Below are 288,358 nucleotides of genomic sequence, written 5' to 3' on the forward strand. Positions count from 1 at the left end.
AAGCCACCCCCTTCTCTGGAACAGGGGTTCGCACCCCCTGTAACTTCACGCATAATCCAATCGACCAGCCTCCGGGCACCGAGATGTAGGGATGTTACTTCCTCTGAGAAGGGCCTGAACTCGTAAATCTTGCGTGCATAACTTCACCGTAGCTAGGATCTTGCCTCCTCATACATACCCCCCATTCTACTGTCAGACTTAGAACCACGGCAGTTGGCGCCCACTGTGGGGCAGGTGTCTTAGTGACTTTACGGTGAGGTTGCAATTTCTCCGAGTCCTATCATCATGGTTTCCGGCGAAGGTTTGGCTAAGGGCCGCGAGATCCGTCTCGACGCGCTTGTTTTCATCGCCGACGACTCCGCTTGGCTTCAGGAAGCTCCCCTCGACGTCGAGACACTCCCCGTCCGCGGGGCAACGCACTTTCGCGCATGCGTTCGCAGCGTCCTTCTACGGCAGCCGTCGACCCAGTATCGGTCGGCTCCCGCGGTGTCTTCGCTCCCCGTTGTTCGCCGTCGCAAGCGATCCGGCCGGTCGCGGCTTCAGCGGTGGGTGAAGCATGCGGTGGCACGACAGTCGGCCACCCCTCAAGTCGCGGCAATCGAGCTCGACGAATCTCTCTACGGCCTGTTCGACTGGTTCCGTCGAGACCCAATCTGAGTGCGACAGCAGCGACCCTGCGGCGGAAGTCCTGATGGTCGACACACCGCGTAGCCCGCCTGACATGCGTCGCAACGGTGGCGGCGACGACGGCGGCGATCCATTGCGCGTTCACGAAGAGTACCACACCGAAACCCTCTCTTCTCAGCAAAGGGAAGAACTTCACCACCGCAACGTGGAGGCACTCCACACGCCCATTGTTGGAGAGACCTATGAGGCTCGGGCCTTGGAGGCAGCGGGCCTGGCCACTTTGGCTGAGCGCACTCGACTAGAGAACCTTCAGCGCGCACTCGACGAACGTGCCCGGCGGCAGATCCCTGAGTCCAGTCGACGGCAGCGACAACTATTCCCACCGGAACCACAGGTATACCGCACTCCGATTCAAAATCTTACCGCTGCGGCTCGTATAGAACAGTCAATTCAGCCGTCCCAGTCGGAGGATGGAAGAGGTTTGATACAGATCAGAGCTTTGCTCCAGGAAGCTGGAGAGCAGAACACTGCAGTGTCTCAGTCGCGTAACAGAATTCATAGAAGATCTGTGGTGGCTGACATAGTCCAGACTGCTCACAGTCCAAGATCGCCTCTGCGGTGTGAGGGACGTGGGCCTCACCAAGGGCACTACTTGGGTCGGAACCACGAGAAGCATGATCATCGGCTCGACCGTGATGACCGCCGTCGAGTGCCTACGCCCCCTCTGAGGGGCAGATCATATGTGCCCCGGCATTAGGATGATAGGCACCCATACAATGAGGAGCGGAGGATGCCAGTCGACCCAAGGGAGCTAGGGTTCACTAGTAGAAAACAGGGCTTTGGTCCAGGCCGGGTCAGCCCATTAGTCCCAGTTCAGTCCAGAACCGGGACCAATGGGGGCATTGGTCCCGGTTCGTGAGCCCAGGGGGCCGGCCGGGCCACGTGGGCCATTGGTCCCGGTTCATCTGGACCTTTTGGTCCCGGTTGGTGGGATGAACCAGGACCAATGGGCCTCGCTCCTGGACCACCACCATTGGTCCCGGTTGGTGGCTTGAACCGGGACCAAAGGCTCCCCTTTAGTCCCGGTTCATGTCACCAACCGGGACCAATGAGGTGCCTATATATACCCCTCGCTCGCGAGCACAGCACCCCAGTGCTCTGTTTTTCTCTGGCCGAGGGGGAGAGGGCTTGGTGGTGCTCTAGCTCACCTCCTATGCATACAAGGTGTTCGATGGAATGCCCGAGCCACACTACTTAAGCTTTCTCCTCTCCAAGCTCGACCTCCAAGCTCCATTTTCCATAATATTTGTCTAGGTTTAGCGGTCCGTCACGCCCCGTCCCCGTCTTCACCGTCGTCGATCACCCGCGGTGAGCCTCTTGTTCTTATCTTCTTTCTGAAAGGAAAAATATTCTTACTTGTATGTTTACATAGATACTTGTATTATTTTCTTACTTTTATTATTGCATCTTATATAGTGCGATGGTTTTGGTATCCGCCCCCGTCGGCCCTCGTCCTGTCTATGATCCGGATGTGGTATATATATTATCTTTATAACTATTGGTTCATTTATTGTTTATGAAAATTATGCCGACCAACGTGACATAGATTTTATTTATGTAGGATGTATGTGAATCGGAAATGCCAACCGACCCTATTGTCGAGAGGTTAAATTTAGTTGAAGAAGAAAACAATTTGTTGTAGGAAAAAATAAAAAAATTGAGGAGGAGAAGATGATATTGGAGTTGCATGTTGCGGATATCGTCGATGATCACAAGATCAAGATGGATGCAATGCGCTTGAAGATTAGAAAGATTAGAAAATATGACATTCATACCGAGGCTTGGTATCATTATGCCGTTGGATCAATTGTTACCTTGGTTGCGATTATCATCGCATTTGTTTCCACATTGAAATGTTTTACATAGTTTCAATGTATGGTTTAATTAATTAGATGCTTTGGAGAGCTATATGTTGTTAGATGAGAACTATGTATGCACTTTGGTTTTAATGTGATGATGAACTTCTATTAATTTGGACACTTAATTATATATAATGCACGTAGATGAACCGGCAATGGATGTACGGTGACAGACACACCTGCGAGTACATTAAGGGCGTGCATGAGTTTCTCGATGCGGCTGAGGCAAACAAGTAGAATGGTTTTATGTGTTGTCCATGCACTGAATGTGGGAATACGAGGTCTTACTCTAACCGGAAAATCCTTCACTCCCACCTTCTTTACAAGGGTTTCATGCCACACTATAATGTTTGGACGAGGCACGGAGAAATAGGGGTTATGATGGAAGACGGCGAAGAAGAAGAGTACGATGACAACTATGTGCCCCCTGAATACGGTGATGCTGCAACGGGGGGAGCTGGTGAAGATCAAGAGGAACCAGACGATGTGCCCAATGATGCTGTAACGGGTGAAGCTGCTGAAGATCAAGAGGAACCAGACGATGTGCCCGATGATGATGATCTCCGCCGGGTCATTGTCAATGCAAGGACGCAATGCGAAAGTCAAAAGGAGAAGCTGAAGTTCGATCGCATGTTAGAGGATCACAAAAAAAGGGTTATACCCCAATTGCGAAGATGGCAACACAAAGCTCGGTACCGTACTGGAATTGCTGCAGTGGAAGGCAGAGAATGCTGTGGCTGACAAAGGATTTGAGAAGCTACTGAAAATATTGAAGAAGAAGCTTCCAAAGGATAACGAATTGCCCAACAGTACATACGCAGCAAAGAAGGTCGTATGCCCTCTAGGATTGGAGGTGGAGAAGATACATGCATGCCCTAATGACTGCATCCTCTACCGCGGTGCATACAAGGATCTGAACGAATGCCCGGTATGCGGTGCATTGCGGTATAAGATCAGACGAGATGACCCTGGTGATGTTGACGGCGAGCCCCCCAGGAAGAGGGTTCCTGCGAAGGTGATGTGGTATGCTCCTATAATACCATGGTTGAAACGTCTGTTCAGAAACGAAGAGCATGCCAAGTTGATGCGATGGCACAGTGAGAACCGAAAGAAAGATGGGAAGTTGAGAGCACCCGCTGACGGGTCGCAGTGGAGAAAAATCGAGAGAAAGTACTGGGATGAGTTTGCAAAGGACCCAAGGAATGTATGGTTTGCTTTAAGCGCGGATGGCATTAATCCTTTCGGGGAGCAGAGCAGCAATCACAGCACCTGGCCCGTGACTCTATGTATGTATAACCTTCCTCCTTGGATGTGCATGAAGCGGAAGTTCATTATGATGCCAGTTCTCATCCAGGGCCCTAAGCAACCCGGCAACGACATTGATGTGTACCTAAGGCCATTAGTTGAAGAACTTTTACAGCTGTGGAATGAAAACGGTGTACGTATGTGGGATGAGCACAGACAGGAGGAATTTAACCTTAAGGTGTTGCTGTTCGTGACCATCAACGATTGGCCCGCTCTCAGTAACCTTTCAGGACAGACAAACAAAGGATACCACGCATGCACGCACTGTTTAGATGACACTGAAAGTATATACCTGGACAAATGCAGGAAGAATGTGTACCTGGGCCATCGTCGATTTCTTCCGACCAACCATCAATGTCGAAAGAAAGGCAAGCATTTCAAAGGCGAGGCAGATCACCGGAAGAAGCCCGCCATGCGTACAGGTGATCACGTACTTGCTATGGTCAATGATTTACACTACGTAATCTTTGGAAAGGGTCCCGGTGGACTAGCTGTTCCGAATGACGCTGAGGGACACGCACCCGTGTGGAAGAAGAAATCTATATTTTGGGACCTACCCTACTAGAAAGACCTAGAGGTCCGCTCTTCAATTGACGTGATGCACGTGACGAAGAACCTTTGCGTGAACCTGCTAGGCTTCTTGGGCGTGTATGGGAAGACAAAAGATACACCTAAGGCACAGGAGGACCTCCAACGTTTGCACGAAAAAGACGGCATGCCTCCGAAGCAGTATAAAGGTCCTACCAGCTACGCTCTTACGAAAGAAGAGAAAGAAATCTTCTTTGAATGCCTTCTCAGTATGAAGGTCATGACTGGCTTCTCGTCAAATATAAAGGTAATAATAAATATGCCAGAGAAAAAGTTTCAGAACCTAAAGTCTCAGGACTGCCACGTGATTATGACGCAACTGCTTCCGGTTGCATTGAGGGGGCTTCTATCGGAAAACGTCCGATTAGCCATTGTGAAGCTATGTGCATTCCTCAATGCAATCTCTCAGAAGGTGATCGATCTAGAAATCGTACCAAGGCTAAGGAGTGATGTGGCGCAATGTCTTGTCAGTTTCGAGTTGGTGTTCCCACCATCCTTCTTCAATATCATGACGCACGTCCTAGTTCATCTAGTCGACGAGATTGTCATCCTGGGGCCCGTATTTTTACACAATATGTTCCTCTTTGAGAGGTTCATGGGAGTCCTAAAGAAATATGTCCGTAACCACGCTAGGCAAGAAGGAAGCATCTCCATGGGCCATCAAACAGAGGATGTTATCGGGTTTTGTGTTGACTTCATTCCTGGCCTTAAGAAGATAGGTCTCCCTAAATCGCGGTATGAGGGGAGACTGACTGGAAAAGGCACTCTTGGAAGAGACTCAATAATATGCAGGGACGGATATTCTTTGTCTCAAGCACACTACACAGTTCTACAGAACTCTACCTTCGTGACCCCGTATGTCGATGGACACAAGAACAGTCTGCGCTCCAAACACCCGGAGCAGTGCGACGACTGGATTACATGTGAACACATCAGGACTTTCAGCAGTTGGTTGGAAACACGTCTCAGAGGTGACAACACTGTTTGTGATGAGTTCTACTTGTTGTCCAGGGGACCATCTTTGACTGTATTGACTTACAAAGGATACGAGATAAATGGGAATACATTTTACATGATCGCCCAAGATCAAAAGAGCACCAACCAAAACAGCGGTGTCCGCTTTGATGCAGCAACCGAGAGCGGAAAGGACACATATTATGGTTACATAGTGGACATATGGGAACTTGACTACGGACCTGATTTTAAGGTCCCTTTGTTTAAGTGCAAATGGGTCAATCTGTCAGGCGGCGGGGTACAGGTAGACCCACAGTACGGAATGACAACAGTGGATCTGAAAAATCTTGGGTACACTGACGAACCGTTCGTCCTAGCCAATGATGTGGCACAGGTTATCTATGTGAAGGACATGTCTACCAAACCGAGAAAAAGAAAAGATAAGGAAGCGAATACATCATACGATGAGCCAAAGCGCCACATAGTTCTTTCAGGAAAAAGGGACATCCTGGGAGTGGACGGCAAGACAGACATGTCTGAAGATTATGAGAAGTTTCATGAAATTCCTCCCTTCAATGTCAAGGCCGACCCAAGCATCCTGATAAACAATGAAGATTATCCATGGTTACGGCGCAATAAGCAAATGACACAAGCGAAGAAAAAGTGAAGACTTTCTCCCGCAACTATTATGATGATACCATGCCAACTTTGTAACACACGAACATGCTACCATTGTCCCTTTTGTACATGCACATGCTATGTGGGTGAAATTATGATACCATGCCAACTTTCAACTTTTTCAGAGTTCATTTGAAATGCTTTCATGTCTTATGGTTCGGCCCTCGTAATACCATTATTCAAATTTTAACTATTCAAATTTGAAAACTAATGGCACTAACAGAAAGTTTATAATTTTTTCTAAAACTGATGGCACTAACAGAAAGTTTATAATTTTTCTGACCTAAAAGGAAAAAGAATTAAAAAATGCAAAAAACAAAAGAAAATAAATAATGCAAAAAACAAAAAAAATGGAAAAAGTAAAGTTAATCACAAACTTGTGATTCAAACAAATATCAAAGAATTCAAATTTGAACTATTCAAATTTGAAAATTAATGGCACTAACAGAAAGTTTATAATTTTTCTAAAACTAATGGCACTAACAGAAAGTTTATAATTTTGCTCCTCGCCGCTGGCCCATGACCATTAGTCCCGGTTTGTGCCACAAACCGGGACTAAAGGGTTGGTCCTCGTTGCGGGCAGAGTTTAGTCCCACCTCGCCAACCGAAGGGGGCTCACACCGGTTTATAAGCCCTTCCCTCTCTGCCTTGTTGAGCTCCTCTCAAAGTGAAAATAGATGCCCTAATAGAGAAAAGTTTAACCTAAATTCATAGTGAATTTCTCTGAAATTCATAGAAATTTAGTATGAATTTAGGTTGAATTTTCTCTATAAGCGCATCTATTCTCATTTTATTTTTAGTAAGTTAATCACAAACTTGTGATTCACACAAATTTCAAAGAATTCAAATTTTAACTATTCAAATTTGTAAACTAATGGCACTGACAAAAAGTTTATAATTTTTCTAAAACTAATGGCACTAACAGAAAACAAAAAACAAAATAAAATAAATAAAAAAGCAACAAATAAAACAAAAAAAAAACAAAAAAATGTTTTCAAATTTGAAAACTAATGGCACTAACAGAAAGTTTATAATTTTTCTAAAACTAAAACCAAAAAGAATAAAAAAATAAAGCAAAAAACAAAAGAAAATAAAATAAAGCAACAAAAAAACAAAAAAATGCCACCTACTGGGCCCCCACGGCGTGAATACGACTAGAAACCCATCCAAGGGCCAGGATTCAGGCCCGCATGAAGCCCAGTAGGCCCACAGGCATAGCAGTGACAATTAGGCCCGTAAGCCTGCAATGGAGAGAAGCTCGAGAGGGGTGCGGCAGTGGGGCTTATAAACCACTGCGCACCCCTCTCAACTAGCGAGGTGGGACTAAACTTTCGACGCAGCAGCCGCACAAGGCCTTTGGTTCCGGTTGGTGGCACCAACCGGGACTAAAGGGGGGCATTGGTCACGGTTGGTGACACGAACCGTGACCAATGCCCCCCTTTAGTCCCGGTTGGTGCTACCAACCGGGACCAAAGGCCGCCGCTTCCCGCCCTTTGGTCCCGGTTGGTGGCACCAACCGGGACTAAAGGGGGGCATTGGTCACGGTTTGTGCCACGAACCGTGACCAATGCCTTTGCTATATAACTAGCACTTGTGAAAATTTCCATTCAGTTTGTCTTCCCCGCCCGACGCCGCCAGGCTGCCCCTCTGCGCCTCGCCGTCGCCGTCGTCGCCCATGCCTCCGACGCCATCCCACGCCGCCCAAACGCCGTCGCCACCCCGCGCCGCCCCGACTCTGTCGCCGCGCGCCACCCCGCGCCGTCGCGGTCACCTCCCCGCGCCGCCCCGCGTCGCGCCCCTACGCCGTCGCCGCCCCGCGTCGCCACCCCGACGCCATCGCTGCCCCGCCTCTGCCTCGCCGTCGCCGCCCCTCGCCGCCGTCGCCTCTCGCTTTTGTCAGGGCCGGCACCGCCCCCCTCTTCCCCCCTGTTTTTAATTTTTTTGCAAATTCATATATGTTTTTTCCTGATTATATGTATATGTATAGTATATGTATGTGTGTATATGTATGCAAAAGATAGATTAACAGAAAAAATAGTATTTTTTTCTGTTCATAGATTTTTTTGGTGATATTGATTATTGTAAATATGAAAATGTTTGCATATTCATATGAACAATGAATTAGGCAAAACCTTTACTTTTTTTTCTAAAATTTCTATTTGAACATTATTTTTAAAAAAACAAGCAATACTACTTCATGTATTTTTAAGAAGGAAGAAGAAGAAAAAGAATGAGAGGAAAAAGGAAATAAGAAGAGGAAGAAAGGAGAAGAAGAGGGGAGAGGAAGACGAGGAGAAATAAATAAGAAGAAGAAAAAAGAAGAAAAAAAAGAGGAGAAGAAGAAAGGAATAGAGGAGAAGAAGAGAAAAATAGAATATATATATATATATTCTATTTTCTCTTTTCTCCTCTATTCGTTTCTTCTTCTCCTCTTTTTTTTCTTATATTCTATTTTTCTCTTCTTCTCCTCTATTCCTTTCTTCTTCTCCTCTTTTTTTTCTTCTTTTTTTTCTTCGACACCTGGGGGGGGGGTCGAGAACGTCGGACATTCATGAGAGAGGCGAGGAAGAAGGGGAAGAAGAGGGAGAAGAAGAGGAGAGGAAGAAGAGGAAGTCTTCTCCTCTATTCTTACTTCTCTTTTTTTTCTTCTTCCTATATGTATTAGTTTTTTTATTTAGGTTGTTAATTAGTAGATATTATTTTTGTTCATATATGTATGGATGCATGTGATATGTATGTATGTATGTATCGGGTATGTCGTTGTCGATATACCCCCTACCCGATAACTTCGACATGAGGGGGTCGAGAGGGGGTCTAGGGTCGTCGAACATGAGAGGAAGAAGAGGATAAAAAAAGAAGAGGTCTACTCCTCTATTCTTTCTTCTCCTCTTTTTTTTTCTTCTTCTTCCTCTTTATTTTATCGGGAACGAGGGTCGTCGAGGGTCGCCGAGCGGTAGAGGAAACCCTAAATAGAAAGTATCGTCGGTGTGAGATACATGTACCGTCGGTGTCGGACACTACATCCACGTCCCACAAGTGGCGCGGGCTTCGACGCCCACGTCACTTGTGGGACGTGGAAGTAGTGTCCGACACCGACGGCCACATGTATCTCACACCCACGATACTTGCTATTTAGGGTTTCCTCTACCGTTCAGCGACCCTGACCCTCGACGACCCTCGTTTCCGATAAAATAAAGAGGAAGAAGAAGAAGAAAAAAAGAGAAGAAGAGAAGAAGAAGAAAAAAAAGAGGAGAAGAAAGATTCTCTTTTTTTTCTTCTTCTTCCTCTCCCGGTTATAGCAATCTTGGCGATTACCTGCCCGACGATGTACATTATGAACCCATGGAGGTGCAGATACAAAGATACGAGTACGGGAAGCCTCTCATCAAAGATGAAAGATCTCTATCAACGATGATGCGAAGATTGCATGATTGGTACTTGAAAATCTGCAGAGACTCTGGGGGAGTACTTTGTATGTGAAAGTTAAAAAGGAGCATGACCTCGTTGGAATTGAACTGTTGCCTGTTCCATTTGAGGAGTTCTTTTAGTTTTTCAATCAATTGGCCCTTTATAAAACAACGGTCACCTGCTACTGTCTGTAAGTAGTACTACTTCTGTCATTAAGTCTCTCTATATAGCTCAGCTCTTCCATTGCATGTATTTATAATCATCCTCACTATATTATGCAGATTGAAGATCGCCGAATTGAAGAAAAGACAAGTCGGTGATATTGGGTTCATTAACACATATCTCATAGATGCAACTCAGGTTAAATTTCATGCCGCAGCTACCGAGGCCAACTTGCTACGATCGTTGGTAATAAATGAAAACAAAGATATAATGCTCTTTCCTTACAACTTCAAGTGAGTGTTACTGTCTTGTGCGTATTCGGTTTCCCTTATATATTAGTCAAGGTTATAGTAATGTAATTGATGAGTTATGCATGCGTGTGCAGTTACCACTATATTCTCCTAGAGATTAAGCTTGAGCAGGGACTAGTAACCGTCTTAGACTCAAGACGAAAAGATCCCCAGGACTATGCGGACATGACTCAAATGCTCGAGAAGTAAGTTCAATCGATCATTATCCACCATATCAGCAACTTTGTTCATTTCCTGATATATCAAGTAATTGTTTTCTTTGTCTGGCAGGGTTTGGAAAAAATTCTCCAAAAAAGCTCCAGGACTCCCGAAGAAGCTGCAATTTAGACACCCGAAAGTAAGTACTATAGTAGCATGTTCCGCGCATCTCCTATTGATTTGGCATTCTTGCTTATCAGTTTGATTGACCTCTATTTCTTGTAAAGTGGTTGTGGCAGGAACAAGGGAATGATTTCTGTGGATACTACGTTTGTGAGTCCATCCGCCACACGACCTGTGAGCGGGGCTACACTGACGAACAATATGAAGTACGTAAATAACAACATTCACAATTTTATTTTATTACCATCATTTGTGTTGAGTTTCATTCATTCATATATATATGTATTGACCCCCTTCTTCAAATTAGATGTTTCGGAAGCGGGATGAACTCCTAGCACCAGCTCGCATGCGAGCAATTCAAGAGGAATTGGCGGCATTCTTTCTTGACCACGTGATCGCTAAAGACGGAGAATACTATGTGGACCATGAGTCCGTATGATTATATTTGTAAGAGATAATTATTGTATATATGTAGCCGGTAGTGTCGGATAGATATACGAGAACTTGTTGTTCGACCAATCTCTCGGAGAAGGAGAGGTGGTCGATATCACTTCTCTCTGTATGCATATATGTTCATGACGATCTTCTGTTTCCTTCGTTTGCTTACTAGCTAGCTAGCATGTCTAGTCCTCTCTATACGTATGTATAGTACGTAGCGTCGACCAAGCACGAACATAAGAGAGGACACTTCTCTCTATTAATTATAGCTAGCTAACACAATATATGGAACACCTAAATTAACCCCCCAAAACCCCCAACCCCCCCCTTTCAAAAAAAACAAAAACCCCAGCCACAGAAATGCTGATGCGTGGATGCCTATTGGTCCCGGTTGGTGCCACCAACCGGGACCAAAGGGTCTCCTGCCTGGGCTCCGTGCACAGGCCACGTGGAGGCCCATCAGTCCCGATTCTGGATTGAACTGGGACTAAAGGGACAGGGCATTAGTACCGACCCTTTAGTCCCGGTTCAGGAACCGGGACAAAAGGCCCTTACGAACCGGGACAACAGGCCCTTTTTCTACCAGTGATTTGATGCGAGATCAATTCTGGTGGAAGGTCTGGTGGACAGGAATCGAGCACACAGAGAAGGGCAGGACAGAGATCGCTTGATTGGAAGCAGAGTGCATGTTTCTGGTCCCGAATGTTTTAGCAGAGCCATCAGGGCTGCAGAGATACCTCCCAACTTCAGGTTGGCGAGTAGAGTTAGTAAGTTCACTGGTGAATCGAAGCCTAACACTTGGCTTAAGGACTATCGAGTGGCTGTACAGATCGGTGGAGGAAATTATGAGGTGGCCATGAAGCACCTTCCCATGATACTTGAAGGGTCACCTAGGGCTTGGTTGAATCCAGTTGGCTCCGGGAAGTATATTCAGCTGGGAGAAGTTAGCCCTAGTGTTCGTCAGAACGTTTGAGGGCATGTGCAAACGACCTGCAGGGTCAACAGAATTGCATCATTGTGTGCAAAAACCGAATGAAACTTTGAGGGATCATATCCAGAGTTGGACCACTTTGCATCACACCGTGGAGAATGTGTCTCAGCATCAAGCAGTTTGCGCCTTCAAGGAGGGCGTTCTGTATCGGGAGCTCAACCTGAAATTCGGCCGGACAGGAGACATGACCCTGACCCGAATGATGGAAATAGCCACTCGGTACGCAAACGACGAAGAAGAAGACCGACTCCGCGGCGGCAAGGGCAAACCAGTCGGCCAGGATACCGGAGGAGGTAATTCCAATCAGAAACAGAAGCGCAAAGCGAAACCTGCTGGTCCTGGAGAGGTCGCAGTCGCAACCCAAGGAAAATTTAAGGGAAAGCCTAAAGGGCCCTGGATCCCCAAGAAAGTGAAGGATTCAGCAGGGAACGACGTGTTGGATTTGCCATGTCACGTTCATATCAAGAAAGATGAAGAGGGTAATCTGATTTATCCCAAACATACCACTCGACAGTGTCGAGTCCTTATACAGCAGTTCCGAGAAAAACAACCCAGTGAGAAGGAGAAAGAATCTGATATAGCTGTCAAGAAGACAACCCTAAAATCCAAGAAGAAAGGAACTGCTTCTGATATGTTCAAGCTGGATGATGTCTCTGAGTCGGAGGTAGCTCTTGACTCTCTTGGCCTGTTTTTTAACAATCTTATTGACACTGACTATTGCTAGAACGACACGGGGGCCAGCCAGGCAATAGAAGAAGAGGTAACTATTTCCTCCAACTCAGAACCTTTGCCAAGACAGAAACCTCGACTGGTAACCCGGAAAGTAAGGTTTCACACCCTTTGGCTTATCTGGATCCTCATTTTTTTTGAAAAAGTAGCAACATGAGAGACGCCGTCAGGCCCGGACCAATGACGATAATGAACTGCCCTCTGACTTACCAAAAACTCCTCGGAAACGCCAGAATGAGGTTTCTTTCACCTTTGACTTTTCCTTTTGTGAATGAATCTACTTCCTTGCTCTTTTAAATTGTGACTTCACTTTTGTAGGAGGTCTCTCGTTCTTCTGGTGATTCCTCTCAAACTCAATTTCTAGCTTTCAAGACTGCCCCTGGGTAAAGAAAATTATCATTCTTCTGCATCTTTCTGTATCATTATACCGACTAATAAAATTCTTCTTAGCGGTCAAGCAAAGCCCAAGAAGGCCAGGGTGGCTAAGCCGGTGGAAGACCCGAAAGACCCTGCTCCTGAACCGGCAATACCAACTCCTGCTCCTGAACAATCTGAAGCACCAGAAGACCCTGCAATCAATGCTCAAATAGATCCTCCTGAACCTTCTGTTGATGAAACTACTCTCAACCCGTCTACTATTGAACCGTCGAGCTCAGCTAACCCGCCGACAACTTACGACGGTGATGTTTTAATTACTGGAAGTAGATTTGTTGAACCGGGAAATCCAACTATATTGGCCAGGCATTCTGCCAAGCAAGAGGTTTTGGAAAGGCAGAAAGTGCGGCTTGACGTCTCTCAGTATGCTCACCTGAGCATTAGTGACGTGCTATCTGGATACCTCAGTCATGTGCACTCCAGCCGTGACTCTGAAATTGAGATGGTCAAGCAGCTGCAACTGAAATATGAGGTATGTTCTCTGGCTTTCATTAGCTTACATATGCTCTACCAGCCCCCAAGTCTCCGGATTATGATGAACCTGAATGATCTGTAGACTTATGATATAGGTTGATGCTTTGTCTTAGATTTTCCCTAATCCCAATGGATTAGCATAAATTCCCACCTGTAGTCCCCAAGGACCGGCTTAATTCCTCATGAATGAGCCGGTACTTAACTTAACTTCATAGCTGTCTTGAATTAGTCCAAACTAATATTGTTATCTGGCTCAAGAGGAAAAAGTTTTCTGAATATCACGCATTAGCCCCCAAGTGCCAAGCGTTGTTACCTGTAAAATGCTTGGTACTTTAAAAGAGTTATTTCTGCCTTTTAAGAATTGCTTTGGTAGACATTAGCCCCCAAGTGCCAAGTAGTGTTGCTTTGCAAAGTGCTTGGGACTTTTAATCACTATGACCTTTATGGGAATAAACTTGTGACACACCTGTGCATGTCTGTAGACCGCCATAACTGAATTGGGTTCTCAACTGACTGATGCAAAGACCCGGTTGGCGGCTCAAGAGACTGAGATAAAAATGCTGACTCCAAATTCTAGTTGAGCCTATCTGAAGAAGAAAAACTAAAGACCAGCTTTGACGCAGAGAAAAAATCTTGGGCCGATGAAAAAACCTTGTTGATACAGCATGCTGAGACAACCGAGGCGGCTCTCAAGGAGGTTTCCACGGAGCTCACCGACTTAAAGAACCGGGTGTCTCAGATGGTCTCTGCAATCTTTGGTGAGTCATTGTATTATTTACTTAAACTCTATTTTTGCCAGAAATATAAGCCGCCTGCTTAACCTTTTAAAATACTCATAGGTCCACAGAGCAGCAATCTGAGCCAAAATAGCTTGACAAAACTCAAGGCGGTTTACACCTTGGTGGAGCAACTGTACACTGGAGCTCAACGGGCGCTTGCCATTATCTCCCCAACCAACCAAGGACCAAACCTCTTGAGTGATGTTTTGAAGAATTTATCTATCTTACCCACTAGATTCCAAGAGGTCAAGCGGTCTTGTGCAAGAGCCGGAGCCCTAACTGCTCTAAGCCGCTCCAAAGCATGGGTGCCGGAACTAGACCCGGCGGACGTAGCCAAGGGGTATCCCCCTTTAAGGAAGACGAGACTCCGTTTGATCAAGATGATTTTGTTGCTTGTGTGAGGGGAGTTCGTCCTTAGGCTACCATTCTTGGCGACGAGACCAACATTGATAAGTATCAGCCGAGTTTTAACGTTGACAATAAAAAGATGGCGACTCCTTCGTATAAAGTGACAGATCTCATCCCGCCGGTTCGCCAACACACCTTTGCCCCAGAAATTGACCCGGCTAGTCTAATTGATGATGAAGCTGAGTTCGTTGCTCTTCATGGTTTTGATTGGTCCAAGCCTAGCTTCCAACCAGTGGAGGGAGATGAACCGGCGAGGGAGGAGTCATAACCGTCCAAATAATCCGGCCAAGACTTAATGAACCGGCCTTAGCTTAACATCTGCTTCAAAGAAAAAACAGTATTAACCTTTTGGGCTCCCAACGCCTTGTAATAGGCTAGCTTGAAACTGCATGTTCTGCCTATGCCATCGTGCATATCATACTGCGTACGAACATGTTTATCCATCATGTCAATATATGCTTTATATCCTTTATCATATCTGTAGCATTTAAACCTGTTCCTATATGTAAAAGATGAGAAACTGTCCTGGCGGTTTGTCGCTAGACGGGTCAAAACATCCAATACATAACTATGAAATTACCATAACGGAATAATCAGGGCTAGATGTAAAGATAAATAAGGCTGTAAAGCCTTTAATTAAAGAAAAACACAGATAAGTCTGTTTATGAACAACAATGTCATACCTGTGTTCCTTGATTCCGGACTGCCGGTTTATGTGACCTGGACAATAAGGGTGACAACCCAATCTTTTTAGAAGTCAATACTTCCATATGCCTGATGACTGTTATACCTTGGCAACTCATTGTCAAATATCCGAGCCGGTTTAAATTGAAACCATACTTACAGTTAGATTCGAGACAACAAAAAACCAGTAAAAAAGAGTATCTTTCAAACAATGTAAATCAAGCATTAAGAAAAAAATGGAGGCTTCTGATTCGAATACGATCAGTAAACCGGACCAAATGGGTTAAGCTAGGATTCGAATACGATCATGTAGCCCCCAGTGGCTTTGGCGTTGCGCCGATCAAGAGGGTACCGACAACTATGTTCTCTTTGGTTCGAATACGACCTATGTTTGAACAGGAAGCCCCCAAATGACCTTGAGAGGTTTTTAATGACCCTGATTCGAATACAATCCAAGTCGGACCCAAAAAGGGTTAAGCTATGATTCGGATATGATCAAGAAGCCCCCTAGTGAGCTTGGCTTTGCACCAATCAAGAGGGTTATGATAGCTATGTTCTCTTTGGTTCGAATATGACCTATGTTTGAACAGGAAGCCCCCTAGTGACCATGAGGTTTTAACGGCTAGATTCGAATACGATCATCCTCCAATTGGTCGTCTTATACTTAAGATAACAAAGATATGTGATCATTAAAGATAAAAGGACAGAGGTCCTGCTTTATTACTTATCATAATATATATATATATATACATATATATACAACGTCAAAGTATGTACATTATGAGAGCCGGTGGCTCAAGTGTAGTAAGGCCGAAGATGAGCAATACTCCACGGCGGGCGGGTCTCCTCCTCCGACTTATGTGAGTCTTTGTGCTCTCGAATATAGATAAGGTAGTATGACCCGTTATTCAAGTTTTTGCTAACCACAAAGGGTCCTTCCCAAGGTGGGGATAGCTTGTGCACATCAGACTGATCCTGGATGAGCCAGAGCACTAGGTCACCTTCTTAAAAGGTTCTTGACTTAACCCGGCGACTGTGGTAACGGCGCAGGTCCTGTTGGTAAATCGCCGAGCGGGCTGCCGCTAAGTCACGCTCTTCATCCAATAAGTCAAGCGCATCTTGACAGGCTTGTTCGTTATCAGCTTCAACGTAAGTCGCCACGCGGGGCGAGTCATGACGGACGTCACTAGGCAGAACTGCCTCTGCTCCATAAACCATGAAGAAAGGCGTATAACCCGTAAATCTGTTAGGGGTAGTATTGATGCTCCATAGTACCGAGGGTAACTCTTCCACCCAACAACCTTGCGTCCGTTGTAAAGGAACCATAAGCCAGGGCATGAGACCTTTTAAGATTTCCTGATTTGCTCTCTCAGCTTGACCATTAGATTGGGGGTGAGCCACTGACGAAACATCAAGCCGGATATGCTCACGTTGACAAAATTCCTCCATAGCACCTTTGGACAGATTAGTACCATTGTCAGTTATAATGTTGTGTGGAATTCCAAAACAAAAGATCACCTTTTTCATGAACTGAACTGCTGTGGCTGCATCACACTTACTAACCGGCTCTGCCTCAACCCATTTTGTGAATTTGTAAATGGCCACCAAAATATGTGTCTCTTTATCTTTGGATCTTTTGAAAGGTCCAACCATATCGAGCCCCCAAACTGCAAACGGCCAAGTGATTGGAATCGTCCGCAATTCTTGAGCCGGCACGTGCGCTCGTCGTGCAAATTTTTGACACCCATCGCACCTACTGACCAGATCCTCCGCATCAGCGTGAGCCGTTAGCCAGTAAAAACCATGACGAAAAGCTTTGGCCACAAGAGACTTCTAGCCGGCATGATGGTCACAATCTCCTTCATGGATCTCACGAAGAATTTCTTGGCCTTCTTCAGGAGAGACACAACGTTGAAACGCTCCGGTGACACTGCGATGATACAACTCACCATTGGAAATTTGCATTGACTTAGACCGCCGGGTTATCTGTCTAGCCAAGGTCTCATCCTCCGGCAACTCACCCCGGGTCATATAAGCTAAATACGACACTGTACAATCTGGAATGACATGAAGAGCCGCCACCAATTGTGCCTCCGGGTCTAGAACAGCCAGGTCTTCCTTTGTAGGCAACTTGACAGAAGGGTTATGCAGAACATCTAAAAAAGTGTTAGGCGGCATCGGCTTATGTTGAGATCCCAACCAACTTAAAGCATCGGCCGCTTCGTTCTTTCTGCGGTCGATGTGCTCCACTTGATAACCCTTGAAGTGTCCAGCAACAGCGTCAACCTCATGGCGATAAGCCGCCATGAGAGGTCCTTGGAATCCCACTTGCCTGATACTTGCCGAGCCACCAAATCTGAGTCGCCAAGGCACCGTACCCGGCTTAAACTCATTTCTTTAGCCATTCGAAGACCATGGAGTAAGGCCTCATACTCAACTGTGTTGTTAGTACAAGGAAACATCAACCGCAACACATAACAAAACTTGTCACCTCGAGGAGAAGTTAAAACAACTCCAGCCCCCGAGCCTTCCAATTGTCTGGACCCATCAAAATGAATCGTCTAATATGTGTCGTATGGCTTCTCTTCAGGTATCTGCAACTCTGTCCAATCGTTAATAAAGTCCACCAGTGCTTGAGATTTGATGGCAGTACATGCCACAACTTTAAACCATGACACCCAAGTTCAATGGCCCACTTGGCGACTCTTCCTGTGGCTTCTCTATTTTGAATAATATCTCCTAAAGGAGCAGAGCTAACCAAAGTGATGGGATGACCCTAAAAGTAATGCTTAAGCTTCCGGCTTGCCATGAACACCCCATAAACAAGCTTCTGCCAATGTGGATATCTCTGCTTGGACTTAATGAGCACCTCATTGACGTAATAAACCGGCCATTGAACCGGGTGTTCCTTGCCAGCCTCCTTGCGCTCTACAATAATGGCCACACTCACAGCACGTGTGTTAGCAGCCACATATAATAACAATGGCTCCTTCTCAATGGGAGCAGCAAGAAGCGGCGGCTCGGCGAGCTGTCTTTTCATATCTTCAAAGGCAGAGTTAGCAGCGTCACTCCAGAAAAAATTATCCGTCTTCTCCATCATTTGATACAACGACATAGCCTTCTCACCTAACCGACTTATGAACCGGCTTAAAGCTGCGACACGACCCGCTAGCCGCTGAATGTCATTGATGCACGCCGGCTTAGCCAAAGACGTAATCGCCTTAATTTTCTCTAGGTTAGCCTCAGTGCCTCTGTTAGACACCAAAAAACCCAAAAGCTTGCTAGCTGGGACTCCAAAACCGCACTTGGCCGGGTTAAGCATCATCTTGTAGACCCGGAGGTTATCAAAGGTTTCCTTCAGATCATCTACCAGAGTTTCCTTCTCTCTGGATTTCACCACTATATCATCCATATAAGCATGAACATTACGCCCAATCTGATTAGACAATTCTACACACACTACTGATAAGTCGCCCGGGCATTCTTAAGCCCAAAAGGCATAGATACATAGCAGAAGGCTCCAAACGGGGTAATGAAAGCCGTCTTCTCTTGGCCCTTCACTGCCATCTTGACCTGATGATAGTCAGAATAAGCATCCAGAAAACTCAAATGCTCACAACCCGCCATAGCATCAATGATTTGATCAATACAAGGGAGAGCAAAAGGATCAGCCCGACAAGCCTTGTTTAAATCTGTGTAATCCACACACATACGCCAAGTGTCATTCTTTTTGAGCACAAGCACCGGGTTAGCCAACCACTCTGGGTGAAAAACTTCAACAATAAACCCGGCCGCCAAGAGCCGGGCCACCTATTCTCCAATAGCCTTGCGCCTTTCCTCTCTTGAACCACCGAAGAAACTGCCTGACCGTCTTAAACTTTGGATCAATATTGAGAGTGTGCTCAGCGAGTTTTTTAGGTACACCCGACATGTCAGAAGGCTTCCATGCAAAGATGTCCCGGTTCTCATGGATGAACTCGATGAGCGCACTTTCCTATTTGGGGTCCAAGTTAGCATTGATAATGAATTGTTTGGATGAGTCGCCAGGCACAAAATCAATCATCTTGGTATCGTCAGCTGACTTAAACTTCAGCGCCGGATCATGCTCCGTAGTTGGCTTTTTCAAAGATGTCATGTCCGCCGGGTCAACATTATCCTTGTAAAACTTCAAATCCTCTGTCGCACAAACAGATTCGGCGTAAGCAGCATCACCTTCTTCACATTCCGAAGCTATCTTCCGACTTCCATGCATTGTGATAGTGCCCTTATAACCCGGCATCTTGAGCTGCAGATAAACATAACACTGTCGTGCCATGAATTTTGCATAAGCCGGCCGTCCAAACAGGCGTGATATGGGCTTTTGATTTTGACCAGTTCAAAAGTTAACTTCTCCGTCCTAGAATCATACTCATCTCCAAACGCTACTTCCAGCTCAATCTTACCAACTGGATATGCCGACTTACCAGGCACTACTCCATGGAAAATGGCATTAGATGTCTTAAGACTTTTGTCAGTCAACCCCATGCGACGGAACGTCTCATAATAGAGGATGTTGATGCTACTGCCTCCGTCTATGAGTACTTTAGTGAATTTATATCCACCAACCTGAGGGGCCACCACCAAGGCCAGGTGACCCGGATTATCAACCCGGGGAGGGTGATCTTTCCTACTCCACAAAATAGGCTGCTCAGACCATCTCAAATAACGTGGAACCGCCGGCTCAACAGCGTTTACAGCTCTCTTATGAAGTTTTTGGTCCCTTTTGCATAAACTGGTGGTGAATACGTGATACTGCCCACTGCTCAGCTGCTTTGGGTTACTCTGATACCCGGATTGCTGCTGCTGCTGACTACCTTGGACAGATTGCTGATTATAGCCGCCTTGATTGCCTTGAGGGCCCTGGCCATGAAAGCCGCCACCCGGGCCATGAAAGCCGCCACCACCTGAGCCGCTGCCAGTGAAGGAAATATGCCCTAGAGGCAATAATAAAGTTATTATTTATTTCCTTATATCATGATAAATGTTTATTATTCATGCTAGAATTGTATTAATCGGAAACATAATACATGTGTGAATACATAGACAAACAGAGTGTCACTAGTATGCCTCTACTTGACTAGCTCATTTATCAAAGATGGTTATGTTTCCTAACCATAGACATGAGTTGTCATTTGATTAACGGGATCACATCATTAGGAGAATGATGTGATTGACTTGACCCATTCCGTTAGCATAGCACTTGATCGTTTAGTTTGTTGCTATTGTTTTCTTCATGACTTATACATGTTCCTATGACTATGAGATTATGCAACTCCCGTTTACCGGAGGAACACTTTGTGTGCCACCAAACGTCACAACGTAACTGGGTGATTATAAAGGTGCTCTACAGGTGTCTCCGAAGGTACTTGTTGGGTTGGCGTATTTCGAGATTAGGATTTGTCACTCCGATTGTCGGAGAGGTATCTCTGGGCCCTCTCGGTAATGCACATCACTTAAGCCTTGCAAGCATTGCAACTAATGAGTTAGTTGCAGGATGATGTATTACGGAACGAGTAAAAGAGACTTGCCGGTAACGAGATTGAACTAGGTATTGAGATACCGACGATAGAATCTCGGGCAAGTAACATACCGATGACAAAGGGAACAACGTATGTTGTTATGCGGTCTGACCGATAAAGATCTTCGTAGAATATATGGGAGCCAATATGAGCATCCAAGTTCCGCTATTGGTTATTGACCGGAGACGTGTCTCGGTCATGTCTACATTGTTCTCGAACCCGTAGGGTCCGCACGCTTAAGGTTTCGATGACAGTTATATTATGAGTTTATGAGTTTTGATGTACCGAAGGAGTCCGGAGACCCGGATGAGATCGGGGACATGACGAGGAGTCTCGAAATGGTCGAGACGTAAAGATCAATATATTGGACGACTATATTCGGACATCGGAAAGGTTCCGAGTGATTCGGGTATTTTTCGGAGTACCGGAGAGTTACGGGAATACGTATTGGGCCTTATTGGGCCATACGGGTGTCAGGACCCCGATTCCATAGCCACATCGATCTAGCCGGTAACACCTCATATCACTTTGCGGCCTCACGCACGGTATCCCACGGGTGTCGCCTTACCATGGCCCGGGACGTTTGCGCCATTTGGCTCACGTATATGATAGTGTCGCTAGCATCCATAGGACAGAGAACCCGGGCCGACATGGCTAGTCGTGAATACATGAATCACATCGAGCATGTCGGTCATCAGCGAGTGATTCCGGGCTGTAGCACTGGGCTAACAGGACTCCGGGGAACCCGGGCTGTAGCAGGCTAGGCAGGACTCCGGAAGTCACCGCGTGACATTTCCCCGAAGGGACACACATAGAAACGAAGTGAAACACATGCCGGCCAGTCAAGTGTCCTGAACAGTAGTGCTGGGCTAGTAGGACTCTGGTGAACCGGGCTGTAGCGGACTACTATGGCTCGAGGAACACTAGACTACATTTCCCCATAAGAAAGGCTGCCAAGGATAAACAACTAGATTGTCGGATCCCACTCATACCAAGCATTTCAATCATACACACAATATGCCCGATATGAGTACATACAACATGGCATCACAACAAAACTCTACAACTCAAGTACTTTATTTAAAGGCTCCAGAGAGCCATACATAACATGTTCATACAGATAGGGGTCAAATGACCCGACACTCAAGTCATACAATCATACAAGCACAAGCGGAAGCAACTAGTCTGAGTACAGACACTAGAAAGAAAGAAGGCTTCTCGAAGCCTGATTATCTACATAGGGCCCTCCATGGCCAGGATCACCACCTGGGTGGCTAGTCACTCGTCGACGTCAAGGTCTACGTAGAACCCATCGGAGGGGGCGGTGTTGTCGTCTGAAAACAGTAATTAAGCAAACATGAGTACAAAGGTACTCAGCAAGTCTTACAACAGAACCTACTATACATGCTTATTCTCAAGAAGGTGGTGGGGTTATTGCAGCAAGCCAGCTTTGACTCTTGGCTAAGCTATCCTACGGAACTCCACTAGTAAAATAATTTTCGCACACGAGTCCACTACTCACCAACACAATACTCCACCGGGGATCCTCCCTCGTCATCCTACGAGAGGGCCATCCTCGGTACTCACACTTATCTTGAGTCTTTTAGTAGTATCCATTAACTTGTCTATGAACTGTATAGGCAACCAAGTAGTCCTTTACCGCGGACGCGGCTATTCGAATAGTTTTATGCCCTGCAGGGGTGTACTTCTTCATACACGCTTTCACCACTTACCGCCGTTTACACGACATGTACTCGGCAACCTTCAAGCGGAAGCCCAGCGAGGGTGTCGGCCATGGCCTACCTAAACACTTAAGTCTCTAGTCCAGGTTTATCGCCTATCGAGGTTCCATCCGCAGGAAGTCCGGCCGAGGTTTCCACATACGGCCCCGAACGATGTGAACAGGGTCCCGAGACGCCAAAGGGGCGCCCGGCATACCCGGCCACGGTGTATCTACCGCAACATAGCCCACCCCTAGGGTCAGCGCTACGCACGGCCGCCAACACATAACCTACAAACACCAGAAACTATTTGAAACTCCTGGACAGAGTACTAGGGTGATTAAGAGGCCGAGAGGGTCCATTGGTTTCGGGCCCAATGTACAGTAGTAACTGCATCTTAAATCACACATACAGATCTCAGTTCTTATGGACGGCCTCAATGAAACAACCCACCATGTACTCCTACATGGCCTCTCATCGATACCTTTACCAAAACATGTTCAACACATCCCTCATATTACCGACATAATCATATCACTCTAGCCCATCACCCAGATGAACCAGACCTGACACAACTCTAGGCATAGCAGGCATAGCAAGGTAGGAATCACATACATGGCTCAATCAACTCCTACACATGCTATCTGGTTTCATCTAGTTACTGTGGCAATGACAGGTCATGCAGAGGATAGGGGTTCAACTACCGTAGCACACAGCAGTTTGAATCGCGATGTCTTAATGCAGTAAACAAGAGCAGAAGCGAGAACATAGGTTGTATCGGAATGATCAATGGGTTGCTTGCCTGTTGTAGAGGTAGTAGGGTACTGCCCTTCAGACGGATACTCGAGGTTATCCGCGGAGGTAGAACCTACCACGAAAGACACACCGAAACATAATCAACACATGGCAATATGCAACAATATGATGCATGCTATGACATGGCAAGATGAAAGTGTCTTGGCCTAATGCAAGCTAAAAGAGAAGGGGATGAACTCATTTGAATCAAAGATTCAATTATTAGCTCATTAAACATGGCTTTATTAGTGCACTACCTTATTCTGCTTAAACAGCAAGGTTAGCTTGTTTTGTCATGCATGAAACCATTATAGATGGATAGATTGAATTTTTCTGATCATTTTTCATATATAAATCTTTGCATTTGGAGCTATGGTTGATTTTCTATGATTTTTAGAAGTTTTGATTATTTTCTGGAATTTCCTATTAAAGAATAAATCCAGTAATTGAATTAATGCGTCAGCACTGCGTCACTGTGACGTCAGCGGGTCAAAGGCGCCAGCCCAGGTCAAACCTGACTGGTGGGCCCATTCTGTCAGTCTCTCAGCTAACTAACAGAGTTCGTTAGTGTTTAGTTAGCACTAAACTGGGTTATTTAGGCTCTGGGCCCACATGTCAGTGAGAGAGGGTTAGTTAACGATGTCATTAACCTCTAACAGAGTGATTAGCTCTAATTTAAACTAATCTAAATTAGTTAGGAGCCGGCCCCACCTATCAGTGTCTCAGGCGGAGTCAAACTGGGGTCAAACCCCTGGTCAGCGGGGTTAATCCCGCCGGCGTTGAGCTTCATAAATCGCCCACAGGCGACCAAATCGACCGCGGTTTGGTCCTACGCGTAGCTGGGGCTCGCGCGCATCTAGTGGGGCAAGTGGGAGGAGCTGGGGTGGAGCGAACTCGCCGGAATCGAGCTCGTGGCGGCGGCCGGAGCTCGGCCGTTGGTGGTTTTGCTGCTGCAACGAGCTAGCGGGGAAACAGACGCTCTAGCAAGGCGCTACGAGGTGCGGTGAGTGCGTTAGGCACCCGCGCCTGACCAATAGGTCACCGGAGTGACGCCGGCGTCGAGCTCGCGCGGGGGTGTGCTACGGTGAGCAAGGGGGCGGCGTCTATGGTGAGCAAACGAAGCAGAGAAGAGGGGGGTTCGGTGGAGGAGCTCACGGCGGTTGCAGAACGCGTCTCAGCGGGCTCGGGGGAGGTCGGACGACGTCGGGGCGTTGCCGGCGATCTCGGCGGACCGAGGAAGAAGAAGGCGTCGGGGAGGCGCTTGGAGGCGTCCGGCGTCGCGTGAGTCGACGAGGAGGTCGAGGACGGCAGCGCGGAGCTAATGGGCTTGTCGGAGGGGCGAGGGGGTGGCTCTGGTGACGACTACTGGGAACGGCAGCGAGGATCGCGCTCGGCCATCGCGGGAGAGGGTGAGGGAGACGAGGGGGAGAGTGAGGGAGGAAGAGAGGGGGACGTGGGGGTCGGCGTGGCACCCCTAGACGCCTCCAGGGCGTCGGCAGAAGCAGGAGGTGGCCGGCGTGTGGCCGCGGGCGCCGGCCACGCGCTCCTCGTCCTCCTGGCGGGAGGAGGAGGACGACTGGCAAGGCCAGTCGGCTGGGCCGAGCCAGGTGGGCTGGGCCAGCATAGGTGAGGCCCAGGTGGTTTCCCTCTCTCTCTTTTTCTTATTTGTTTCTGTTTTCTATTTTTTTCTGCAACTGTTGGGCTTTATTAAAAATACTAAAACGTTTCCAAAAATCCTGAAAATAATTGTGGGATCTGTTTAGAATATTTCCAACAGCAAACATTTATTTCTAGAATTATTTGAGCATTTAAATTATTTTATAGTATTTAAATGCCCAAAATCAAATACTTATGATTTAATTCAATGACCTTCTATTGACCTAGAAAATTGTGCACCAATTTTGCCAGAGGTTCTAACCCAAGACAAAGAGGGTGAACTTTTTAGAAGGGCATTTCAGGTTCATTGAAAATAATTTTAGTAAACCCTAGTTGTTTCCAGGGGGGGTGTTGGGGGTTCTGTCATCCCCATTTCAAACTTAAAAGGAAACTAAACATGATGCACACTCTAATGCTTGAACTATCTAGGGTGTGACAACTCACCCCCACTCAAAAGAATCTCGTCCCGAGATTTAGGATCCTCCAGAAAGAAGGTGGGATACTCGAGTCGAAGACGATCCTCCCTTTCCCAAGTGGCTTCTTTCTCGGAATGGTGTGACCATTGAACCTTGAGAAACTTGATATTACGACGTCGAGTGGTACGCTCGGCTTGATCAAGGATACGAACGGGATATTCCCGACATGAGAGGTTATCTTGTAGATCAAGCATTTCGTGGTCCACTCCACGGATAGGATCCGTGAAGCAACGCCTGAGTTGAGAAACGTGGAAGACATCGTGAACTCTGGAAAGATGCAAAGGTAGTTCCAATTGGTAGGCAACTTCTCCTTGTTTGGCAAGAATGCGAAAGGGTCCAATGTAACGAGGAGCCAATTTGCCTTTGATACCGAAACGATGGGTTCCCTTTAACGGAGTAACCCGAAGGTAAGCCTTCTCGTCGACTTCATAAGTCATAGGCTTATGTTTACGATCATATTGACTCTTTTGACGAGATTGGGTTGTTTTCAATTCCTCACGAATAACGCGAACCTGCTCTTCTTCTTCCTGAATCATATCCGGGCCAAAGATTTGTCTTTCCCTGGTTTCTGACCAGTTAAGAGGGGTTCGACATTTTCGTCCATAGAGAACTTCGAAAGGAGCCCTGCCTAAGCTAGCTTGATAACTATTGTTATAAGCAAACTCCACGAATGGAAGGCATTTCTCCCAACTCATTCCGAACGAGATGACAGAAGCTCGGAGCATATCTTCCAGAATTTGATTGACTCGCTCTACTTGACCACTTGATTGAGGATGGAAGGCGGTACTAAAAGAGAGACGAGTTCCCATAGCATTTTGGAAAATTTCCCCAAATCGAGAGGTGAAGAGACTCCCACGGCCTGAGTTAATTTCCAATGGAACACCATGAAGAGACACTATTCGGGAGATGTATAATTCGGCTAGCTGGCTAGCGGTGATACTCTCACGAACAGGTAGAAAGTGGGCTACCTTGGAAAGTCGGTCGATCACGACGAAGATGGCATTATTCCCTCTCTTGGTCCTGGGAAACCCAGTGATGAAATCCATACTGATTTTATCCCACTTCCATTCAGGAATAGCCAAAGGTTGAAGGGTGCCAGCAGGCCGTTGATGCTCTGCTTTAACACGACGACAAACGTCGCAATTAGCAATGTATTGAGCGATTTCTCTCTTCATCCTAGTCCACCAAAACCTCTGGCGTAGGTCTTGATACATTTTAGTACTACCGGGATGAATGGTGAGAGGGGATTCATGAGCTTCCTTAAGGATCAGCCGCCTCAGGTTTCGTGCCTTTGGAACCACTAGGCGATTTCCAAAGTATACGACACCTTGATCATCAATGGAGAAACAATTCGCGACTCATTTCTTAATGTTTCTCTTAATACGGGAAATTCCCGGATCTACCTTCTGTGCCTTGATGATCTGATCCGTAAGGGTAGGTTTCGCCACCAGGGTGGATAGGATCCTCGAGGAACAATGTGAAGATTAAGCTTACGAAATTCCTCATGGAGAAGTGGTTGACTTTGTTTTAACATCAGGTTGTTACAATAGGACTTACGGCTTAGCGCATCAGCCATGACATTGGCTTTGCCCGGGGTGTAAGTTATTCCTAAGTCGTAATCCGAGATCAACTCAACCCAACTTCTTTGCCTGAGATTCAAATCTGGTTGGGTGAAGATATATTTCAAACTTTGGTGATCGGTGAAGATCTCGCAATGATTACCGAGAAGGTAATATCGCCAAGTTTTAAGTGCATGGACTACAACTACAAGCTCAAGATCATGTGTGGGATAATTTTCCTCATGTGGGTGTAATTGCTATGAAGCATAGGCAATTACCTGACGATCTTGCATGAGTATGCAACCTAGTCCTTGTCGCGAGGCGTCGCAATAGATAATAAAGTCCTTGGAGAAATCTGGTGGTACCAGTACGGGAGCAGATGTCAGGCGTCTTTTCAGTTCCTGAAAGCTGAAGTCGCATTGTGGAGTCCACTCGAACTTTTTATCTTTCTTGAGGAGTTCAGTTAGAGGTTTAGCAACCTTGGAGAAATTCTCGATGAAGCGGCGGCAATTGCTCGCTAAGCCAAGGAAGCTCCGAACTTGCTTGACCGTCTCAGGTGGAGTCCAATCAAGGACGGCTTGAACTCGCTCGGGATTGACAGCAATACCCTTGCCAGAGATTACATGGCCTAGATAGGTCACTTCTGGCAACCAAAATTCACACTTGGAGAATTTGGCATAAAGGCGATGCTCTTGAAGTTTCATCAATACCAGCCTTAGATGTTCGACATGTTCCTCTTCGTTCTTGGAGCAGATGAGTATGTCATCGAGGTATACTACGACGAATTTATCCAAATACTCCATGAAGACCGAGTTCATTAACCGAGAGAAGGTAGCTGGGGCATTGGTTAAACTGAAGTACATAACGGTGTACTCGTATTGGCCATAACGAGTAACAAAGGCCGTTTTGGGAATGTCCCCGTTTCTGATTTTGATCTGATGGTAGCCTAACCTCAAATCCATCTTGGAAAAGACTGAGGATCCAGCGATCTGATCATACAGATCGTTGATCCTAGGAAGCGGATACTTGTTCTTGATGGTGACCAAGTTGACAGGTCGATAATCTACAACCATTCGATCTGTTCCATCCTTCTTCTTGACGAAGAGGACGGGGCAAGCCCAAGGAGAGGAACTAGGACGGATGAAACCCTTTTTCAAGGACTCATCGAGTTGGTTCTTAAGCTCGGCTAGTTCTAAGGGTGCCATCTTGTAGGGTCTTCTAGAAATTGGAACGGTTCCTGGAACAAGGTCTATCACAAACTCGACATCCCTGTCAGGTGGAACACCTGGCAGTTCTTCTGGAAAGACATCCGGAAAGTCTCGGACTACCGGAACATCCTCAAGGTCTGGAAGGGGGTTGGCATTTAGGGAGTAAAGCTGGCGCTTGGCCACTCGAGTTAAGACATTGACTGTCTTGCCCGATGGGTGAGTAAGTTGAACGGTTCTAGTGGCACAATCAATCTTAGCATAATGAGCTGACATCCAGTCCATACCCAAAATGATGTTTATGTCCAAGGACTTGAGAGCGATTAAGGAAGCAATGAAGACAAGTCTATCGACAAGAATTTCATTCCCATGGCTTACTCTAGAAGTTTGCCATCTAGAGCCAGGAGTTTGAATTTCCATGGTAGAGGGCATGTCACAGAATGTCGTGTTGTGCAATCGAGCATAGTTCTCGGATATGAATGAATGAGATGCTCCAGTATCAAAAAGAACAGATGCCGGATGGCAGTTAACAAGGAGCGTACCAAGGACGACGTTAGGATCCTCATGAGCCTCCTCGGCTGAAACATAGTTGACATGACCACGGGCAGTGGTGACCGGCTTGGCGTAGAATGTCTTTCCCGCTGGCTTACCACGGCTAACGGACTTTCTAGTCTGATTGGGGTTGTTCTGGGGACACTCTCGACTATAGTGACCCGGCTCTCCACACTTGAAACAAGTCACAACATTGGGGCGTGGAGAAGCATTAGCAGCGGGGCCACCATAGGGCTTGGGCGGTGAAAATTGCTGGTTGGGACGAGGCGCCTCAAAGGATGTCCTCGGGATGAACCTGGGTGGCAGTGCCGTGCTTGGGATCCACACCCGGCGCTTCTGAGCTCCAGAGCCGGATGAAGAGCCAAAATCACGGGAGTGCTTGCGTGAAGCGTCATAATCGGTCTGGCCTGTCTCAGCACTGATGGCTTTATTGACCAACTTCTGAAAGGAGGTGCACTCGTGCAGACGAATATCGCGGCGAAGCTCAGGGCTAAGTCCCTTGCGGAACCTTGCCTGCTTCTTAGCATCAGTAGACACCTCTTCCGGGGCATAACGTGCCAGATTCCCAAATTCACGACTATATGCATCCACAGTCAGTCTTCCTTGGGTGAAATTGCAGAACTCCTCCCTCTTGCGATCCATAAGACCTTCCGGAATGTGATGCTCACGGAAAGCCTCACTGAATTCAGCCCAAGTAGTAATTTGGCCGACCGGGCGCATAGCTTCGAAGTTTTCCCACTAAAGGCTAGCAGGGCCTTCAAGATGATAGGCAGCATAAGTAACCTTGTCGGCTTCAGCTACGTTGGCAGAACGTAGCTTGTGGGTAATGCTGCGAAGCCAGTCATCCGCATCGAGGGGTTCAACGGAATGGTTAAACTTTGGTGGGTACAGCTTGATAAAGTCATTGATTGACACCAAGTCATTTCGCAGGTGGCGTGCAGTGTTCTGCTCAATCCGCTCTAGCAGGCGGTTAGTCTCATGCTTGTTTCTTTCCACCTCCAGCATTACTTCGGCCAGGGAAGGCGGGTGAGGCAAATTTTCACCCCTAGCTGCACTGGCTTCCTCCTGCTCCAGGGCAGCAGGGTTGCTGCGGGTGTTGACCATCCTAGGAGAAAACAAGACAACGGTTTAGATAAGGATGGCTCAAACTTAGCAAGGAAGTGCAGAATGTAATGGATAACACGGAATGCAGAGATGTTCATCCGTATGTCATGGTAATATAAAACTGCCATATATATACCACCGGTCATACACATCATACATAGTTTAGTACAAGCCCAGGCTACAGTACAACTATGATGAAAGACGTTACATCTCATCGGAGGCATTCCAAGCTCCTATACATTATTTGTTTACACCTCCGGAATTGATTACAGACAAGTCATATTCCACAAGTCACGCAGGACAGTGGAGATACAACTATTACAATACTAGTGATACTACTACTAACTCAGACAGCTCCGTAGTAGTCCTCATAGAAGTCACCTCCATAGCCTGGAAGTTCAACGTGATCATCCGGGAACAGACGGTCCTGAGGAGCCTGTGGACCATAGGGGCTAGGATGAGGTCTTGGACCAACAAACGGTGGCCTGCGGGGACCACGGGGTGGGGTGATGCCTCCCACATCACGCCAATCCACCATGTCTGGCAGACCAGATCTCACAGGATACAGATCCCTTGTATCCATACATCCAGCTTGCATCGCAGGTGCAAACCGAGTCAATGTGGCCCAATGATCAGCATGGGTATTGAAAAGCTCCAGCCTCAAAGCCCGATTCTCTGTCCTTATCTTCGAGCATCTCACCAGTGGTACGAGTTAATGAGTCCTCCTGAGTGGAGTCAGCATAGATAGCCCGAAGATACCCTTGTGCTCCCGGAAGTGAAGCTGGCATGTAACGGAAGTCGGTGTTCCGAAGCAGGCCAGTCCGGACTCGCATGATGGTCATCATGGAATAGGCAGCATCCTGCACAGCCATCTCAACAGTAACCCCGAGTCCATAGGAACAGTGAAGGGGCTCGGTAGATCCAGGATAAGAAGGAAATATCCTGACGGTGCAGAAATATTGGCTTTGATTAAAGTCACGGAATTTCTCTTCGACGGTGCATTCGGGATACCAACAGTAACCCGTCTCGATCATTACCCGGACTAACATAGCAGTATGACCGGGCACGTGGAGGCACTGTGTCAGGCGAACCACTTGGTTTTGAGCACGGTTGGCCATCTGAAAGCACAACCACAATGCAAAGACATTAGAATTTCTAGGGAAAATTGGACAACATAACAACTGTAAATGCTCAGAAAAAGATTTGAGACATCCGCAACAGTCTGCAATACCACTCAACAACATCACATCAAGGTTCTGATTCAATTAGCAATCATACTAGAAATAGTAGAAACTAAACTGGGACTTGTAACAACAATCGTATAAGTTACTACGGATTAGTAACACATGAACCTGATAGAAGAAGAGAGCCTAGTCCTTAACCCACGTTGAATGAGAAGAGAATGACTCAGAGCAGAGGGCATAAGGTAAAGGAGTAAAAGAGCCTTACGTTCCCTCCCACAATCAATTCCCCTACATATAACTAAAGCATTTCTAGACTCAACATTGACCAGTTTGGCTCCACGAACCTACAGGCAGTCCGGCTCTGACGCCAACGCTGTCAGGACCCTGATTCCATAGCCACATCGATCTAGCCGGTAACACCTCATCACTTTGCGGCCTCACGCACGGTATCCCACGGGTGTCGCCTTACCATGGCCCGGGACGTTTGCGCCTTTTGGCTCACGTATATGATAGTGTCGCTAGCATCCATATGACAGAGAACCCGGGCCGACATAGCTAGTCGTGAACCCAAAGCGGCACAGACCTATGGGAACAGGCATACATGAATCACATCGAGCATGTCGGTCATCAGCGAGTGATTCCGGGCTGTAGCACTGGGCTAACAGGACTCCGGGGAACCCGGGCTGTAGCAGGCTAGGCAGGACTCCGGAAGTCACCGTGTGACATTTCCCCGAAGGGACAGACATAGAAACGAAGTGAAACACATGCCGGCCAGTCAAGTGTCCTGAACAGTAGTGCTGGGCTAGTAGGACTCCGGTGAACCGGGCTGTAGCGGACTACTATGGCTCGAGGAACACTAGACTACATTTCCCCATAAGAAAGGCTGCCAAGGATAAACAACTAGATTGTCGGATCCCACTCATACCAAGCATTTCAATCATACACACAATATGCCCGATATGAGTACATACAACATGGCATCACAACAAAACTCTACAACTCAAGTACTTTATTTAAAGGCTCCAGAGAGCCATACATAACATGTTCATATAGATAGGGGTCACATGACCCGACACTCAAGTCATACAATCATACAAGCACAAGCGGAAGCAACTAGTCTGAGTACAGACACTAGAAATAAAGAAGGCTTCTCGAAGCCTGATTATCTACATAGGGCCCTCCATGGCCAGGATCACCACCTGGGTGGCTAGTCACTCGTCGACGTCAAGGTCTACGTAGAACCCATCGGAGGGGGCGGTGTTGTCGTCTGAAAACAGTAATTAAGCAAACATGAGTACAAAGGTACTCAACAAGTCTTACAACAGAACCTACTATACATGCTTATTCTCAAGAAGGTGGTGGGGTTACTGCAGCAAGCCAGCTTTGACTCTTGGCTAAGCTATCCTACGGAACTCCACTAGTAAAATAGTTTTCGCACACGAGTCCACTACTCACCAACACAATACTCCACCGGGGATCCTCCCTCGTCATCCTACGAGAGGGCCATCCTCGGTACTCACACTTATCTTGAGTCTTTTAGTAGTATCCATTAACTTGTCTATGAACTATATAGGCAACCAAGTAGTCCTTTACCGCGGATGCGGCTATTCGAATAGTTTTATGCCCTGCAGGGGTGTACTTCTTCATACACGCTTTCACCACTTACCGTCGTTTACATGACATGTACTCGGCAACCTTCAAGCAGAAGCCCAGCGAGGGTGTCGGCCACGGCCTACCTAAACACTTAAGTCTCTAGTCTAGGTTTATCGCCTATCCAGGTTCCATCCGTAGGGAGTCCGGCCGAGGTTTCCACATACGGCCCCGAACGATGTGAACAGGGTCCCGAGACGCCAAAGGGGCGCCCGGCATACCCGGCCACGGTGTATCTACCGCAACATAGCCCACCCCTAGGGTCAGCGCTACGCACGGCCGCCAACACATAACCTACAAACACCAGAAACTATTTGCAACTCCTGGACAGAGTACTAGGGTGATTAAGAAGCCAAGAGGGTTGTATCGGAATGATCAATGGGTTGCTTGCCTGTTGTAGAGGTAGTAGGGTACTGCCCTTCAGACGGATACTCGGGGTTATCCGCGGAGGTAGAACCTACCACGAAAGACACACCGAAACATAATCAACACATGGCAATATGCAACAATATGATGCATGCTATGACATGGCAAGATGAAAGTGTCTTGGCCTAATGCAAGCTAAAAGAGAAGGGGATGAACTCATTTGAATCAAAGATTCAATTATTAGCTCATTAAACATGGCTTTATTAGTGCATTACCTTATTCTGCTTAAACAGCAAGGTTATCTTGTTTTGTCATGCATGAAACCATTATAGATGGATAGATTGAATTTTTCTGATCATTTTTCATATATAAATCTTTGCATTTGGAGCTATGGTTGATTTTCTATGATTTTTAGAAGTTTTGATTATTTTCTGGAATTTCCTATTAAAGAATAAATCCAGTAATTGAATTAATGCGTCAGCACTGCATCACTGTGACGTCAGTGGGTCAAAGGCGCCAGCCCAGGTCAAACCTGACTGGTGGGCCCCTTCTGTCAGTCTCTCAGCTAACTAACAGAGTTAGTTAGTGTTTAGTTAGCACTAAACTGGGTTATTTAGGCTCTGGGCCCACATGTCAGTGAGAGAGGGTTAGTTAACGACGTCATTAACCTCTAACAGAGTGATTAGCTCTAATTTAAACTAATCTAAATTAGTTAGGAGCCGGCCCCACCTATCAGTGTCTCAGGCGGAGTCAAACTAGGGTCAAACCCCTGGTCAGCGGGGTTAATCCCGCCGGTGTTGAGCTTCATAAATCGCCCACAGGCGACCAAATTGACCGCGGTTTGGTCCTACGCGTAGCTGGGGCTCGCGCGCATCTAGTGGGGCAAGTGGGAGGAGCTGGGGTGGAGTGAACTCGCCGGAATCGAGCTCGTGGCGGCGGCCGGAGCTCGGCCGTTGGTGGTTTTGCTGCTGCAGCGAGCTAGCGGGGAAACAGACGCTGTAGCGAGGCGCTACGAGGTGCGGTGAGTGCGTTAGGCACCTGCGCCTGACCAAAAGGTCACCGGAGTGACGCCGGCGTCGAGCTCGCGCGGGGGCGTGCTACGGTGAGCAAGGGGTCGGCGTCTACGGCGAGCAAACGAAGCAGAGAAGAGGGGGGTTCGGTGGAGGAGCTCACGGCGGTTGCAGAACGCGTCTCAGCGGGCTCGGGGGAGGTCGAACGACGTCGGGGCGTTTCCGGCGATCTCGGCGGACCGAGGAAGAAGAAGGCGTCGGGGAGGCGCTTGGAGGCGTCCGGCGTCGCGTGAGTCGACGAGGAGGTCGAGGACGGCAGCGCGGAGCTAATGGGCTTGTCGGAGGGGCGAGAGGGTGGCTCTGGTGACGACTACGGCGAACGGCGGTGAGGATCGCGCTCGGCCATCGCGGGAGAGGGTGAGGGAGACGAGGGGGAGAGTGAGGGAGGAAGAGAGGGGGACGTGGGGGTCGGCGTGGCACCCCTGGACGCCTCCAGGGCGTCGGCAGAAGCAGGAGGTGGCCGGCGTGTGGCCGCGGGCGCCGGCCACGTGCTCCTCGTCCTCCTGGCGGGAGGAGGAGGACGACTGGCAAGGCCAGTCGGCTGGGCCGAGCCAGGTGGGCTGGGCCAGCACAGGTGAGGCCCAGGTGGTTTCCCCCTCTCTCTTTTTCTTATTTGTTTCTGTTTTCTATTTTTTTCTGCAACTGTTGGGCTTTATTAAAAATACTAAAACGTTTCCAAAAATCCTGAAAATAATTGTGGGCTCTGTTTCGAATATTTCCAACAGCAAACATTTATTTCCAGAATTATTTGAGCATTTAAATTATTTTCTAGCATTTAAATGCCCAAAATCAAATACTTATGATTTAATTCAATGATCTTCTATTGACCTAGAAAATTGTGCACCAATTTTGCCAGAGGTTCTAACCCAAGACAAAGAGGGTGAACTTTTTAGAAGGGCATTTCAGGTTCATTGAAAATAATTTTAGTAAACCCTAGTTGTTTCCAGGGGGGTGTTGGGGGTTCTGTCATCCCCATTTCAAACTTAAAAGGAAATTAAACATGATGCACACTCTAATGCTTGAACTAGCTAGGGTGTGACGACGGGAAAGAAGGAAAAGGGCCTCAAGGGTGGCCGCACCCCTCCCCTTGGTCTGGTCCGAATTGGACTAGGGAAGGGGGGCGCCCCCTTCCTTCCTTCTCCTTTTCCCTTCCTCTTTTCCTATTCCATATGGGAGGTGGAATCCTACTAGGACTAGGGAGTTCTAGTAGGACCCCACACTTGGCGTGCCCCCTCCTAGGGCCGGCCTCCTCCTCCCTTGCTCCTTTATATACGGGTGCAGGGGGCACCCCAAAGACACAACAATTGATCATTGATCTCTTAGCCATGTGCAGTGCCCCCTTTCACTATAATCCTCGATAATATTGTAGCGGTGCTTAGGCGAAGCCCTGTGACGGTAGAACATCAAGATCGTCACCACGCCGTCGTGCTGACGGAACTCTTCCCCGACATTCTGCTGGATCGGAGTCCGGGGATCGTCATCGAGCTGAACGTGTGCTAGAACTCGGAGGTGCCGTAGTTTCGGTGCTTGATCGGTCGAGCCGTGAAGACGTACGACTACATCAACCGCGTTGTGCTAACGCTTCCGCTTTCGGTCTACGAGGGTACGTAGACAACACTCTTCCCTCTCGTTGCTATGCATCACCATGATCTTGCGTGTGCGTAGGAATTTGTTTGAAATTACTACGTTCTCCAATAGTGGCATCCGAGCCTAGGTTTTATGCGTTGATGTTATATGCACGAGTAGAACACAAGTGAGTTGTGGGCGATATAAGTCATACTGCTTACCAGCATGTCATACTTTGGTTCGGCGGTATTGTTGGATGAAGCAGCCCGGACCGACATTACGCGTACGCTTACGCGAGACTAGTTCTACCGACGTGCTTTGCACATAGGTGGCTGGCGGGTGTCAGTTTCTCCAACTTTAGTTGAACCGAGTGTGGCTACGCCCGGTCCTTGCGAAGGTTAAAACAGCACCAACTTGACGAACTATTGTTGTGGTTTTGATGCGTAGGTAAGAACGGTTCTTGCTAAGCCTGTAGCAGCCACGTAATACTTGCAACAATAAAGTAGAGGACGTCTAACTTGTTTTTGCAGGGCATGTTGTGATGTGATATGGTCAAGACATGATGCTAAATTTTTTTGTATGAGATGATCATGTTTTGTAACCGAGTTATCGGAAACTGGCAGGAGCCACATGGTTGTCGCTTTATTGTGTGCAATGCAATCGCCCTGTAATGCTTTACTTTATCACTAAGCGGTAGCGATAGTCGTACAAGCATAAGTTTGGCGAGAAGACAACGATGCTACGATGGAGATCAAGGTGTCGTGCCGGTGACGATGGTGATCATGACGATGCTTCGGAGATGGAGATCACAAGCACAAGATGATGACGGCCATATCATATCACTTATATTGATTGCATGTGATGTTTATCTTTTATGCATCTTATATTGCTTTGATTGACGGTAGCATTATAAGATGATCTCTCAATAAATTTCAAGATAAAAGTGTTCTCCCTGAGTATGCACCGTTGCCAAAGTTCGTCGTGCCCAGACACCATGTGATGATCGGGTGTGATAAGCTCTACGTCCATCTACAACGGGTGCAAGCCAGTTTTTGCACACGCAGAATACTCAGGTTAAACTTGACGAGCCTAGCATATGCAGATATGGCCTCAGAACACTAAGACCGAAAGGTCGAGCATGAATCATATAGTAGATATGATCAACATAGTGATGTTCACCATTGAAAACTACTCCATTTCACATGATGATCGGTTATGGTTTAGTTGATTTGGATCACGTGATCACTTAGAAGATTAGAGGGATGTCTTTCTAAGTGGGAGTTCTTAAGTAATATGATTAATTGAACTTTAATTTATCATGAACTTAGTCCTGGTAGTATTAGCATATCTATGTTGTAGATCAATAGCTCGCGTTTAGCTCCTCTGTTTTATTTTTGATATGTTCCTAGAGAAAACTAAGTTGAAAAATGTTAGTAGCAATTATGCGGATTGGATCCGTGATCTGAGGATTATCCTCATTGCTGCACAGAAGAATTATGTCCTTGATGCACCGCTAGGTGACAGGCCTATTGCAGGAGCAGATACAGACATCATGAACGTTTGGCTAGCTCAATATGATTACTACTTGATAGTTTAGTGCACCATGCTTAACAGCTTAGAATCGGGATTTCAAAGACATTTTGAACGTCATGGACCATATGAGATGTTCCAGGAGTTGAAGTTAATATTTCAAGCAAATACCCGAGTTCAGAGATATGAAGTCTCCAACAAGTTCTATAGCTAAAAGATGGAGGAGAATAGCTCAAGCAGTGAGCATGTGCTTAGATTGTCTGGGTACTACAATCGCTTGAATCAAGTGGGAGTTAATCTTCCAGATAAAATAGTGATTGATAGAATTCTCTAGTCACCATCACCAAGTTAGTAGAACTTCGTGATGAACTATAGTATGCAAGGGATGACGTAAATGATTCCCGAGCTTTTCATGATGATGAAAGCGATGAAGGTAGAAATCAAGAAAGAGCATCAAGTGTTGATGATTAAAAAGACCACTAGTTTCAAGAAAAGGGAAAGGGAAAGAAAGGAAACTTCAAGAAGAACGGCAAGCAAGTTGCTGCTCAAGTGAAGAAGCCCAAGTCTGGACCTAAGCCTGAGACTAAGTGCTTCTACTACAAAGGGACTGGTCACTGGAAGCGGAACTGTCCCAAGTATTTGGCGGATAAGAAGGATGGCAAAGTGAACAATGCTATATTTGATATATATGTTATTGATGTGTACTTTACTAGTTTTTATAGCAACCCCTCGGTATTTGATACTGGTTCAGTTGCTAAGAGTAGTAACTCGAAATGGGAGTTGCAAAATAAACAGAGACTAGTTAAGGGTGAAGTGACGATGTGTGTTGGAAGTGGTTCCAAGATTGATATGATCATCATCGCACACTCCCTATACTTTCGGGATTAGTGTTGAACCTAAATAAGTGTTATTTGGTGTTTGCGTTGAGCATGAGTATGATTTGATCATGTTTATTGCAATACGGTTATTCATTTAAGTTAGAGAATAATTGTTGTTCTGTTTACATGAATAAAACCTTATATGGTTACACACCCAATGAAAATGGTTCATTGGATCTCGATCGTAGTGATACACATATTCATAATATTGAAGCCAAAAGATGCAAAGTTAATAATGATAGTGCAACTTATTTGTGGCACTGCTGTTTAGGTCATATTGGTGTAAAGCACATGAAGAAAATCCATGCTGATGGGCTTTTGGAATCACTTGATTATGAATCAGTTGATGCTTGCGAACCGTGCCTCATGGGCAAGATGACTAAGACTCCGTTCTCCGGAACTATGGAGCAAGCAACATATTTGTTGGAAATCATACATACTGATGTATGTGGTCCGATGAATATTGAGGCTCGCGGCAGGTATCATTATTTTCTGATCTTCACAGATGATTTGAGCAGATATGAGTATATCTACTTGATGAAACACAAGTCTGAAACATTTGAAAAGTTCAAAGAACTTTAGAGTGAAGTGGAAAATCATCGTAACAAAAATAAAAGTTTCTATGATATGATCGCAGAAGTAAAATATTTGAGTTACGAGTTTGGCCTTCAATTAAAACAATGTGAAATAGTTTCACTACTCACGCCACCTGGAACACCACAGTGTAATGGTGTGTCCGAACGTCGTAACCGTACTTTATTAGATATGGTGCGATCTATGATGTCTCTTACCAATTTACCACTATCATTTTGGGGTTATGCATTAGAGACAACTACATTCACATTAAATAGGGCACCATCTAAATCCGTTGAGACGACACCGTATGAAATATGGTTTAGCAAGAAACGTAAGCTGTCGTTTCTTAAAGTTTGAGGTTGCAATGCTTATGTGAAAAAGTTTCAACCTGATAAGCTAAAAACCAAATCGGAGAAGTGCGTCTTCATAGGATACCCAAAAGAAAATGTTGGGTACACCTTCTATCACAGATCCGAAGGCAAGATATTCGTTGTTGAGAATGGATCCTTTCTAGAGAAGGAGTTTCTCTCGAAAGAAGTGAGTGGGAGGAAAGTAGAACTTGATGAGGTAACTGTACCTGCTCCCTTATTGGAAAGTAGTTCATCACAGAAATCTGTTCCTGTGACTACTACACCAATTAGTGAGGAAGCTAATGATGATGATCATGTAACTTCAGATCAAGTTACTACCGAACCTCGTAGGTAAACCAGAGTGAGATCTTCACCAGAGTAGTACGGTAATCCTGTGCTGGAGGTCATGTTACTTGACCATGACGAGCCTATGAACTATGAGGAAGCGATGATGAGCCCAGATTCTGCGAAATAGCTTGAGGCCATGAAATCTGAGATGAGATCCATGTATGAGAACAAAGTATGGAATTTGATTGACTTGCCCATTGATCGGCGAGCCATTGAGATTAAATGGATCTTCAAGAGGAAGACGGACGCTGATAGTAGTGTTACTATCTACAAAGCTAGAATTGTCGCAAAAAGGTTTTCGATAAGTTCAAGGTGTTGACTGCGATGAGAGTTTCTCACTCATATCTATGCTTAAGTCTGTCCGAATCATGTTAGCAATTGCCACATTTTATGAAATCTGGCAAATGGATAAAACAAAACTACATTCCTTAATGGATTTATTAAAGAGGAGTTGTATATGATGCAACCGGAAGGTTTTGTCGATCCAAAGGGAGCTAACAAAGTGTGCAAGCTCCAGCGACCCATTTATGGACTGGTGCAAGCCTCCCGGAGTTGGAATAAAAGCTTTGATAAGTTGATCAAAGCATATAGTTTTATACAGACTTGCGGTGAAGCCTGTATTTACAAGAAAGTGAGTGGGAGCACTACATCATTTCTGATAAGTATATGTGTATGACATATTGTTGATCGGAAATAATGTAGAATTATTCTGCAAAGCATAAAGGAGTGTTTGAAAGGAGTTTTTCAAAGAAAGACCTCGGTGAAGCTGTTTACATATTGAGCATCAAGATCTATAGAGATAGATCAAGACGCTTGATAAGTTTTCAATGAGTACATACCTTGACAAGTTTTTGAAGTAGTTCAAAGTGGAACAGTCAAAGAAAGAGTTCTTGCCTGTGTTACAAGGTGTGAAATTGAGTAAGACTCAAAGCCCGACAACGGCAGAAGATAGAAAGAGAATGAAAGTCATTCCCTATGCCTTGGCCATATATTCTATAAAGTATGCCATGCTGTGTACCAAATCTATTGTATACCCTACACTGTTTTTGGCAAGGGAGTAAAATAGTGATCTAGGAGTAGATCACTAGACAACGGTCAAAATTATCCTTAGTGGAATAAGGATATGTTTCTCGATTATGGAGGTGACAAAAAGGTTCGTCGTAAAGGGTTACGTCGATGAAAATTTTGACACTGATCCAGATGACTCTAAATCGAAATCTGGATACATATTGAAAGTGGGAGCAATTAGCTAGAGTAGCTCCGTGCAGAGCATTGTTGACAATAGAAATTTGCAAAATACTTACGGATCTGAATGTGGCAGACCCGTTGACTAAACTTCTCTCACAAGCAAAACATGATCACACCTTAGTACTCTTTGGGTGTTAATCACATAGCGATGTGAACTAGATTATTGACTCTAGTAAACCTTTTGGGTGTTGGTCACATGTCGATGTGAACTATGGGTGTTAATCACATGGTGATGTGAACTATTGGTATTAAATCACATGGCGATGTGAACTAGATTATTGACTCTAGTGCAAGTGGGAGACTGAAGGAAATATGCCCTAGAGGCAATAATAAAGTTATTATTTATTTCCTTATATCATGATAAATGTTTATTATTCATGCTAGAATTGTATTAACCAGAAACATAATACATGTGTGAATACATAGACAAACAGAGTGTCACTAGTATGCCTCTACTTGACTAGCTCGTTTATCAAAGATGGTTATGTTTCCTAACCATAGACATGAGTTGTCATTTGATTAACGGGATCACATCATTAGGAGAATGATGTGATTGACTTGACCCATTCCGTTAGCATAGCACTTGATCGTTTAGTTTGTTGCTATTGTTTTCTTCATAACTTATACATGTTCCTATGACTATGAGATTATGCAACTCCTGTTTACCGGAGGAACACTTTGTGTGCCACCAAACGTCACAACGTAACTGGGTGATTATAAAGGTGCTCTACAGGTGTCTCCGAAGGTACTTGTTGGGTTGGCGTATTTCGAGATTAGGATTTGTCACTCCGATTGTCGGAGAGGTATCTCTGGGCCCTCTCGGTAATGCACATCACTTAAGCCTTGCAAGCATTGCAATTAATGAGTTAGTTGCAGGATGATGTATTACGGAACGAGTAAAGAGACTTGCCGGTAACGAGATTGAACTAGGTATTGAGATACCGACGATCGAATCTCGGGCAAGTAACATACCGATGACAAAGGGAACAACGTATGTTGTTATGCGGTCTGACCGATAAAGATCTTCGTAGAATATGTGGGAGCCAATATGAGCATCTAGGTTCCGCAATTGGTTATCGACCGGAGACGTGTCTCGGTCATGTCTACATTGTTCTCGAACCCGTAGGGTCCGCACGCTTAAGGTTTCGATGACAGTTATATTATGAGTTTATGAGTTTTGATGTACCGAAGGAGTTCAGAGTCCGGGATGAGATCGGGGACATGACGAGGAGTCTCGAAATGGTCGAGACGTAAAGATCGATATATTGGACGACTATATTCGGACATCGGAAAGGTTCCGAGTGATTCGGGTATTTTTCGGAGTACCGAAGAGTTACGGGAATACGTATTGGGCCTTATTGGGCCATACGGGCAAGAAGGAAAAGGGCCTCAAGGGTGGCCGCACCCCTCCCCTTGGTCTGGTCCGAATTGGACTAGGGAAGGGGGGCGCCCCCTTCCTTCCTTCTCCTTTTCCCTTCCTCTTTTCCTATTCCATATGGGAGGTGGAATCCTACTAGGACTAGGGAGTCCTAGTAGGACTCCACACTTGGTGCGCCCCCTCCTAGGGCCGGCCTCCTCCTCCCTTGCTCCTTTATATACGGGTGCAGGGGGCACCCCAAAGACACAACAATTGATCATTGATCTCTTAGCCGTGTGCGGTGCCCCCTTCCACCATAATCCTCGATAATATTGTGGCGGTGCTTAGGCGAAGCGCTGTGACGGTAGAACATCAAGATCGTCACCACGCCGTCATGCAGACGGAACTCTTCCCCGACATTCTGCTGGATCGGAGTCCGGGGATCGTCATCGAGCTGAACGTGTGCTAGAACTCGGAGGTGCCGTAGTTTCGGTGCTTGATCGGTCGGGCCGTGAAGACGTACGACTACATCAACCGCGTTGTGCTAACGCTTCCGCTTTCGGTCTACGAGGGTACGTAGACAACACTCTCCCCTCTCGTTTCTATGCATCACCATGATCTTGCGTGTGCGTAGGAATTTTTTTGAAATTACTACGTTCTCCAACAGCCAGGTCCATGATTACCGTCAAACATGTTAGAATTCTTGAAAGCCTTCATCGTCCGTCAGAGCGGCCTCCGTCAGAGCGGCCTCCTTGAGAAGTCGGGGACTGCTGCGGCGGTGCCTAGTCCTTCACGTCACCGGAGGAGTTGATGGTCTCCTCCTTTGCAGAGGAGCCGGTCACCGTGGACGCCGACAGGACCGAGAGCGTGGGCGGCGGCGCTAAGAACCGTCGGTGGGAGAGCTTCCTCCTACTCTGCCTGCCAGGGCGGAGCACCATGACTTCGGTATCGCCTGACCTGGCGTCGCAGAGGAGGGGCTCGGGCAAGGAGACGGGGGAGGGGAGGGGGCCAATGCTCGGAGAAGGGGAGTGTGGCTTTGTGCATCGCCGGCGCACGGCTTAAATAACCGCGACGAGGCCCAGGTGAAGGGGCGGTCAGCCCGCTTCAATGCGGCACAGCCGCTGGAGTTGGTTCCTCGGGAAGTGACGTTCACTTTGAATCGGCGAAGCCCGAGAGGTCACGTCCGTCAGCGCCGTCATCCTGTTCGGTCAAATCGTGGCATCAATGTTGGCCGCTACATGCTTTGGGCTGACATGAATGTGGCGCGACACATGGGATGAAAAAAGCGCAGGAGGGTGGTCGGCAGTTTTGGGTGGCCAAGGCGGTCAGAAGCGGGTGTTCGATAAGATTTTGTACAACAAATAGTATGAAAGTAAAAGGAAAAAAAGAGTTGGTCAATGATAATTTGCACCAATATCTAATAAGTTGAGAAGAAACCCATCAATTTATTATGGAGCAAGGAGTGCCCATGTTCATCGACATCACTTTATGTGATTAAAAAGAAAACGAGTACTAATGAGCTAATGGCCAGTTAATTGATTAAACATATAATTAGCTAGCCCAACTTTTCTATGTGTGTACGTACTGCATTTGCATGGCCCATGCGTGATGGGCGATGATTGATCGATCCAGGGACGCGGTGGACACATGCTGGAAGATATATATGGAGACATGAATAATGTGCGAGCGTGGCAAGATTGCATGCACATTTTTTTAGTGCGTGCAAGCATCAAATTTGGCCAAAGTGGGGCTTCACCACGTACGCTAGACAAGCCTAACAGATAAACATCAATGTTGTTGCCTTTACACGCAGACATCTCTATCTCTTCCAACAAAATCGGAGCGGCCGAACAACCGAGGCTTCGCATCCTTCCGATCTCTCGATGCCTATAAATACACGGAACGAAGCCTCGCACCCAGGGGGACGGACGCACGGGGAGAGAGACGCCGCAAGGCCGCCGCCATTCGCCAACGCACACATCCATCAGGAGATCCATCCATCCACCAACACACACATCCATCCATCTACGCGCCCAGTACTCACCCGCACACCTCTAGCATCCAGCCATCACATCTCATCCATCATCTATCCACGCACCCAAGATTCAGGTACAATGCAGGCAGCCACGCAAACGGGAGACGTCCAGATCGCATAGACGGACGAACGCAGCCGGGCAAGAACACCGATGCCAGCGACATGGACACCAAGCTCACGTTTCCAAAGGGTGAGATTTTGATCTAATACATCTATTTCCTTCATTCTCCTTCACATCCAGCATGCATGCGCTACGCGGAGAGTTTGTGCCGGTCACCGGAGACAACACCCGTGTGATCCCGTCGCCGCCGCCGGAGATGACTACACCGGAACGGAAAACTGCACCGACACCGTCGAAGTTTGTCTATGCCAAGCCTTTCATTTTTAGGTGTCATGTTCTTGTCTGGAGATGACTCAGGAGCTGCCGGAGCTCGCCAACGACACAACCCAACCGCTAGCCCCAGTGCTCTATCATGGCAGTCTACATGTCCCTGGCGAACAGGTCACGATGCACAGGTCACAATGAACATGTCACCAGTGCACAGGTCCACGGCGTTCCGATCGCGGTGCACAGGTTTGGTGTCTTGCTTCGCGTATGAGACGGCGAGACTGAACCGGAGCTCACGACGATGCAGCCCAAAACCGTTCCCTCCTCCGAGAGGCACACCCATCGCAGCGGACAGGTCGCGGCGTACAGGTCTCCGGTGTACAGGTCGATGGCGTCCCGATCGCGGTGAACAGATCTAGCGTTTTGCTTCCCGGAGAAGAAGACACAGCCCGAGACTCGCCTTTCTCTTCATGGTGTACGGATTATCGACGGAACATGTGTCTGCAACGACGCGGCCCACGACTGGCTCCTCCTTCATGAGGCGCACGTCCCCGACAGATAGGTCAACGACGAACAGATTACAGGCGTACAAGTTTTGCACCACGTTCTTGGAGGAGACGGTGTGGCGGAATTGGAGTTCACTGACGACGTAGCCCGAGACTCACTTCTCCCTTCGTGGCGTATAGATCTTTGTCCGAAAAAGAGTTTGCAACGATGCACGCCCACCATGGCAAACAGGTACTTGGTGTACAGGACCGTGGCGTCGCTGGCGTACAGGTCACTCTTCCGTGTAGCACCAGCCCAAGGCGATGCGGCCTCTACAACGCCACCTTCCACGGCCCCGGGAGGCGGCACCTTTACCTTGGCAGACCGCCAAATACTTGGCGTCTAGCCGAGACGAGGCGCCAACCACCTCGACCATGCCAATGTGAGAGCGTGTCAGTTTTTACACAGACACCGGTCTCTCCAAACCATTACTCCCGCAAGGTGTAACCCCTTGAACACCCCGATGAAGTAACCGGTCGTCGAGAAGTCTAAGCCGAGCGCGACCCATACTACCCCAACACTAACTACTCCAACGCCACCAAGACCGACGAGGCACGGCGGCGAGGGCAGGCACGTGTATCGACGAGGACACGGGCTCTGCCGCCGCCCACACACATCATCAACATCATGCATGGAGAACGCGAAGCGAAGACGGCAAAGACGGCCACACGGCTTAATCGGAGGTATTCCGTGGAGCAACCCACGGGAGTAATTAACCAGGAGCCTTCCGAGGCCCCGGGAACCAGGTGATCGCAATCGCCACAATCAGGCTGGCCGTGCTAGTAGGCCACAGAGCACACCTTTTTTTGTGGGATCTTGTAATTTTTTTTTATCCAATGAGATTAATGAAATACCTGTTTCCCGTACCTCTTTTTCATTGTGTACTACGGTACACTGGCACGCCCAAATATTTATTTTTCCCTGTCCTGGCGCAAGAGAGAAATACGCTCCCCTTCCCTTTTTGCGGAGTCCTAGATATTTTTCTCGTGTCAAACAAATTGGCACGCCCGGTGGGACATGGTTCTTCTCCCATCTTTGCTGCGCAACAATGGTCGTGAAATTCGTCTTCGGGTCTTCTTCAGGAATATGAGAGGGTGCCAATCGTTGGGTGCAATTTTAATTTGCCTCGTCATCGTCTGGAATTGGAGGTCAAATTCGTGTTCATAAGATGTTGCTATTGTCTGGGGGCATTCATTGCTCAAAGGGCAAGAAGGTGACGTCTTTACATAAGGCAAATCTATGAGCAGGGGCACACTCTATACCCAAGTTCCTCGCTAAAAAGGATAAGTTGCCATCAACAATTAAGAGGCTTGGTAACTTATAGATGTGTGCCAAGCATTCTTTGTTGGTCCGCGAAAAAGGGAAAGCATTCAGAGGGAAGCGCTCGCACAGAGGCAGCGACTACACGTGTCGACGGAGGCCGTGGGCACCCCGTCGACAGACCATGTGCCGCGCCTCGGTGCACTTGTAGGCTGCAGACGATGCGCCAGCGTCCGCGATGACGACGGACGTCCGCCGGCGAGCCCGGCGAAGCCTTCTCGCCACACACTACACGGGCATTCATTTTCATCATAATCAATCTTCTCTATGTTTAATCTCTCTTTTCATCTCTCGTTTCAGCGAGGAGACCCAAAAAGGAGGAGACGCGCCCGCAGGGTGGCAGCGTCAAGGAAACCGAGGAGGACCGTGTGCTTGTCCAACCCGTAGCCGGGCCAACTGCGGATCAGGCGACGGCTTCTGCAACGATGACGGATGTCCGCCGTCAAGTCCGGCAGAGCCCACGCGCTGCATCAACATAAGCATCCATCTTCCTCATAATCAATCCCACTGCCTGTTCTCCCTTTTTATCTCTTATTTCAGGGGCAGCGACAACACATAGTGCGCGCCCTGGCGAAGAGAGGCAACATGTGTTGCAACATCAAGGAGATGGAGAGGACGCGCCCACGACGGTGGCCAGCTCGCCGGGCAACACACATGCCTCTAGCCATGTCTGAAGGCGACGGAGGACGTGCCTGTCGCAGTGGCGACGGCCAACCCCGTGAGTCCAGAAGCAAAGGAGCACGGTGATGAGGGGCCATGTCCTCTGGCTCGATCTGTACGCCAGGCTCGATGGACGGACCTGCAGTGGCAACACATGCCCCAGTGGATGCGATGCATCTGAATGCTTCCATCATCTAGCTATGTTCGTCTTTGCTTTAAGGTCTAACACGCAGAAGGAGCGAAGAGGCCGCAACTATATGCACCAACAGCAGTCACGACTATACGCGCCAATGATGACCGTGCACACCTTGCCAAGGAGGGCAACTTGCTCGGTAGCCGGGACGGCCACGGATGACACGCCGGCATCCGAGACGACGACGGCGCTCGTCAGCGAGCCCAACGAAACCTTTCATATGGCTGCCACACGCATCCTTCTTTATCAATGGCAATCATCACACTATTACTTCTCTCTTTTCATCTCTCATTCCAGTGAGGAGATGAGATGCACCCGCATCAGTGGTGCCGAGGAGCGACTACCCAGAGCACTCTACTGGGAGATGCACACACACAACTAGGAGGCGGTGAGTACACGCGCCGATGGTGGCCGCGGGCACCGTGCCAAGGAGAACCCTGTCGTGGGTACAGGCGTAGCCGGGACACACCGTCGCGGGTGACCCGCCGGCGGTCACGGCACCCTGCATGGCAACGAAGGACGCGCACCGGAGAATGAACCGGCGAAGCTCCCTTCAATCTGCACCAACAATTGCATCCTGAAATACCCGGATGTGCATTCTCCCATCTACACCGACACAAGACGCCCCGACGACTGCAACTCCATGGACGTGCCAGGCGCCACGATGTCGACGGCAGTGAGGCTGTCGGTGACTAGCTTGGCGCCAACTCCACCTCGGCGGTGACGTGGAAGGTATAGCCGGCGTGCGGCCCGGTGCCATCTACACCGCCACGACAACATCGAAGCTGCTGGCCCGCAGCCAGGTGCCATATCCAACATGCCGGCATACAACCCCTGCGCCATGTACACCTCCATGGCTGTTGGGTCAACCTTGGTCTTCCGGTGCACGCAACGGCAGCATCAGCATTTACGTCTTAGATGCATGCATGGCTGCATGTCAGCACGGCAGCAAGTAAAATCTTTTTTACTAGCAAGAGCAGCAGGCGTGCCTTAGTAGCTAAGTAGTAAGAGGTCAGCAGTGACGTAGTTCACTTGTTTGTCGTCAGCCTATGCGTAGTATAGTCGGTTCATTACACTATATCTAGGGCCGATGCCCATCGTTGTAAGCAAGGCCGTTTCATTTCTATCCAGCCAAGCCTCAAGTGTAGTACTACTACATATGCGTGTGTGTGTGTGTGTAAGCAGCACTTGCAAGTGTGCTTTGCCATTCTGCTTGTTGCTTCGGTAGTATACTTGAGTGCAAGTAGTAGTAGGCTAGTACCACACAGTCGCTGCCCTATGTAGTTCATCTCATCCTCGACTTCGTCCGATCCTGAGTAGCCAGCTACTCTGTACGTAGTTTGGGCCAACAATGGCGTTGTCACAGGGGTCGCCGGCATGCAGCCCAGTGTCCTCACCATCTACCTCAACAGTGCATCTGACAAGTGGGCAATGGAACCTCCACAGAGACGGTGGCGGGAACGATCGGAGCTTGCTTGCGTATGGCCGGCTGCTAACTCTGCCCTCACACTACCTCACCAAATATGAAGATTACGCGATGGGGCTGCCAGCTAGTGATCCGGCCTTGCCGTGGACTACGGCTTGCCCTTTTGTCTTCTTCATGTCTTCATCAACCATCTCCTAGCATGAGATGCACTCCGTTTCAATCCACGTTGTCTCCCTAACGATGGCAAACGACAACCGTTACACGCATGCGCCCTGAGGCAGCGACCACGCGCGCCAACGAAGGTTATGCCGAGGTAGGAACTGTCGGCATCCACATGTAGACGTCTTCAACCAGCCAAGAGATGTCTACATACTCACGCGTATGGCATCAATTAATCCAACATGTCGTTCAAGTCAAACCAAGGTAATTAAACATTGATTTATACAATATTTTGCATAGTACAGGCATATGTATTTTTAGGTACTGGATGATTTAGCAACATTAAGCATCATCACCATCATTCTGGGACGCGTGCCCGCAAAGCCAGAACCAGATGTGTCTCCATGGACATCATTGAGTGGGTGACATCAACATGTCACACCACTCAGCAACCGCGGCGCTCGAGCCATCCTCTACAACTTCCATGTTCAGCACCCACAACTACACCAGGGCCATCGACATCAACCCCTGGCTCGATGAGGAGGACCGCTACATCAACATGTTGTCACCATCTTCATCGGCTTTACACCCGGCGTGGATGCCGACTACACCGACATGCCGCCATTCGACTACATCGACACGGTGCATCGGTCTCCATCTTCATCAACTCTTCATCTCGCGAGGACGCCGACTACACCAGCAAGCTGCCATTATTCAACGCCAACCGTCTACACCAAGCGGAGGTCGTCCCCGTAACTGCGACGTCCCTAGGTCTACATCGACATGCTCATATTGTCGTCATCTTCAAGCAACGCTGCCACACGGCGACACTCAAGTCTACTCCGACTTCTACATCAACACCTTTCCCCAACATCGTCCAAGCTCCGACGAGGCGAAGCCAGTTCACCGACATGTCTCTCTTCCGATGAAGCTACCCGTATCTTGCCGGGCACTGACGAGGCGAAGGCAAGACACACACAGTCCGACCCCGACGAGGTGGACACCACCAGGCCGGGCACCGACGAGGAGAAGGCCACCCATCTGTCTGAGCTGATGAGGCCAGACATCTTCATCATGGACATCGACAAGCCGGAGGGATACAGCTAAGTATCGCCGGATCGACGGACGTACCGCTCCACCCTTCTATGCCACCACATCATCACCAACCTTCCTGACGAGAAGGTCTTCACCGTTGACCTCGATGCACCATGGGAGCTCTACTTTGACGGCGCCTCCCGCACGGACGCCGACGCTGACGGAGCCCGAAGGTGAAGGGCAGGCGCATGTTCGGTGTTCAAGATGCTGCAAGGAGGGGTGATGTATCACTCATTTTCCCTCCTCAAAGAAGAATGCTCAAATAATGAAGCGGAGTATCAGGCACTCATCTTCGGCCTTCTCATGGAGCTCTCCTTGGATGTCTGTTCTTTACGGGCCTTTGGTGACTCCCAGCTCATTGTTCGTCGAGTCAACGACATCTACGAAGTTCGCAAGGCTGAACTGGTGTCGTACTACACTGCAGCCCGAAACCTCATGGAAACATTTCAACATGTTGAAGTTCTCCATGTCCCGCGAAGCAAAAATGCACCTGCTGATGCCTTGGCAAAACTAGCGGCAGCATTGGTGCTCCCAGATAATAAAACCATGCAGGTAAATGTTGAAGAAAGGTGGCTCCTCCCAACTGTTTTGGAGCTTATCCCGGTGGGGTACGAAGTCAACACCATCATGACAAACGCCGTGGAGGAAGACAAGCGGCTCCAACCCTTCCTTGACTACTTCAAGCATGGAAGACTTCCCGACGACCCCGTCATGAGATGCCAACTACAACGATGACTCCCCTTTTATGTTTATGAAGCAGGTGTCCTATACGGGCGATCTCATGGACAAGAGGACCTTCTTTGGTGCGTCAATTGAGGTGAAGCCAAGAAGATCCTCCAGGAGATGCACCATGGAGTTTGCGGCGGGAACCAAGGAGGAGCTAAGATGTATCATAGCATACGTCTTGCAGGATACTACTAGCCCGATGTCATGGCGAACTGCCTGCTGGTGGCCTGGTCATGCCACAACTGTCAAGTACATGGCGACTTCAAACATCTGCCGCCAGTCCCGCTTCACCCTACTGTTCCCTCTTGGCCATTTCATGCCTGGGGAATCGACGTCATCGGCCTCATCGACCCTCCATCATCCCGGGGGCATCATTTCATCCACGCCGCGACGGGCTACTTCTCCAAATGGGTGGAAGCCGTTCCACTACGAGAGGTGAAGAGCGACGACGTCATCAACTTCATAGAGCGAAATATCATATACCGCATCACCTCCGACAATGCCAAGGCCTTCGAATCCAACAAGATGTACGGGTTCATGGAGAAGTACAAGATCAAGTGGAACTACTCCACCGGCTACTACCCTCAAGCCAACGGGGCGATCGAAGCCTTTAACAAGATGCTCAGCAAGATACTCAAGAAGACGGTGACAAGGCACAAGAGAGACTGGCACGATCGCCTCTTTGAGTCCTTATGGGCGTACCGCATTATAGTCCGTATCCCGACACAGACTAGCCAATTCTCTCTCATTTACGGGAGTGAAGCCATCCTGCCACTGGAAGTCCAACTACCCTCTTTACGAGTGGCTCTCTAGGAAGGACTCACCTAATATGAACAGGTACAACTTCGTTTCCAGGAGCTTGACGGCCTCGAAGAGGAGCAACTTCATGCCCTGCAAAACCTGGAGCTCTACCACTAGAACATGGTGAGAGCCTACGGCAAGATCGTCAAGCAACGGGTATTTCGGAAGGGCGAGTTGGTCCTTGTGCTCCGTCGACCCATCATCATCACGCACAAGACGAAGGGGAAGTTCGAGCCAAAGTGGGAAATACCATATGTCATCGAGCAAGTCTACGACGGGCGTGCATATCAACTGGTTGATTCCCAGGGAGCCCGGCCTATGCCCCCAATTAATGGAAGGTTCCTAAAAAATATTTTTCTCAAAATGTTGCCTTTTTCGTTGCCTTTTTTCCTTGGGGAGACCCTTTTCAGTGGACTATCGGATCCATGATGCACTCTTCATTGCATGTTGTGGATATTTTTTCTTGGTCTTCCCAATTTTAGTGGACTTAGTCCAACAAAAAAATGGCTTTCTCCTACCACATCATGTTGTTGATTGAAGTTTTGGCTACCCTAGGACTTGTCGGAAGGTGGCACAATGTGTCAAGTTGCAGGTGGAGCGGCTCCTACACCCACAATGCACGACACGTATCAGGCGTATGCTTTCGGAGGTAGCGAAGACGATTACTTAGGCACTTCTGAGCGCCAAGACCCGCGCCCTTCATGTTTCCTATCATGCTTCATGTTCGCAGAGGCTCGCATCTCAGGGGAGACTATTGGAAAAGATTCATCATGGCTACCTGGACCAATGCAAGTTGGTTCGGTGCCTAGCCACATGACAACCCTGGGATACGCCACCAAAAAGCTCCAGATAAAATGCCAGAGGGTTTTCTTAGTCCACAGAGGTGAACAGGTGCCTTCCAAGTTCTCAAGGTGGGTCTTCGAGAAGTCATGGAAGAAGAATCCTCAAGAAGTGCAAGTAGAATCCAAGAAAAAAGTTCAAGCAAGTTCATGAAGTCCGTGGCCGATCAATCAATCCGCAAAAAAAAGAATCCAGAATCTCCAAGAAGCAATAAAAAAATCACAAGAGTCCAAGAACCAGTCAAGTTGTCCCAAACAGTAAGAGACACACTGAAAAGAAGGCGGAAGGTAGATGTTCACCACCCCTCAATAAGGCATGAAGAAAAATCACCAAGTTGTTCTCCCAAAACCATCTACCCTGAACCTACCATACCCAAGTCTCTGGGTTCATGAGGCATGTACAGGGGGCATGGCGAGCGCTGTGGGCCCCTCCGCACGATGATGGGCTAGAACATGAATTTCTGTTGCCTCTCGGAAGCATCCCGAAACACGGCGTCTTCATACACGTACACCGAGGGTTATGCAGTTGTTGAATTTTAATCGTCATGGTACTTCGACGATTCCCGATGACAAGTCCTTCGGTAGCCTTCTCGGATGTCACACCTATAGCTGGTGTATAACGGGAAAGCTAACATTTTAAAACCCAACCAAACCTTCCTTTTCCTTTCTCTTGGTTCGCTTTGTTTCTTTGGGTGTTTCGAGTTGTTGCGCTTCCCCAACGTCTTTTGCAGCCAATGAACAGATACTTCTCGGCATTGCTTAAGGCAACCCAACGTCGAGTCTGTACACCAACCAACAACATAGGCATCGGGGGCAACCCCGTACGCCTGTGGACGTCGATGATATCCCGACGGCATCCCGGCAACCAATCATCTACACCAACATAAACAATGGGCATATGAAGGAAGCACCTAAGCTTATAAGGGTGGTGCCGATGTCACTCCGGTACCTCGTCTCCAACAACAATGAAGCTTGGGGGCAATATCATCCCCTTGATCTTCCATAAGGTCGATGGTGTCCTGGCATACCACCCAGCGATGCACTATTCACGGTGAAAAGGAAGCTGTCGATGGTCTACTGACGCCTCACCTACATCATCATATGAAGATCACGGTAGCAGTGCAATGCGCCAGTGCGGCTAGCATGAATCTGTGAAACCCCTCCGATCTCGTTGGCTGGCAACGCAGTAGCTAGGCGGTCGCGACGAGTTCGGTAAATTCTGTTTTGTTTTCAGGACAAGGCATGTCGTTTCGCCACAGAATGAAGATGGAGTAGGGCTGTCTCGGTGGCTGGCATCGTCCATTGGGCGGCCACAACGAGCTCCCTAAAGAATGCGCGTGCAGAAGAACATACCTGCAGCTACATCACCACATGAAGATCACGGGAGCAGTGCAATGCGCCAGTTCGGCTAGCATGAATATGTGAAACCCTTTGATCTAGTCGGCTGGCACTGTAGCTGCTAGGTGGTCGCGAATAGGTTGATAAAACTCTCCAAAATGTGGCACGACAATTCGCTACAGAATGGGTGCTACCTGAAGTCATATTGTTGATTTTGCGCCATGGCTGCAAAATGGCCCAACAAGTTGCCTTGGTAGGTGAAAATGCGGAAGGATCTACCCGCACAATCTTCAAAAAGAAAAAAATCAAACCAAGGCGGCAAGAAATTGCGCTAATTGGTCACATATTTCTTGTTGACTATCATATTCTTTCTGAAAATACAACTTCCATTGGAAATATCTTCAGTTATTACTATTTCGCAGGAATACCAATTTAACGACCAAATATGTCATTTTTAAGAGACAATAGTAGATTAGTCAATACATGGCGATCTCTGTGTGATGTCAAACCAGTACACATAATTTACTTTTGTGCCTCCTTCTAAGATTCACATGTGCACGAGACATCATGGCGTGCCTTGTCTAGGCATTGCCCTATTTGCTATCTCATTGAAAATCGATGATAGCTACTAACCTCATGTCTATAAGCCCTTATTACTTGAGCATTGACTAGATTAATTTTAATTGCTTTAATTATTCTTTTGACTCTTTGTATCGTACTTTAGTTTACATACGGTTTATGTGTCCTAATAGAAGGTAGCACCAAATAGAATAATTTCCAAACTCCGGTTTAGGTGTAAAATCACGACAAGTCTAGTTGTGGTAGAAGGGAATGACTAACCGTAGCTCCTCAAGTTTGACAAATATATAGATGCTACTTCTAGAAAGGTACTACGGTGATCCATGGTCATCAGAAGCTATCATCATCGAGGAAGTAGCCAATTGGATGCGGGCAATCACACGGAGGCAATGGAGATCAACCGGTCCGAGGACAGCAACAAGACCTTCAGCGTGTCAAGATCAAGCATCACTATGAGAGTGTATTGGAAATGGACAACAAGCTGATACTTTTGATCCTCCCTTGCCGGCTCTTCTTCAGATGTTGATTACATATGATGCTTGATATTTTTCTCATGGTTGCACTAGGGTGTCATAGAGTTACACCCAAGGAAACTCTAATCTTAATGGTGCAAGCTCGTGAGCATGCCAAGCGTGCTCCCCAAATGACTTAGCGCCCTCAACTTGGTGCAGGTTCGCAAGAGGCATGGTCTAGAGGTTAGCTCTCCCATGCGACACCGCACACAATCGTCGGGGTTTCGAAAACGAGGGCAAAAATGTGAACTTCCACAATGATGCATGAGGAGGCAGAGGTAGATGGAAATCGGCGGTGAAGGTTAGGGTTGCCATTTTGGTCCTTCTAAAGCTGCATGGGTAGGACATGTGAGGGCTAATCATCATCTGATTGGCAACTAGCCCACTATTAGAATCAACCGTATCAATCACTACCACATTAACATAATGCATCCGTTATTTGTTCATAACTCATAATTAACCCCCATGGAGCAGCTAGCAAAAAATGTATGCTATCTTGGAGATGTGGAAAACGAGAGCAGCATGGTGTGAGTAACTATAGCGGTGGTGTGTGGGTGAGGAAGAGTCAGATGCAATCTAGTGTTGATAGCTAAGATTGCCTTGCTACTCGTTGTAAAGCCACTTGGCTAAGAAGCAGGAGAGCTAACGAAGATATGATCTTTAACCGGCGCACAATCCGAATAAATAGATAACTTGTTTTCCATTAATGTGTATGTTATTGTTTAATGCGTGGCAAAAGTAAGATGTAAACTTAGCATGGATCGAAGGCTTCACTCGCTCGTGAAACACAGCGCGAGTAAGTGAGCATGAGTTAACTGTTAAGAATACTAGTAGAATGCCCGTGCGTTGCCACGGGCTCTTGATATATTTTACCAGAGTTACACATTGTTTTACATTATCACATTTTTAACATGTAACACAAACTGAAGTCCATTATTGCAATGTAACAAACTAAGTGATGTTACAACTTAACATCTATTACAAAAATATTAATATCTAGATGATGCGCTTAAGAAATTCTTTCACAATATCAGGAAAGTTTCCTCTAGCTTCATTCCCACGATGATTTAGCAAGTATAATAAAAAATGCTTCCTCAATTCATACCCATCCTGCAGAAAAAATAAATTTAGTTAGTATGAAAATTTCACGCCGAAAGTCTTAAAACATGTAACCCACAATACTCACCACGCAAACCGGCTTGACCAATTCTTTACCGTTCCACCAGAGCATAAAATGAAAAACAAAATAGCCAGACACATTCCTGAAAAACATGAAATTAATAATATAAATAATATAATGATAACAAAAGTAAATAATCTTGTTATGAATTCATTACCCGTCTATACTCGCTGGGACACCGGCCGGAAATAAACGATGCCATTTAGATATATCGGAATTCCACCCAGGCAGCTTTATTTCGAGTGCTTCTTTGAAATCCCTTGAAAAACTTTTTAATTTCAGTGAATGCCTCAAGTTTTTATCCTCTGACGATTGTGATGATTGAATAGGATCCATAATATATAGACGACGTGCCTCTTTGTCGATGACGTACAATATGTATCGGCCGATAGATGCATAGGGAAGATAAATCTACAAGTGGAGCTATTAGAAACAAAAACAAAGCATGATAAAAATGGACATAATATTTTATTTACCTTATTGCAAGATGAGATGTCGGTCTCCATCCCAGGCCAGCTATCAAATAATGTTGCCAATGTCTGGATAGTTTCCTTCTCACAAAACTTTTGACCTCGTGTTGACTCTAGCAGCATGGACTAAGTAAAAGAAGACATATTGTTTCAACATTTTGATACTAATGGCACCTAGAATGAAGAGTTATGGTAACTTACACATAATCGTAGATCCATGTAGTGTATAGGAGGGTCTGTGAACAATACTCCCTCGTCACATGCCAGCATAAGCACGGCGGTGTTGAAGCAATCATTATCCATGGGCTGCTCCATGTTAAGTATGCACTGAAGTTTCTTAAGAGTTAAACTCATTGGATCGGGTGTGGAGCTCCGGACCCATACCTTCCTGTAATTTGGACGGTAAGAAGAACAATAATATACATCCGCACATTAAATATTGATACATGATACTTACTCCAAACACCCAGCATCATTGATCGACATGATGTAGTTGCAGAGGCCGGCAAGTATTTCACGTTGGTCCGTGGGAATGATAGTGATTGGGGCAGGACGTTTGTCTTCGACCACGTCAGAAGGATTATCCAGGATCTCAACATCAGAATTAGCTAAAGTTTCTTCGTTGACAGGTTGATGGTACATGGGACATCCTCTTAGCTTATTAAGCTCTGAATCGAGCAAAATAATTGATAATTTTTGCCAAAAATGTTTCATATCCTCCTACAAATAAAATATGAAAACAATTTAGAAAATATTTTGATAATTTTTTTTGAGATAATGTATAAAACTGAAATACCTGCGTGAACTGGTCTGACAGTCCATGTGATGACCAGTATTCCATATAGTTTAGCATAAAGAATCCACATGATGCGCTATAATATGATAAAATAATGCTTTAGAGTGCCACACAAATGAATCTAAAAACAAACCATTATCACAAGTGCTTACCCATCGGTTTGTATTGCCTCATGAATTTGCTCTACAACCGTCCATTTTGTAACATTGAGATCAGGCCACTTATGACCTCTGATAAACTCCGGACTATGCTCTGCAAGTTTCAGCCATTTCTCGAGCCCTAGTAACTTATATATATATATGCATATATATATATATATATATGTATATATATATATATATGAGAGATGGTAGGGATGAAGTCAAACAAAATAAATGTTAAGATGAGAAAATAAATAGATAGTTACCGTAGTAGCAAGGTCATTGCGTTTGACATTCTCACCAAGTGAGTCCAATACTTGGATCTCTCGTTTTTTGGCGTTGGCAACTGCTAGATACCAATGGTAGCCCGACATGTTAATTGGAATGAATAACTGGTGTAAATAAGATACAAGTCACAGTCACAATTAGATATAGTTATTAATAAATCATTAAGCATATGAACTAAATAAAAACAATTCATAATTATATGCATGGATTACGAGACAAAACTAACCATATCTTGTTGTAGATAAGTATTAACATGATGCACAATGCGACGATATTTTGATGGGTCTATGTTTCTTTCCCCGTCTTCTTTTATCTGGCCCGATACAAACGTGCTAATAATGTGTACCTTTTCACCCGCCCTGTCTTGTAAATGCTCGTGAGCAAGCATGCAATATATGTAAGCATTTACCACCTGCAAACAACCATTAGATTATATATATAAATTATGATATTATATATAATAAATTAATTACAAAGTTTGTGCAATTGGTCTTACACCGTCATGTAATAACATGTCATTTTTTATAAGGCATTCCAAATTGTCAGTTGATAACAAGGCATCTCCAATGTCAACAAACTGGGTATTCTTAGGGGCAGACTTGATTGTTTCGATGACTGTAATATCTCTAGGGGTACAAACATAGTCTATGAAATTCATAAAAAAAGTGAGCCAGCTTAGTGAACAATAAAAGCCAAATTTGTTGAATACAAAAGGCAATATCACCAAAAATTGTTGATAATAATATTTAAAAATACCTTGTGGGATAACATGTAAATTAGCATCCTTTTTTGGTTTATTATGAGATATAACCTCATCGACGTGATTATGTTGTGAGTTTTCAGCCCCTTGCAGTGACATTGCATCTGAACCCTCAATGGATTCTTTCCGTGCATCTCCAGAGTCCATATCCATGTATACTATATTATGAACAAACAAGAATATAAATAGATCATTCATTCTATCACATATAATATAGATACAAAGTAAGGTTAGCTTTAGGCACCTCTTCTCGCAGTGTTTCAGTGCGATCTGACATCGTTGCCTCAGTGCGTATGTCGTAACCCATCAATTTATATTTATGATGAAATATATTAAATATTTTTCACGGCATTATAAAACTATATATAATATATAATAGAACTGTAACTGAAACTAAAACAACTGTTTTATCTGATAATAAGAAAAGCATTTGGTTATATTATAAAAATATGCTGCTTAAATCATTTCACAAATAGAACAATTCGGGGAAAACAACAAACTATAATGTTCATTTAAGTTAGTAGGCGTTTGAAATTGCTTAAACTATTTTAAATAAAATGATGGGCTATGGAAAATTGACAAACAAAAACTAAAACAAACAACCCAAAATTAACAAAGTTTATTTGTTTTTTATATGATTTTGTTGTGATACCCTTAATATATGTAACAAGCATAAAAATATTTATTTTTTTGAACCATGTTTATATATATACAATTTTGTTTAATTACAAATCCACAATTACATTGTTTTTGTTTAATATCATTTTGTGAGGTACAAAAATAATTACAACAAAAATCATCCCAACATTAATAACAAGTATACCATGATGAAATATAAATGATATTCCCTACTTCATCATATTATTATATGTAATATATAATAAATATAAAAATGATTGTAAAACAACTTATTTGTATGCAAAAAAGATAACCTATTTGATATTATTAGAAATATATGTTATTTAAATAAATGTCATGCCCCATGTTTCTATAAAAATGTTCAGAAGTTTTAAAAAACCTCTAATGACATTTGAAAAAGCTTTTTGCTTTTTACATAAATGTTCTTGATTTCCAGAATATGTTTGCATATTTCATAATATTTTATTCAAATTATGAAAGTGTTATTGCTTTTTAAAGAAAACTGGTATATATTTTTAAAATAAGTTAGGTATTTTCAGAATTTGTTCCTCAGATTTGAAAAATGTGTTTGCTTTTTATAAATTTTTTTGGATTTACCAATAAATGTTCTGACTTTTCAAAAACTATACTGGATTTTCACAAAAAATTATTGTTTATTGAAATTAGTTATCAAAATTAATACAATGTTCATATTTTCAAAAATTGTTCACGTTTATGAAAATATTCTGGATTTTTTAAAAAGGTTATGATTTTCAAAGTTTGTTCTCAATATTCAAAAAATGTTTGTGCTTGTAAAGAACTGTTCAGGCTTCCAAATTTGTTCGGGTTCTTTTTAAATGGTTATCATTTTCCAATAAACTTCAAAGATTCAAAAACTGTTCGATGTGCCAAATTTGACTAAATTTGTCAAAATTATTATTTGTTTTAAAGTTTATTCTCAAAATTTAAAACATGATCGTGTTTGAACAAATTGTTTGCTATTTTAATATTTGCTCACTATTTTAAAAAATATTCGTGTTTTCAATAAGTTATATTGAAATTCAAAGTTTTTTTCGGTTAGATTTTCAAAAGAGAAATAAAGTGATGAATCAGAAAAGAAAGAAAAATAAATAAAAAAGAAAAAAAAAAGCCGGCCCTTTCGGGACGAAACCTTTACATGGCCCAGCCCCCCTCCTAGCGACGACCCACCTCCCCTGGCGCGCCCGGCTTTTCCACCTCCCCGCGCGTCGGCCCACCTCCCCGCCTCTCCACCTACCCCGCCGCCTCCCTTATCCAATCACTCGCTCCTCTCCCCTCCACTCACTCCCCCCTCGCCCCACTTCCCATCCGCCGCCTCGTCGCCGCGTGCGTCCACGGGTTGGCTCCCGCGCGGCTCCACCCGGCGAACGCTGCATCTGGCCCTCTCCTACCTTCTCCACTCACCTCTCCTCTCCACTCAGTCGCCACCTATCGCCCTCTCACCTCCCCCCTACGCATCACCGCGCACGTCGCCTTTCCCGCAACCACCAAGACTCCGCCCAGCGACAGATGCGTCTTCGGCGAGCCGTGTGCGGCGGAGGGGACGCACACAACGAGCTTCATCGCACATGCGCGGCTGCTGGATCCGGTTGTGGTCGGTCCAGATCCGCGACATTGCTGGTTTCCTGCGATTTCAAGGTCGATCCGAAGCGGGGAGGTGGGCCGACGCGCGGGGAGATTTCAAGATTCGTTGCTGGTGCTTCGATCTGCAATGGCAGAAACTACGGTACGCTGGTCCGAACCCTTTCCTCCTCTACTTCTTCCATTTGTGGATTCCCTTGCCTGATCTCCTCCTCGCCTTCTGTTTTGAGGCGGCTCCCCGACGGCATACGCACGGGCCATGGTGGTGCAGCCTGTCGTCTTCATCGCCGGCAAGAAGCACCACCACGAGGTGCAGTCACGGTGGTGCAGCATGTGGTCTACATCGTCTACCACTCCGCCGTCTTCCGCAACCAAACCCCCGCCCTCTCCCCCCACACCCACTTCCGCGGCAAGGTGAGACAAACGGACCCTCCCCCCTCCCCCGTCCCCTCTAATGGCCGGAGGTCCGCGGTTTGCTGTAATTTAGGGCTAGCTACTCGAGCGTGTACTGCTACTACGTTAGTTTTAGGGGAAGAGAGATGGATTTGAGACAACAGATCGATCGAGCTAAGTGTTTTCAGATTGCTTGCGCATGGTCAACTCTTCTGACGATTGCCCAAGCTACTACAAATACTCCCCTGGTAGATACAATCTCGGTCATGCAGTGTACCTACGTAATACCTTCCATTTTCTTGTCTTGGGGACATGTATTTTTTAATTTTTTTTTAGTATTTTATCCTATTTTCTTACTATTTTTATAATTTATGATCCTACAGATGCGAACTGGCCCACTTTGCTAAGTATTTAGGACAGTTTAGTTAATTGATCAGACTCTTTATTATGCAGAATTTGGAGGTTTGCTTACAAAAATAGCTCCAAGCTTGAAATCAAATTAAGATACAATTGCATTAAGTCTAACTGAACCTAGCAATAGACCCTTACATCTAAGTATTGACTGACATAGCAACAAGGTGGTTTACATGCACTTTTAATGAGCTATGTAGCAAAAGCATCAGTTTAGTGTGAAACATGCATGCGGCTAGCTGCAGTTTAAGTTTTGTACCTCAGTTATTTAGGTGTGGCTAGTTTTCTTGTCGGCTTCTTGCGTCTTATATGGTGAACATACACAATGCTATACGGTCAACATACACAAGGTTATATGGTGCACACACAACAGCAAAGTCTGTGAATTAGTTACATATATGGTTTCTTATCTAGAATATGGAATGTTGTCTTCTAACAAAAAGAATTAAAAATCTATGTGTATAATATATTCATTGCATTATCTTTGCTTGGGCACTCCGTGTCATCGATCAACACCTTTAATACTTCTATATCTGTGACTTTTGATAATGCGGCATATAGTTGCCCAATGCAGAGGACTTGCTTAGGAACATAAAGGAACACCTTTTTAGGGATTGACCGTAGCTTTTATTTATTGCCATTGCGACACTAACTCATGGAGCATATTGCCGCCTTTTCAGCACGAAGGGCAGTTTTTTGAGCATCTATCTGACTAAGCATGTTTTTATCTACTGATGCTGGACATCTATGGGACACTTGAGGCCTACCAATGATGCTCACTAAATGCAAATACTCAGCAACACCAGAAAGAAGATAAGTGTTCTTATTTGGTGTACACGATTGATATGCATTTAGTTATAGGCTAAGCTGGTTGGCATGCATTTATTTATTGATGTACATGATCAATATGATAATTTGCTGCCATATTTACAAGACACCTTTCTTCCATTATACTTCCAGACATATCACAGTTTCTCGTATTTTTGTTTGGTCAAAAAATTTTAAGTCCACAAACTGAACAAAGAAAAGGAACTAATGAAATTTACTGGTATCCAGGATTTGAAATGTGTTTGTTTATTTGTTTGTTATCTGCCATGTTCATAATAGCATGCATGCTTGTATTGCCATAAAATGTGCTTCAAAAAATCATGTGTTCAGATTTGCATGCATAATGTTGTAGGTGAACATACAGATAATGAATGATAAAACATACTTTCGATACTATACCTCAACCAAACATTATCCTAATATAACAACTTTTATACCTTAAGATAAGCTAATGATCCTGAATTGTTCATACCTAGAGGAACTCACCTCCTTGATGTTGCTTGCTTACACAAGGTTCTCCTTGTGAAATTTTCCTCCAGGTCTGGCTGTTGTGATGGCCGAAGGGAAATCAAGGAGGGGGACGAGGAATGGCAGAGGAGGTTAACATATAAGGTTAGGCCATGCGAAGGATAACTGGATAGCATAACATGGCTTAAAAACTATCTACCATATATACCTGTAAGGTGCAGTTCTATTTCCTTTTTCAAACTAAAGGTTACCTGGGAATAAATTAGAAGATATGTCCAAAATCAGAACTTACTAAATATTTAAAATTTTGTATTAGTTAAATAAATAACTTTTAATTGCTTGCATGCCAAGTTTAACTACCACAAAAACGAATTCACGACATGCACACTAACCTTTTTCCTGCTTAGCTATTTTTGTAATATTACTTAATTTCGTATTTTTGTAGTAATGTACAGTCTACAAATACTTTGTGCAGTTGTAATATATGAGAGATCACACAAGTTCGATGAATGATCTCAATTCCATATTTTACATGATTTCCCAATGCCAGAGGTAACCAATACTAATACTGGATGCATGAAAATAGCTTGCTATACAGGTTATTTGTGAACCAACACTAACACATATTTTTTTAGGAAGTAACCAATATATAACTGATGGTGGCAGTACAATACATATATACTGGATAGGTCTGGGCAATATGTAAAACTGAGAAAGAACGAGAGCTCTAGGTATGCTGTTGTTATTGCTCATCACATTCCATATTGCTCATCAAATACAAAACTGGAATGTTCAGTATTCCTTTTTCACGAGCTCTTAACTATTCCACTCAATCATATATATTTATAGCATAAATATGATCTGCTATGAGGTGTGCGCATTTTGATACTTGTCAGCACTGTGGTTGTCAATGGATGTTTGGTTGTTTATTTGTAGATGGAACTATTGTGGGGTATGGATAATGTTTTTTAGTTTTTGAGCTAAGTCACTACTACTTTAATTAAGGTAGTTATGGATAATTAGTTCACACATAGGAAATTGATATGTTGCAGTGTTTACCAGGCATGGCGTGGTTTGCCAGATCGTCACCAAGTCCCCAACACTGTCACCGGCCGGACCTACGACTATACTAAGATGAGTCTTCATCTCTAAAAGCTTCTGTAAACTCTATAATGGATCTATTATTCTAACCAGCAATGAATTTAAGTAGCAATTTCGTTTCTCGATGGTTAGTTGTATAATTGTCTGCCAACACTGACACTAATTGACAGCCAACCATGACCATCAATTTAATTTCACTTATTAATTTCCAACTATTTTTCCAGATAAGGCTCAATATATATGAAGCTATGAAACTTACATACGACCATGACTTGACTCTTGGTTGTGAATTATAAATGGAGAACATGCAGCCAATGTTTTTGAATGATTTTGCACATGAATTACCTGGTTATTTTTCACTATGGGTGCATGTGTATTATTGGGTTTGAGCCTTAGGCATGCAACAATGAGATCTATTTGTATTGTCTTGTTAACTACTTAATCCGAAATCATTCATCAAGTTTGATCTTAAATATTATCACAATACTTTTGATACAACAAAAATTATTTCAACTTGCCATGTGGAAAATCCAGTAAGAGCATATCCATGTGTATGTTTCCTATGAATGGTACGGGATTTGCAAACTTAAAAGATATTAGAATGAAACTGATTCATGTCTTCTTATATTCTTCCGTAAAGCACTTACATAAAAACAATGTGATGTCCCTTTCAAATGAGGAAAAAATAAGACAAAAAGTGTAAATGATCCTTTTAGATGATTGTTAGGTTTATTTTACTTTGTTATGTTTCCACTCTTTTTGCAACTGCATTTCGGAATATGTGGTTCTTCTATTCCAGACTTTCTTAGTCCCTTAATTTGGAGGTATAACAAAATGAGTGAAGTTTTCGTGTTGATAGCTAAGATTGCCTTGCTACTCGTTGTAAAGCCACTTGGCTAAGAAGCAGGAGAGCTAACGAAGATATGATCTTTAACCGGCGCACAATCCGAATAAATAGATAAGTTGTTGTTCCATTAATGTGTATGTTATTGTTTAATGCGTGGCAAAAGTAAGATGTAAACTTAGCATGGATCGAAGGCTTCACTCGCTCGTGAAACATAGCGCGAGTAAGTGAGCATGAGTTAACTGTTAAAAATACTTGGGCTTGGCCCAATATATAGTTCCAAATAAATCTCAAAAGTTCATGTATGGCAAGAGGTGGAGGTGCAATTGTTAGTCCCGCCCCACTAGTAGAGATGGAGTTTCACATCCTTATATACGGAAGTCTCTCCACTTCACTAAGTGACTAGTATGGGGAGAGAAAGAGATCACGACACTCACACTGGCCTTGCCTTGACGGGCTCGGTCTAGGCCTCTAGGGTGACGGCATGTGGCATGTGCATGATCGTGACAAAAGAATGTCTGGTTCTCTTATATATATGACCTACCGGGGACTACCAAAGAGACATTGAACCATGCTAGGTTTTACCCTCTTCTCGCTTTTGTGCCGTCATCGTAATCCACTCCATCCAAGCACCTTAATTCACCAACTCACAAGAGAGCGGGTCTCCGGAACCTCTCGCTTTTGTGATCTTGCACCGAGAGAGGGCGGACAAGGGTTTTGGGAAGCATTTCACACAGCTGCTCGTGTTTCTTCACCACGGATATGTGTGAGACATTGTTGTTGAAACTATCTAGTATGAACGAAATAATTTCGGACCTCACCGACATATGCGAAATTTCAGAAATTATTTCAGATTTCGAAATTTTAAATTTCACTTAATTTTAATGAATATTTTCATAATTTAAATTTATTTTGAAACCAGTTTGAATCTGCATCGAAGTTTCGCGCTTAAAAATATTTCAAAAACCCACTGAAATATGCGAAATTTCAAAAAATTCTCTGAAATTTCATTGATTTTTTTAACTCTGCAAGCAAGAATCTTGCACTATAAAACCGTCGAAATGCAGTTCCATTTCGTCTTGTCTTTCCCTGCAAGAACTGGCCTGTCAATAGGTATGCATAACTTTCCAGAACGGTATGTCCGATCAACCAGGAGCTTACTTGCTAAGTTTGTCTTCTTTTACAGTCCAATCATTACCATTGTACGATCGCTAGCAGCAGATGTGGGTGGGTAGTAGGTGTGAAAATTCCTGCGTACGGTCTTGATCATTGATAGCGTGCAAAACTCAAGCTGGAATATTAGAGATAAGGATTAAGACAGAGAAGAAAAGACAAAGTAACCTAGTGCTGTACACGGATGAGTTAAATGGTTTTCCACTTCTTAGATGCTCACTGTTCAGGCCTACTCAACGTGCATCGATCTATAACTATAAGATGCAGATGCACGTCTATGATCGGTTCACCATAGCGCGCGCATGCACTAGTCGATCGAGCATAATATTACAAAGTGTTGGAATCCCATTAAGCAATGGAGATGACGAGCAGCACGATGGTGAAGCCGGTACCGCACCCGCTCGTCGGCGAGAAGGTCCCGCTGACCATCTTCGGCAGGGACGTCTTCGTCCCCACCATGCTCGCGTACCCTGCGGCGGCGCCGGCGAACGAGGCGCTCAAGGAAGGCCTTCTCAAGGCCGTGGCACCGTACCCGCACCTGGCGGGGCGCCTCGCCGTCGACCAGCTCGGCCAGCGCTTCCTCCACGTCAACAATGAGAGCGTGCACTAGTAGAAAATGGGTCTTCTGTCCCGGTTGGTAAGGGCCTTTTGTCCCGGTTTTTGAACCGGGACTAAAGGGTCGTTACTAATGCCTTGGCCCTTTAATCCCAGTCAAACAGGAACCGGGACAGATGGGTCTCCACGTGGCCGGTGCGCCGAGACCAGGCAGGACGGCCTTTGATTCCGGTTGGTGGCATCAACCGGGACCAATAGGCATCCACGCGTCAGCATTCCAGGGGCTGGGTTTTTTTTTACCTTTGGTCCCGGTGGCATCCACGCGTCAGCATTTCAGGGGCTGAGGTTTTTGTTTTTTTTAAATGGGGAAGGGGGGGGGGTTGGGGGTTTTGGGAGGTTAATTTAGATGTTTCATATATTGTGATAGCTACATAATTAATAGAGAGAAGTGTCCTCTCCTATGTCCGTGCTTGGTCGACGCTACGTACTATATACGTATAGAAAGGACTAGACACGCTAGCTAGCTAGCAAGCAAACGAAGGAAACAGAAGATCGTCATGAATATATATGCATACAGAGAGAAGTGATATCGACCACCTCTCCTTCTCCGAGAGATTGGTCGAACAACAAGTTCTCGTATATCTATCCGACACTACCGGCTACATATATACAATAATTATCTCTTACAATATAATATCCTAATTATATACGAACACAGGATCCACATAGTATTCTCCGTCTTCAGCGATCACGTGGTCAAGAAAGAATGCCGCCAATTCCTCTTGAAATGCTCTCATACGAGCTGGTGCTAGGAGTTCATCCCGCATCCGAAAGATCTAATTTGAAGAAGGGGGTCAATACATATATGAATAAATGCAACTCAACACAAATGATGGTAATAAAATAAAATTGTGAATATTATTGCTTACGCACTTCATATTGTTCGTCAGGAGGCGGAGTGCCGCCACGCGCCGGAGAAGGAGGTCGATGCCCTGATCGTCACTCGCCGGAGGAGGAGGCGGTGGAGGAGGCGGAGTGTCCTGACTCGCCGGAGGAGGAGGAGAAGGAGGCGGAGGCGTCCAGTTCAGAAGGTTGATGAGCTCCTTCCGCCATAGGCATGGAGTCTTCAGAGCAGAACCCAACCGAGTCTCGCCTTCACCGGTAGGGTGGTCAAGCTGGAGGTCCTCAAACCTTCTGTTATTTCATCCACCATCTCCCTAGCATATCCTTTTGGAATCGGTCGGCAGTGAAAAGTTGCGTCGGGTTCATTAGGAAAAACAGAGCCAACAGCCGCCTTGACCTTCAAATTCATCCATTGCGTCATAAGGTGCCAATTTTGAGACTCTGTGATAGCATCCACGGGATAGCTGGCAGGAGCCGTCAAGACATGCTCCGGCTGAAGCAGGTCGGTGGAAGCCACACTGCTTCTCCGCTGAGATGGCGGGGTAGCTTCGGGGGAAGCTTCGGCAATTCGTTTGCTGCGAGTTGCTTCTCATTCCTCTATCGCTTGCACCCTTGCGTGCAGCGCCTGCATTTGGGTCTGCTGTACTTTTTTCCTCCTCTCCTGGCATTTGTAATCGCCTGCGTCCGGAAAACCAGCCTTCCACGGAACGTCTACCATCTAAGTCACACGGCTGCACACTGCCTCCCCTGTCTATGTTTGTTTTGACCAGTCATCGCCAACATCAACGTCAACAACATCAATTTTGCAATGTTATTTGATCTACTTTTTTGTTATGGTTGTTATGTGTGCGACGTGGTTGTTGAAACTATCTAGTATGAACAAAATAATTTCGGACCTCACCGAAATATGCGAAATTTCAGTAAGTTTGCATATTTCGGATATTATTTCAGATTTTGAAATTTTAAATTTCACTTAATTTTAATGAATATTTTCATAATTTAAATTTATTTTGAAACCAGTTTGAATCTGCATCGAAGTTTTGGGCTTAAAAATATTTCAAAACCCACTGAAATATGCATAATTTCAAAATTTTCTCTGAAATTTCATTGATTTTTCAAACTCTGCAAGCAAGAATCTTGCACTATAAAACCATCGAAATGCGGTTTATTTCGTCTTGTCTTTCCCTGCAAGAACTGGCCTGTCAATAGGTATGCATAACTTTCCCGAACGGTGTGTCCGATAACCCAGGAGCTTACTTGCTAAGCTTGTCTTCTTTTACAGTCCATTCATTATCATTGTGCGATCGCTAGCAGCAGATGTGGGTAGGTAGTAGGTGTGAAATTTCCTGCGTACAGTCTTGATCATTGGTAGCGTGCAAAACTCAAGCTGGAATATTAGAGATAAGGATTAAGACAAAAAAGAAAAGACAAAGTAACCTAATATTAGACAGGCGAGAAGTCGTCGTACTAAGGCCGCATAGGAACAACGCATCATAGCAGCAACCGTCGTTGATGAAGAAAGTCGTATATCAGAAGAATCAAACCTGTAAACACTCAAACAGAGACAAACAATGACCGGATCGAAACAAATCCATCGAGACCAGCACTAACCAAATCCCGCAAGATCCGACGAAGACACACCTCCACACGCCCTCTGACGATACTATACGCATCATTAGAACGGGGATGGAATATGAAAGACATTATTCCTACTAAGGGGCATTGCCACCACCACACATCCCCAACCAGGACACCGAGTCTCACAAGAACAGGAACGGGTCCCCGTTTGCACGTCAATGATTAATATGCAGATCTCCTTTTTTATTTCTTGCAAAAATGGGCGTTTTGGTGAAAAATCAAGTCATATACTCCCTCCATTCTAAAATATAGTGAGCCCGCGTTTCCCAATGTTCAACTTTGATCATAAATTTAACCAACGAGACCAACTGCGGCGGAGAAAAAATTATATAATTGAAAACTTCTTTCGAATACGAAATCACTGATATAATTTTTGCTCCCGGCGCAATCGGTCTTGATAGTTAAATTTACGGTCAAAGTTAAAGCACGGAGATAGAGGAAGCACTACATTATGAAATGGAGGGAGTATGAGATATATACAAAGGGACGGTCATTTTCCATATATAATCTGGTGCGCACCCGAGTTGACAGACGAGAAGACGACGTGCGGAGTGGTAGTTGGTGGGGTGTCACAAAGACGCATCTCCCGCTTGCGTACTTGTTTCTGCCGGAAACTCACACACATAAACGCAGCTTGATCGGATCGATTTCTACAACGCCGATTGATTGATTGATTGCAAAAGGGGAAGGCGTCTGTTGTACGTATTGCTTGGATCTGAGTTGACACGATTGCTGGAGAAGGTTGCACGGTGATTGTTACGAGTCGTGGTTAATTTCTTCCAAGAGCTCCGTTGTCTGTTGAGAAGATGCATACACGTGCGTGCGCGCGGACTCAATCTGCATGCGTACCAACACGCAATATTTCAACCGGTCGGCCAGTGCATTCGCCCTGCCAATCAAGAGAGACGACATATGTAGAGGCTTCCGTCCCATATAAAGCCTTGGCACATCCGCTCCGGCCGCAGCATCACAGAGCACAAGACGTACCAACCATCCATCTCTTGCTGCATCCCGATCCAAGCGCACGCGCGACAAGGTAACAAACTTAATTAGATCCATCACTAAGACGATGGATGGCGTCGACACAAACCCGGCGGCCAGCGTCGAAGGTTGCAGCTTTCAGCCGCTCAACCCAGAAGACGTGCGCGCATGCCTCTACAAGGCCGTCGACTTCATCACGGATTACTACACCAGCATCGAGTCCATGCCGGTTCTCCCCGACGTAAAGCCAGGCTACCTACGGAACGAGCTTATGGCGTCCCCGCCAGAACACTCGGCTCCCTTCGACGTCACCATGAAGGAGCTGAGGACATCCGTCGTCCCCGGGATGATGCACTGGGCTAGCCCCAACTTCTTCGCGTTCTTCCCGTCCACCAACAGTGCCGCAGCCATCGCAGGGGAGCTAATCGCCTCGGCCATGAACACCGTGGGGTTCACGTGGCAGGCGGCTCCCGCGGCCACCGAGATGGAGGTGCTCGTGCTGGACTGGCTCGCGCAGCTCCTGCGACTGCCAGCTAGCTTCATGAACCGCACCAGCGCTGGGCATGGCACCGGCGGCGGAGTCATCCTTGGGACCACCAGTGAGGCCATGCTCGTCACACTTGTTGCCGCACGTGATGCGGCGCTGCGCCGGAGTGGCTCCAATGGCGTGGACCGCATCACAAGGCTCACGGTGTACGCTAGCGACCAGACACACTCCACGTTCTTCAAGGCATGCCGCCTCACCGGCTTCGACCCTGCCAACCTCCGATCCATCCCTACCGGGCCGGAGACTGACTACGGGCTCGACCCGGCCAAGTTGCTCGAGATCATGCATGCGGACTTTCGTGCCGGCCTCGTGCCAACATACATCTGCGCCACTGTTGGTACCACGTCGTCCAATGCCGTGGACCCGGTGGGTGCAGTTGCAGATGTCGCAGCCATGTTTAATGCATGGGTCCACGTCGATGCTGCCTATGCTGGCAGCGCCTGCATCTGTCCGGAGTTTCGGCACTATATCAACAGCGTTGAGCATGTGGACTCCATCAGTATGAGCCCGCACAAGTGGCTGCTCACATGCCTTGACTGCACCTGCTTGTGGGTGCGCGACACGCACCGTCTCACCGACGCACTACAGACGAACCCAGAGTATCTGAAGAACGACGCTACCGAGTCCGGCATGGCCACCGATCTCAAGGACATGCAAGTCGGTGTGGGCCGCCGCTTCCGTGGGCTCAAGTTGTGGATGGTGATGCGCACCTACGGCACCACCAAGCTTCAGGAGCACATCCGAAGCGATGTTGCTATGGCCAAGGCATTCGAGGAGCTTGTCCGTGCCGATGACCGGTTCGAGATTGTAGTGCCGAGGAACTTCGCCTTGGTATGCTTCAGAATCAGGGCATGTGGAGCCATGACAGAGGAAGTGGCCGATGAGGTGAACCATGTGCTGATGGACCGGCTCAACATTTCGGGGAAGGCCTACCTTGCGCACACGGTGGTTGGCAGCAGGTTCACTCTACGGTTCGCGGTAGGGTCGTCGATGCAGGAGGAGCGGCACGTGCGGAGCGCGTGGGAGCTCATCAAGAAAACAACCACCAAAATCATCGAGGCGGAGGAGATCATGCAATAACGGAATTCATCAATTAATGTGTTTGATTAATTGTTATTGTTTGTGAGGGGTAATAAAATCCTTCCAATGGTGGCGGATGATCCGCCGGCAGTACGATGTACCGGTGACAACCTCCGTGTTGTGAATCTCAGTTTGTATTATTTAGCAGATGAGTAAATTAGTGTTCACAGTAATTTATGTCAAGAATGTAAATGTATATTTCTAAACCATATACATTCTTATGTGTCTTTAAACATCTATATAAAATAAAAATGTTTGTGTTCACCATTACATCAATTATATGAAGATGATTTTAATGGTTGTGATTTGTTCATATACCATTATGATGACTTGTCATCGGCGTGCACTATTTGACATTTTTATGGAGATCTATTTCTTATTGACTGATAAGAAAATAGGTTCCAACAAACTAACAACAGATGCCCCCCACCAAAAAAATCAACAGTGGATGTTTTGATTGTTGTAAGATTTTTTGTGTATGATTCGTGTGAAACTTCTTTTGTCTACCTTCTTTCTTGTTGACTATCATATTCTTTCTGAAAATACAACTTCCATTGGAAATATCTTCAGTTATTACTATTTCGCAAGAATACCAAATTAATGACCAAATATGTCATTTTTAAGAGACAATAGTAGAATAGTCAATACATGGCGATCTTTGTGTGATGTCAAACCAGTACACATAATTTACTTTTGTGCCTCCTTCTAAGATTCACATGTGCACGAGACATCATGGCATGCCTTGTCTAGGCATTGCCCTATTTGCTATCTCATTGAAATCGATGATAGCTACTTACCTCATGTCTATAAGCCCTTATTACTCGAGCATTGACTAGATTAATTTTAAGTGCTTTAATTATTCTTTTAACTCTTTGTATCGTACTTTAGTTTACATACCGTTTATGTGTCCTAATAGAAGGTAGCACCAAATAGAATAATTTCCAAACTCCGGTTTAGGTGTAAAATCACGACAAGTCTAGTTGTGGTAGAAGGGAATGACTAACCGTAGCTCCTCAAGTTTGACAAATATATAGATGCTACTTCCAGAAAGGTACTACGGTGATCCATGGTCATCAGAAGCTATCATCATCGAGGAAGTAGCCAATTGGATGCGGGCAATCACACGGAGGCAATGGAGATCAACTGGTCCGAGGACAGCAACAAGACCTTCAGCGTGTCAAGATCAAGCATCACCATGAGAGTGTATTGGAAATGTACAACAAGCTGATACTTTTGATCCTCCCTTGCCGGATGTTCTTGAGATGTTGATTACATATGAGGCTTGATATTTTTCTCATGATTGCACTAGGGTGTCATAGAGTTACACCCAAGGCAACTCTAATATCAATGGTGCAAGCTCGTGAGCATGCCAAGCGTGCTCCCCAAATGACTTATCACCCTCAACTTGGTGCAGGTTCGCAAGAGGCATGGTCTAGAGGTTAGCTCTCCCATGTGACATCGCACACAATCGTCGGGGTTTCGAAAACGAGGGCAAAAATGTGAACTTCCACAATGATGCATGAGGAGGCAGAGGTAGATGGAAATCGGCGGTGACGGTTAGGGTTGCCATTTTGGTCCTTATAAAGCTGCATGGGTAGGACATGTGAGGGCTAATCATCATCTGATTGGCAACTAGACCACTATCAGAATCAACCGTATCAATCACTACCACATTAACATAATGCATCCGTTATTTGTTCATAACTCATAATTAACCACATGGAGCAGCTAGCAAAAAATGTATGCTATCTTGGAGATGTGGAAAACGAGAGCAACCTGGTGAGAGTAACTATAGCGGTGGTGTGTGCGTGAGGAAGAGTCAGATGCAATCTAGTGTTGATAGCTAAGATTGCCTTGCTACTCGTTGTAAAGCCACTTGGCTAAGAAGCAGGAGAGCTAACGAAGATATGATCTTTAACCGGCGCACAATCCGAATAAATAGATAAGTTGTTGTTCCATTAATGTGTATGTTATTGTTTAATGCGTGGCAAAAGTAAGATGTAAACTTAGCATGGATCGAAGGCTTCACTCGCTCGTGAAACATAGCGCGAGTAAGTGAGCATGAGTTAACTGTTAAAAATACTTGGGCTTGGCCCAATATATAGTTCCAAATAAATCTCAAAAGTTCATGTATGGCAAGAGGTGGAGGTGCAATTGTTAGTCCCGCCCCACTAGTAGAGATGGAGTTTCACATCCTTATATACGGAAGTCTCTCCACTTCACTAAGTGACTAGTATGGGGAGAGAAAGAGATCACGACACTCACACTGGCCTTGCCTTGACGGGCTCGGTCTAGGCCTCTAGGGTGACGGCATGTGGCATGTGCATGATCGTGACAAAAGAATGTCTGGTTCTCTTATATATATGGCCTACCGGGGACTACCAAAGAGACATTGAACCATGCTAGGTTTTTCCCTCTTCTCGCTTTTGTGCCGTCATCGTAATCCACTCCATCCAAGCACCTTAGTTCACCAACTCACAAGAGAGCGGGTCTCCGGAACCTCTCGCTTTTGTGATCTTGCTGCGAGAGAGGGCGGACAAGGGTTTTGGGAAGCATTTCACACAGCTGCTCGTGTTTCTTCACCACGGATATGTGTGAGACATTGTTGTTGAAACTATCTAGTATGAACGAAATAATTTCGGACCTCACCGACATATGCGAAATTTCAGAAATTATTTCAGATTTCGAAATTTTAAATTTCACTTAATTTTAATGAATATTTTCATAATTTAAATTTATTTTGAAACCAGTTTGAATCTGCATCGAAGTTTCGGGCTTAAAAATATTTCAAAACCCACTGAAATATGTGAAATTTCAAAAAATTCTCTGAAATTTCATTGATTTTTTTAACTCTGCAAGCAAGAATCTTGCACTATAAAACCGTCGAAATGCAGTTCCATTTCGTCTTGTCTTTCCCTGCAAGAACTGGCCTGTCAATAGGTATGCATAACTTTCCAGAACGGTATGTCCGATCAACCAGGAGCTTACTTGCTAAGTTTGTCTTCTTTTACAGTCCAATCATTACCATTGTACGATCGCTAGCAGCAGATGTGGGTGGGTAGTAGGTGTGAAAATTCCTGCGTACGGTCTTGATCATTGATAGCGTGCAAAACTCAAGCTGGAATATTAGAGATAAGGATTAAGACAGAGAAGAAAAGACAAAGTAACCTAGTGCTGTACACGGATGAGTTAAGTGGTTTTCCACTTCTTAGATGCTCACTGTTCAGGCCTACTCAACGTGCATCGATCTATAACTATAAGATGCAGATGCACGTCTATGATCGGTTCACCATAGCGCGCGCATGCACTAGTCGATCGAGCATAATATTACAAAGTGTTGGAATCCCATTAAGCAATGGAGATGACGAGCAGCACGATGGTGAAGCCGGTACCGCACCCGCTCGTCGGCGAGAAGGTCCCGCTGACCATCTTCGACCGCGCTGCCGTGGACGTCTTCGTCCCCACCATGCTCGCGTACCCTGCGGCGGCGCCGGCGAACGAGGCGTTCAAGGAAGGCCTTCTCAAGGCCGTGGCGCCGTACCCGCACCCGGCGGGGCGCCTCGCCGTCGACCAGCTCGGCCAGCGCTTTCTCCACGTCAATAATGAGAGCGTGCACTAGTAGAAAATGGGTCTTCTGTCCCGGTTGGTAAGGGCTTTTTGTCTCGGTTTTTGAACCGGGACTAAAGGGTCGTTACTAATGCCTTGGCCCTTTAATCCCAGTCAAACAGGAACCGGGACAGATGGGTCTCCACGTGGCCGGTGCGCCGAGACCAGGCAGGACGGCCTTTGATTCCGGTTGGTGGCATCAACCGGGACCAATAGGCATCCACGCGTCAGCATTCCAGGGGCTGGGTTTTTTTTTACCTTTGGTCCCGGTGGCATCCACGCGTCAGCATTTCAGGGGCTGAGGTTTTTGTTTTTTTTAAATGGGGAAGGGGGGGGGGGGGGTTGGGGGTTTTGGGAGGTTAATTTAGATGTTTCATATATTGTGATAGCTACATAATTAATAGAGAGAAGTGTCCTCTCCTATGTCCGTGCTTGGTCGACGCTACGTACTATATACGTATAGAAAGGACTAGACACGCTAGCTAGCTAGCAAGCAAACGAAGGAAACAGAAGATCGTCATGAATATATATGCATACAGAGAGAAGTGATATCGACCACCTCTCCTTCTCCGAGAGATTGGTCGAACAACAAGTTCTCGTATATCTATCCGACACTACCGGCTACATATATACAATAATTATCTCTTACAATATAATATCCTAATTATATACGAACACAGGATCCACATAGTATTCTCCGTCTTCAGCGATCACGTGGTCAAGGAAGAATGCCGCCAATTACTCCTGAATTGCTCTCATACGAGCTGGTGCTAGGAGTTCATCCCGCATCCGAAAGATCTAATTTGAAGAAGGGGGTCAATACATATATGAATAAATGCAACTCAACACAAATGATGGTAATAAAATAAAATTGTGAATATTATTGCTTACGCACTTCATATTGTTCGTCAGAGTACCCTCGTTCACAGGTCATGTGGCGGATGGACTCGCAAACGTAGTATCCACAGAAATCATTCTCTTGTTTCTGCCACAACCACTTTACAAGAAATAGAGGTCAATCAAACTGATAAGCAAGCATGCCAAATGGTATTGATGAAACTAGCGCTTGAATCACCAGGATATGCGCGAAACATGTTACTATAGTACTTACTTTCGGGTGTCTAAATTGCAGCTTCTTCGGCGGTCCCGGAGCTTTTTTGGTGAATTTTCTCCAAACCCTGCCAGACAAAGAAAACAATTACTTGATATCAGGAAATGAACAAAGTTGCTGATATGGTGGATAATGATCGATTTAACTTACTTCTTGAGCATTTGAGTCATGTCTGCATAGTCCTGGGGATCTTTTCGTTTCGAGTCTAAGATGGTTACTAGTCCCTGCTCAAACTTAATCTCTAGGAGAATATAGTGGAACCTGTGCACGCATGCATAACTCATCAATTACATTACTATAACCTGGACTAATAAGGGAAACCGAATATGCACAAGACAGTAACACTCACTTGAAGTTGTATGGAAAGAGTATTATATCTTTGTTTTCATTTATTACCAACGATCGTAGAAAGTTGGCATCGGTATCGTCGGCACGATATTTAACCTCAGTTGCATCTATGAGATTTGTGTTAATGAACCCAATATCGCCGATTTGTCTTCTCTTCAATTCGGCGATCTTCAATCTGCATAATATAGTGAGGATAATTATAAATACATACAATGAAAGAGCTGACCTATATAGAGAGACTTAATGACAGAATTAGTACTACTTACAGAGAGTAGCAAGTGGCCGTTGCTTTATCGAGGGCCTTTTGATTGAAAAACTGGAAGAACTCCTCAAATGGAACATTCAACAGTTCAATTCCAACGAGGTCATGCTCCTCTCTAACTCTCAGCGTCAAAGTATTCCTCCCCCTAGACTCTCTGCAGCCTTTCATGTACCAATCATGGAATCTTCGCATCATCGTTGTTAGAGATCTTTCATCTTTGACGAGAGGCTTCCTGTACTCGTATTTGTGTTCCTCCACCTCCAAGAACTCATAATGTACATCGCCGGGTAGGTAATCTCCAAGATTGCTATAACCGGGCACCATCCTCGGATCATTAGTAGGCACCTTGAACGGGGGCCACGATTGGTTCGCTTGTTCACCGAGCTGGGCAATTTTTTCCCAGCTCATCATTCTTTTAACCTTTGATCACTGACAGTACTTCCCGACCGCTCCGCTTCGACAAATGACTTTTCAATAATGTGCTCATAGTTGCCTTTCGACGGAGACTTTGCTGGTTTTTTCAGGGCAGCCAGAATGCGCTTCGCTTTCACCGGATCTACCTTCTCCTCTGGAGGTGGATGTTTCTTTGCTTTCACCCCTTCAAAGAAGTTCCTCACGTCTTCTCGCGCGATCTCGGCGTTCTCCTCCGGGGTCCTCTTGTATGGTAACTTCTCTGGAGTCTTCAGAGAAGGACCAAATCTGTATTGCCTCCCGCCTCTGGCTGTACTGCTAGATGCCGGCAGAGCAGACGGAGCGGCTGCGGCTGTCTTCTTTCCTTGCTTATGAGGAGGAGGAGAAGGACTACGACGCGCCGGAGCAGCTGGAGCGGCAGTGGCTCTCTTCCGCCCTTGCTGACGAGGCGGAGAAGGAGGAGGCTGGCTGCTCGGGCGCGTCGGCGCAGGCGGAGAAGGAGGCGGAGTGCCGCCACGCGCCGGAGAAGAAGGTCGATGCCCTGATCGTCACTCGCCGGAGGAGGAGGCGGTGGAGGAGGCGGAGTGTCCTGACTCGCCGGAGGAGGAGGAGGAGGAGGCGGAGGCGTCCAGTTCAGAAGGTTGATGAGCTCCTTCCGCCATAGGCATGGAGTCTTCAGAGCAGAACCCAACCGAGTCTCCCCTTCACCGGTAGGGTGGTCAAGCTGGAGGTCCTCAAACCTTCTGTTATTTCATCCACCATCTCCCTAGCATATCCTTTTGGAATCGGTCGGCAGTGAAAAGTTGCGTCGGGTTCATTAGGAAAAACAGAGCCAACAGCCGCCTTGACCTTCAAATTCATCCATTGCGTCATAAGGTGCCAATTTTGAGACTCTGTGATAGCATCCACGGGATAGCTGGCAGGAGCCGTCAAGACATGCTCCGGCTGAAGCAGGTCGGTGGAAGCCACACTGCTTCTCCGCTGAGATGGCGGGGTAGCTTCGGGGGAAGCTTCGGCAATTCGTTTGCTGCGAGTTGCTTCTCATTCCTCTATCGCTTGCACCCTTGCGTGCAGCGCCTGCATTTGGGTCTGCTGTACTTTTTTCCTCCTCTCCTGGCATTTGTAATCGCCTGCGTCCGGAAAACCAGCCTTCCACGGAACGTCTACCATCTAAGTCACACGGCTGCACACTGCCTCCCCTGTCTATGTTTGTTTTGACCAGTCATCGCCAACATCAACGTCAACAACATCAATTTTGCAATGTTATTTGATCTACTTTTTTGTTATGGTTGTTATGTGTGCGACGTGGTTGTTGAAACTATCTAGTATGAACAAAATAATTTCGGACCTCACCGAAATATGCGAAATTTCAGTAAGTTTGCATATTTCGGATATTATTTCAGATTTTGAAATTTTAAATTTCACTTAATTTTAATGAATATTTTCATAATTTAAATTTATTTGGAAACCAGTTTGAATCTGCATCGAAGTTTTGGGCTTAAAAATATTTCAAAACCCACTGAAATATGCATAATTTCAAAATTTTCTCTGAAATTTCATTGATTTTTCAAACTCTGCAAGCAAGAATCTTGCACTATAAAACCATCGAAATGCAGTTTATTTCGTCTTGTCTTTCCCTGCAAGAACTGGCCTGTCAATAGGTATGCATAACTTTCCCGAACGGTGTGTCCGATAACCCAGGAGCTTACTTGCTAAGCTTGTCTTCTTTTACAGTCCATTCATTATCATTGTGCGATCGCTAGCAGCAGATGTGGGTAGGTAGTAGGTGTGAAATTTCCTGCGTACAGTCTTGATCATTGGTAGCGTGCAAAACTCAAGCTGGAATATTAGAGATAAGGATTAAGACAAAAAAGAAAAGACAAAGTAACCTAGTGCTGTACACGGATGTGTTAAGTGGGTTTCCACTTCTTAGATGCTCACTGTTCAGGCCTGCTCAACGTGCATCGATCTATAACTATAAGATGCACATGCACGTCTATGATCGGTTCACCATAGAGCGCAATGCACTAGTCGATCGAGCATAATATTACAAAGTGTTGGAATCCCATTAAGCAATGGAGATGACGAGCAGCACGATGGTGAAGCCGGTACCGCACCCGCTCGTCGGCGAGAAGGTCCCGCTGACCATCTTCGACTGCGCTGCCGTGGACGTCTTCGTCCCCACCGTGCTCGCGTACCCTGCGCCGGCGCCGGCGAACGAGGCGCTCAAGGAAGGCCTTCTCAAGGCCGTGGCGCCGTACCCGCATCTGGCGGGGCGCCTCGCCGTCGATCAGCTCGGCCGGCGCTTCCTCCACGTCAATAATGAGGGCGTGCTCCTGATTGAGACCACGGTAAAAGCTAACCTGGCGGACGTGCTCGTCGAAGGCCGGATGGCCATCAGAGTCGACCACCTCTACCCTACAATGCCACAGCCAGAGGTACTGATCAATCGATGGAGGCTTTGCTTTCTTTCACGACTCACGTCACATGCATGCACCAAGCTGCTTATGTCTTATCACGTACAGGAGAAGATTGGGGCGGCGCTGCTGCAGATCCAGCTGAACAGGTACAAGTGCGGTGGTCTCGTGGTCGGCATATGCTCCCACCACCATACCGCCGACGGTCACTCCATGAGCATGTTCTTCACCGCGTGGGCGGCAGCTGTCCGCGAGAGTAAGGACTTCACCATGCCAACCCCATTCCTCGACCGCGCGAAAACCGTCGTGCCGAGGAGCACGCCGACGCCGGTGTTCGACCACCGGTCACTGGAGTTCACGCATGGGGACGGTGCCGCAGCATACACCGTCATTCCCATGGACAGGATAAAAAACATCACGGTGCACTTCACGGCGGAGTTCCTCGCCGATCTCAAAGCCCGTGTGGGCGCCCGCTGCAGCACCTTCCAGTGCCTGCTTGCGCACGTCTGGAAGAAGATCACCGCGGCGCGGGGCCTCAAACCGGAGGAGTTCACCAAGGTGAGGGTGGCCGTGAACTGCAGGGGCCGGGCCGACCCTCCCGTGCCGATGAACTTCTTCGGGAACATGGTTTTGTGGGCGTTCCCGAGGCTTCAGGTCCGGGATCTCTTGAGCTCGAGCTACGGCAGCGTGGTCGACACCATCTGCGAGGCCGTGGCACACATCGACGGGGAGTACGTGCAGTCCTTCGTGGACTTTGGCGGAGTGACTGACATAAACGGTGTGGAGCTTATCGCCACGGCGGCCCCTCCCGGCTCCATGTTCTGCCCGGACGCAGAGGTGGACAGCTGGCTGGGGTTCAACTTCCATCAGCTCGACTTTGGCACAGGGGCGCCTGCTGCTCTGCTGCCACCGGACTTGCCCGTCGAGGGGCTCATGTTATTTGTGCCGTCACACCAGGCGAAAGGTGGCGTCGACCTCTTCATGGCTGTCGCAGACGAACACCTCACCGGGTTTAAGCAGATCTGCTACTCCTTGGATTGATTGCCCCAGCAACGGCATGCTAACTCAAAACAGCGCTCTCGCCTCGCTTTATAAATAAAGTACGGACCAAATTACACCGTGGAATGATACAAAATGGTTTAAAAGGCCTCTTACAAAATAGATCATAGGATAACCGGATTGGTTAGATAATCAGCTAGCATGGCTCGGCTCGTTAATGGAACAAGCTGAAGCGAGCCAGCTCATTATACATATGAACAGCAAAGTTATTGGGGTACAAAAATCATTACTAGAGCATGTAATATATACATACTAAGCATGTATAATGTACACACGCAGTTATAGTTTGCACATATCACAGGAAAATGTCTCGCCTACGAGAGACATGAGGCAGATGCGGAGAGGGGAATGAACAGTGCTGCTGACCCTACTCCCTATAACCAGCAGCATGGCACATGTGGTTAGCAAACTCAAAATTCACATAGAACCAGCAGCGCATCAGCCATGGGCGAGCTTCCTTGGATGTTCGAGTAGGCGCTTGGGCCAGATTGTGAGATGGCAGATTTCGACCAAACTTAATGAGTTAAACGAGACTTGTTACATCGGCTTGTTTAACTCGTTCTGTAAACAATTTTAAATTAAATGTTCGCTCGACTAGTTAGTCACCGAGTCGATTTGAGCGCAATCACGAGTTGCTCATTTAGCTCGGGGGGTTTGAAGTTTTAGTCTTTATTCCAGCCATAGGTGCTAAAATATGAAACGTTTTCAAATGGCGGGCACTATATGGCCCTATAATATATATATATTTGGACACGACTAGGGAGCAAACGTGGGCTCCCTAGCATCCCGTGGCACACTTTCTTTTTTAGGAAAAATCATGTCCACCCTTCTTCCCCTAACAACAAAAGGAAACTCCCCTGGTACCCGCTCTCGATCGTGTGCAAGGGGGGAACCACGTGAGCTCCCCCCTCCCCCCGCACGCAAAACAGAAAGCTCCAACCACGCTCCATGTTCCCCTCTCCTCACCAAACACACACCTTCCTTCTTTCCCCAGCGCCCCCCGGTCTTCTTCCTCCCAGATCTCATTCCAGATGAGATGAGAGCTCCACTCCTGCAACTGACGGCCATTGTTGTGCATTTCAAAAGAACAACATGAAAAAAGAACAAAAAAATCACATCAGTTCCCCCGTGCAGGTACCGCATGCACATACTGTCTCCATCCCCTCCACCCCTGCAAATTACAGAGCAACTATGGCGGTTTCTTAAGCAAATCAAGTATTGACAAAAGCAAGTCCTGGCAGTACATAAATCTGTGTCGTTTTCCTTTCTCCAACTACTGGCTGTTGTACATCCAAATAAACCCCTTGATGCTTTTCTTAGGCTGCTTTTTGTACTAGAAACGTGTTTAGAAAACAAAAATAGAGCAGCCAAGTTATAGGTTCTATTTAAGCAAAATGAGTGTTGGCAGTAAACAACTCGTGTGTGTCGTGGGTGCTAGAACTTGATATGTAAGGGGAAAACTGTGAGCAACTATAGCGGCTTTTTAAGCAAATCAAATATTGACAATAAGCAAGTCCTGTCAGTACATGAAAATTGTTTTTTGTTTTCTTTTGTCCAACTACTGAGTGTTGTATATCCAGAGAAACCCCTTGATTTTTTCTTAGCTTACTTTTTGTACTAGAAGTGTGTTGAGAAAAATAAAAAAAAGCAGCATCTTCTAAGGTTTATTTAAGCAAAATCAGTGTTGCCAGTAAGCAACTCCTGTGTGCTCGCACGTGCTAGAACTTGATGTGAAGGGGGCAAAAGTCTGAGCAACTATTGGGGCGCTTTTAAGCGAAAACAAAATGGGTGGGAGAAAGCGAAATCAACAAAAGCCTGTCATTTTTAGTTTGCTGTTGTACCAAAATGGTTCTGCCCAAAAAAGGGCAGCAACTTATATCGGTTAGTTTAAGCAAATTTGTTTAAGCAAATACAGTACTACCATTATGCAATTTGTGAAATGATGTCATTAACTGACCTATAGGGCTCTTTATAGTATTCAATTTAACTATAATCACTAAAAAACAATTGTAGGCAAGTACTGAGGTTTCTTTAGGCAAGTCCAAATGCAATATCGGATAATCAAGAACACTTGATCCTCCTAGATAATAAGGAACTAAGCTTCGGAACAGGATGGTGTGTGTGATTTAAATCACACATTCAGAAACATGAAAAGTCATAGAGTTTGCCTAAAAACAACAGGCAAGTCACATACTTAACACTAGCAAGTCACATTCAAATGTCAAGCAAGTCCTACTCAAATGTCAAACAAACCAGTAGGAAGGTCAATGACAGCCACGGTCGCCGCCATTGACGGTCACGACTCACAACACAAGGCCGAGAGAGGGTCTTCACCCAAGCTACCACACCACCTCGGTCACACATCATCCTGCACCAACGCCAGGAAGACCAACAACCACCGCCTGCCACGGACCAGCCCATCGGCGAAGAAGTCCAGAGCACCCATCAGAGTCAACCGCACCTCACGGCGACCACCGACAAGATCGGTCCATACCCGCCTAGGAACCAGTGCCACCGAACGCGGTACCAGCCACAACACCCAACCAAGCACCATGCCAGCGAGGGAGCATGGAGCACCGCCCGAGGCCGAGAACCACCTCGGTTCCCCGCCGCAGCCCTTGGCCAGACGCGCAGATGCACATCACCACATGCACATCGGCAGCCCAAGACAACATCTATTGCAGCTGCAGCTCCCGCACTGGAGACAGGCCGATTCGCTAGGTGCACCCAGCACCCCTCGCACGCCTGCGCCGCGCATCCACAACGCGCCCACACCATGCCTTGTTTGCCCCTGCCATCACACGCCCGCAAAGACGTTGTGCCTCCTGTACAGCTGGTCGTGCCCTCGCCGACCACCCGCAGCGGAGCCACACTCGCCCACGCAGCACCCCACGTCACCAGATCCGCGCGCCCCCTTCCGACTGCGGCCGAACGCGCACCGCCTGCCACCAGATCCGTGCTGGCCGCCCTAGCGCGCCCGCGCCATGCCCTCCTTGCGTGCATACGCCCCCTCCGCGGCCACAGCAGCTGATTACACGTAGACGCGCACGACGCCCCGAGCCACACCGCGCCTCCTCCACAAAACCCGTCTTCTTCTCCCACCACACCGCGCCTCCTCCGCAACAGCCACTCCACGATGCCGCCTGTCTGCTCGCACACCAGAGCCGCGCCTGTGCCCGCCAAAGTCTACCGTGCCAGCGCGTCAGGTGCCCCCTCCGCCTCGCAGAGATATGCCCCGTCGCCACCCTTCCCGGAGCCTGACCAGGCTTCGCCGACGACCTCCTCAGGCGGTGGCGAGGTGAGGGGTGGAGAAGGGTGGGAAGGTGGCGGCGCCGAAGGGGTTCCCTCCATGTGGCCAGAGAGAGGCGACGTGGGGGTCGGGAACATGTTGACCGTAAGGCTAGGTTTTGATGTCGGGATCAATTAATGACGCACAAGTATTCAATCAAATCAGGTTTGGCTGTGACCCACTTAATTACTGTAATCATTTTCTAGATGTACATACCTTGTCCATTTCAGACTATAAGGTTTATTCATTTTTGTGTAAATTAAACATGTGCATGTGTGACCAAGATTATAGAATAAAGATCTCCTCCCCAGCCGCCACCAAATCTCCTCCTCCCGATCACCTCCTCTAGCCGCCTCCAAACCTCCTCCCGCCCCTCCCCTCTCCTCGCGCCATCCCCACGGGCGGCCGAGGGGAGCCCAGATCTGCCGCTCCTCGCCCCTCCTCCCTCCTTCGCCCCTCCTCGCCTCCACCGGCATAGGTCGCCGGGCAAAGCCCGCTCGGCCTGGGCAGCGGCGAGGCCTTCTTCTCCTCCTGTCTGAGGATGATGGTGCGGGACGCTTTCTTCTAGTGGAGGCACGGGCATGGGGCACGGCGGCACGACGGCACGGACTGGCGGCGGTGCCTGCTGGTCGTACGTGACGTCGTCCTCTCCTTGGCCGGAGGCTGGATCTGGTGTAGTGCTCTCGGGTGCCGCAGCTGGGGCCTGTCTCAGGCGGCACTGCTGCTCACACAGTGCGGCTGCTGGTTGGTCATGCGGTGGCGGCGGCCTGGATCCTACTTCCAGTCCTAGGTAGAGATGCCGGCGATCTGTACTCAAGACTTGATGGAGGTTCTTCGAACAGATCTGGGCAAAAACCTTGCGCTCGGCTAGATGCCATGGCCGGTGATGGCAGCGCTCTTCTGTGTCGTTCTCTTCTTGAAGGCATTACCGTGGAGAAGTTCCAGACCTCTATCTGTTACCTTCGGGGGAAACCCTAGATCGGTAGATCGGATGACGGCGATGCTCTTGCGTTGTTTCCCCCTTGGGGTCGTCAATCTTGGAGGTGTGCACGGGCTTGAGGGACCAGCAGACAGTATCTTTGGTGGCGCGGTGTCTCATCTTACGCATCAACGATTGTGGATCTCGGTAGCATGGCGTAGTGGAGTCTTGGCATTCGATGTGTGTAGACGGACTCACACAGTAGGATGGCACTGTCTGGTATCGTGGTGGCGTCGATGGCACACCTGTCAAGGTTGTGGCGTCAGTACCGGTTCTGAAGATGGATCGGTGGAAGATGGCGCCGGCGGCCTCTCAGAGTGCGCCGGACTGGTGTGTGCCCCAGACCAGGTATGTGGCATGGCTGGGGCCTCCGGTTTTAGATGTTAGGCTTTGCTGCGAGATATGTTTGGTATTAGGCTCGGACTATCGGCACCCTTTCATCAAGTGGATAGAAGTAGCGACAAATGTTGCCAAGATGGTGGCTTTAGACATACCGATGTACTACTTTGTAAGTTTTTTGTTAATAATTAACAACGTGGCTGCATGCATCGTGCAAAATCAGAAGACGGGAGATTTCCTCCTTTCAAAAAAAAAAACAAAATTAAGTAATATGCAAGTTGCACTTCGAGCTTTTCCATTAGTTGGTGGGCTGTGGGGGCGTACACGATGATGCGGTGGTCGGCGGGGTTGATGAAGCCTTCCTCGGCGGCCTGGTCGATGAAGGTCAGCAGCGAGTCGTAGTAGCTAGTACCCCTCCACATTTAGCAGACCAACCTGAAGAATTTTGGTATGTTCCTTTGTTAGGTAGTATCCCTCAACTAACCAACATGGCGTAGAGCTGTGTAGCTTGTTCGTTTAGTGGGTGAGATGTTAGAGTTCAGAAAATACTCCATTGTGCCAACGCAGGCTCACACCGACAAGCTTTGGGAAGAATTAATAATGTTGTAAATAAAATCAACCAACTAAGCTGGAATAGCTCAGTTGGCTAGAGCGTGTGGCTGTTAACCACAAGGTCGGAGGTTCGAGCCCTCCTTCTAGCGTAAGTTTCTAACTTTTGGCCTTTTTTCCTTTCTATTTTTGGTAAAATCGCACTGCTGCTCTTTTCTTCTTTGTAATTACTAATCCCACCATAGCTCTTTTTTTTTTTCAAGTTACCACCACTCTTTCTTCTATGGGTGGATCAGAGTTTTCCTTCATCTCATTGTCGACAATAGCGTTGCATGCATAGGCATGGATCAGGACGGACGGGTTCCCTAGCATTGCTCGTACGCTCATTAGCTTGGCACGTCTTGTTATATCCACGTAGTACACCTTCCCTTCTCAAGCTGCCGTCTCATACTTTCATTGTCTTTGTTTGCCAAAAATGTACTTCTTCTAGTCGATCAGACATATATAAAACTCTACCTGCAAAAAAAAAGACAAATATGAAGTCCATCCAACTAACAATATATATAGTCTCATACACATAAAAAAGAAAAAAATCAGATTCATTTCAGCCCTTTATTCTTTCTTTTTTGGTAAAATCCCGCTACTGCTCTTTTTCTTCTTTATATAAATATAAATACAATTCCACCATTGCTATATTTTTTTGTAAATTGCCACCGCTGTTTCTTGTATGGATCAGAGTTTTCCTCCTTCTCGTTGTTGACAATAACGTTCAATGCATGGGCATGGATCAGGGATCTATTAGCTTAGCTAGTATCCCGTTGGAATGGAAAAACTCAGGACGCACGGATTCCCTGGCATTACTCGTACAATCATCGGCGATTAATTTGGCACGTCTTCCAGTCATGTGAAGTTAGACCCCTATTTTGATGTCGCGCGGATGGCACATCATCTTGGAGGGACCTACAAATCGTCTGGGTCATACATGACATGGTCAAAACTCATATAGGAGGGCGGCGGAGCACAACACAAAGAGTTGATGGACCAATATGTCGAAGGACAATACTGCGCATCGGAAGGCCATGGCTTCTCTCACTGTCCTTGTGTGCGGGTTGTTTGGAACCACATAAATGCTAGAGTGTTTAGAAAGAAGTCCACGTCTCCTTTCTACTCCCTCCTTTCCGGTTTATAGGACTTTTCTCAAAATTTTAGTTTTTCCATTTTATAAGACTCAATTTGGTTGTTCCCCATCACATGTTCAGACTTCAAGGTGCATTAAATCATTACATGCAAGTATTAAGAGAAAACTGACCAATACATGCACTTTATGCATGCATGCATTGCAATTAATGCATTCGTAAACATATTTTTTTAAGGAAAACAAGAACATTAATTGGGTGCTTTTGCAAACTACAAAAAATATTCCATCACTCATCATCTACCTTAGTTGGTGAGATTTTTGAATTGAGTCTTATAAACCGGAAAGGAGGGAGTATATTTTTAAGCTCATCTAGGACGAGGCCAAACTATGGATCGCTGTAGGGGCTAGGCATCTCAGTGGCATCATGCCGCGAGAGTAGTCCTACTTTATTTTTGATGGTATTGTATCTTCTCTGACGGGCTATATTGTGGAGCCGGTGTATTGTAGTATGAACTCTCTTTCTCTCTTTATTAATGAATGAGGCAGATTTTTGCCTCGGTTTAAAAAAAATCATATAGGAGCTGTTATGTGTAACCAATGAGGATTATATATGCAGCATAGGCAGGCCCTAGGATGCTAGGGTCATGTCTTGGAGCGCAACAAGCAATCATTTCAGTTTACTGTAGCAACAATGAAGCACTGTCGTAACAGTAGTCAGTGTAGATACAAGGCTGGCAGATCCTGACTATGTCACTGCCGCTTAGTGAATGAAAAAAGTAATACTTTTTTTTGTTGACCTCCAAAGTTTGCAAGTCGAATATATTGTATCATTTGGGAGAAGAAAAAATATTTTCCATATAGTAAGATTTCCTTTGGTTTGCAGGATAAGAATATCATGGAAATAGAAAAAAAAATTAAAAGTAAGGTTTTTCTATTGAACATCAGTACACACAAGCGCTCATATATACGCGCATAAACTTATCTCTATGAATACACACACGCACACCCTATCCCTATGAGCACCCCGAAAAGACTGAGCCGGCATATCATCTTGAGGTTTTTACGAAGTCGCCATAGGTGTCTTGTAGTCGATGGGAACGTCTCCTCCCACTAAATGCGCATTGCCGGAAATCCTGAAATAAATCTAGTATAAATGCGAGCATCAGGACTTGAACCCTGGTGAGGTAGAGATACCACTGTCCACCTAACCATCCAACCACATGTTGGTTCGCACTATAGAAGTGAGATGACTTATCAATTCCTATAAGGGAAGACATGCCATTGCATAGGATATGAATTTTTTCATTGAGTCTAAGGTAATATTTTTTTCTTTGAAATATGAAGGATTGATTTCTATCATACATAAGAATAGGAGTTCATTCCTATAAACCAAAGGTCTTCAAATAATTTTTTTCCTACAAAATCTCTATCTTCTAGAATTTCTACAAAATTCCCATGAACCAAATGGGATCTAAAGTTGGCTGGAGAGGGTACACTGCACCCAGGTATAGAAAGTCCACGCTGTACTGTTTTCATCAATTTTTTATCTGTCTGTATTTTCCATTCGTAATACAACTGAGCAGTAGTTGAAATATATTTTAGTTTTTTTGGGGTTATAAAGCGGAATAATAGAATACCATCAGGATCAATCAGGTATGAGCCGTGAGATTTCGTCAAGCATTGTTGTTCTTTGTTTGGTGTAAATCAAGTTTTCTTTTTTTCTTATTCATTGGTATACTTATAAACATTAGTAAACAAGGGTGAAAAAGGTTGATCTTCATTTAGAGACCAGTCCGTGGACATGGATGCGGGAGGCCGTCATCCAATGCTGCCTGCATACATCCGGCCAACAATTCAAACTAATTGGACAAAATTCGTTCAAATCGTGCAAATTTCATTGAATTTCGGACATAATTTACATAAAAAGTTGATATTTCGACCGTTTAACAAAAAAACTAAAAAAACCTAAACCCTATACTGGATGATCACCTCCTATGTGTGCGCGCCCTGCCCTACCGCATCGTCGTCTCTGTCAGTGCTGTCGTCGTCATCTTCATCGTCGAAGTCATAGTCCCTCTACCGGCGGAATGACGTCGGAGGGCCGCGACAGCCTTGTCCGCAGGCTGCCTGCCGCTCATGGAGGAGCCACTCCTGCGCCTCCTGCTGCTTGGTGCGGAGTGCCGCCGCGGCCACTAACGACATGGCCTTTGGAGCCCTGGAGGTGGCCTTGCTGCGACGCATCGTTGGCGGGGCAGTCGTTAAGCGACCACTCCTCGTCGATCTTGGCAAGCTAACCGTTAAGGCGGCGGTGGCGCCTCGCGGCCGTCTCTATGGTGGTCACGGAGCGGTCGAGCGCCCACGCGGCGGCGAGGTCAGGATCGTTGCGGAACCCAGTGACGCGTCTCCAACGTATCTATACTTTTGGATTGTTCCATGCTATTATATTATCAATTTTGCATACTTTATACATATTTTATACTATTTTAGATCACGGAACTAACCTTTTAACTCAGTGCCTAGTGCAGTTGCTGTTTTCTGCTTGTTTTTGGTTTTCCGGAAAATCTGTACCAAACAGAGTCCAAACGCTAAGAAATTTTTTGACGATTTTTTTCTGGACGAAAGAGTCCCTAAAAGCTTCAGGAGGAGACCAGAGGACGAATGAGGAGACGGCAAGGCAACAGGGCATGCCTAGGGGGTCGCACCCTGTTTCCTCGAGGCTCCATCTGACCTAATTCCACTTCTACAAATTTTCAAATATTGGGAAACCAACATAGAGCCACCCGAAACACTTTCTCCAGTGCCGCATGCCTCTGTTCTTCCGTGATTCCATCCGGAGGCCTTTTCGGTACTCTACGGGAGGGGGAACCGATCACGGAGGGCTTTCACATCATCCTTGCTGCCCTTCCGATGATGCGTGAGTAGTTTACCATAGACCTACAGGTCCATAGCTAGTAGCTAGATGACTTCTTCTCTCTCTTTAATTTTCAATACCATCTTCTCCTCAACCTTCTTGGAGTTATATCCGATGTAATCTTCTTTTGCGGTGTGTTTGGGATCCGATGAATTATGGGTTTATGATCTGAATTTCATGAGAAATATTTGAGTATTCTTTGAACTTATTTATGCATGATTTTTATAGTTTTGTATTTCTGTCCCATCTATCTGTTTGATTTGGCCAACTAGATTGACTTATTTTCAGTGGGAGTGGTGCTTTCTAATGGGTTCAATCTTACGGCGCTCTATATTGTATTGACAAAAAGAGTCAAGACACGTATTTGTATTGTTGCCATTAAGGTAAAAACAACGTCCGGGGTTCATTCATATTAATTGGGTTTACTTTATCTACATCATGTCATCTTACTTAAGGCGTTACTCTGATTGTCATGAACTTAATACCATAGATGCACGCTGGATAATGGTAGATTGGTGGAGTAATAATAGTAGATGTGGACAGGAGTCGGTCTACTTGTCTTGGACTTGAGGCCTATATACATGATCACTGTGGTGAATATGTCATAACCATGCACTTTTCTATTAATTGTCCAACAGTAACTTGTTCACCCACCGTATGCTATGTGTTCGAGAAAGAAGTCTCTAGTGAAAACTATGGCCCATGAGTCTACTTTTATCATATTATAAAAATCAAAATTCCTTTGCTGTAATTTATTTACTTTTATTTTATTTTGCAATCTATCTATCTATCTACACAAGATTTGATCCTTGGAAGTAACGATTTCAAGGGGATTGACAAACCTCTTGCTCGTGTTGGGTGCAAGTATTTGTTTTTGTGTGTGTAGATGTTGTTCACGAGGCTTTGCATGATTCTCCTATTGGTTCGATAAACTTTGGTTCTCACTGAGGGAAATATTTATCTTTACTGTACTACATCTCCTCTCCTCTTCGGGGAAAATCCCAACATAGTTCACAAGTAGCACCCAGTCTGGCGCCACGTCACTCTTGGTGAACGTGGACCGGCGACCGGCATTGCACCGGTCGTACCTTGCCTGCTGCCTCTCGCACTCTCTGCCTCGGAGACGACGACCCTCGAGCCCGAGGCACCGCCGTAACCACCTCTTTCGAGGTAGTGGAGGAGGCGGCACCGTGCCTTCTTGAATGCGGTCGACAACTCCTCCTTGGTGGCGTGGCGGTGGCAGTGCGGCGTCGACGATGGCACGTCCATGTGGTCGTACCGGTTGCGTGGCTGGGACGCCGGCTCCTCCTTGACCTGGCATCCGATCTAGACGCCACAGTGGTGCGGGGGCGAGGCCGGCTGCTCCTTCACACGTCATCAGATCTGGACGTCGCGGTTGTGTTGGGGAGAGGTCGGCTCCTCCTTCATAGGCTGGAGCGGGGACACCGGCTCGTGCTTCACACAGTGGCGCGATGGGGATGGTGGCTCCTCCTTGACACGCATTAACGAGAGGCAACGGGCCCATGTAATAGAGCGACCGATCCGTCAGTATCTCGATCTGACGGACAAAATCTTCGTCCGTCAGAGCGGCTTCCTTGAGAAGTTGGGGCTGCTGCGGCGGTGCCTAGTCCTCCACGTCACCGGAGGAGTTGATGGTCTCCTCCTTGGCAGAGGAGCCGGTCACCATGGACGCTGACAGGACCGAGAGCGTGGGCAGCGGTGCTAAGAACCGTCGGTGGGAGAGCTTCCTCCTACTCCGCCTGCTGGGGCGAAGCACCATGACTTCGATATCGCCTGACCTGGCGTCGCAGAGGAGGGGCTCGGGCAAGGAGACGGGGGAGGGGAGGGGGCCAATGCTCGGAGAAGGGGAGTGCGGCTCTGTGCATCACCGACGCACGGCTTAAAAAACCGCGACGAGGCCCAGGTGAAGGGGCGGTCAGCCCGCTTCAATACGGCACAACCGCTGGAGTTGGTTCCTCAGGACACGGCGTCCACTTTGAACCGGCGAAGCCCGAGAGGTCACATCCGTCGGCGTCGTCATCCTATTCAGTCAAATCGTGGCATCAATGTTGGCCGCTACATGCTTTGGGCCGACATGAATGCGGCGCGACACGTGGGATGAAAAAAGCGCAGGAGGGTGGTCGGCGGTTTTGGGTGGCCAAGGCGGTCAGAAGCGGGCGTGGTAGCGGTCCGGACTCCCACAAAGCCCCCTCTCCCTTTTGTCTTCGATTTGCGGGAGAAAATACATCCGAACCGCGTCGCGGACCAATACAAACTCGCATAGGATGTCTTTCACGGTTTGGACGGATGCGGACGATTTGAGGGCCGACGGTGGAGATGCCCTTATTGGACTGAGTTTTGCTGATGGAGACCAGTTAGGTTGTCTGTGTGCAATCGTGTGTTTCTTTTTTCCGTCATTATAATTTTTACAGTTTTGCTAAAGTACATTTAGATGTGTGATAAGTATTATATATATTTAAATTCGTGCTAAAGAAAATGAAAAAAACAGAGAACAACAAGGATAAAGCAAACGGGCAAGATTTTTGGAGCGGTGGCAGGTGCTTTTTGTTGGGGCTCGAAGCGTGCGGGTGCTAGTAATCTTTCGGCACATGCTACGCGTCATCCGGCTGTAGCGGGCCAAGCTGCAGCCGGCTTGATGGCCGTTAGATTGGGATGCGTGTAACCGATAATTGATTTGCCTAGTTCGCCTCACACGTCCGCTCCTTTACAAAACACTGCAGTCTCACGGAATGCTTTAAAAGCATCGATGGCAATCGCAGTGCTGTCGCACGTCGTCGTGGCACCTTCGCCCACACGCGTAGCACCCGGTCGGCCATAGTGGCAACATCGCCTAGCCCGGCCGTTCTAGCTTTGCCGCCGGACTCTCAATACTGTTCATGAGCTCGCAGCAGGCCCGACAACATCGTCGGTCAGTCGTCTCGTGACATAATTTGAAGCATCATTGTCTGCGTCGCAGCACTACCTGCAGCATCGCGGGGCTACGGCTCACAGCTCTGCCGTCATGATAGCATCATCGGTTCTCATCGACGATGTTGTTGATGTCGTGGCCGTTGAAGCATTGCCGTGGCCGCCTACACTGTCCCAACACGCCTTATCATCGTGGTCGTCGAAGCACAACCGTGACCGCCAACACAATTGCAGCACATACACCTCGTCGTCGTGGCGGTGCAAGCATCACCACGCCCATTGAAGCACGCATCACAGCGTCGAGGATTGTCGACGTCATGGCCATCAAAAACATTGTTGTTATGGCCGTCGAAGCATGCGTCGCAGGACGGTTGTCGATGTCGTGGCTGTTGAAGCAATGTTGACATGGCCGTCGAAGCATCGCCGCTGCCGTCAACTCCATCACGGCACGTACACCTCACCGTTGGCGCCATGGACATAGACTCCGTTGCAGCACGTACGCCTCGCCGTCGTGGCCGTCGATGCGTCGCCGCACCCGTCAGCGATGTCATGGCACGTATGCCGTTGAGGCACGCTTCACATCATAGCCGTCGAATCACGCGTCGCAACCCCAACCGCCAAAGCATGACCGCAGCCGTCGACGCCGTCGCAGCATGTACGCCTCGTCGTCATGGCCGTCGATGCACATACGCCGTGAAGCATGCATCACAGCATCACCGGAGCAGCTGAGACGCCATCACACCATCTGTCGAAGCACGTGGAGTAACCGGGCCACCATCCCTGCACCTTCATTGTCGTCGAAGCACGTCGTCACAACATCGCCAAAGCAGCCGAGATGTCGTCGTAGCACCCGTTGAAAGCAAGCTGTTTGCATCAACACATGTTTACAGAATGCTCCGGCGATGCTGTATGCAGTTTGCTGGATCGATCGCTTGGTTTAGTATGATGTGGTACTAGTAGCATGCATCCGTTTCCGGAATAGTTCTAGCGATTAATCACAATTAATTAATACTACTAGTGGCCAAGCTACGAATCCAACCGCACGCACGGGCTTCTAGTTTGACTTGCTACATAAATAGGAGACACGTGTCATGAGTAGAAGGCGGCTGGCGTGAGAATGTTTACATCCGGCTGAAAACAAGCAATTCCCTAACCTTTTCGTCGCTGCCTTGTTGTTTTTCGTGATAAGTGGGACGTCCATCGAAGCATTTTAGCCGTTTGGGGAGCTTCTTGTTTTCCTTTTTGACATTTTTACTGATCCCTTGGTATCGTCTCTTGTCTGATGATGCATGATCGACGAAGAGGAGAACTGTGAGCAATACTTGTCACGTTTTGAAGCGTCAGGATGTACCAACTTTTCACGTGCATCGATGCCACACGAACTTAACACCACATTTCGATGTCAATCCAGTTCGCTATTACTCAACTCGATGTCATTTCAAACAGTCAGGAAAACTCGGTGGCATCGGCCTTCCGCGGCACCTTCGAGCTGTGGAAGCAAGCGCGTAGTTGCACGCACCTACGCGATTGAGTGAGATAGCTCGACGGGTGTTCAAGCGCACTTCCCTTCATCCCGTGGCAGTTGGTGACAAGATTAAAGCATCTCATAAAGTAGCCCACAAATCCACCGCAAACTATCGGCCTGCCTGCCCAGTCAGTACCCGGATCCAAAAACGCCATCCAACCTGACGCCTCGTATCGGACCCAAACTCTTGGACTGACTGATAGTCTTTGTATGTCCAACCCGTATGTGCAGTGGCCAAACGGGTACGGGGAAGCCTCGACGTGTCTGGACACGTCTGCCATGTAGATCAGGCTCACGCTGGCCCATCCGGCCCCACATAAGTTATACCCTATCCACACTTCGGACGAAATCCTAGCCGCATTCCCCTCCACTCCACTCTCCATCAGCCCACTGCCCTCCGACCACAAGCTCCTGTTCGCCGATCTCCGACCGTCACCGGCATGGCGGGCAGTGGATCCAAATCATATACCTCCAGATCCGTTGGCTGGAGATCGTCCCACGCAGCCATAAGGAGGAGATGGCCGTTCGCCTGGCACTACAACGCTCTCAGGAGGAGGCTGCCAGATGAGAGCGGTCGGACTCCTTCCGCAAGGAATACATTGCGTTCGCACAGATGGCGCGTGGATCTGGTGCGAGGTGTGCCGACGCTGCCTCACCGAAGGCAGTGTGGTCCGTCTGGCGTCCCAACGTGCTGGCGGATGCGCAACCGCTACGTTGGCGCGCGTCGAGGTGGAGGTGAACGCATGGGCGTTGTCCGACACAAGCATGGTGTGCGGGAGGCGGCGGATTTTGGCGAGGCAGAGTAGCACTATCCGGGCCGCGTATGATGCACAACCACCCGGGTGCCGCAACCTCGTCGTGGTGGATGCCGCCGACTCCACGATGGATCCATCATCGATTTCACATCCGTCGACACTGTAAATGCTCTGGACTCCAACGAGGAAGAGTAGGACGTGGGCGACGGCGGCGCCTTAAGTCCCATGAGCCAGTGCGTGTCCCATGTTCTACTCTACCTCGGTGACCGGTTCAACACTTGGAGGGGTGCAACCGGCCGCCGAACAAGGGCACGGCGGAGCCAGAGGGTAGCCTGAAACGAGTCTCTTAATGAGGTGTGGTGGCATGGTTCTTGCTGCTAAGTTACCATTTTTTGGCGCTGAGGAAGCGCAACTTTAAAGTTTTTTTAGATGACTCATTCAACTTGTGCATGAGCGATTATTTTTACGAGAAACTTTCAAGAAAAAAAGAGGTAATAAAAATTATAACCATGTTTGTGGGCCATCTAGCAACGACTATAAACACTAGAGCAAGTCGAAGGCGTGCCGCTGTGATCGCTCCCCCCTCACGGAGCCGGGCAAACCTTATTGTATTAGACAGGCGAGAAGTCGTCGTACTAAGGCCTCATAGGAACAACCCATCATAACAGCAACCGTCGTCGATGAAGAAAGTCGTATATCAGAAGGATCAAACCTGTAAACACTCAAACAGAGACAAACAATGACCGGATCGAAACAAATCCATCAAGACCAGCACCAACCAAATCCCGCAAGATCCGACGAAGACACACCTCCACACGCCCTCTGACGATACTATACGCATCATTAGAACGGGGATGGAATATGAAAGACATTATTCCTACTAAGGGGCATTGCCACCACCACACATCCCCAACCAGGACACCGAGTCTCACAAGAACAGGAACGGGTCCCCGTTTGCACGTCAATGATTAATATGCAGATCTCCTTTTTTATTTCTTGCAAAAATGGGCGTTTTGGTGAAAAATCAAGTCATATACTCCCTCCATTCTAAAATATAGTGAGCCCGCGTTTCCCAATGTTCAACTTTGATCATAAATTTAACCAACGAGACCAACTGCGGCGGAGAAAAAATTATATAATTGAAAACTTCTTTCGAATACGAAATCACTGATATAATTTTTGCTCCCGGCGCAATCGGTCTTGATAGTTAAATTTACGGTCAAAGTTAAAGCACGGAGATAGAGGAAGCACTACATTATGAAATGGAGGGAGTATGAGATATATACAAAGGGACGGTCATTTTCCATATATAATCTGGTGCGCACCCGAGTTGACAGACGAGAAGACGACGTGCGGAGTGGTAGTTGGTGGGGTGTCACAAAGACGCATCTCCCGCTTGCGTACTTGTTTCTGCCGGAAACTCACACACATAAACGCAGCTTGATCGGATCGATTTCTACAACGCCGATTGATTGATTGATTGCAAAAGGGGAAGGCGTCTGTTGTACGTATTGCTTGGATCTGAGTTGACACGATTGCTGGAGAAGGTTGCACGGTGATTGTTACGAGTCGTGGTTAATTTCTTCCAAGAGCTCCGTTGTCTGTTGAGAAGATGCATACACGTGCGTGCGCGCGGACTCAATCTGCATGCGTACCAACACGCAATATTTCAACCGGTCGGCCAGTGCATTCGCCCTGCCAATCAAGAGAGACGACATATGTAGAGGCTTCCGTCCCATATAAAGCCTTGGCACATCCGCTCCGGCCGCAGCATCACAGAGCACAAGACGTACCAACCATCCATCTCTTGCTGCATCCCGATCCAAGCGCACGCGCGACAAGGTAACAAACTTAATTAGATCCATCACTAAGACGATGGATGGCGTCGACACAAACCCGGCGGCCAGCGTCGAAGGTTGCAGCTTTCAGCCGCTCAACCCAGAAGACGTGCGCGCATGCCTCTACAAGGCCGTCGACTTCATCACGGATTACTACACCAGCATCGAGTCCATGCCGGTTCTCCCCGACGTAAAGCCAGGCTACCTACGGAACGAGCTTATGGCGTCCCCGCCAGAACACTCGGCTCCCTTCGACGTCACCATGAAGGAGCTGAGGACATCCGTCGTCCCCGGGATGATGCACTGGGCTAGCCCCAACTTCTTCGCGTTCTTCCCGTCCACCAACAGTGCCGCAGCCATCGCAGGGGAGCTAATCGCCTCGGCCATGAACACCGTGGGGTTCACGTGGCAGGCGGCTCCCGCGGCCACCGAGATGGAGGTGCTCGTGCTGGACTGGCTCGCGCAGCTCCTGCGACTGCCAGCTAGCTTCATGAACCGCACCAGCGCTGGGCATGGCACCGGCGGCGGAGTCATCCTTGGGACCACCAGTGAGGCCATGCTCGTCACACTTGTTGCCGCACGTGATGCGGCGCTGCGCCGGAGTGGCTCCAATGGCGTGGACCGCATCACAAGGCTCACGGTGTACGCTAGCGACCAGACACACTCCACGTTCTTCAAGGCATGCCGCCTCACCGGCTTCGACCCTGCCAACCTCCGATCCATCCCTACCGGGCCGGAGACTGACTACGGGCTCGACCCGGCCAAGTTGCTCGAGATCATGCATGCGGACTTTCGTGCCGGCCTCGTGCCAACATACATCTGCGCCACTGTTGGTACCACGTCGTCCAATGCCGTGGACCCGGTGGGTGCAGTTGCAGATGTCGCAGCCATGTTTAATGCATGGGTCCACGTCGATGCTGCCTATGCTGGCAGCGCCTGCATCTGTCCGGAGTTTCGGCACTATATCGACAGCGTTGAGCATGTGGACTCCATCAGTATGAGCCCGCACAAGTGGCTGCTCACATGCCTTGACTGCACCTGCTTGTGGGTGCGCGACACGCACCGTCTCACCGACGCACTACAGACGAACCCAGAGTATCTGAAGAACGACGCTACCGAGTCCGGCATGGCCACCGATCTCAAGGACATGCAAGTCGGTGTGGGCCGCCGCTTCCGTGGGCTCAAGTTGTGGATGGTGATGCGCACCTACGGCACCACCAAGCTTCAGGAGCACATCCGAAGCGATGTTGCTATGGCCAAGGCATTCGAGGAGCTTGTCCGTGCCGATGACCGGTTCGAGATTGTAGTGCCGAGGAACTTCGCCTTGGTATGCTTCAGAATCAGGGCATGTGGAGCCATGACAGAGGAAGTGGCCGATGAGGTGAACCATGTGCTGATGGACCGGCTCAACATTTCGGGGAAGGCCTACCTTGCGCACACGGTGGTCGGCAGCAGGTTCACTCTACGGTTCGCGGTAGGGTCGTCGATGCAGGAGGAGCGGCACGTGCGGAGCGCGTGGGAGCTCATCAAGAAAACAACCACCAAAATCATCGAGGCGGAGGAGATCATGCAATAACGGAATTCATCAATTAATGTGTTTGATTAATTGTTATTGTTTGTGAGGGGTAATAAAATCCTTCCAATGGTGGTGGATGATCCGCCGGCAGTACGATGTACCGGTGACAACCTCTATTGACGTGTTCTGAATCTCAGTTTGTATTATTTAGCAGATGAGTAAATTAGTGTTCACAGTAATTTATGTCAAGAATGTAAATGTATATTTCTAAACCATATACATTCTTATGTGTCTTTAAACATCTATATAAAATAAAAATGTTTGTGTTCACCATTACATCAATTATATGAAGATGATTTTAATGGTTGTGATTTGTTCATATACCATTATGATGACTTGTCATCGGCGTGCACTATTTGACATTTTTATGGAGATCTATTTCTTATTGACTGATAAGAAAATAGGTTCCAACAAACTAACAACAGATGCCCCCCACCAAAAAAATCAACAGTGGATGTTTTGATTGTTGTAAGATTTTTTGTGTATGATTCGTGTGAAACTTCTTTTGTCTACCTTCTTTCTTGTTGACTATCATATTCTTTCTGAAAATACAACTTCCATTGGAAATATCTTCAGTTATTACTATTTCGCAAGAATACCAAATTAATGACCAAATATGTCATTTTTAAGAGACAATAGTAGAATAGTCAATACATGGCGATCTTTGTGTGATGTCAAACCAGTACACATAATTTACTTTTGTGCCTCCTTCTAAGATTCACATGTGCACGAGACATCATGGCATGCCTTGTCTAGGCATTGCCCTATTTGCTATCTCATTGAAATCGATGATAGCTACTTACCTCATGTCTATAAGCCCTTATTACTCGAGCATTGACTAGATTAATTTTAAGTGCTTTAATTATTCTTTTAACTCTTTGTATCGTACTTTAGTTTACATACCGTTTATGTGTCCTAATAGAAGGTAGCACCAAATAGAATAATTTCCAAACTCCGGTTTAGGTGTAAAATCACGACAAGTCTAGTTGTGGTAGAAGGGAATGACTAACCGTAGCTCCTCAAGTTTGACAAATATATAGATGCTACTTCCAGAAAGGTACTACGGTGATCCATGGTCATCAGAAGCTATCATCATCGAGGAAGTAGCCAATTGGATGCGGGCAATCACACGGAGGCAATGGAGATCAACTGGTCCGAGGACAGCAACAAGACCTTCAGCGTGTCAAGATCAAGCATCACCATGAGAGTGTATTGGAAATGTACAACAAGCTGATACTTTTGATCCTCCCTTGCCGGATGTTCTTGAGATGTTGATTACATATGAGGCTTGATATTTTTCTCATGATTGCACTAGGGTGTCATAGAGTTACACCCAAGGCAACTCTAATATCAATGGTGCAAGCTCGTGAGCATGCCAAGCGTGCTCCCCAAATGACTTATCACCCTCAACTTGGTGCAGGTTCGCAAGAGGCATGGTCTAGAGGTTAGCTCTCCCATGTGACATCGCACACAATCGTCGGGGTTTCGAAAACGAGGGCAAAAATGTGAACTTCCACAATGATGCATGAGGAGGCAGAGGTAGATGGAAATCGGCGGTGACGGTTAGGGTTGCCATTTTGGTCCTTATAAAGCTGCATGGGTAGGACATGTGAGGGCTAATCATCATCTGATTGGCAACTAGACCACTATCAGAATCAACCGTATCAATCACTACCACATTAACATAATGCATCCGTTATTTGTTCATAACTCATAATTAACCACATGGAGCAGCTAGCAAAAAATGTATGCTATCTTGGAGATGTGGAAAACGAGAGCAACCTGGTGAGAGTAACTATAGCGGTGGTGTGTGCGTGAGGAAGAGTCAGATGCAATCTAGTGTTGATAGCTAAGATTGCCTTGCTACTCGTTGTAAAGCCACTTGGCTAAGAAGCAGGAGAGCTAACGAAGATATGATCTTTAACCGGCGCACAATCCGAATAAATAGATAAGTTGTTGTTCCATTAATGTGTATGTTATTGTTTAATGCGTGGCAAAAGTAAGATGTAAACTTAGCATGGATCGAAGGCTTCACTCGCTCGTGAAACATAGCGCGAGTAAGTGAGCATGAGTTAACTGTTAAAAATACTTGGGCTTGGCCCAATATATAGTTCCAAATAAATCTCAAAAGTTCATGTATGGCAAGAGGTGGAGGTGCAATTGTTAGTCCCGCCCCACTAGTAGAGATGGAGTTTCACATCCTTATATATGGAAGTCTCTCCACTTCACTAAGTGACTAGTATGGGGAGAGAAAGAGATCACGACACTCACACTGGCCTTGCCTTGACGGGCTCGGTCTAGGCCTCTAGGGTGACGGCATGTGGCATGTGCATGATCGTGACAAAAGAATGTCTGGTTCTCTTATATATATGACCTACCGGGGACTACCAAAGAGACATTGAACCATGCTAGGTTTTTCCCTCTTCTCGCTTTTGTGCCGTCATCGTAATCCACTCCATCCAAGCACCTTAGTTCACCAACTCACAAGAGAGCGGGTCTCCGGAACCTCTCGCTTTTGTGATCTTGCTGCGAGAGAGGGCGGACAAGGGTTTTGGGAAGCATTTCACACAGCTGCTCGTGTTTCTTCACCACGGATATGTGTGAGACATTGTTGTTGAAACTATCTAGTATGAGCGAAATAATTTCGGACCTCACCGACATATGCGAAATTTCAGAAATTATTTCAGATTTCGAAATTTTAAATTTCACTTAATTTTAATGAATATTTTCATAATTTAAATTTATTTTGAAACCAGTTTGAATCTGCATCGAAGTTTCGGGCTTAAAAATATTTCAAAACCCACTGAAATATGCGAAATTTCAAAAAATTCTCTGAAATTTCATTGATTTTTTTAACTCTGCAAGCAAGAATCTTGCACTATAAAACCGTCGAAATGCAGTTCCATTTCGTCTTGTCTTTCCCTGCAAGAACTGGCCTGTCAATAGGTATGCATAACTTTCCAGAACGGTATGTCCGATCAACCAGGAGCTTACTTGCTAAGTTTGTCTTCTTTTACAGTCCAATCATTACCATTGTACGATCGCTAGCAGCAGATGTGGGTGGGTAGTAGGTGTGAAAATTCCTGCGTACGGTCTTGATCATTGATAGCGTGCAAAACTCAAGCTGGAATATTAGAGATAAGGATTAAGACAGAGAAGAAAAGAAAAAGTAACCTAGTGCTGTACACGGATGAGTTAAGTGGTTTTCCACTTCTTAGATGCTCACTGTTCAGGCCTACTCAACGTGCATCGATCTATAACTATAAGATGCAGATGCACGTCTATGATCGGTTCACCATAGCGCGCGCATGCACTAGTCGATCGAGCATAATATTACAAAGTGTTGGAATCCCATTAAGCAATGGAGATGACGAGCAGCACGATGGTGAAGCCGGTACCGCACCCGCTCGTCGGCGAGAAGGTCCCGCTGACCATCTTCGACCGCGCTGCCGTGGACGTCTTCGTCCCCACCATGCTCGCGTACCCTGCGGCGGCGCCGGCGAACGAGGCGCTCAAGGAAGGCCTTCTCAAGGCCGTGGCGCCGTACCCGCACCTGGCGGGGCGCCTCGCCGTCGACCAGCTCGGCCAGCGCTTTCTCCACGTCAACAATGAGAGCGTGCACTAGTAGAAAATGGGTCTTCTGTCCCGGTTGGTAAGGCCCTTTTGTCCCGGTTTTTGAACCGGAACTAAAGGGTCGTTACTAATGCCTTGGCTCTTTAATCCCAGTTCAAACAGGAACCGGGACAGATGGGTCTCCACGTGGCCGGTGCGCCGAGACCAGGCAGGACGGCCTTTGATTCCGGTTGGTGGCATCAACCGGGACCAATAGGCATCCACGCGTCAGCATTCCAGGGGCTGGGTTTTTTTTTACCTTTGGTCCCGGTGGCATCCACGCGTCAGCATTTCAGGGGCTGAGGTTTTTGTTTTTTTTGAAAGGGGGGAGGGGGGGGGGGGTTGGGGGTTTTGGAAGGTTAATTTAGATGTTTCATATATTGTGATAGCTAGCTAATTAATAGAGAGAAGTGTCCTCTCCTATGTCCGTGCTTGGTCGACGCTACGTACTATATACGTATAGAGAGGACTAGACACGCTAGCTAGCTAGTAAGCAAACGAAGGAAACAGAAGATCGTCATGAATATATATGCATACAGAGAGAAGTGATATCGACCACCTCTCCTTCTCCGAGAGATTGGTCGAACAACAAGTTCTCGTATATCTATCCGACACTACCGGCTACATATATATAATAATTATCTCTTACAATATAATATCCTAATTATATACGAACACAGGATCCACATAGTATTCTCCGTCTTCAGCGATCACGTGGTCAAGGAAGAATGCCGCCAATTCCTCTTGAATTGCTCTCAACGAGCTGGTGCTAGGAGTTCATCCCGCATCCGAAAGATCTAATTTGAAGAAGGGGGTCAATATATATATGAATAAATGCAACTCAACACAAATGATGGTAATAAAATAAAATTGTGAATATTATTGCTTACGCACTTCATATTGTTCGTCAGAGTACCCTCGTTCACAGGTCGTGTGGCGGATGGACTCGCAAACGTAGTATCCACAGAAATCATTCTCTTGTTTCTGCCACAACCACTTTACAAGAAATAGAGGTCAATCAAACTGATAAGCAAGCATGCCAAATGGTATTGATGAAACTAGCGCTTGAATCACCAGGATATGCGCGAAACATGTTACTATAGTACTTACTTTCGGGTATCTAAATTGCAGCTTCTTCGGCGGTCCCGGAGCTTTTTTGGTGAATTTTCTTCAAACCCTGCCAGACAAAGAAAACAATTACTTGATATCAGGAAATGAACAAAGTTGCTGATATGGTGGATAATGATCGATTTAACTTACTTCTTGAGCATTTGAGTCATGTCTGCATAGTCCTGGGGATCTTTTCGTTTCGAGTCTAAGATGGTTACTAGTCCCTGCTCAAACTTAATCTCTAGGAGAATATAGTGGAACCTGTGCACGCATGCATAACTCATCAATTACATTACTATAACCTGGACTAATAAGGGAAACCGAATATGCACAAGACAGTAACACTCACTTGAAGTTGTATGGAAAGAGTATTATATCTTTGTTTTCATTTATTACCAACGATCGTAGAAAGTTGGCATCGGTATCGTCGGCACGATATTTAACCTCAGTTGCATCTATGAGATTTGTGTTAATGAACCCAATATCGCCGATTTGTCTTCTCTTCAATTCGGCGATCTTCAATCTGCATAATATAGTGAGGATAATTATAAATACATACAATGAAAGAGCTGACCTATATAGAGAGACTTAATGACAGAATTAGTACTACTTACAGAGAGTAGCAAGTGGCCGTTGCTTTATCGAGGGCCTTTTGATTGAAAAACTGGAAGAACTCCTCAAATGGAACATTCAACAGTTCAATTCCAACGAGGTCATGCTCCTCTCTAACTCTCAGCGTCAAAGTATTCCTCCCCCTAGACTCTCTGCAGGCTTTCATGTACCAATCATGGAATCTTCGCATCATCGTTGTTAGAGATCTTTCATCTTTGACGAGAGGCTTCCCGTACTCGTATTTGTGTTCCTCCACCTCCAAGAACTCATAATGTACATCGTCGGGCAGGTAATCTCCAAGATTGCTATAACCGGGCACCATCCTCGGATCATTAGTAGGCACCTTGAGCGGGGGCCACGATTGGTTCGCTTGTTCACCGAGCTGGGAAATTTTTTTCCCAGCTCATCATTCTTTTAACCTTTGATCACCGACAGTACTTCCCGACCTCTCCGCTTCGACAAATGACTTTTCAATAATGTGCTCATAGTTGCCTTTCGGCGGAGACTTTGCTGTTTTTTCAGGGCAGCCAGAGTGCGCTTCGCTTTCACCGGATCTACCTTCTCCTCCGGAGGTGGATGTTTCTTTGCTTTCACCCCTTCAAAGAAGTTCCTCACGTCTTCTCGCGCGATCTCGGCGTTCTCCTCCGGGGTCCTCTCGTATGGTAACTTCTCTGGAGTCTTCAGAGAAGGACCGAATCTGTATTGCCTCCCGCCTCTGGCTGTACTTCTAGACGCCGGCAGAGCAGACGGAGCGGCTGCGGCTGTCTTCTTTCCTTGCTTATGAGGAGGAGGAGAAGGACTACGACGCGCCAGAACAGCTGGAGCGGCAGTGGCTCTCATCCGCCCTTGCTGATGAGGCGGAGAAGGAGAAGGCTGGCTGCTCGGGCGCGTCGGCGCAGGCGGAGAAGGAGGCGGAGTGCCGCCACGCGCCGGAGAAGGAGGTCGATGCCTTGATCGTCACTCGCCGGAGGAGGAGGCGGTGGAGGAGGCGGAGTGCCCTGACTCGCCGGAGGAGGAGGAGGAGGCGGAGGCGTCCAGTTCGGAAGGTTGATGAGCTCCTTCCGCCATAGGCATGGAGTCTTCAGAGCAGAACCCAACCGAGTCTCCCCTTCACCGGTAGGGTGGTCAAGCTGGAGGTCCTCAAACCCTCTGTTATTTCATCCACCATCACCCTAGCATATCCTTTTGGAATCGGCCGGCAGTGAAAAGTTGCGTTTGGTTCAGTAGGAAAAACAGAGCCAACAGCCGCCTTGACCTTCAAATTCATCCATTGCGTCATAAGGTGGCAATTTTGAGACTCTGTGATAGCATCCACAGGATAGCTGGCAGGAGCCGTCAAGACATGCTCCGGCTGAAGCAGCTCGGTGGAAGCCACACTACTTCTCCGCTGAGATGGCGGGGTAGCTTCGGGGGAAGCTTCGGCAGTTCGTTTGCTGCGATTTACTTCTCATTCCTCTATCGCTTGCACCCTTGCGTGCAACGCCTGCATTTGGGTCTGCTGCACTTTTTTCCTCCTCTCCTGGCATTTGTAATCACCTGCGTCCGGAAAACCAACCTTCCACGGAACGGAGCCTGGCGTGCCTCGTGTCCGTCCAGGGTGCTCAGGATTCCCGAGGGCCATTGTGAGCTCGTCGTTCTCTCTGTCTTGAACGAACATCCCTTGGTGCGCTGCATCGAGATAGTGCTTTAGCTTCTTGACTGGTATGTTCATTTGCTCGTCCGTCCAAATGCATTTCCCTGATACAGGGTCCATGGTTCTGCCAGCCCTGAAGAACCAAGTCCGGCAACGGTCTGGCCAGTTCATTGTCTCTGGTTCGATCCCTTTATCAAACAGATCATTCTCAGCCTTGGCCCACTTAGGCCGGGCTTTGAGGTAGCCACCTAACCCCATGCGATGGTGAAGCTTCTTCTTTGCAGCATTTTTCTTGTTTGTCACCAACATCTTCTTACTCTTTTCCGATGTCTTGTAGGCCACAAATGCGGGCCAGTGATCTCTGATCTTCTCATATCTGCCGAGGAATTCTGGTATCTCTTCGTTGTCGACAAACGTTTTTAGCTCATTCTTCCACCTCCTGAATAGCTCTGCCATGTTCTTAAGAGCATGAGACTTGATTAATTGCTCTTTAACTGGCTTCTCCGGATCCTCCTCTGGTGGTAGGGTGAAATTTGCCTTCAGCTCAGTTCAAAGATCATCTTTCTGCATATCATTGACATAAGACACCTCAGGGTCTTCGTTCTTAGGCTTATACCATTGCTGGATGCTGATCGGGATCTTGTCCCTAACAAGAACCCCGCACTGAGCAGAAAATGCTTCCTTTGTCCGGATGGGTTCAATCGGCATGCCATCGCGCGTGATTTCTATGATCTCAAACCTTTCATCCGAGCGCAACTTTTTCTTTGGGCCTCGTCTCTTTACCAAAGTTGTGCTCGATCCGGAGGGCTAGAAAAAAGAAGAATTAGACGAGAGTTAATTAATATGTGTACATATCAAAACAATGAATGCATCAATTATCTAGTCATCACAGGCTTAACTATTATATTTGCCTGGCCGGACTCTGTTCGGTCACCGGAGCCGTCATCACGGGCTCCTTCTTGCACCAACATTGGGTCACCGGAGCCATCATAATCATGTGTTTCCTCCTCCATTCTTCGATCACCGTAGCCTGCTTCTTCTTCACCCTGTTCTGCTTCCAGACCATCATTGTCGTTAAGATACGACATGACATCACCTCCGGCGAAGATTATGTCCCCCAACACCTGTTCTTGTTCCTCGTCTTCTCCGAACTCCATTGTTTCTGCAAATATTACAACATGGCAATTATTACACAAACATGACAACATGTGGATATATTAGTGGCAAACGTAGACCTAGCTTATTCCGGGTTTGGGGTGGCCTCGGCAACGCTTCAAGGGTAGGGGCGCGGCGGGAGGGGGTAGGAGACCGACATCGTTTTTTCTAGGGTTTGGGTGTCCTTGAGAGTTTTGGTCGAGCGAGAGGGCCGGGGGGTGCTCCCGTGGTATAAGTTATCGGGGAGGGGGTAGGTCGACCTCCCCCCCTCGTGTTGAAGTTATCGGGGCACGGAGTATATCGACAACGACATATCCGATAAAAAATAAGAAGACGAAGAAGAAATAAAAAGAGGAGAAGAAGATATTAATAGAGGAGAAGATCAAAGAAAAAAAAGAAGAAAAAAAGAGGAGAAGAAGAGAAAATAGACATCTTTTTCTTCTTTTTTCTTCTTCTTATTTATTTCTCCTCTTCTTCCTCTCCTCTTCTTCTCCTTTCTTCCTCTTCTTATTTTCCTTTTTCTTCTCATTCTTTTTCTTCTTCTTCCTTTCCTAGCTAGATATATAAAACTTTTCTAAAAATGTAACTTTTGCATACATACATGGGAAAATAATATTATCGGGGAGGGGGTAGGCCGAACCCACCCCCTCGTGTTGAAGTTATCGGGACACGGGGTATATTGACAACGACATATCCGATAAAAAAAATAAGAAGACGAAGAAGAAATAAAAAAGAGGAGAAGATCAAAGAGAAAAAAGAAGAAAAAAAGAGGAGAAGAAGAAAGAAATAGAGGAGAAGAAGAGAAAATAGAATATTCTATTTTCTCTTCTTCTCCTCTATTCCTTTCTTCTTCTCCACTTCTTTTTCTTCTTTTTCTTCTTCTTATTTATTTCTCCTCTTCTTCCTCTCCTCTTCTTCTCCTTTCTTCCTCTTCTTATTTTCCTTTTTCCTCTCATTCTTTTTCTTCTTCCTTTCCTAGCTAGATATATAATTTTTTTCTAAAAATGTAACTTTTGCATATATAAAACTTTTCCATGGACCATCATTTCTCATATATATATATCCATCTATAGCCACATACATATATAAATGGAAAAAATGCTATGAACAAAAATACATATATATCAATGCACACATCCATGGATCATCATTGCTCATATATCCATAGTCATATATAACAACTTTCTGTATATGAAAAAAAACTTTATATGAACAAAAAACTTTCTATGAACAAAAAAACATTTTTGACATATTTAGCACATTCTAAATTTTCCTAACTCTTTTACAACCACAAAAATTACTCCAACTTCATGACAGTACCCACACTCCATTTCACCAAAAACCTTCTTATCCATAGTTCAAAATTTTCAAATTTTATTCAAATGAAATTTTAACCAGATTCAAATTCCTTGCTGAAAACCTATTCTAAACCAATCCAAAAATTCTGAAATGTTGCCATCACCTTTGTCTTGCATCAGTACCTCACCACAAAAAATATCCTAAATTCTAAAAATGCCCAAAGCCATCTAGCATTTGATCAAACACCCTCTATATGCACTGTTCATATCTGGAAAAAAATTCAAAAATTTTAGAGCATGGAGCAGGGGCGTGTTGCTGCTGCTGCTCCACTCCTTCTCCTCTCCTCTCCTTCTCCTCTCCTTCTGCTCTTCAATGCGTCGGGGCCGGCGGCGACCATGGAGCAGGGGAAGAGAGCAAGGACGCTCGGGCGGAAGAGTGGCGCTCGATCGGGACCATGGGAAAGGGGGGGCTCACTTCGAGGGGGGCGCCGATGGTAGGAGTCCGGCGGGCTCGGGGCGGCACACGGTGACGGGGACGGCACGGGGCGACAGGGACGAGGAGGGTGGGCTCGGGGAGGCACGTGGCGACAGGGACGACGAGGACGGCGGGCTCGGGGATGCCGGCGACAAGGACGACGCGGGCTCGGGGAAGTGATGGCGTTGGCGGCGGCAGCGTAGACGGCGAGGTGGAGTAGCCTAGCGGCGTTGATGTGCTCGGCGTCGTCGGGGGCAACTGGTGTGATGAACTCTGCAAAATTTCTAAGTGCCACTTATATACCAAGAGCATTGGTCCCGGTTCGTGGCACAAACCGGGACCAATGCCGCCCTTTACTCCCGGTTGGTGCCACCAACCGGGACCAAAGGTCTCTTTTCAGCAACCCAAAGGCGGGAAGCGGAGGCCTTGGGTCCCGGTTGGTGCCACCAAACGGGACTAAAGTGGGGCATTGGTCCCGGTTGGTGCCACGAACCGGGACCAATGCCCCATTTAGTACCGGTTGGTGGCACCAACCTGGAACAAAGGCTTTGCGCTGCCCGCGGCCAAATGTTTAGTCCCACCTCGCTAGTTGAGAGGGGCTCAGAGTGGTTTATAAGCCCCACTGAGGCTGCCCTTTTGAGCTCCTCTCAAATGCAGGCTTACGGGCCGAATCTCACACTATGCTGTCTGTGGGCCTATTGGGCCTTCTGCGGGCCTGAATCCTAGCCCAGGTTGGGTTTCTAGTCGTATTCAGGCCGTGGTGGCCCAATAGGTGGCAGTTTTTTATATTTTTTTCTAGTTTTTTTGTTTTGTTTTTTGCATTATTTTTTTTGTTTCTTGCATTATTTTTTAATTCTTTTTTGCTTTTAGGTTAGAAAAATTGTAAACTTTCTGTTAGTGCCATTAGTTTCCAAATTTGAATAGTTAAAATTTGAATTCTTTGAAATTTGTGTGAATCACAAGTTTGTGATTAAGTTTACTACAAAAATAGTTTTTTTTTCTATTTTTTGTTTTGTTTTTTGCATTATTTATTTTCTTTTGTTTTTTGATTTTTTTTAAGTTTTTGCTTTTAGGTCAGCAAAATTATTAACTTTCTGTTAGTGCCATTAGTTTTAGAAAAAATATAAACTTTCTGTTAGTGCCATTAGTTTTCAAATTTGAATAGTTAAAATTTGAATTCTTTGAAATTTGTGTGAATCACAAGTTTGTGATTAACTTTACTTTTTTCCATTTTTTTTGTTTTGTTTTTTGCATTATTTATTTTCTTTTGTTTTTTGCTTTTTTTTACTTCTTTTTGCTTTTAGGTCAGCAAAATTATAAACTTTCTGTTAGTGCCATTAGTTTTAGAAAAATTATAAACTTTCTGTTAGTGCCATTAGTTTTCAAATTTGAATAGTTAATGTTTGAATTCTTTGAAATTTGTGTGAATCACAACTTTGTGATTAACTTTACTATAAAAATAGTTTTTTTCTAGTTTTTTTTTGTTTTTCGCACTATTTATTTTCTTTTGTTTTTTGCTTTTTTTAATTCTTTTTGCTTTTAGGTCAGAAAAATTATAAACTTTCTATTAGAGCCATTAGTTTTAGAAAAAAATTATAAACTTTCTGTTAGTGCCATTAGTTTTCAAATTTGAATATTTAAAATTTGAATAATGGTATTACGAGGGCTGAAACCATAAGACATTAAAGCATTTCAAATGAAGTGTGAAAAAGTTGAAAATTGGCATGGTATCATAATTTCACCCACATAGCATGTGCATATACAAAACGGACAATGGTATCATACTCGTCTGTTACAAAGTTGGCATGGTATCATCATAATAGTTGCGGGAGAAAGTCTTCACTTTTTCTTCGCTTGTGTCATTTTCTTATTGCGCCGTAACCATGGATAATCTTCATCAATCAGGATGCTTGGGTCAGCCTTGACTTTGAAGGGAGGAATTTCATGAAACTTTTCATAATCTTCAGACATGTCTGTCTTGCCCTCCACTCCCACGATGTCCCTTTTTCCTGAAAGAACTATGTGGCGTTTTGGCTCATCGTATGATGTATTCTGTTGGGGAACGTAGTAATTTCAAAAAATTTCCTACGCACACGCAAGATCATGGTGATGCATAGCAACGAGAGGGGAGAGTATGATCTACGTACCCTTGTAGATCGACAACGGAAGCGTTAACACAACGTAGAGGAAGTAGTCGCACATCTTCCCGATCCGACCGATCCAAGCACCGTTACTCCGGCACCTCCGAGTTCTTGGCACACGTTCAACTTGATGACGCTCCCCGGGCTCCGATCCAGCAAATCTTCGGGGATGAGTTCCGTCAGCACGACGGCGTGATGACGATGATGATGTTCTACCGACGCAGGGCTTCGCCTAAGCACTACAACGATATGATCGAGGTGGAATTTGGTGGCAGGGGGCACCACACACGGCTAAGGAACGATCACGAGGATCAACTTGTGTGTCTAGGGGTGCCCCCTGCCCCCGTATATAAAGGAGCCAAGGGGGAGGGGGCGGCCGACCAAGGTGGGCGCGCCAAGGGGAGTCCTACTCCCACCGGGAGTAGGACTCCTTTCTTTTCCTAGTTGGACAAGGAGAGAGGGGGAAAGAGGAGGCAGAGAGGAAGGAGAGGGGGGGGCGCCGCCCCCTTCCCTTGTCCTATTCGGACTAGGAAGGGGAGGGGCGCACGGCCACCTCCTGCCTCCTTCTCTCTTCTCCCTCAAGGCCCATGTAGGCCCAATAAACCCCCCCGGGGGGTTTGGGTAACCCCCCGGTACTCCGAAAAATACCCGAATCACTCGGAACCTTTCCGATGTCCGAATATAGTCGCCCAATATATCAATCTTTACGTCTCGACCATTTCGAGACTCCTCGACATGTCCCCGATCTCATCCGGGACTCCAAACTCCTTCGGTACATCAAAACTCATAAACTCATAATATAACTGTCATCGAAACCTTAAGCGTGCGGACCCTACGGTTTGAGAACAATGTAGACATGACCGAGACACGTCTCCGGTCAATAACCAATAGCGGAACCTGGATGCTCATATTGGCTCCTACATATTCTATGAAGATCTTTATCGGTCAGACCGCATAACAACATACTTTGTTCCCTTTGTCATCGGTATGTTACTTGCCCGAGATTCGATCGTCGGTATCCCATACCTAGTTCAATCTCGTTACCGGCAAGTCTCTTTACTCATTCCGTAATACATCATCTCACAACTAACTCATTAGTTGCAATGCTTGCAAGGCTTATGTGATGTGCATTACCGAGAGGGCCCAGAGATACCTCTCCGACAATCGGAGTGACAAATCCTAAGCTCGAAATACGCCAACCCAACATGTACCTTTGGAGACACCTGTAGAGCACCTTTATAATCACCCATTTACGTTGTGACGTTTGGTAGCACATAAAGTGTTCCTCCAGCAAACGGGAGTTGCATAATCTCATAGTCAAAGGAACATGTATAAGTCATGAAGAAAGCAATAGCAACATACTAAACGATCGGGTGCTAAGCTAATGGAATGGGTCATGTCAATCAGATCATTTACTTAATGATGTGATCCCGTTAATCAAATAACAACTCTTTGTTCATGGTTAGGAAACATAACCATCTTTGATTAACGAGCTAGTCAAGTAGAGGCATACTAGTGACACTTTGTTTGTCTATGTATTCACACATGTATTATGTTTCCGGTTAATACAATTCTAGCATGAATAATAAACATTTATCATGATATAAGGAAATAAATAATAACTTTATTATTGCCTCTAGGGCATATTTCCTTCAGTCTCCCACTTGCACTAGAGTCAATAATCTAGTTCACATCGCCATGTGATTTAACAGCAATAGTTCACATCACCATGTGATTAACACCCATAGTCTACATCGATATGTGACCAACACCCAAAGGGTTTACTAGAGTCAATAATCTAGTTCACATTGTTTATGTGATTAACACCCAAAGAGTACTAAGGTGTGATCATGTTTTGCTTGTGAGATAACATCAGTCAACGGGTCTGTCACATACAGATCCGTAAGTATTTTGCGAATTCTATGTCTACAATGCTCTGCATGGAGCTACTCTAGCTAATTGCTCCCACTTTCAATATGTATCTAGATTGAGACTTAGAGTCATCCAGATCTGTGTCAAGACTTGCATCGACGTAAATTTTTACGACGAACCTTTTTGTCACGTCCATAATCGAGAAACATATCCTTATTTCACTAAGGATAATTCTGACCGCTGTCCAGTGATCTACTCCTAGATCACTATTGTACTCCCTTGCCAAATCAGTGCAGGGTATACAATAGATCTGGTATACAGCATGACATACTTTATAGAACCTATGGCCAAGGCATAGGGAATGACTTTCATTCTCTTTCTATCTTCTGCCGTGGTCGGGCTTTGAGTCTTACTCAACTTCACACCTTGTAATACAGGCAAGAACTCTTTCTTTGACTGCTCCATTTTGAACTACTTCAAAATCTTGTCAAGGTATATACTCATTGAAAAAACTTATCAAGCGTCTTGATCTTATCTCTATAGATCTTGAAGCTCAATATGTAAGCAGCTTCACCGAAGTCTTTCTTTGAAAAACTCCTTTCAAACACTCCTTTATGCTTTACAGAATAATTCTACATTATTTCTGATCAACAATATGTCATTCACATATACTTATCAGAAATGCTGTAGTGCTCCCATTCACTTTCTCATAAATACAGGCTTCACCGCAAGTCTGTATAAAACTATATGCTTTGATCAACTCATCAAAGCGTATATTCCAACTCCGAGATGCTTGCACCGGTCCACAGATGGATCGCTGGAGTTTGCACATTTTGTTAGCACCTTTCGGATTGACAAAACCTTCTGGTTGCATCATATACAACTCTTCTTTAATAAATCCATTAAGGAATGCATTTTTGTTTATCCATTTGCCGGATTTCATAAAATGCGGCAATTACTAACATGATTCGGACATGCTCAAGCATAGATACGAGTGAGAAACTCTCATCGTAGTCAACACCTTGGACTTGTCGAAAACCTTTTGCGACAATTCTAGCTTTGTAGATAGTAACACTACTATCAGCGTCCATCTTCCTCTTGAAGATCCATTTATTTTCTATGGCTTGCCGATCATCGGGCAAATCCATCAAAGTCCATACTTTGTTCTTCATACATGGATCATATCTCAGATTTCATGGCCTCAAACCATTTCGCGGAATCTGGGCTCATCATCGCTTCCTCATAGTTCGCAAGTTCGTCATGGTCTAGTAACATGACTTCCAGAACAGGATTACCGTACCACTCTGGTGCGGATATCACTCTGGTTTACCTACGAGATTCAGTAGTAACTTGATCTGAAGTTACATGATCATCATCATTAGCTTCCTCACTAATTGGTGTAGTAGTCACAAGAACAGATTTCTGTGATGAACTACTTTCCAATAAGGGAGAAGGTACAATTACCTCATCAAGTTTTCTACTTTCCTCCCAGTCACTTCTTTCGAGAGAAACTCCTTCTCCAGAAAGTTTCCAAATTTAGCAACAAAAGTCTTGCCTTCGGATCTGTGATAGAAGGTGTATCCAATAGTTTCCTTTGGATATCCTATGAAGACATATTTCTCCGATTTGGGTTCGAGCTTATCAGGTTGAAGCTTTTTCACATAAGCATCGCAGCCCCAAACTTTCAGAAACGACAACTTTGGTTTCTAGCCAAAACACAGTTCATAAGGCGTCGTCTCAACGGATTTTGATGGTGCCCTTTTAACGTGAATGCAGCTATCTTTAATGCATAACCCCAAAACGATAGTGGTAGATCGGTAAGAGACATCATAGATCGCACCATATCTAATAAAGTACGGTTATGACGTTCGGACACACCATTACATTGTGGTGTTCTAGGTGGCATGAGTAGTGAAACTATTCCACAATTTTTCAAATGTACACCAAACTCGTAACTCAAATATTCTCCTCCACGATCAGATTGTAGAAACTTTATTTTCTTATTACGATGATTTTCAACTTCACTCTGAAATTCTTTGAACTTTTCAAATGTTTCAGACTTATGTTTCATTAAGTAGATATACCCATATCTGCTTAAGTCATCTGTGAAGGTGAGAAAATAACGATATCCGCCACGAGCGTCAATATTCATCGGACCACATACATCTGTATGTATGATTTCCAACAAATCTGTTGCTCTCTCCACAGTACCGGAGAACGGTGTTTTAGTCATCTTGCCCATGAGGCATGGTTCGCAAGTACCAAGTGATTCATAATCAAGTGGTTCCAAAAGTCCATCAGTATGGAGTTTCTTCATGCGCTTTACACCGATATGACCTAAACGGTAGTGCCACAAATAAGTTGCACCATCATTATTAACTCTGCATCTTTTGGCTTCAACACTATGAATATGTGTATTACTACTATCGAGATTCAATAAGAATAGACCACTCTGCAAGGGTGCATGACCATAAAAGATATTACTCATATAAATAGAACAACCATTATTCTCTGATTTAAATGAATAACCGTCTCGCATTAAACATGATCCAGATATAATGTTCATGCTCAACGCTGGTACCAAATAACAATTATTTAGGTCTAATACTAATCCCGAAGGTAGATGTAGAGGTAGCGTGCCGACCGCGATCACATCGACTTTGGAACCGTTTCCCACGCGCATCGTCACCTCGTCCTTAGCCAATCTTCGCTTAATCCGTAGTCCCTGTTTCGAGTTGCAAATATTAGCAACAGAACCAGTATCAAATACCCAGGTGCTACTACGAGCATTAGTAAGGTACACATCAATAACATGTATATCGCATATACCTTTGTTCACCTTGCCATCCTTCTTATCCGGCCACCAAATACTTGGGGCAGTTCCGCTTCCAGTGACCAGTCTGCTTGCAGTAGAAGCACTCAGTTTCAGGCTTAGGTCCAGACTTGGGTTTCTTCTCTTGAGCAGCAACTTGCTTGCTGTTCTTCTTGAAGTTCCCCTTTTTCTTCCCTTTGCCCTTTTTCTTGAAACTAGTGGTCTTGTTGACCATCAACACTTGATGCTCCTTTTTGATTTCTACCTCCGCAGCTTTCAGCATTGCGAAGAGCTCGGGAATAGTCTTATTCATCCCTTGCATATTATAGTTCATCATGAAGCTCTTGTAGCTTGGTGGCAGTGATTGGAGAATTCTGTCAATGACGCAATCATCTGGAAGATTGACTCCCAATTGAATCAAGTGATTATTATACCCAAACATTTTGAGTATATGCTCACTGACAGAACTGTTCTCCTCCATCTTGCAGCTATAGAACTTATTGGAGACTTCATATCTCTCAATCCGGGCATTTGCTTGAAATATTAACTTCAACTCCTGGAACATCTCATATGCTCCATGACGTTCAAAACGTCGTTGAAGTCCCGATTCTAAGCCGTAAAGCATGGCACACTGAACTATCGAGTAGTCATTAGCTTTACTCTGCCAGACGTTCATAACATCTGGTGTTGCTCCAGCAGCAGGCCTGGCACCCAGCGGTGCTTCCAGGACGTAATTCTTCTGTGCAGCAATGAGGATAATCCTCAAGTTACGGACCCAGTCCGTGTAATTGCTACCATCATCTTTCAACTTTGCTTTCTCAAGGAACGCATTAAAATTCAACGGAACAACAGCACGAGCCATCTATCTACAATTAACATAAACAAGCAAGATACTATCAGGGACTAAGTTCATGATAAATTTAAGTTCAATTAATCATATTACTTAAGAACTCCCACTTAGATAGACATCCCTCTAATCTCCTAAGTGATCACGTGATCCAAATCAACTAAACCATGTCCGATCATCACGTGAGATGGAGTAGTTTCATTGGTGAACATCAATATGTTGATCATATCTACTATATGATTCACGCTCGACCTTTCGGTCTCCGTGTTCCGAGGCCATATCTGTATATGCTTGGCTCGTCAAGTATAACATGAGTATTCCGCGTGTGCAACTGTTTTGCACCCTTTGTATTTGAACGTAGAGCCCATCACACCCGATCATCACGTGGTGTCTCAGCACGAAGAACTTTCGCAACGGTGCATACTCAGGGAGAACACTTCTTGATAATTAGTGAGAGATCATCTTATAATGCTACCGTCAATCAAAGCAAGATAAGATGCATAAAAGATAAACATCACATGCAATCAATATAAGTGATATGATATGGCCATCATCATCTTGTGCTTGTGATCTCCATCTTCGAAACACCATCGTGATCACCATCGTCACCGGCGCGACACCTTGATCTCCATCGTAGCATCGTTGTCGTCTCGCCAATCTTATGCTTCCACGACTATCGCTACCGCTTAGTGATAAAGTAAAGCATTACATCGCGATTGCATTGCATACAATAAAGCGAAAACCATATGGCTCCTGCCAGTTGCCGATAACTCGGTTACAAAACATGATCATCTCATACAATAAAATTTAGCATCATGTCTTGACCATATCACATCACAACATGCCCTGCAAAAACAAGTTAGACGTCCTCTACTTTGTTGTTGCATGTTTTACGTGGCTGCTACGGGCTTTAGCAAGAACCAATCTTACCTACGCATCAAAACCACAACGATAGTTTGTCAAGTTGGTGCTGTTTTAACCTTCGCAAGGACCGGGCGTAGCCACACTTGGTTCAACTAAAGTTGGAGAGACTGTCGCCCGCAAGCCACCTATGTGCAAAGCACGTCGGGAGAACCGGTCTCGCGTAAGCGTACGCGTAATGTCGGTCCGGGTCGTCTCGTCCAACAATACCGCCGAACCAAAGTATGACATGCTGGTAAGCAGTATGACTTATATCGCCCACAACTCACTTGTGTTCTACTCGTGCATATAACATCAACATATAAAACCTAGGCTCGAATGCCACTATTGGGGAACGTAGTAATTTCAAAAAATTCCCTACGCACACGCAAGATCATGGTGATGCATAGCAACGAGAGGGGAGAGTATGATCTGCGTACCCTTGTAGATCGACAACGGAAGCGTTAACACAACATAGAGGAAGTAGTCGTACGTCTTCCCGATCCGACCGATCCAAGCACCGTTACTCCGGCACCTCCGAGTTCTTGGCACACGTTCAGCTCGATGACGCTCCCCGGGCTCCGATCCAGCAAAGCTTCGGGGATGAGTTCCGTCAGCACGACGGCGTGATGACGATGATGATGTTCTACCGACGCAGGGCTTCGCCTAAGCACTACAACGATATGATCGAGGTGGAATATGGTGGCAGGGGGCACCGCACACGGCTAAGGAACGATCACGAGGATCAACTTGTGTGTCTAGGGGTGCCCCCTGCCCCCGTATATAAAGGAGCCAAGGGGGAGGGGGCGGCCGGCCAAGGTGGGCGCGCCAAGGGGAGTCCTACTCCTACCGGGAGTAGGACTCCTTTCTTTTCCTAGTTGGACAAGGAGAGAGGGGGAAAGAGGAGGAAGAGAGGAAGGAAAGGGGGGGGGCGCCCCCCCTTCCCTTGTCCTATTCGGACTAGGAAGGGGAGGGGCGCGCGGCCACCTCCTGCCTCCTTCTCTCTTCTCCCTCAAGGCCCATGTAGGCCCAATAAACCCCTCGGGGGGTTTCGGTAACCCCCCGGTACTCCGAAAAATACCCGAATCACTCGGAACCTTTCCGATGTCCGAATATAGTCGTCCAATATATCGATCTTTACGTCTCGACCATTTCGAGACTCCTCATCATGTCCCTGATCTCATCCGGGACTCCGAACTCCTTCGGTACATAAAAACATATAAACTCATAATATAACTGTCATCATACTTTAAGCGTGCGGACCCTACGGGTTCGAGAACTATGTAGACATGACCGAGACATGTCTCCGGTCAATAACCAATAGCGGAACCTGGATGCTCATATTGGCTCCTACATATTCTACGAAGATCTTTATCGGTTAAACCGCATAACAACATACGTTGTTCCCTTTGTCATCGGTATGTTACTTGCCCGAGATTCGATCGTCGGTATCTCAATACCTAGTTCAATCTCGTTACCGGCAAGTCTCTTTACTCGTTCCGTAATACCTCATCTCGCAACTAACTCATTAGTTGCAATGCTTGCAAGGCTTAAGTGATGTGTATTACCGAGTGGCTCAGAGATACCTCGCCGACAATCTGAGTGACAAATCCTAATCTCGAAATACGCCAACCCAACAAGTACCTTCGGAGACACCTGTAGAGCACATTTATAATCACCCAGTTACGTTGTGATGTTTGGTAGCACACAAAGTGTTCCTCCGGTAAACGGGAGTTGCATAATCTCATAGTCATCGGAACATGTATAAGTCATGAAGAAAGCAATAGCAACATACTAAACGATCGAGTGCTAAGCTAACGGAATGGGTCAAGTCAATCACATCATTCTCCTAATGATGTGATCCCGTTAATCAAACGACAACTCATGTCTATGGTTAGGAAACATAACCATCTTTGATCAACGAGCTAGTCAAGTAGAGGCATACTAGTGACACTCTGTTTGTCTATGTATTCACACATGTATTATGTTTCCGGTTAATACAATTCTAGCATGAATAATAAACATTTATCATGATATAAGGAAATAAATAATAACTTTATTATTGCCTCTAGGGCATATTTCCTTCAGTCTCCCACTTCCACCAGAGTCAATAATCTAGTTCACATCGCCATGTGATTTAATACCAATAGTTCACATCATCATGTGATTAACACCCATAGTTCACATCGACATGTGACCAACACCCAAAGGGTTTACTAGAGTCAATAATCTAGTTCACATCGCTATGTGATTAATACCCAAAGAGTACTAAGGTGTGATCATGTTTTGCTTGTGAGAAAAGTTTAGTCAACGGGTCTACCACATTCAGATTCGTAAGTATTTTGCAAATTTCTATGTCAACAATGCTCTGCACGGAGCTACTCTAACTAATTGCTCCTATTTTTAATATTTATCCAGATTGAGACTTTGAGTCATTTGGATCAGTGTCAAAACTTGCATCGATGTAACCCTTTACGACGAATCTTTTGTCACCTCCATAATTGAGAAACATATCCTTATTCCACTAAGGATAATTTCGACCAATGTCCAGTGATCTACTCCTAGATCACTATTGTACTCTCTTGTCAAACTCAGGGTAGAGTATACAATAGGTCTGGTACACCGCATGGCATACTTTATAGAACCTATGGCTGAGGCATAGGGAATGACTTTCATTCTCTCTCTATCTTCTGTCGAGGTTGGGTTTTGAGTCTTACTCAAATTCACACCTTGTAACACAGGCAAGAACTCCTTCTTTGACTGTTCCATTTTGAACTACGTCAAAATCTTGTCAAGGTATGTACTCATTGAAAAAACTTATCAAGCGTCTTGATCTATCTCTATAGATCTTGATGCTCAATATGTAAGCAGCTTCACCGAGGTCTTTCTTTGAAAAACTCCTTTCAAACATTCGTTTATGCTTTGCAGAATAAATCTACATTATCTCCGATCAAGAATATGGCATACATATCTTTATCAGAAATGTTGTAGTGCTCCCACTCACTTTCTTGTAAATACAGGCTTCACCGTAAGTCTGTATAAAACTATATGCTTTAATCAACTTATCAAAGCGTATATTCCAACTCCGAGAGGCTTGCACCAGTCCATAGATGGATCGTTGGAGCTTGCATATTTTGTTAGCACCTTTAGGATTGACAAAACCTTCGATCATATACAACTCTTCTTTAATAAATCCATTAAGGAATGCAGTTCTGTTTATCCATTTGCCAGATTTCATAAAATGCGACAATTGCTAACATGATTCAGATAGACTTAAGCATAGATACGAGTGAGAAACTATCATCGTAGTCAATACCTTGAACTTGTCGAAAACCTTTTTGCGACAATTCTAGCTTTGTAGATAGTAACATTACTATCAGCTTCCGTCTTCCTCTTGAAGATCCATTTAATCTCAATGGCTCGCTAATCAATGGGCAAGTCAATCAAAGTCCATACTTTGTTCTCATACATGGATCTCATCTCAGATTTCATGGCCTCAAGCCATTTCGTGGAATCTGGGCTCATCATCGCTTCCTCATAGTTCGTAGGCTCGTCATGGTCAAGTAACATGACCTCCAGAACAGGATTACCGTACCACTCTGGTGCGGATCTCACTCTGGTTTACCTACGAGGTTCGGTAGTAACTTGATCTGAAGTTACATGATCATCATCATTAACTTCCTCACTAATTGGTGTAGTAGTCACAGGAACAGATTTCTGTGATGAACTACTTTCCAATAAGGGAGCAGGTATAGTTACCTCATCAAGTTCTACTTTCCTCCCACTCACTTATTTCGAGAGAAACTCCTTCTCTAGAAAGGATCCATTCTCAGCAACGAATATCTTGCCTTCGGATCTGTGATAGAAGGTGTACCCAACAATTTCTTTTGGGTATCCTATGAAGACGCACTTCTCCGATTTGGGTTTGAGCTTATCAGGTTGAAACTTTTTCACATAAGCATTGCAACCTCAAACTTTAAGAAACGACAGCTTAGTTTTCTTGCCAAACGATAGTTCATACAATGTCGTCTCAACGGATTTAGATGGTGCCCTATTTAACGTGAATGTAGCTGTCTCTAATGCATAACCTCAAAACGATAGCGGTAAATCAGTAAGAGATGTCATAGATCGCACCATATCTAATAAAGCACGTTTACGATGTTCGGACACACCATTACACTGTGGTGTTCCAGGTGGCGTGAGTAGTGAAACTATTTCACATTGTTTTAATTGAAGGCCAAACTCATAACTCAAATATTTTATTTCAGCGATCATATCGTAGAAACTTTTATTTTTGTTACGACTATTCTCCACTTCACTCTAAAATTCTTTGAACTTTTCAAATGTTTCAGATTTGTGTTTCATCAAGTAGATATACTCATATCTGCTCAAATCATCTGTGAAGATCAGAAAATAATGATACCTATCGCGAGCCTCAATATTCATCGGACCACATACATCAGTATGTATGATTTCCAACAAATCTTTTGCTCGCTCCATTGTTCCGGAGAACGGAATCTTAGTCATCTTGCCCATGAGGCATGGTTCGCAAGCATCAACTGATTCATAATCAAATGATTCCAAAAGTCCATCAGCATGGATTTTCTTCATGCGCTTTACACCAATATGACCTAAACGACAGTGCCACAAATAAATTGCACTATCATTATTAACTTTGCATCTTTTGGCTTCAATATTATGAAAATGTGTATCACCACGATCGAGATCCAACAACCATTTTCATTGGGTGTATGACCATAGAAGGTTTTATTCATGTAAATAGAACAATAATTATTCTCTAACTTACATGAATAACCGTATTGCAATAAACATGATCCAATCATATTCATGCTCAACGCAAACACTAAATAACATTTATTTTAGGTTTAACACTAATCCCGAAAGTATAGGGAGTGTGCGATGATGATCATATCAATCTTGGAACCATTTCCAATACACATCGTCACTTCACCCTTAACTACTCTCTGTTCATTCTGCAACTCCCGTTTCGAGTTACTATTCTTAGCAACTGAACCAATATCAAATACCGAGGGGTTGCTACGAACACTAGTAATATACACATCAATAATCTGTATATCAAATATACCTTTGTTCACTTTGCCATCCTTCTTATCTGCCAAATACTTGGGGTAGTTCCGCTTCCAGTGACCAGTCTCTTTGCAGTAGAAGCACTCAGTTTCAGGCTTAGGTTCAGACTTGGGCTTTTCACTTGAGCAGCAACTTGCTTGCCGTTCTTCTTGAAGTTCCCCTTTCTTCCCTTTGTCCCTTTACTTGAAACTAGTGGTTTTGTTTACCATCAACACTTGATGCTTTTCTTGATTTCTACCTTCGTCGATTTTAGCATCACGAAGAGCTTGGGAATCGTTTTTGTTATCCCTTGCATATTATAGTTCATCACGAAGTTCTACTAACTTGGTGATGGTGACTAGAGAATTCTGTCAATCACTAATTTACCTGGAAGATTAACTCCCACTTGATTCAAGCAATTGTAGTACCCAGACAATCTAAGCACATGCTCACTGCTTGAGCTATTCTCCTCCATCTTTTAGTTATAGAACTTGTTGGAGACTTCATATCTCTCAACTCGGGTATTTGCTTGAAATATTAACTTCAACTCCTGGAACATCTCATATGGTCCATGACGTTCAAAACGTCTTTGAAGTCCCGATTCTAAGCCGTTTAAGCATGGTGCACTAAACTATCAAGTAGTCATCATATTGAGCTAGCCAAACATTCATAACGTCTGCATCTGCTCCTGCAATAGGTCTGTCACCTAGCGGTGCATCAAGGACATAATTCCTCTGTGCAGCAATGAGGATAAACCTCAGATCACGGATCCAATCTGCATCATTGCTACTAACATCTTTCAACTTAGTTTTCTCTAGGAACATATCAAAATAAACACAGGGAAGCAACAACGCGAGCTATTGATCTACAACATGATTTGCAAAATACTATCAGGACTAAGTTCATGATAAATTTAAGTTCAATTTAATCATATTACTTAAGAACTCCCACTTAGAAAGACATCCCTCCAATCTTCTAAGTGATCACGTGATCCAAATCAACTAAACCATAACCGATCATCACGTGAAACAGAGTAGTTTTCAATGGTGAACATCGCTATGTTGATCATATCTACTATATGATTCACGCTCGACCTTTCGGTCTCAGTGTTCCGAGGCCATATCTGCATATGCTAGGCTCGTCAAGTTTAACCTGAGTATTCTGCTTGTGCAAAAACTGGCTGCACCCGTTGTAGATGGACGTAGAGCTTATCACACCCGATCATCATGTGGTGTCTGGGCACGACGAACTTTGGCAACGGTGCATACTCAGGGAGAACACTTTTATCTTGAAATTTAGTGAGAGATGATCTTATAATGCTACCGTCAATCAAAGCAAGATAGGATGCATAAAAGATAAACATCACATGCAATCAATATAAGTGATATGATATGGCCATCATCATCTTGTGCTTATGATCTCCATCTCCGAAGCACCGTCATGATCACCATCATCACCGGCGCGACACCTTGATCACCATCGTAGCATCATTGTCGTCTCGCCAATCTTATGCTTCCACGACTATCGCTACCGCTTAGTGATAAAGTAAAGCATTACAACGCAATTACATTGCATACAATAAAGCGACAACCATATGGCTCCTGCCAATTGCCGATAACTCGGTTACAAAACATGATCATCTCATACAATAAAATTTAGCATCATGTCTTGACCATATCACATCACAACATGCCCTGCAAAAACAAGTTAGACGTCCTCTACTTTGTTTGTTGCAAGTTTTACGTGGCTGCTACGGGCTTTAGCAAGAACCAATCTTACCTACGCATCAAAACCACAACGATAGTTTGTCAAGTTGGTGCTGTTTTAACCTTCGCAAGGACCGGGCGTAGCCACACTCGGTTCAACTAAAGTTGGAGAAACTGACACCCGCCAGCCACCTGTGTGCAAAGCACGTCGGTAGAACCAGTCTCGCGTAAGCGTACGCATAATGTCGGTCTGGGCCGCTTCATCCAACAATACCGCTGAACCAAAGTATGACATGCTGGTAAGCAGTATGACTTATATCGCCCACAACTCACTTGTGTTCTACTCGTGCATATAACATCGACACATAAAACATAGGATCGGATGCCACTGTTGGGGAACATAGTAATTTCAAAATTTTCCTACGCACACGCAAGATCATGGTGATGCATAGCAACGAGAGGGAGAGTGTTGTCCACGTACCCTCGTAGACTGAAAGAGGAAGCGTTATGACAACATGGTTGATGTAGTCGTACGTCTTCACGGCCCGACCGATCAAGCACCGAAACTACGGCACCTCCGAGTTCTAGCACAAGTTCAGCTCGATGACAATCCCCGGACTCTGATCCAGCAAAGTGTCAGGGAAGAGTTCCGTCAGCATGAGGCGTGGTGACGATCTTGATGTTCTACCGTCGCAGGGCTTCGCCTAAGCACCGCTACAATATTATCGAGGATTATGGTGGAGGGGGGCACCGCACACGGCTAAGAGAACGATCACGACGATCAACTTGTGTGTCTAGAGGTGCCCCACTGCCCCCGTATATAAAGGAGCAAGGGGGGAGGCCGGCCGGCCCTTGGGGCTCGCCAAGGAGGGGGGAGTCCTCCTCCTGGTAGGAGTAGGACTCCCCTTTCCTAGTCCAACTAGGAAGAGAGAAGGGGGAAGGAAAGAGAGGGAGAGGGAGAGGGAGAGGGAAAGAGGGGCCGCGCCCCCCTCCCCTAGTCCAATTCGGACTCCTCATGGGAGGGGGCGCACCATCTCCTGGGCTGCTGCCCTCTCTCTCCCCTCAGGCCCACTAAGGCCCAATACTTCCCCGGGGGGTTCCCGTAACCCTTTCGGCACTCCGGTTTTCTCTGAAATCACCCGAAACACTTCCGGTGTCCGAATATAGCCGTCCAATATATCGATCTTTATGTCTCGACCATTTCGAGACTCCTCGTCATGTACGTGATCACATCCGGGACTCCGAACAACCTTCGGTACATCAAAATATATGAACTTATAATGAAACTGTCATCGTAACGTTAAGCGTGCGGACCCTACGGGTTCGAGAACAATGTAGACATGACCGAGACACGTCTCCGGTCAATAACCAATAACGGAACCTGGATGCTCATATTGGCTCCTACATATTGTACGAAGATCTTTATCGGTCAGACCGCATAACAACATACGTTGTTCCCTTTGTCATCGGTATGTTACTTGCCCGAGATTCGATCGTCGGTATCTCAATACCTAGTTCAATCTCGTTACTGGCAAGTCTCTTTACTCGTTTCGTAATACATCATCTCGCAACTAACTCATTAGTTGCATTGCTTGCAAGGCTTAAGTGATGTGCATTATCGAGAGGGCCCAGAGATACCTCTCCGACAATCGGAGTGACAAATCCTAATCTCGAAATACGCCAACCCAACATGTACCTTTGGAGACACCTGTAGAGCACCTTTATAATCACCCAGTTACGTTGTGACGTTTGGTAGCACACAAAGTGTTCCTCCGGCAAACAGGAGTTGCATAATCTCATAGTCACAGGAACATGTATAAGTCATGAAGAAAGTAATAGCAACATACTAAACGATCGGGTGCTAAGCTAATGGAATGGGTCATGTCAATCACATCATTCTCCTAAAGATGTGATCCCGTTAATCAAATGACAACATATGTCTATGGTTAGGAAACATAACCATCTTCGATTAACGAGCTAGTCAAGTAGAGGCATACTAGTGACGTTTAGTTTGTCTATATATTCACACAAGTATTATATTTCCGGTTAATACAATTCTAGCATGAATAATAAACATTTATCATGATATAAGGAAATAAATAATAACTTTATTATTGCCTTTAGGGCATATTTCCTTCATGTCTGTCACCGTACATCCATTGCCGGTTCATCTACGTGCATTATATATAATTAAGTGTGTCAAAAACCATTACAGAACATCATGAATAGATAATTAAGTGACCAAATTAATAGAAGTTCATCATCACATTAAAACCAAAGTACATACATAGTTCTCATCTAACAACATATAGCTCTCCAGAGCATCTAGTTAATTAAACTATACATTGAAACTATGTAAAACATTTCAATGCGAAAACAAATGCGATCATAATCGCAACCAAGGTAACAATTGATCCAACGGCATAATGATACCAAGCCTCGGTATGAATGGCATATTTTCTAATCTTTCTCATCTTCAACCGCACTGCATCCATCTTGATCTTGTGATCATCGACGACATCCGCAACATGCAACTCCTATATCATCTTCGCCTCCTCAATTTTTTTTCCTTCAAGTAATTGTTTTCTTCTTCAACTAAATTTAACCTCTCGACAATAGGGTCGGTTGGAATTTCCGGTTCAACTACCTCCTAGATAAATAAAATCTATGTCACGTTGGTCGGCATAATTATCATAAACAATAAATAAACCAAATAGTTATAAAAAGATAATATATACCACATCCGAATCATAGCCAGGACGAGGGCCGACAGGGGCGGATACCAAAACCATCGCACTATATAATAACAAGCAATAATAAAAGTAAGAAAATTAGACAAGTATCTATCTAGCTAAAGTAAGAATTTTTTCTTTCAGAAAGAAGATAAGAACAAGAGGCTCACCACGGTGGTGCCGGCGACGAGATCGGTGCGGACGATCCAAGGCGGTGAAGACGGGAGTGGGACGTGGCGGGCCGCTAAACCTAGACAAATCTCGAGGAAAATGGAGTTTTGAGGTCGAGCTTCGAGAGGAGAAAGCTTAACTAGTGTGGCTCGGGCATTTCATCGAACACCTCATGTGCATAGGAGGTGAGCTAGAGCACCACAAAGCTCTCCCCTCGGCGGCCAAAAAAAACAGAGCAGTGTGGAGTGCTCTGCTCGCCGGCGGGGGGGGGGGGGGGGGGAGGGGGGTATATATAGCCACCTCATTGGTCCCGGTTCGTGGCATGAACCGGGACTAAAGGTAAGCCTGTGGTTCCGGTTCAAGCCAACAACCTGGACCAATGATGGTGGGCCAGGAGCGAGGCCCATTGATCCCGGCTCATCCCACCAATCGAGACCAAAGGGGCACGACGAATCAGGACCAATGCCCCCACGAGGCCCGGCAGGCCCTTGGCCTCACGAACCTGGACAGATGGCCCCATGGGTCCCGATTTTGGACTGAACCGGGACTAATGGGCCACCTCGACCTGGCGGAACAAGTTGACCTGGCGGACGTGCTCGTCCAAGGCCGCATGGTCACCAGAGCCGACCACCTCTACCCTACAATACCAACCAGAGGCACTGATCTATCGATGGAGGCATTACTTTCTTTCATGACTCACGTCACATGTGTTGAAATATATTATTCGTCTCTCCATCAGTTCATATTTTTGAATGAATTGATTGAAGCATGAATTCAATGACATGCATGTGCCAAACTGTTTATACAAGAGTATACGTACAGGAGAAGATTGGGGTGGCGCTGCTGCAGATCCAGCTGAACAGGTACAAGTGCGGTGGTCTCGTGGTCGGGATATGCTCCCACCACCATACCGCCGACGGTTACTCCATGAGCATGTTCTTCACCGCGTGGGCGGCAGCGGTCCGCGAGAGTAAGGACTTCACCCATGCCAACCCAATTCCTCGACGAATAAGTAAATTTACCGGTGGCGGGATGTACCGGTGAGCTATACACCATCCATCAGCTTTCTCAAGATGCGTGTTGTTGACTTCGTATAAACTTGTAAATTGATTCTCTCTACTATACTAGTTGAATACAACTGACAAGACTGACACTGCATCTCTTTTCAGCCTTTTTATAGAGGAGAGAGAGTTAGAATGGAGACGAACGACGTATGCATGCAGTCCCTGTTCCCATACATCTCACATGCATTAATTTTCATCCTCATATTTTTCAATACTTGATATGTTTTGAACCGAATGTTCATTTTTGAAACTTTTTAAATATTTGAATATTTGGTGACAAGGCCTTCAAAACAAGATCAATCTTGGATATATTTGAACTACTTTTTAATTTACATATTTCAATTATCTTTCAAATAACTTTCATAAAACATAAGAATGTTTCGGTATTTCATAAAAAATATTTCATTTTTTGAACTAATCTCAAAAAACTAATTTGAATATTTTTGAATAAGTAATATTTCCAAACTGTTTCCCTCATTTCAAAGAATATAATTTCAGCCGTTTCAAAATAACTATTTCACAAATTTGAAAAAACACATTGCACCGATTTGAAAAACTAATTTCACTCATTACAAACTATGTCTCAAAAACTAATTCCACTTCTTATTTACAAAAAGAAATAAAAACGCATTTCACTCAGCAGAAAAATCAGTTTCGAACATTGAAAAAAGCCGTTTCACACCAAAAAGATTTATTGCACTTTCATTTCGGAAAACACATTACACTAGCTCAATTGAAAAACTATATTTCACTTGTTTCAGAAAACCGATTACAAAATACTCCCTCCGTTCGGAATTACTTGTCGCAGAAATGGATGTATCTAGATGTATTTTAGTTCTAGATACATCCATATCCGAGACAAGTAATTCCGAACGGAGGGAGTATATCTCAAAGAATATAATTCCACTCATTTCAAAGAATATTTGAAGAAAACCATTTCACTGAATTGGAGAACAATTTTTACTCATTATAAAATATATCTCAAAAAGTACTTTTACTGTTTCACTCATGTCAAAGAATATAATTCCACTCATTCCAAAATCAGTATTTCACTAGTTTGAAAAAACACATTTCACCGATTTGGAAAAGTGATTCACTCTTTACAAAGAAAATCTCTAATACTAATTTCACTTCGTATTGATGAAATATCTTGAAACGTATTTCCAAAACCTATTTCACACAATTCAAAAAGTTATGAATTGAAAAAACAATTTCACTTGCTTCATGAAACAGATTTCGCTCATTTATAAAAATACAATTTCACTTATTTCAAAACAATGGTTTCACTGAATTAAAAAAGACGTATTTCACTCATTTCAGAAACCTGATTTTAGTCATTTCAAAAACAAAATCACTAGTGTCGCATCTCTGAAATAACATGTTCACTTTGAAATGTGTTTCATATGCATGATTGTTTTTCTTCAGAAAACGGTTTCAATCATTTCAATACTGATTACAATTATTTCGAATAAGTAAATTTGAAATGAATGAAATTGAAAATTTGATATGATTGAAATACCAAAAATTAAATTAGTTTAAATATATTCAAGATTGGTCGTGTTCTAAAGATCATGCGTTCAGGAATTTGAATATATAAAAAATTTCAGTGATAGATCATTACTGTTGAAGATATTGTGCACCTAAAATTTTAAACAAAGGGAAAATGTACGGATATGTTGAAGAGAGATGCTGCATGCATGCATGTGTACTATCTCTGTAAAAAGGTACTGCACTCTCCTGACATTGAATTGACTAAAATCAGAAATACAAGAGGTGCTATCCACCAAATACTTTCATATATACATGCATATGGTCCCATAACTTTACATATGTCAGTACACCATTGGTTGCAAGACCACCGGTAGCTCCCGGCTCCGGTAAAAATGACTTTGCGCATTCCTCGACCGCACGAAAACCGTCGTGCCGAGGAGCACGCCGATGCCGGTGTTCGACCATGGTCACTGGAGTTCACGCATGGGGACGGCGCCGCAACATACACCGTCGTTCCCATGGACAGGATAAAAAACATCACGGTGCACTTCACGGCGGAGTTCCTCGCCGATCTCAAAGCTCGTGTGGGCGCCCGCTGCAGCACCTTCCAGTGCCCGCTTGCGCACGTCTGGAAGAAGATAACCGCGGCGCGGGGCCTCAAACCGGAGGAGTTCACCAAGGTGAGGGTGGCCGTGAACTGCAGGGGCAGGGCCGACCCTCCCGTGCCGATGAACTTCTTCGGGAACATGGTTTTGTGGGCGTTCCCGAGGCTTCAGGTCCAGGATCTCTTAAGCTCGAGCTACGGCAGCGTGGTTGACACCATCCGCGAGGCCGTAGCACGCATCGACGGGGAGTACGTGCAGTCCTTCGTGGACTTTGACGGAATGACTGACGTGAATGGTGTGGAGCTTATTGCCACGGCGGCCCCTCCCAGCTCGATGTTCTGCCCGGACACAGAGGTGGACAGCTGGCTGGGGTTCAACTTCCATCAACTTGACTTTGGCACGGGGGCGCCTGCTGCTCTGCTGCCGCCGGACTTGCCCGTCGAGGGGCTCATGTTATTTGTGCCGTCACACAAGGCGAAAGGTGGCGTCGACATCTTCATGGCCGTCACAGACGAACACCTAACCGGGTTTAAGCATATCTGCTACTCCTTGAATTGATTGACCTAGCCCAGGCATGTTCTCTCGAAACAGGAATCTCGCCTCGCTTTATAAATAAAGTACGGACCAAATTACACCGTGGAACGATACAAAATGGTTTAAAATGCCTCTTACAAAGCAGATCATAGGATAACCGGATCGGTTAGATAATGAGCTAGTATGGCTCGGCTCGTTAATGCAACAAGCTGAAATCAAAGCTTGACTAGATTTCGTGGACCTCGCGAGCCGGCTCATTATACATATGGACAACAAATTATTGGGATGCAAAAAAGATTTCTAGAGCATGTAATATATACAGTACATATTAAGCATGTACTATAATGTACACACGCAGTTGTAATTTGCACATATCACAGGAAAATGTCTCGCCTACTGAGAGACATGAGGCAGAGGCGGAGAGGGGAATGAACAGTGTTGCTGACGCTACTCCCTAGAACCAGTAGCAAGGGACATGTGGTTAGCAAACTCAAAATTCACATAGAACCAGCAGCGCGTCAGCCATAAAGGGCGACCTTCCTTGGATGTTCGAGTAGGCGCTTGGGCCAGATTGTGAGATGGCTGATTTTGAACAAACTTAATGTGTTAAACGAGACTTGTTACATCGGTTTGTTTAACTAGTTTTGTAAACAATTTTAAATTAAATTTTGGCTCGACTAGTTAGTCACCGAGTCGATTTGAGCGCAATCACAAGTTGCTCATTTAGCTCGGGGGGTTTGGAGTTTTAGTTCTTATTCCAGCCGGATGTGCTAAAATATGAAACGTTCTCAAATGGCGGGCACTATATGGCCCTAGAATATATATTTTTGGACGCGAGTAGGGAGCAAGTGTGTGCTCCCTAGCGTCCCGTGGCACACTTTCCTTTTTAGGAAAAAACATGTCCACCCTTCTTCCCCCCCACCCCCCCCAAAACAAAAGGAAACTCTCCTGGTCCCCTCCCCCGATCCTGCGCAAGGGGGGAAACACGTGAGCTCCCCCTCCCCCCGCACGCAAAAAACCATTGTTGAGGAAATCGTTAACTGGTAACTGCTCGGTTGGCTGGCGAGTAGGGGATTAATAGGCTAATCGGCAAGTTAATCGGCCATTTAATCAATTAATCGGATGATTTATTAGTTTATCGGCTACTCGGTGACCCTATGAGTAGGGATTAATCGGCAAGTTAACTGGTTAATCGGATGAATTCTTGAACAGGGCAAAAAACAGAAAGCTCTACCCACGCTCCATGTTGCCCTCTTCCTCACGAAACACACACCTTCCTTCTTTCACCAGCCACCCCCCCCCCCCCCCGCGCCCATCTTTTTCCTCCCATATCTCATTCCTAATGAGATGAGAGCTACACCCTTGCAACTGACGGCCATTGTTGTGCACTGCAAAAGAACAACATGAAAAAATAACAAAAGAATCACATCAGTTCGCCCATGCAGGTACCGCATGCACATACTGTCTCCACCCCCTCCTCCCCTGCAAATTACTAAGCAGCTATAGCAGTTTCTTAAGCAAATCAAGTATTGACAAAAAGCAAGTCCTGGCAGTACATAAAACTATTTCGTTTCCCTTTCTCCAACAACTGGCTGTTGTACATCCAAATAAACCCCTTGATGCTTTTCTTAGGCTGCTTTTTGTACTAGGAATGTGTTTAGAAAACAAAAATAGGGCAGCCAAGTTATAGGTTCTATTTAAGAAAAATCAGTGTTGGCAGTAAGCAACTTGTGTGTGTTCGAGCGTGATAGAACTTGATATGTAAGGGGAAAAGTGTGAGCAACTATAACAGCTTTTTAAGCAAATCAAATATTGACACTAAGCAAGTCCTGTCAGTACATGAAATTTTTTTCTGTTTTCTTTTGTCCAACTATTGACTGTTGTACATCCAGACAAACCCCTTAATGTTTTTCTTAGGTTCCTTTTTATACTAGAAGTGTGTTGAGAAAATAAAAAAGAGCAGCATCTTATAAGGTTTATTTAAGCAAAATCAGTGTTGCCAGTAAGCAACTCATGTGTGCTCGCGCGTGCTAGAACTTGATGTGAAGGGGGCAAAAGTCTGAGCAACCATTGAGCCGCTTTTAAGCGAAATTAAAATGGGTGGGAGAAAGCAAAATCACAAAAGCCTACCATTTTTAGTTTGCTGTTGTACAAAAAGGGTTGGGCCTAAAAAAGGGCAGCAACTTCTATCGGCTTGCTTAAGCAAATCCAGTACTTTTATTATGCAATTTGTGATATGTTGTCATTAACTAACCTACTGTGCTCTTTATAGTATTCAATTTTACTGTAATCACTAAAAAACAATTGTAGGCAAGTACTGAAGTTTCTTTAGGCAAGTCCAAATGCAAAATCGGATAATCAAGAACACTTGATTCTCCTAGATAGTAAGGAACTAAGCTCCGGAACAGGATGGTGTGTGTGATGTAAATCACACATTCAGAAACATGAAAAGTCACAGGGTTGATCTAAAAACAACAGGCAAGTCACATACTTAACACTAGCAAGTCACATTCAAATGTCAAGCAAGTCCTACTCGAATGTCAAACAAACCATGTGGTCATTTGAAAAGGGGGAAATAAAAAGAGCTTACTTGCAGCTAGTGTTGAGTATGTGACTCGCTTGACATTTGAATTTGACTTGCTTGTGTTGAGTATGTTACTTTCTTGACATTTGAATGTGACTTGCATGTTTTACATGTGTGATTTTCCTGAGACACAACCCCCTGCCCCCTCCCCCTAGGTCTGGGCCTAACATTTGTATGTGACCTACCATTTGTGTTTAACTTGCTTGTTCTGTGTGTCAATTGCTTGGTTTAGTAGTGTGAACTTTCCTAACCCTTGTTTTTTTATTCCAAGTGATTAGCTGTGTGTTGTGTTTGTGAGCTTTGATATATGTGTGTGAGGTTTCGGAAAATGCTTATATAAGGGGGAGGGGGGAGCTTACCCGCAGCTTGCCGTATTCCCCCTCTGTTTGTTGCTCTTCAATAGAATGACATGAATCATGGTCAGGAGAGGCCGTAAATTGTTCTTCCCAATTGTGTTTTTTTGCTCGCCCCCACCATTTCTCCCGCTAAAAAAGGAAAAAAAACATCACCATAAAATGCATATTCAGGGTGGTTCGTATGAAACTTCCAGGACACTAACCAAAAAGAACTCGCAAGTTTTGAACCATATGATGAAAATGTGTAGGAAAAATAACACATGAGGAAAAGTTTGTGTGTTAATTGAGACCACTACCTATAGAGTGTCGGGAAACTTTTGGCACAACTCAAAGCCACCTAAGTAACAAAACCACTAAAAACAAATTATGAACCATGTCAGGCACCTAAGTAACAAACATTAGGCAAGTTGAAAAGAAAAAACAAGCAACTACTTATCAAATGTCGTGCAAGTTTTGTCAAAAAGGGGGAAACCACACTAGTGCCAAGCTAAAAAAACTATAGATCTGGCGAATAGGTCCTCGTGCCTCTTCCACTCGCCATTGCTTGTCTGTGCAGTCCTCACCGCCGTCCTCCCATAAATCAGAGAACACTGGAAAAAAGGATTTAAACCTGCATATTCAAAACCCATCGAGTAGAGTTCTAGTGTAGGAAAGTTTTTTATCCTTCACATACGGGTGGATAGAGAAGGAACTGTGGTGATAAAGGAACATAAACAGCAGGGCAAAATCAACCGATTCTTAACCACTAGGTCTTCACTGTATGCAAGAAGTAGACCATATATATATGTGACATTTTCATCTCACGTTAACACTAAGAATCTAACCTATATTGCTGATTACTCACTTCACACAGGTTGCCTAGTAGTACAAAACAACACACACCAAGCTCCATCAAAAACAGAATAAAAAAAAGACCATGCCATGCCACTAGTGCAGAACCGGGCAATAGCACCGGTTCGTAAGGCCCTTTAGTGCCGGTTTAGGAACCGGCACTATTATTTCGGCACTAAAGCCCCCCCCCCCCTTTAGTACCGGTTCAGCACGAACCGGTGCTAAAGGGGTACCACGTGGCACGAGCTAGCTCCGGGGGCCGGGAGCCCTTTAGTACCGGTTGGTAAAACCAACCGGTACTAAATGGTTGTGGGTTTTTGTTTTATTTTGTATTTTTCAATTAAATTTGTGTTATCAATTTAATTTAGGATTGTTTTACGTTATAATGAGTTGTAGTCATCATCATCATCATCATCATCATCGCATATTAATAAATAAATAAACTCTAGCTAGCTAAAAATCATCGTAGTCGTCTAATTACCACTATTTAATCATCATAGTCATTACCGCTAGCTATGTAATCATCATCAACGTTGGCTAGCTTAAAGAGGAAACATTCACTTTGTAACAGAAGCAAAGAGATATCATCAAGTTCAACATAATCATCACCAACATCGAAGTTCAAGACACGGATCCATGAGACAAGTACTAATTAAGAGCATGAAGTAGTAGCTACTGATCCTGCTGCTCCCTCTCAGGTAGAATAGCATAGAACATGTATAGCTCTCCTGATTCATCATACTGGAGCATGCAGATGAATCTCTCTCCTAATCTTGGGTTGCGCTTCTCCTTACTGCCCCCTAGTACTTCTCTGCGACCATTAACAATTTTGCTTCAATCTTTCACTATTAAGCATTCTTCGCTTTTAGAAATCCTGAATGCACTCATGTGCAATGTAGGAAATCTTGGTCGTAAGCTAACCATTGACATGCGACCTTTTGTCTCGATCCACTGAGGCACAACTGTCATCGGAAGTCCCTGTTGAACAACATCATATAGTAATTAATATACTAAGCAATGAAAGTTTAGCTTCAAAAATAATGTATGAAAAAGATGCACTAATTAAGGACAAATATTTAAAATCTTACCATCTTTTGATTATAGATGTGACCGTAGTTCAATACGATCCCCATTGGTCGCACGTTTTGAGTACTAACATTTCTAAGTTTAGGAAAAAAATTTGTCTTGACAGTATTAAGATCCTCAAGCCATGAAACATAATAACTTATCTCCTCGCAGTTTAGTTGAGCCCCGGGGCAGTAGTAGGTCCTGTCTACCAAGCGCCGGACATGTTTGCTTGAACCGAAATAAGCTGACAATACAAATTAGTTGTCAACTATTTTTGAATAAACTGTATGAAAGATATAAACATATGCATGCATGGTTGAGAAAAACTCACCAAATGGTAGGACTGGAGGCGTTTGCACATCGACCCAGATGTCTATATTACCTTCAATATCATCTTCCGGACGAATATCAAAGGTGATAACCATATCAGGCTCAAATGCATAAGCCTTGCATAGTGCTTGCCAAGTTTTGCATTCAAAATGGGTGTATGTGTCTCCATTATATAATTTGACGTTGAAAGTATACCCATGCTCCGTCTTCAAGTAAACCATCTTTACCTCCATATCATCTATAGCACTAAAACCTATCTTATCCAAGACAAAAATTCTTGCATGGCAGAGGATGCGCTAGTAGAATAGTGAAAATTTAAAATTATAAGTTGAAGCAAATGAAGCATAAGTTTTGCATTCAAATAATAATTGACAAAGTGACTTACTATATCAACTTCGAATGTCTCATCCAGCTTGATGCTGAAGCGCCTACCATCAACAAGGAAATTTTGGTCGCACAGGCCGCGCTGGTCTTCACAGTGTTCGCACATAATAAAATCTTTTTCGTCGTCAGATGACATTTCCTATGTTCATATAGGTGAAACATTAAACACCTATATCTAGCCAAATATATATTCATCTAACATTTGACATTAATATATCTAACTATATATTCAATTGACATTACTATATATTTAACTTTTCTATCTAATTCATCTAACATTCGACATTAATCTAACATTTATATAAACTCAAAATATATAAAAAATTAAATAAACAGAAAAACACATTAACAAATAATATTTTAATTAGATCATCAAATCTCATATACCTAACTTTTCTTACTAAAAATAAACTAGTTATATTAATTATTCAACTAGTTCTAATCTCATATACCTAAATTTTCTTACTAAAAATAAACTAGTTATATTAATTATTCCACTAGTTCTAATCTCATATACCTAAATTTTCTTACTAAAAATAAACTAGTTATATTAATTATTCAACTAGTTCTAATCTCTAGTTCGACAATTTTTCTATCTACCTAGCTAATTCATCTAACATTCGACATTAATCTAACATTCGATCATCTAATTAACTTTTCTAAAAAACAGAAAATAAGTAAAAAAAATGTGTGTGTGTGTGTATGTGTGTGTATGCATGTGTGTGTATATATACATATATGTGTGTACATATGTGTGTATGTGTGTGTGTATGCATGTGTGTGTGGTATATGTGTGTGTGTGCGGCCCCGTACGCCGCCGCCCCGTACGTACGAGCGGGGGCGCCGGCGTACGGGGCGGGGGCTCCGGTGTGTGTGTGTGTGTGTGTGTGTGTGTGTGCGGGAGCGAGAGAGTGACGTACGGCCGCGGCGATGGCGACGGACGGTGGCGGCGTTCGGGGCGGCAGCGCGAGACGACGACGACGATGGGCGGCGGCGGGGACAGCGACGATGACGACGGACGACGGTACGGGCGACGGGCGGCGACGACGGGATCGAGCGGCGCGCGGCGGAGGTTGGAGACGAAGTGGGGATGAAACTGAAATTTTCGTAAGTGCTATATATATAGGATGGGCCTTTAGTACCAGTTCGTGGCTCCAACCGGTACTAAAGGCCTATTTTCGCCAGGCCAAGCGGCGGGAAACGAAGGCTTTTAGTACCGGTTGGAGCCACCAACCGGTACTAAAGGGGCGGCCTTTAGTACCGGTTGGAGCCACCAACCGGTACTAAAGGGTGTGCGCTGCCAGGCGAGGGGCGCAGAAGTTTAGTCCCACCTCGCTAGCCGAAGGGCGCACACACCTGCTTATAAGCCCCGCCGCCGCTGCTGTCTCGAGCTCCTCTCTAAAGCAGGCCTTCTGGGCCTACCTCTGCTACTCTGCCCTGTGGGGCCTATTGGGCTTGCGGGCCTGCATCCTGGCCCAACAATAGGTTGGGTTTCTAGTCGTATGCAGGCCGCTGTGGCCCGGTAGGTGGGCTTTTTTCATTTAGTTTTTTCTTTTCTGCTTTATTTATTTTGTTTTATTTATTTTTAGTTGTTTTTTGCTGTATTTAGTGTTTCTTTGTGAATATTTTTGATAGTTTTTAGAAACTTTCAGTTAGTGCCGGTAGTTTTTAAATTTGAATAGTTTAAATTTTGAATTATTTGAAATTTGTGTGAATCACTAGTTTGTGAATAACTTAACTTTAAAAATACATTTTTCAGTGATTCTTTTTTCTTATGTTTAATATTAGTGTGTTTTACCATTATATTCAATTTGGTAATGCTTAAGTTATTTAAAAAATGAAATGCCTTTGTAACGGATGAGTTTTCGTCCGAAACCCTGATACTTCAAAACAAATTGTCCATTTTGTACACGAAGTGCATCCAGTTTTTACGGTAACCCTCTCTACTTTTTTGCACATGCTATGTGGGTGAAATTTTTCATTTAGTTTTTTCTTTTCTGCTTTATTTATTTTGTTTTATTTATTTTTAGTTGTTTTTTGCTGTATTTAGAGTTTCTTTGTGAATATTTTTGATAGTTTTTAGAAACTTTCAGTTAGTGCCGGTAGTTTTTAAATTTGAATAGTTTAAATTTTGAATTATTTGAAATTTGTGTGAATCACTAGTTTGTGAATAACTTAACTTTAAAAATACATTTTTCAGTGATTCTTTTTTCTTATGTTTAATATTAGTGTGTCTTATCATTATATTCAATTTGGTAATGCTTAAGTTATTTAAAAAATGAAATGCCTTTGTAACGGATGAGTTTTCGTCCGAAACCCTGATACTTCGAAACAGATTGTTCATTTTGTACGCGAAGTGCATCCAGTTTTTGCGGTAACCCTCTCTACTTTTTTGCACATGCTATGTGGGTGAAATTATGATACCATGCCAACTTTCATCCTTTTCTGAGTTCATTTGAAATGCTTTTCAATTTCAGGGTCATTTAGCTGAAAAAATCAGTAAATGCATGAAAGAATTTGCTTGCACATAAAATTTCTTCGCGTTTCAAGGCTTGAAGCTAATCAACATGTAGATGAGCATTGCAACTCTTCGTCATTGTCTGTGCACTCACGGCTTATAAACCGCTCATACTGCCTCTCTCTTGGCGAAGATCACAAGATAGTTTGGTTAAATTGCATTACTTGTAAGTCCAGTTAACATGGATGCTTATGATGCAAGAGCAACAGCAAAAGTGAAAATTTGGCACAAATAGGTAGTTGTGTAACTAAAATAGGTAGGAGGAGAGATAGCTCTTATGTCACAAAAAAGAAGTTGTATCAAACCTTTTATGTCGGATCTAGAACAAACCAATCGGTATCGCCATCATACAGCCCAACCGTGGCTCGTGATGCATATATATGCATATCAAATGCACGGTTGGACGTATGATGGCGAATCTGAATGATTTGTATTCAGTCGATGAACTGGTAGATGTATGCAGTCGATGAACTGGTAGATGTATGTAGTCGATGAACTGAAAGACTTATGCAGGGAAGGCGAGAGGTGGGCTATATATAGGGTCGTCTGTCTCACAAAGTGATTGTGGTAGTTTCGATCGAACGACTCACATGAGCTAGGAAGAAACACACCCTTGATCCAACGACTCGCAAGAGCTAGAAAGAAACACATGATCCGTGTGATTCTTCCTGATTGGTGGGATGCACATTAATTAGTACCCACTCCGGACTCCGAAACCCTGATACTCGGAAATAGTTTGTCCAGTTTGTACACGAAGTGCGTCCAGTTTTTGCCGTGACCCTCTCTACTCTTTCGCGCATGCTATGCGGGTGATATGATGATACCATGCCAAGTTTCAACATTTTCAGGATTCATTTTGTAGTGATTTTCAATTTCACGGTCATTTAGCTCTCTAAACAATTAGGTAAATGACCGAAAAACAACAAATGATGTCAGAACATGTTGGAAATTGATGACGTCACTTTAAATGCTGCATACTGAACACAAAAGAAGTCCAGAGTTTAAATAAGTTATTAAAAACAAAAAAGAGGTGCAATGCTGGTTAATTTGCTTCAAGCCTTTCGGAATAGTATAGATTGCACTAAGCCACTGCAAATAGCTCAATGCAATCTATGCTATTCCGCAAGGCTTGAAGCTAATCAACATGTAGGTGAGCATTACAACTCTTCGTCATTGTCTGTGCACTCAAGGCTTATAAACCGCTCATACCGCCTCTCTCTTGGCGAGGTGGGACTAAAAACAGCTTGCCGTAACCTCGTTAGTACCGGTTCGTGGTACGAACCGGCACTAAATGGTGATGGTGGGGCCATAGCCTGACCGCAGGCTGACACAGCCTCTTTAGTACCGGTTCGTGGCATGAACCGGTACTAAAGGTTCGCCACGAACCGGTACTATTGATCGCCACCACGAACCGGCACTAATGTACACATTAGTGCCGGCTCTAATGCAAACCGGCACTAATGTGCTTCACGTTTGACCCTTTTTCTACTAGTGTGCTTGGCAATAGTAGAAGTGACATGGACCCATATGGTGGCATGGCCATCGACGAGTGGCTGGCAAGAAACAGTACACACACAGAGAGAGAGAGAGAGAGAGAGAATCACCATGTGGCAGCAACAGTTTGTATCACAAAACACACCCACTACCCAGAGGTTTTACCACCTTGATTATCATTGTTGTAATATTCAGTACCGAGTATCGACGTAGCTTATGTGCTAGTACTAATACACCCACGCGAAAACAACACTACAAATTCACAACAAAAATGATGGTTACATGTACTTACTATTCTAATTAAGTTGCGCGACTATGTCTACAAATTGCCTACAAAGGTATGATGGTGCAAATTGTGTTGTAATTTCAATCAATATGCTTACTTCAATAGGTTTAGACAACTTGACAACCAGCCAATGCGCAATTTAGCATGAGATTTAGGCAAAAAATATTGTTGAGGCAACTTTAAATGTTTATGCACACCTTTTTTTCAAGAAAAGGCTCTGATTTCCATATTGAATATTTAAATTCAACATCTGACTGAAACAGTAAGACCCATACAAAATGGCAGCCCCACCAAATGCACCCATGAAAAGACTAGACCCACAAATCATCAAATTGAAGCTCATAATTTATAGAGATATTATTTGGCACTAATGTTAGGCAAAATTAGAAGTATGTTCAAGTTTCAGTGCACCTATTTTCACAAAAAAAATGGAAACATCCCTCAGCTCACAGCTCTGGCAAAAAATCAAGCTAGCAGGAGACCATTTCATGCACAAATTCCCTAAGCCCGGCCTAGAAATTGTAAGGCTGGAGGTAAAGCGTGTCAAGATGCACACTGGGAATGGATGACTAATGAATGAACAGCAGTAGATGGAGTAGCATATTTACCGTATAGGGACTTTTGCAGGGCGCTGCAATTTTCCCTCTATTTCACCCCTGCATGCAGGTGCTGGCTTGGGTGTGCTTGCCGACGCTGCTCCTGTGGACTCTGCTGGGGACCTGCCCCATAAGCCGGCTCACGACCAGATCGTAATCGCCAGCAGCACCACCCAGGTCAGCGCCTGCACGCATGGCAGCAGCAAATGCCTCAACGACGACTGGATAGGAATGTCATGACGAGCTTTAAGGGGGCATGTGGGGAGGACAGTCGGGCTGGGCACTCACCGACGAGGAGCATACACTCGGAGATACCAAACATCGTATCATCCTATGGAGAAAGGATTGCATCATCTTTCGAAGGCCACCGACACCGCGTCACCCGACTCCTCATCGAAGTCCGCCACCGAGTCAGCAGACTCCCGCTCCTCCAAGTCCACCAACGCGTGAGGCCACTCCTCCTCCTCCATGTCCGGCAAAGTGTCAGGCCACTCCTCCTCCAAGTTCGACACAGCGTCAGACGTCCACTCCTCCTCCAAGTCCGGCACAACCTCAGGCCACTCCAAGTCCGGCACAGCTTCAGGCCACTCCTCCTCGTCCAACTCAGCCCCGTCAGCCGTCTCCGCCGCCTCAGCAATCGCAGAAGAGACACCCTGCAGCTATGGTGCGTAGCGGTACGAGTCGAGGTCATAATACAGGAAGTACAGGCGGAGGCAAGCGATATAAATATGGTCCAAACCTCACTACTCCTCTTCCTGAGAGGGCTTACGACAGGACCAAGGAGCAAACCAATGCCATAGTGCAGGCAGAAGTCGACGCCCATTTTGGACCGAAACCGCCACCGCCGCCAAGGGAGAAAGTGCCTGTGGAAGTAGTTGACCACTTCATTCGTATGGCTCAACCACCAGCTCCTAAGCCTGTTGACACAGACTATGAGCGCCACATCAGGAAGTTACATCGACAACGTCTACAGAAGGAGGCGAGCTCGAGCTCGAGCAAACAACAAGCAGCTGTCAAAAAATGCGGGAAAACCGTTGCCCAGCTGGGAGAACAGGCGGCGCAATCGATCCCCCCGCTTGTTGTGCCGCCAACAACACATGACAGTACGCGCGCCCAATATTATTGTGGTCAAACAGTTTACGTTCCCGAGGTGGGCGATGTGGTAATAACCCAGGAGCATATAATGCAGGCTGAAATTCTCAAAATCACTGTTGGACAACTCCTCGAGATCGAGGACATGCCTGTGCTTACAGAGGAGGAAATAAAACGGAAATATGCCCGGGGCCAACCTTTGGTCAAGCCAGAAGAGGTCAAGAAGCTCCCAACGAGAATGTATGAATTGCATCAATGGTACATGGACATTACCAAGAGATCCGATCGAGAGTCCCTCATGGTGCAAGTCAAGAAGGATCATTACTACCATGAGAAACCTGTGACCGTTGAGTATTCTGAACTGTTTCGGTTATACAATCAAGACGCACTCGACAAATCTATCGTCAGTTGCTATTGTCTGTAAGTGATTTCTTTCCGTAATTTAAGTCTCAAGCTAGCTGTAGTGATCCTTTTGATCAATCATTACCTGTAATTATCCTCACTATATTCTTTTCTGTGATATTATGCAGGATGAAGATGTATGAAATGAGAAAAGGTGGACGCTATGGCATTGGGTTCATTGACCCAAACACCGTTAATGAATACACATGGACAATAAAGAAGCATCATGAAAAGCAGGTAGAGGACAGCATGCAAGAGTTCTTGAAGCGCCTCAAATACAATGAAGATATACTACTTCCTTACAACTTCCAGGGAGTCACACTTTCTTGTACTACAAATTCTCTGTTTTTGCCTACTAGCTAGCTACATGTTTTTGCTTACATATGCCCGCTTAATTAAGACATGCAAACGTGTGTGCATGCAGATTTCACTGGATCTTGTGTATCATTAAAGTTGACGCCGGAACAGTTCAAATACTGGACTCACTACTCAAAGCAAATAGTGACTATAACATCTTGTTTGGGATAGTCAACAGGTAATTTCAATCATTATTAACTATATATCTCAGCCTATTTAGTTCGTCATTTCATGATATGAACTATTTAATAACCCCTTTATTCATTTTCTTTGTCGGCGGGCAGGGCTTGGGCAAGGTTCATCAGCGTCACGGAAGGCGAATGGAAACGACAGCTGAAATGGTTTCGACCCAAGGTAAGTAATTAAGTAGTACTAGCTAGCTAGCTAGCTGCCATCTCTTTAATTATCATGCTTGATTAATTATTAATTATCTGATCAAATTAAATTCCATTCTCGTAATAAAGGCCCTGAAGCAGGCGCAGGGGACTAATCTGTGTGCATTCTGCGTTTGCGAGAACATTCGCATGATGGCGTCCGAAAGGAGCAGATCTCAAAGACAGGGATGGGCACGCTTGTCATAACACTATTCACAATTTTTACACCATTATCGATATCTAGTCACACAACTAATACACATGCATATTGATCTCCTTCTTAACAGTTCAAACAGGTGCGGGACAAGCTCCTAGAAATGGAGCGCGTAGAAGAACTTCAAGAGGAAATAGCGGGATTTTTGCTCGACCAGGTCATAAATCCGAAGGGAGAATACTATTACCCGCTACCGCCCCCATCGACCAGGTCATGAACCACTTCGAATTGTCATCGTGCTCCGAAGGCACCAATTAGGCTAATGCCACTGGCTCCGAAGGCAACATGCATATGTAGGAGAAATTGTATATAGCTATACATGTGTGTATGTGTGAATTAATATGGTGGTTTGTGAGACATTGATGATATATATATATGATTGGTTCTACTAGAAATTCTATTTATATATATATATATGCATAACGTGTACAATGTGTAGTATCGTAAAATACCAGCAAACGAAAAAGAATTAAAATGGAAAACACAAAATTAAATGAAAAAGAAATCATAAAACCAAAAACCCCCCAAACATTTTAGTACCGGTCGGTGTTACCAACCGGTACTAAAGGGCTCCCGGCCCCCGGAGCTGGCTCGTGCCACGTGGTTGCCCTTTAGCACCGGTTCATGCTGAACTGGTACTAAAGTGGGGGGGCCTTTAGTGACCACACTTTAGTGTCGGTTATGGAACCGGCACTAAAGGGCCTTACGAACCGGTGCTATTGCCCGGTTCTGCACTAGTGCTAGAAGGAAGAAGGATCAAGTATGTATCCCGGCATGTGCTGAATAGGACTCAAGTGAATTCCTTATCAGGAGTTGTACAGGAGAAAGTACTAGTGGTGAAGGATTACCCGGATGTATTCCCAAAAGAGTTGCCTGGCATGCCACCACATAGGGACATTGAGTTTTTGATTGAGCTTTTGCCAGGCACATGGCCAATCTCTAAGAGACCGTACATGATGCCCACAAAGGATTTAGAGGAAATTAAGAAGCAGATTAAGGAGTTACTAGATAAAGGTTATATTCGCCCAAGCTCGTCACCTTGGGGATCACCAGTACTTCTAGTGTAAAGAAGGATGGATCACTGAGGATGGTTGTTGACTATCGTGGATTGAATGAGGTGATGATCAAGAATAAGTACCCACTGCCGATGATCAATGATTTGTTTGACCAGCTGCAAGGAGCTAAGGTGTTTTCCAAGATCGATCTGCGATCAGGGTACCACTAGTTGAAGATTCGAGAGCAGGATATACCTAAGACAACTTTTACCACAAGGTACGGGCTATATGAGTATACCGTTATGTCATTTGGTCCGAGTAATGCACCTGCCTATTTCATGAACATGATGAACAAGGTGTTTATGGAGTTTTTGGATAAGTTCATCGTGGTGTTCATTGATGATATTCTGTTCTACTCAAAGAATTAAGAGGAACATAAGGAGCATTTGCGTTTGGTACTTAGGAAGCTCAGAGAACACCAGTTATATGCCAAGTTCAGCAAGTGTGAGTTTTGATTGAAGGAAGTTGGATTCCTCGGACATGTTATATCCGGAGAAGGAATAGCCGTAGACCCTACCAAGGTTGTCACTGTGACAAATTAGGAAGCCCCCACGTCAGTTGGAGAGATCCGGAGGTTCATTGAGAATTTCTCAAAGATTGCAAAGCCCGTGACGGAGTTGTTGAAGAAGGACACTAAGTTCAAATGGACCGAGGAATGTGACGTCAGTTTTCAGGAGTTGAAGAAACGCTTGGTTACAGCTCTAGTGTTGATTCTTCCAAATCAACGCAAGGATTACCAGGTGTATTGCGACGCTTCTCGTCGAGGACTTGGAGCAGTGCTTATGCAGGAAGGAAGAGTTGTTTCATATGCCTCACGACAGCTCAAACCCCATGAGTTGAATTATGCTACCCATGATTTGGAGTTAGCAGCCGTAGTGCATGCGTTGAAGACATGGAGACATTTTCTCATCGGAAACCATTGTGAGGTGTACACGGATCACAAGAGTTTGAATTATATCTTTACGCAGAAGGAGTTGAATCTCAGTCAGAGGAGATGGTTGGAGCTCATTAAGGACTATGATATGAAGTTGCATTATCATCCCGGGAAGGCTAACGTAGTAGCCGATGTGTTGAGCCACAAGAGCCATGTCAACACACTCATGACCGGAGAGTTACCCAAGGAGTTAGCGGAGGATCTTCGTGAGCTATGTTTGGAAATAGTTCTGAGGGGTTATGTAGCAGCATTGGAGATTCAGTCTACTTTGATGGATAACATCAGAGAAGCCCAGAAGACAGACAAGGAGATTGCTGAGATAAAAGAGAGGATGAGCAAAGGAAAAGCTAAAGGATTTCATGAGGATGAGCACGATACCCTATGGTTTAAAGACCGCGTATATGTGCCAAATGATCCGGAGATCAAGAAGTTGATTCTGCAAGAGGCCCACGATTCACCGTATTCGATTCACCCAGGAAATACGAAGATGTATCTAGATTTGAAGGATAGTTTCTGGTGGACCGGGATGAAGAAGGGTATTGCGGAGTATGTAGCAGTTTGTGATGTATGTCAGAGAGTGAAGGCAGAATATCAGAAGCCCGCGGGATTGTTACAGCCATTGCCGATACCTGAATGGAAGTGGGATAAACTAGGCATGGACTTTATCACGGGATTGCCCAGGACACGTTGAGGCTATAACTCGATATGGGTTATAGTCGATCGTTTGACGAAAGTAGCTCATTTCATCCCAGTGAAGAACCACTTACACCAGTGTTAAGTTGGCAAAGATTTACATGACCAGGATCGTATGCCTGCATGGAGTTCCGAGGACTATTGTATCAGATAGAGGAACCCAGTTTCCCTCAAAGTTTTGGAATCAGTTGCATGAAACTTTGGGAACCAGGCTTGAGTTTAGTACAGCTTTTCACCCACAGACAGATGGACAGACTGAGAGAGTCAATCAGATTTTGGAGGATATGTTGAGAGCTTGTGCGCTAGATTATGGATCTAGTTGGGACGACAATTTGCCTTATGCAGAGTTCTCTTACAACAACAACTAGCAAGCCAGTTTGAAGATGGCCCCTTTCGAAGCATTGTACGGAAGGAGGTGCAGGACACCATTGTTGTGGGATGAAGTTGGAGACCATCAGTTATTTGGACCAGATTTGATTAAAGAATCTGAAGATAAGGTTAAGCTGATTCGCGATAGACTTAAGGTAGCCCAGTCCAGGCAGAAGAGTTATGCGGATTCTAAACGCAAGGAGACAGTTTACGAAGTTGGAGGCAGAGTGTATCACAACTCCGAGGAGTGAAGCACTTTGGAGTTAAAGGAAAGTTAGCACCACATTTTGTGGGACCATACCGTGTTTTGGAACTTATGGGAGAAGTTGCTTACAAGTTGGAGTTGCCCGAAGGATTGTCAGGAGTTCACGATGTGTTTCACGTTTCTCAGTTGAAGAAGTGCCACGCAAAGATGACTGATGTTCCTCTCAGAGATAGAGTGCCACTGGAAGCGATTCAGTTGGATAGCGACTTGACCTACGAGCAGAAACCAGTCAAGATTCTTGATTTTGCCAGCCGAGTCACACGCAGCAAGGTTATCAACTTCTGTAAGGTTCAGTGGAGCCACCATACTGAGGATGAAGCCACCTATAAACGAGAGGAGGACCTACGGAAGGATCACCCTTACCTATTTTCTAGCCAACCCGAATCTCGAGGGCGAGATTCATCTTAAGGGGGGTAGGTTTGTAACATCCCAAATTTCCAATTTGGAATGTTATGCATTAGATCATCATTGCATATCATATTTTATTGCATTTTGGGTTTGATACTAGAAATTCTACGCAAGTCAAGGACCCACAGAGAGAGTTGGGGATTTCGTTATTTTTCATATTTGAGTTTTCTCAAATCTTGAAAAGGGAATCGTTTGATTTTAATTATTTTCTCTTCATATATTTCTTTTATGAAAATAAAAGAGAGGGGATAAAATGACTTTCCCAAAATAAAGAAATATTGGAGACTTAATATTAAAATCAAATAGGATTTTATTCATAGTTTTATTGCTATTTCATTTGAAATTAGGAAAAATATGCGTTTTTCAAAATTGCATTAGAGGCCCCAATAAATGTGCACCTTGTACTTTAGATTTTTAGAGGACGGGAAAAATTTATTTCAGGATTTTTGGAGTCAGTTTCTTTCTTTTTCTGCACGTCGAAATATTTTAAAAAAAGGAAACTGACTCTGGGCTGTAACCGACTGGGACTCCGCCCCGCCGGCCTTTAAAGCCTGAGGAGTCGAGCCCCGTAGCCCACCGCTCCGCCCCGCCGAACCCTAGCGTGTCGCCGCCCGTTAGCCGCGCCGCCGCCGCCTCGCCGCGCTGCCCCGGCTCCGCCGCCTCGCCGCCGCCGCCTTGCCCCACCAGAGCCGCGCCACCGCCGCCGGTTTTTTGTCAGAAACCGATCGTTTTTTTATAAATCCTAGTTTTGGTTTTTTATTTTAATCGGTTTAGATCGTTGTTTGGTTCGGTTAAATAGCAGACGTTCGTCCATACGTTCGTTTTGAACGGTTTTCGCCCGTTAGTCACAGACAGCGAACGTTCGTTCGTTTGCCTATTCGTCAGTTTTTTTCTCAGATTTTTTTCGTGATTATTTTCGATCGTGATTTCTGATCCGATTTTCGTTTTAGTTTATCTTTTCGCTCGTTAGTCGGAATCAGGCGATTCAAGCGCCTAGATCTTCGTGTCGAAACCCTCTTTCTGTTTAACCAACTTGAACAAGATTTTGAAACAGTAAAATTTGACTCTAGTTCATATTAGTAGTCGGATCTTGTTTCTTTCGAAGTTTGTGTTTCGTTGCTTCGTTCGATTTGATTCTTTTTGCAAACCGGAGTTCTTAAGTTGAACTTTCTGGTCAGATCTTCTTATTTGAGTTTTACCCGTGCTTCTATTTGAGTGCTTATTGTATGCTTGTTTGTTTGTGATAGATTACCCGGAGTGCGAAGCGTGCTACTACGAGTCTCTAGGTTTTGCGGATCATCAGCAAGGCAAGTAACACTTTGATCATACTTCTTTACTACCCATTTTTATTGCATTAGATTCAATCCTCAAACACTTGCATGATTAGGATCTGATTAAATTGAGGGTTTTGGGAAGTAGATGAGGTAGTACCTATGCACCTGTTTATTTTTTAACCTTGGGAGTTACTTCTACGTTGCTTATATTGCTATGCTATACTCGTAGGCGTGGATTGGGTTTGAGAGTATTCATGACAGATGTGAGCTTGTTAATTAATGATTCAACTTAAGGTGGCAACTTGAATACATATCTGGGTGGATTGCTTGTGGATACCTGGAGTACCCAGAGTTGTCCTAGGATATCCCGGAGGACCCGTGTGATCATCCTACAGCGCGCCACCCAGGCTCAAAGGGATCATAAGATTATTCGTGCTAGAAACTTCCGTGTGCAGCCACAAGCTATTATGGGCTCTAGCATAGTTGAGCAAGTCGCGTGAAGCTCTTGAAGAGGTAGACTAGCAGATGTAGTGGGTTGTAGGTGGTATAGTCTACCCAGAGTAGAGAGTTAATGCTTCAGAAAGACTGTGTCTCGAATCTCCGACCATGGATGTATTCGAGTCTTGTGGGGAAAAGTGTGCAAACTTTTGCAGAGTGTATAAACTAATCATGGTTAGCCGTGTCCCCGGTTATGGACATCTTGGGTATCTAGTCCTTGATTTATCATGATTGATCTCACCACTCTTAATTTAAAATTGATTGGGTTTAATGATGATGTTTTATTGGGATTGAGTTGGAGGAACCTTCTCAATGTTTAACAACTACCATGACAGTTAAATAAAATTTATTCTTTTGTTGTACGGAAAAATTGGCTTTTCGCAAAAACATATTAACCATACAGCCTCCACCAGCCAAATATGCATGTAGTGATAGCATTTATTTTGTTCATTATTCTCGTGTGTTACCTTGCCAGCATATTCCATGTGCTGACCCGTTTCGGATTGCAACGTTTATTTTGCAGACTTTTCAGACGACGAGTAATGAGCCATAGGTCGTTGTCTTTCACTCAGTGATGCCATTGGAGTTGATGGACTCACTTTATCTTCCAAGTCTTCCGTTGTTATCGATTTAGATGGCCTTAAACCATATTTATTGTTTTTGTTCTCTTTTGAGACATTCGGTGTAATAAATGTGTGATTGCTACTCTGTTATAAATCCTTAAGTATTGTGCGTGTCAGGATTACCGATCCAGAGATGACACTGATGAACAGAGATCGGACTGTTTGTGGTCTGGTCGCTACAAGACCGAGGAAGAGAGTCGGTGCTGCGGGGGATGCCATCTTGCTCATATGCGCAAGGAGGAGGAGCTCGTGCTCATCCGACGCTGCGAGGAAGAGGAGCTCATGCACATCCGACATGGCGTCACGGACTATTAGAACGGTTGTGGCATCGTAACTTGATGATGGAAACTGTCGGTTGTGCTTGTTGCTAGATCGTCCCCTACCCATTGGTAATGGAAGTAACCAATGCATGGCAGTATTAATCTTACTTCTTCCATTTCTAAATATAAAATCTTTTAGAAATTTCACTATATACTACATATGAAACAAAATAAGTAAATCTACACTCTAAAGTATGTCTATATACATCTGTATGTAGTTCATAGTGTAATTTTTAAAATGTCTTTATATCCAGGTACAGAGGGAGTACATAGTAATCGTGATACTGCCACTGAGAGTCGATGTTCTAGTATACTAGCACTGTAATTAACCTTTACCGACGACTAACTAGCTTTATGAATCTCCTCACAAATCAACCCTTGTATATTTATGAAGTCAATACTGGTGCTTTAGTGATCTAAAAGCTTTTATATTAGTTTACGGAGGGAGTATCTTATTTGCCACTGATTGACTATGTGCGGTGTTGAGAACAAAGCTTAGCTCAATTGGCAAGCTGCGAAAGTTCATAGCCAGCCTACCAGTGTTTGAGTTTCGGCTTAAGCGCTTGGTGCTCACGGAATTTTTTTATATAAAAATTGCCAACATGCTAGTCGTGCCCGGATTGGTCTCGTTTTTTTTACTATGTGGGGGTGTTGAGAACGAAGCATAGCTCAGTTGACAAGGTGTGGGAGTTTGCAGCCAGCCCACCAGTATTCGAGTCTCGGCTCGAGCGCTTGTTGCTCACGGAATTTTCTTTTATAAAAAATGCCAACAGGCTAGTCTAGTCCTGGTTGGTCTCGTTTTTTTCACTATGTGAGGGTGTTCTTGAGCTACTATATATTTGCGTGACGGGTTAGTGGAGAGCAAAAGCCAAAACTATTTAAGATTAGAGCTCCTAAGTGGCGCCTAGGATGGGGGCGCACACTGAGCCTCCGTGCAGGGCCTGCCTATGTAAGGCGAGCACTCGGTTTCCTCCTGGCCGCTTGAGCGCAGTTTTAACCGATCGTTGTTGAATGTCAAAAAGTAAAAAATCTGCGAATGTTAAAAAAGCTCACGGACTTTTAAAAATTCTCCACAAACTTTTAAAGAATCAGGAGTTAAAAAAGTTCACTGATTTAAAAAAACTGTTCGTCGACTTCAAAACAACTTCTCAGATTTTAAAAGTGTTCATCAAATTTGAAAAATGTTCACCAATTTTTAAAAATGTTCATCGAATTATAAAAAATGTTCATGGAATTTGAAAATAGGTTCATTGATTTTGATAGATTTTATCGACTTTTAAAAAAGTTCATCAAATTTTAAAAAAAGTTCATCGAATTTCAGAAAAAATTCATAAAATCTGGTGAACTTTTTTCATAGAATTAGAATAAGAAAAAAGAAAAAGAAAAAGAAGAAGAAAAAGAAGGAAGAAGAAGAAGAATAAAAGAAAAGAACAAAGAAAGAACAAAAGAGTGAAGAAGATTAACATGATCACAAAAGGTGAAGTTGCTGGGTGGTTATCGCGTATTGCACTGAATCATACATTAAAGAAGAAGTTCCGTTATCTGAATAATCTTTTTAAATGAGGAGTGGTTGCATCATTTATTGAGTATAAAGATTATTAGGAAGTATAAGATAGATTAGGATTTGGTCATGCCTTGTCTTATACTTCAAGTTGATCTTTATACTTCCATACATATGTCCATAAGGCTCAAGCAATACAACAATAAATATACCACTACATCCCTCTCTCCCTATTAACATGATATCTGCCTAATTGGTCCTAAACCCTAGCCGCCGCCGCTTCCGTACCCGCGTGCCGCCTTTGGAGCAGTCGGCCTCCATGACCGCCGCCGGGGTCGCGCTGCTCGTACCTAGGGTTCATCCGCCGGCCGTGTTGGCCGGCTGCCCTAGAGAGTCTTTTTCCCAAGCCCTTACTCTGGGTTTTTTCGCTCTTTTGCCGGTCATTTTAATCGGCATTTTTTTTTGATTTTTCGATCGATACTTGATCGGTTTGCATTGCCCGCCGCTGCCGTCGACCGAGTGCGCTTCTACTCCGACACCGGCGCGACCGACATGCTCTTCACCGACCCCGGCGGCCTCGCGCGACAGGCGGTTCCTTAAGACCGTCGTCCGCGTGCCGGCCCGCTCGTCGATCTACGCCGGCCGACACCACCTTCTCCGACGAGACACCTGCATCGCCCCTTCTGCCAGCCTCGCGCCATTTGGCAGCCCATCAAAGCCATCGTTTGTGCGCCGGCCCACCTGTCGATCCATGCCACCCGCCTCCGCCGCGTCTGCACGGCGCGGCCCTGCGGTCTGCCACGCAGGCCTCGTCCTCGGCGGCGTCGGGCTGACTACGTCAGGCTCATCGGCTGCCTCAGCTCGGGCACCGGTGCTACGTTGATCGCTCGGGCCTCGCTGCCCGGGCGCCGGTGCTGCTTTGGCAACCCGGGTGCCGGTGCTCACGCGCTCGTCCGCACGACGTCCCGCGTCGTCCCTCACGGCCGGCTTTATCTCGGACTCCGCCACCGGCCCCTCCACCGAGCGGCGTCCCCAACCTCACGCGCGATCGACATGATCACCCGCTCGCCGCCGCGATCCGGCTCATCTATGCCGCGCGACCGACCTGGCGCATCGGTTATGCGCGCCTCCACAGATCCCATGAAAAGCATCCCCAAGTTCAGCGCGCCCCTCCACCGATCGAGCAATGGGCTGTCGCTGCCTCGCCCCGTCGGACCGCAGTGCCGCCGCCCCGTGGTTCTCCTCGCGGCGGCATCTACTCGCGTGTCGCCGCAGCATCGCTCCTACGGGCCGTAGTGCTGCGATACGCAGTCCCAGCCGCCGCCCCGAGGCCGTCGCCGCGGTCGCACCGTCCCGCGCTCCACCGCTGCACCGTCCTTCGGGGCGTAGCGCGGCGGCCCGCGGTCCCCGCCGTCGCCTCGAGCTCTTCCCGGCATCACCCCGACCTGCCTGCCGCCACTGCGTCGCCCCTTCGGGGGGTAGCGTCGCGGCCCGCGGTCCACTCGCCGTTACCGCACGTCGACCTCCCGTGGTATGCGTCGCGTCATCTCCCTTGGCGCAGGAACGCCACCGTACACGCAGGTTTTCGTCACGCTGCGAGGGTTCTTTGCCTACTTTGAGCACCGCCGCCGCCCTCCTAACCTAGCCGTTGCTGCCGCCGTTAGGCCGCCGCCGCCGCTCTTCTTCGGCCGCCGCCGCTACCCCCGTAGACGCCGCCCGTCCACCTCCTATGTCTTCGCCCAGCATCAGCTCATCGCTAGCGTGATCGTCATCTTCCCCGACCACTTTGTCTATTCAGACCACCATTGGTGATATCGGCCCCATGCCGATTGGCGCCACAACCGCCGTCAAGTCTTCTTCTCTGCTGGCCCTCCGACTCCTCGACATGACGTACAGCTCGTGCAGGTCCCAGATGCGCGCCTTCATCCACGATGTGTCCCTGGGCCTGGCAAGCCTGGTCGGTGCTTCGTCAACTTCGTCTTTGTCCGTCTATGCATGCCCAGTGCTGGCAACACCGATGTGTGCCTTCGTCCATGATATGTCCCCGGGTTTGGCAAACCCGTTGCAACGCGTCGTCAATCACATATTCTTCTCGGCGCACCACTACTTCGACACCAGTGCGCCGATGCTAACTCGGCGCCCCCTTGCGCTTGCGGCTCCACGGCAACTTTCTCGACACCGGCCACCCTGAATCAACATCAACCATGGCATTCTTCGCACGGCTACCTTGACCACGGCTCCACCACGCACGCTCTCGGTTACCTCGACAAACGGCACAAAGGGCTACCGCCTTGCTTGAGCAACCACGTCGGTTACCACTCCAGCCACGACTCCGTGTTGCATCGACCGTTACGACCGTGGGGAGTGTCCGTCGGCTTGCCTTTGGATTCTTCTTTTTTTTGCGGGGCAAATAGGAGTTTTATTCCATAATGATAGGGTTACAGTCCAGTGGCAGTAATGCCTCAATACACGGAGGACCACGGTGTAGCCATACAGCAGTAGTACATTCATATCGACTATAACTAGCCAAACGATCTGCTACCCTATTTTGTTCACAGGAAATTTTCTGGGGAATAAACTCCCTATCAATCATCAAAAACTTTATCTCAGCAACTAGATGACCATACGCAAAGCGATCCAGATTATCACCTTTGAGAGAAGCCAATACTGTCGAGGAATTAGACTGCACAATGATCGGGCCTTTAGAGTGTTGTTTCGTTAGTGCCATACCTTGCATCAAAGCGTGAATCTCGGCCTCCAACGCATCATTACAGTTAAATAAGAACCTGCATGCCGCGAAAATAACACTCCCATCATGTCTTCGTAGGACCATACCAGCGGCCGCCGACCCATCAGCCTTTGAAAATGCTCCATCCACCGAGAGGGCCACATGATCCACAGGGGGTTGTGGCCATGGCGGGGGCGGCGGTGAGACCTTGATCACAGGAGATGGAAGTAAATCTTCACATGTCATTTTCCCCTTAATGATTTCCTCTATAATATATATCCTTGACAGCCGCAACGAATTAAAGTAACTCTGCAGAAAATCAACAGATGTTTGAGGTGGAGGAGCTTCTTTACCATGAACCATGTCTGTACGTAAGTTCCAGATCCTCCAAATCAACATGATTATCATATCCCGAACGGTGCCGTTGCATGAAGAAAGCAAACTCAGAAGCCAATCTCTTCCCGTATTAATCAACACGGCCAGGCTCCAGTCTCACCGTCCGCGTCGCTACCGTTGTGACTGCGGGGGGATGTTGAGTATAAGGATTACTAGAAAGTATAGGATAGACTAGGATTTGGTCCTGCCTTGTCTTGTACTCCAAATTGGTCTTTGTATTCCTATATATATATATGCCCACGAGCCTCAAGCATTTTTTCAACAACAAATATTCTACCACATCCCTCTCTCCCTTTTAACAATTTGTACATTACCTTTTATATTTATATTTGTAAAAAAAATCTATTGATCAAGAGGTATGCAAAGGTGCGCCACAACCTCTTGTAAATTTGGACATGGAAGATTTTCGGCCATGGATTAGCTAAAAGAAGTGGATGCATATATAATAGAAGTCGTTATCTTATTCCTTAGTACAGGAGCTAAGCCTTACAGCAACATGAGAGTAGCATCAGTAGTTCAGTACCACTCTTCTGATTGCCCTCGAACAGCATGTATGCAATGCATACAAATTAGGATCAGGTGACACACTTTCCTGTCGATGGAGGCATGTTGCATGGCCCTTATTGCTATATGTGCTAGTATATGCACGAACTGGCTAGACACAGGAGCAAAGATACTCATTGCACTTGATCCGACGCTCTAGCTTGTTGCCCTCCTTGCTCGTGCTCGTCTGCACTTGATCCATTGTGACATAGCTCAGAGGCAGAACTCCATCATCGCCGAACATGTAATGAGGTGGCGGGACTTGGTTGTCCTTCTCAGGCCTCTCTACCATGGCTTGGTGATCCACAAATTGATGATTACTTACCGGAACACAGCGACAACCAGTTGGCGGAAAAGTCGTCTGACATTTCATTAATTGGCCGACTGGACAAGAAGGAAAAATCCTGACCCTGGAGTTGGAGAGGAGGCGGCCGCCGGTAAATGCGGCTTGAAGAGAAAACACTAGCACCATGATAGTAGCAATGCATCTCTTTGTGGAGGACATGGCTAGCTAGTCTCTTGAGATTAATCTATGTCTAGTGGTGTGGGCTTACCTCGAGCAGTATTAATTTATAGTTCTGTATGTCTACTCGGCAGCCATGTGTGCTACCAGATGGACACCAGCACAAGTGTAAAACCGATGTGTTTGGCATGTAGTATTTGATTAGCATTAGCGTACAAGCCACCGCATGTGGAACACTCTAGGTCTTTGTACGTGTACGTAGTGCTAGCGCACAAGCAAAAAATGAAAATAGCTGGCATGTATTTAATCAGCACTAACGTACACACGACCGTATGTGGATCACTTTAGATCTTTGTGTATGTGTGCACGTGGTGTTAGCGTGCAAACTAATCAGCAATGCCACTGACATGTATCTAATCGGCATTAACGTACAAACCAAAACGCGATGGAGAACTCTAGATCCGTGCATAGTGATAGTGGACAATGTTTTTTTTTTGCGCATCGATAGTGGATAGTAGTAGGCAATACATTTGGCAGGTAGTTAATCAGCATTAGTGTACAAACAATGACCGATAGAGCACTCTAGATTTGTGTACGTGTGATAGCGTACACACGCTAATGTGACCAATGCAACCGGCATGCATTTAATCGGCATTAACGTAGAAATCACTATCCCTTGAAAAAAAAACCCATAGAAATCACCATGAAACAGTCCAGATCTGTGTACGTGTAATTTGTGCTTTCGTACAAGTTAAATTTCTTTAAAAGAGACCTGTTGGCCCAATTTGTGTTGTGGCCTTGTGGGCAAGCCCAGATATTGCGTTTGCCATGGAGAGGGAGTTTCTTAACTGTTGGCCCCGTGTCCATACTTGGTGAAAGAAACTGCATCAAATTCTCTGATGAAACACACAGACGTAGGGATGAAAATGGAGTGGAAAGTTTCCGCTTTTCCGGAGGAAAAATAGAAACGGAGAGGAAATGTGAAAACGGAAACGAAAATTTGCAAAATGGAAATGGAAATAGAATTTTTTATGCGAAAACAAAAACAAAAATGGAATGGTGTTTTCGGTGAAACACACGTGAAAACGGAACTTTCCGTTTCTGTTAATATGTAATTTCTGTTTCTACTATAGGTCCATGACTGCTTTGTAGCCCAACTACAAAACAACATACAATGACACAATGAGTAGAATGAGCAGAATGTATCATTTGAGTACCAATTTTTACTACAACACACATACTCAGCTAGACTCTATACGAAATTGTCATGTACTACTACAATACTACCATATGTTACGAACACAACCATATCATTTTGTAGACATGTTAAGAATTACATCAAATTGTTTGTTTTTTGTCTGTATTTCTCTATGATTCAAGAGGGTTTTAAGTTCCGGTCAACACACAGTTTTGTTTCCGTGTCCGCTCTGTATTTGCTCCATGTTTGTTTCCGGTAGTATCTGTTTCCGTGTTCGTTTACGGGGTTTCTGTATTCGTTTCCTTTTCTGTAAAAAATATATGAAAACAAATATGATAACACCCAGTTCCATCCGTTTCCGCGCGGTTCTCATCCCTACACAGACAAACGAATGAACAAACCCTAGACAGATATCTGATTGTATGTGAACCGATCTATGGTTGAATGGTTAGGAAGACAATGGTATCCGCTGGATCTATTTCAGCTTTTCCGACGATGTGCGTTCAAGATGATGTGCTGTCTCAGTCTCTCGGAGGTGCTCATATGTGTAGTGTGTGCGTGCATGCGTTTATAGGGATAATGTATGTACACATGTATGAGCATAGGCGTTTGTACTGTGTTCGAAAAAGACATGATTGGGTAGAAAGAGACGATGCTGCCGCTGCGATTCTTGGGCTCTCTCCTCTTCTCCTTGCATTACCGGATGCAATCGGCGTCCCTTTGGTAACTGGATTCAGAATTATTGCTCGCTTTGCTATATTGTTCAAAGCCACGTTAAACGTGGGATTGCCGGAACTTCCAATCATCTCGTCGAATAGTATCAGCTACTTGATGTTTAATCATCACCCTCCTCTTAATCATTGAGAGGGCACACACGTTAGTGCGTGACCCCCTCCCCTTAACGTTATTCTTTTGGCCAGTTAGGTTGTTAGATCAAACCAAGTGTGTCGTGCTATAGATTTATTGCAGGAATTAACCTAGCTAGCTTAGGTGTGATAAAAGGAAAACGTTTGCTACACTTGCAACAGTAATTCTGAAACAAAAGATGCGTATGACCGTTATTCTAAATCTCTTTTGGTTTGTGGCCTCCAGGTCAGCTAATTCGGCACGCAGACACGAATGGATATGATACTCGAGGGGAGCTAAGTTGGTGTGCGGATACTTCAGTGCAACAAGCTGCTATCTATTCTAAATCTATTTTGGGTGGTGATCTTCAGGCTCAGAAGTTCAAAGTAGTTCCGAAAGTACTGAATCTCTTTTGCTAAATGCTACTTAAGCTTGATGATTAGCTCTACTGGTGGTTCTCTGAAGGCATGTTGGGCATTGATTGACAGGAACACCGACGAATCTGGTTTTGGATTTGTCAACTAGAGGTATGACTATTATTGAAATTCGAAATTACTTGTACCTGAAGCAATTCTGAAGTTATTTTGGAGACCTGCACAATATTAACATACATGAAATTTCGCTCAAAACATGGCTCGACTGCTCAGGCTGAATAGGAATTTAAGTCTCAGAATATGAATTTAGGTCTCAGCACTGTTATACAAGAGATGTAGACAAATCCAAGACAAGTAATATGGATGAGTACCATATACAAGTTTCACATCGACCTATGCCTGGACTAATTTGCCACAGACTGGATTTTGGACCACCGTTGTGTTCACCAGCTAGCTTTAGAGCAACTCCAACGCGTCAACTCAAACCGTCACGTGCTTTGTCTGTTTTTTGTTCGTTTAAATCGGCTGCAGGGACGTTAGTGTCTGTTTTTTCATTTGGGTCGGCACGTGCACCCAGTGCGAACCCGACCCAAATTGTTTAAATGCGGACTTAAAGAAAAGCAATCACGTTCAAACTTAAACTTAATTAAACATTAAAACCGGTGAGTCGCCGGCCAAAGTCCACATTTACATTAATTAAACATAAAACAAAAAAGTCTATGCCGCCGCGCATGCAACCCTAGGCATCCTGGTCGTTCGAACCAACGTTGGCAAGGTCGGCCAACGCTGGTGTGGTGCTCCTGGACGCCGCGGCGGCGTTGCTCCTCATGCTCGAGGGCAAACCACACCTCCCAATCGGGAGAGCCCGACGTGTACGCCGGCATCCGACGGTGCTCCGGCGTGAGGAGCTCCTGCCGCCTGCGCGGATCCTCGGCGTGCGCATGCTGTGACCGCGGCACCGGTATCAGCTGCGGATCCAGATGCCAGTCGTGCGGTAACTTGACGTCTGGGTAAGACAATGGCTGCCTGTAAAGCCAGTGTCACCGCATCTGGTACACCGGAATGTGTAGGCACTGCCTGGTAAGGCGGGCAAGCTCCGAGGGTGGCGGCGGAGAAAGCATCGAGGGCGAATCTCCCATTGCTCTTGCCGGAGCCTCTGAAGAAACCCATGGCTAGGGTTTAGTTGTCGCCGGCGAGGGAGCGCGTAGGGGGCTAGATATGAACGGACGGTGGAAGTAGATGAACACCCCCCCCCCCCCACCCCCGCACGTGGCACTCGTGGATTAAAAAAGGAGATGATATACGTAGGCAACTAGTGCTACTCGCCCCAGCTTGTGGTAAGTTGGGCGCCGATTAGTGAATAGTTTGTGGCAGTTTCGGTCACTGCAGTGTTTCCTACTCTCTCCTTTTTGGTTTATAGGGTTTATCTCAAAATTTTAGTTTTTCCATTTTATAAGGCTCAGTTTGGTTGTTCCCCATCACATGTTCAGACTTCAAAATACGTTAAATCATTGCATGCAAGTATTAAGAGAAAACTGACCAATGCATGCACTTTATGCATGCATGCATTGCAATTAATGCATTCGTAAACATAATTTTTTGAGGAAAACAACAGCATTAATTGGAAGAAAATTTCGTGAACACCGGCTGCAAAGCCCATCCTGTGCGTATCCCTGCTCAGATTCGTCCACGTGTCCTCTCCTTACATCCGACCGCCGCAGTTCATTCCGATCCGTTCGCTCCTTCCGTCGGCTCGGGAGCGCTCGCTCGGCTCCAAATACGTGCGATCCCGGCTCCCTCACGAGGCAAGGCCGGCTGAGGCGGAGGCCCACATAGTCGGCCCTTTTGTCTCGCAGTCGCCCGGTTCCAAGCCTCCGCGTCTTTCGTCCGCCGCCGTCGTCGCCGCCGCTGATGGAAGGCACGGTGTGCCCAAACCAAGGTGATCCCGTCTCCGGCGCCGGCCTCTCACTCCCCCACGCGCACCTCCATCTCGCCCAATTCAGAACTGGTGACCCCCTCCCTTGCAAGTCTGAAAGTTTGTGTTTCCTTTTGGCTGTTAGCATGCAATTAGCTCCTTCAGGTAAGAGGTTTGATTTGCTAATCGTACACGACCACATGTTAATCACATATTTTGATTAAACTGGGACGAACGAAGTGCAACCTAGCCAGCTCGTACTTGATCGGATTGTTTGATTCGCTCAGTCGAGCTACAAAATCAATTGCATCACTAGTTTCAGAGTAAAGAAAGTGTAGTTTCAGACCGAAGGGTGTTTATCTTACAGGAGGACGAACTGTACATTATTTTGCTATACGTCTGACAACTATCTGACCAAACTCACATGCTAATAATTCAATGCGATTTGTGCATGTCTTTGCAGTCGTGAAAGAGAAGTTTTCAAATTGGCAAGGATCCCCCCTGGTCCAACTAGCTAAGATGGTAGAAAAGGGAACAAAGAGCAAACAGGAGGTCACCTACTCATGCAGCAGTCATGCTTCGCCATCATTCTACTGGACGAAGACCCCGAAGTACGCCGCTGGAACAAGACAACTGACGCCATGGAAACAACATCAATAATTCCTGATGAGTAGACTTAAAAGTAGGATTTTGAGATATTACAAATCTGGAGTAGACTTCGTGACAAATCGTGTACTAGTATATAGCTGATTGCTCTCTCTGACAATTTCCAACTATAATGTACAGTTGTACATTGTATCTTTTTTCATCTAAGATATATATGAATGAGGTGCTCGACCTCGAAGATTTAAATCAGAGGTCTGGAAATCTGAAACTATCGCAGGTGCTCGGCCTTGAAGATTTAACACTTAACACATGCTGTCGCATAATCAATGCAATCTCATAGAAATGCAGAAATGATGAAAAACCATACTCAATGTAGTACAAAATTATACCCAAACATTCTAAATGAAGACAAAATTCAGTCTACTACAGTGCATCAATTATAATTCATAGATACACCAAATGACATCAAAAAAATTGTACTCCTTATAGGCTGCCAATAATACTAATCATCAAAAGGTAACTTTCTAGCAGCCGAGGACAATGTGGCATCCTGCTCAACCCCAAGTAAAAGACTTGTAAATCCGCCTTGGATAGATGGAGCAGACATGGTTGAAGGTTGCCCATACACATCATTTGCAAAGGTTAGCATTGTGGCATTAGCGTATCTGCCTTGGATCAACGGTGCAGCCATGATCGAAGATCGCCCTCGCCCATAGACATCATTTGAAAATTTTGGCATGGTATTAGTAATGTCAATACTACCAGCATTCACATCCTGTATCATAGAATATGAAATTGTTCATAAAACATGCAAGTCAAATATGAAAAGGGGATACTGACTCTGAGTCAAATGGTTTACCATCATTTCCTTCGGATCAATGCCGCCATCCCTATTCTGTACTACATTTTTTCGATTTTCTCCTAAAGACAGACATATGAATTGAAAGAAAAGTAAAAGGATTAACAATAGAAGTATAGAATGGAAAAGGCTTGCTAGAATGGGTAGGATCGGTACCTTTCTTTTTAGCACTTTTATTTTTCTTCCCTTTCTTTTTTTCGAGGGAGATGGTTGCCCTTTACGCTTTGCGCCTTTTACCACCTGAGGAACTCTGAATGATATTGTACCATTTATTGTGTTTGTAGCACACTCAGCCGAAACTAGCGGAACCTCGCTGGATTTTTCCTCCATCTTGCTAAGAGTGTTATCTGCTTCCAAGTCTAACTTATCTATAGCTTTCTCGAAATCATCAAGTAGTTGTTTTGACCGAGTACAGTTCAATGCAACTGATGTAGCCTTCCTTGAGATACGTGCAGCTTGTGTTTTCAAGCTTTCCTCCTCGGATCCTTGTTTTTCAACATAAAATCCTCTTTTCGCATATTTTGTCCATCTTCCTAGTATATATTGTGGTGGCAAAATGAAAACATCATTCATATTGAAGACTTTGAATGCATGCTTGCACAATATACCTGCAAGATATGGATGTCATATTTCATCAAGTTGTATTACAGAGCAAATTGCATCATAAATTCTGTATATATACCTATGGATTCGAACTTTCTGCAACAACATGTAATAGTTGTGTCCGTGGTATTGAATGTAACTTTTGCTCCATGCTCGCTGTTCATATGTGTGACCATATATGTCAACACCGGACCGTCGGTTTGTAATAGTTTACAAGAGAATGAAAATTGGCTTTTGAATTCTGTTTCAAATTCTGAATACATCCGCCTTGTATATGATTCAGATGCGGTCTTTAGCAAAGGAAAATTTGGACTGTAAGCAACAGGTTTCTTTCGACGCGAACTAAAATCTGCATCCAACTCATTTTCACGAAGACTTCCAGAAACCTTCTCACATTCTACAAGGAGTTCTGAAAGACCAAGTCTCCTACGAAATATTTGCTTGAATACATTATTCATACCTTCACTCCTTTGAGTCGAGTTCATATCAGCTGTAAAAGAGTCACGATAGACAGCAGCCCACTTTTCCCTCAACTCATACAGCTTTTTCATCCATTCATTGTCCTCAAGGTTGTATTGATCCAACAATTCAAACCATTTTTTATTGAAGTAAATTCTGACCTATCTTCATAGACACATTTCTTAAAATCAGGTAAAAACTTCTCAGGATGCTCATGAATTACATGCCCATGATGTTTTGCAGCATTAAGATAAATGTGCCACAAACAAAGCCGATGACTTGTATTTGGGAACACATATGCAATTGCTCCGTCCATGGCCTTGTCCTGATCAGTGAAAATAGTGCTCGGATGCTTGCCTGACATCGCTGTTAAAAATGTTTCAAAGAGCCAAACAAATGAATCGATACTCTCATTAAATATCAGCGCGGCACCAAAAATTACTGTCTGCTTGTGATGGTTGGTACCAATGAATGGAGCAAAAGGCATTTCAAACTTGTTAGTCTGAAAAGTGGTATCAAATGATACAGCATCCCCAAAACATGTGTAATCCATGATAGACTGACCATCTGCCCAAAAGAAATTAGCTATCTGGCCATCAACTTGATCTATCTGAATGGCATAAAAATGTAGGATCCTCTCTTTGCTTATTTTTCAAGTATTCCAACAGTGTCTGTGCATCATTTGATTCTAAATACTTCTTGCGCTCGCGACCAATCTCATTATTGCAGTCCATCTTTGAGAATGGTACTTTGTCAGGTCCTCCGTAAAATGCTACCATAAAGTCATATACCTGGGATGACTTCATCCCGGCTTCCCGTACCTGGCCAATTAGATGTCTATCCGCTTCTATAACACATCTTTGGGACCTCAGCTTGTGCACCTTATTGGGACTAGCAAGATAATGATTGTGCTCGGTTATAAGCTTTTGCACTGTCCAAATACCGTCCTTGTTGACACTAAACTGAATACGAGCCTCACAACCTGTCCTTGTAGTGTCCTTAGATGATTGGGTATCTCGATGGCCTTCGTTACTGCAAACTATATATTTTCGAGATATACTTTTATCACCTCGTCGCTTTGTGTGACTTTTTCTGACACTGAACCCAACCTTGGCGGCATATGCGTTGTACATATCATAAGCGCTGTCCTCTGAATCGAAAGCCAATCCAACTTTTGGAACAATCAACGTTTGTCCAACTTTATCAATCGCCTGCCATACAATGAGTCCAGAGTTAAATTTATATTACCATAATTTGATGTGGGAAAATGTTTTTCTCATGCACTTTGTGAATTTGTTTTCCTAAGCTTACTGAAGAACACATATTAATTTTGAGCAGTCATTTGCCAAGTAATCAGTGCATAGTACAGTACTAGAGTACGATGATCTTATGCCGACTGTCTGAATAGGATATCGCTTTTCAACCCGTACCTGCATTCTTTGCTCTACACCGGCGACCCCGTCGTCCTGCTGACCTCCTTCTTCAGGGCGGTGGTCGTATCCTCCCGGACTCCTCCTCCTGACATGACGTGTGGGGCCTGCAAGTTCATGGCGTGCGCACAACCATTCTCATCCGCGAGATTTATGCAGGACAAGTCGTCGGCAGTGCCACCGTGGTCCGTCATGGCCGCTCCCGTCCTTCTTGACGGTACTGCAGCTTCAAACTGCGGCAGCCATGAATATCCTTCTAGGCTGATGCGGCCATGCGAAGGAGAGGATGATGATGCGTTTGGGCGTGAGGCAAACATAGTTGTGCTCTCCCCCGGCGGAGTGAGTGCCGGACCAGGGTTCCCTCGGTCGCCACCAGTCTCATCTGCCATGATCAGATCGCCGCTATTCAAGGGAAGCAGATGCTATCAATCACAAGTATGTGTATCTAATTGAAAAGGCATAACGACGGGAGCTGATTGCCTGCAGTTTTTGCAGCCGAGCGGAGCCCAGGGAGGCGGGATCGCACGTATTTGGAGCCTAGCGAGCGCTCCCGAGCCGACGGAAGGAGCGAACGGATCGGAACGAACGGCGGCGGTCGGATGTAAGGAGGGGACACGTGGACGAATCTGGCCAGGGGTACGCATAGGATGGGCTTTGCAGCCGGTGTCCACGAAATTTTCTTCCCATTAATTGTGTGTTTTTGCAAACTACAAAAATATTCCACCACTCATCATCTACCTTGGTTGGTGAGATTTTTGAATTGAGCCTTATAAACCGGAAAAGAGGGCATACATGGGTGAAAAATATGTCTGATTTCTTTAGAGTTACGCTTTACACGTGCGTGCAAAACGTGCATAGGACCGTGACGGCCCCGTGAACAATATTTGCTAGCTATTAATTACAACATTCTTCTGGTCATCGAAATTTAGTTCCCGTCTTTAATGAGCAAGCAAGGTTCACATGCATGTGGAGTGGAGTAGGCATGGACAAACAAAGGACACTCCTACATTCATACGCCAGAAAACAAATGATGAGATCCTACTCCACTTTCATTCATTGAAACCCACACCTTTCTTGACACATGACATTGGATTGGATGCACTATCTAACCTACTGCCCCCATTAATTCATTCCCATGAAGTCCAACCCACCAACATAAATCTCCTCACCTTCTCCACAACTTCATCACAATAAACGTTGAACCCCACACAAACACTACTAGTAGTACTTCCCCGGCCGTCTCAAACATTCGCCATGCAGCGCCGCGCTCAGTATGGCAGCTCCGGCGAACTCGACGTATTTGGAGCGACGCGCTACTTCGACGGCCTCACCGACCTTGCTGACGGCCCGGTCACTGTCAGGTGGCCTATGCATCACCAGGAGGAAAGCTACCGCAGCACCCAGGAGCTGGGAGCCAAGACCAACTACAACCTCCCCGCCTTCTCCGGCTCCCTTGTGTCGCCGGCGGGGAGCTTTCGTAAGAATCCGCCAGGGATCCACGATGAGCCGTACCAGGTCTCCTCCTCGTCTTGTTCTCATGCTTGCAATCATGATTTGGGTGTGGTGGTGGGGGATAGGAGGCTGCAAGGCGTTCGGGTAGTGAGGGGGGCCAGCGGGGACGAGGAGAGGTGGGTGGTGAGATGCGGCGGACATGCTTTGGAAGATCAACACCATGTCGTCCATGAGAAGATTGCTGGCTCCAAATCAAGTGATGATCATCAGGTGGAAAAAGCGGAAGATGACCATGAGAAGATTATTGTTGATGTGAAACTGAGCGATGGCCATCAGGTGGAAGATGGCAATGATTGGGGCAGCGACACTAGCTCTGATCTATTTGAGTTGGATTTTCAAGATGTGAATACTGGCTAAATGGATCCAACTATACTGCCATTAACCGAGGACTAAAAGGTTAGCATCTAGTGAATGAATTTTTGGATAATGATCTTGTTCGTTAGTGACGTAAAAGTTTAAGCTTGCAGCGGTATGTTAGAGCCTCTCCAGCAGATCCCCAAAAGTTATATATAGAAAGAGATTTTCTGATTTAAGGAATTAACCCCTATCTAGCAGAACCCTCAAACATTTAGTTCTTGAAATTATAATAACTTGCCGTCCCTGAAAAGCCACCCCTAGATTTTTTTTTTGTTTCGCCGGTTGTGGCATTCTGTTATTTTCAGATTTTCATTTTGATTCTTGCTCATGCTGTGAGCTGTACTGGATTGCAGACCTTGTTTCACTTTGGTTCGTTTAAATAAAATGTCCGTATGCATCATTCTGATGCAGAGGCCGGGGGATGTTCTCCTTTTTAAAAAGAAAAGAAAAGAAGGGCAACTCTCAGAAAATTTAAGCAGCCAGCTCACCCCTCTCAGCCCTGAGCCACGCCACCGGAATCACTCCCCTCCCCACCCTCTCCATCACCTTCTCCTCTGTCGGTGGCATCGGAAACGGCCGTTTTCGTCGGTGTCGCAAAGCTTCAGCCTATCGCCGGCGAGCCACGATGTGGCTGCAATCAGAGACATATGAACTTGGCCCCATCCCCCGTGCATCCATCAGTTTATTGTGAAGATGAATGTACCCTCATGGTTAGATATGGCAGCAATATTCCTTATTTTCCTTCGATAATAGAAAGTAACTAATCTGTCTTCATTTCAGATGAAGTGGAAACGATAAAATACCAAATGACTAGTGTATGGATGCTGCTCTAGATGTTCTTTTCCCAGCACTTGACTGAAGACAGGCCAGTAGCAAAGAGAACAATATATAATAGCGAACGATTTTTCATGGTACTAGATTTGTGTCATCAAGACTTGGTTGATTATAGAGATTTGTTTTTAAGTGTACCATTTGACAAATGTTGTGTTGCTAAAATGGTATTGTAACCCAAAGACGCTATGTTATACTTTGTGATTGTTATCATTCGCAAATCAGCCTTCATAATTGTTTGTAGAAGAATGCAAGAGTTTTGTTGCCTATGGATCTTATTCATTAGGGATAAGTATATTTTTCATGCTCGAACTCTGGCGATAGTATAGAAATCGTCCCTCAACTCCCAAACCACTAAAACTCAGTCCCTCAACTATTTAAACCGGATATTTATCGTCCCTCGCGACGCTTAAAGTGGTTTTGCTATGACGCGGACCCGGTTTTGACTAAAACCGTTCACGTGGCCTGGTTTTGATTGAAAATGTGACAGTAATGTGTAATCTAGTTCATCATTTACAGTACATGCGACAGTAAATGTGCAGTAATATTCTGGATGTCTGCTTCAAGTTCAAATGTGACAGTAAATATGCAGTCTAGTTCATCATTTACAGTCAATGTTACATCTGGTGCTGCAAGTTCTCGAGTTGGAGGAAATAAAAGAGCAAAGAAAGTCCCAGCAAAACTACTGGACCATTATACCTGTACTCATGTTTGTGGTTATCCCTTGTGATTATGTCAGAATTCATGTATGTGGTTGCTTCTAAGACTAATCAGTACTATTTCTCATTTACTTCGTCTGACTTTGAGAATTCCGTTGTGGTTTGCTTGTAAGACTAATCAGTACTATATTTGTGGTTATGTCAGACTATGAACAAGTGAACAATCTGCTATGTCTTCAGTTTACACAATGGTCTAAAATCATGTGAACAATGTGCTATGAATCCCATTCAGTTTATACAATGATCTGAAACTGAAACCATCGAGTTAGCATACAATTTGCTGTTACCAAACTGGACAAACATGCGACTGAGATGCTCTGAGCAAACCCAATTTTTCATAAATAACATAGGTCAGATTACATGGTGGTCAAAACCAGGCCACATGGACGGTTTTAGTCAAAACCGGGTTGACGTCATACCAAAATCACTTTAAGCGTCGCGAGGGACGAAAAGTATCCGGTTTAAATAGTTGAGGGACTGAATTTTAGTGTTTTCTGAGTTGAGGGTCGATTTCTATACTATCGCCAGAGTTCGAGGACGAAAAATATACTTATCCCTATTCGTTAGAATAGGAGCAAGCCTTACAACAACATGAGTTGCATCAGTACCACTCTTCAGATCGCCTGGAACAACAACAAATTTATTAAGATCAATGGCATACTCTCATGTGTATGGAGGTACGTTGTATGGCCCTTATTGCTATATATGCTACTACACTTACGAGCTAGCTACTCGCAAACTTGCCGACACAGAAGTAAACATACTCATTGCGCTGGAATCAGCACTCTAGCTCGTTGTCCCCCTCTTGTATGCGCTGGCTGCTTCTTGATCATTTCTAATATAGTAGCTCAGAGGCCGAAAGGTACCATCCTCGACGGTATGTTGGGGCAGGACATGGCTGCTCTTCGTGGGCCTCACCACAAGTTTTGGTGATCCACAAGTCGAAGATTGCTCTCTGGCTCGCACTCGCAAAAAAATGGACCCTTAAATCATACATATAAATAACCATCTAGACAAGGGTCCCATACGTCAGGGAACATGGGGCCTCCATCAACGGTTGCTTGAAGTGATACCACCTGCACCAACACCATGATAGTAGCAATGAATCTCTTTGTGGACGACATGGCTTGCTAGGGTCGCTCTCTTTGGGTTAATTATGAGTCTTTGTCTATCTATGTACTCCCTCCTTTCCGAATTACTTGTCGCAGATATGAATGTATCTAGATGTATTTTAGTTCTAGATACATCCATTTCTGCGACGAGTAATTTGGACCGGAGTGAGTAGTTGGTTAGGGCATGGGCTCACCTCAGCCAATGGTAATTTATAGTCTCATATGTCTATTTGGTGCAGATGTGCGCTGTTAGATGGACACCAACACAAGTTATTAAGCAATCCATTTGGCAAGTATTTGATCAGCATAAAGGTAGTACAAACCACCACGTATATAGAGTACTCTAGATATGTGTACGTGTACGTAGTGCTAGCGCATAGGTGAAAAAAGCATTGCAACTTGCGTATATTTTGATCGGCATTAACGTACAAACCATCACCACCTACAGAGCACTCTAGATCTGTGTAAGTGTGCCTGGTGCTACCGCACAAGTGAAAAAGTGATGCAGTTGCTTTGGGTAGGGTGTGGATACTCCTGTACTTTTGTTTTATTTCTTTGATCTGTTTTTTTTATAAAAGGGTCTCCTCATCACCTTGTATCGGTTCGGTTGTGTAAGCCTTTTTAAGCAAAAAGTGATCAAGTTGGCATTTATATTGATTGATATTATAACATACAAGTCATTGCCTTTGGAGCACTCTAGAGCAAGGTACATGCATGTTGTGCTAGCATACAAGTAAAAAGACAATGCTGTTGGTTGGCATTAACATAAAAACCACATATGGCTGTGTGCGTCATGATGATGCAGAGGCCGGGATATCCTCTATGTGCTGGAGCTTGATAATGAGCAAGACCTTGATGTTGATGAGTCTATCATTTCTGTCTACTTTTTTTTTGAATTGTGAATGAGTGTAGGAGGGTTTCCATCATTGTTGTCTACTAGTCTACCATTTATTTCTTATATGCCAAGGGCCTATTATTTTGTGTCATGTAGCTACCAATTTGTTGCTATCTAATCCGTTATTAAAGTTTTTATTATGCTTGTATCTGTTTGAAATTAAGAAAATATATGATTTGTATTATAGTAACATCCACGCCATCCGTATTCAACAACACATGTATTCGTATTTGCAGTTTTTTCAAAATAGGAAGTTAATTTTCTCTTTTCAATTGCTTTATTTGTCCTCAGTTAATGAGATGCGCAAATAATCATGCCTGATGTTCGGTACTTGTATCACTATTAATTGACATAATTAAAGGCGTTACCATTTAATTACTCTGCCGAAGTGTGCCTGAAGCTTTGAAGTCTATTAACCAACTATTATTGCATGAGGCTCACAATCTAGTCTATACTACGCTAATGATTGCATAGTTTTGCCTGCTACAGTATGTTTGTATGAAACCCTCTGCTGTTCATTATGCTCCCTAAGACTTTAATTGAGGCACATAATGGCCAACTGCTTGCTTACTTATTCGCAACATGCTGTCTAAATTTGTAACTTGTCTATGTTTTCGATTGGGCCCCAACATCATGCTCCTCTGGTGAGCTAAGAGGGATTTCTGTATGCAGGCTGCACAGACTATCTTTTTTATAATTTTTAAAATATCACCTGCTTATGCTTCATGACGTGTAACATTTTTTTTGAAAGTGACGTGTAACATTATTGTTAGTCCTGTTTTGCCATGTAGTACAAATTAGTCTCTTGTTCGCTTCACTGTTGTAACTATATTTTTGCCCTAGTCATGTGTACTTACAGAAACATTTCAGGATGAAGTGATATCAATACAAAGATCTGCGAGCAGTGCGACATGGTCGTTACCGAATGATTATGGATTGGAATTGGAATGTGCTGATGTTCTCAAGCATCAACTAGAGGTGGCAAGACAACGTCTACATGATTGTCAACGTATAATCAACAAGTTGAGACTGGACATGCAGGTATTAGATGCAGGAGTCAAAAAAATGAAACAAGACACTGAGATAACCATGAAGGAATTGGAGATTTTGCAGACTAAAATTTGTGCTATCTGAATCCGGCCAATCCTATTTTCTGAAGAGATTATAGTTCAATTGGAGTTAAGTTGATGCGCGTCCATGATGTATGAGCTGTATTTGCCCAGTGTATGTAATTTGCTGTTTGTGTATGCTTTATTATCACCTGTGCTGAACCATCACTACTAGGGAAAAGCCTATACACAGAATCTTACCAGCAGCGCGCTTTAAAATCAGGCGCTACTGCTAAGTAGCAGTAGCGCGGGCCATGGAAACTCGCTGCTGAAACAAGTTTATCAGTAGCGAGTGCACTCCAAGAAGCGCTAGTGCTAAAATTCCCACGACGCCGCCGCGAGGCCAGTTATAGCAGCAACGCGTTAAAATAAACAGCGCTACTGCTACGTAACGTAGCAGCAGCGCATTCAGGCAATAATCGCTACTGCTAAATTAACTACAAAAATTTAGTCCCACCTCGCTCCGTGAAGAGAGTTTTACCCACCTTAAATATGTTTCTTCTACAACTTTTACAAGCACTTGGTCTTCATTGAACTCTATGTGTAGGATTTGTGGCCGCAATAGGAGTCCTCGCCAGTTCTTAAACCAACCGGCGAGGATTCCTATTGACAAATCAGATTGTACACAAAAAGACCATTGATGATCAATGTATTTTTTATGTCTATGTCTACTTTTACATACTGACACATAGCAGTATCGCGTTCAGGCCGAAAGGCGCTACTGATAGGTAGTTTAGCAGTAGCGCGTTTACCTATAGCGCGCTACTGCTATTCCATTCCATCTCCCCCCACTCACTAGTCTCATCCACAGATCACACTCACACACACTCACGGTCTCCTCCTCACCCCCCGCGCCGCTGGTCCTCCCCCGTCGCCCTCCCCCGATCTGCGCCGCTGTCGCCTCATCCTCCTCGCTGGACTCGGTACCGGCCTCCTCCTCCGTCCTCCCTCCACTCGCCGCTGGCCGCCCCCTCCTCGCTCCGCCTTCCTCCTCGATCCGTCCTCCCTCCACTCGCCGTCGGCCGGCCCCTCCTCGCTCCGCCTTCCTCCTCCGTCCTACTATCTTCTCCCTCCTCGAGTCGCCCCTCCTTGTCCCTCCTCCCTGATACATTTTGATTTAGTAGGCTTTCATATGTAACATTTTGATTTAGTTGATATGATTCAGTTGATTTACTAGGCTAGTTGATTTAGTTGATTTAGAACATTTTGATTTAGTTGATTTAGTATGCTAGTGGATTTAGTATGCTAGTTGATTTAGTTGATTTAGTTGATATGATTCAGTTGATTTAGTAGGCTAGTTGATTTAGAACATTTTTATTTAGTTTATTTAGTAGGCTAGTTGATTTAGTTGATTTAGTAGGCTAGTTGATTTAGAACATTTTGATTTAGTTGATTTAGTATGCTAGTGGATTTAGTATGTTAGTGGATTTAGTATGCTAGTTGATTTAGTTGGTTTAGTATGCTCGATTTAGTTTTTTTGTAATAAGTTATTTTTTGGCAAAATGTAGGTGCCAATTTAGTTAAATTTGCCACTTGTTTCCTATGAAGTGAATCGTTAATCCTTTGCTCATATTGCTTTAGGAAAATGGCGCCACCACCGGCACCACTATGTCGACTGTGCAAGTCAAGGTGCGCCAACAGCCTTGCAACTGGCAAGCTGTTCGGCATCTACTTCCATCCGAGTTTTCGTCATGCGGCGGTAAGAAATTAGATGAAATGTAACAATTATTTTATTTTTAGTGTTGGCATTACTGCATTGTGTCATTTTGCTTTTCTTACACAGATCGTCCCATGCAATGTGAGGTTGAAATTCAACAAGCTGATAGGAGACACTGTGACATTTGAGGCTCCTGGGGGGTCGTACACTATGGAGGTCGAGAAATGACGCAATATGTCGCAGATTGGAGGAGATGGATGGGCCCGTTTCCTCGCTCGCATGCGTCTTACTGGTGGTGAGTTGATCAGATTCTCCTTCAGAGCAGAAAGACCCAAGCTGGTTGTCATTTATATCAACCTGGTGGAAGATGATGAAGATGACGAAGATGATGAAGATAATGAGGACCCACTCAATGAAGATGATGAGAACCCACTTCATGAAGCCATCATAGCTCAAAGAATGAGGCTGAGCGAGGAGGAGGTGTGCAACCTATGGGACATAATTCCGCCACGTGATGACTTTGTCGGGGTGCCATTCGTGACCTGCCTGACAAGTACCATGGTCGATCAGCATGAAATGGTATGTTATACGTACTACATGTAGTAATTTTGATGATATATATATATGCTTTATTGTTATACTTACAAATGTAAATTATCCGATTATATGCTTAGTGAATCCGATGATATGCTTAGTGTAGAGTCCAATGATATGCTTTGTGGAATCTAGTTGATGATATACTTTTGTGTAGAGTCTGATCACATGCTTATTAGTGTAGAATCCAAGGAACTATTAATAGTGTAGATAATCCATATATATACTTATTAGTAGAATTCATGATTAATTAGTACAAATGCGTAGTACTGTGTCTTTTGATAGTGTAGAAATCTAGACTTATTAGAAATATATTTTCAAGAGTATGTGTGAGGCTATTTATTAATTGATATGTTTTTCTTATTCAGAGATTGCCAAAGAACCTATCTGTGAGTTGTGGTATCGAGCCTGATGAAGAAGGCTCAGTTGGACTATGCCTTACCGCAAGGGGCTCCGTCACCACATGTACTTACCGCATGGGCACAGATGGTCGCACACACTTGAACTCGGTTGGGTGGAAAAGATTCCTCGTTGGCAAGAATCTTCGTGCTGGACAGGCCATCCTAATTACTATCAGGAACACCAACAGCCCAGGCTTGAGGATGATGATCGTCGTCGATATCAGCTAGAACTACATATGTGTGTGTGGCTATATCATCTAGAACTACATATGATGATCGTCGTCGATATCATGTAGAACTACATATGATGATCGTCGTCGATATCATCTAGAACTAAATATGATGATTGTCGTCGATGTCACCTTGTACTGCTTGAGGATGCATGTTGAGTATATATGAAATTGTTATCTAGTACTCCCTCGGTTCCAAATTACTCGTCGTGGTTTGAGTTCAAATTTGAACTGAAACCACGACGAGTAATTTCGAACCGAGGGAGTACTACCTAGTACCTATAATGCTTTATGAAATTGATATCTAGTAGTACCTAGTATCTGGAAATTGCAGTTTATCGAAGCTGGAATGGGGAAATGGTGAAAGATATAACAGTAGCGCTGGACTGGGAAATCGCTACAGCTAAGTAATAGCAGCACGTTCCTGAAAAGCGTTGCTGCTATAGTCAATAGTGGTAGCGCGGGTACAGGCAGCGCTACTACTAAGAGTTAGCTGTAGCGCCTTATTGGTAGCGCGGGCACCCGCGCTACTGATAGGCCTAAAACCCGCGCTGCTGCTAGCCTTTTCCCTAGTAGTGCATAATGCCCAGTGGGTATAATCGGCTGTAATTTCTTTATTGTATAGTGTAGGATTATTCTACCTTTCGATGCCTTGATCTCTTTGTTGTAATAGTTTAGGCATTTTAGAGGTGATAGTATTGAGTAGGATAATTCTTTGAATATGCTATATCGTTCAAACGGGGGCCAATTCGCCCGACCATGGCCCTTCACGGGCCGCCGGATCCATGGGCCTTCTACGTCTCGTAGGATCCATGGGCCTTCTACGTCTCGTAGGATCCATGGGCCGCCGGCTCATTTATGGGTCTTGTACGGGCCTTTAATGGGCTGTGGATGGGCCTTTAATGGAAATCATACGTTTTATGGGCTGACCATAATGGGCCGTAATAGGCCGTATTTGGTGATGCTATGAAAATGGCCCAACAAACTAACGGTCCGTAAACGGGCCGACCGTAACGACGGGCTGAATTTGGTCCACAAACAGAAAATGACAGTAACGGGCCGTAAGTAACCGAATGCTGCAAATGAGCCCAAGAATAAATGGGCCCTCAGAAGGCCGAAAGTTAACTTGGGCTGGAAACGGCCCAACGGAATAACGGGCCGTTAATGGATATAAAGTGATACACTGTTCATTACGGGCCAGTTTCACCACAGGCTGTTAATGGGTGTAAAGTAATACACTGTTCATTACGGGCCAGTTTCAGCACGGGCCGCTAATGGGCCAAGAGTTACAAAGGGCCTCATATGGGCCGAAAGACTTCATGGGCTATACATGGGCCAGAAGTGAAAACGGCTGGAATCATATTGGATGGCCCAGATGACGCTACTGGGCCTAATTCGGATAGGGCGTAACGGGCCTTGGATTAGCATGCTGTAAATGGGCTATATGCGAACAGGCTGTTAACAGGCTTTCCATGGGCCGGCCCGCCAGCTTTTGACCAAGTCAAATGGGCCGGCCTTTTCACAGGAATGGGCCACTGTTGGGCCGTGCCACGTGTCGACGTATCATAGGCGCCTTCTGTCCAGTGAGTGGATGACATCTGTCCCAACGATGAGCCGACACGTGTTTCCTCTAGCCAATGATGATTTTACACGTGGAAAATCCCCATTGGTCGGGGCTGTTAACGGGCTATCGGATCCAAAAAGCTGATCCGATAGCTTAACGGCGTTCCGTTACGGTGGATGCCACGTGTCGGTCACCCTTGACGAAAGCACTTCTGTAACGCGCGATTTATCGTCATGGAAGTGGACCTTCCGTGATGATAATTTTGGTAATGTCATAGAACACTTCTACGACAGCACAGGTATGACTATCTTGATTCTGTCATAAATTTGTCATGGATGTACATGCATGACAAAAGAAGCGACCTACTGTGACAAACACGTATCATCACGGAAGTGTATTTTTTTGTAGTGTTAAGTCTGAACCGTACAAAGGGCCCCATCTTTGGAGGTGTCTATGCTTCACGCCTTGCTGCATACTATAACATACCTATTAGGCACTATGAAAAAGAAGAAAAATTGCTTCCTACTGTTTATTTAGATTATAAGAGTATGGTAGCGCATGATTTTATTGTAAAGAATAGGGAAAGGGAGCTTAAATACAAATTGTTCTTTGATAAACATCATCCTGAGACTATTACCCTGTCTTCTCCTTGTTTGATTTATCTGCAGGCAAGTACCTTGTTCTGTTGGAGGCCATTCACGCCTATCGGAACCCTACATCATCTGTAGAGATAGAGCCGGAACCACAATATGTCCTCCACGACAGTCTGATTACTAGTGGGATCCGGAGGTGATTGCTAGCCAGTGGCAATCTGAGTATCCATCACAGTACGGTCCCAGTTACAACTTTGGATATCCACCAGGCCAGCCATGACCATAGACCAACTTACGCCAAAAGCCTAAGCTTGTGGGAGTACGTATTTCTCACCAACATTACATTCATGTTCACACACTCATTGCTAGATGTCGGTGCTCATACTTTTTCACTGTAATATCCATGCTAGTTTATTTTCCTTTTTATGCTTTCTTCTTGTGTGTTTGATAAACCTTAAGAAAAACTAAAAAAATAGTAGTAGCTTTTAGCTATTTTATTTTTCTTGTTGTAGTAGTAATAACTAAAATAAAACTCAAAAATATTTCCCTTTCTTCTTTCTCTTGTTGGGAGCTTTCCTGTGTAAATAGTTTTATTTCTTTTCTTTTGTTTGGGGGTCGATAGGACAAGATCATGATTAAATTGTTGAAGTGACTCCTATATGCATTATCGTTGATTTAACCAAGAGTCCACATTGCCTTGTCTTCTCCTGTTTATTGAATGCTTGCAAATTCCAGCTTAGTCCAATGCACGTGCACTGTTATTATTATTCACATCATTCGGTCGTGCAAGTGAAAAGCAATTATGACGATATATGATGGACTGATTGAGATGGGAGAAGCTGGTATGAACTCGACCTCTCTTGTTTTTGTAAATATGATTAGTTCATCGTTCCTGATTCAGCCTATTATGAATAAACATGTTTGCAATGACAATTAGAGATTATAGTTGCTTATGCCATCCTTAATTATCTAGGAGCTTATAATGGTTTACCTTGCGTGCCAACATGCTATTAAGATGGTTGTGATGTGGTATGATGGGGTGGTATCCTCCTTTGAATGATTCAAGTGACTTGACTTGGCACATGTTCACGCATGTAGTTAAAACAAAATCAACATAGCCTTCACGATATTTATGTTCATGGTGGATTATATCCTACTCATGCTTGCACTTAATGTTCATTAATTTTAATGCATGTTCATGACTGTTGTCACTCTCTAGCTGGTCGCTTCCCAGTCTTTTGCTAACCTTCACCTGTACTAAGCGGGAATACTGCTTGTGCATCCAATTCCTTAAACCCCAAAGTTATTCCATATGAGTCCACTATACCTTCCTATATGTGGTATCTACCTACCGTTCCAAGTAAATTTGTATGTGCCAAACTCTAAATCTTCAAATGAAATTCTGTTTTGTATGCTCGAATAGCTCATGTATCAACTAGGGTTGTCCGTATCTTCCATGCTAGGCAGGTTATTCTCAAGAGGAGTGGACTCCGCTCCTCATTCACGAGAAAATGGCTGGTCACCGGGATGCCCAGTCCCATGCTTTATGCAAATCAAATCAAAATAATTGCAAACAAAACTCCCGCTGGGACTATTGTTAGTTGGAGGCACTCGTTATTTCGAGCAAGCCATGGATTGATGCTTGTTGGTGGAGGGGGAGTATAAACTTTACCATTCTGTTTGGGAACCGCCTATAATGTGTGTAGCATGGAAGATATCGACATCTCTTGGTTGTTATGTTGACAATGAAAGTATGCCGCTCAAAATATTATTTATCTCTGCTTTAAAATCGAGCTCTGGCACCTCTAGAAATCCCTGCTTCCCTCTGCGAAGGGCCTATCTATTTACTTTTATGTTGAGTCATCATCCTCTTATTAAAAAGCACCAGTTGGAGAGCACCTCTGTCATTTGCATTCATTACTGATTAGTTTACATTGAGTATGACTTGACTGGATCCCTTTTACCATGAATTACAATTTCTAGTCTATCCTTGATCTTTAAAGCTGCTCTGCATTTATGTTTTGCGGTCTCAGAAAGGGCTAGCGAGAGACCATCTTGTTATATCATATCATGATTGTTTTGAGAAAGTGTTGTCATCCGAGATTTATTATTATTGCTCGCTAGTTGATTATGCCATTGATATGAGTAAACATGAGACCTAAGAGTTATTGTGAATATAGTTAGTTCATATTCTTTGCTGAAAACTTGAATGCTGGCTATACATATTTACAACAACAAGAGCAAACAGATTTTGTAAAAGTTTTTCTTTATCACTTTCAGTTTGTCAACTGAATTGCTTGAGGACAAGCAAAGGTTTAAACTTGGGGGAGTTGATACGTCTCCATCGTATTGACTTTTCCAAACACTTTTGCCCTTGTTTTGGACTCTAATTTGCATGATTGAATGGACCTAATCTGGACTGACGCTGTTTTCAGCAGAATTGCCATTGTGTTATTTATGTGCAGAAACAAAAGTTCTTGGAATGACCTGAAACTCCATGAAGATTATTTTTGGAAATGATAAAAAATACTGGCGAAAGAATCAAGGCCAGGGGCCCACACCCTAGCCACGAGGGTGGGGGCGCGCCTGCCCCCCTAGGCGCGCCCCCTGCCTCGTGGGTCCCCTGGAGCTCCACCGACCTCAACTCCAACTCCATATATTCGTGTTCGGGGAGAAAAAAATTAGAGAGAAGGATTCTTCGCGTTTTACGATACGGAGCCAACGCCAAGCCCTAAACTCTCTCGGGAGGGCTGATCTGGAGTCTGCTCGGGGCTCCGGAGAGGGGAATTCGTCGCCGTCGTCATCATCAACCATCCTCCATCACCAATTTCATGATGCTCACCGCCGTGCGTGAGTAATTCCATCGTAGGCTTGCTGGACGGTGATGATTTGGATGGGATTTATCATGTAATCGAGTTAGTTTTGTTAGGGTTTGATCCCTAGTATCCACTATGTTCTGAGATTGATGTTGCTATGACTTTGCTATGCTTAATGCTTGTCACTAGGGCTCGAGTGCCATGATTTCAGATCTGAACCTATTATGTTTTCATGAATATATGTGAGTTCTTGATCCTATCTTGCAAGTCTATAGTCACCTACTAGGTGTTATGATCCGGCAACCCCGAAGTGACAATAATCGGGACCAGTCCCGGTGATGACCGTAGTTTGAGGAGTTCATGTATTCACTATGTGTTAATGCTTTGGTTCGGTACTTTATTAAAAGGAGGCCTTAATATCCCTTAGTTTCCAATAGGACCTCGCTGCCATGGGAGGGTAGGACAAAACATGTCATGCAAGTTATTTTTCATAAGCACGTATGACTATATTTGGAATACATGCCTACATTACATTGATGAATTGGAGCTAGTTCTGTGTCACCCTATGTTATGACTGTTACATAATGAACCACATTCGGGATAATTCTCCATCACCGATCCAATGCCTACGAGCTTTTCACATATTGTTCTTCGCTTATTTACTTTTCTGTTGCTATTATTACAATCACTATAAAACACCAAAAATATTACTTTTGCTACCATTACCTTTTGTCACCATTACCACTACTATCATATTACTTTGCTACTAAATACCTTGCTGCAGATATTAAGTTATCCAGGTGTGGTTGAATTAACAACTCAGCTGCTAATACTTGAGAATATTCTTTGGCTCCCCTTGTGTCGAATCAATAAATTTGGGTTGAATACTCTACCCTCGAAAACTGTTGCGATCCCCTATACTTGTGGGTTATCATACATGCAACGGGCTCTGAAAATAATTGTCCTGTTCATATGCCCAGCAACACCGTTTTGTTGAGGAGTATAATGAACGATGTAATGTCTAACAATACCTTCAGACTTGCAATGATTCTTAAATTGCTTAGAACAGAATTCCATACCATTATAAGTGCGAAGTATTTTCACCTTCTTTTTAGTCTGCCTTTCAATCATAATGTTCCACAACTTAAAAACAAAGAATGCTTCATATTTATGCTTCAAGAAATAAGGTCCAACTTTTCTCGAATAACCAGCAATAATAGTCAGCATGTAACTTGCACCACCTAGTGACTTTTTGTGAGATAGTCCCCATAAATCAGAATGAACATAATCAAGAATACCTTCGGTTGTATGAGTCGAATTGTTGAACTTCACCCTCTTGTGTTTGCTGAAAATACAATGCTCACAAAATTTCAATTTACCCGGTTCATATCCATCAAGAAGACCTCTCTTATTTAACTCTGCCAAACCAAGTTCACTCATATGTCCAAGACACATATGCCAAAGGTTAGCAGCATCACAATCAAAATTCTTTGAAACAACCGAAGTAGCGTTACCTGAAACGGTAGAAGCTCTAAGGTAATAAAGACCATTGGTCGAACTTAAGTCACCTTTCATCACAATAAGGGAACCTTTGGTGACCTTAAAAACACTATCTCCACCTGAATAATTGTATCCCTTTGCATCAAGGGCACTAACAGAGATAAGATTTCCCTTCATCTTCGGAATATACCAAACATCTGTCAAAGTTCTAAGTGGGCCATCAAACATTTTGATTTGAACGGAACCAACAGGAGTAGTAGAATCAAAAGTATTAAACCAATATCTATGCGGGGACATATGAAAAGTACATGCAGTGTCAAGTACCCACTCATCATTGGTCTCAGCACATCTAGCAATAACAACAAGAGCATCATCGGAACTATCATCACGAGCAACATTAGTAGAATTTTCACCTTGTTTGTTACCTTTCCTCTTTTCTTTATTTTGCAAGTTGAAACATTCTGAGATGTCATGCCCGTCTTTCTTGCAATATCTGCAATATTTCTTGTCTCTGGATTGCGACCGGCCCATGTGGCCATTCTTACTTTTGCCTCTATTTCCATCATTGGAGTTCTTCTCGTTTTGTCCTGCCATGAACAGATAATCCCTCGGCTTGGGATGAACTCGAACCATCATGAGGCACCATTAATTTCATCTTCTCCTTAGAGTTCAAAGCTTCATAATCTTCATTAATGTGAGAGTGTGACGGTTGTATAATATGGTGTCTCTAAAATTGGTGTAAGAACTTGGCAGTGAACAAAGTAACATTGAAGCAGTATCTTCCTCTTCATACTTAACCTCCATTGAAGCAAGATCAAATGATCTCTTTAAATTCTGAAATATAATTCAAAACGTTACCTCCCTCGGGTTAGCTGTGCAGGAATAATTTTTGCTTCCGATGCATCTTGCTAGTAAGATCTTTTGTCATGCAAATCCCTTCCAGTTTTAACCATAGAGCGGTGGCAGCTTTCTCATTCATAACTTCCTGCAAAATATTATTATGCAGATGGAGTTGAATTTGTGATAAAGCCTTACAATCTATTATTTTCTCCTCATCAATCCAATCTCGAATTCGGTTCTTCCTAAAACTATCCAATGCTTCATTGTAGTCGCACTGTGCCAACAACACCCACATCTTGACTTGCCATAGACTAAACCTTGTTTCACGATCCAGTAGCGGAAGGTCGGACTTCATGGATGCCATGAGTCGATAATCTGTTCACAAAGTAGTACCAGTTGAAAGAAAAAATATTCTTGACAGAATAAATTTGCGGGGCAAAGAACCAGAGAGATAGCACCTGATAGCTTCAGGAAGTGGACGTAGCAGACGAATTTACCGAAGAATGAAAAACTTGAACTGGCAAATTTCTTTGGTCTCGCTGAAGACATAGTTGCAGATATTAACCTTCACGTGAAGTAGCAAGGCTACTAGATTAATCAGATCTTGAGAACCGCAAGTACTAGTAGTAATGTCTTCACGTCACGATCGAGGAGCACCCTCTGGACTTGATCCACGCGTAGCAGTGCATGGCAGCGGAATTGACAGGTCTCGACGACTTGGGCTGATTGCTTCTCCTCGGGACTTCCGCACAGAGAAAGAGCTGCAGCAGCGGCAACTCGGCGGAATTTGTGGTCAGACGGATCGCCAGCGAGTCCTTTTGAACTCCTGTCGGTCTCGGCTTCGTACAACATTGCAACGAAAATCGATCCGAAGCCGGATCGCGTGGTCACGTATGTGCAGCGGCCCACACAGCCCTAGTTCTTCCTGTCTCAAATCTCGTATCTGAAACTTGGCTCTATATACCACTTGTTAGATAAAACGAGAATAAACGAGATACGAGAGACATGGATTTTTACATGAAAACCTTTGTGGGAGAAAACGACGGACGCACGAATGTGCAATCATTATAAGAAGGAGTATTACAAGCACGAGACGACAGACCGTCTTAGACGCGACTACATGGGGTATCTATGAGGGCAATACATAAGAGTCCATGGAAGACAAGTAAACTAGTTGTATTAGTACGTGCCGGTACCAACGCAAAGCCCACACTATATGTACTATGTCTAGTCCAATACGATAGAATTTGGATCACAATTTAACAACCTTCACCAAAGAGTCCTCGTCGGTGGCTATTGTACCATCAACACCGATGGAGTGACGACCACTGCACCTGAGCGATGATGGAGTGAGGTCGGCAGCAGTGGCAGTCCTAGTGATGGAGCGATGGCTGACCACTTCTAAGTTAGTAAGGCATAGTAAAACACGGTAATGCAACAAGCCAACATGAAGTTACCCATTTAGAAGTCATTCTAGAACCTGCAAGGCTATAATACAATTTTCCTCCTGAGTTTTTTTCGATAAAGGACATTTCATTGAATTGATTTATTAAGGTGATACAACCGCATCTAAAGAATGCCTGGCCTCTGCATAACATGATGCACACAGCCAACAAGTCCAAACGACCAAAAAACATAGTTTTGCAGCAAAAATAAATCAATCCAGCCTAGGGTGCGGCAGATCCTATACGGAGATTACACCGCCATCCATGGAGGGAGAAAACCTCCCTGGCCGTACGCTCCAGCTGTGTAGACACCATCATAAAAAGGTCTCTGTCTTCCGACTTCTGCAGGATAGACCAAGTACGGAGTCATCGCATACATGCATGAATAACCTGCACAGGAGAAGAACCACATTTATTATTAAAAACCACATCATTCCTGGTAAGCCACAATGCCCAGCATAAGGCAGCCGCCCCAACAAGAATATATGCAGAATTGTTTTATCAATACCCCGCAACCAATAGCCGAACATGTTACGCGCACTACGTGGGGGGTATATATTTGAAGCGACTGGAACGATGGCCCATACTGCACGAGCAAATTTACACTCAAAATACAAGTGTTTAATAGACTCATCATGTTGGCAAAAGACACATGTCTTGCTACCTTGCCAGTTACATCGTGCCAGATTATGTCTAGTTAAGATGACCCCTCTGCTTAAAAACCAGAGGAATATCTTCACTCTTAGAGGAATTTTTACCTTCCACAATTTTTTGTTATCAACGGGAACATCAATACAAGTCATTGCATCGTCAAAGGACTTAACTGAGAAATTGCCGTTTTGATGCAGTTTCCATCGAAACTTGTCCGGTTCGCTTGTCAGTTAAATTTTGTCCAAACGAGTGAGTTACTCATTCCATGCTGCCAGACAAGGGCCAAAGAGGTCCCTACAAAAAGAAATATCGGGGTTTTCTTGTCCCAAAACTTGTACAAGCTAGGGTACTGCACCGTAAGTGGGGTCGTGCCTAGCCAGATATCTTCCCAGAATCAAACCTGAGAACCATCCCTAACTGAGAAAGTGCCAAAATAAAAAAGAATTCCTTGGCCTTCATGACACCATACTAAATATTTGAATCACCCGGTTTCGAATGAACTTGAGAAATGGCTTTGAACCACATGTATTTGTTACGAATGATTTCCTACCATACTCCATTCTCAGCAAGTAATTTGTAAGCCCATTTACTTAGAAGAGCGATGTTTTTAATCTCAAGATCTTGAATTCCAAGGCCCCCTTGACTTTTAGGTTGGCATTTCTTAGATTCATTATCACATTGCCAAAACAATCTGGATCTGAAGTAATCGAAACACTGAACAACCATATTGCTGAGGACGGAATTGATCAATATCAATTTCCCCACATATGACAAGAGTTTGGCTTTCCATCTGAATAGCTGTTTCACAAGTCTCCCACATGTTTCCACTCAGTGATAGTTAAGCGCCGATAGTGAATCGGAATACGTAGATACTGATGCGGTTTGATGCTACATCGGTATTTCTCCAAAGCAGAAGGGATGATGCAGCATAGCGACGGTAGGTATTTCCCTTAGTGATGAAACCAAGGTTATCAAACCAGTAGGAGAACCAAGCAAAAATACGTAAACGGCACCTGCACACAAATAACAAATACTCGCAATCCAATGTATTAAAGGGGTTGTCAATCCCTTTCGGGTGACGACCTCAGAAATTGGCAAACCGACATGAATAAATTGTAGTAGATTGATAGATCGAATGCCAAATAAAATTAATAAGAATAAGTTGCAGCAAGGTACCTTTGTGTTTTTGGTTTAATATATCTAAAAATAAAATAAAATAAAAATAGATCGCAAAGGCAACTAATATGAGAAAGAGACACGAGGGCCGTAGGTTTCACTAGTGTCTTCTCTCGAGAAAAATAGAAAACGGTGGGTAAACAAATTACCATTGGGCAGTTGATAGAACTTCAAATAATCATGACGATATCCAGGCAATGATCTGAAGGAAATATGCCCAGAGGCAATAATAAAGTTGTTATTTATATTTCCTTATATCATGATAAATATTTATTATTGATGCTAGAATTGTATTAACCGGAAACTTAGTACATGTCCGAATACATAGACAAACCGAGTGTCCCTAGTATGCCTCTAGTTCACTAGCTCATTAATCAAAGATGGTTAAGTTTCCTAACCATGGACATGTGTTGTCATTTGATGAACATGATCACATCATTAGAGAATGATGTGATGGACAAGACCCATCCGTTAGCTTAGCATTATGATCGTTTAGTTTTATTGCTATTGCTTTCTTCATGACTTATACATGCTCCTATGACTATGAGATTATCCAATTCCTGAATATCGGAGGAACACCTTGTGTGCTATCAAATGTCACAACGTAACTAGGTGACTATAAAGATGCTCTACAAGTGTCTCCGATGGTGTTTGTTGAGTTGGCATAGATCGAGATTAGGATTTGTCACTCCGATTGTCGGAGATGTATCTATGGACCCTCTCGGTAATGCATATCACTATAAGCCTTGCAAGCAATGTAACTAATGAGTTAGTTGCAGGATGATGCATTACATAACGAGTAAAGAGACTTACCGGTAACGAGATTGAACTAGGTATGATGATACCGACGATCGAATATCGGGCAAGTAACATACCGATGACAAAGGGAACAACGTATGTTGTCATGCGGTTTGACCGATAAAGATCTTCATAGAATATGTAGGAACCAATATGAGCATCCAGGTTCCGCTATTGGTTATTGACCGGAGATGTGTCTCGGTCATGTCTACATAGTTCTCGAACGCGTAGGGTCCGCACGCTTAACGTTCGATGATGATTTGTATTATGAGTTATGTGATTTAATGTACCGAAGTTTGTTCGGAGTCCTGTATGAGATCACAGACATGAAGAGGAGTCTAGAAATGGTTGAGACATAAAGATTCATATATTGGAAGGTTACGTCCAGACACCTGAATGGTTCGGGTCATTTTGGATGAGTTTCAGAGTACTGGGGGTTACCGGAACCCCCTCTGGGAAGTTATTGGGCCTCATGGGCCTAGTGGTGGATGATAAGAGACAGGCCAAGAGGTGGCGCGCGCCCCCTAGCCCAAACCAAATTGTACTAGGGCTAAGGGGGGCCGGCCCCCTTTCCTTCTCTTCTCCTATTCCTCCCCCCTTTCTCCTTGCAGAAGTAGGAAAGGGCGGGGGCGAATCCTACTTGGATTAGGATCCCCCTTGGGCGTGCCAACCTTGGCCGGCCTCCTCCTCCCTCCCCCCTTTATATACGTGGGAGGGGGGCACCCCATAGACACACAAGTTGATATTTAGCCGTGTGCGGTGCCCTCCTCTACAGTTTTATACCTCGGTCATATTGTCGTAGTGGTTAGGCGAAGCCCTGCGTCGGTAACTTCATCATCACCGTCAACACACCATCATGCTGACGGAACTCACCCTCGGCCTCAGCTAGATCAAGAGTACGAGGGACATCATCGAGCTGAACGTGTGCAGATCGAGGAGGTGTCATGTGTTCGGTACTTGATCGGTTGAATCGCGAAGACGTTCGACTACATCAACCGCGTTACTAAATGCTTCCGCTTTCGGTCTATGAGGGTATGTAGACACACTCTCCCCTCTCGTTGCTATGCATCTCCTAGATAGATCTTGCGTGATCGTAGGAATTTTTTTGAAATGTTGCATTCCCCAACAGTGGCATCCGAGCCCGGTCTATGCGTAGATGTTATATGCACGAGTAGAACACAAAGAGTTGTGAGTGATAATAGTCATACTGCTTACCAGCATGTCATACTTTGATTCGGCGGTATTGTTGGAAAGTAACATACCGATGACAAAGGGAACAATGTATGTTGTCATGCGGTTTGACCGAAGATCTTCGTAGAATATGTAGGAACCAATATGAGCATCCAGGTTCCGTTATTGGTTATTGACCGAAGTTGTGTCTCGGTCATGTCTACATAGTTCTCGAACCCATAGGGTCCGCACGCTTAACGTTCGATGACGATTGGTATTATGAGTTATGTGATTTAATGTATCGAAGTTTGTTCGGTGCCCCACATGAGATCGTGGACATGAAGAGGAGTCTCGAAATTGTCGAGACATAAAGTCTCATATATTGGACGGTTACATTCGGACACCAGAATGGTTCGGGTCGTTTCGGATGAGTTTCGGAGTACCTAGGTTACCAGAACCCCCTCCAGGAAGTTACTGGGCCTCATGGGCCTAGTGGTATTAGAGAGGAGGCAGGCCAAGAGATGGTGCGCGCCTCCCCTAGCCCAAACCGAATTGGACTAGAGCTAGGGGGCCAGCCCCCCTTTCCTTCTCTTCTCCTATTCCTTCCCCCCTTCTCCTTGTGGAAGTAGGAAAGGGGGGCCGAATCCTACTTGGAGTAGGATTCCCCTTCCCTTGGGCGCGCCAACCCTAGCCGGCCTCCTCCTCCCTCCCCCTTTATATACATGGGAGGGGGCCACCCCATAGACACACAAGTTGATCTTTAGCCGTGTGCGGTGCCCCCCTCCACAGTTTTACACGTCGGTCATATTATAGTAGTGCTTAGGCGAAGCCCTGCATCGGTAACTTCATCATCACCGTCAACACACCGTCTTGCTGACGGAACTCACCCTCGGCCTCAGTTGGATCAAGTGTACGAGGGACGTCATCAAGCTGAACGTGTGCAGATCATGGAGGTGTCGTGCGTTCGGTACTTGATCGGTTGAATCACGAAGACGTTCGACTACATCAACTGTGTTACTAAACGCTTCCATTTTCGGACTACGAGGGTACGTCGACACACTCTCCCTCTCGTTGCTATGCATCTCCTAGATAGATCTTGCATGATCGTATGTTTTTTTAAAATACTGCGTTCCCCAGCATAATCATTATATAGGAATCACATCCAAGATTAGTAGACTAACTCCTGGCTGCATCTACTACTATTACTCCACACATCGACCGCTATCCAGCATGCATCTAGCGTATTAAGTTCATGGAGAAACGGAGTAATGCAATAAGAACGATGACATGATGTAGACAAGATCTATTTATGTAGAAATAGACCCCATCGTTTTATCCTTAGTAGCAACGATACATACGTATCAGTTCCCCTTCTGCCACTGGGATCAAGCACCCTAAGATCGAACCCACTACAAAGCACCTCTTCCCATTGCAAGATAAATAGATCAAATTGGCCAAACAAAACCCAAATATCGGAGAAGAAGTACGAGGCTATAAGTAATCATGCATATAAGAGACGAGAGTAACTCAAATAACTTTCATGGATAAAAAGATAGATCTGATCATAAACTCAAAGTTCTTCCGATCCCAACAAACACACCACAAAAAGAGTTACATCATATGGATCTCCAAGAGACCATTGTATTGAGAATCAAACGAGAGAGAGGAAGTCGGCTAGCTACTAACTACGGACCCGAAGGTCTACAAAGAACTACTTACGCATCATTTGAGAGGCACCAATGGAAGTGGTGAACCCCTCCGTGATGGTGTCTAGATTGGATTTAGTGGTTCTGGACTCTACGGCGGCTGGAATTGATTATCGTTGACTCCCCTAGGGTTTCTGGAATATTGGGGTATTTATAGAGCAAAGAGGCAGTCCGGGGGGCACCCGACGTGGGCACAACCCACCAGGGCGTGCCTGGGCTCCCAGGCACGCCCTGGTGGGTTGTGCTCCCGTCGGAGCACCCCCAGGCGCTTCTACGGCCCATTGGGTGTCTTCTGGTCCAAAAACAATCCACAAAAAGTTTCGCTATGTTTGGACTCCGTTTGGTATTGATTACCTGTGATGTAAAAACATGCAAAGAAAAAACAACTGGCACTTGGCACTATGTCAATAGGTTAGTACCCAAAAATGATATAAAACGACTATAAAATAATTATAAAACATCCAAGATGGATAATATAACAGCATGGAACAATCAAAAATTATAGATATGTTGAAGACGTATCAGATACCTAATCGGGAATTGCCCAAGCTGGCAACCAAAAATGTTAGCATAGTCAGCTGCGGACTCTGCAGCGTTGCCGAAGCAGAAAAGCTCGCTCTTATGAAAATTAATTTTGAGACGAGAGAGCTCCTCAAATGCACATAAAAGCAGCTTGATGTTTCTTGCTTTATCTAGGTCATTATCCATAAAATGAATAGTGTCATCCACATATTATAAAATTGACAGATCTTCTTCTACTAAATGGGGAATAACACAGCTAATCTGGTTAGCCACCTTAGCCCTCTGAACAAGGATAGCTAACATATCGGCTGCGATGTTGAACAAAATAGGGGATATGGGGTTCCCTTGGCGAAGACCCGTCTTAGTCTGAAAATAGTTGCCAACATCATCACTGACTTTTGATAGCCACACTACCTCCACAAACAAAATTCTCGACCCATCGGCACCATTTTGACGAAAACCCCTTCATGCATAAAGTTTGCAATAGAAATGGCCATTTTACTTTATCATAGGACTTTTCAAAGTCAATTTTAAGGATGACTCCGCTCAACTTTTTACGGTGAACCTCATGTACAGTTTCATGCAACACAACCACTCCATCTAGAATGTTGCGTCCTTGCATAAACGTTGTTTGAGTGGGTTTGGCCACATGGTCAGCCACCCCGTTCAACCGATTTGTTGCAACCTTCATAAAGATTTTAAAGCTGTCGTTTAGAAGGCAAATCGGTCGATATTGTTGAATACGACTAGCCTCCTTAGTCTTGGGCAGTAGAATAATTTCCCCAAAGTTTAAACGGGCAATGTCAAGGTTTCGGTATGTAGTTGGTTAAACAACTGAACCAAGTCCACCTTAATCATATCCAAAAACATTGATAAAACTCCGCCGGAAAACCATCTAGACCAGGGGTCTTGTTGTGTTCCAATTGAAACACCGTGGTCTGAATTTCCTCCTTAGTGAACGGAGAGGTTAAAAAATCATTTTCCGCCTGCGAAACTTGAGGGATGTCATGTGTATGTGACTCATCCGGCGTAAAGGAACTTTCAGCTAAAGGTCCAAAAAGCTCTTTGTAGTACTTAGTAATAAAGCTTCTGAGCTGCACATCCCCCTCAAGTACGGACTTCGTCCTATTCAAGAGTGAAAATACATTTCTTTCTATGCCTTCCATTGGCCATTATTTGAAAGTATTTCGTATTATCATCACCTTGAACAAGCGAGTCGGCCTTGCACCGTTGGTACCATTTAATCACTTCCTCGCGTAAAAGGAGGGCAATCTGCTCATTTAGATGGCTTTTTTGCTCAACCTCAACAACTGAAAGGGGCCTCACCTTCGCAATTTTATCAAGGGCATCACTTAAGGTAGATAGTCACAACTTTTCTTTAATGTATATGCCAGCGGTATGTTTAGCCCATCCACGAAGGAATCGACACAAGGCATGAATTCGATTATCCCATCATTGAATGGGCATGTTACCCCGAGGTTGATGCGCCCACACCTTCCTAGCCAGAATGTGGAATCCATCTCTAGTGAGCCATCCTAGTTCGAATTTAATCTGTGGAGTGTTAGGGCTTGGAGTTGTTTGACCAAAATCGATTAGCAATGGAGCATGATCCAATAAGGCCTCAATTCTTTCTAGCGCCCATACCAAGGCAATGGGATATTTATATTCCTAGTCGGTGGTTACTAGTACCCGGTCAAGTTTTTTGTAAGTTGGAATAGATCGGTTATCACTACTAGGGAAAACCCTAGCAGTAGCGCGTGTTTTAAGCATATTAGTAGCGCTGGATGGGGCGCTACTAGTAAGGCGCTACAGCTAAAGGTTAGCAGTAGCGTGGGTAGGACCGCGCTGCTGCTATATCGACTTAGTAGCAGCGCCTTGTAGTATGAGCGCTACTGGTAAATAGTAGTAGAGCTTCTCCTGGAACGCGCTACTACTATTATTTTGTATTTCTTTTTTATTTCATGTTGTATTCATACACCTTTATACAAGTTTTCATACTGCAACAATTTAGAGAATGATTTTACATCATAATGAGTTATTACATCACTGGGAGAAAGAACCGTGGACTAGTTTCAAGTGGATGGACATCCACTTGAAACTAATCCGCGATTCTTTCACCCAATGACCTAATATATCATCATCATCATCATCATCATATGATTAACAACTTATCATCATAATACATCATTGTCATATAACACCTCCTCATGATCATCATTTTCATCAATGAGACATCACATACGAGTTGGTCACTAGACATAATCACAACTACTCATCATCATCAACTCTCATAAACATATTGTACCTCATAGGACCTACTACATTATCTTAGGACCTACTACCTTAGCACATGATCATGAGTATTATTAGCTAGGACCTACTACCTTCTCCTAGGTAAAATAGCATAAAACAAGATAGCCCTTTACTCTCCATTATGGAGAATGGAGATTATCATGTCTCCAATTCTTGCCTTTCGCACAATCTTGCTTCCAAGAACCCCCTTATGACTGTCCATACATTTTTTCCATTCTTTGATTACCATGTCTCCACTTCTTTTAGAAATCCGGTATAGACAGTTGAGATTCGTAGGATGACCTGGTTGTATCTTCAAAACATGAAGGCTACCATTCTGATACATCAAATGAGGCACATAATCCATCAGGATTCATTGTTGAAAAACATAGTAATAACTTCATAGTTAGCAATGATGTACTAGTTTTAGAAGTATGCAAAAGATGCATGGATGTCGTAATAGTAAAAAATCTTATCAGGATATCTCCATGGAAGTTATATCGTGGTTCAACACGTGCACTAGTGGCACGTATTGACCATAATGTTGAGGAGTTTGATAGTAGGAATTGTAATTCTCAAGATCAGTACAATATGCGACCAGATGACTTTTCTCCTGATAAGTTAACTCAGAGCCTTCGGTGTAGTTGGTTCTGTCTACCATCTTCCGCACATTCTTTGAAGAATGAAAGTAAGCTATCAATGGAAATAAGCTGTCAACTATTTTGAAATAAACAATATAAATTACTTAATAACTATGTTTGAGAAGCTCACCTAGGGGATGAATTGGAAGCGTATCAACAAGGACCCAAATGTGCAAATTGTCTTTGGCGGTGTCAGGATCACCAAGATCCATGGTGAGAAGCATACCCTCTTAAAAACCATACATCTCGCAAAGTGCTTCCCAATTATTGCAACCAAAATGGGTTACGCTCTGAGAATTGTATAGATTTACTTCAAAATCCATGCCATGATGGGTCCGTAGGTGAATTTTCTTCGTTTCCATACTTTCATGGTCTTCAAAACCCATCCTCTCCAAGACATAGCGTCTTGCATAGCATGGGACAAGCTAGTAGAATTGCAAAAGATGAAAAGTACATGTTGAAATAGTTGAAGTCCTGCTTAATTATGAAAAAAAAACACTTGTCGTCGTTGCATACCGTTTCAACATCGAAGGTCTCCTCGAGCTTAATGTTGAAGTGCCGATCTTCGTCCAGGTCAAGGAACCTGTCGCACATACCTCGGTCGTCGTGGCACCAGTCGCACTCCCCCGGGAGACTTTCATCGTATGATTACGACATTTCCTATGTTCATAATTCAAAGATTAAACTTGTACAATTAAATATATGTACACAAAAACTAAATTAGAATATTATTATTCATCACGGGTTGACTATCAGTCCGTCGAGTCTTTTCTTGAAAACTCTCAGCTCACGTGGTGTATACATTTGACCGTTGGTGATGGTCGCTCCTCCTTTCGTCCGCGAGTGCATTACACCAAAATGTCTAGCACACGGGAACGAAGGAGAAGTGATCCCCACGATAATAGTCGGATTCTTCGTCCTCTCATATATGGTGGAGACTCTCCCTCACTGATTCCTCTCTGACATTTGGACCGTCGGTGATGGTCGTTACTCCTCCTTCCCCTAGTGCATAAGTCATGCCATAATTCACGGAAAAATCCGGCATGAACTTTGCTAAAAGAGGACATGTCGAGCGCCTGAAATTTGCCGGAACGGAAATTAATCAACACTCCGGCAAAACATAGGACACTCGGAGATGTGACCTGAACATGACCGGCCATTTGGGTAACCACATATCCTATTTGAGCAACACAAGATATACATGTTTTTATCTACATCATATCTTATAGGACTCATATTGACATGGATATTTGGCTGGTCTCACCTTATCTACCAGAGGGGGTCGGTGACAGGGACGACGGCGGGGATGATGGAGGGTCTCCTTGATTTCTGCAAAAACAAAAACCCTATAAGTTATCACTAATACATCCTGAATAATTGCTTAAACTAAAAAAATAACAACAAATATACATGTTCAACTAGTTCTATTAATTCAACTAGTTCTTACTAAATATAAACTTACTATAAATAGAAAAAAACTAGTTCTTTCTAAAAATAAAGTAGTTCAACTAGTTAAATTAATTTTCTTACTAAAAATACATTAGTTCTATTAATTCAACTAGTTTATTAATTTACTTACTAAACTAGTTCAACTAAAACTAAATTAGTTCAACTAGTTTACTAAAAATACATTAGTTCTATTAATTCAACTACTTCAACTAGTTTATTAATTTACTTACTAAACTAGTTCAACTAAAACTAAACTAGTTCAACTAGTTTATTAATTTACTTACCATCACTACTACTAATTAACATCTACTACTACTAAAAATTATTATCAATGAACCCTAAATTAACATCTACTACTACTAATAAACATCTACTAACTAAGCAGAGAGAGAGGGGGGGTGGGGGGCCTACAGAGAGGGGAGAGACGGTGGCGGGGAGGTGCTCAGCAACGGAGGTAGGGGCGGCGAGGGCGGGCTCGGGATCGGGAAGCGGCGGTCCTGTGCGGGCTCGGGCGGCGGCGGTGAGGTCAAGGACGGCGGCGGTGAGGTCAAGGGCGGCAACGGTGAGGTCGAGAGCGGTGGCAGGCGGCGGCGGTGAGGTTGAGGGCGGCCTCGGGCGACGGCGATAAAGGAGTAGGGGAACAGGGGGAAAAGGAGGACTTAGCAAAATTTTGAGCCTGCGGGTGGTTAAGTCAAACTAGCAGTAGCGCTCTTAAGGAAACGCGCTATAGCTAATTTAGCTATAGCGCATTTTAGAGAAAAACGCTACTGCTAAGTATAAGCATGCATCAAAAATACACATTGGTCATCATTGATCTTTTTGTGTAGAATCTAAATAGTCAACATGAATCCTCACAGTACCTGTATAGGCACTGGTGAAGATTCATATTGCAGCCACAAATCCTACACATATAGTTCAATGAAGACCAAGTGCTTGAGATAGTTTGAGAAGTAACATATTTAAGGTGGTAAACACCTTGTTCGCTTAGCAGTATGGGACTAAACTTAATTAATTAGGTGCAATACTTACCAATAGCGAGTTTTGAAGAAAAATGCTGCTACTAAGTACTTTAGCAGTAGCGCGTCCGGGGAAGGGCGCTACTACTATGTCAAGCCTGGATGCAACGCCGTGGCAATGATAGTAGTAGCGCTTGTTCCACCTAGAGTGCTACTGCTATCGGGATATTAGTAGCGCGGTTTCCTGAAGCTCGCTACTGCTAATTAGCAGTAGCGTTCGTTTTTAAACCACGCAGCTGCTAAGATTCTGTGTATAAGGTTTTCCCTAGTAGTGTATTGGCCCAGGTGTACTGATGACCAGATATAGTGAGCTCTCGTAGATCCAAACTATCAATGACATTATTAAAGAGGAAAGGCCATCTAGTGTCAAACCGATCATTGTTTTTTCCTGCTAGTATAGAAGGATATTGAAATCCCCCCTATTAACATGGGGTGAGGATTGTCCCGACAGGTATTAACCAGTTCCTTCAGAAAAGCGGACTTAAACTCCTCTTGAGCGGCACCATATACAGCCAGCAGGCTCCAAAGTAAGTTGTCGGACTTGTTGCAAAGGTGAAATTTGATGTGATATTCACCCTTCGACGTGGACGAAAGTTTCAGGTATGTCGAGTGGATGCCAAGAAAGATTCCACCTGACCTTCCGGATGGGGGTAAGACGTGCCATACATAATCATAACCACATGAAAAGTGGTCAAGATCACGTGTCTGGAAGTCACGTTTACCCGACTTAGTGATGGCCACAAAGTCCAACGCATGATCCCTTACACAGTCAACAATATATTTGTGTTTAGCCAAGTCATCAAGACCTCTGTATTCTAAAACATGCCTCTCATGATGAACCATTTTTATGTTTAGATACCTTCGCCCTCTTAGACGAGCGCCCTCTTTTTTCGTTGAAGAGGACTTGTTTTTTCGTACAGACGCAACAAGATCACAAAGCATAATGTCACATACCATATCATCCAAGTCTACTTCAGTCATGTCTTTAACCAGATGGGAGAGAAGCTTGCCATCATGATTAGCATCAGCATCCTCATGCTCCTCATCCGACACAAGAGGGTCAGAATAAGTCGACAACTTAGGAGCAACTGTAAGCCGGTCGAACTCCATTTGTTTAAAAGCCCTAACAGAAAGTTCTACATCTTTCTCATTGCATCCAAATGAAACTCCAAGGCTAGTAATATTTGAAGAAACTCTGGAGTTATCAAACGACAAAAAAGATTTATGAGAAGGAGTACCTTCGAAGTCGAGGCTGCGGGATGCCGTCCTACGCATGGCCTTGGTCAGAGAGTCCTCGTCAACAGCTGTTGAACCATCAACACCAACAAAGTGACGACCGCTGCGCCTCAGCGGTGAGGGTGTGAAGTCAGCTGCAGTAGCGGTCACCGCACCCCGGAGTGGTGGGGTAGAAGAGCGCGACAATGCTGGATAAGACCAGGAGGGCTGCACCTCAGCCCCTGAACCCTCAAACGGTGGTGACAACGTGGGCGGCGTCAAAGCCCTGGGCGTCGTCGCCCCTGGAGGTGTTGAAGGCAAGGTTGTCAGAATCGCGATTTTGAATCGGATCGGAGCTCCGATGGCAAGATCGCAAATCGTAGAATCTTCACTATCAGGATCGTAGAAACGTAGATTCTATGAAATAAAATCGTACAATCATAGGGGTTAGTTTGGATCGTATAGTCGTAGAATCGTACAATAGGATCGCGATTCTGACAACCTTGATTGAAGGCGTAGAAGACAATCCTCGCAGCTCTGCCATCACTGACTCACGGTCAGCCTGAACCGACAGTGAGAAAATCACTCCCGCCGAGCTGATGATGCCGGCGTGGGTGACAGTGGTAGGGTCGGCGACGAAGAGGCAACAATAGATGCCTGCTCCTGAGTTGTTTGGGAACTAACTGATATCTACATATTGTATAAGGATTTCTCTCACTCTTATGTCCGCTAAACTTGAATGCAGATTGATGTCGAGTCAGTATAGGTTAGGAATAGGCTATAGGATCAACTTCAAGGACAGAAGGAAGCAGCTTGACTTTCCGACTAGATAAAACTGGTAACCCTGTTGAGTATAATGTTTATTAGGAAAGACGAGATAAACTAGAATATGTTCTGGCTTGTCTTATACTCCAAGTAGATGAGTGTACTTCTATATATATGCCCACGAGGCTCAAGCAATATAATGAAACAATTCCACCAAACCACTCTCTCTTCTAATATGGTATATATCGCAAGTCGATCCTAAACCCTAGCCGCCACCGTTTCCACACCCGCGCGCCGCCCCGGGGCGGTCGGCCTCCATGACCGTCGCCGGGGGCCCCGCCGCCCGTACCTAGGGTTCGTCCGCCAGCCGTGTTGGCCGGCTACCCTAAAGAGTCTTTTTCCTGAGCCCTTGCTTCGGTTTTTTTCGCTCTCTCGCTGGTCGTTTTGATCGGCGTTTTTCTTTTTGGTTTTCTGATCTAATCTTGATCGGTTTGCATCGCCCGCCGTCGCCGTCGACCCCCGTGCGTCTCGATCCGACCCCGGAGCAACCAACCGGCCTCTCCTACGACCCGGCGGCCACGCGCACCGAGGCGGCCCGTCCGAGCCAGCCGCCATCCGCGCGTCGGTCCGCCCGTTGCCCTGCGCCGGCCGTCACCGCCCTGCTCCGACCGGGACACCTGCATCGCCCCGACTCGGCAGCCTCGTGCCATGCGACGGCCAATCATAGCCATCGCTCGCGCGCCGGCCCGCCCATCGATCCACGTCACCCGCCTTCGCCGCATCTGCACAACGGCTCGGCGGTCTACCTCGCCAGCCGCATCCTCGGCTGCGTCGGGACGGCTACGTCAGGCTCGCCGGCTGCCTCAACTCGGACGTTGCTACTCCGTTGGTCGCTCGGGCCTCGCTGCCCGGACGCCGGTGCTGCTTTGGCAGCCCGGGTGCCGGTGCTGACAAGCTTGTCCGTGACGTCCCACGGCGTCCGTCGTCGCCGGCTTCATCTCGGACTCCGCCGCCACCACGCTTCCACCGAGCAGCATCCCTTACCTCGCGCGCAATTGGCTTGATCACCCGCTCGCCGCCACGATCCGCCTCATCTACGCCTCTCCACCGACCGAGCATCGGGCTGCCACTGCGTCGCCCCATCGGGCTGCAGCGCCGCCGCCCCGTGGTTCTCCTCGCGGCTGCATCGACTCATGTGTCGTCGCTGCGTCGCCCCTTCAGGCCGTAGCGTCGCACACCGCCGTTGCCGAGGCCGTCCCCGTGGCTGCACCGACTCGCGCACCGCCGTTGCGTCGCCCCTTCGGGCCGCAGCGTCGCGGCGCGCGGTCCCCGCTGCTGCCCCGAGGTCTTCCCGCCATCGCCCTGCACCGCCTGCCGCCGCTGCGTCGCCTCTTCGGGCCGTAGCACCGCGGCCCGCGGTCAGCTCCGCCGTCACCACGCGTCGACCTCCCGTGGTATGCGCCGCGCCGTCTTCCTTGGCGCGGGAACGCCACCGTCCGCGCCGGTCTTCATCATGCTATCAGGGTTCTTCGCCTACTTCGAACACCACCGCCGCACTTCTAACCTAGCCGCCGTCGCTGCCGTCAGGCCGCCGCCGCCGCTCTTCTTTAGCTGCCGCTGCGGCTATCTCCGTAGATGCCGCCGCCGCCCGTCCACCCCATTCGTCTTCTTCCAGCACCAGCCCGTCGCCAGCATCGCCGTCATCTGCCCCGACCACTTCGTCTACTCCGACCACCGTTGGTGATATCGGCACCGCGCTGATGGACGCGGAAATCATTGTCGAGTTCTTCTCTGCTGGCCCCTCCGACTTCTCAGACATGGCGTACAGCTCGTGCAGGTCCCTCGTCTACGCATGCCCGGGGCTGACAACACCGATGCGTGCCTTCATCCACGACGTGTCCCCGGGCCTGGCAAGCCTGGTCGGTGCTTCGTCAACTTCGTCTTTGTCCATCTACGCATGCCCGGTGCTGACAACACCGGTGCATGCCTTCGTCCACGATGTGTCCCCGGGCTTGGCAAACCCGTTGCGACGCGTCGTCAACAACATTTTCTTCCCGGCGCACCCCTACTTCGACACCACTGCGCCCATGCTAACTCGGCGCCCTCTTGCGCCCGCGGCTCCACGGCGACTTCCTCGACACCGGCCACCCCGACTCGACATCGACCACGGCGTTCTTCGCACGGCTACCTCGACCACGGCTCCACCACCCATGCTCTCGGCTACATCGACAAACGGCACAAAGGGCTACCGCCTTGCTTGAGCAACCTCGTCGGTTGCCACTCCAGTCACGACTCCATGATGCATCGACCGTTACGACTGTGGGGGGTGTCTGTCGGCTTGCCTTCGGATTCTTCTCCAGTCTCACTGTCTACGTCGCCACCGTTGTGACTGCGGGGGGTGTTGAGTATAATGTTTATTAGGAAAGACGAGATAGACTAGGATTTGTTTTGACTTGTCTTGTACTCCAAGTAGATGATTGTACTCCGATATATATGCCCACGAGGCTCAAGCAATATAATGAAATAATTCCACCAAACCTCTCTCCTTTCTAAAAACCCCGATCAGGAACAATACTGTAAATATTTCTACAAACTGAGACATAGTTGCAACATATAAGATCGGAGCTGAGGAAAAAGCATACTTGACTAAATTTTCTTGTAGCATTCGGTGGCTTCCATGTGGGCTTCTTCTGATGCACCTTTTCCATGCACGATGCAGACCTTTTTGAAGTGGGAATCTCAGCAACAATGACGACCTTTGATTAACTCTTCTCTCTTGTAGCACTTGGTGGCAATAGTTCTGCTGCAAATAGATCAGCAAGTGAAGTTCTCAGTTTGTCCACCTTCTCTACCATCAGAAGCGGTTGTTCCTGGATCTTAGTGGCATCCTCCACTTCAACCTTACACATCGGGATCCCTTCCCTTACAGAACACGTGAAGTTGCATTCCTTCAACCACTACCGGACTCGCGGGCTATGCCTACGGCCCAGGGCCGTCGGCATAGGTCCTTTCCCGTTGGCATAGATCTATGCCTACGGCCGCCGTCGGCATAGCCCCGTCGGCGTAGATCACGTCAGCGTAGATGTGTCAGACCGTCGGCGTAGTATAGCCGTCGGCATAGGTGCATATGCCGACGGCCGTGGGATAGCCGTCGGCATAGTTTAGCTGTCGGCGTTGTTTTCCGTCTGACGGCAACGGACGGCGCCGTCAATAGCGCGATTCAGGAGACGACACGTGGCGCGATTCAGGAGACGACACGTGGCGCAGGTATGCCGACGGCTTGGCCGTCGGCATAGATTTCCATCTACGCCGACGACCTAGCCGTCGGCATACCTGCGCCACGTGTCGTCCCCCGGCTTCTCCTGGCGGCAGGGCTATGCCTACGGCAAAGCCGTCGGTCTTCCCTTTCTACGATCCGGAATTCCCAGCAAATCCTTGACTCCTCGAATACGATGGGATTTCACACCTGGCGAATCTTTCACTCTACCTCCTCTGACTAAGACTATAGAATGTTCCTGCGAATTATGACCTTCGCCTGGAATGTGAGCAAATATATCATGTCGATTGCTCAACCGTACTTTTGCTATCTTACGTAGAGCTGAATTAGGTTTTTTCGGTGTTCTCGTCGAAACACGCAGGCATACTCCTTGCTTCTGGGGACATTGATCCGAAGCTCGAGTACGGTCCGTGCGCCGTTTTTCTTCTCTACCATGACGAATCAATTGATTTTTTGTTTCCATCTATGCCGACGGCTTTGCCGTCGGCATATGTCTGCCACGTGGCAGCTCCTGGTTTCTCCTGGCAGCAGGGCTATGCCTACGGCAAAGTCGTCGGCATAGTTTTCCACGTGGCAAGCCCTGGTAACTCCTGGGCGTATATATGCCGACGGCTTTGCCGTAGGCATAGTTTTTTTTTGTTTTTTTCCCTGTTTTCTCTTTTCCAATTCAATTGACAGCATTTCAAAACAGAACAATATGAAATTATGCAGAAATATGACAATTCATCATGTGAACATACTCAAGTTCATCTAAACATACTCAAGTTCACCATCATCATCTAAACATACTCAAGTTCATCACATCATCTAAAGATCATCACCGATGGAAGTTCATGAACATAAAAGTAGTGCAAGACATGAAACATGATAAAAGTAGGAATATGAAAGGCATGGCACGATGGCCACATGCACGGAATCATGAAGCAAGAGCACCCCCGCCAAAAGCACCACCTCCGCCATAACCACCACCACCTCCGTCAAAAGCACCACCTCCGCCAAAACCGTCATCGCGACCACCACCACTCTGCCAGATCAGAGTGACTGGGGTCGACGGAGCAGGAGTCGAGCCACCGGTCCCCTACATGTTTCAAAAAAGATTCTAACGGTAAATATGATATGATAGTGTTTCATGAACGAGAACTAGTTTGCTAGTAGTTAGGCAAATGTACTAACCGAACCATCACTGCCTAGTGCCACCCATTCATCGAACGTGGGCACGTGTGGGGGTTCTCCCGCAGGTGGTGGTGGGGGTCCCATTTGTGGTGGATCCGTGCGGTTAGTCCAAGACGCCAACATAGCCTGAATGTTAGTTAAACACGCAAACTAGAAGATCAGAAGGAATGAAGGTGCAAAAATTTAGGTTGGTTTTAAGAGGGCAAAACTAACCGTCATCATCTGACGGTTGTAATCATCGTTTGCCTTCACTCGTTTCAAGTACTCCCGCACCTCGAGATTCCTATGCTCGACAAACTCCTTATATGCCTATATAATTTAGGTTGTTTCTAAGTGAGCAATGCTGAAAATAAACTGAGAATGCAAGATAGAAAAAGATAAGGAGGAAGTACTTACAGCATGCTGGCGGGCTAAGGGAGTCTGTGAACGCCCCGTACTCTCTAACTGGCTTGGGTTGCTAGCCCGAAGCCGTGTGTACGAGATCGAAGGAGTGATCAAGCCATCGAAACACGGATACCGGCCATTCTTCTTCCCCTGGATGGCCACCACCGCCGTGTCGTCGATATGAGACTGGGCGACCTCAGCAACAGGAACATCCGGATGCAACTCCTGATAGTGATGTATGTAAGACCCCAGGTGCTCCTCGGTCTTGCCGTAGTACTGGCTCTCGCCCTCCTTGTGATGACTCCGCTTGCGGGCCAGCTTCCACGACTCCATGTCTGAGAGCGGCCTCTTCAACTTGTCCTCCTACAACGTCAAATAGAAGTCAGCCATACATAAGAACATGACGTAAAGAAGAACAAAAATGCATCATGCACATAGATATACCTTCATGGCCTTGAAGCCCCAGTGGTTCCTGTTTCCTTGGCCGTGTGTCCCGTCGTCTCCACGGTTAGCCTGGGCCTTGATGCCCTTGGCAGCAAACTCTGCATCGGTGCCGAGCCACCTATCCACCAAACTCGCCCATCCGTCATGCCTTCCATAGCACCAATGAGGAACAACCTATGCAAATTTTGAAAGCATGACATGTGAGCACGAAACATATAGTTGACTGCTTGAAACAATGAAAAGTTAGTAATAGTTACCATCATGAACTGCTCCTTGCTCAAGGTAAGTCGTAGCTTCTGCGCTTGAGTTTTGGGCATCTTTTGGTGCAGGTAGTAGTGGTAGTACTGCGAGACGGCAACCCAGCGCACCTCGTACTGCAACTGACGAGCTTTCTTCTTCGCAGCCGCAAGCAAGACCACGTCGGATCTAGCCTTGTGCTCGTCAAGAACTCTATAGAGTTGCTGCAATCATGCAAAAACCAGAAGCAAACAAGGCATGAGTTGAGTGATTCAATGATAAACTATTAACGAAACTGAAGACAAGTGATTCAGAAGAGAACTTACCCAAAATTTGGTGATCACGGCCTTAGCGGTCGTCCCGTACTCCGCGTTGCTGCAAGCCTCGTAGTGGGCCCAGCTCGTGGCCAAAACCCGCTGCTGTGGGTCCCTGTCTGGCCGCGGGCAGAATAGGCCAGGCCAAAACTCCTTCAACAGGACAGTGATAAGGCCATTCGGTTTATGGCCCTTTCCGTGAAGGATCCAGTTTCTGCAAAAGAATCAAATGATTGCCATGTGTACAATAAGAAAATGTTGTCATGTGTTGAAAATATGATTGAGAGGCACTTACTCTGTCCCCACAGGTTCAATGAGCCACTTGAGCTCCTCGATAGAAGGTGGTGTAGGTAGTCCGGCATTACCACGCAGCCACCCCTACGAAGAACCCGGTGGCAAGTCACCCCACAACGCGGGATCAACCTCCCCTCCACCCTCCTCGGCCTCCTCCTCGCCCTCCTCCTCGGCCTCCTCCTCCTCCTCACCCTCCTCCTCGGCCTCCTCCTCCTCGCCATCAGGAACATACTCCTCCTCCTCAGACTCAGAAGGTGCCTCTGTATAGGAGGGCATCGAAGAAGACCCTCCTATTTCAGACACGGCCCGGAGTTTTTTGCCCCGGTTGCCTCTCCCCCCACCTCCTCCTCCTCTAGGGGCTCTCCCGCCACTGCCTCCTCCTCTAGGGGCTCTCCCCCCACCGCCTCCTCCTCTAGGGTCTCCTCCCCCGACACCTCCACCTCCCTATGAGGTGTCATCCTCGCGTAGTCGGGAGGGAACCTTGTGGGCTCGTCCACTCCGAGTAAGTCCTTTAAATTTACTGAGGAAACTAGCGCCACTGGACTTGCCCATGATTATTAAACCTGCATTGAGAAGAGAATAAACAATTAGTAAGGATATCAATTAAACAAGCATACAGGAAAAACATTAATACCAGAAGAGCACATTAAGCATACTATTGTAATGATCATTAAAAGAACTTACATTTTCTAGAACCCATATGAATCATCACTATTGTAATCTATTTGTGGACCGGTCTCATCATCACTATCACGCATATCTTCTTCGTTGTCTGACGGAGGTGGAGGCTCTTCCTCATCGTCAGCGTCTTCATTTAACTTTCCAAGCATAATTATGTCTCTTTGATTCACAACTGCCTCACCATCAATCCGTGCGTCGTCGTCGTTTGGGTCCAGGTCGACATAACCCAAGTCATCATCCTCGTTGTTTTGGACCACGTCATCATGTTCCTCTTGATAGAACACTCCCTCGTATGTCATGGGGTTTATGTTGTAGTAATCATCATCGTTCGGGTCCGGTAGCTTACCATGCGGCGACACCTTGAACACAACTTCCCAACCCTTTAGGTACTCTTTCTGGCATGGGTAAGGCAGATAATATACTTGTGTGGCCTGGGTAGCGGCGATAAAGAGATCAGCTCCGGCATAGACGGTTGATGGTTTAACTTCAACTAAACCAACAGAAGGCGTATGTCTCAGACCCTTTTTGCGGTCGAACCATCGGCATTTGAACACAGTGAGACTTAGGTGTTCGCGGCCACGTTTGAATGTAAGATCGTATATTTTTCCTACCCTTCCATAGTAATCTACTTCATTATCTCCTTCAGTGAAGACTCCGGTATTTATGGTTTTGGGATCAGGCCGACTGTTCTGGTGCTCCTCTGTATGGAAGCGATACCCATTCACATCATACTTTTCGCATGTCATGACAACAGGATCAAAACCAATGGAAACCCATCTCAATTCTTCATCCATTGATTCAGTCGGATCATTTCCCTACAAGTTTAATTGAAATTATAGGGTGCATGAGTTTAATTGAAATTATAGGGTGCATGAGTTTAATTGAAATTATAGGGTGCATGAGTTTAATTGAAAGTGTGAAAAATTACTTTCTCGATGAACCACGCAACGAAATTTTTCCTTCCATCAGCACCCTTTCGGAGAAGAGCAAGTGCCTCCGCTTCAGAAGGAGGCAGCATTCCCGTCCATTCTTCTTCAATGAATCGACTACAATAAGAAAAGCGGTATAAGAACTAGGCAAAGTGAACATAACAAATTGACTAAAAGAATGGTGCAAAGGTATTACCTCATCCACTCATCCTCAACTTCCTTGATGTTGTGCAAGATATAGAACATGACATCCTCCCACTCATCTCGTGGCATGAGATAAGATTTCGAGCATCCAGCCCTACTACCTTGCCCGATGAATAGAGGCAACTTGGGTTTATACTTGGGTTCTTCTGTATTGTATCGAGACACCTTATTGTGCAACGTGGGAACATGGTCCGGATAGTAGGCTGTCCTGAGGTCTGCCACCTCCTCTAGGATAACTGCCTCAGCTATGGAAGCTTCAATCTTAGCTTTATTTCCACATTTCTGTCTCAGATGCTTGTTCTGTCTCTCAGGGCCGTACTGCCAACGATTCTGCACAGGGCCCCCCAACAATACCTCGTTCGGGAGGTGCAAAAGGAGACGTGTCATCGGAGTAAAGAAGCCTGGCGGGAAGATCTTCTCTAGCTTGCATATCAACTCCGGCGCCTTCTTATGCATTTCTTTTATCTTCTCAGGACATACTTCTTTAGCACAAAGCGTGCGGAAGAAATGGCTTAACTCCACAAGCACACGCCAGACACGCTCGGGAACATAGCCCCGAACCATCACCGGCATAATCCGCTCAATCCATACATGATAGTCATGACTCTTGAGCCCGGTCACTCTGCCCGTTGAAAGATTGACCCCCTTACTTATATTCGACGCATAACCATCAGTGAACTTCACGACGTGTTTCAGCCACTTGAATGTCTCCATCTTATGATCCTTTTTAAGTACGAAGTCAGCATCTGGCTTGAACCAAGATTTTCGACTGCCTGTGGGAGGCTGCATGTGTAGACGTGGTCTATCGCAAATATTCTGTTGATCAACTCTAGCATTAACATTATCCTTTGTCTTATCAGGAATGTTGAGGATCGTGTGAAAAAGGGACTCTGCGACATTCTTTTCGGTGTGCATCACGTCTATGTTGTATGGAAGTTTGAGGTCCTTAAAATAGGGAAGCTGCGTGAAGGGGGTAATGTGAGTCCAGTTGTCCGTCTCACCATATCCTTCAAAAAATTTCCCTTTACTTTTTCCTTTGCCCTCGCCCTCGTCTTCGCCTGTGGCTTTGCCTTTGCCTTTGCCTTTGCCTTTCCCCTCACCGGCAGGCTTAAGAGCTTTTAGCTGAGCAAGCACATCCGCATCAGAAAACGTTGGAATCTCGTTTACTTCATGGACAACTTTGCCTTTTGTGAAGTTCTTCTTGTCTTCCCTATCAGGATGGTCTGGAGGGAGGAACTGTCGATGCAGGTCAAATGCAACATACTTGCCACCCTTCTTCAGCCAAATGAAAATCAAGGCCTGCATGCACACTGGGCAAGGCATCTTTCCACTTGTACACCATCCGCAGAAGAAAGCATAACCGGGAAAGTCATGCATGCAATATTGTAGCCAAACTTTCATCAAGAAATTTTTCTGCAAATGTCGGTCGTATGTCAACCTCGGGAAGTACCAAGAATGGTGCAAATCATCCACCAACGGCTGCATAAACACACTCAAATTCTTCCCCGGATATTCAGGCCCCGGAATTATAAGCTACATGAACATGGTCTTGTGTTGCATTATGGCGCCGGGAGGGAGATTCAGCGGAATAACAAATACGGGCCAACGGCTGTATGGATTAGACGACATACCATATGGATTGAACCCATCACCTATTATAGCAATTCTGACATTCCCAGCCTCGGCTGCTTCCTCCGGGTACTCTATATCGAATGACTTCCATGCTTCACCTCCTGATGGATGTACAATTTTTTTTGGATTGTACCTTTTCCCTTCCTTGTGCCACTTCATCATTTTGGCAGACTCCTCGGTGATGAAAAGGCGCTGCAGTCTTTTTATAAAATCAAGATACCGAAGAACCTTCACAGGGATTTTTAGCTGCTGCTTCTGACCATGCTTATCGACCACCTCAATATACCGAGAGGAACTGCACTTCCTACAGTACTTGTCATCCGCATACTCATGCCTAAACAAAAGGCAATTCTTTGGACAAACATGTATTTTGTCATAGTCCATCGAGAGCGCCTTCATGATTTTCTTCGTACCGTACATGGTTTTCGGCAGTTCATGGCCCTCAGGCAGGCTGTTAGCCCATACTCCCAGAAATGCTTCGAAGCAACCTCGGCTACAGCCGTACTCAGCCTTGACTGCCATCAGTTGCGAGATGGCATCCAGCACAGACAGCTTGGCACCCTCATAGAGAGGTTTCTTTGACGAGGCCAAGATTTCCAGGAAGGCCTTTGCGGTTTCCTCCGGCTCCTCTGGTTCATTCGCTTAATGTGACGGAGGTGTCGGCTGTGCAGCAAAGACATCATCTAGCATGTCTCTAACCCCATCGTCCTCATAACCAGCGACGCGTTGTCGTATCACATCCTCTCTACCACGGTCCCGCTGGGCAAAGTTTATCGGCATATTAAAGTTGGGCATAAATCCATGCGTGCGAAGGTGCTTAGTCATCTCACTCTTATCTCTGCGGATACGCCTCTTACATCTGGCACACGGGCATTCTAGCACCATCCTCATTGGACTACGGAATATCTCTTTCAAAAACACATCAGTTTTCTCGACCCACTCTGTTGTTACTTGATTCCGACGGAAAAACCCACTATACATCCACTGATTATCTACCATCTCTGCTTTATTGGAAGCCACACAACAAAATTAAGGATTCATTTAAATTACTCACATCAATATTTTATTTTTTACAAGGTTGACGAGAAACGACATTTAATCCACCTACATCTCTAATAGGTAAAGATGGGTCCTAATCCCACCCGAGAATGTGTAGATTGAGTACGTTGTCCATGCTCTACCCCATTCCGAGACAAAATTTCGGCAGCACCTCCCCGCTGTTCTCCAAATACACGTCTCAGCAAAATGCCGAGAGAATGTGCATCCAGAGAACAATAGGGAGGCGCCGCCGAAATCCTATCTCGGAACGGGGTAGAGCATGAACAACGTACCCAATCTACACATCCTCGGGCTGTCCGTGGAAAGCGCTGGACAATCCGAAAGAGCTGCGGTGATAAATATGCAATTGAATGCATATTTATCGATGCAACCCTTTTGGACGGGAGACCTAGGTTACGCGACTTGATGTGAAAATTTAATCTAGTGACATGGAAAAAAAGTGGATGAGGTCATGGAATTGTTGCTCACCCTCCGATGTAGTCGATCAAAGGAGACGGACGATCGTGGACCAACACCTCCAACGTCGACAATCACTCCACGAAGATGGAACACCACAAATCCTGTTAATTACACCGAGTGAAAAAAATTTAGGTCATCACCTCACATTAAGCATTGATACTTTTAACTATGAAAAAAAATCATGTTTCGTCAAGTGTCAAAAAATTTACTCTTCCCTCTCATCTCATCTTCACAATACATATATCTATAATATTGAGTATGTATCTAAAAACATAGTAAAACTACACAAATATCCATTCATCTACCATCTATCTATCTCACATTGTGCACTTAATTTTTTTCACATTTATACTCTCTTTCATTTCATTCATCTATCTAACATCCATCTATCTAATCATCTATTACTATATATATATGCATTCATCTACAACATTACTACACAAAAAAAGTTAAAAAAAGTTCTTACCTACGAATGAGGGGGCGACCACCGGAGCAGGGGGGCGGCCGATCAGGGTAGGGGACGACCACCGGAGCGGCAGGGGGCGGTCGCCGGAGGGGCCGGCCGGTCGGACCAACAAGGGGCCGGCCAGGCTAGGCCGTGGGCCGGCCGAGGCGGCGTCCACGCAGGGAGGGCCGGGGGGAGGGAGGGGCGGCTGGAGCGAGGGAGGGGCGGGGGCGGCTGGAGCGGGGCCGGCGTCGGCTGGAGCGAGGGAGGAGGGCGGCAGGCGGCGCGGGTGCGGTGGGATGGGGCGGCGGCGATGCGGGTGGGGGCGGCAGGGGGCACGGGCGAGGCAGGGGGCGAGTGTGGCGGCGGCGACAGCAGGGGGCGGCGGCGAGTGCGGCGGCGGCGGCAGAGGGCGAGTGCGGCGACGGGGTCGTGGGGAGCTGGGAGAGAGTGAGTGGATGAGGGTCGATGCGAGGGGATAAGGCAAACTATGCCGACGGCTGTCGTCGGCATAGTTGCCACGTCACTGATCCGCGTGACAAGTCCCCTATGGCCGCAGCTATGCCGACGGCTTTGCCGTCGGCATAGTTATATTTTTCATTTTTTAAATATTTTTAGTAGTTCATATTTTTCATTTTTTAAATATTTTTAGTAGTTCATGTTTTTCCTTCTTTATGTTTTTTATTTCATATAGATTTTTTAATGTTTTTTATAGTTATATTTTTCCTTTTTTATGTATTATTATTTCATATGGATTTTTAATGTTTTTTAACCGCTCGGCCCTCTCCTCTCCTGGAACCACACAGAGGGAAGGGGAGGCGCCGAACTCGAGCAGCTTCGTCCGCCGAGGCCTTGGCCTGGTCGCGGGTCTGGGGTGGGGGGCGGTGGTGGTGGACCCACATCTATATCCCGGCCGGAGGCCCCGGAGGCCGCCGGCCACAGCCGTAGACGCGCGAAGGGCAATCCGCTATGGCCGCAGAACGTCTACTACCGTGTCATCGCCGTCCGTGAGGGGGGAGGGCACATCCGGGCCAGACCCACAACAAGATCCCCTCCGTGTAGACCCGACGCGTCCGATTCCCCCCTCCAGGTGCCGGCGGTGGCGCTGTCCGTGAGGGGGGCCAAACCCCGGAGACGCGTGCCGCCTCTTTGGACATGCCACCACACCACCTCGCATGTATGAGGGCCCGGTGCGGCGCTCCAGTGGCATTGCTACCCCAGGGCCCCCGTCCCGCCTAACCCTGTAGCGTTTGACCACGGGATCTAGCCCTTTGACTTTGCACGGACGGGATTTGACCAGTGGACCTCTCCACCCGGTTGTGTTAGTTTAGCCCATAGGAACACTTTGGAGCAACATCCGGGCCAGACCCACAGCAAGATCCCCTCCGTGTAGACCCGACGCGTCCGTTTCCCCCCTCCAGGTGCCGGCGGTGGCGCCGTCCGTGAGGGGGGCCACGCCCCGGAGACGCGTGCCGCCTCTTCAGACATGCCACCACACCACCCCGCATGTATGAGGGCCCGGTGCGACGCTCCGGTGGCATTGCTACCCCCCAGTGCCCCCGTCCCGCCTAACCCTGTAGCGTTTGACCACGGGATCTACCCCTTTGACTTTGCACGGAGGGGCTTTGACCAGTGGACCTCCCCACCCGGTTGTGTTAGGTCAGCCCATATGAACACTTTGGAGCAACATCCGGGCCAGACCCACAGCAAGATCCCCTCCGCGTAGACCCCACGCGTCCGTTTCCCCCCTCCAAGTGCCGGCGGCAGCGCCGTCCGTGAGGGGGGCACACCCCGGACACGCGTGCCGGGCGTTTGCAACCGCCACAACACTTCCAGACTTGTGAGAGGCCGCTGGCGTAAGATTTGGCGGCATGCTAGCCCCCGGAGGCCGCCGGACACAGCTGTAGACGCGCGAAGGGCAATCCGCGTAGAGGGAATTTTTCGGATACTTCTCCATCACCAAAAATTATGAAAAAATACCATCGTTCCTATAGCACATGTGCCCACGTCATGCAAAAAAACTCATGATTTTATCGCGCTCCGAGTATTTAATAATATTCACGCCACATCGTTACCGCAAAACGTCTACTACCGTGCCATCGCCATCTGTGAGGGGGGCCACGCCTCGGAGATGCGTGCCGCCTCTTCGGACATTTCACCACACCACCCCGCATGTATGAGGGCCCGGTGCGACGCTCCGGTGGCATTGCTACCCCCACAGGGCCCCCGTCCCGCCTGACCCTGTAGCGTTTGACTACGGGATCTAGCCCTTTGACTTTGCACGGACGGGCTTTGACCAGCGGACCTCCCCACCCAGTTGTGTTCGGTCAGCCCATAGGTACACTTTGGAGCAACATCCGGGCCAGACCCACAACAAGATCCCCTCCGTGTAGACCCGACGCGTCCGTTTCCCCCCTCCAGGTGCCGGCGGCGGCGCCGTCCTTGAGGGGGGGCACACCCCGGAGACGTGTGCCGCCTCTTCGGACATGCCACCACACCACCCCGCATGTATGAGGGCCCGGTGCGACGCTCCGGTGGCATTGCTACCCCCAGGTCCCCCGTCCCGCCTAACCCTGTAGCGTTTGACCACGGGATCTAGCCCTTTGACTTTGCACGGATGGGCTTTGACCAGTGGACCTCCCCACCCGGTTGTGTTAGGTCAGCCCATAGGAACACTTTGGAGCAACATCCGGGCCAGACCCACAAAAAGATCCCCTCCGTGTAGATCCGACGCGTCCGTGAGGGGGGGCACACCCCGGAGACGTGTGCCGCCTCTTCGGACATGCCACCACACCACCCCGTATGTATGAGGGGCCGGTGCGACGCTCCAGTGGCATTGCTACCCCCCAGGGCGCCGTCCCTCCTAACCCTGGAGCGGTTGACCACGAGATCTAGCCCTTTGACTTTCCACAGATGTGCTTTGACCAGTGGGCCTCTCCACCCGGTTGTGTCAGGTCAACACAGAGGGACACCTGGGAGCAACATTCGGGGCCAAACCGACAGCTACATCCCCTCCGTGTAGACCCGATGCGTCCGTTTCCCCCCTCCAGGTGCCGGCGGCGGCACCGTCCGTTAGGGGGACCATACCCCGGAGATGTGTGCCGCCTCTTCGGACATGCCACAACACCACCCGGTTGTGGTAGGTCATCCGATATATATAAGCACTTGGAGCAAAGTCCCCTTCGTATAGACCCGATGCGGCTGTTCCCCATTCCAGTTGCCGGCTGGTGGCAGCACCGTTCGTGAGGGGGGTCACACCACTCTGTACAAAACCGAAAAATAATGTATGTATGCTTATTAACACATACGGTATGTAAGTTAGTTAAATAATAATAATAAAGAAAACAGTGAAGAAAAAGGAAAAAAAACTATATGTATGCTTATTAACACATACTATATGCTTATTAACATACTAGATGCTTATTAACACATACTATATGTATGCTTATTAACACAATCTATATGTATGCTTAATAATAATAATAATAATAATAATACTATATGGAAAAAAGAAAAAAAGAAGAAAAAAAACTATGCCGACGGCAAAGCCGTCGGCATAGCTGCGGCAAGGGCAGATGGACAGCGCCGCGGATCGATGACGTGTCGGATATGCCGACGGCTACCTTCGGCATAGGTCCTGGTCGGTGCGCTCTGGATCGGTGACGTGTCACCTGTATCTATGCCGACGGCCGCCCGTCACGGCCGTTGGCACAGATTTGACGTCGTTAGCCGGCCATGATGCCCGTTGTCGGCAGGCCCGCATCTATGCCGACGGCCTATGTATGCCGACGGCAGCTGTAGGCGTAGTCTTGGATAAGCCGACGGCTGTTGTGTGCCGACGGCTGCTGTCGGCGTAGACGTGGATAGCCCGACGGCCAGGAGCTAGCTGTCGGCATAGCTCGGACTAGGCCGACGGTAGCCGTCGGCATATGTTTGGCTGTCGGCTTAGAGCCCTGTTCTGGTAGTGATGATGAATGCATCTTGGCAAGTTCAAAAGCAGGGGCTGATTCACTTGGTGTTCTAGCCGCTGCGTCTTCCACGGCGCCACACTTTTCCTCTTCGGACATCTGTTCCTCCATTTTCACGCTACCCATCATCTTGTTCAGGCCAGAGTTCAAGAAAAAGGCAGTTTACGTTGTGGCCAAGCGTGCCAATCGCTAGTATGCCGTTAAGAAGTGTGTCACACAGCAGCAGGGGGATTCAGTGCCTTGCTCAGCCACACTCCCACACACAGAATCCTCCTTCTCCATGGCTGCTCCATTATAACAATACAAATAAAGTGATGACACGAGAACAAAGAAATGTATGATCACATAAAAGGGAGGTATCCAGCCATGCTTACCTTTGTTTTCATCAGTAGTGCAATACTCAACATTAGAATGAATCTTCTGATTCGGCCAGCTGAGCACCTGGTTGTGCCACGGGAAACACAGATCATAAGCAATATCACCAAATACAAGAACACTGGCTTGAACCTTATACGCTGGTAAAGAGAGGCAGAAACCGCAAAGACCTGTACTTTGCATCATACACTCAGCAAGAACTAAGTGTATACCTTTAGGGCCATCTCTCCAGAACCAACAGGGGTCAGAAGCAGAAGCCAGACAGTAGTTCAGATCCTCAAATGCAAAGCATGGTTTTATATAAGCATACTAGTGATGGACACATCAATGAAGTTGAGACGAGAGATGTGGCATTTCCCCCCTCCTCTCCCGTGTCGTTCTCGCAAGTGACCGGGGGGAACCCTAGCCGCTGCGACCCGACCTCCCGCTCCTATGCTCTCCTCCCTCGCCGCCGCCCAGAGACGCCATCAGCCGAAGCCCGGCCGGATGGCGAGAGGCGGCGGGGCCTCTTCTTCCTCCCACTCGTGCTCCGCGGCTGGCGTGAGACGGCCGGTTGAATGGGGGCGCCGGGCTTTGGCGGCGTGCTCGGAGTTCGGCGACGGGTTTGCCTGGTGGGGACGCGACCTTGAGTGGTGGGCTCGTTTGTGGCGTGGCGGCCGCGGGGGTTTCCCGATTTAGGCGGTGGCGTGCTGTCACGGATCCGGCTCCTGGATGGCGGCGGGCAGAGAGGGGCTATGGCCGAGGTCGGTCTTGACCTCGGAGTGGGGTGGTCTGCAGCGGCGCTGCTGCGGCCTGGTGGTTGTCCGACCTACGCGCGGCAATGGCGGATCTCTCCTGCGACGGTTCGTCTGCATCGGACTCGGGTGAGCTCCCTCCCTCTTCTTTGGACTCAGCGACGGGCTCGTCCAGCCAGGGTGGCGCCATGGTGTGGTGGTGCGCGCGAGGCCTGCTGGTGGTGGCAGGGACTTTCTGAAGGGGTAGGGTGCCCCCTCCGTTGCATCTGGTGGCTGCTGCGGGTGGCCGCCGGAGTTCCCCTGGCCCTGATCCGGCCACCGAGGTCATCAACCATGACAAGGTGTCGGCTTTGGGGTGGAAGGTGAGCATCCGCTTTGTTCCGGCCGACCGCGTCTGTTTGGTGTGTCCTGGTTGAGGGTGGGGCTCGGATGCCGTGGTCGCGGCCCGATTGGTGGTAGTCGGGGTGCTCATGGGCGGAGCACGCGGCTCGGGCGCTATCCGGTCAGCATGGACGTGTGGGTGGCGTGTTGACCGGTGGGTCATTCACCCAATCCGGTGACGATAAGTGTTGGCCGGGGTGAAAACCCATTCTGCTTTGCCAGACTGACGGCAGCGGTGTTCTAGTGTTGTCCCCTTCTTGAAGGCGCCGTCGAGGCATCTCATTTGTCGTCGGAGTGCTCCGGGGGAAACTCTAATCCTTGGATTGGGCGATGGCGACACGATGGTGTCATTCCCTTGCTGAAGGCGCCGCTTTGGAGCTCATTGTTCATCTTACACGTCTTCTCCTCTTCGCGGTGGCCCGCCCACGGTTGAGGGCCCCGACATCTTCGTAGTAGTGCTTATTGTGTTCATCTGATGTTGGCTAGGATTTTTTTTGTGGTAGTGTTGCTGTTATCAGCGTCCTTGTATCCAGCCTTGGGTGGATGTGTTGTGGTGTGTGTGCTTGTATTGGCAGAATTCGGTTGTTCGGTGATGCTTTATCTATAAAGCGGGGGAAACCCTTTTTTGTTATAAGTATAGTAGTACGGTAGTACCATTATTGAATGTTTCAAGTAAGAAAAGAATGGACTTTTGGTCTTTTGGTTGTAACTGGCTTGGACTGACTCAACTGATGTAAATTATTTCTCTAGGGTAGATATGCACGCTCATGCTAAGCAAAAGCTCAGTTTCACTCATCCCAGCAGGTAGTGAATGATTCAGAAATAATCCAGCAACCAAACTGTGGCACATGCCTGGTGAAAAGAACATGGCACACTGCATGCACGCATTGACACTTGACAGAATTCAGTTTATCAGACCTAATTGGTCCCTGATAGCGTGAAAACTTCTAACGAGAAAAACGAGGGTGATGATTCCTCCATGCCAAAGAGCTCACAAAGCTTTATGCCCTACTGACACTAGTAGAAAAAGGGGCTTTCGTTCGGACCTGGGCAGCCCATTAGTCCCAGTTCTGCCACGAACCAGGACCAATGGATGCATTTGTTCCGGTTCTTGAGCCCAGGGGGCCGGCCAGGGCCTCGTGGGCATTGGTCCCGGTTCTTCTGGGCCCATTTGTCCCGGTTCTTGGCACGAACCAAGATCAATGGGCCTCGCTCCTGGCCCACAAACACAGGTCCCGGTTCTTGGCTCGAACCGGGACAGAAGGCTGGGCTTTAGTCCCGGTTTCAGCCACGGACCGGGACAAATGAGCTTCCTATATATACCCCATCACTAGTGCAGAACCGGGCAATAGCACCGGTTCGTAAGGCCCTTTAGTGTCGGTTCGGTAACCGGCACTAAAGTGTGGGCACTAAAGCCCCCCCTTTAGTACCGGTTCAGTACGAACCGGTGCTAAAGGGCAACCACGTGGCATGAGCCAGCTCCGGGGGCAGGGAGCCCTTTAGTACCGGTTGGTGACACCAACAGGTATTAAAAGGTTGGGGGGTTTTGGGTTTATGATTTCTTTTTCATTTAATTTTGTGTTTTCCATTTAATTCTTTTTCGTTTGCTGGTATTTTACGATACTACATATTGTACACGTTATGCATATATATAAATAGAATTTCTAGTAGAACCGATCATATATATATATATCATCGAATGTCTCACAAACACCATTAATTAATTTACACATATATACACATATGTATATATATATATACAATTAGCTAGCTATATACAATTTCTCCTAATTGGTGCCTTCGGAGCCAGTGGCATTAGTCTAATTGGTGCCTTCGGAGCACGATAACAATTGGAAGTGGTTCATGGGGGCGGTAGCGGGTAATAGTATTCTCCTTTGGGATCTATGACCTGGTCGAGAAAAAATCCCGCTATTTCCTTTTGAATTGCTTCTATGCGGTCCTCTGTTAAGAAGGAGATCAATATGCATGTGTATTAGTTGTGTGACTAGATATCGATAATGGTGTAAAAATTGTGAATAGTGTTCTGACAAACATACCCACTCCTATCTTTGAGATCTGCTCCTTTCAGACGTCATCATGCGAATGTTCTCGCAAACGTAGTATGCACACAGATTATTCCCCGACGCCTGCTTCAGGGCCTTTACGAGAATGGAATTTGATAAGATAATAATTAATCAAGCATGATAATAAAAGAGATGGCAGCTAGCTAGTACTACTTAATTATTTACCTGGGATCGATACTGTTGGGGAACGTAGTAATTTCAAAAAAATTCCTACGCACACGCAAGATCATGGTGATGCATAGCAACGAGAGGGGAGAGTGTGATCTACGTACCCTTGTAGATCGACAACGGAAGCGTTAACTTGGTTGATGTAGTCTTACGTCTTCACGGCCCGACCGATCAAGCACCGAAACTACGGCACCTCCGAGTTCTAGCACACGTTCAGCTCGATGACGATCCCCGGACTCCGATCCAGCAAAGTTCGGGGAAGGTATCCGTCAGCATGACGGCGTGGTGACGATCTTGATGTACTACCGTCGCAGGGCTTCGCCTAAGCACCGCTACAATATTATCGAGGACTATGGAGGAAGGGGGCACTGCACACGGCTAAGAATATGATCACGTGGATCAACTTGTGTCTCTAGGGGGTGCCCCTGCCTCCGTATATAAAGGCTCAAAGGGGCGGTGCGGCCGGCCAGGAGAGGCGCGCCAGGAGGAGTCCTACTCCCTCTGGGAGTAGGACTCCCCCCTTTCCTAGTTGGAATAGGATTCGCGGAGGGGGGAAAAGAGGAAGGGGGTCCGGCCCCCTCTCCTTGTCCTATTCGGACCAAGGGAGGGGAGGGGCGCGCGGCCCATCTCTGGCTACCTCTCCTCTCTTCCACTAAGGCCCACTAAGGCCCATATATCTCCCGGGGGTTTCCGGTAACCTCCCGGTACTCCGGTAAAATCCCGATTTCACCCGGAACACTTCCGATATCCAAACATAGGCTTCCAATATATCAATCTTTATGTCTCGACCATTTCGAGACTCCTCGTCATGTCCGTGAACACATCCGGTACTCCGAACAACCTTCGGTACATCAAAACGCATAAACTCATAATATAACTGTCATCGAAACCTTAAGCGTGCGGACCCTACGGGTTCAAGAACAATGTAGACATGACCCAGACACGTCTCCGGTCAATAACCAATAGCAGGACCTGGATGCCCATATTGGCTCCTACATATTCTATGAAGATCTTTATCGGTCAGACCGCATAACAACATACGTTGTTCCCTTTGTCATCGGTATGTTACTTGCCTGAGATTCGATCGTCGGTATCCAGTACCTAGTTCAATCTCGTTACCGGCAAGTCTCTTTACTCGTTCCGTAATACATCATCCCGCAACTAACTCATTAGTTGCAATGCTTGCAAGGCTTAAGTGATGTGCATTACCGAGAGGGCCCAGAGATACCTCTCCGACATTCGGAGTGACAAATCCTAATCTCGAAATACGCCAACCCAACATGTACCTTTGGAGACACCTATAGAGCTCCTTTATAATCACCCAGTTACGTTGTGACGTTTGGTAGCACACAAAGTGTTCCTCCAGCAAACGGGAGTTGCATAATCTCATAGTCATAGGAACATGTATAAGTCATGAAGAAAGCAATAGCAACATACTAAACGATCGGGTGCTAAGCTAATGGAATGGGTCATGTCAATCAGATCATTCAACTAATGATGTGATCCCGTTAATCAAATAACAACTCTTTGTCCATGGTTAGGAAACATAACCATCTATGATTAACGAGCTAGTCAAGTAGAGGCATACTAGTGACACTCTGTTTGTCTATGTATTCACACATGTATTATGTTTCCGGTTAATACAATTCTAGCATGAATAATAAACATTTATCATGATATAAGGAAATAAATAATAACTTTATTATTGCCTCTAGGGCATATTTCCTTCAGTCTCCCACTTGCACTAGAGTCAATAATCTAGATCACATCGCCATGTGATTTAACATCAATAGTTCACATCTTTATGTGATTGGTTCACATCTCCATGTGACTAACACCCAAAAGGGTTTACTAGATTCAATAATCTAGTTCACATCGCTATGTGATTAAGACCCAAAAAGTGATCATGTTTTGCTTGTGAGAGAAGTTTAGTCAACGGGTCTGCCACATTCAGATCCGCATGTATTTTGCAAATTTCTATGTCAACAATGCTCTGCATGGAGCTACTCTAGCTAATTGCTCCCACTTTCAATATGTATCCAGATTGAGACTTAGAGTCATCTGGATCAGTGTCAAAACTTGCATCGACGTAACCCTTTACGACGAACCTTTTGTCACCTCCGTAATCGAGAAACATATCCTTATTCCAGTAAGGATAATTTTGACCGCTGTCCATTGATCTACTCCTAGATCACTATTGTACTCCCTCTCTTAACACAGTGTATGGTATACAATAGATCTGGTACACAGCATGGCATACTTTATAGAACCTATGACCGAGGCATAGGGAATGACTTTCATTCTCTTTCTATCTTCTGCCGTGGTCGGGCTTTGAGTCTTACTCAACTTCACACCTTGTAACACAGGCAAGAAACTTTTTCTTTGACTGTTCCATTTTGAACTACTTCAAAATCTTGTCAAGGTATGTACTCGTTGAAAAAACTTATCAAGCGTATTGATCTATCTCTATAGATCTTGATACTCAATATGTAAGCAGCTTCACCGAGGTCTTTCTTTGAAAAACTCCTTTCAAACACTCCTTTATGCTTTGCAGAATAATTCTACATTATTTCCGATCAACAATATGTCATTCACATATACTTATCAGAAATGTTGTAGTGCTCCCACTCACTTTCTTGTAGATACAGGCTTCACTGCAAGTCTGTATAAAACTATATGCTTTGATCAACTTATCAAAGCGTATATTCCAACTCCGAGATGCTTGCACCAGTCCACAGATGGATCGCTGGAGCTTGCACATTTTGTTAGCACCTTTCGGATTGACAAAACCTTCTGGTTGCATCATATACAACTCTTCTTTAATAAATCCATTAAGGAATGCAGTTTTGCTTATCCATTTGCCAGATTTCATAAAATGCGGCAATTACTAACATTATTCGGACAGACTCAAGCATAGATACGAGTGAGAAACTCTCATCGTAGTCAACACCTTGAACTTGTCGAAAACCTTTTGCGACAATTCTAGCTTTGTAGACAGTGACACTACTACCAGCGTCCGTCTTCCTCTTGAAGATCCATTTATTTTCTATGGCTTGCCGATCATCGGGCAAATCCATCAAAGTCCATACTTTGTTCTCATACATGGATCATATCTCAGATTTCATGGCCTCAAACCATTTCGCGGAATCTGGGCTCATCATCGCTTCCTCATAGTTCGCAAGTTCGTCATGGTCTAGTAACATGACTTCCAGAACAGGATTACCGTACCACTCTGGTGCGGATCTCACTCTGGTTTACCTACGAGATTTGGTAGTAACTTGATCTGAAGTTACATGATCATCATCATTAGCTTCCTCACTAATTGGTGTAGTAGTCACAAGAACAGATTTCTGTGATGAACTACTTTCCAATAAGGTACAATTACCTTATCAAGTTTTCTACTTTCCTCCTACTCACTTATTTCGAGAGAAACTCCTTCTCTAGAAAGTTTTCAAATTTAGCAACAAAAGTCTTGCCTTCGGATATGTGATAGAAGGTGTATCCAATAGTTTCCTTTGGATATCCTATGAAGACGCACTTTTCCGATTTATGTTTGAGCTTATCAAGTTGAAACTTTTTTACATAAGCAATGCAACCTCAAACTTTAAGAAACGACAGCTTAGGTTTCTTGCTAAACCATAGTTCATACGGTGTCATCTCAAACGGATTTAGATGGTGCCCTATTTAACGTGAATGTAGCTGTCTCTAATGCATAACCCCAAAACGATAGCGGCAAATCTGTAAGAGACATCATAGATTGCACCATATCAAATAAAGTACGATTACGACGTTCGGACACACCATTACACTGTGGTGTTCCAGGTGGCGTGAGTAGTGAAACTATTTCACATTGTTTTAACTGAAGACCAAACTCGTAACTCAAATACTCTTCTCCACGATCAGATCGCAGAAACTTTATTTTTTTGTTCCGATGATTTTCCACTTCACTCTGAAATTCTTTGAACTTTTCAAATGTTTCAGACTTATGTTTCATCAAGTAGATATACTCATATCTGCTCAAATTATCTGTGAAGAACAGAAAATAATGATACCTGTCGCGAGCCTCAATATTCATCGGACCACATACATCAGTATGTATGATTTCCAACAAATCTGTTGCTCGCTCCATTGTTCCAAAGAATGGAGTCTTAGTCATCTTGCCCATGAGGCATGGTTCGCAAGCATCAACTTATTCATAATCAAGTGATTCCAAAAGCCCATTAGCATGGAGTTTCTTCATGCGCTTGACACCAATATGACCTAAACGGCAGTGCCACAAATAAGTTGCACTATCATTATTAACTTTGCATCTTTTGGTTTCAATATTATGAATATGTGTATCACTACGATCGAGATCCAATGAACCATTTTCATTGGGTGTGTAACCATATAAGGTTTTATTCATGTAAACAGAACAACAATTTATTCTTTTACTTAAATGAATAACTGTATTACAATAAACATGATCAAATCATATTCATGCTCAACGCAAACACCAAATAACACTTATTTAGGTTCAACACTAATCCCGAAAGTATAGGGAGTGTGCGATGATGATCATATCAATCTTGGAACCACTTCCAACACACATCGTCACTTCACCCTTAACTAGTCTCTGTTCACTCTGCAACTCCCGTTTCGAGTTACTAATCTTAGCAACTGAACTAGTACCAAATACTGAGGGGGTGCTATGAACACTAGTAAAGCACACATCAATACATATATATCAAATATACCTTTGTTTACTTTGCCATCCTTTCTTATCCACCAAATACTTGGGGTAGTTCCGCTTCCAGTGACCAATCCCTTTGCAGTAGAAGCACTCAGTCTCAGGCTTAGGTCCAGACTTGGGCTTCTTCACTTGAGCAGCAACTCGCTTGTCGTTCTTCTTGAAGTTCCCCTTCTTCCCTTTGCCCTTTTTTTGAAACCAGTGGTCTTGTCAACCATCAACACTTGATGTTTTTCTTGATTTCTACCTTCGTCGATTTCAGCATCACGAAGAGCTTGGGAATTGTTTCCGTTATCCCTTGCATATTATAGTTCATCACGAAGTTCTACTAACTTGGTGGTGGTGACTAGAGAATTCTGTCAATCACTATTTTATCTGGAAGATTAACTCCCACTTGATTCAAGTGATTGTAGTACCCAGACAATCTGAGCACATGCTCACTAGTTGAGCGATTCTCCTCCATCTTTTAGCTATAGAACTTGTTGGAGACTTCATATCTCTCAACTCGGGTATTTTCTTGAAATATTAACTTCAACTCCTGAAACATCTCATATGGTCCATGACGTTCAAAACGTCTTTGAAGTCCTGATTCTAAGCCATTAAGCATGGTGCACTAAACTATCAAGTAGTCATCATATTGAGCTAGCCAAATGTTCATAACGTCTACATCTGCTCCTGCAATAGGTCTGTCACCTAGCGGTGCATCAAGGACATAATTCTTCTGTACAGCAATGAGGATAAACCTCAGATCACGGATCCAATCCGCATCATTGCTACTAACATCTTTCAACACAATTTTTCTCTAGGAACATATCAAAATAAACATATGAAAGCAACAACGCGAGCTATTGATCTACAACATAGATATGCTAATACTACCAGGACTAAGTTCATGATAAATTAAAGTTCAATTAATCATATTACTTAAGAACTCCCATTTAGATAGATATCCCTCTAATCTTCTAAGTGATTACGTGATCCAAATTAACTAAACCATGTCCGATCATCACGTGAGATGGAGCAGTTTCATTGGTGAACATCACTATGTTGATCATATCTACTATATGATTCACGCTCGACCTTTCGGTCTCCGTGTTCCGAGGCCATATCTGTATATGCTTGGCTCGTCAAGTATAACCTGAATATTCTGCGTGTGCAACTGTTTTGCACCCGTTGTATTTGAACGTAGAGCCTATCACACCCGATCATCATGTGGTGTCTCAGCACGAAGAACTTTCGCAACGGTGCATACTCAGGGAGAACACTTCTTGATGATTTAGTGAGAGATCATCTTATAATGCTACCGTCAATCAAAGCAAGATAAGATGCATAAAAGATAAACATCACATGCAACCAATATAAGTGATATGATAGGGCCATCATCATCTTGTGCCTGTGATCTCCATCTCCGAAGCACCGTCATGATCACCATCGTCACCGGCGCGACACCTTGATCTCCATCGTAGCATCGTTGTCGTCTCGCCAATCTTATGCTTCCATGACTATCGCTACCGCTTAGTGATAAAGTAAAGCATTACAGTGCGATTGCATTGCATACAATAAAGCGACAACCATATGGCTCCTGCCAGTTGCCGATAACTCGGTTACAAAACATGATCATCTCATATAATAAAATTTAGCATCATGTCTTGACCATATCACATCACAACATGCCCTGCAAAAACAAGTTAGACGTCCTCTACTTTGTTGTTGCAAGTTTTACGTGGCTGCTACGGGCTTAAGCAACAACCAATCTTACCTATGCATCAAAACCACAACGATAGTTTGTCAAGTTGGTGCTGTTTTAACCTTCGCAAGGACCGGGCGTAGCCACACTCGGTTCAAGTAAAGTTGGAGAAACTGTCACCCGCAAGCCACCTATGTGCAAAGCACGTCGGCAGAACCGGTCTCGCGTAAGCGTACGCGTAATGTCGGTCCGGGCCGCTTCGTCCAACAATACCGCCGAACCAAAGTATGACATGCTGGTAAGCAGTATGACTTATATCGCCCACAACTCACTTGTGTTCTACTCGTGCATATAACATCAACACATAAAACCTAGGCTCTGATACCACTGTTGGGGAACGTAGTAATTTCAAAAAATTTCCTACGCACACGCAAGATCATGGTGATGCATAGCAACGAGAGGGGAGAGTGTGATCTACGTACCCTTGTAGATCGACAACGGAAGAGTTAACTTGGTTGATGTAGTCGTACGTCTTCATGGCCCGACCGATCAAGCACCGAAACTACGGCACCTCCGAGTTCTAGCACACGTTCAGCTCGATGACGATCCCCGGACTCCGATCCAGCAAAGTGTCGGGGAAGAGTTCCGTCAGCACGACGGCGTGGTGACGATCTTGATGTACTACCGTCGCAGGGCTTCGCCTAAGCATCGCTAAAATATTATCGAGGACTATGGTGGAAGGGGGCACCGCATACGGCTAAGAATATGATCATGTGGATCAACTTGTGTCTCTAGGGGGTGCCCCTACCTCCGTATATAAAAGCTCAAAGGGGGGGTGCGGCCGGCCAAGAGAGGCGCGCCAGGAGGAGTCCTACTCCCTCTGGGAGTAGGACTCCCCCCCTTTCCTAGTTGGAATAGGATTCGCGGAGGGGGGAAAAGAGGAAGGGGGGCCGGCCCCCTCTCCTTGTCCTATTCAGACCAAGGGAGGGGAGGGGCGCGCGGCCCATCTCTGGCTACCTCTCCTCTCTTCCACTAAGGCCCACTAAGGCCCATATATCTCCCGGGGGTTTCCGGTAACCTCCCGGTACTCCGGTAAAATCCCGATTTCACCCGGAACACTTCCGATATCCAAACATAGGCTTCCAATATATCAATCTTTATGTCTCGACCATTTCGAGACTCGTCGTCATGTCCGCGATCACATCCAGGACTCCGAAAAACCTTCGGTACATCAAAACACATAAACTCATAATATAACTGTCATCGAAACCTTAAGCGTGCGGACCCTACGGGTTCGAGAACAATGTAGACATGACCGAGACACGTCTCCGGTCAATAACCAATAGCGGGACCTGGATGCCGATATTTACATATTCTACGAAGATCTTTATCGGTCAGACCGCATAACAACATACGTTGTTCCCTTTGTCATCGGTATGTTACTTGCCTGAGATTCGATCGTCGGTATCCAGTACCTAGTTCAATCTCGTTACTGGCAAGTCTCTTTACTCGTTCTGTAATACATCATCCCGCAACTAACTCATTAGTTGCAATGCTTGCAAGGCTTAAGTGATGTGCATTATCGAGAGGGCCCAGAGATACCTCTCCGACATTCGGAGTGACAAATCCTAGTCTCGAAATATGCCAAGCCAACATGTACCTTTGGAGACACCTGTAGAGCTCCTTTATAATCACCCAGTTACGTTGTGACGTTTGGTAGCACACAAAGTGTTCCTCCGGCAAACGGGAGTTGCATAATCTCATAGTCATAGGAACATGTATAAGTCATGAAGAAAGCAATAGCAACATACTAAACGATCGGGTGCTAAGCTAATGGAATGGGTCATGTCAATCAGATCATTCAACTAATGATGTGGTCCCGTTAATCAAATAACAACTCTTTTTCCATGGTTAGGAAACATAACCATCTTTGATTAACGAGCTAGTCAAGTAGAGGCATACTAGTGACAATCTGTTTGTCTATGTATTCACACATGTATTATGTTTCTGGTTAATACAATTCTAGCATGAATAATAAACATTTATCATGATATAAGGAAATAAATAATAACTTTATTATTGCCTCTAGGGCATATTTCCTTCAGATACCATTTCATATTTTGTTTCAATTGGCCTGGAGTGACGCTGATGAACTTTGACCAAGCCCTGCCCACCGACAAAGAAAATGAATAAATGGGTTATTAAATAGTTGTTATCAGGAAATGAAGAACTAATTAAATAGGCCAAGATATAGTTAATAATGATTGAAATTACCTGTTGACTATCCCCTTCACGATGGTGTAGTCAGTTGGTGTCTTAAGTAGTGAGTCTAGTACTTCAATTGTTCCTTCATCAACTTTAATGATTAACAAGATCCAGTCAAATCTGCATGCACACACGTTTGCATGTCTTAATTAAGCGGGCGTATGTATGCAAAACCATGTAGCTAGCTAGTAGGAAAAAACAGAATTTGTAGTACAAGACAGTGTGAGTCACTCGAAGTTGTAAGGAAGTATTTGAGGCGCTTGAAGAACTCTAGCATGCTTTCGTCTACACTTTTTCGTAATATGGATCTAATTTCCATGTGTATTCATTAATGGTATTTGGGTCAACGAACCCAATGCGATAGCATCCACCTTTTTTCATTTCATAAATCTTCATCCTGCATAATACCACAGAAAAGAATATAGTGAGGATAATTACAGGTAATGATTGATCAAAATGATCACTACAGCTAGCTTGAGACTTAAATTACAAAAAGAAATCACTTACAGACAATAGCAACTGACGATAGATTTGTCGAGTGCGTCTTGATTGTATAGCTGAAATAGTTCTGAATACTCAAGGGACACAGCTTTCTCATGGTAGTAATGATCCTTCTTGACATTCACTATGAGGGACTCTCGATTGGAAATCTTGGTAATGTCCATGTACCATTGATGCAATTCATACATTCTCGTTGGGAGCTTCTTGACCTCGTCTGGCTCGACCAAAGGTTGGCCCCGGACATATTTCCGTTTTATTTCCTCCTCTCTAGTCGGAGACATGGGCTCGATATCGAGGAGTTGTCCAACAGTGATCATGAGCATTTCAGCCTGCTCAATATGCTCCTCGGTTATTACCACATCGCCTAGCCCGAGAACGTTAACGGTTTTCCCACATAATATTGGGCGCACCTACTCTCATGTGTTGTTGGCACAACAAGCGGGGGGATTGATTGTGCTGCCTTTTCTCCCAGCTGGGGAACGGTTTTACTGCTCCTTTTGCCAGCTGATTTGCTCGAGCTCGAGCTCGCCTCTTTCTGTAGACGTGCTCGATTTAACTTCTTGATGTGGTGCTCATAGTCTGTGTCAACAGGCTTAATTGGGAGCTGGTGCTCTAGCCATACGAATGAAGTGGTCAATCTTTTCCTCAGGCACTTTCTCCCTTGGCGGAGGTGGCGGTTTCAGTGCAAAATGGGCTTCCACCTCGGCCTTCGATATGGCTACGTTTTCCTCCTCGGACTTGTCGTAAGGCCTCTGCGGAAGAGGCGCGAGGCTTGGACCATATTGAAATCACTTGCCTCCGCCTATACCTCCAGTACTACCTCGACTTATACCGCTATGCACCATAGCTGAGGCGGCTCTCTTTCGTGATTGCTGATGCGGGGAAGACGGCTGACGTGGCTGAGTTGGAGGAGGAGGAGTGGCCTGAAGTTGTGCCGGACTTGGAGGAGGAGTGGCCTGAAGATGTGCCGGATTTGGAGGAGGAGTGGCCTGACGCTTTGCCGGACTTGGAGGAGGAGGAGTGGCCTGAAGTTGTGCCGGACTTGGAGGAGGAGTGGCCTGACGCGTTGGTGGACTTGGAGGAGCGGGAGTCTGCTGACTCGGTGGCGGACTTCGACGAGGAGTCGGATGACGCGGTGTCGGTGGCCTTCGAAAGATGATGCAATCCTTTCTCCATAGGATGATACGATAGTTGGCCTCTCCCAGTGTGTGCTCATCGTCACCTCCAGGAGTGCCAAGCTCTAGCCCTGAATATTGGTCCACCACCTCATCAACCAAGACACGATCATAGCCCGCTGGAATCGGGTTGCAATGGAAGGTTGCCTCGGGGGGATTTGTAAAAGCAAGGGCGTCCGCCACCTTCATGGATATGTTCTTCATTTTGAAGTGTAGCTCGCAGTTAGTGTTCTCCATGATGTCATCCACTGGGTAGCTATCCAGGAATGCGTCGCCCGGGGCGGAACCCACGCTGCTTCTCAGAATGGATGGGACGGTGCTATCCAATGTTGGATCATCCGCTAGCTGCTGCAGCTGCTGAGACCCCCTTTGCTGGCTAAGTGAGTCGATCTGCTCCTGCTGCCGCTGGAATTTGACTGCCAAGTCCGTGTGCGCTGATTCTAGGCCTTGAAGGCGTTCATAGTCCAGCTTCCTCTGCTCCTCCTCCATCTTCCTCTTATTCTCCTCCGTAATCTTCTTTCTCGCACGGGTTCTGTAATCGGCGTTCCAGTCCGAAAACCCCTCATACCACGGAATAGCGCCCATGCCTCGTGTTCTTCCCCGGTGTTCAGGATTTCCCAGGGCACGCGTAAGCTCGTCGTTCTCTCTGTTGGGCTGGAACACCCCCGATCGAGCCTCTTCTATTGCAACAAGTAGCTTATCTTCGGCTCCGTCCAGACATGCCTTCTTCTAAACTTTGCCTTTCTTCGGGTCCAACTCCCCCCCATGCACATAGAACCAAGTCCTGCACCTGGGGGGGCAGCTCATTGTTTCTGGAGTGACACCTGCATCCTCCATCTCTTTCACAGACTTATCCCACTTAGGCATTCCCACCGCATAGCCACCTGGCCCCAGCTTATGGAACTTATCCTTTTTTGCGGCATTGGCCTTGTTTATTCTCGACCGTTCCTTAGATAATTCCGAATCCTTGAATTTCACGAAATCGTCCCAATGAGCACTTTGCTTCTCTAGTGTTCCCTCAAATACTGGAGTCTTCCTTCCTCCCTTGACGTACTTGGCCCATTCACGATTCTTGTGGTTGTTGAATGAAACCGCCATCTTCCTAAGAGCAGCGTCCTTGACTTTCTCCACATCTGCATCTGTGAAATGATCTAGTAGGGTGAAATGTTCCAAGAGCGTTTCCCAAAGCAGAAGTTTTTGTCTATCGTCGACAAAAGTAACTCCTGGACGTGGCTTTGCTGGCTCTCTCCATTCTTGAAGGGAGATCGGGAGTTGGTCCTTCACAAGAACTCCGCACTGACGAATGAACTTGTCCGCAATCTTCTTAGGCGCTAATGGTTCCCCATTAGGTTTGATGGCCTCGATATTGTACTTTACGCCCTCCTTCAACTTTTTGTTCGGGCCTCGTTTCCTGTTGCCTGAAGATTTGCACGATCCGGATGGCTGAAAGAAGAAAGATCGATTCGTTAATATATCTTCAAGTCATTTAAAACATGTGATGATCACCAGATGCCTGCTTATATAAATATATATACCTTGCCGGTCTTTGTTTTTTCAAGATCAACATTTTCTTCGTCATGTTCATAGCTCATGACTTCATCAATTCGGTTGTCGCGATCGAATATCATATCACCCTCCCCGGTGTTGTTTAGATATTTGGAGCCGTCATAATCTTCTTCATTCTGATCATCATCTGGCCCGTGAGGATTGCGTATGATATTGAACAGGGCCTCTTCTCCCTCTCTGCCGGTATTGTCCGCCATAGGTTTTATTTAACTAATCCAAAAGAAATATATTAAATTACAATGCATGGATGCAATCAATTAATAAGGAAAAACTGAATCAATCATAGTACATAATAAGCATCATCGAATATAATCTCGAATACGTCGTCTCGAGTAATAGATATAATCTCGAATACATCATCTCGAATAATATATATAATCTCGAATAAATCATCTCGAATATTATATATCGAATACATCACTAGCTAGCTAGCTAATAAAGATCGAATACTAGAGAGTAATCTAGGCGGTGGACAACCAAAGTGAAGGAACCATCACTAGATCATAGCTCGAGTGATCTCCCCAAAGAACCTGCCAGGTATTGGAGAACCTGACGTCCATAGCAGCCATGTAGCGATGGACGTGCTCGACCTCCTCCCTGACACGGCGACGTACCACCTCCGGCGGGGCCGACTCCCTCCGCACCGAAAGTGGCCCACGCGAACGCCACCAAAGGAGATGAGGGTCGACGACGGGACCCGGGGCCGGGTTCCTCACCAAGCGTCGCGCCCCTGAAGGTACCACCTCCCAGTGCCAGCCCGGCGGAGCCCAGTCCCGGACATGGGTCCTCTGAAGCAGGACGTCGTCGCGAATGGGTCGACGGCGAGGATGCGGGCCAGGCATCATCTACAACAAATACTATATGCCGCAAAAGTAAAGTAACATTTTTTAAATGATGGATTGTGATTTCATATATGCAAATTCTAAATTTTATAACTAAAACTAACATTTCTAATATTTCTATAACTAAAACTAACATTTCTAATATTTCTATAACTAAAATACATTTCTATATAACTAACATTTCTAATATAACTAACATTTCTATATAACTAACATTTCTAATATAACTAACATTTCTATATAACTAACATTTCTAATATTTCTATATAACTAACATTTCTATATAACTAACATTTCTAATATTTCTATAACTAAAAAACATTTCTACATAACTAACATTTCTAATAATTCTATAACTAAAAAACAGAAAGATTGTGTGTGTGTGTGTGTGACGGGGACGGGGACGGGCCGGGCGGGGACGACGGGAGGACGGGGCGGGGCGCGGCGACGGGGCGGCGACGAGGAGGCAACGGGACGGCGAGGCAGGGGGGACAGCGACGGACGGCGACGGGGGCGGCGACGAGGGGCGGTGGCGACGGGGCAGAGGAGAAGAAGAAGCAGAGGGAGAAGGAACTGACGAATTTTTTTGAAGGGTTTTCTTATATAGAACACCCCTTTAGTACCGGTTGGAGCCACCAACCGGTACTAAAGGTCTATTTTGGCCAGGCCAAGCGGCGGGAACGGCACCCCTTTAGTACAAGGTGGTGGCTCCAACTGGTACTAAAGACCCCCCCTTTAGTACCGGTTTGAGCCACCACCCGGTACTAAAGGGGGTGCGCTGGCGCACACGCGGTGCGAAATGTTTAGTCCCACCTCGCTAGCCAAGGGGCGTCCACACTGGTTTATAAGCCCCAGTGTGGTAGCTCCCTCGAGCTCCTCTCCAAAGCAGGCCTACTGGGCCTAAATGTTCTGTGCTGCCCTGTGGGCCTACTGGGCCTTTGCGGGCCTGCATCCTGGCCCAACAACAGGTTGGGTGTTTAGTCGTATGCAGGCCGCTGTGGCACAGTAGGTGGGCTTTTTATTTTTTTGCTTTATTTATTTTTGTTTTATTTATTTTTGAGTTGTTTTTTGCTGTATTTAGAGTTTCTTTGTGAATATTTTTGCTTTAGGTACAAAAAATTACAAACTTTCTGTTAGTACCGGTAGTTTACAAATTTGAATAGTTTAAATTTTGAATTATTTGAAATTCGTGTGAATCACTAGTTTGTGAATAACTTAACTTTGAAAATAGATTTTTTAGTGATTCTTTTTTCTTATGTTTAATATTAGTGTGTTTTATCATTATATTCAATTTGGTAATGCTTAGGTTATTTAAAAAATGAAATGCCTTTGTAACGGATGAGTTTTCGTCCGAAACCCTGATACTTCAAAAGAGATTGTCCATTCTGTACACGAAGTGCATCCAGTGTTTGCGGTAACCCTCTCTACTTTTTTGCACATGCTATGTGGGTGAAATTATGATACCATGCCAACTTTCAACCTTTTCTGAGTTCATTTGAAATGCTTTTCAATTTCAGGGTCATTTAGCTGAAAAATCTGTAAATGCATGAAAGAATTTGCTTGCACATAAAATTTATTCGCGTTTCAAATGCCAAAACACATAACTAGCTACCCTAACTATTACAGAGATTCCCTCTGGGTGTGAAACACAGAAGAAAGTGATGATAGTGAAGCCGATCACATCCCAGATCTTTGGGTGTGAAACTTTTTCTTCGCGTGTGTCCCTTTGCGTCGTAGCCATGGAAAATCTTCATCATTTAACTGGATGCTCGGGTCAATATTCACTGTAAATGGAGAAATTTCATCAAACTTTTCATAATCTCCTGACATGTTTGTCTTGTCATCCACTCCCACGATGTTTCTCTTCCTAGAAAGAACTATGTGCCGCTTTGGCTCATCGTACGATGCATTCGCTTCCTTATCTTTTCTTTTTCTCGGCTTGGTAGACATGCCCTTCTAATAGAAAACCTGTGCCACATCATTAGCTAGGACGAATGGTTCATCTGCATACGCAAGATTGTTGAGATCCACTGTTGTCATTCCGTACTGCGGGTCTTCCGTTACCCCGCCTCGTGTCATATTGACCCATTTGCATCGAAACAAAGGGACCTTCAAACCACGTCGATAGTCAAGTTCCCATATGTCCTGTATATAACCATAATATGTTTCCTTTCCCGTCTGGGTTTCTGCATCAAAGAAGACACCACTGTTTTGGTTGGTGCTCTTCTTATCTTGGGCGATCGTGTAAAAAGTTTTACCATTTATCTCGTACCCTTTGAAAGCCATTATATTCGAAGATGGTAACTGGGACAGTAAGTACATGTCATCTTCAATATAGGCGTCATGCATGGTACGTGTCTGCAACCAGCTGGCGAAACTCCTGGTTTGTTCACGTGTAATCCAGTGATCAGACCGCTCTGGGTGTTTGGAGCGTAGCAAATTCTTGTGTTCATCCATATACGGAGCCACCAAGGAGGAATTCTGTAGAACTGTGTAGTGCGCTTCAGTGAGAGAATGTCCGTCCATACATATTATTTGTTCCCCTCCTAGCGTGCCTTTTCCATCCAGTCTACCCTTATGCCACGATTCAGGAACACCAATCGGCTTAAGGTCAGGAATAAAGTCAATACAAAACTCAATGACCTCCTCATTTTCATGGCCCTTGGAGATGCTTCCTTCTGGCCTAGCACGGTTATGAACATATTTCTTTAAGACTCCCATGAACCTCTCAAAGGGGAACATATTGTGTAGAAATACAGGACCCAAAACGTTATTCTCATCGCATAGGTGAACTAGGACCTGCGCCATGATCTTGAAGAAGGATGGTGGGAACACCAACTCGAAACTGACAAGACATTGTACCAAATCATTCTCTAACCTTGGTATGATTTCTGGATCGATTACCTTATGAGAGATTGCATTGAGGAATGCACATAGCTTCACAATGGCTAATCGAACGTTTTCCGGTAGAAGCCCCCTCAATGCAACCGGAAGCAGGTGCATCATAATCACGTGCCAGTCATGAGACTTTAGGTTCTGGAACTTTTTCTCTACCATGTTTATTATTCCCTTTATATTCGACGAGAAGCCAGACGGTACCTTAATACTGAGCAGGCATTCAAAGAATATTTCCTTCTCTTCTTTGGTAAGAGCATAGCTTGCATGACCCTGATGTATGCCGTCTTTTCCATGCATACGTTGCTGGTCCTCCCGTGCCTCAGGTGTATCTTTTGTCTTCCCATACACGCCCAAGAAGCAAAGCAAGGTCACACAAAGATTCTTCGTCACGTGCATCACGTCGATTGCGGAGCGGACCTCTAGGTCTTTCCAATAGGGCAGGTCCCAAAATATAGATTTCTTCTTCCACATGGGTGCGCGTCCGTCAGCGTCATTCGGAACAAGTTGTCCACCAGGACCCTTTCCAAAGACCACCTTCAAATCCTTGACCATATCATGTACATCAGCACCAGTACGGTGGCGAGGCTTCGTCCGGTGATCCGCCTCACCTTTGAAATGCTTGCCTTTCTTTCTTACGGGATGCCTGCTCAGAAGAAATCGACGATGTCCTAGGTACACATTCTTCTAACAATTAGCCAAATATATATTGTCGGTATCGTCCAAACAGTGCGTGCATGCGCGGTATCCCTTGTTTGTCTGTCCTGAAAGGTTACTGAGAGCAGGCCAATCATTGATGGTCACGAACAGCAACGCCTTTAGGTCAAATTCTCCCCCCATGTGCTCATCCCACGCACATACACCTGTTCCATTCCACAGTTGTAAGAGTTCTTCAACTAATGGCCTTAGGTACACATCAATGTCGTTGCCAGGTTGCTTAGGTCCTTGGATGAGCACTGGCATCATAATGAACTACTGCTTCATGCACAACCAAGGAGGATGGTTATACAAACATAGAGTCACAGGCCAGGTGCTATGGTTGCTACTTTGCTCCCCAAAAGGATTAATGCCATCTGCGCTTAGACCAAACCATACATTCCTTGCGTCATCTGCAAACTCCTTGCCGTACTTTCTTTCGATTTTTCTCCACTACGACTCGTCAGCGGGTACTCTCAACTTTCTGTCTTTCTTACGGTCTTCTCTGTGCCATCGCATCGCCTTGGCATGCTCTTTGTTTTGGAACAAACGTTTCAACTGTGGTATTATAGGAGCATACCACATCACCTTGGCAGGAATCTTCTTCCTGGGGCGCTCGCCCTCGACATCACCAGGGTCATCGCGGCAGATCTTATAGCGCAATGCACCGCATACCAGGCAAGCGTTCAAATCCTCGTACTCACCGCGGTAGAGGATGCAATCATTAGGGCATGCATGTATCTTCTGCACCTCTAACCCTAGAGGGCAGACAACCTTGTTTGCTTCGTACGTACTCTCGGGCAATTCGTTGTCCTTTGGAAGCATATTATTTATCATTACCAGCAACTTTCCAAATCCCTTGTCAGATACACCATTCTCTGCCTTCCATTGTAGCAATTCCAGTGTGGTGCCCAGCTTTTTCTTGTCACCTACGCAATTCGGGTACAACAATTTTTTGTGATCCTGTAACATGCGCTGCAACTTCTTCTTCTCCAAATCACTTGCGCAGTTTCTATTTGCATCGGCAATGGCCCGACCTAGATCATCAGCGGGCTCATCCGATGCCTCTTCTTCAGCTTCTTCCCGCATTTCCGGCTCAGCTTCTTCCCGCATTACCGTCTCAGCTTCTTCCCTCATTGTTGTATCATCGTATTCAGGGAACCCATGGCCAGGATAGCCGTCGTCGTCCTCTTCTTCTTCATTGTCTTCCATCATAACCCCTCTTTCTCCATGCTTGGTCCAAACATTATAGTGGGGCATGAAACCGGACTCAAACAGGTGGACATGAATGGTTCTTGATGTAAAGTAATTGTGACCATTCTTACAGCCAGCACATGGACAAGGCATAAAACCATCCGCCCGCTTGTTTGCCTCAGCCGCAAGCAGAAAAGTATGCACGCCATTAATGAACTCGGGAGAGCATCGGTCATCGTACATCCATTGCCGGCTCATCTTCAATACACAGCACCGAAAACACCAAATTAATACAATACATAAAGTTCATACATAAAGATCATACAACACTTTAATGCAACAAACAAATAACTCTCTAGCTAAAGAATTTAAATGCAACAACAAATGCGATCAAGATCGCAACTAAGGTAACAATTGATCCAACAGCATAATGATACCAAGCCTCACTATGAATGGCATATTTTCTAATCTTTCTAATCTTCAAACGCATTTTCTCCATCTTAATCTTGTGATCATTGACGACATCGGCAACATGCAACTCCAATTACATCTTCTCCCCCTCAATTCTTTTCAATGTTTCCTTCAAATCCTCGTTTTATCTTTCAACTAAATTTAACCTCTCGACAATAGGGTCGGTTGGAATTTCCGGTTCAACTACCTCCTACATACAAATATCTATGTCAACTTGATGGGCATAATTTGTCATAAACACGAAATGCAATGAATAGTTTTAAAAGAGAATATACCACATCCGAATCATAACCCGGACGAGGGCCGACGGGGACGGATATCAAAACCATGGCACTATGTATAACAAACAACGTATGGGTAAGATAATTATATGAGTAACTATATATCCAAATCACACAAACATCAATTTTTTATATAAAATTTCATGAACAAGAGGCTCACCACAAGGTGGTGCCGGCGACGGGACGGTGCGGGAAATCGACGGTGGTTACGACGGAGATCTAGAAGGCACTAAGTAAACCACACCTACAGATGCAAACTAAGTGTTATTTTGACCTCAGTTTGCATATAAATCAAATACTACACATATAATTCCTCCCAAATTACTAAACCCACAATTAATCACTATATAAACCAATGCAAGAGCTAATCTAGGAACGAGAGATGAAATGACAAAGTTGCTAACCTTTGTGATCATTTGAATGGATGGGGGCCTGCAAATCTTGACAAATTTGGGGCAAATTTTGTGATGAACTTGAGAGGAAGAAAGGAAGAATAGAGGAGAGGGAGAGGGGAAAGGGGGAAGAACAGAGTGCTGGTGGACGAATGGTCTATGTAGGACGACCTTTAGTACCGGTTCGTGGCACGAACCAGTACTAATGGTGCTGGAGGGGCCGCACTCTGACAACATCCTGCCACCACTCTCATTAGAACCGGTTCGTGGCACGAACCGGTGCTAAAGGTTCGCCATGAACCGGTACTGAAGATCTCCTCCCGCCTAGCCATTGGAACCGGCACTAATGGACACATTAGTGCCGGCTCAAATTCAAACCGGCACTAATGTGCTTCACATTTGACCCTTTTTCTACCAGTGTATCGCCGGCGAGCAGAGCACTCCACAGTGCTCTGTTTTTTGCTGGCCGGCGAGGAATGGCATTTGGGTGCTCTAGCTCACCTCTTATGCATGTGAGGTGTTCGATGAAATGCCCGAGCCACATTAGTTAAGCTTTCTCCTCTCGAAGCTCGACCTCGGAGCTCCATTTTTTCAAAGATTCACTACAAGAAATATGTCAACTTATGACCTTCTGTCAGTGACCCTCGAAGAATTGGTCATAAATCTATGACCATTTTAGACCAATTGGTCAAAAGCTGTTCAGGAGGCTCCAAACCCTAAACCATTGCGACCATTTTGGTCAGAAAGGTCGTAATTTCCTTACACGAAATGGTCACAAAGCAAATAGTGCTAGTCCGCTGCCTTATTTCTAGCTGATCATGACCAATATAGATGGTCATAGCCTTGTAGATTGTGGTGGGTTGTGATGACTAGGCGCCATCTCATCAGTTTTGCCTATGTGTCATGTCCATGTGGCAGTTTTTGCCCTAGGTTGTGAAGCAACCTATATTTCTATCATTCCCAAAATTCCCAAAAAAATCTCATAAATTATTTGGGTCATATCTTCATCAAATATGTAAAAATCCTTCCTTTCCTAGTTCAAAACTAATTCAACAATATTCATTTTCCTATTATGTTCACAACAACACTTTATGAAGGAAGTGCTATTTATATATTCTTGATTGCCCTAGGAATTTTTGGGCACTCTTTCCTATCCAAATAATTACCGCATGACAAAATTCAGCTCCATTTTCCTAGCAAATCTTCCTTGGCAAATTTCCAAAGTTTTTGTCCATCTAGAAGCATTGTGAAGGAAGTACCTTCTTTATATCTCTAAATGACATGAAATTTATACAGTTCCTTCATGTGCCCAAATTATCACCCTCCTCCAAATTACAGCTCAGTCAAATCATCTATGTGAGCCCAGGTTCAATTTGTATTTTATGGCCAAATTGGCACGTTGCAAAGCAAGTGTTATATAGACCCCTCCTATTACCCTCAAACTTTTCGGGCACTCTTCCATACCCAAATCATTGCCACATGATAATATTCAGCTCAATTTTCCTAGTAAATCTTTCTCGCGAAATTTCCAAAGTTTCTACCTCGAGAGAAGCTTTGTGATGTAAGTACTAGCTAGGCTTACCCAAATGATCTGAAAATTTACCAGTGCATGACCATACCTAAGTAACTTACCTACACCAATTTTGAGCTCATTTCATTCATCCAATCTCTCTCACTAGTTTTCCCAAGTTTCTGTCCATAGAAGAGCATTGTGAAGGAAGTACTACTTTGGCATGTCCAAATGGTATCAATTTTCTACAATGCTTTCCTATGCCCAAATAACCATCCTGCACAAAATTTCAGCTCAATCCATTCATTATTTTGAGCCCAGCTTCAACATTCATATTTTTGTCCAGCGTGGTACTTTGCAAATCAAGTACCACCTAGGACCTCCTTTTGAGCTAAAAATTTGTGAAGACATTCTCCTTAGTAGATGATCATCCTCAGCCAAAACTCACGCCCATTGGCCATGTGCATTACCCGTACCGCTAATCAAACACTTGGCTGCTAATTCAAGTTTGAGCATCGATCGGTCTCCTCGTGAGAATCTTATGTTGTAATTTTGTTCCTAGCACCAACCTGGGGAGTGCCCAACCCACTATACATGCCTAGGCCGCCCAGAACACATGGCAACATTATGGTCACGCGGTGACCATGCGACGGGCATGCGAGTTTACGCGCTCTAGAGTTGGGGCCCTCGGCCACCGCCCAAACCTCGACGTATCGCCACCAAACAATGTATTTATGATTAAATAGGTCCTTATGTAACTAGAAATGATTTTTGGAAAAAATAAATAGCAAACTATGTGGCAGCTGCAGTTCAAATTTGACCCGCTTCCGGCTGAATCGGCGGAAATTTGTCTTTTTCACGAGAGGTGGATCAAAAAATTTTACACCCAACCATTTTGTCAATTGTGCATTAAATATGGCCTAGTATTTTATAAAAATGATTTGGTCCAATTTTGCAACAATTATTTGGTAGTTCCTTCACAAAAAAACCTCCTTTCGGGCACTCGAAAAATGGAAAATGATTTTTTCGTCCAAAGAAAATGAAAACTTCCTTAGACAACATTGTTTGCCATTCCAATATGCACCCTTGTGCACAATATGAGATCATTTGAACAAACTATGCCATGAATGTGTCCATAAGATTGATCATTTGTCTTGAAAGCCATGAATCTTCACACATGATAGCTCATTTCTGAGAACACTCTTTTAAAACAATTATCGTATTACAAGTTTATTATTTTTCCCGGAAACTTGGTCATATATAATGACACAATGCGAAGGTTTTCCAATTTGTTGATTTTTTTTGAATTTTTATGCCCGTTTCAAAATGTGGTCAAAACGGCGGGCTTGACCGTTCCTAGCAAGCGGTTGAATCTTAGAATTTTTTTGGTGTTTCTCTGATTAAATAGATACTTATGTACCTAGAAATGATTTTTCTAAAAAATGAAGAGAAAACTACGAGGTAGCTACAGTTCAAATTTGACCCGCTTCCAACTGAATCCACGAGAATTTATCTTTTTCACCAGAGGTGGATCAAAACTTTTCACACCCAACCATTTGGTCAATTGTGCATTAAACATGGCCTAGTATTTTAGAAAATTGATTTGGTCCAATTTCGCAACAAATATATGGTAGGTCCTTCACAAAAAAAACTCATTTCGGGCACTAAAAAAATGGAAAATGAATTTTCCGTGCAAAGAAAATGAAAACTCCCTTAGGCAACATTGTTTGGAATTTCAACATGCACCCTTGTGCACAATATGAGATCATTTCAACAAACTATGCCATGAATGTGGCCATAAGTTTGATCATTTGGCTTGAAAGCCATGAATCTTCACGCATGATAGCTCATTTCTGAGAACACTTTTTAAAAATAATTTCCGTATTACAACTTTATTATTTTTCCTGAAAACTTGGTAACATATAATGACACAATGCGAAAGTTTTCCAATTTTTTGATTATTTTTTGAATTTTTATGCCCGTTTCAAAATGCGGTCAAAACGGTGGGCTTGACCGTTCCTAGCTAGTGGTTGAATCTTGGAAATTTTTTGATGTTTCTCTGATTAACTAGATACTTATGTACCTAGAAATGATTTTTGGAAAAAATAAAGAGCAAACTATGAGGCAGCTGCAGTTCAAATTTGACCCACTTCCACCTGAATCAGCGGAAATTTGTCTTTTTCACCAGAGGTGGATAAAAACTTTTTACAAACAACCATTTGGTTAATTGTGCATTAAATATGGCCTAGTATTTTATAAAAATGATTTGTTCCAATTTTGCAATAATTATTTGGTAGGTCCTTCATAAAAAACCTCATTTGGGGCACTCGAAAAATGGAAAATAGCTCTTTTGTGCAATGAAAGTGAAAACACCCTTAGGCAACATTGTTTGGAATTCCAAGATGCACCCTTGTGCATAATATGAGATCATTTGAATAAACTATGCCATGAATGTGGCCAAATTATTGGTCATTTGGCTTGAAAGCCATGCAAGTTCACATATGGTATCTTATTTCTAAGAAGACTTTTTTAAGGTATTTACAGTATTGCGGTTTGTTATTTTTCCTGGACACTAGGTCACATATAGTGACACAATGCAAAGGCTTTCCATTTTTTTGATTTTTTTGAATTCTTTATGCCAATTTCAAAACACGGTCAAAACCGCGGGCATCATCGTTCGTACCTACGGGTGGAATCTTACTAAACTCATAGTATTTCTCTAATGAAATATATACATGTGTACCTAAAAATTATTTTTGGAAAAAATAATTAGCAAACTATGAAGTAGATGTAGTTCGAATTTGACCCGATTCATCCTAATTTGGTACAAGTTGGTTTAAATGGCTAAAAAAAGCTAGAAAGGTCGAAAATGCATACAAGTTGGTTATCATCCATAAAATGTGGTATAACCCCTGAGTGAAAATTTTTATGGTGCGATTTTGCAAAATATTATTGGTAGTTATTTCATAAACCCCTTTGTTTTTAGCTCTTAGAGACTATTTTAAACGATACATGTCTCCAACCAATCAGGACGTGTCTCCCGGATCACCCTCCTATAGGCGATCTGAGCCGTCCACACCGTCCTGATCCAACGTCTCCTCACCTCTCCAGCTATCCTACCTCCCTCGATCCCCTTCCCTCCCGCACACTCTATCTCCTCCCTCGATCCCCTTCCCTCCCGAGAATGCCGCCGGCTCCCCTCGATCCCCTTCCCTCCCGAGAACGATGCCGCCGCCTCTCACACCTTGTCGACCCCCTTCTCCGCTAGCCCCTGCCGTCGCCCCCTCCCCCCCTCCCCTAGCCCCTACCACCCTCCCGTACGCCACCCGCTCCTGTCCTACAACAGATCTAGGGTTAGCGGTGGCTTTTCCCCACGCTGGCCACGGCACTCCGGCAACCAGGACGGCGACGGCGTCGACGGGATCCGACGGGAGCGTCCTCCTGCGGCCACTCGCGAACCTACCCGTCCTCTAGGGTTTGAGCCACTGCATCGCCGGCGTGGCTCCGGCGTTGTTTCGGTGATCCGGTGACTCAGGTGACCCACTCCACTCCTCCACGTCGCATCTCTCCCTATCTGCCTCACCATGTTCCCTCTCCCTCTCAGATGCGGAGGGGCCGGCGCTTCTGATGCGGATCGATGACGGCGTTCACGGAGGAGGAGAGGGTGGTGGACGACGCGCTGGGCTACCCCAAGGCCTACGCCAGGCTCTGCCGCGCCGGCGGGGCGCGCTCGGCCTTCCTCCACTACATCCTCCATCCCCACGAGGTACCTGCCTCTTTTTCTCGCGCAGAACCTCTCGAATCCTGCCTAGACTCATGGCAGGATCGATGTGCCCCTCGCATCCTAATCTCAGATCTGCGGCCTCGCGCTTTCGAAATAGATATCTGTGGATTTGGTTGCCCCGTATATTGCATCCGTTTTATTTAACATCAACTCCATGAAGTTATATGGTTCACTTCTTCTTTTGTTATCTCATTTAATTAATGGGCATGCGAACTGGATTGAAGTGTGCTTTTATACTGGAAAGTGCACAAGAAGCTGGTTGTTCTATATCTAGACTCCATCGTCATGTGGTGTGCCTTTGATAAAATAGTGTCAAGACTGTTGTTCTTCATGATAGTGTGAGTTATATCAATATGTGGATTGCTTGAACGGATCACTGATATCATGTACATCCAAAAGTATTGATTATGTTTATAAATCCTATTGATTATATCAAATGAGCAGAGATGGACAGCCATCTTCTATGCTTTCAAATGCCTCTATTAGGTAGATGATGTCTTGCTGTATGATCATGATGAGTAGTTTGCTATGATAGCTGACCAAATAGGCGATTCTGTTATTTTGAGTGATGTGCTCATGTCTTGCTCTCCTAGGGAATTGCTTGAAGATATTTTTTATATCATTTACGTTCACAAGTACCCGCTTTTTATTAAAGAAATCTGTTAATTATATCCAATGGAAAGAATTGAGGAGCCATATTGTCCCAGAATTCCTGATTACGTGTTGTTTCCATAGCTGTGACTAGCCTTGCATGATGAATTGGTGATGATGCTGGACAAGATTTGGTGATTCTTTTGTTGTCGATGGTGCATTGCTAGTGGAAAATCTTCTCTCATCTAGTAAGTCGTGGAGAGATTATTGTGCTCTTGCTGACGAATGATCATCAATTTTCCAACTAACTTAGAAAGACCGATGGAGTTCAAACTTTGATGCTATTATCTTGAATTAAATTAAAATTTTCATATTTGGTCACTATGGTTTACTTGCACCCTCTACTATGATTCCTCGGCTAGCTTTTTATATGATTTCTTTCTTGATATAGCATATATGGCCACACACAATCTTGATAGTACAATAAACTTTTTGTTGCCATGGTTAATTATGGGGTCCCTTGTTATGCCTTGATTTATTTGGTACCATCTCTATATTGATTGTGGATAGGCATTGTTGTAATACCGCTGGACGTTGGTACAGTAGTTGTCTACTGTTTTTGCTCCAGTAGTAGTGTAGGTTTCATGATGGTCTGTAGCGAAACACCCAAAAATATAGAGGCATTTACCGAGAAGGTATGCTCTGGTTTAAGTCCATTCGTTTTGTACCAACTATAAGTATTTCAAAATATTAAATGTGGTGTGCCTTTGTTGAAACAATATCAAGACTGTTGTTCTTCATGGTAGTGCGAGTTGTCAGTATATTGGATTACTTGAATGAATTATCGATATCATGTACATTTAAAAGTATTGAGTGTATTCATAAATCCTATTGATTATGTCAAGTTACCAGAAATGGGCAGTCGTCTTCTATGCTTTCATAATGCATGTGTTACGTAGATGCGGTTTTGTTGTATGATTATGAGATGAGTTCTTTGATTTTGTTCAGAGTGTTGTGCCTGTGTCTCATTCACCTAGAGAATTGCTTGAATACATTGTTTATATCATGTATATTCATATGCACCCGTTTATCAATAAGTTTATTTGTTGATTATATCAAATGGAAAGAATTGAGAAGCTCTCTTGTCCCAGAATATCTTATTACGTGTTGTTAACTTCTATGTGAGTAGCCTTGGATGCTGATGATGCTAGTCAATGCTTTCATGATTCTCGTGTTGTCCACGGTGCATTGCTTGTGGAACAGCTTCTCTCATCAAGATAGCCTTTTGTCTTGTTCATCTTAATCCACAGTTTCTAGACAACTTAGCACTTGATATAACCAGTTTCTAGACAACTAATGCTGGGGCAGGGGCTGGACTATCCAGTGGTATAGGATAGTTGATTCTGATTACACATTTATGTGTCTGTCTGTGTGCGTGTGTCTGTGTCCTGCATGTTTCATTTTTTATGTTGTCAATCGTAGCCAGTTCTCCTGGGATCGAACAATATGGATACATGTTTGTGGTATCCATTGTAAGAGGTATTTATAACAATTTTGTTCGCTAAAAAATATTTTTAAATGATGCTTGAGATAGGATGGAAAATTAGGCTATATTTATGGTTTTGCTGTATCACCATATTTATCTTCTTTAAATTTTGGCATACAGTTTATTAGGCTATATCATCATAATCATGGCCCACAAGAAAAAAGCAGAATTAGAACCCCAGGCCAGTCATGATGTTTTTGTTTATGGAGGTGTTCCGTATTTGATCAGATTTCCTTACTTGCTTCAGGCATAAGAATAAGCTTATAAGAATAGAATATTGATACTCTGCGAGCTATGAGTAGAATGCTCTATCTTCGCGAGTCACCTTTCTTGTATGAATGAGTATCTTCTTTTGACTAGCTGGATAATAAAAGAATTGTACTAGTTGAATTTATGTTATCATTCTAAATAACTTGTCTTTTTTCGAGTGGTCTCTTTATAATATATTGGCTCCAGTTTTCTAATTCTTCTTTGCTGATTCATGTAACAGGGTGACTGAGGTTGCATGTTGTTCATGACAGGATCAGGTGCCTAGTTTGTAATGCTATCAAAGGAGCTCCATCGTGAAGAATATATCACAGTTGGTAGAGTAGGGGCTCCATCATGTAGAGGTTGTAAAGTATAGTATTAGTTACTACAGTTGGTAGTTGGTAGTGCCCTGTGTGTTGGCAGTGCAGGAGGGCCATTGTATTATGTGTTATTTGTAGAGCAGGAGCTCCAGATTCAGCCATTGTATTTATGTGTTATTTGTAGAGTAGGAGCTCCATCCCGAATCTGGTTGTTATTTGAAGTATTATTATATGTGTTTTCTGTTTGTGCCAATTTAAATACTGCTTATTTATTTACTGCCAAATTGAAATATGAAGAATATGACCCTGACAGCCAGGACCCACTTACTAGAAGCTGACAACTTGGACCCACTTACCACAATTTGAAAACTGGGATAAAAAGGCCACGACCCAACAATAAAAAGGCTGCAATATTGGGCTTGGCCCATGAACACAACCAAAAATTGACAGAAAAAACACAAATAGGCTGAATTGTTGGGCTAGGCCCATGTAGAAAATCGAATTGGACCGGGCTGAATCTTGTGCCACATCAGATTGCCACACTGGATAGCTACGTGGCCTGGGGAGGTTGCTAGTGACCAAAACACCATAGTAGACGTATTTTGGTCATAAACGTCTACGACCATTCCAGAAGAAAGGTTGCTATAGTCAGTTTATGACGGCCAGCTTTTGACCTTATGTTTTTGGTCACAAAAAGGTCACAAATGAAAATTTGTGACCATTCAGTGACCAATAGTGGTGGTCACAAGTTGACATATTTCTTGTAGTGATTTGTCTAGGTTTAGCGATCCCTCACGCCCCGTCCTCGTCTTCACTGCCGTCGATCGCCCGCGCCGATCTCGTCGCCGACACCACCGTGGTGAGCCTCTTGTTCTGATCTTCTTTCTGAAAGAAAAAAAAATCTTTAGATAGAAAATTGTCTAATTTTCTTACTTTTTAACACATAATTATATATAATGCACGCAGATGAACCGGCAATGGATGTACAGTGACAGACACACCTCCGAGTACATTAAGGGCGTGCGTAAATTTCTCGAAGTGGCTGAGGCAAACAAGCAGAATGGTTTTATGTGTTGTACATGCCCTGATTGTGGGAATACGAGGCCTTACTCTGACAAGAAAATCCTTCACACCCAGCTGCTTTATAAATGTTTCATGCCACACCATAATGTTTGGACGATGCATAGAGAAATAGGGGTTATGATGGAAGGCTGCGAAGAATAAGAGGATGATGAAAACTATGTGTCCCCTGAATACAGTGATGCTGCAACGGGGGAAGCAGAAGATCAAGAGGAAGCTGAAGATCAAGAGGAACCAGACGATGTACCCAATGATGATCTCCGCCGGGTCATTATTGATGCAAGGGAAAAGTGCGAAAGTGAAAAGGAGAAGCTAAAGTTTGATCACATGTTAGAGGATCACAAAAAAGGGTTGCACCCCAATTGCAAAGATGGGAACACAATGCTCGGTACCGTACTGGAATTGCTGCAGTGGAAGGCAGAGAATGATGTGCCTGACAAAGGATATGAGAAGCTACTGAAAATATTGAAGAAGAAGCTTCCAAAGGATAACGAATTGCCCGACAGTATGTACACAGCAAAGAAGGTCGTACGCCCTCTAGGATTGGAGGTGGAGAAGATACATGCATGCCCTAATGACTGCATCCTCTACCGCGGTGCGTACAAGGATTTGAACGCATGCCCGGTATGTGGTGCATTGCGGTATAAGATCAGACGAGATGACCCTGGTAATGTTGAGAGCGAGCCCCGCAGGAAAAGGGTTCAACGAAGGTGATGTGGTATGCTCCTATAATACCACAGTTGAAACAACTGTTCAAAAACAAAGAGCATGCCAAGTTTATGCAATGGCACCGTGAGGACTATAAGAAAGACGAGAAGTTGAGAGCACCCGCTGACAGGTCGTAGTGGAGAAAAATCGAGAGAAAGTACCGGGCTCAGTTTGCAGGTGAACCAAGGAACGTATGGTTTCATTTAAGCGCAGATGGCATTAATCCTTTCGGGGACAGAGCAGCAATCACAGCACCTGGCCCGTGTCTCTACGTATGTATAACCTTCCTCCTTGGATGTGCATGAAGCGGAAGTTCATTATGATGCCAATTATCATCCAAGGCCCTAAGCAACCCGGCAACGACATTGATGTGTACCTAAGGCCATTAGTTGAAGAACTTTTACAGCTATGGAATGGAAACGGTGTACGTGCGTGGGATGAGCAAAAACAGGTGGAATTTAACCTACATGCGTTGCTGTTTGTAACCATCAACGATTGGCCCGCTCTCAGTAACCTTTCATGACAGACAAACAAGGGATACCACGCATGCACGCACTGTTTAGCTGACACCGAAAGTATATACCTGGACAGATGCAGGAAGAATGTGTATCTGGGCCATCGTCGATTTCTCCCGACCAACCATCAATGTCGAAAGAAAGGCAAGCATTTCAAAGGCAAGGAAGATCACCAGAAGAAGCCCGCCATGCGTACCGGTGATCACGTACTTGATATGGTCTCTGATTTACACGTAATATTTGGAAAGGGTCCAGGCGGACTAGCTGTTCCGAATGACGCTAAGGGACGCGCACCCATGTGGAAGAAGAAATCTATATTTTGGGATCTACCCTACTGGAAAGAGCTAGGGGTACGCTCTTCAATCGACGTGATGCACGTGATGAAGAACCTTTTCGTGAACCTGTTAGGATTCTTGGGCATGTATGGGAAGACAAAAGATACACCTGAGGCATGGGAGGACCTGCAACGTTTGTACGAAAAAAACGGCATTACCTCGAAAACAGTATGAAGGTCCTGCCAGCTACGCTCTTACCAAAGAAGTGAAGGAAATCTTTTTTGAATGCTTGCTCAGTATGAAGGTCCGGACTGGCTTCCCATCGAATATAAAGGGAATAATAAATATTCCAGAGAAAAAGTTCCAGATCCTAAAGTCTCATGACCGCCACGTGATTAGGACGTAACTGCTTCCAGTTGCATTGAGGGGGCTTCTACCGGAAAACGTCCGTTTAGCCATTGTGAACCTATGTGCATTCCTCAATGCAATCTCTCAGAAGGTGATCAATCCAGAAATCACACCAAGGCTAAGGAGTGCTGTGGTGCAATGTCTTGTCAGTTTCGAGTTGGTGTTCCCACCATCCTTCTTCAATATCATGACGCACGTCCTAGTTCATCTAGTCGACGAGATTATCATTATGGGCCCCGTATTTCTACACAATATGTTCCCATTTGAGAGGTTCATGGGAGTCCTAAAGAAGCATCTCCATGGGCCATCAAACAGATGTCATTGGGTTTTGTGTTGACTTCATTCCTGGCCTTAAGAAGATAGGTCTCCCTAAATCGCGGTATGATGGGAGAATGACTAGAAAAGGCACACTTCGAGCGGACACAATAATATGCAGGGACGGGCATTCTTGGTCTCAAGCACACTACACAGTTCTGCAGAACTCTACCTTGGTGACCCTGTATGTCGATGAACACAAGAACAGTGTGCGCTCCAAACACCCGGAGCAGTGTGACGACTGGATTACATGTGAACACATCATGACTTTCAGTAGTTGGTTGGAAACACGTCTCAGAGGTGACAACATTGTTTGTGATGAGCTGTACTCGTTCTCCAGGGGACCATCTTCGACTGTATTGACTTACAAAGGATACGAGATAAATGGGAATACATTTTACACGATCGCCCAAGATCAAAAGAGCACCAACCAAAACAGCGGTGTTCGCTTTGATGCAGCAACCGAGAGAGGAAAGGACACATATTATGGTTACATAGTGGACATATGGGACCTTGACTACGGACATGATTTTAAGGTCCCTTTGTTTAAATTCAAATGGGTCAATCTTTCAGGAGGCGGGGTACAGGTAGACCCATAGTACGGAATGACAACAGTGGATCTGAACAATCTTGGGTACACTGACGAACCGTTCGTCCTAGCCAATGATGTGGCACAGGTTATCTATGTGAAGGACATGTCTACCAAACCGAGAAAAAGAAAATATAAGGAAGCGAATGCATCATACGATGAGCCAAAGCGCCACATAGTTCTTTCAGGAAAAAGGGATATCGTGGGAGTGGAGGGCAAGACAGACATGTCCGAAGATTATGAAAAGTTTCATGAAATTCCTCCCTTCAAAGTCAAGGCTGACCCAAGCATCCTGATAAAAGATGAAGATTATCCATGGTTACGACGCAATAAGCAAAGCATACAAGCGAAAAAAAAGTGAAGACTTTTTGTCCACAACTATTATGATGATACTATGCCAACTTTCAATCTTTTCCTAGTTCATTTGAAATGCATGTTGTAACAAACGAATTCTGCCGTTTTGTACACGAAGTGCATCCAGTTTTTGCCGTAACCCTCTTAACTTTTTAGCACATGCTATATGGGTGAAATGATGATACCATGCCAACCTTGAACCTTTTCAGAGTTCATTTGTAGTGCTTTTTATTTTCAGGGTCATATAGCTCAAAAAAATCAGTAAATACATGAAAAATAACAAATGAAGTCGGAAATGGTTGAAAATTGATGATGTGTTTTTGAATGGTGCATTTTGAACACAAAAAAAGTCTGGAGTTCAAATAAGTTCAAAAAAATGAAATCCCTTTGTACCAGACGAGTTTTCGTACGAAACACTGATATTACGAAAAGAATTTTCATAAAACTTTTATAAACCTCTAGTATTATTGAAACTAAAAATATATAAAATTTATGCAACTAAAATTATCAAAGTATTTCTATTCAAAACATTATAAGTAAAAAGAATTTTCATAAAATACATAAAAAACAAAAAATAAAATAAAATAAATAAGTAGAAACAAAATAAAATAAATAAGTAGAAACAAAATAAACTTTAACAAATAAGTAGAAACAAAATAAACTTTAATAAAATAAATAAAAATAGAAAACAAAAAGAATCACGAAAAAAGGAAAAATAAACAAAATAAAACAAAATAAACTTTAACTAATGGCACTAACAGACAGTTTATAATTTTTATTACCTGAAAGCAAAAAGAATCACAGAAAAACAATAAGTATTTTGCTCTAAGTAGAAACTAAATAAAATAAATAAAGCAAAAAAGAAAACAAAAAAGGAAAAAATGCCACATACTGAGCATCCACGACCTGAATACGACTAGAAACTCAACTATGGGCCAGGATTCAGGCCCGCAGAATGCCCAGTAGGCCCACAAGCAACATAGTGTCATATTAGGCCCATAAGCCTGTATTTGAGAGGAGCTCGAGATGGCAGCCGGAGTGGGACTTATAAACCACTCCGAACCCCTCTCAACTAGCGAGGTGGGCTAAAGTTTTTGCCGTGGGCAGCGCCAGGCCTTTGGTCCCGATTGGTGGCACCAACCGGGACCACTGCCCCCTTTAGTCTCGGTTGGTGCCACCAACCAGGACCAAATGCCTCTGTTTCCCGCCCTTTGGGCTGCTGAAAACACGACCTTTGGTCCCGGTTGGTGGCACAAACTGGGACCAAAGGTGTCATTTGTCTCGGTTGCTGCCACGAACCGGGACCAGGGCTCTGGCTATATATACAGCACTTGTCAAAATTTTCATTCAGATCCTCCCCGACGACGCCGACGATATCGACGCCGCCAGGCTGCCTCTTCCTCGCCGTCGCTGTCGCTATTGCCGTCCCCGACCCCGCGCGTGCCCCAGCCCCGGCCCGCCCCTGCCCCGACGCCGTCCGCCACCCCTGCCGCCCCTGCCGTCGCATGTTCCTCCTCTTCGCCGTCGCCGTCGCCGTCCCCGACCCCGCGCACCCCAGCCCCGGACCGCCCCTGCCCCGCCCCCGAGCGCGCCGGCCGGCCGCGCCCCAGCCCCGGCCAGCCCCCACCATCGCCATCGCCGTGCCCCTCGCCGCCCCCGCCATCGCCCTCGTCGTGCCCTATGTATGTATGGATGTGTGGATGTGGCTATGTATGTATGGATATAATGTTCATATATGTATTATTTTTTTATTTAGGTTGTTAATTAGTAGATATTAATTCATATATGTATGGATGCATGTGGCTATGTATGTATGTATGGATATAAGAAGAGGAAGAAGGAGGAGAAGGAGGAGGAGAAGAAAGAGAAGAAGATGAGAGAAAGAAGAGGAGAAATAAATAAGAAAAGGAAAAAAGAAGAAAAAAAGAGGAGAAGAAGAAAGGAATAGAGAGGAGAAGAAGAAGAAAAAAGAATGTTCTTTTTTTTCTTCTTTTTTTCTTCGATCTTCTCCTCTGCTCCTTTCTTCTTCTCCTCTTTTTTCCTTCTTCTTCCTCTTCTTATTTTTTTATCAAGCATGTCCTTGTCGATATACCCCCTCCCCGATAACTTCGATATGAGGGGGGGGGTCGATAAATAATAGAACTAGTTAAACTAGTTTATTTTTAGTAAGTACTGCTTTATTTTATTTATAATAAGTGCTTAGTAGTTGAAGTAGTTGATTTAATAAAACTACTTTATTTACTATAGAAGTAGTTTATTTTTAGTAAGTACTACTTTATTTTATTTATAGTAAGTGTTTAGTAGTTGAACTAGTTGATTTAATAAAACTACTTTATTTACTATATATAGAAGTAGTTTATTTTTAGTAAGTACTACTTTATTTTATTTATAGTAAGTGCTTAATTAGTAGTTGAACTAGTTGATTTAATAAAACTACTTTATTTTACTACAGAAGTAGTTTATTTTTAGCAAGAAAATTAATAGAACTAGTTTATTTTTATAGTTCAAACAATTATTCCCGCATCGACATCGACGATGCCTATCCGCATCCTCGTCGTCGACTCGGCGGAGGATCAGAGGGGCCATGTCCGGGACTGGGCTCCGCCGGGCTGGTACTGGGAGGTGCTACCTTCCGGGGGGCGTAGGTTGGTGAGGAGCCAGCCCGTCGTTGACCCGATCCTTGTTTGGTGGCGGTCGCATGGGCCAGTGACGGTGCCTAGGCTTTCGGACACCGCGGAGGTGGTACGTCACCGTGTCAGCGGGGAGGACAAGCACGCCCGTCGCTACATGGTTGCGTTGGAGGGCAGGTTCGACAGTACCTGGCAGGTTCTTCAGGGATCTCACTAGAGTGATCATGTGATGGTTCCTTCTCTTTGGGTGTCCACCGCCCGTGCCGATACCCGTCGGGCGCTACGGTTCTAGCTATACTAGCGATGTTATATGTATGATAGTATTCGAGGTGTATTAGTGATAATATTCGACGATGTACGGACGAAAGAGATGATGTAGTTTTGCTTATAATTGAATGCATCCTAATTTGAATACTACTTTATTTTGCGATTTGATTTTGCTCATTGAATGCTCAAATTGGAAAACTACTCTTACTTTGAATGCTAAAATTGGAGAGCACTATGCAAGGCGTATGCATATGATTAGTTGATAGCTTATAGGGTTTTTGTTTTTGCAGAAATCTAGGAGCCCCCTCCATCATCCCCGCCGTCTTCCCCGTCACCGACCCCCTCCAACCTCGAGGTGAGACCAGCCAAATCCTTTTTTAGAAAGATAATTAAACGATATTTCAGGTTGACTTTAAGTCTGTCGAGTCTCCACCATATATGATAGGACGAAGAAGCCCGACTGTTGTCGTGGGGGTCGTTTCTCCTTCTTCTCCGGGTGCTAGACCTTTGTTATGCACTAGGGGAAGAAGGAGTAACGACCATCACCGACGGTCGCAAATGTCAGAGGGGAATCTGTGAGGGAGAGTTCCACCATATATATATGAGAGGACGAAGAATCTCGACTGTTGTCATGGGGGTTGCTTCTCCTTCGTTCTCGTGTGCTAGACATTTTGGTGTAATGCACTCAGGGACAAAGTGAGGAGCGACCATCACCGAGAGCCGAATATATACACCACGTGAGCTGAGAGTTTTCAAGAAAACACTCGACAGATCGATAGTCAACCCATGATGAACAATAATGATCTAACTTAGTTTTTGTAGTACATATATTTAATTGTACAAGTTTAATCTTTGAATTATGAACGTAGGAAATGTCGTCATCAGACGACGAAAGTCTCCCGGGGGAGTGCAGCTGGTGCCATGACGATCGAGGTCTGTGCGACATGCCTCACCTGGACGATAATCGAGGCTTCAGCATTAAGCTCGAGGAGACCTTCGATGTTGAAATGGTACACAACGACGACAAGTGTTTTTTCGTAATTAAGCATGACTACAACTATTTCAACGTATAATTTTCATCTTTTATAATTCGAGTAGCTTATCCCATGCCATGCAAGGCGCTATGTCTTGGAGAGGATGGGTTTTGAAGACCATGAAAGTTTTGAAACAAAGAAAAATCACCTAAGGACTCATCATGATGTGGATTTTGAAGTAAAGATGTACAATTCTGAGAGCATAACCCATTTTGGTTGCAAAAAATGGGAAGCACTTTGCAAGATGTATGGTTTGGATGAGGGTATGCTTGTCACCATGGATCTTGGTGATCCTGAAATCGAGCAAGACAATATGGACATTTGGGTCCTTGTTGATATGCCTCCAATTCTACCACTATGTGATTTTAGTTTCTCAAACATAGTTATTACCTAATTTATATTGTTTATTTCAAAATAGTTGACAATTTATTTCCATTGACAGCTTATTTTCATTCTTCAAAGAATGTGCGGGAGATGGTAGACAAAACCCACTACACCGATGGCTCCGAATTAACTTACAAGGAGAAAAATCATCTGGTCGGATTTTGTGCTGACATTGAGAATTACAATATCTACAATCAAACTCCTCAACATTATGGTCAATACGTGCCACTAGTGCATGTGTTTAACTACGACAACTACCATGGAGATACCCTGGTAAGATTTTTTACTATTACGACATTCGTGCATCTTTTGCATATTTCTAAAACTAGTACATCATTGCTAACTATGAAGTTATTACTATGTTTTTCAACAGATAATCCCAGAGAATTATGTGCCTCATTTGATGTATCAGAAAGGTAGCCTTAATGTTTTGAACATATAACCAGGTCATCCTACGAATCGCAACTGTCCATACCAGATTTCTAAAAGGAATGGAGACATGCAAATCAAAGGATGGAAAAAATGTATGGACAGTCGTAAGGAGGTTCTTGGAAGCAAAAGGAAGCGAAGCGCAAGAATTGGAGACAGGATGATCTCCATTCTCCATAATGGAGAGTTAGGGTCTATATTGTTTTATGCTATTTTACCTTAAAGAGGGTATTTAGGTCCTACCTAATACTGATGATCATGTGCTAAGAACAATTAAGTATGGTTGGTTCGATGACTATGAGGATGATGATCGTATGACTTGTTATTAATAACGAGTAGAAATTGTATGATGATGATTAGTAGACTTGTTATTATATATGATGATGCATGATGCGAGCATGAAGATTTATTATATATCAGCGGGTGAAATGAACATGGATTGGATTAAAGTAAAGGCAACATGCATGTGGTGCATGTCGAAAGTAATACAATCCAAACTTGATCAAGTTTGGGTTGTACTACTTTCGACATGCACCACATGTTGCCTCACTTCAATCTAAGTCATGTTTAGGCATAGCAGTAGCAGTAGCACGGAGATAAGAGAGGACACATCTCTCTATTAGCTACCTATACCAACCTAAATTAACCCCCAAAACCCCTAAACCACCTCTTTTAAAAAAAAACAGCCCATGAAATGCTAACGCGTGGAAGCTTATTGGTCCTGGTTGGTGCTACCAACCGGGACAAAAGGCCCCCGTGTCTGGGCTCGCCGGAGCGGCCACGTGGAGGCCCATCTGTCCCGGTTAGTATAAGAACCGGGACTAAAGGCCTAGGGCATTAGTAACGACCCTTTAGTCCCGGTTCCCCAATCAGGGCAGATGGGCCTTATGAACTAAGACAAATGGTCATTTTTCTACTAGTGTGAACCCCGCTTTGACAAGTTATCTATTGTCAGGATACAGCCACAAAACTTTCAAAGAGCTATTTTGCAATAGCTGTGAATAAGGCACAGCCGCCTGACTGCTTTTGAGGAAAACATAAAAAGACTCAACTGAAAACACACCAGATTTGATTAGATTTTGTACACTTATCATCCTCTTTGGTCAAATGAACATCGGCACAAACATCTACTACCTCCGTCTCAAAATATAAGACGTTTTAGCCTACAAAAATGTCTTATATTTTGAGATGGAGATAGTAGCAGTTTATGCCACATTGCCAAAGTGTCCTCTCTAAAACATCTTTTAAAACTTACAGTCCCAGCCTTAATTGAAAACATCAGCAACCAAAACAAAATTCTTACAAACTAACCCATAAAGTGTAGGAAACTGTAAACTTCAAGGTTTCCCACCAATCCAGTTATCTTGCTAAAACCAAGTTCTCCTATCATTTAACAGTAACTTGCACATGCTTTAACTTGGTGCATATTCTGCTTGCTTTCCTATTAAAGCAGGGTGAAAATCTTTCATCTTAAAAAAAGTAGTTTGGCGGCCGATGAGAAATGATATTCTACCATGCAATCCACATATACTTCGACAATATTCACCTGATATATCTCCAAAGCTTTGATCCTCAAGACTAGAGTCTAGAGGACAAGGCACGCCGTGTTTCACTAATCATATCTCTTGCCTGTAGCATTCCAACTGGGACTCTGCAATCATATTTATTCAATGCAGCACTGTAAGCACATCGTTAAGAAGATATAACAGACAGGAAGCACCAGGCTACAGATAAATCACGCCACTCCCATGCCTATTGAAGGGATATTTTGATGATTAGTTGATTACTGAATGGTATCATCACATACAGTTGATACTATACCCAGTAATCATTTCTACCGTCATCGTCATGGGACCACATGAACATCACACATGCTACTCATACTTTATGTTTCCTCAGAAGTCATGCTCTCGTTTTCTCAGGTTCATGTATCTCACACTCAACACCTTTATCTGAAAAGAACTCAAAGGACATCTTGAAGACTTGAACCCAAAAGGGTGAGTCCGACAGAAAGCTCGATGCCTGTCAGATTTCCTTAGACCCTCTGCACTTAAATTACACAATATTGATGATAGCTTATTCCGAGCATTACAATCAGAGTTCTGGTAATGGCACAATATATCAGTGTTGACTGTTGAGTACATTTCTTCAGAATTAAGCTTGCACGTTCGTGCAAATGTACATACGACCGTACGTGACGGCCCCATGAACAACTATTGCTAGCTATTTATCACAACATTCTTCTACAATCATGATTCACATGCAGGTGGAGTGGAGTAGACATGGGGAATCAAAGGACACTCCTACAATCATAAGCCGGACAACAGAGGACGAGATCCTACTCCACCTTCATTCATTACAACCCACTCCTTTCTTGACACATAACATTGGATGCACTAGTGTGCGTGTGTGCTGCCTCCTCTGCCCCAATTAATTCATTCATTCCCTCTCAGCCGCAGCAGCAGCAGCAGTTCGTACGTTCACCTTCTCCCCCACCGCCGAGCTCAGCCACTCCGCGTTGGGTGCGCGTTGCCGCTCACGCCCTCACCGGGGAGCATACAAGATGAATGTTGTATGCATATATCAAATCTGAAACGTAGCAGCAGCAGTGCTTCTGAAACCGGAACAGAAGGAATCCGCCAACCACTCCTATCATCCCTGTCGACTGTCCACTGCATCAAAGCAAATTAATGCAAGCACAATTACATTACGTGTGCAACTGTGCTTCACATGATGTTACATGTGCACAATTACATTACGTGTGCATCTCCTGAACCAACTACTATACTGCTAGTCTAGTCGTCTCAGCTTGTGGTGCTAATCTGATCAAGCTCCACCTCAAGAAGGTGGTGGTGGTGATTCTTATGTTTGACATTATACTATATTGATGATAGCTTTGTGCCAGTTTCGGTCACTGTATATATATATATGTCTCCTTATGTTTGACATTATACTATATTGATGATAGCTTATTCCAAGCATTACAACCAGAGTCCTAGTAATGGCACAATGTCTATGTTGATCTATCTTGTGTTCCAACATTTCTTCAGAATTAAGCTTGCACGACGTGCAAACGTACGTACGACGTACGACACGTGGCAGCCCCATGAACAACTTTTGCCAGCTATTTATTACAACATTTTTCTGAGTTCTGCCGTTATGAGCAAGCATGATTCAGATGCAGGAGGAGTGGAGTAGACATGGCCAATCAAAGGACACTTCTAAAATTATATGCCGGACAACAGAGGACGAGATCCTTGCTCAACTTTCATTCATCACAACCCACTCCTTTCTTGACACATAACATTGGATGCACTAGAGTACGTGTGTGCTGCCTCCTCTGCCCAATCAATTCATTCATCCCCTCTCAGTCATCAAGTTCAATCCACCAACATACATCTCCCATCCTCCACAGCTTCGTTATAAACGTGTATCTTGTAACCCCACACATGCGCACACCAACACTACTTCTCTGACCATCTCAAACATTCACACCCAATGCGGTGCCGCGCTCGGTACGGCAGCTCCGGCGAACTTGACGTGTTCGGAGCAACACGCTACTTCGACGGCCTAGCCGACCTTGCTGCCAGCCCGGTCACTGCCAGGCAGCCTGAACCTAAAGACATGATGATCCAAGTGAAAGTTATGCATCACCAGAAGGAGGAAAGCTACCACGGCAGCCAGGAGCTGGGAGCCAAGACTAACAGCAACCTCACCGCCTTCTACGGCTCCTCCCTTGTGTCCCCGGCAGCGAGCTTTCACAAGAATCCTCCGGCAAGGATCTACGACAAGCCTCATCACCAGGCCTCCTCGTTATCCTCGCGTGGGAGCAGTGATGTTGTCACAGCTGTTGCAGCTGCTTGCGGCCGTGATTTGGGTGAGGTGGTGGGGGACAGGAGGCTGCAAGGCGTTCGGGTAGTGAGGAGGGCCTGTGACGGCGAGGAGAGGTGGGTGGTAAGATGCGGCGGGTATCCCTTGGAAGAGCAGCACCATGTCGTCCATGATGTTGATGCGAAATTAAGTGATGGCCATCAAGTGGAAACAGCGGAAGATGGCGATGATCGTGGTTGGGGCAGCGACACTAGCTCTGATCTGTTTGAGTTGGATTTGGACGCTGCAAACAATCACTAGATGGATCGGAGAACTATACTGCCGTGCCCGATAATCTTTTCGGTCAGAACCAACTTGGACCGTTTCAAGTCCAAAAAGAACTCCTCCTTGCAGTGCCACTGTGCCAATAAAAGTCGACGGGATCAAAGGTATGTATGTGTTTTTAAAGAGACCAAGGGCATGTGTTTCTTGCACCTTGAGCTAACAGCTCAGCTGCCAATGTGGCAATTCATTAAGAGCTATTCTTCGCACTAGTAGTTGTGATGTTGCTTTCTGGTTCAAGTTCTGATCCTCCTTAATATGCAGGTTGCCCATCTCCTATTGGTGAATCGCGCATTGTGACGATCGATGGGTGCCTTGTCTTTCTTGATGGGAGAGGAATACAATGGTATTTCAAAGAGGATGCTAAGGAGCCAGCTGAATGAATCTACTTTAATTTGGATATCCTGCCTTATTACTATATACGTCAGTAACCATAAATCTTGACTCATTATCGTAGCTCGCAAACTGATTCATCATGAGTGGGGCCTGGAGGAGGACACATTTTTTTTTTGAATTTTCAACGCAGGGGGGGGGGGGGGGGGGGGGGAGTTTCCCCCACCAAGCAGCAACTAAGATGCCTAGCAAGGGGTGGAGGGAATAAGAACAAACTGAAGGGGGCACCGAGATGCCTGTCCGTCCCTTGCTACCCCAGGGCCATTAACCAAGTATCAACATGGCCCCGGGCATCCGTTTTCAGGCGCCCACGCCACAGGAGAGCGTCTTCCCGGCAGCCCCGCAGCAACCGAGCGAGAGAGGGCCGCTGCCCTTGGAATACAACCGCATTCCTATGTTTCCACAAGTGCCAATAATAGAGCATGGTGAAGTTCGGGCAGAGCTGACAACTGAGCTCGCCGAAGAAGCCAGCAGATCCAGGCCGTTAACCGCTGCGCCATTGACCTCGATGCCAACATGTCTCCAGAAAGCCGCTGCAAACGGGCAGGAGAAGACCAGATGGTCCGCGCTCTCCGGCTCCCTTTCACAGATTGGACACCTGGCCCCATCTGCTTCGACAATGTGCTTCTTCAGCAGCATGTATCTGGTGTGAATGCGTCCCTGCGCCATCAGCGAACAGAAGAATTTGACTCTGGACGGCACCCGCGCATCCCAGATGAACTGAGCCCAATGTAAGGTCCTCCCGCCGAACCTCAGCAGTCGGTATGCTTTGGCAGACGACAGGCGCCCACCTGGGGCGGCGATGTGGATGAGAGACCGCTCGTCCTCCCCGCCTCGGACCGGCGCGGTTGAGATCATGGTTGAGACCGCAGCTAATTCCTGCTCCCCGACCCGCGTGAGGCGCGGCACAAGGTGTCGGCGGAGCCCATCGGCTCGAACTTGCCAGACCGTCACCTCCACCGAAACGGAGTGTGAGAAGAGTGCAAGGAACACTGCCGCAATAGGACCACATGGCAGCCATCGGTCCATCCAGAAGGAGACAGTGCGGCCATCCATCACTTCCACCGAAGAAAGCGCGCGGTATAGGGGGATTAGCCTAGCTAGGACCACTCCCTGCTCTCCCAGGGCACGGCCACCATTTCCCAACAGCGATCGCCCATTTGCCTCCGCCCAGACCCAAGCCGCCCACCGCGATCGTTGAGCAACATGAAGCCTATGAACCATTTTCAGCAAGAGGCATTCATTTTGGGCCGCAAGGCTGCGAACCCCCAGCCAGGAGGACATATTGAGGAGAGAGTCGATCATGAAGACACCATTAGTGGATGATCAAGTAAGTCCGCATGTACAAAGACAAGGAGATGAAGCCTTTGCCGGTTTCTCTTAATTAACCGATGCCATGAATGGTTTTTGGGTCCGGTTTTTCTTATTAATCGGACCAACTCTCTTCTTCTATATGCAATGCGAGAGCTCCCTGTCCTCAGACGAGATTCCGTAAAAAAAAGCCATGACTATGGCAACTTGTTTTAGCTCATTCCGTGGCTATATAATTAACATCAGTAACTTTATGAAAGCATGACGTACTGGCATGCTACATGTGTATGCAAGGAATTAAACTACTCCGTAGCTTAATTATGATAAGAAAACCTAGCTTGATTTTGATGTTGTGAGTGCATGTATTAGTAATTGTCTGTCAAGTAAGAGTGTAAGACATCTCTGTTTTGCCCTACTGGGACCTGCCGTGAGCCTCCATTGTTTGGCTAACTAATTATACTGCATGAGTGACCCAGGAAACAGGGGAGGGGGCATAGTCCATGGAGCCCCGAGCAGGCAAAGCATCGAACAGGTCACATGCAGCATCGAGTCACGGCTTATGAATTATAATGGCATCGCGTACCTCGTCCCCGCCGGCGTCTCTCGGGGCGGGCGGCGGCCTCCACCCCGTCGAGCACTGCAGCGCCCGGTTCTCGCGCCGCGGCAGCTCGTCCACCCTCTCCCCCACCGCCAAGCTCAGCGGCTCCTCTTGTGGGGGCACATCGTACTCCTCGGCCGCCGACCGGCCGTGCCATCGTGCCTCGTGGGGATGAGCATTGTGCTTCGCGGCGGCCGGCCGTGCGCTGTGGACGGTGAGGAGTCAGCAGCGAAATTATAGTGTGGCAAGTGGAATTTGTTTGACTCTCTACGTAAGGGCCCCACAGTCACCGGCAGACCTGTTCATGGTCAGCCCGCCCTGGAAGCCGGCATCCGGGCCTTGATTGGGCTTGACTTTAAGCTCAAAGCCCCGTCCGAAAGCCTAAGAAAAGCCCACATTTATCAAAAAACACTTTATTCAAAAAATAGGTTTAGTATACAATTTTTACCCAACTCCTATTTGACACCTTAAGCATCGTTTTTTAGATGTAAGCATCGGTAAGAGTATGAAATCGTAATTAAATAGCACTCTTTGCAGAGGTCACTCCCACCTCCTGTATCATTAGATATCACATTACTGTATACTGGAAAAATAATATATTGGATAATCAGGTATGGAGCACACTACTGGTTCTCCTTAAGATGGTTCTCCCTTATCTTTGTGACCTCATTATCCAAAAAAAGTACCCCTTTTCTAATCTCCACAGACATTGTGCGTGACTTGGATAATACAAATGTCACCCCTTTCCCTATGAGGGTTTCGAATAAAGAAACAAATACTTTTATCGGATAATATTTCTTAAGTTGTCGATTGAAAACTTTAGCTTCAGCGGGATAACCCACGCATATAGGTAATTCAAGCCGTTGAAATTTCATAAGTTCTGCTTGGTACTTACTAGGTTGGAGATAGATTTAGTCCATGTGTGGTCGTGTTTAATGCCTCCATCAAAAGGCTCACTGGTAAAATTGAATGAGTAAGAATGGTCCACACCATATCCATAAGGGTGTTGTGACATGCTGCCACGCCATTTGAGATTCACCGTGCATTGAATAATGGGAAACAATTCGATTTTCAGCTAGGAACTTGGCAAAAGTTCCTAGAATCTTCCCATAAGAAACAAGCATACCAAAATATCCCCCCCCCCCCAATGATCAGACCATACAACTTTGGTTTTGGCGTTCAACTTATTTTTCAACCTCAAATTTAAAAACTTTGAATTTGTCTAAAGCTTCTGATTGGCCCATATGTGGAAATTAAGGTCATATAGGAAAGTGAGGAATGAATCAAAATAATCCACAAACTCACTTGGCTCTTACTAATCCTTTATTAATCATTTTCACTTATTTTGCTTTGCGGTCAACACATTTATCTGCATCTAAGAAGTCTAATGGAAGGAATACGTCATTTTACCCAGCCATTCTCCCCCTTGAAAGGTGGCTCAAACAATGATGCCTCAATTTTGAGGAGTTGGTAACACCTTTACATTTCTTCCAATCTTCACAGTCATTGCTCACTTGCATAACAAAATCATTAAGGAGTAACATGTATAATTTGACTTTTCTAACACCTAGGCCAATATTTTAAATAAACTTATCTTAAAACAATAGTTTGTTGCCAAACATGCACTCAGACATGACATCATCCAAGTAAGAAATGGAAACTAAATTTCTACTTAAGGTATATGTACATAAAGCACATTATTTAATTGAAGACCATGGGTAGTGTATAGCCGCAACATGAGAGATCCCATAACTTCAACATCGAATTTGTTTCTTACCGAGCATTATGATTTGGGTTGGAACAAATCTCCGCATGGAATTATCAACATGAGAAGTTGCACTTAAGTCAACCTACCATGACATTCGAGAGAAATCAATATAAAATGTTTCATCAACAAAAGTGATTTCGCCAATACCTTGTTTGCTTAACCATTTGGGGAAGCCGGGGCATCACTTTGATGATTTCCTTCCTTGGTGCTAAAGTGACAGGCATTTTATTCAACAGTCGAGTTTATAGGAGCAGAAGCAGAGGTTCTAGCCTCTTTTCCCTTTGATGTCTTTTGGGCTTCTTTAAAGGGATTTTTTGGAGGTTGAACGAAACCTCCCCCCACATGCTTTCTCTTGGCAGAACCAAACTAAAAATTTTGGTCTTTACTCTGCCTCATAATTCTCTCTTCCTCTCGGGTAACCCAAGGGGTCATCTTATTTAGTGTCCAATTTTCTTGTAGAGAATTCTAAATGATCAAATTCAGCTAGAAGGGACTTTAAAATCATGATTACGAGAAGTTTATCACTTAATTAATATTTCAAAGACTTAAGCTTTCAAGAAGCATTCACCATTCTCAGTATATGATGCTTGACACTCTCATTAGCCTTGCACTTCCCAAGAAGATTCGAGAGAAGATATTGAGCACACGCCTTTTTGGAGCATTTGAATTGGTATGCTCCTTCAAGGCTTGAGTCTTTGAAATGTGAATTAAGTAACAACCTTCTCGTACTCATGATTTTGGAGTCCCTTCCAACCGCGTTTGATCAATTCAAGAGCAGCTACAATTCTCGTAAATAAAAATGGACACTTAATAAGATGACTCTTAGGGTTATCCATGAGGAAGAAATAATTATGAGAGAGGGTAAAGACAAAGATTTTCAAGTTGGCTCTGCCAAGAGAAAAAATGAAGGGCATAAGAGGGATTGTCTACGCTTCCCCAAATGGATGAACAAACAAGCTATTGCTGAAATCATATTTTTATTGAACACTTTATGTTGATTTCTCTGGAATATCATGGTGGATTAATTCAGGTGCAACTGCTCATGTTGCTAACTCCATGGAGAGATTCATTTCAACTCAAACAATAATGTGAGGGGAGTTGAAGTCGGTGTTGAAGATTTCAACTCAAATCATAACACGAGAGGAAAAAAATCATAAGGTACTCCCTCCGGTCCTTTTTAGTTCGCATATAGGTTTTCTCCGAAGTCAAACTATCTCTACTTTGACCAAATTTATCGGAAAAAATACCAACATTCACAATGCCAAATCAATATTGTTAGATTCATTATGAAATGTAGTTTCATAGTATATATATTTGGTATTGTAGATGTTAGTATTTTTGAACATAAATTTGGTCAAACTTTGCAAAGTTTGACTGGACACAAATCTAATATGCAGAGTAAAAAGGACCGGAGGGAGTAGCAAATGGAGTTGAAGTTGGTGTTGAAGTTGTGGGATCTCTCGCGTTGGATACCTACACACCGGCTATAGTCTTCGATTATATAGTATTCTTTATGTACCTATCTTACGTAGGAATTTAGTTTTTACTTTTTGTTTGGATGATGACATGAGTGCATGTTTGGCAACAAACAATTTGTTTTCGATAAGTGTAATAAAAATGTTGGCCTCGGTGTCGGACGAGGAAAATTATACATGTTATTACTTAATGAGTTTGTCATGCAGGTAGTGATGAATGTAAAGATGAGAAGAAATGGAAAGGTATTAGTAACTCCTCAAAATTGTGGCACCATCGTTTGCCCCACATCTTGAGGGGTATAATGGAATTCCCGCAGCATGCAATTACAATATATAAACATCAGCAGGTGATACCCCGCAAAAGAGAACCTCAACACATGATACAAGAATGTTCTGTAATAGCACCGTTTTCCCAACAGAAAATCTTGTCTACCATATGAATCTAGACTCAAGAATCATGCATCATTTGTAGAAGGAGAAAAACAATTCAAAGGTAGAGAGATATCTAAAGTTCCAATAATGTGTAACACCCCAGATGTAACTTTCCCAATTTGTACTTCAACTCTTGCTGTTTCCGGCGTTAAGTTATATTTATTTTCTCGGGTTCGGGTCCTTGTCTCCGTGTGTTGTTATCGTTGTCATGCATCTCATATCATGTCATCATGTGCATTGCATTTGTATACGTGTTCATCTCATGCATTCGAGCTTTTTCCCCGTTGTCCGTTTTGCATTCCGGCGCTTCGTTCTCCTCCGGTGGTCATTTCTAGCTTTCTTTTTTGTGTGGGAATTAAACATTTCCGGATTGGACCGAGACTTGCCAAGCGGCCTTGGTTTACTACCGGTAGACCGCTGTAACACCCCCAGTTCATGCTACAGTAACCCTCTATGATTAAGCAAATCATATACTGAACAGTACTTGATCACATTGCAATCATATCTCATTTCAAATTCCAACTCAGATTCAAATTCAAATTATGAGTGAGATTCAAAACTTCTCAAACAAAAAAATGTTGATCAGGTGGAAAGTATTCTGCTGGTAATATTGGTGGTGGACCAACATTTTTGCAAAGTGTCTTTTTGGCCTAAAATAATTAAAACAGTGGCTAAATCTTTTTTTATTACCCTTTCAAGTTTATAAAAATACCAAACTACTTTATTTTGGTGCCAAGTTAATAATAGCAATGACCTAAGTTAAAATGGTATTTAGGTGCAAGATTATTTTATATAAAACTATTTTGCTTTCTGTAGATAAAAGAAAACAGAAAAGTTTAAAGAAAAACTGTTCAAAAAGAAAGATATGGGAGAGAGTGAGAGAGAGCACCCCCCGGGCCTGGCCATTCGAACCGGCCTAGCTAAGCCGGCCCACTCCCCCTCCCCGGTCGCTTCCTGTTCCACCGACCGGGCAGGACCGTGCGCGCCCGTCGCCGTCCAGCCACCTCGCCGGCGACGCCCGATGAGGGGATAAGAGCTGCGCTAGACCTCCCCGCTCGCCAAAATATCTACCACTCCCCCCACTAGCTCTCTTCTCCCCTCCCTGGTCCTCTCCGCCTCACCCCCCTTGCCAGATCCATCCCCGCCGAGCGCGGCCATGGGCTCGCTCCGGTGAAGCTCGCGACCACCGGCCACTTCTCCCTCACCGTTGCGTCCACGATGACCGCCATCGTCCGCTGCGTCCACTACGGAGACGAAGACCTGCCGGAACCCCCACCTTCACCGGATTCGCGTCGCCCTCGTCCGCTTCGGTTATCGACCATCTCCATCAACTCCGACCGCCCTGCAGCTACTAATCCGTCACCGGGCCCCCATGCGCCCACACGGTGAGCTCCCGCGCCCCGCTGCCCTTTTCCTTCATTGCCACAGGCCGCGTCCCGCCTCCCCGCGCCTGCTGCTGCAGCTACACGCCGCCGTGCCCGCAGCGTTGCTGCTGTTCCATCGTGGCCCTGCACGGCGCTCGCCACGGCGCCCCGACCTCCTGCCGCTCGGTCCGGTGGCCGCCCCGCTCGCGCCGGCCACCGATCGCCGGGCCTCGCCCCGCATCGCCCATCTCCGGCCTCGCCCGCCTTCGGCCAGCCTCACCGTGCCGCGGCTGTCGCTCCCTACTACTGCTCTGCCCGCTGCACTCGGCTGCAGCTCCTCTGCTACAGTAACGTTCAGTTACTGTAGCTGCAGCTAGCTTTGGCAAATTCACATTGGGTAGCCCCTTTGACAGCCAATAAACATCCACAAGGCAAGTTCTTATGTGGATAAAAATAATTTGGGCAGAGAGTACACTTGAAAATCTTCATTTTACCCCATTGGACCAAATCCATTTGATGGATGGATTAAATTCTATGAAATTCACAAATTGCTGTCTTCCTTTAACATAGAACATACTTAACCCCTAGCAGCGTGTGTGTGCTGTGTAGGTGTGTGTGCGCCGTGCATGTGGCCGGCTGTGCCCAGTAATGGCCGGCCCTTACTTAGATTAGTACTACTATAATAGGTCTTAATTAGTGCTAAGTTAGTCTAGTAGTAGATGACATGTAGGTCCTCATTAAATAAATTAGACTTATTTTATTGTTTAGATAAATAGTCCATGATATGTGGGTCACACATGTCCTTTTGACTAGTCAAATTGACTTGGTCAGTTCGGATTAAACTAAATATAATAAATCCAAAAATTTCAGAAAATAGCTAAAACTTTAGAAAATCATAGAAAATTAACCGTAACTCCGATGGAAAAACTTTGTACAAGAAAGTTGCTCAAAACGACGAGACGAACTTGGATACGCAGCCCGTTCGTCCGCCACGCATCCCTAACCTATCAAACACGCAACTTTCCCCACTCCTGCTCCTTTGCCCGAAAACGCGGAACACCGGGAATAATTTACCGGATGTTCCCCCCTTCACCGGTACCACCTCGTACCGCGTTAGGGCACACCTAGCATCACGCTTTGTCATGTCATGCATCGTCGTGCATTTGTTTACATTATATTCATTGTTTCTTCCCCCTCTTCTCTCGCTACACACCGAGACCGACGCCGCTGCTACCCAGTACGACTACGGAGTTGACGACCCCTCTCTCTTGCCAGAGCAATCAGGCAAGCCCTCCCCTTGATCACCAGATATCGCCTACTCTTCTCTCTACTGCTTGCATTAGAGTAGTGTAGCATGTTACTACTTTCCGTTAAACCTATTCTGATGCATAGCCTGTCATTGTTGCTCCAGCTGTTGATACCTTACCTGCAATCCTAAATGCTTAGTATAGGATGCTAGTTTATCATCAGTGGCCCTACATTCTTGTCCGTCTGCCATGCTATACTATCGGGCCGTGATCACTCGGGAGGTGATCACGGGTATATACTATATACTTTACACTGTTACATTACCGGTGATACTGTTTGGAGATGGGGGCTGAAGGGGCAGGTGGCTCCATCCAGGTAGTGGTGGGCCTGAGTTCCCGACGGCCCCCGACTATTACTTTGAGGCGGAGCGACAGGGCAGGTTGAGACCACCTAGGAGAGAGGTGGGCCTGGCCCTGGTCGGCGTCCGTGGTTATTTCATAATAACATGCTTAACGAGATCTTGGTATTTGATCTGAGTCTGGCTACTGGTCTATACGCACTAACCATCTACGCGGGGAAAGTTATGGGCACTCGACGTCGTGGTATCAGCCGAAGCCTTCGTGACGTCAGCGACTGAGCGGCGCGCGCCGGGTTGGACCGCGTAATGCAACTTCCTTTGTAATGGAGGTTGCTAGGTCTGCTCACCGGCCGCGTTCGCAATGTGCAGGTGTGCAGTGGGCGATGGGCCCAGACCCCTGCGCCATAGGATTTAGATCGGCGTGCTGACCTCTCTGTTGTGCCTAGGTAGGGCTGCGACGTGTTGATCTTCCGAGGCCGGGCATGACCCAGGAAAGTGTGTCCGGCCAAATTGGATCGAGCGTGTTGGGATATGTGGTGCACCCCTGCAGGGAAGTTAATCTATTCGAATAGCCGTGATCTTCGGTAACAGGACGACTTGGAGTTGTACCTTGACCTTATGACAACTAGAACCGGATACTTAACAAAAGACACCCTTCCAAGTGCCAGATACAACCGGTGATCGCTCTCTCACAGGGCGACGAGGGGAGGATCATCGGTTAGGATTATGCTATACGATGCTACTTGGAGGTCTTCAGTCTACTCTCTTCTACATGCTGCAAGACGGAGGCTGCCAGAAGCGTAGTCTTCGAAAGGATTAGTTATCCCCCTCTTATTCTGGCTTTCTGCAGTCCAGTCCACCGATATGGTCCTTTACACATTTACCCATGCATATGTAGTGTAGCTCCTTACTTGCGAGTACTTTGGATGAGTACTCACGGTTGCTTTCTCCCTCTTTTCCCCCTATCCCTTCTACCTGGTTGTCGCAACCAGATGTTGGAGCCCAGGATCCAGACGCCACCGTCGGCGATGACTCCTACTACATCGGAGGTGCCTACTACTACGTGCTGCCCACTGACGACGACCAGGAGTAGTTAGGAGGATCCCAGGCAGGAGGCCTACGCCTCTTTCGATCTGTATCCCAGTTTGTGCTAGCCTTCTTAAGGCAAACTTGTTTAACTTATGTCTGTACTCAGATATTGTTGCTTTCGCTGACTCGTCTATGATCAAGCTCTTGTATTCGAGCCCTCGAGGCCCCTGGCTTGTAATATGATGCTTGTATGACTTATTTTATTTGTAGAGTTGTGTTGTGATATCTACCCGTGAGTCCTTGATCTTGATCGTACACATTTGCGTGCATGATTAGTGTACGGTCAAATCGGGGGCGTCACAAGTTGGTATCAGAGCCGACTGCCTGTAGGAATCCACCTTTCCAACTCCTTGGCCGAAGTCGAGTCTAGTCATTGAAAAACTTTTACTAACATGGTTGTGTGGCTTACGGGCCCACGTCGCCATCTGGGTGGTATTAGGATCTTTTACTCCTCGATCCTTACTCTGGGACTCTAAACTCTCTTCTATTCGGGTTAAATGAATTTTGCTAAATCTAACATTAGGATCTCGTTATCACTTTCTCCCAGAGAGCCCTTCATTACAGATGATCGACTGCTTCAACAGAAGATTCTCATAATACTCTCCGATGTTCTCCCGTAACTTTGTGCCATTGCTTTTGCAATTCCCTACCACCGAAAAATCCCTATGGATAAATACTTACACCTGTCGTTCTTACTTTTATTCCCAGTTGGTCTTGTTATTACAAGATACCCCAAAATACTCGTCGTTGTTTCGATAATCCTTTGAGCTTACTGCCTTGTTGTTCTTTGTCACCTGAATACCCCTACGGATAATTCTCGCACTTATCGAGTATCCGCTCATTAGTTGTTCATGTGTTTCACAATGGTCATCGAAATACTATTCGATCCTCCAAAAATACTTAGTAGCTTATTGCTCTGCAATACTTGCCTGCTTGCATGATGGATGCTTTCCATATGTCTAGCAATATTCGTTAGTATCCTTAGACATCGTCATTTTGATCCCTTTGATTCAACATTAGTGCGAATGCACGCAATCATCAGTTGATCCTTCTAAATTATCTTTCCGGCTCAGACGTCATTTTAAACATGAGTTGGTTCTCAACAAATCCAATTGCCGTCGATTGTACCCCTAAGGCTATTTAACTTATTCGTCCCTAATCAGAACATTGCTTCTGATCCCTTGATTTGAAAATCATAATTCCTTTGCATTTGACCTCTGGATTAGTCAGTTGTTTCCATAATCCAATGCCTTTGCATTGTTACTTCTTCTAGTTGTGTGCCGATGCTCACGTCAGCTCTGTTATGGACCGGCAGATCCTTTAGTGGACTTTATCCGACAGCGTCCTTCATATTCAATAACCTTGTGAGCCTTCCCTCGGATACATAATGCCTTTGGTAAATGGTATCATCTACATTCTCAACCTTGCTCTACTTTCGAGCTTGTGATATTTACTCTCGAAACTTGTGGTATATGTTTCTAAGAAGCCCCTATGGGTTGAACATATGCCTTCTCTAAACTGTGTGAACTCGAAAGTTTTCACGAGTCATACACTTCTGGTATTTTGCCAAATAAAATTTCAACACTACAACTTCTTCGAAAGTGAGAAGTGAATGAAAGGTTATGCATTGCAGGAGTGGGAGTCGACCTTGAACTTTGTGTTCATGCCCATGGACACGATGTAGATCTTATCATTAAAGCTTCTCTTCAATTAAATTATTCCTTTGGTATAAGTTCACTTATATCTGGGATCTGGCCTTTTGCAATCGTGGTTCCGACCATGTTCTCCTTTAAATACCATTTCGCGTGCAAGTTTAAGCGCTTGTCTTCTGTAGAGCAATACTCCAGTCCAACCTCTACTTTGATATGTCATCGAGTAGTACCCCCTCTGGTATCTCGAGATTATCACGGAACTGCATAACTTCTTATGAGTTCTTCTTCAAGTATTATTTGGCTTTCGCTGCATCATCATTTGACTTGATGTCATCACCGACCGATTACATCTTCATGAAATCTCTTCACAAATGTCTCGTGGTCATCAGCAACATCTTGAGCTCTTCCAAGATATATATTGAATTCATGATGAGAAATACCATCCTTGCCCTTGATGATTTGTTTTATCATCTACCACTTTATTGCCTTCCGTTCGATACAAACTTGTTCGTGTTCTGTGTTCTACCTTGAGTTCCTTGCTATTCCTGCAATTGTTCCTTGAGTATTTCTTGTGATCTTCAACTCCAACCCCTACTTGGAACACCATGTTAATGCTACCTCGAAGCATGACTGAGGTATTCCGGATATCAACAAGAACATTGGGAGCACATTGTCGAATGTTTCTTGATCTACAATCCAAACACCGTTGGATGGGTAATGTCATGAATTTTCTTCCCCCTTACCTAAAGGGTTTTATACTTCTATCATGTCATGGATATCATGCTCTGCTTGTCCTTGGGAAGGATATACCCCTGAAATATGTGTTTAAACACATTTTCCTTTCCATTGTTCTGTTTAATCTGATAATTACATTTTCCTTTCCATTGGTTTGTTTAAACCTTATTGTGATCTATATTATATAAGCAGTAATATTTCCCTACTTATATAAACACCTCGTTGTATCTCTCTGTCAGTAAGACCTTGTTACTATTGTTGATGACATTCCGGCAGCCACCGATGGACGAGAACTTTGCCTAATGGCCCGCCTCATTCAACGAGCAGGAAAATGGTTCTCTTCGTCCCTCGCCCTTGGTACCGACGTTGTTGCCGACATAACTGACATGCTGCCCTCTGACATGCCTTGCTATCAGGGCCGAGCAAACTGCTAGCGCCCTTTCTCCTTTTAACCCACATGGTGGGCCCATAACCCACAGTTCCACGGGATCAAAACCTGACTCTCCTGTACCCCCTGTTTCTGAGGTTATTCCTCACGCTTGGCTTCGTATCATGTCACGAGCCACCTTCCGAGAGATGATCTATTCCTGAGGCTCTGAACTCCTTTCTCACACTCGGTTCAGGTATCAATCGTTTGTCCATCCGCTTGTAACTTCCTATTGTACCTTCATACTTTGCTCTCGATGTTTTACTAAGTTTCAACTCGAGAGATACTTCTGCCTCATTCCCTGCATTGTTCAACAGACAATTAACCCTATGAGGGTCAGTTCACCTGAAGTTACTCTTTATTTCCCCACTTAAATCTCGGGACGAGATTTCTTGTAGTGGAGGAGATTTGTAACACCCCCAGTGTCATGCTACAGTAACCCTCTATGACTAAGCAAATCATTTACTGAACAGTACTTGATCACATTGCAATCATATCTCATTTCAAATTCCAACTCAGATTCAAATTCAAATTATGAGTGAGATTCAAAACTCCTCAAACAAAAAAATGTTGATCAGGTGGAAAGTATTCTGCTGGTAATATTGGTGGTGGACCAACATTTTTGCAAAGTGTCTTTTTGGCCTAAAATAATTAAAACAGTGGCTAAATCTTTTTTTATTACCCTTTTAAGTTTATAAAAATACCAAACTACTTTATTTTGGTGCCAAGTTAATAATAGCAATGGCCTAAGTTAAAATGGTATTTAGGTGCAAGATTATTTTATATAAAACTATTTTGCTTTCTGTAGATAAAAGAAAACATAAAAGTTTAAAGAAAAACTGTTCAAAAAGAAAGATATGGGGGAGAGTGAGAGAGAGCACCCCCCGGGCCTGGCCATTCGAACCGGCCTAGCTAAGCCGGCCCACTCCCCCTCCCCGGTCGCTTCCTGTTCCACCGACCGGGCAGGACCGTGCGCGCCCGTCGCCGTCCAGCCACCTCGCCGGCGACGCCCGATGAGGGGATAAGAGCTGCGCTGGACCTCCCCGCTCGCCAAAATATCTACCACTCCCCCCACTTGCTCTCTTCTCCCCTCCCTGGTCCTCTCCGCCTCACCCCCCTTGCCAGATCCATCTCCGCCGAGCACCGCCATGGGCTCGCTCCGGTGAAGCTCGCGACCACCGGCCACTTCTCCCTCACCGTTGCGTCCACGACGACCGCCATCGTCCGCTGCGTCCACTACGGAGACGAAGACCTGCCAGAACCCCCACCTTCACCGGATTCTCGTCGCCCTCGTCCGCTTCGGTTATCGACCATCTCCGTCAACTCCGACCGCCCTACAGCTACTAATCCGTCACCGGGCCCCCATGCGCCCACACGGTGAGCTCCCGCGCCCCGCTCCCCTTTTCCTTCATTGCCGCAGGCCGCGTCCCGCGTCCCCGCGCCTGCTGCTGCAGCTACACGCCGCCGTGCCCGCAGCGTTGCTGCTGTTCCATCGTGGCCCTGCATGGCGCTCGCCACGGCGCCCCGACCTCCTGCCGCTTGGTCCGGTGGCCGCCCCGCTCGCGCCGGCCACCGCTCGCCGGGCCTCGCCCTGCATCGCCCATCTCCAGCCTCGCCCTCCTTCGGCCAGCCTCACCGTGCCGCGGCTGTCGCTCCCTACTGCTGCTCTGCCCGCTGCACTCGGCTGCAGCTCCTCTGCTACAGTAATGTTCAGTTACTGTAGCTGCAACTAGCTTTGGCAAATTCACATTGGGTAGCCCCTTTGACAGCCAATAAACATCCACAAGGCAAGTTCTTATGTGGATAAAAATAATTTGGGCAGAGAGTACACTTGAAAATCTTCATTTTACCCCATTGGACCAAATCCATTTGATGGATGGATTAAATTCTATGAAATTCACAAATTGCTGTCTTCCTTTAACATAGAACATACTTAACCCCTAGCAGCGTGTGTGTGCTGTGTAGGTGTGTGTGCGCCGTGCATGTGGCCGGCTGTGCCCAGTAATGGCCGGCCCTTACATAGATTAGTACTACTATAATAGGTCTTAATTAGTGCTAAGTTAGTCTAGTAGTAGATGACATGTAGGCCCTCATTAAATAAATTAGACTTATTTTATTGTTTAGATAAATAGTCCATGACATGTGGGTCACACATGCCCTTTTGACTAGTCAAATTGACTTGGTCAGTTTGGATTAAACTAAATATAATAAATCCAGAAATTTCAGAAAATAGCTAAAACTTTGGAAAATTATAGAAAATTAAGCGTAACTCCGATGGAAAAACTTTGTACAAGAAAGTTGCTCAAAACGATGAGACGAACCCGGATACGCAGCCCGTTCGTCCGCCACGCATCCCTAACCTATCATACACGCAACTTTCCCCCAGTCCGGCTCCTTTGCCCGAAAACGCGAAACACCGGGAATAATTTTCCGGATGTTCCCCCCCTTCACCGGTACCACCTCGTACCGTGTTAGGGCACACCTAGCATCACGCTTTGTCATGTCATGCATCGTCATGCATTTGTTTACATTATATTTATTGTTTCTTCCCCCTCTTCTCTCGCTAGACACCAAGACCGACGCCGCTGCTACCCAGTACGACTACGGAGTTGACGACCCCTCTCTCTTACCAGAGCAATCAGGCAAGCCCCCCCTTGATCACCAGATATCGCCTACTCTTCTCTCTACTGCTTGCATTAGAGTAGTGTAGCATGTTACTGCTTTCCGTTAAACCTATTCTGATGCATAGCCTGTCATTGTTGCTCCAGCTGTTGATACCTTACCTGCAATCCTAAATGCTTAGTATAGGATGCTAGTTTATCATCAGTGGCCCTACATTCTTGTCCGTCTGCCATGCTATACTATCGGGCCGTGATCACTCGGGAGGTGATCACGGGTATATACTATATACTTTACACTGTTATATTACCGGTGATACTGTTTGGAGATGGGGGCTGAAGGGGCAGGTGGCTCCATCCAGGTAGTGGTGGGCCTGAGTTCCCGATGGCCCCCGACTGTTACTTTGAGGCGGAGCGACAGGGCAGGTTGAGACCACCTAGGAGAGAGGTGGGCCTGGCCCTGGTCGGCGTCCGTGGTTATTTCATAATAACATGCTTAACGAGATCTTGGTATTTGATCTGAGTCTGGCTACTGGCCTATACGCACTAACCATCTACGCGGGGAAAGTTATGGGCACTCGACGTCGTGGTATCAGCCGAAGCCTTCGTGACGTCAGCGACTGAGCGGCACGCGCCGGGTTGGACCGCGTAACGCAACTTCCTTTGTAATGGAGGTTGCTAGGTCTGCTCACCGGCCGCGTTCGCAACGTGCAGGTGTGCAATGGGCGATGGGCCCAGACCCCTGCGCCATAGGATTTAGACCGCCGTGCTGACCTCTCTGTTGTGCCTAGGTAGGTTGCGACGTGTTGATCTTCCGAGGCCGGGCATGACCCAGGAAAGTGTGTCCGGCCAAATGGGATCGAGCGTGTTGGGATATGTGGTGCACCCCTGCAGGGAAGTTAATCTATTCGAATAGCCGTGATCTTCGGTAACAGGACGACTTGGAGTTGTACCTTGACCTTATGACAACTAGAACCAGATACTTAATAAACCACACCCTTCCAAGTGCGAGGTACAACCGGTGATCGCTCTCTCACAGGGCGACGAGGGGAGGATCATCGGTTAGGATTATGCTATACGATGCTACTTGGAGGTCTTCAGTCTACTCTCTTCTACATGCTGCAAGACGGAGGCTGCCAGAAGCGTAGTCTTCGAAAGGATTAGCTATCCCCCTCTTATTCTGGCTTTCTGCAGTCCAGTCCACCGATATGGTCCTTTACACATTTACACATGCATATGTAGTGTAGCTCCTTGCTTGCGAGTACTTTGGATGAGTACTCACGGTTGCTTTCTCCCTCTTTTCCCCCTATCCTTTCTACCTGGTTGTCGCAACTAGATGTTGGAGCCCAGGATCCAGACGCCACCGTCGGCGACGACTCCTACTACATCGGAGGTGCCTACTACTACGTGCTGCCCGCTGACGACGACCAGGAGTAGTTAGGAGGTTCCCAGGCAGGAGGCCTGCGCCTCTTTCGATCTGTATCCCAGTTTGTGCTAGCCTTCTTAAGGCAAACTTGTTTAACTTATGTCTGTACTCAGATATTGTTGCTTTCGCTGACTCGTCTATGATCGAGCTCTTGTATTCGAGCCCTCGAGGCCCCTGGCTTGTAATATGATGCTTGTATGACTTATTTTATTTGTAGAGTTGTGTTGTGATATCTACCCGTGAGTCCTTGATCTTGATCATACACATTTGCGTGCATGATTAGTGTACGGTCAAATCGGGGGCGTCACAACCGCCTATCAAGTTTCGTATCATTTGCACTTCGTTTGATACTCCAACGGTTAACCGAGGGACCGAAAAGGCCTCATGTGTGTTGCAGCCCAACACCCCTCCAATTTGGCCCAAAACCCACCAAACTCTGCTCCATCATCTAGAGCGTTCGATCACGATCGCGTGGCCGAAAACCGCACCTCATTTGGACTCTCATAGCTCCCTCTATGCCTATAAATAGGACCCCTCCGTTTTCGGATCTTCTTCCTCCCCGAAACCCTAAAAAAATCGCCCCTCCGCTCTGTACCCGTAGGACACGCCCGCGCCGCCGCGCCCAACCACCCAGGAACCGCCACATGGCATCCCTCCGCCGCCCACCACGCGGGCCCGCTCGGCCCGTGGCCGGCCCCCGCGGCCCGAGCCGCCATCCGCCGCCGCCGCCGAGCCAGGCCGCCTCCTGGCCCACGCGCCGCCGCCGCCTCCCGCCTGCCCGCGCCACCGTCGCCGCCCAGCCGTCCGCCGCCACCTCCCGCCTGCCCGCGCCGCCTTCGCCGCCCAACCGCCCGCTGCTATGGCTCAAGTTCTGAAAACTGATTATGTTTTTGCTATGTTCACGTGCTTGCAATTACCGAGATACCGAGTCTGATCGGAACGTCTTGCGAGGAGGTCTATTCCTTCGTTGACCGTGAGAGCTTGTCATGGGCTAAGTTGGGACTCCCCTGCAGGGATTGAACTTTCGAAAGCCGTGCCCGCGGTTATGGGCAGATGGGAATTTGTTAATGTCCGGTTGTAGATAACTTGAACCTTAACTTAACTAAAATGAATCAACCGAGTGTGTTACCGTGATGGCCTCTTCTCGGCGGAGTCCGGGAAGTGGACACGGTATTGGAGTAAATGTTGCGCAGGTTGCTCTCTAGTTTCTCGCTCGCGCTTTGCCTCCTCTTCTCGCTCTCTTTTGCGAATAAGTTAGCCACCATACTTGCTAGTCGCTTGCTGCAGCTCCACTTATACTTACCTTGCCTTACCTATAAGCTTAAATAGTTTTGATCGCGAGGGTGCGAGATTGCTGAGTCCCTGTGGCTCACAGATTACTATTACACCAGATGCAGGGCCTGATGATTCCGCTCCAGCAGACGCGTATGAGCTCAAGTGGGAGTTCGACGAAGACTCTCAACGTTACTATGTTTCCTTTCCCGATGATCAGTAGTGGTGCCCAGTTGGGGGTGATTGGGACCGTGTCGCATGTTGGGTTCTCTTTTATTTTGGCACCGTAGTCGGGCCATGAGTGTTTGGATGATGTAATGTTATTTATGTATTTGATTGACGTGGCGAATGTAAGCCAACTATGTTATCTCCCCTTTATTATTATATTACATGGGATGTTTGTGAAGATTGCCTAACTTGCGACATATGCCTTCAATGCGATTATGTCTCTAAGTCGTGCCTCGACACGTGGGAGCTATAGTCGCATCGAGGGTGTTACAAGTTGGTAATCAGAGCCTTCCCCGACCTTAGGAGCCCCATTGCTTGATCGTTTTTAGCGGCCGAGTTGTGTCTAGAAAAATGTTTTGAGTCATTTAGGAATTATATATAGGAGAGTTTAGGAATTCTTTTTACTTCCCAGTCTCCTCATCGCTCTGGTAAGGCATCCTGAAGTAGAGTTTTGACTCTTCTCTTCTCAAATTTCACAAAAAAAAATTTAGGATCACGCGGGTATCTTGGAATCGTTCCGATGGTTTTATGATGAGAACATTGTGTTGGTGCCTCCTGTCAGGGGTTTAGTGGAAGTGTCCCGGGGAGTGGAGCTCTGAGGTGTTGTCATCATAATTTTATCTTGCAGTTCTGGAATACCTGAGTTTAGTACGCCGACATCGAAAATCTCTTTTATGCAGTTCGTTGGTGAGATAACCTCGACGCCACCTAGTACTGGGGCGGGAGTTCGGGAGTATCGCCATAACTTGTATAACGGATGCTTTTCGAAGGTTGAGGTAGATGGTTTCCGAAGGTTTCTTGGTTATGTGTTGAAGGATGGATACAGCTGGATGTAGGATTTGCTAGTTTGGGTGAGATATTATGCTTCCCCTGTATCCCCAACACCTGATTGCATAACCGGAAAGGTTCGGGAGTTTCATAGGTGGGAATTCTTGTAGCTCTAGTTCTTCTTCCACGGATATTGGTTTGAGATTGGGATTTCTTACCGATTATTCGTTCTTGATCCGTACCTTGTTGATTTATTTCTCTACCTTAATTCTACGTGGCTTCTCAATTTATGGATATGTGACCATTTCAAGAGGATTGCATTCGTTCATTTTGTTCGGATGTGAAGACTATATGTTGCAATTTTCATTCCGTTGGATTCAGCTTCAATATTTGTCTGTCAATGTGCTAATGGTGGTCAACCTCTTCAGGATGGCTCCTCCAACGCGCACGACTCCGAATCCTGATCCGCCACCACCTCCACCTCCTCCAGAGGCATGGCAAGCTGTGATGGTCGCAACCAATGCAAACACACAGTTGATCATGCAAATTCTCCAAGAGCGCAATCAAGGCAACAATCAGAATCACTTTGCTACACTCAACCAGTTCCTTGCTAACGGGCCAAAGACTTTCAGCAATTGTGTTGAGGCAACCGATGCTGACGATTGGCTAGTGGATCTGTGCAAGCATTTCAAGTGCAGTAACGTCAGGCCTGAGGACTTTGTTAAGTTCGCTTCCTTCCAACTCAAAGATCAAGCTGCAGAATGGTTCCAGCAGTACAAGGATTCCAGAGGTGGACGTGTTATCACTTGGGATGATTTCCGTCGAGATTTCCGAGCTCATCATATTCCCCAGAGCGTGGTTGAAAGCAAGCGTGAGAAATTCCGCAACCTGAAGCAAGGCTCCTTGTCTGTCTATGACTACAACAAGTTGTTCCAGAAGCTCGCCCGCTTTGCCAAGTAGGACGTCCCTGATGAGAAGAGCATGATATACCAGTTCAGGGGTGGTCTCAGAGAAGATATCCAGCTCGCTCTTGTTCTCTTTGAACCCTTGAGATACGATGAGTTCTACAACCTGGCACTGAAGCAAGAGGCTGCTCAGTTGAGGTGTGATGCTTCCAAGAAGTGAGTCAGAGATGTTACTCCTTCTTCCTCTACTCAAGTGGCCAAGCAGTAGAAGTTTTGGCTTCCTCCTCCTCCGTCCCGTCAGCCGTATCAGCAGAAGAGCAAAGGTGGCAGTGGATCTTCCCACCCACCCAACCCTGGCTTTCAGAACAAGACTTCGTCTCAACCTCCAAGATCGAGTGCTCCGTACCACCGTCCGCTTTCAGAGGTGACGTGCAACAAGTGCCAACAGAAGGGTCACTATGCCAACAAGTGTTTCAACCAGAGGTGTCTTCCTCCTCCTCCTGTCAGATCGGCAAGTAATGCTGTGGTCAAGCATAACCCCAAGTACGCCAAGGTCAATATGGTGAATGCAGCTCAGGCAGAGGACTCGTCAGATGTCATCATGGGTAACCTTCCTGTTAACGATGTTCCTGCAAAAGTTCTTTTTGACACGGGTGCATCGCATTGCTTTATCTCGAGACCTTTTGCATCTAAGCATGGGTGGTTTTCTCAAGTTATGCATAAGCCATTAGCAGTTGTCTCTCCGGGTAGATGCTTGCTTGCTAACTACGAAGTTCCGGATATTTCTATCTCGATGGCTGATTTCAAGTTTCTGGCTTCCCCAATGATCCTTGGTAACTCGGATATTGATCTTATTCTCGGGATGGATTGGCTTTCTAAGAACAAGGCTCAGCTTGATTGTGCAGCCAGGCAGATTCAATTGACTCATTCGTCTGAGGATGTAATTGTCTTTGCCGCTCGGGATAATACCATCCGTCTGTTTTCTCTCAATGAGAAGGGTGAATTGGATGCCATCTCACAAATTCCAGTCGTTTGCGAATATCAAGACGTCTTTCCAGAAGAGCTTCCAGGAATGCCTCCGCACCGGCCAGTTGAATTCGTTATTGATCTTGAGCCTGGCACGGAACCTGTGTGCAAACTTCCTTACAAGCTCGGACCTGAAGAGTTGAAGGAGCTGAAGAAGCAACTCGATATTCAAGAGAAAATGGGTCTCGTCCGGCCTAGTTCTTCTCCGTGGGGTTGTGGTGTTCTTTTTGTGAAGAAGAAGGATGGAACGGACCGACTTTGTGTTGATTACCGTCCAGTGAACAAGAAGACCATCAAGAACAAATACCCACTTCCCAACATTAATGAGCTGTTCGAACAACTCAAAGGTGCCCAAGTATTCTCCAAGCTTGATCTCCGTATGGCTTATCATCAGATTCGAATCCGTGAGCAAGATATTCCCAAGACGGCTTTCAGGACAAGCTTTGGTTCATATGAATACACTGTCATGTCTTTTGGCCTCGTCAACGCTCCTCCGACCTTCTCTCGCATGATGAACTTCATCTTCAACGCCTACACCAATGACTTCGTTTTGGTCTATCTCGACGACATTCTGGTTTTCTCCAAGAACAAGGAAGATCATGCCAAACACTTGCGTTTGGTTCTTGATAAGCTCAGGGAACATCAGTTCTACGCCAAGTTCTCCAAGTGTGAATTTTGGCTCGATGAGGTTCTTTATCTTGGTCATATCATCTCTGCCAAGGGCATTGCCGTGAATCCTGAGAAGGTGTCTGCAATTGTGAATTGGGAACCTCCTCAGAACGTGAAGCAACTCCGCAGTTTTCTCGGTCTCGCAAGCTATTGCCGAAGGTTCGTTGAAAACTTTTCTAAGATCGCGAAGCCTCTCTCTAATCTTCTCCAGAAGCACGTCAAGTACGTTTGGTCTCCGGAGTGTGACATTGCTTTCAACACTTTGAAAGAGAAATTGATCACTGCTCCAGTTTTGACTCCGCCTGATGAATCCAAGCCGTACGAGGTCTTTTGTGATGCCTCTCTCCAAGGTCTTGGCGCAGTATTGATGCAAGAGAAGAAAGTTGTTGCTTATACATCTCGCCAGTTGAAGCCTAATGAGAAGAACTACCCCACTCATGATCTCGAGTTGGCGGCAGTTGTGCATGCTCTTTTGACTTGGAGATATCTTCTATTGGGAAGAAAAGTGGACATTTTCACTGATCACAAGAGTCTCAAGTACATCTTCACTCAGCCTAATCTCAACCTCAGGCAAACTCGATGGGTCGAAATGATTCAAGAGTATAATCCGAGTATTGAGTATACTCCAGGCAAGGCTAGTGTGATCGCTGACGCATTGAGCAGGAAAGCTTACTGCAACAGTCTGATTCTCAAGCCTTATCAACCCGAGCTTTGTGAAGCTTTCCGCAAACTTAATCTGCAAGTTGTTCCTCAAGGTTTCCTCGCTAACCTTCTAGTCTCTCCTACCTTGGAAGACCAGATTCGCCAAGCCCAGCTTCTTGATGCTATGGTGAAAAAGGTGAAGATTGGGATTGCCAAGAGTCAGTCCAAGTACATGTGCTACCGCCTTGATGACAAGGACACTCTCTTCTTCGAGGATCGTATTGTTGTACCCAAAGGTGACCTTTGTAAAGTGATCATGAACGAGGCTCACAATTCCCTCCTCTCCATCCACCCTGGTAGCACGAAGATGTATCAGGACCTCAAGCAAGCTTATTGGTGGACTCGAATGAAGCGCGAGATTGCTCAATTCGTGAATGAATGTGATGTCTGCAGAAGAGTGAAGGCAGAACACCAAAGGCCAGCAGGTCTCCTCCAACCTCTTGCCATTCCAGAATGGAAGTTTGACCACATTGAGATGGACTTCGTGACTGGGTTTCCAAAGTCCAAGCGTGGAAATGATGCTATATTCGTTGTCATCGACAAACTCACAAAAGTGGCTCATTTTCTGCCTATCAAAGAGTCGATCACTGCAGCTCAATTGGCGGAACTCTATACCTCTTGAATTGTCTCTCTGCACGGTATTCCTCAGGTGATCTCTTCAGACCGTGGCAGCATCTTTACCTCGAAGTTCTGGGATTCTTTTCAGAAGGCCACGGGCACGAACATCCGCTTCACCACAGCTTTCCATCCTCAAACTAGCGGTCAAGTCGAGCATGTCAACCAGATTCTTGAAGATATGCTCAGGGCTTGTGTGATCTCCTTCGGCATGAAGTGGGAGGATTGTCTTCCTTATGCTGAATTCTCCTACAACAACAGTTTTCAAGCAAGTTTGGGCAAGGCCCCATTCGAAATTCTGTATGGCAGGAAGTGCCGTACCCCTCTCAACTGGTCCGAAACCAGTGAACGTCGGCTTTTGGGTAATGACTTAATCACAGAGGCAGAGGAAATGTGCAAAGTCATTCGTGATAACCTCAAAGCAGCCCAATCCCGCCAGAAGAGCTACTATGATAGTAAGCACCGTGATTTGGCTTTCGAGATCGGAGATCATGTTTACCTCCGCGTCTCTCCTATGAAAGGTACTCGTCGCTTTGGTATCAAAGGGAAGCTTGCCCCGAGATACGTGGGACCTTTCAAGATTGTCAGCAAGAGAGGCGACCTTGCCTATCAACTCGAGCTTCCTTCAAACTTTGCAAATGTTCATGACGTGTTCCATGTCTCTCAGCTTCAAAAGTGCTTCAAGACTCCTGACCGCACCGTCAACTTTGAGGACATTGAGCTCCAAGAAGATCTCTCTTATCGTGAGCACCCAGTTGCTATTCTCGAAGAGACTGAACGCAAGACTCGCAACAAGTCAATCAAATTTCTCAAAGTCAAGTGGTCAAACCATTCTGCCCGTGAAGCTACCTGGGAACGCGAGGATCACCTCCGTTCTGAGTACCCGGCGTTCTTTCAGTCCTAGATCTCGGGACGAGATCTTTTCGTAGTGGTGGAGTGTTGTAACACCCCGGATGTAACTTTCCCAATTTGTACTCCAACTCTTGCCGTTTCCGGCGTTAAGTTATATTTATTTTCTCGGGTTCGGGTCCTTGTCTCCGTGTGTTGTTATCGTTGTCATGCATCTCATATCATGTCATCATGTGCATTGCATTTGCATACGTGTTCATCTCATGCATTCGAGCTTTTTCCCCGTTGTCCGTTTTGCATTCCGGCGCTTCGTTCTCCTCCGGTGGTCATTTCTAGATTTCTTTCTTGTGTGGGGATTAAAAATTTCCGGAGTGGACCGAGACTTGCCAAGCGGCCTTGGTTTACTACCGGTAGACCGCCTGTCAAGTTTCGTATCATTTGGACTTCGTTTGATACTCCAACGGTTAACCGAGGGACCGAAAAGGCCTCGTGTGTGTTGCAGCCCAACACCCCTCCAATTTGGCCCAAAACCCACCAAACTCTGCTCCATCATCTATAGCATTCGATCACGATCGCGTGGCCGAAAACCGCACCTCATTTGGACTCTCCTAGCTCCCTCTATGCCTATAAATAGGACCCCTCCGTTTTCGGATCTTCTTCCTCCCCGAAACCCTAAAAAAATCGCCCCTCCACCGTCGGACGTGTCCGTACCCGTCGGACACGCCCGCGCCGCCGCGCCCAACCACCCAGGATCCGCCACGTGGCCTCCCGCCGCGGCCCACCGCGCGGGCCCGCTCGGCCCGTGGCCGGCCCCCGCCTGCCCGCGCCGCCGTCGCCGCCCAGCCGTCCGCCGCCGCCTCCCGCCTGCCCGCGTCGCCGTCGCCGCCCAGCCGGCCGCTGCCTTCTTCTCCGGCCGCCGCGGGTCCCCGCCGCCGCCGCGCCGTGTCCGCCGCCCGGAGCCGCCGCCTCCTCGACGCCGGCAAGCTCCGGCCGTCTCCTCCCCTCGCCGCCCCTCTCCCTCGTCTCCGGCGCTGATTCCGGCGAGTACGCCGGCGAACGCCTCGGTAGGCGTGCAGATCTGGAAACCCTAGATCCGGTGCTTTTTTTTCGTCCAAGTCCTCAGAATTTTCAGTCCAAGTGCTAATGTTCTCTGCTCCGTAACTTTGCATCCGTAGCTCCGATTCATGCATATAGCATATTAAAATGTTCATCTCAGAGAGTACATCATTTCATTCCATTGCATCATTTTCATTTGAGTTCATCTTGATGCCCGAAATGCCATTAGAATAGGGCAACTTGAGATAATTGTCAGATCTGCTACTCCATTTAGCTTTTTGTCATTTTTGCCCTGATTATTGTGTGCATGATATGCCCGTGAGTTCTACATGTGTTTTGTTAAAGGTTTTGCCATCTTTCCAGAGGTGCAACCCATGTATTTTTGTGATGTGTGTGGTGACTTGTGCAAGCTTGCAAAGTGGTGCACTTGCTAATTCTGTTTTCAGGGACTTAGTAATTTCATAAGTCCTGAAGCTGTTTATCTCATGATGCCATATGTTGATGTTGTTTCCTAGTGATCCGTGCCTCTTTTGAGGATGATCAGTAAGGATGTTTTGTTAATATTGTAGTGCTCTATCCATCCATGTCTTTGTTTGCAATTATGGAGCACCCTATCTTGAGTCAATAGAGCTCTACTTTTGCTACTTCGTGAATCTGGACAGATTATCAACTTGTTTGCAATTTTGCCGGTGATTTTGTAGTTGATCCTTGCATGTTACGCTATTGTTCTTGCCATGTCTATCTTTCATTTTGTGCCTTCTTGATGGGTGTATGCTTGTCTTGCCATGACTTGCACCGTAGTGAGTGCATCGAGCTCCTAAACATTCCTACTTGAGTTATATCTCAGCTTGCTCCAGTTTTCACAAAGTCTGAGAACTGATTATGTTTTTGCTATGTTCACGTGCTTGCAATTGTATTTCCTGATCCCTTTTGGCTCAAGGTCACTAAGGGACTTTTGTTAAGCTCTTTGAGTAGCTCCATGCCATACTTTACTTTGCCATGTTCAGGTCCTGTAGCATATAGTTTTGTTGCTCCGAAGAGTGCTACCTGATCTGAAATTCCAGACAAGTGTTAATTTCACTAAGTCTGAGATCTGTTTGTCATATGCATTTTTGCCATGCTTGTTTGAACCTGTTAATGGATGAATTGGCCGTAGCTCAGTGCTAGACTTTTGTTAATCATCTTGAATGCAACACTGCCATGTATTTTGTTGTCATGTTTGGGCGCTGTAGCATGTTCATCTCATTACATTTAGATGGCTACTTGCTGTAAATCGCAGACCGGTGTCATTTTTGAATCGATTGCCATTTCCAAACCGTAACTCCGATTCCGGCATTCTTTATATCGTTCTCAAGCGATTTCATCTCATCTTTCTAGTGGCGCACTTGGTTTTCCATGTTGAGGCCAGGTTCATGCATTTCCTGTCATATCTTGCATTTTGCATCCCGCATCGCATCCCGCATAGCATATCATCTTTGCATTGTGTTGTTTGAGTTTGCACATGGTTGATTGTGTCCTTGTTGCTTGTTTGTCTTGTTTGGGTAGATCCGGGAGACGAGTTCGCTAACGAGGAGCCCGTTGAGTTTGCTTTCGAGGATCCAGTCAACTCTGACAACTGTGCAGGCAAGATGATCATACCCTCGAAATCACTACTATCTTTGTTATGCTAGTTTGCTCGCTCTTTTGCCATGCCAATGATACGATGCCTACCACATGCTTTCAAGCCTCCCAAATTGCCATGTCAAACCTTATAACCCACCATTGTCCTAGCAAACCGTTGATTGACTATGTTACCGCTTTGCTCAGCCCCTCTTATAACGTTGTTAGTTGCAGGTGAAGATTGAAGTTTGCTCCTTGTTGGAACATCTTTTATTTACTTGTTGGGATATCATTATATTGCTATGTTATCTTAATGCATCTATATACTTGGTAAAGGGTGGAAGGCTCGGCCTATCGCCTAGTGTTTTGTTCCACTCTTGCCGCCCTAGTTTCCGTCATATCGGTGTTATGTTTCCGGATTTTGCGTTCCTTACGCGGTTGGGTTATAATGGGAACCCCTTGATAGTTCGCCTTGATTAAAGCTTTTCCAGCAATGCCCAACCTTGGTTTTACCATTTGCCACCTAGCCTTTTTCTTTCCCTTGGGTTCTGCAGACTCAAGGGTCATCATTATTTTAACCCCCCCGGGCCAGTGCTCCTCTGAGTGTTGGTCCAAAACTGTCAGCCGCCGGTGGCTACCAGGGGAAACTCTGGGCTGGCCTACCGGAAGTTTAGACAATCTGAGTGTGCCCTGAGAAAGAGATATGTGCAGCTCCTATCGGGGTTTGTCGGCACATTCGGGCGGTGTTGCTGGTCTTGTTTTAACCTGTCCAAGTGTCTTGAATTACCGAGATACCGAGTCTGATCGGAACGTCTTGCGAGGAGGTCTATTCCTTCGTTGACCGTGAGAGCTTGTCATGGGCTAAGTTGGGACTCCCCTACAGGGATTAAACTTTCGAAAGCCGTGCCCGCGGTTATGGGCAGATGGGAATTTATTAATGTCCGGTTGTAGATAACTTGAACCTTAACTTAACTAAAATGAATCAACCGAGTGTGTTACCGTGATGGCCTCTTCTCGGCGGAGTCCGGGAAGTGGACACGGTATTGGAGTAATGTTTGCGCAGGTTGCTCTCTAGTTTCTCGCTCACGCTTTGCCTCCTCTTCTCGCTCTCTTTTGCGAATAAGTTAGCCACCATACTTGCTAGTCGCTTGATGCAGCTCCACTTATACTTACCTTGCCTTACCTATAAGCTTAAATAGTTTTGATCGCGAGGGTGCGAGATTGCTGAGTCCCTGTGGTTCACAGATTACTATTACACCAGATGCAGGGCCTGATGATTCCGCTCCAGCAGACGCGTATGAGCTCAAGTGGGAGTTCGACGAAGACTCTCAACGTTACTATGTTTCCTTTCCCGATGATCAGTAGTGGTGCCCAGTTGGGGGTGATTGGGACCGTGTCGCATGTTGGGTTCTCTTTTATTTTGGCACCGTAGTCGGGCCATGAGTGTTTGGATGATGTAATGTTATTTATGTATTTGATTGACGTGGCGAATGTAAGCCAACTATGTTATCTCCCCTTTATTATTATATTACATGGGATGTTTGTGAAGATTGCCTAACTTGCGACATATGCCTTCAATGCGATTATGTCTCTAAGTCGTGCCTCGACACGTGGGAGCTATAGTCGCATCGAGGGTGTTACATAATGCGAACAAACTTTTCTGGAAGTAGAGAACAGAAGCAGGTATATGCCAGAAATTGATGCAATGTAGAACCATGGTATTTTGCTTTTCTTACAGAGTAAACCATTAAAAAAATCCACATGTAGTTAAAATTATAGGATCTGATGATGTAGCATCACTCAAAGGCTATTCAGAGATGGTGGAACAAGAACGAAGAAACAAATAATCACCATGAGCCCCTCAAGAGTAATCATAAGGAACATGCGATACCTTTCGGAATAAAACTCCATAATGATATCCTATCTTCAATATGAGTCCTGAATCGATATTGTTCTAGGAAATATCTTGGGCACCATCAGTACTATGTAAAGATGACTCTAATGTTACCACATGCCTGCAAAACCAAAAACACAACCTTCAATAATATGATGAAACCCGTTTAAAAAAATGTGAATGCGAGGACTGAGCTGTGATACAGATGATGGGACAGAGTCCATAGATACTAAGTGGACACACTCCAGCTGGCGGGAGGGAAAACCTTCATAAAAGACTCTAAATTAAGGTAAGAAACACTATTCTGTATCAGGCCAGTCGGCACTGTTCATCCTCCCTCATCATACTTACAATTAGTAGCCAGATATATATCCATGGATTTTTTTTACAATAGAATGTAGGGTAGTACAGCACGGAATCCTTGCTTCATCTTACGATCTGCTATACTATTTTATAATAGTTCAGTAAAATATTCTATATTTATTGTTCCAAATCATGCACTAAAGATTATTTTTAGTTCCTTATAGTTAGAATTAGTCGTTGATTATCTCTGGAATATTATTTACAATGGACCATGGGTGGTACAAGATGGAATCCTTACAATTTCTATCTAATGAATTCAATTTTTCATTTTTATACAGTGTGCACTCATCATAGATACCAGAAGTAGGGCAAGCTCGACTGCTTGAGATACTGACGGTACATTACTACTTCGGCTAGTGATGTAACTAAATGTATAATGTCAGTATTTTACCGGATTTTTTTGGATCATCGTGGCTGGGTACAAAGTCTTAAGCACAGGGTCTTAGATTAGATCGATGTGCAATACTGCATCTGGGCAGTCATATCTGGATTGTATTACACTCATTTCAAGCCGTGTGCAAATATGTTTTGTAGCGCCCAAAACCAATAGCCACACATCTACTCCCTCCATTCGGAATTACTTGTCTCGAAAATGGATGTATCTAGAATGTCTAGATACATCCATTTCCGAGACAAGTAATTCCGAACGGATGGAGTAATAAACTAATCAACATGCAAACACTAAGAGAAATGATAGAAAGCAAATTTTTTATTTCTCAATCACATTTATTTTGTCCCTGAAACACTAGTGCACGACAAAAGTCTGCGTGCTTATTACAGAAGAAAATAGCTGCAACAGCCTGCAGGCAGTCGTTTCTTGCAACTATCGTTCTTCCTGTTGGGAATGTTGTCACCCTTCTAATAACAGAATAACATAGACGGGTGGCCATTGGCAGATTGCTAGCAAGACCGATAGCAGTGGAACTACATCTCTCCTGGAAGCATTGTATCCGCAGGAAGATCACAAAATGCATTACCCTACATTGCAAGAACAGATGTAGCATTAGTAATTTCTGTAGCATAATTCCCCATCATTTTCCTTTCATTGCAAGAAGATACTAAGTACTTTTCAAGATCACTTACCTCCCCTGTAAGATGGGCAACACATCTTTTCTCGGCGATCAATTCTGCTTCACTCTGGAGGAATTATTATAAGATCGGTTATTCGAATCATTATATTGTGTGTGTTCTATCTATGCTCATATCATCATCCATTACTCCTACAACTCAATACTACCTTTTTTATCCGCCCCCAGAGAAAATTGTCCATTGCCACATCTTGAACTAGTTCATAGTCGCCATCACCCTGTATGAATAATGTCATCGTGAAATTCTGATGTTGTATAATAACAAGAAGAAAAGTAATGGGAATTTCAGTATGAAATCTTACCTTTGATCTACACGGCATGCTGAATACGAGGTCGTCTGCTATGCCATAAGGATTTCCGGTCGTATAAACCTATGGTTGGGCATTGCCTTTGCTTCAGTGGTACACCAAAACAAAAGAAACAATGAACAATCCTAAAGTAGAAAGCATTACCCCTGTAGAGAACCAGTCCCCTTCTGGGGAAGGAGTCACAAGGGACCTCATGGCGTGGGCGATGGAAACAGCGGTTGACGCAGCTGAAGATTTGCCCCATTTTTCGATGAGCACACCTCCACGCTGCATAGCCATATGAATGAATACACAATATTCTCTTGGTTGTCCCAGATGATAGACAAATTGCAGATAAATGTGGAGCAGTGTGTACCCTTTGAACTGTTATAGTGAAATCCTCTTCTAGCCACTTTGTATCTTTGATGACTTCTTTTACTGGCCTCCCATTAATTTTGGCATTCAAGAAATCAGGAACCTACTCAGATGGAAATCATCAAATCAGTTCTCCAAAGCACCACGAAGGCACAAACGGAGTAGCCTTGTTGTTTGTAATCATATCTTCACCTGATTTGTTGAATGGTTTCCCCAGATAGTCATATTTGATACTTTGTCATAAAACACACCAGCTTGTAACGCTAGCTGCAAAAACATTGTGAATGACAGATTAGTCTTGTGATTTGTTGAAATTAAATAACAGAAACACATCATAGATAATTAAGATTCAACATCAAGTACCTGAAACTTGGCTCTATTTTCATCCAACCTTGTCAGTGCATGAAAGTTTTTTGCTGGTAGGTTGGGAGCATTTTTCAAGCAGATCAAAGCACTAAAAGAAGCATACATATACCCCAGGTCAGACATGGTAACAGGATAAATTAATAACACACTTAGCAACCACAAAACCTGTCCATACTTAGTGTTACAGGGGTTCCCAACAACTATGACTTTCACATTCCGAGATGCCACAGCGTTAAGTGCTTTCCCCTGAGACAATCCAAAATTTCAGAGAATAACAACACAACTATTCTGTGAGCATTTGTGTACTCACATATCTGTTAAAATCAGATTTCTGTTCAAGTTTTTTAGCAGGTTTCATGCTAAGGAATCATAGTTTTTGACCCTAGAATACGCGAGAGGACAGCGCATGTTTTGTATCAAAGGAATCACATAGTTCAATGTCAAAGTTGGAGATATACTTCCCTGCGAAGAAAATAATCTGTCTCTTTCACATAAAGGATTCTTGCGAGCAAAAGAATGCAAAAGGAAACCTGTTCCGCAAAGATTTGACCATTGATATCTAGTATGGCAGCTCGTTCCACTCCAGGTCCTCTGGGTTTGGCCCCAATTAGAAGGGCCCAATCTGCATCTTTGAAGATCACATAAGGATCTATGCCGATGCTGACTTCCCTTAGCAGTGGATACAATGAATCCTCCAGTTCCATCGCTACACCTGGAGTTGTAATTATAGGAAAGCATCAGGAAGAAGGGAGACATTGCTCTGTCTCAGTAACTTATTTATACCTGGGAGTACAGCAATATTGGAATTTGGAATGTAGTTCAAAATGTGTACTATTATGTACTAGAAAATTAAGATGGATCGGTGTTGCTTCTCAAATGCGAAGGACAATAAGTGAGTGAAGCTACCTTCTAGTGCCTGTACTGAACTTTCCGAGCCCAATAACTTCAGTGCTAGTGGTTGGTCCTGTCCAAAAACCTCACCGGAGGTAAGCTACAAACATTTAGTCCAATAAATGATCACTACTACCATATTCAGATGTGCTAGACGCAAAATTTCAAGACAAGAATATGGTCACTCGCATTGTAATTGAACACAAAGATGGTACATCAGCAGAAATGTAAGTAATAATCAGTTATGTGCATATATAGCAGGTAGTTTCGGTTGTCAGATTGGCTAAAACAGAAACACATGACTCTGTACTCATTAGTGGCAACAGTAGAATGGCAGTACTTGCCACTATCAATATACTGCCCTTGCATCTGGTAAATGAGAATATTATGACTGCTAGTACTGAGACATTCTTTTCTATGCATTTTCAATGAAAGCAGGAGAATTGTTGACAGTGCCAACACCCCTACATAGATAAAATTTGAATATAGTCGGCGCTGCTTACTTTGAATAGCAGATGATTCGATATCCTCCCGGCCGCACCTGTCAGAGAAACGTTCACTAATTTCTTCCAGGGCCTGGTCTTTTCGTCCTGCGTTCCATTTGACAGGAGGGGCACAGATTAATACAAGCAGCTCTGTATTAGTTAAGCACATCCAACTATCAATATCCACTGATGAATCGTAAACAGAATGTTGTCAAGGAAAAACAAAAATAGCGACGTCTTTGTGTGCAGCAGAAGCATTACCAAGATTGGCGGTGTACCTCCATTGACGCCGCGGGAAGCATGTCCACATCCTGTGCGGGAAAGAGGATCACGGATCAAGGGCGCGTCTTTCATCTGCAGTGTTAACATTGTGGAAAGCTTCCCCGGACAAGGGAAAGACCGCCGGAGTTGTCTTTGTTAGTGCTGACTGATGAAGTTGTGTGTGCGTCCAACGTTACGGGAGAAGATATATCTGTGCCACCACCTTGCCAGGCCGTGCTATTTATTTATTTTTCCTTTCTCGGTGCAGCATGAAAGGGCTTGCCCGTGCCACTTAATATTTCTTGCTCCTTTCTGGGCGCAGCATGAAAGTGCCCAGCCCTGCAACACAAGTCATGCATGCATATCTTTTCGTCCTGGAATTTTCCCTTCTCTTCTCTTCCTTCCTTCTTTTCTTTCCTTATTTTTCTTGGACTGAACTACACAGCGGCTGCCTTCCCGTACAGGGCACCAAGAATAATAAACCATCAAAACCGTATATACGTCCGAGCCGTTCACTGTTCAGAACGCGCAGGCTGCATGGGCCCTCATAATAGCAGTTTGTTCTAAAAAAGCTCCATATTCGCTCCCACTTCGTCCCCTTCGCTTTCACCGTCCCCACTCTGTTCCTTTCATCTTCACCAATGTGTGTCTTCCATAACACATCAACTTCATTAGACATCAAATCTTTGAGCAGCAGCCATGGATAAGAAGTGGGAGAGAAAGTGATTAGTCGGAGTGCTAAATAATACTTACCATCTAGATTACACGTGCTTCGTTGTCATGCTAAAAACGTATTCCTTTCGTCCAGAAATACTTGTCATTAAAATAGATAAAAAGGGATGTACATAGATGTATTTTAATTCTAGATACATGTTTTTTATCCATTTTGATGACAAGTATTTTCGGACGAAGGGAATAGTACTTACCTGCCGGATTACATGTTCTTAGTTGCCATGCTAAAACAAAATGCTTAGTGTTCATATTACAAGTGCTTAGTTGCCATCCTCGTGCATGGCCACGACTGCCCGGATCTCCTCATCCCCGCCCCTTCTCCGCCACCTCGCCATTCCTCCCGCGTTGCTGGCGCCCATGCTGCTGCATGGATCAGTTTGCCGCTCGCGCCACTCGAGCCTCTGCACCGCCTGCAGCTGGAAGACATTGCCGTCCCGTGGACTGCCTCCTGGTCTGAGAAAAAAAATCAGGAACACCACCTCTGTTGCAAGAGGTTGCAAAAACAAAAAATCTTCAACAAGATTTATGTTGCAAAAAAAAATTGCAACAAGACCCCTGTTGCAACTTGCAATGGTGGAGGCATCGCTCGGCTACTTGATGTACCAGATCCGATGGCTCGCGACCCGCCCGCCCGGCACGCCTTCTTTTTTGAGAAAATGAAGTTTTTACCTTCTGAGCAGGTTTTCTTTGGAGCTGGGCCAGTATATTGGCGTGGGTATCTTTTTTCTTTGAGGGGGAAACACCCAAGCATATACACACTTGTTAGTTCAGGAAACAAATCAACTGTACACTGCCTGGGAGGCATCATCAATGCTGACCTGTAAATTTGCTCTGTCATCCGTCCATGGACACTGATGCCGGAGGCCGCCATCAAACACTGCCCGTATACATTTCAACAACTATTTGTACTAACCAGACGAAATTC

General features: G+C 45.4%; 6 protein-coding genes, 1 long non-coding RNA gene, 1 other non-coding gene and 5 pseudogenes across 13 annotated transcripts; 9 read left to right on the forward strand and 4 right to left on the reverse strand.

The window, feature by feature from the left end:
- Positions 1–43,885: 43,885 nt before the first annotated feature.
- On the forward strand, positions 43,886–50,158 carry LOC125555376 (uncharacterized). The gene is made up of 2 exons (XR_007304681.2): positions 43,886–44,185; positions 46,490–50,158. It is a non-coding gene; the product is annotated as an uncharacterized LOC125555376 (long non-coding RNA).
- A 494-nt stretch (positions 50,159–50,652) lies between these two features.
- Positions 50,653–51,366, forward strand: LOC147974083 (uncharacterized). Its single transcript, XM_087524905.1, has 2 exons — positions 50,653–51,093; positions 51,304–51,366. The coding sequence occupies exons 1-2, from the start codon at positions 50,653–50,655 to the stop codon at positions 51,364–51,366; spliced, it is 504 nt and encodes a 167-aa protein (XP_087381031.1).
- Positions 51,367–55,728: 4,362 nt separating this feature from the next.
- On the reverse strand, positions 55,729–56,881 carry LOC147974084 (uncharacterized). Its single transcript, XM_087525167.1, has 5 exons — positions 56,625–56,881; positions 56,369–56,555; positions 56,174–56,293; positions 56,052–56,108; positions 55,729–55,779 (listed from the first exon to the last, which is right to left on the reverse strand). Exons 1-5 carry the CDS (start codon positions 56,879–56,881, stop codon positions 55,729–55,731), a joined length of 672 nt encoding a protein of 223 aa, XP_087381293.1.
- Positions 56,882–69,524: 12,643 nt separating this feature from the next.
- Positions 69,525–71,543, forward strand: LOC125511644 (tryptophan decarboxylase 1 pseudogene; annotated as a pseudogene).
- A 7,454-nt stretch (positions 71,544–78,997) lies between these two features.
- On the forward strand, positions 78,998–80,762 carry LOC147974085 (tryptamine benzoyltransferase 1-like). The gene is made up of 2 exons (XM_087522355.1): positions 78,998–79,487; positions 79,575–80,762. The coding sequence occupies exons 1-2, from the start codon at positions 79,125–79,127 to the stop codon at positions 80,505–80,507; spliced, it is 1,296 nt and encodes a 431-aa protein (XP_087378481.1). The 5' UTR covers positions 78,998–79,124; the 3' UTR covers positions 80,508–80,762.
- A 4,997-nt stretch (positions 80,763–85,759) lies between these two features.
- TRNAN-GUU (transfer RNA asparagine (anticodon GUU)) lies at positions 85,760–85,833 on the forward strand. Its single transcript has one exon. It is a non-coding gene; the product is annotated as a tRNA-Asn (tRNA).
- Positions 85,834–96,575: 10,742 nt separating this feature from the next.
- Positions 96,576–98,452, forward strand: LOC147974086 (tryptophan decarboxylase 1 pseudogene; annotated as a pseudogene).
- Positions 98,453–101,669: 3,217 nt separating this feature from the next.
- Positions 101,670–130,234, forward strand: LOC125506533 (tryptamine benzoyltransferase 1-like; annotated as a pseudogene).
- A 26,499-nt stretch (positions 130,235–156,733) lies between these two features.
- Positions 156,734–163,650, reverse strand: LOC147974087 (protein FAR1-RELATED SEQUENCE 5-like; annotated as a pseudogene).
- Positions 163,651–164,596: 946 nt separating this feature from the next.
- Positions 164,597–166,876, forward strand: LOC147974088 (uncharacterized). Its single transcript, XM_087525168.1, has one exon. It carries the CDS (start codon positions 164,711–164,713, stop codon positions 165,323–165,325), a length of 615 nt encoding a protein of 204 aa, XP_087381294.1. The 5' UTR covers positions 164,597–164,710; the 3' UTR covers positions 165,326–166,876.
- A 29,720-nt stretch (positions 166,877–196,596) lies between these two features.
- Positions 196,597–211,131, reverse strand: LOC147974089 (protein TILLER ANGLE CONTROL 1-like; annotated as a pseudogene).
- Positions 211,132–253,454: 42,323 nt separating this feature from the next.
- Positions 253,455–254,087, forward strand: LOC147974090 (uncharacterized). Its single transcript, XM_087525169.1, has one exon. It carries the CDS (start codon positions 253,455–253,457, stop codon positions 254,085–254,087), a length of 633 nt encoding a protein of 210 aa, XP_087381295.1.
- A 29,552-nt stretch (positions 254,088–283,639) lies between these two features.
- Positions 283,640–286,920, reverse strand: LOC125529370 (malate dehydrogenase [NADP], chloroplastic). 6 transcript variants are annotated; one of them, XM_087522356.1, is made up of 13 exons: positions 286,702–286,920; positions 286,459–286,545; positions 285,971–286,028; positions 285,595–285,776; positions 285,240–285,310; positions 285,062–285,152; positions 284,891–284,965; positions 284,700–284,801; positions 284,489–284,611; positions 284,339–284,407; positions 284,186–284,254; positions 284,032–284,085; positions 283,640–283,926 (listed from the first exon to the last, which is right to left on the reverse strand). In XM_087522356.1, the coding sequence occupies exons 1-13, from the start codon at positions 286,807–286,809 to the stop codon at positions 283,873–283,875; spliced, it is 1,143 nt and encodes a 380-aa protein (XP_087378482.1). In that variant the 5' UTR covers positions 286,810–286,920; the 3' UTR covers positions 283,640–283,872. The 6 variants fall into 6 exon arrangements, with proteins under 6 accessions (XP_087378482.1, XP_048549741.2, XP_048549740.2 ...); XM_048693784.2 differs by having other exon boundaries at positions 285,971–286,040; XM_048693783.2 differs by having other exon boundaries at positions 285,971–286,055.
- Positions 286,921–288,358: the final 1,438 nt, after the last annotated feature.

The sequence above is a fragment of the Triticum urartu genome, chromosome 5A (assembly GCF_056163025.1).
Source record: "Triticum urartu cultivar PI428250 chromosome 5A, HENAU_Tu73, whole genome shotgun sequence".
NCBI classification, from domain to species: Eukaryota; Viridiplantae; Streptophyta; class Magnoliopsida; order Poales; family Poaceae; genus Triticum; species Triticum urartu.

Coding starts and splice junctions, on each gene's coding strand:
- LOC147974083 (XM_087524905.1), top strand. CDS start 50,653: ATGGCGAACTGCCTGCTGGTGGCCTGGTCATGCCACAACTGTCAAGTA. Junction 51,094..51,303: donor GCAAGATACTCAAGAAGACG/GTGACAAGGCAC, acceptor CTTCGTTTCCAG/GAGCTTGACGGCCTCGAAGA.
- LOC147974084 (XM_087525167.1), bottom strand. CDS start 56,881: ATGAAACATTTTTGGCAAAAATTATCAATTATTTTGCTCGATTCAGAG. Junction 56,294..56,368: donor ACATGGATCTACGATTATGT/GTAAGTTACCAT, acceptor TCTTTTACTTAG/TCCATGCTGCTAGAGTCAAC. Junction 56,109..56,173: donor ACATCTCATCTTGCAATAAG/GTAAATAAAATA, acceptor CTCCACTTGTAG/ATTTATCTTCCCTATGCATC.
- LOC147974085 (XM_087522355.1), top strand. CDS start 79,125: ATGGAGATGACGAGCAGCACGATGGTGAAGCCGGTACCGCACCCGCTC. Junction 79,488..79,574: donor CTACAATGCCACAGCCAGAG/GTACTGATCAAT, acceptor TATCACGTACAG/GAGAAGATTGGGGCGGCGCT.
- LOC147974088 (XM_087525168.1), top strand. CDS start 164,711: ATGCAGCGCCGCGCTCAGTATGGCAGCTCCGGCGAACTCGACGTATTT.
- LOC147974090 (XM_087525169.1), top strand. CDS start 253,455: ATGCGGTGCCGCGCTCGGTACGGCAGCTCCGGCGAACTTGACGTGTTC.
- LOC125529370 (XM_048693783.2), bottom strand. CDS start 286,809: ATGTTAACACTGCAGATGAAAGACGCGCCCTTGATCCGTGATCCTCTT. Junction 284,612..284,699: donor TCACTATAACAGTTCAAAGG/GTACACACTGCT, acceptor ATGGCTATGCAG/CGTGGAGGTGTGCTCATCGA. Junction 283,927..284,031: donor TTGCCCATCTTACAGGGGAG/GTAAGTGATCTT, acceptor CTTGCAATGTAG/GGTAATGCATTTTGTGATCT.